We start from the raw sequence: 237,869 nt of genomic DNA, 5'->3' as shown, positions 1-237,869 counted from the left end.
CACTACGGAAACCCCCCACTTTTTTTTTTTTTTAAAGATTTACTACTATGAAGTATGTATCCCTTTAAATAGTTTAGAAATAATAAAATACCATGCACCAAAAATGAGATAAGATCTAATACCATTGATAACGATTTTGTAAATAACGGCAAGATTTCAGAGCACTATCGTGGCCTCGATCACAAAATGGTATCGCGATGAGTCACGCACTTATTTTTAGCACACGTACACAGCAATTTTACCCGTCCCAACCCTACTCTACTACTATAATTTGCCTTATACGACTCGGTATGGGACAGATTAGCATGACAAGAGTCAAGTACTATAGTGTACATAATACTAGATCTATTCATCTCTATCAGCATGACTTTTTTTTTAATTCGTAAACTGAAAATTAAAATGTCAATGTTGTGTTGTTAAAAGGTCATAGGCTGATGTGCTGTGTTCGTCTGCTGTCATGACCTATATCTAGACGTTGTTTGAAGTGTACTGTGCCAGAAGTGCGCCAACCCTCGTGTTAGATTAAAGATTGTCAATTTTTATTTAAAAACAAAAAAAACTAAAACTGTGATGTCTAGATATAAACTAACACCACGAATATTTGTCTTCCAGTAGCAACACTAGTGTAGACTTAAGCCTGGAAAACAAAATAGTTTTCATCAACAGAAAATGGAAAGAAAATTGATAAATAATCTTTATGTTATAATGTAAGACTATAATATATCAAGTAGGCCTTCAACTAAATATCTATGTATAATAAAGACTTCTAGCTAGCTTTAAATTTACTTTGTTCTTTTATTTTTTTTTTTGTTTAAAGTGAGACTCTTTCCCCGGGTATAGATGAGCACTAACTAGGACAGAAAATCTATATGTAAATAGTTTTATTAATATATATATATATATATAAAGACCGCCGGTACTAATCAAACTAAATACTTTGTAAGTGTATTCAAGTGTATTGTTAAGTCTGATTCCTCTCCCATTTCTCTTCCCCTGTGTGTGTGTATGTAGAAATGACCAACCTACTGTAACACAGGTACTAGTAGCCCAAATGTAAACATTTGTATTTTTTCCCTCTTATTGAATTGTTAAATAAACTGAAAAAAGTAACTATAAAATGTGTTTTGTTAACTTTGTATTTGTTGCTGTTGATACCATAATTATAAGTGTGGTCAATACAGTTTATAACCACCAGACTGTTTTGACCTGCTGTCTGAGTGTTAATTAAAGACGAGTAGAAGTCATAATTTGATTTTAAAGCATATTTAAGTATTTTATCTGAGGCATTGAGGACTACCCTCTGCTGAACCTTGAGATAATTAATCAATGCTGTCAAAAATGTTTGCAAAGTTGTTTATCTTCGTGTCAAATGTCTTTACTACAAGTGTTTAAATTCAAACTTTGTACTTAAATTCTTCAATATATCTCAAAAATCTTTATAGCATTCTCTCCAGCATATATTTATCCAATCAAAACATAATGAAGTTTAAGTTTATTCCTAATTAGTAGTCCGTTAAGTAGGTTTACATTTAATTTATTTAATTATTTACTGTTACTTGGATGCAAGCTAAAATATCTTCGTATCTATTTGATGCTTAATTTTTATCAAAGCAGAAATGGTTTGATGCTATTGTTAATTATCAAAAGGAATTACCATATATATTATATATATATACGTCAGTATATTATTTATAAATGTATACAATATATGCTATATATGTATATTTATGTCGGTATATTATTTATAAATGTACCGGTATACAATATGCTTAATGTAGTTAGTCCACATTATCCATTTACCTAAAAAGTAGTTCCCCTTTCAGACCTTGCAATCTATGGGGCAGATGATGTAAAGGTCATCTGTTTCTGTGGTTGATGGTTAATGAGGGCATCATGTTGTCAGCACAATGACCAACCGCCTTTACTTTTCCCCAACTAAAGACAGATACCCATTAGGGCTGGGAGGACTCAGAGGCGCCCTAAAGATACCCAAATTAAAAATCCAAGTCTTCACCAAGATTTGAATCCTTCAGTTTGGAAGCCAAGCACTTTACTGCTCATCCACCACACCTCCATTTATTGTAAAAGTTATATGTTACTTTACATCTCATCTGTTGAGATTGTTGCTGTTTTTGCAAGAAATTATAATATTGAACTTTGTGCAACATGATTGAAAGTGTGTGTAGTACTGTACTAGACTATATGCTACAGACTAGACTATTAGAACACAAAAAATAATAATAATTAATTAAATATCAGGAGAAAGTGGAATTTAAACTCTTAGTATTCACATCGACACTTTGTCGATATGGACCTGACATCCACAAGCTCTCAGGTTAGTTTTTCTTAATTTTGGGACTACAACGAACTATTGATATGTAAAAAAGTTTCTATTAATTAATTTTTAACAATTTAATCTGTACCGTAATGTACTAGTAGACCTTAAATTACATCACAGGGATAACCATTTTTCATGTTAACAGAAAAACACATTTATAGATTCAACAATAAACACAGTTGAAATGTGTATTCATGGTAATTGCAACTGTATTGATTTCATAAAAAAAGGTCATTTTAAAAGTATCACATGTTCAATAAGCAAGAAAGTCATAACAAGAGATGAAACAAATATATATTAATGTGGACAAAATTTGTACAGTTTACATCAGCATCTGATCATTATTTACCATAGAAATAAAATCAGGGAGAAAGGTAAAAGATATAACAGTTTAGTTTTCTTAATGTAAGGAAAAGAAACTTACATAAAAATGTAATTTCTATAACAAGAATATAATATATGTACAATGCAAAATGTGCATAAAATGAGATACATATGTACTTAGCACACATGGTCCAATCACAATCATACTATGGAAGCACTAAAATGGAAAAAAAAGCTCCTATCTTTAATTTTTAATGTAAATTTAACAAAAAAAAAAAGATTTTTAATCCTTAAAAACAAAACCAAAGTTTGAAATAAAAACACATTCTGTCACACTCTATGCTAATTCGAATTGTTCAATTAGATTAAATAGTCACTTTGAGAATTTATTTAGTCCAAACGAGAAATAGGTATTTAATAACTGAACCTTACAGACACAAAATTGTTTTTTCACAAACTGTACTTCTGAAATGTCAAAATGCAATATTTTGTGCCATCATGATTTGACAACCATTATTAACATGTTCAACAATTTGTTGTTTGAGTTTCATAACTTGATCTCTGAGACTAGTAGCTGTATTTACAAGATCACTATTCTGTCCTTTTAACTCCTTCACTCGGTCTTCTAATCTAGAAATCCTTTCTAATTTTCTGGTGCGACATTTCCTTGCTGCTACCCTATTACGGGCACGTTTGCGTTCAAGTTTAATTTTTTCCTGAGATTCCATATTTATAGGGGAAAGGGGTGGCGAAGAACTTAAACACGGAACAGTCTGTGGTTCATCCTTGATCTGCGGTATACGTGACTCCGAAGGTATATTGGCTTTTGATGTGGGGAGGCCTGTCTTTGGTTGGCTCACAACGGATGGGAGTCTAGCAATATGCCCACCAGGCAGTGTTGTTGTTGCTGTAAGTTCATTTGCAGCAGCGGCGAATACCGCTGCCGCCGCTGAAGTTGGCACTGTAGCGCTCTGTGATAGAGCCGTTGGAACAGTTAATGTAGTAAATGTCCTACTCAATTCCTGAGTACGATTGGCTGACAGTGCACCGCTGCTCTGGAGTTCGGCAAGAGCATCAACGAAACCTCTTGCATAAGCCTCTTGTTCTTCCGTGACGAATTTCGGAAATATGAACTGTGTCGGAGTAGGCGTCGTTGTTACCATTCCATTTGCTTGAATAATCATCTTTTCAAGCTCTGGTGAAGCCAATTTTAACATGTTAAGGTCTGGAGATGCTAACACTGTTGCTAATTTCTTCTGTTTAGTAGCTGAGCTCGAATTAAAGTCCAATGTCATAGTCCGTTTCAACTTATTGACAACTGAATCAGGGGCATCCGAGTCAGAATAAAGCGAATGCTCCATTCTTGACTTTGAAGTTGGTGTTCGTAAATCCAGATTGAAAAAGGAAACGCGTGTCAATACTGACTCGCCTTACAAGTGAAAAAAAATAATAATGAGTCACTTAGTTTCGGCTGCGATCCTTTCGGAAGCCGATGTTAGTCACACCAATAAATGTGTTTCTTGAGATGAAATGTTGTAAAATGCTAGGAAGTAGTGCTTTATACAGATGAGTCACAAGGCTATATTAAGTCGATTACAGCATTTTCCTGATTTTCCATTGGTTAAAAGTGATCTCATCTATCACGTGGCAGTACTATTTTGAGAAAACGGAAGCCAGGACCAGAGTTTCAGGAGCACAAAAATGTGTGACGTGTACACATAATTTATTTTTATGAAAAGGATTTCCCATGTTTTGTACTTCGACCTCATTAATGGTTTTTATTGTTTTGTTCAAGGTAAATTCAAGTCCTGATCTCAAACTAGACTTTAGATCTAGTCTAGATTCTGTTGTAGCAAACGATATCACTAAGCCAAACAGACACAGTGCAAGACTCTAGATTTTCATCTATTAAAAATATAGAATCCATAGACGACTTAGATCTAGTAGTCACTTAGTCAACTTAGTGATAGTGACACTTATAATTATTTAGTCTTAATCTTAGAATTAACTTTTAAGAATGCAATCAAATTATCAAAGTCAGTCATTCAAAATTCAATGCATTCATAATTTCAAAATTTGATTTTACTCTTTATTTACGTAACTCTAAACACTAACTCTAGTGACACTCTAGTCTCTACTGACTCTACTGATCGTCTGATGAGTCTAACTCTACAATTGTCTCTAGTGACACTCTGTTACTGTTTTTTTGAAGTAACGTCTGTATTATATAAGATAAGACATAAGAAGATAAGTAATGTATGTAAGTGACGGTTAATTGTAACTATAAACTATAATATACTTCTATATATATAGTTATAGACTAACTATATTATACTAAATTATAGTAATCTAGAGTCTATCATACTCTATCTGAGTCTCTATCTATTTTGTCTACATTCTACATATTAAAATTATGATATTAATATAGTAAATTATAGTACAGGTCTAGATCAGTGATGCCCAACCTTATTCAACCTGCGGCCAATTTAATTTCCGAAACTTGTGTCGCGGGCCATATGACCGAAAAGGTACAAAAACAAAAAAGAAATTGACCTAGAACAATTTTAAATGAAACTTAACTTGTGGATCGAATACTTAGGTCTACTACTTACTGTACTAACATTAATTAATGGCATATCTGAAAGATATCTTTTTTTTTATTATGCATCGGAAACTGGCTTCATTTCTCTGCTTAAAATGTGAGCAAAATTATAGCTAGCTACCCAACGACTCATTTTCTTGTCTCTTTTTGGTAAATATTCCCATTGATCCTCCAATATCCAGGCGTAATATAAGAACCATATTGAAAATATAACTAAAAAAAATCTGACTACATTCTAACAGAGCTCAATGATAAAGTGAACTCTTTTTTTTACAAATTCATTATCCTAGCAATCTGTGGATCAGAGTTTACACGGATGGTTTATCTCATAAAGACACCATAGAGCTGGAATACTCATCGAATGGCCAGATGGAAAAAAACTAAAAAAATCAGTTCCAACTGGAGCGCTCTCTGACAGTCACAGAGCAGAAAGGGAAGCACTAGAACTAGCTGCTACCATGCTAGCCAATCATCTAAGTACCCCACACAGTTAGATTGTCATTCTAACCGATGTGGAAACAATCCTCCAAAGCTTGGAAACCTCTGATTCCTCCTATATAAAATGACCCAGGACAGCCCTTATGAAGCTCAACAACAACAACAAAAAAACTGTTATTCAACGGATACCAGCACATATAGAACTAGAAAGAAATGAGAAGACTGATACATTCGCCATGAGTGGGAGAACAAACTCACAAGTAAACATTGCACTCTATCCAAAAGAAATGAAGAAACTAATAGTAAATAAAATAAATGAGAAATGGACAAGCTCTCATCCGAATCACAAGAAAGATGATGCCTATTATAAGCTATCCCGACAAGATCAACGTCTAATCTTTCGACTCAGGACCGGACACAACAGAATGAGACAACATATGTATCGGAATCTCTAAATTGAAACCAGTGAAATCTGCCCATGTGGAATGTCACCAGAGAATGCTGACCATGTCCTTCAAAACTTTTCTCTTTACCATGAGGTCGTACAAGACAGTGGCCCCAAAACACCCCAATAGAAAGAAAACTATATGGAGAGCTCCCTGATTTGGAAACCACTGCGCAGTTCATCTCATATATTGGTCTAGTCATCTGAACGCTCCAACATAAAAATGAGAACACAGAAGAAGAAGTATGCATACTTTAAAAATCTTTTTATTTGCAGCTCAAACCAAGAATGATGTCATATATGTTTCACACTTATTTAAAAATCAAATATGTTGGCTTATTATCATGTTCCAAAAAAAAAAAAAAAAAAAGATCCGTTCACTTTTGCTTGTAGATTCTACATTCCACTTCAACTCTCCCATTTCATAAATGTATAAATGTTTAAGTTTGTGGTGCCAATCCATCAGAGGGCCCTAACGTAGGTAAGATAAATTTGGAAAAGGAAGGGGGGAATTTTCTACTCTTTGTGCAGACGTTTCAGTTGGCCGGATGGAACCACGGCGCAGGCCGGTTCTGGCCCGCAGACTATATTTTGGGCATCACTGGTCTAGATCTATATAATTGTATAGATTCTTACTAAAAATAAAGTAGCTCTAGAGTATTCAAGACTCCTCACTCAAGTCAATGTTTTGTTGCTTACTTTATAATAATTATTAAAAACAAGAAAAAAAAATTAAATACTTAAGTGACTTTAAAAAAAAAAGGCAATAACCTCTTTTATACAACTTAACTTAGAGCTATTATTTTTCTCTTAATAACTATTGAATGTTAGAGTTAGATTTAAAAAAAAATGAATACTTTTTACCCCACCTTATTCCCCAGTACTACCCCCCCCCCCCCCCCCCCCCCCCAAAACGAAAAACGAAAGAATCCTGGTTAAGGCCATTAAAGGAATGTATAGATCTACTAGAATTTATAATATTCCAATGATGGGCCTTTCATATAGGTCTAGATCTAGTGGATCTTGGATTTTAACGCTTATTGTAGAAATACCTAAAGACTTGTCATCCATTCAAGATAAATATTTGAATACTCTAGCCAAATTTTTTGTTTACTTTGAAAAATTATAACAGTCAAACTAGAGTTTTCCCAGTGTGGCCAACAAGCTAATTATACAGCAACTGTCAATTTCTAGTCGTTTTTGAAATCCTTGTCCAGGCTGCACCCACCTAGAAGGTTCCAGCAAGTTTCCACAAAGTTACAAGTTGAATAGAGGTATTGTAATAACAATTTTATTTGCAATTCAAATTTTTAATACGAGTTGAAACAAATTAGGTGTTTCATTAGCAATGAAACCATGGTGTTCATAAGGACTACATATTTAAGAAAACAACACTTTATGCATACTTGATAGATGGCAAAAGAAAAAATCCAATCCTCGAAAAGAATTATTGGATCATCAAAATCTTTTCTAAAAATTTTTGATAGTGCCCAGAAAGCCATTACACATGATGCAAGTTGCTACTGATGACATAGTTAAAAAATATAGAATATATGACTCAAGTTTGCCAAGTTTATTATGTCTTTTTAAGCTAAAGAAATAAATTTTATTCTGAAAAGGAACAATAAATGGCAAAGAAATTTTTCATGAATTTGCGTAAGGACTTTTGAAAATACTTTCATCAAGAATATGCAATATTACGACAGATCAATGGAAATTATATTACCTTCTCTCTTTCTGGAACCTACATTTTTTTTTTTTTTTTCACCCTGCATGTCATAATTTCTCGGACATAGACTTTTGACTTGATTTAGAAAGACTCATTTTATAATGCCTTCCAGACAAACATATAATATATACTTTAGGCCCGTGAATTCACTTTTACTTATCTGCCTGCTCCTCCACATCTACAAAAAAGTTAGTCCTATGTACAATTTCTGACATTTCTTCGGCTCCTCAATATTTAATATATACCCTATATTGGTTTTTGACCATAACCTCCTCCCTTACAAGCTTTCACAATTTGCGTTTTTTTTATTACAAAGACAACCCTTAACTTTTCTATAATCCTTTGATTTATCGACCCTTCACCACACACTTTTCGACTTTTGAATATCTGATTGATCGACACTTAACCACACACTTTTCTGCTTTTAAATCTATAATAGCATCTGTGAAAAGTTTTAATATTTTGTTTTTGCATCTCTAAATCATAAGAAATATATTAAAAAATACTAGATTTATCTTTTTAATGCTATTATAATTAGGATATTATATGTTTTGTTGTTTAATTTAGGCTGCATCTTAAAAAAAGGGGAAATGACGTAAAGCATATTAAAAATAAGTAGATTCTATTAGGGAAAAAGAAAGAAATTGCATTGGTCAGGTTGCAAATCTGTCAAAACTGGTTCTTAGCAAGTGCTTAGGAGGTAAAAGGAATCTGTGTATGAAATTTCATGCGAATCTGCACCACAGTTTAAGAGATCTTTTGATCAATCAGTCAGTCAGTCAGTGTATACTTTTTTCAATTTTTTTTTCAAAAAGAATAACTAACTAGAGATGTGCTAAATTGTTGATCATCGTCCACAATCCACCATCCTCTAGCAAGCACTCTGTTTGTTTTAAAGTAATTGGATAGGTAATTTCTGATACAGCGAACATGAGTTTTAAATAGATTTGTTCTACTCAGAAAGGAGGAAAAAAAAAAGGGGTATATATATGAACTCTCAGAACCTCTTTGGCTGTTGGTTTGGCATTCTTGTGTGGTATTACACTAAGCTGAAGGACATTATTATAAAACTTCAGGGCATGGATAAACTACTCACAGAGACCTATATTTTTGTGAAAGGTTTTGAAATAAAACTTGAGCTAATAAATTATAATGTTGCTAAGAAGAGAGAACCTCATTTGGAGTGTTTTGAAGTTAAAACCACAAAGTTTTCATGTTGATGAATTCTCTGAAGCTGTACGAGTGCTGCAAAACAATTCTCAGCTGATTTTGAAGATTTTCCTGATTATAAACCTGGGAATTGCCAGCACATATATATACTTAAATATTATATATATATATGGTATATTATATGTAAACCAACATTCTAACTATTGAACTTGTGCAAGAATAAGTGGACATGTTTTTTGCTCACACTAACACTAAATCTAAGATTGTTTTCTTTTGTGTATGATTTCTTTAAATAATATAGCAACTGTTATTTTACTATGCAGAATTTGCTGATAATTATTTTGCAAAGAAATTTTTGATTTAGATAACACACCAATTTTTTAAAAATTAAATACATGTATTTAGCTACAAAACAAAAGAAATTAGCAACAGTCTTAATATCTCCAGACCATAACATTCTAGCTTCATCAGAGCTAGAAAAGATGATTTTTTTTAACCTAGTGTAATGATAACAAAGACACCTACTCTTAAATAAACTTTTCTGAAATTAGTCATTCTTATTGCTGCTTCCATACTTGCAGAATTTCAATTTAACTGTTCGGGAAGCAACTTGCTCATAACCTAAATGGAAACATACAGAATCAGCAACTGTAAGGTTTTTATGCCAGGGCTTTTAAATGTTAGGTTTTGAGCCTTGCAGTTGATGATCATGATATCAACATTGATATTCATCACTATTCTTCTTATTTATTGTAAAATATTAATCTCTCTAATCTAAACATTTATAAAGAAAGCCTGGAGATTTTACAGACATATATCTGCTATTTCTATAAGAACTCCGTACATGCATATTGCCTCTTAAAAATCAAGTATACAAAAATTAAGACACTAATCCCCTCTCATCTCCTTTAAAAATTGAATACATTTAAAAAATACTTACATTTGATGAAATGACCATTAGTAAAATCACAAAACTCATAGACTTTATAAAGATTTAAAAGTAAACTAAGTAAAGTAGCTATAATTAATCAAATACTAAGCCTTACCTTACAAATTTAAATAAAACAGAAGCCTAAAATTACTCTTGACACTGATTCCAAATCTCTTACCCTAAACTGGCCAATACTGTTATGCAAGGGACATTCAAGGTCTCTAATGGGCATGATTGTTGTAAGATCATCTTTGTGTTAAGTAAGCTGTCTTGTCTTCGCTACACAAAAGTCATTAACATAATGTATTACGTGTACAAGAGCTGGGAGAAATTCTATTTTTTTTTACATAGGCTAAGAAAGTCAAAATCAATTGCGTTTTGCAATGTCTAATTTAAAAAGTTTTGATTCAATAATGTTACAGACTCAAAAATGGTATCATAGATTTTAAAGGTCTTATTTAGTAGATGAACAATGTCTCTTCAAATATTTTTATTTTTTAAATATTGTCTTTTACTTGGTTACTATTCAAACCTATATTTATAACTACAATGAAAATATCAATTAAAAAGAAAATTGACTGGCCTCCCCCACCCCTCCCACCATTGTGAGGATGTCATGCCCCCTTGTCAGAATGCCACGCCCCTCAGTTTGAGAAATGCTGCTCTAAGACATAAGACTAAATAAATAACAAAACACACACATTTTTTCTCCAGACATGCTAGTACACAAGCATATATTATATGAACACTTTCTTTTAAGTGCCATTAGAGCACTGTTTTACCTGAATGAGCTAGGGAAGCCAATAACTTGATTGAAATTCTAGATTAAAACATGGATAAGTGTACGATAGAAAAATCTTTTTTGATGTAACATCTGTACTGTAATCTTAAGATAAAATAAGTTTAACATTAAAATCTTTCCTAAAAATGAATAAAATTCTATCTTTAGGCTTAATTTGAAAAGATTATCACATCTTAAGCATTACCATTTTTCAGTCTAGCTTCTCACACACATACATTTATATTTATATATAAATAATTGTACTAGGTAATTTTTTTTACATGGCTAATCTTTATATATAGTGTATATATGTATAAAACAACTATGTTGGGAGCTAATGGACCCCATTCACCAATCGTAAACAAACAACATGTAGTCACGTGATCTTATTGATAAAACAACGGAAAAAACTGTCACGTGACAACCATCATGAATTAAACATTAGATCGTAAATTATATAGAAGAGATAGAGCACCACGTGCTAAATGTTGTTTGTTTACGATTGGTGAATGAGGTCCATTGATGAATGTCAGGTCATATAATAGTTCTAAAATGTAACCAACAATTTAAAAATATTTTCTATAAGTTCTTTCTGGCAATGTATGTTTTAATATTGACTTCTAATTATCTATCTCCAAAAGGACTTTCTTAACTAACCCATAGCATCATTTCAGGCTTCAAAAAGAAACTTAATATTTCAATCATAGGTCTAAAAAAACCCAGTAAGAACAAAAAGTAAGAAGAAGTAAAAGGTGTTCTATATTCTTGAAAGACATAGTTTTCATTTAAAATAAGAAACTGAGTAATGCACACAAATGGCCTATTAAATGGAGAAGAGAAAAATGATTAAAATAGCTGATCAAACATGGGGAAATACCCCTGTAACTCAGAGCCAACAATCCATCCATGACCTCAATGAGTCATACTTGGGTGTTTACCACTTTTTGTGCTCTAGTTTGTTTCTTGCTGCACACTTGGAATGTGTAACTCTAACATTTCCACTTAAAAGAGCTTCTCTTAAATGCAACTCTCTGGTTATTGGTTCTATTTTTTAAATTAATATTAGGAGGCCTTTTAACAAAACTAAAAAAAAAAAAGACTTCTATTTTTTTTTAGTTTAGGAATATTTATTTTTTATACCAATAAGTCTAAAAAAAAAAAAAAGTCTTTTCAAAATGTATGTAGATCTAATGAATTGATTGAAAAAAAAAATAGAACCAAAAGTTTTAGATTCAATATTTTTATAATTTATAAGATTTGTCAGGATTAAATTGCTATAGTATTATCTATTGGCATTTAATGTTAAAGCTAAATATAAATAGATCTGTATGTTAAGATGAGTCATTTGTTCTTAGCTCAGAAAAATACTTTGGTCTACTAAATATAGGCCACAGATAAAAAAAAAAAGACAATAGGGGTTGAAAAAGAAAACAAATGAGGATAACATGATTATTTGTATGCTAACATTAAATTAATAGTTTAAAAAATTTCTTTGTTGTTTTTTTTTTAACCAAAAAAATGTTAAATAATTGGGAAATTTAAATCAACCCATATCCAGGTACACCAAAAGAGTTTGAAGTTTTAGGGAGGTTTAAATCTAGGAGGAGGGGGGTATTTAAATAGTTACATGTCATGATTTTGTTCTTTATAGCTGATGACATTTCTCATTCTTTAACTGAAAAAAAAAATATTTATAAGAAAGAAACTGAGTTTCCTGTATGCTATCAGCAACCATGACACATTTTATTTTCCTCACTAGTGTGATTAAATCTTCCAGCTGACCTTGCTCCCTGTTGTTGCATGCTAGTCCCCCCTGCACTTCTCTAGCAAATAGACAGATTTTATTTATCTTTTGTTTTCCCCAATAGTGCTTACCTGCCAGAAAAGCATCTGCAACTTGGAATAATTGTACAAATATTAGGTTGAGAAAAAATCTAAATTATAAAGAGATAAATTAATACTATTTAATAGAAATGGAATCTTTCATTTGAGTTGTAACCTACATTAAAATTGATTTTTTTTTCTGACAAAATCAAAATTAATATCAAACCATTATCACTATCATCAAACTGTTTGAGCACTTGGGAGACTCAAATTCCTTCTTTTAATCTGAATTAAGAGAGTTGGGGATAGGTACATGCTCATACTCATGACACACAGTTTTCTTTCCTGCAGTGGTGGTACCATAAATACAAAATTATAAATGTCTTCACTTCACTTCTTTAATACCTTGCACTGGTTCAGGGTAGCCGTAATCACAGGGAAATTTGGTCTTTCACCCAATACACTCCCAGACTCAAATCACTATCAGTTTGGTAAACACTTGTATCTTATTAATATAAATATTATGAGATTTTGATATTGAAGGAATATAATCAGACATTATCTTTGAGCTTGATTATTAAGGAAATGATTTAATTAGGCTATGAAGTCCTAACTATGACCTGTGTATTTATTTTGCCACATCAGAAGCAGATGAAACCGTTTGAGGATAGTTTTTTTGGACCTCACAGTTTTGTGATGAGATTTTTTTAAAAAGTTCTTCAGCTTTCCATTTCATAAGTTACTTGATCACCCCTATGTCTGTATCAGTAAGAGTAAACCAATGTCTGAGCTGGTCTTTGAAGACACTTTGGTTTCATTGGTAAACTTTTGATCAAAATATGCTTGTCTTTTAGCACCATTATCTGATGAACCACTCTCCTTTGATAGGATTCAAGCATGAGTATGTAAAAGGGAACATTTTTGTTTGATTTCTGAAACTTGAGAAACTTCAGCATGATAAATAAGTTGGGCACTGCTCAATAGTACTTTGGGCAATGGAGGGAGACATATGATTAACTATGCAGTAGATTAAATTGTCACAGAATGTCAAATTTTTCCTGTTAGAAGACAAGGCTTAGAGATGGAAAGCTGGTTCTTAGTTCATGGGCACAAGCAGACCTTAAGAAACTGCTTGCTTCCTTTTACTAAGTCTCAGCACAGTTATCTAATCCTTAAATAGGTTTCAGATAAAGCCTTTAAAGAATGAAGTAATATACATTGTTAATAATGTCACAAAACCTACCTACCAATATTAATTATATGTAAAGTATTTTTTTTTTAATTGTATCATTTCAGACATCATATTATGGCTCACATGAATCAAGCCATTCAGTCTCTAGAGAGTTCATTAGACTTATCTCAGATGGAAAATCTTGTAAATGAACCAGATGATGAGACTGAAGGCAATAGAAAAGATTCAGACTCATCAAACATAAACTCTGAGGTACTTTGTTTCAATGTATCAAAACATTATTAGTCACTATTTTAAAATGCTTTCTGCATGCACTTTCTGGAGTTCTTTCATTTCAATAAAAAGAAAAATTATGATACAACATCATTTTTCCCCCCACCATTTCTTTCCTTGCTAATGTTAATGTTGGATTATTCAAGTTTTTTTTTCAGCTTACATGCCTCATTGTTCCTGATATGTTAGGGTTGGCAGGGTTCAAACATCAGCCTCCTGCAGGACAGCATGATATGATCGGTTGGCAGGGTTTAAACATCAGACCTCCTGCAGGACAGCATGATATGATCGGGTTGGCTGGGTTCAAACATCAGACCTCCTGCAGGACAGCATGATATGGTCGGGTTGGCAGGGTTCAAACATCAGACCTCCTCCAGGACAGCATGATATGATAGGGTTGGCAGGGTTCAAACATCAGACCTCCTGCAGGACAGCATGATATGATAGGGTTGGCAGGGTTCAAACATCAGACCTCCTGCAGGACAGCATGATATGATAGGGTTGGCAGGGTTCAAACTTGGGATCCTCATCACGACAGGGCATACCACACAATTAAACAAAGCTTATAATTATTAAACAATCTTAGATCAGTTATAAACATGTATTTGTTACTATGAAACATACAACTCATGTTTAACATGAAGTCCAACACTTATTCTTACATTTCTTCATTTAATTTAGGTTAGTTACATCTAACTGGGTGGTTTCCTTTGAAAGAACTGTTTGCTTATCTTTTAATATTTTCTTCTGTTATAATTTTGATAATACATATGTAAATGATATTATAGAATAAGCTAATTTATTAGCTTATTTTATTCTATTTGATGCATTGATTTAGAAATATCCTTCCCACTTTAACTAGATATCTTTAGATTTGAAGTGCTGACAGTTTCTGTTTGAATGAGTCACTGGACTTAATGAGCCACTCAATTCAATGAACCCTTGACCTCATAAACTGAAGATATTGTCTCAAGTATTTTGCTATTTGTTTTGGTTATAAGATCCGTATCCCATTGTCAGATTTACTGAAGTCTTAAGCCTATCATGAACATATTGGGAGCAACCATTGAAAACTGACCAATCAAAGAGAAGATTCAGAGGAAATATCTGTTAAGAACTTGAATGATTATTTTTTCAATCTAAACTTATATCCTGCCTATCAATCCTCTTCTTATCCATTTTCTCTGTAAGATGAAAGTGTAAATTTTTTTTTTGTGTGTAAATCTTAAATGAAAGAAAACCTACTAAAAGACCACAAAAATCATTTAACAAATTGGGTCATTTGAAACAAGTTAATATTTAAATCAAATTTCTTTCAGTATTTTCCTGTCTGTTATTAAACATTTTCTTAAAGTGTTTTTTTTTTCTATATCTTACCCTAAAATGGTTTCAAAAAGTGTTTATTGATAAATGTCTTTCTTCACTTTAAATGTATATCCATATATAAACTGGTTTAAACTCATATGTTATATATTTAATGTAGATGTGATATCTGTACTGTTCTGTTTTTTTATGAGCTGTTTTTGAGCAACCTTTCCAGCCTGTAAATCTTCTAATTGCCAAATTATTTTTCTGATTGATTTACTTCTTTAGATTTATACATCTATAGTTTGGCATAATGGAATGCTTGCATTGTCATATTATGATCTTGGCACTTGCCAGGTGTACTTTGTACCAGACACGCCAGAAAATGATGACTTCACTATATTGAATCAGGGTGAGACTTTGAATGATTTATTTATAAAAGAAATATATTCATTCTATAGCTTTAATTTATTGACATTAGGAATGACTAGAATAACATTCAGAAAAGTGCAGGCAGTAATAAACTTTTTTTTGCTTGGAATCCCTTACGCATTGAAGTGATTTTTAAAAATTTATTTCCAGTGCTGCGAGAGATTCATCCTGTTGTAATCATCTTAAGTTCCAGGCAAGACAACCGTCTAGTCACATACCTGAAAAAACTGAGTAAACAATTTACTAATTTTATTGTAGAATGTAATTTGCTTTATTTAATTTTTCATTTACAGAAACACAGAAAAACTATTTTAAAAAAACAACTAAACCACAAAAAAGCCAATATTAGTGATAAAAAATTAAAAAAATATTTTTTTTTCCCTTTTTTAAAAAATTGGAGCACATTTGATACATTTTAAATCATCATGTTTTTTGCAAAAATTTAGCTTTTAAAGTTTAGACATATTAAAATGTATTTTATGGACATCCTCACTGTGAATGAAACAACAGCTATTAAATCATTGATGCATAAGCTAAAATTACAAGAAAAAAACTATGCCTAGGATATATTTAGATACATAGCAAAGTTGTGTATTTTCTTTGTTGTTTAAAGTGTTTTCAACAGCATTTCAATCATTCAAAAGAATGTTTATTAATCTTTATTAATAATATTCTTAATAAGCTTAACTAATAAAATATTTTAATTTATTCACAGTGTCTGACAATAGTCCTAGTCGAACAGAGATAAATAATGAATTATGCAAGCTGGAATTTCTGATGAATTCAGATTTTAGTGAGTTAAAAAATATTTCTAAATCTTATATTTGTTAGAGAATTAATGTTCTTACTTAAACTAAATAATTAAAATTTTCTTTGGAAATGTATCATCTCATTAGACATGTACAATCTCGTTACAAATCCTCTTCCCTTGAATTAAATTCTCAGCACAGTCACTTGGTCGTCCAAATCTCCCCAAGCACAAAACCGCAGAGCAAAGCCCCAAACCCCATGGATGACAGAAGTGATCATCTACGTATGATGATGTATGAACAATATATATATAGGGTTTTCATAATTGTATCATAGCCCAACAGTATTTATGTTTGTGTCCAGTTACAGTTACAATTCCTTGATTGATGTCATGTACTTGATAAGTAGCAGAAATGTTTTTTTTTTTTACATAGCAATATAAATACCAGATACAGCAAGTTCCATTGAATGAAGGCGCTATGACTTGAAGAAGCAGTCCTTTGATTTGCATGAAATCTATGCACTCATTTTTTACAGAGTTGAATCGTAACAAAATTTAAAAATTATTTTTTTAAATGAATGGGATTCACTATCAGTAACCATCTTTTTTTTTTACAAAGCTTAGATCAACTCACTTTGTCTATTTGTACTCGTTATTTCTCCGATACACAATCTCAGCTCAAGCTGAAATTTTGCACTGACAACACAAGAATCAATAACAAAAAAATAAACCAATTAGTTAATTAACTATTGGTAATTAGTTATTTTGTTTGGTATCTCGATCAAGGGAAAGAAATTGTACTTGACCTAAGTGGTGGTATAAGCTGAATTAGTTTCCTTAATAGGTTGCCCCTTTAAAGTAAGATACATAACTTACAATCTTCTATAGACATAAGCAGCTCACTAGCAGAATGTTGGCTTGAGGAGGCGTGTCATGAGTTTAAATTCAGGACATTCCCATTTTATTTTAATAAATGCTTTTAAAAACAGATTGCAGTAAAATTCACCCAGATATTCCTTTTGTTTCTTCCCTCCACCCCCTTCCCATTTTCCTAACTGGTCCTGATAAGTGATAGGATCATAGTGTAGTGAGAAAGTGATAGGATCATAGTGTAGTGAGAAAGTGATAGGATCATAGTGTAGTGAGAAAGTGATAGGATCATAGTGTAGTGAGAAAGTGATAGGATCATAGTGTAGTGAGAAAGCTAAAAGCATGAAATAGCACGACAAAAACAACTGGTAAAAATGTTTCTAATTGAAAAGGTTTATTGAGGTTGGTCTAGATCTATTACAAAGTTATTTACATGATTGAACTCATTGATACAATTACACTTCATATATGTTTTCTTTTGTTATTGACATATCAAGAGAGTTATAATAGATTATAATATCTGGATGACATATTTGTAAAGCATGCAATATATGTTTATACATCTGTAGCGTCTTTTAATTGCAAAATTTCTTTTGAAGTATTGTCTAATTTTGCCAGTCCATTGAGGCAGAGTCTCTTTTTCCAGATTTTGTCTAATGAAGTGGAATAGTCGGAATAGTCTGTCTAAAATAATAATTGTTTGTTGTCTCCTTTTAGATTATGAAGTTAGCAAGAGAAGAGTTTTGGGTCTCAATCTTCCATCCATCCCTAAACATTACACTGATGAGGAGAGAAAAATGTATTTCTCATCTCTTCTAGCCATGGAGAAAGTCAACTTGGTAAGATTTGTTTTGTTTGCCATTTTTCATGCTATATTTACAATACTTGGGGAAGATTTTAACAAATATCAAAATCTGAAAACTTACTAGTTCCCTTTCTTTGTAATAACATTACAAATCATTGTTGGCAATAACAAGGCAAGTAACACCTAGAAAGTATTCTAGAAAGTAGACAACATATAAATGTCATACAGTCAGTGTAATAGATTGAGTGCATAGTGGAGATTGTAATTTGGACATTTAGTTACCAACAGATTGTGTAAGATCAAGAATTAGTTAAATCTGGGATTTTTAGAGAATGAGGTTAATCAGTATAAACTAAGCAAATGAGTGTCACGAGAATGACCATTAATTGCAAGATATTAACTCTTTCTCTCCTGATTGACGAAACTATAGTTTGTTTGACCCCATTCTGCCAAATTGACAATATTATCATTTATGCTTAAAAAAGCCAGTTGTTTTGTTTCCTTGCCTCCCTAAATGTTTTTAATTGCTTATAATTTAATCTTGAAAAGTTTCCCTTTTTTTTTAAATTTTCAATGTGTTTTTACCAAAGCAATGTTTTTTAAGAGTGGGGGCTAAAAAAAAAAGATCTATTTTTTTATATTAATTTTCAGAACATTGGTGACATGGGATATAGCGCTCAAGATAATTAATTTACATGTTTAATATATCTTATATAATTTATTAAGTTTTGTGAAAATATTAATTAAAAACTTTCATAAAAAGTACTTTTAGTACAATTTGAATAATAAAATATTGCTTAGATCTAATTTAGATCCAAAATAAAATCTCTTTATATACATCAATTTGTTTTAAATAGAAGGGCATGCATTCCCCTTTAATTCTATATCAAATAAAACATTTTCTGATAACAAACAAAAAAGTTGTTGAAGTTTAATCATAACAGGTAGTGAAATACAAATGAACAAAATGGATTATTTCATTGGAATATGGAAAATAGTTACGGAGAGAAAGAGTTGTTTCTGTTCATTTACATCAAATAGGTTGAATACAGAATTAGGCTTATTCTTGAGTCAGATCAAAATGTGAATCTTGTTGCTTGTACCAACACAAATTGTTAAGTTCAAAGTGATTGTTATCCTAGCTATTTTATTTTATTTTTTAAATTCAAATAGCAACTAGTTTTTGCTTATCATTGTTTGGTATTTTTTAAAGTAAAACTTCCATAGTTCTTAGCACTCTACCTCCTCCCAATGTTTATGGCTACATTCTATTTAGCACCAATTAAAACAGAATACCAAATCACATAGATGCCTCCTCTATGCTTTATATTTGTTTGTTTTGATACCATATTACAGACTTATCTGGAATGTTTCTTTTGTTATGAGCCATTAGTTCTATATTTATGATATAACATAATAAAAATTTTTTTTTCTTTTCTTTAGGTTAGGTCATTAGGTGGCCTTCTAAGGTACTTAGATAAATCAAGAGTTGGTGTGGAACTAGATGATATAGATACACAAGTGTCTATTCTTGGATTTAGAACTCATGACATGTAGGTCATTATTTGAATAAACAAATTATTGATTTCTTATTTCCCAATATTTTTTTCCTGATTCAATATTTTGAAAAATTTAACTTAACAAAAATAAAGGTATAAAATTTCAAAAATGTCTTTAAAAAATTGTATAATGAACTTGGTCCATGTTTTTTTTGTCTTAGAGAAAATCATATTCAGATTGATACAGTCACATATTCTGCACTGAATATATTCAGCACTGAACCACATCCCTCTGTTTTTAAAAATGGAACCTCCAGTAAAGAAGGCTTAAGTTTATTTGGTAAGTACATTGAAACATGATTAAAGGGAGCTCATCTTCAACTTGAGATTATAATTGAAAGAGTTAGTCATTCCTGTATGACATTGTCTACAACCTTTTTATTTAGACACCTACAACATTTATCTGAAGAAAGAAAAAAAGTTCTTTATAGCAACCTCTTGCATATATGACTTACACCAAAATAAATATTTTTACTTTTAGCAACACGTAAAATGATAGACATGAGAAAATTGATTGTAAAAATGATTGTGATAGATAACAGTTTTTTATTGTCTGTTATAAATGACTGAAGAGCCCTTTGTCTTCTGAACTGAATGGTTTCTATTCCAATTCTGTGGAATGTTTGGTTTTTCAAATTAGGTATTCAGAGTATGTCTAGTCCAACTATGTCTAATAGGTAAATTTGTAAGGAAGAACACCCTTCCAAAGGACCTGTAGATCTTTAAGAAAAACTTTACTTACTTGCATGCTCAGATGATGTGACATTTTGTAATAGTTTTTTTTTTTCTAAATTTGTTTGTAATACCTTAATATTTCATTGTAGGAATATTAAATAGATGCAAATCAACAAGTGGAAGTAGAAAGTTGCGGTAACATTGATTTCCTTTTTTTTTTCAATTATTTAAATGTGTATTTGAGGATTAAGTATTAATTGTATGTAAAGTCTGTGCTAAATATGCCTCCATGTGTCTAGTTGAGGTTAAAGTATTAATTGTATGTAAATTCTGTGTTAAATATATCTCCATATGTGTAGTTGAGGTTAAAGTATTATTGTATTTAAAACCTTTCTTGGACATGGTTGCATGTGTATTTCAATTAAAGGAATTAGTTTCATTAATTCGTTGTGTTAACTTGAGAAAACTTTAAATAAGTGTTTCAGAAGTAATTGCAAACTTTTGAGACACTTACATACATCATTACATCTTTTCTTTTTACAGTTATTGGTTTCTTCGTCCACTTAAGAATGTATCAATCCTGAATGAAAGATTTGATGCCATTTCTTACTTTCTGAAGTCTGAGAACAAAGAAACTGTTAATTGCCTTCAGGGTTGTCTTAAAAACATCAAGTATATAACTGTAAGTCTAAAATTTGTTTTGTTTTTTAAATACGCTACACTCCACATTGATGTAAAACAACATCCTCTATTGTGAATTGAGAGTGTTGACCATGAGAAAATATTGGTTACAAGCAAATCAATGTTGGGTATAAGTTAAAGTAAATAAGTAAAGTAAGGTCACTGCTTGTCACATCGTAAATTTCTGTCCTGACTTTTTTTTAATTAAGTTTTTTTTTTTCATTTTGCATACTGGGCAATGTGATTGCTAATTAGAGCTAATTACAGTGTTAAATTTACTGCTTCAGATGAAACCTCAGAAATTGCTAGCAAACAATAATTCCTTTAAAAAAAGAAATATGCTACTAGTAATTTATTATAGGTTTTTAAAAAAAGAATACAACAAAGGACACTAAGATGAGTTCTCAAGTCTCTTTGACTAAAGTAAATGTATAATACTCCTCATGCAGCTGAAAGTTTTTAACAGACTTAATGTTCATTGTTCATAATTATTACAGAAAGTGTTTCTCCGAATGTCTAAAGCCCAGGCCACAGTTGGAGATTGGAATTCTTTATTCAAGGTTTGACTTTCAAAGTTTTTAAATTAGAATGTAATGTCTTACCTTTTTAAAATCAGTGATGCTTGATGCTTTCAAATTTACTAAACAACAAATGGATGCTGTTGAAATAATCTAAATGAGTTGTTTTTTTTAATTTGAAGTTACCTTGTTAAATTTATTGATTAGATCTTTTTTTTTTTTTAGACACTTTTAAGTGCTGTCTCTATTGGATCTATCAGTAGAAATCAACCTCAAAGTATTGCTATTTTTAAAGAGGTATAGTAACTGTTTAATTGCACGTTTTTTATGCTGTCAAAGCAAAATACCTTTTTTATTTTCATTTTAGTTTAAAGCAATTAGTTGTTTTTTTTTGTTTTTTTCTATTAAAGCTATTTTATGCTTTTATGTAACAAGAAAAAGTACATAAATATATTAGACTCAGCAATTAATGAAAACAAAAATTTGAATAAGTTTTATTGAGTAGGCACTAGATAACTTTGGACAATTTTATAGAAATAGGGCTCTTCAGAGCTATTTTTTCCCCACTCATTTTAGAAATTAAGGCTTGTAATGTCTGAGCAACCGATAAACAGGAAAGCCAAATATATATGCTAAATACATATTTCATTACACACACATTTGCAATGCTAAATACATATTTCATGACACCCACATTTGCAATGCTAAATACATATTTCATGACACCCACATTTGCAATGCTAAATACATATTTCATGACACCCACATTTGCAATGCTAAATACATATTTCATGACACCCACATTTGCAATGCTAAATACATATTTCATGACACTCACATTTGCAATGCTCAATACATATTTCATTTATCCTTTATTACAATGACTTGATTAAAAAAAAAAGATATGTTAAAAAAACTTTTTTCTAGATAGGTTCAACCTTTATAGAAGATCTCAATCTCTGCACAAAGCTCATCTCAAAAACTGTAAGTGTTAAATTTTTTTTTAGCAATTTTTAATTGTAAATAAGAACTAATGTAATAGAAACAACTTAATAGTATTATAATATTATTGTCTGTTTTGTTTTTTTGTCTATGTGTACCTCAGATAGATTTCCCAAGTTCAAAACAGACTGGCAAGATTGTCGTGTTACCAAATGTGAATGCTGAATTGGATGAAAGTAAGACCATAGTGTTGGAGATTTTATTGGAATACAAGCTCTTTTTTCTGTTCCACATAAAATGTAATATTAAAATGTATGCTATTAGCTAATGTGATCTAGAGATTATAAAGGTAAAGCTCCTGTTTTGTACATTTTTTCTCTGCCTCCAAAGATCACTTAAGTAGATGATCTAAGTTGTCAGTTTTGTAGCAGATGTTTCTGATAGAAAACATCTAAAGAAAAAAAATCTTCTGTCGGTTAAACAACTTAATTGGTAATTATTGATATTTTGACTAAAGAGGCTGGAAAGTCAAGTCATTAAGAGGTGCTGTTTCTGTTGTAAAATAATAGAAATTATTATCTGTACATCAGTAAAAGTTACCTTCCCCTTTCAGACCTTGCGACGTATGGGACAGAGGGCACCAAGGTCACATCTGTTTCTGTGGGCCTTGAGGGTGTCATGTGGCCAGCACCACATCCAACCACACCTTACTTACTGTACATTAACCTTCCTGGAATGTCAAATTTTTCTCATTTGATTTTCTTCTAGTTCACCCTGCTTTCACACGGTCAGCTTAGATATTCTTTTCACATTTGGTAATACAAAAAAAGATTACTAAGTACTATAATGTAAAGTAGGAATGAGTTAAAGAAGGGATATAAATATTGAGAAATGTTCATTGGGCAAGTTATTAGATGTGATAAATTATATAATACACATTGTTTGCACAAAAGCAGTTTCTCTTACTGTTAATAGCTATAAGATTAAGTGGATTTGATATTTTGCAGAAAAGCGTACATATAATGGAATGTCCTCCTTGCTGAATACTTTGTCTTATGAAGAGATAAAAAGTCTGAGAGTAGACATTGACAAATGTTGTGTGAACTATTACCCTCAGGTTTGTCAGATGTCTGTCAGTTTCAATCAAATCATTTGTATTAGCCTGAAACAAGGATTAAAACTTCTTTTCTTTCTCTGTGATGATATATCCATAGTGACCACAAACAATTTCATTTTTAAACTAGTGTTGTTAAGAACCTCAATAGATAGCACTTTTTAAAATTACAATCCTTATAAAGGCAATGGCCTACAGCATTCAAGATCTTTGCTCTCTCTCTTATTCTATATAATGTCACCTCATCCATGAAAACATTTGCATCATTTAACCAGATAACCAAAGGAAAAGCTCATCAGGTTGAAATTTTGCACAATTATTTCTTGTACCTGACAAAACAAGAATCAATTTTTTTTGTTAGGTATCGAACAAGGGAAAAAAAACATACTTAACATGTCGTGGTATAAGTTAAGTATAAGTTGTGGGGGCTTTAGCCCTGAGTGAACCATTTTTTATGCATTTAAAAAGTGATCACCGTTACATTCACCAGAAACCCCCTCTACCACCCCACCTCCACCCCCCACCTTAAGCTACAAGGTCACAAACAAAGTTGTACTGAAATCTTATACACAACATTCAGCATTGACTAAAGTCAATATTCTAAGGATAAAATTGATCTTAAAATATTTAGGCTTATTTAATCATTTAATTAAAGTTTTGATTTTTATTAAGTATATAATCACAATTGTCAGTTCATAGTTTAAAAAAGTTTTGCAATGTTTTGTTACAGTTAGGTTTTCTTCTTGTTATCAACATGCCTGAAGGACAAGCAGAAGAAGATGACCATACTATTGAAGGTCTAGAGTTCAAGGTTAGTCCAGAATATATAAATCTGGGATGGCTTGTAAGTGGGCTTAGATAATTATGTAATAAATAATTAGCCAGGAAGATGCTATCAAATTAACACATTTTTATGTAATAGCTCCATATGTGCCAAAAGTTATCTAACAGTTTGATAGTTACTGTATAGTTTCTAATGCAACTTTAATATCTTTCAGCGAGATTCATATGTGGCATATATACTTCAAATTATTTTATATTTTACAGTATCATAAAGTTGGCTTAAATACATCATAGAATCAAAAGGTCATTGGAAAGTCATTTATTTTAAACTAAACATTCTTTTAAAATAGGTATTAAAGTAGTGATTTCTCTTGTAGTGATTAACTACATTTTAAATATTTTTTCAGTTTTGTTCAGATAATTTACTCTATTACAAAACACCAAAAATGGCTGGTAACTGATTGATATTAAATAAAATACACTTGGTTCCAAATTGTTTCAAATTATTTTCTGTTTATGGTTTTAAAATTGACAAAGTTGCTTTTTGCTTTGTTCAAAGACACATTTTGATTAGCAATATTTTAAAATCATTCAAGTAGCTTTAAAAAAATGTTTATGTTCAGTTTCTTTAATTTTAAAATTGAAATTTTATTTTGCTTTTTTAACCTGGATCAAAGTAATTAAAAAATTATATAAATTAAATTTGGATTTTTAAAACATTTCACTATTTAAAAAAAAAAAAAAGAAAATAGGTGGTGTACTAGCCAAGGATTTTAGAAATAATTAAGTAATTAATGAAGACATGAGGAGGGAATTGTTATCAATGGTATGATTTAAATAAAGCTTTCCTTCTTTCTTTCAGAACTAGATAATATACTTGGAGATATTCTTGCCAGTATAACAGGTAACAGCTAAAAATTTTTCATGATTTTGCATAAAGTTATAAAGAAAACATACATTGTTAACTTATAACTAGATTGTTTTGTCTCTATTTAGATCTAGAGATTAAGATAATCCACAACTTACAGCTAGTTCTATTGGAACACACACAGGTCATACTGGATGTCTTGGATAAGATTGCAGATCTGGATTGGTAACTATTTTTTTTTTTTTTTACTTCTATGTGCAGACTTTTGTTGATTGATTAGTCATTGCATTTCATGTTTATTATCTGCTTGATTTAAAAAAAAAAGACAAGTGTTTCATTTACTAACTGTCTGAAACTAGTCTAAAATATTGTTATATAGAAAAGATGTCATCCAAAATGTTCTGCCAAATTTATACAGTAACTAGAAAGCTGTGGCAAGATACATTTTTTGTCTTGCTTTAAAAATTATTATTCAGAATAACCTCCTATTCCTTATCACAAGCTAGTGAGCAACTTGGGATTAGGAACTATTATAACAACAAACTAATGGTCAAGAAATCATCTTAATGCCTATAGTATTCCTATCTTCTTTTATTCATTTTTGTATTGTTTATAAAGATAAATTTAAAAGATATCTCTATAGTTAATTAAAACTAATGAAACTTTAATAGTTAAAAAAAAAAAAAGATGAATAAGCATGACATGTAACATATATGCCTAATAATAGGACTGGGTTCTGCTGTAATCTAGTGCTATTATCTTACTTTCATAAATCCTAAATCACTTACTGAAATTTTAATTATAAACAAAATAAATTGTCATGTTTATGTCTCTAGTTAAATTTGAGAATTTAACGAACTTTTCTAGTGTTCCAAACACATGGAACCTACAGAGATTTATTTGCTCATGCCACTCTGAATAAGTCACTACTTTAACATCTTTCAACATTCTTCAATATTAGTTGTTTTTCTTTTTTAAATATTTGTATCTATGAATGTTTTTTTTTCAGTCTTCTAGTGTTATCTTCATGTGCTAGTGAATTTAATTATGTCAGACCACACTTAGTCCAAGATTGTGTCATTGACATTAAATCAGGAAGGTTAGTTTCATTGTAGACATTCGATTTTTAAAAAGTAAGGGTTCAGTATTTAATGATTAGGTTTACATTTGTAAAAGATATAAAATTTTGAAAAAGCTGCTGCCAATATTTGAAAATGTTCTCTTTTGAACCTGGAAGAAATCCTGATTCACTTAATATATTTTAATTATAAACAAAATAAATTGGAAATCAAAGTTAGATGTCATTGTTTTACCTTACTTCCCCTGCCAGTTCCACTCAGGATAGGTGATTCATTTGGACATCATTTATATTTTATTATATTTTCTATTCATACAATGTGATACTATTGGAAAAAGAGAAAGAAACTCAATATATCATAAATGGATCAAAGATTTTTAATAGAATACTAGTCTCTAATTTCACACTTTGTAGGATACACAGTTGAGTTTCAGGAAATAATTGTTTGCACCCAGCGTTTTGTTTTTCTACTTTTATATAAAAAAAAGTCAGTAACCTTTTCTTGGATAATTATACAATTTTTTAAAAAGCATTGTAACTCTAGTATAGCTTTAAAAGTCCTGTCATTTCTTTTAAGAACTAAAATCAAAATACATTTTCTCCTTTAGTTTACAATAGATTTATGAGGCTTTAATCCTCTATACTATTACATTGGTCAGACATCCTTTACAAGAACTATGCTGCAGTCCCTACGTACCTAATGATGCCAACATGGGAGGTGAACAAAGTAAAATGAAACTTCTCACTGGACCCAATGCATGTGGTAAAAGTGTTTACTTAAAACAGGTTTGTTGTTATTTGCAAAGTAGGAAACATGTTATTATATAGACTAATAACTTGCAAACAAAGTTTTTCTATCAATCATCAACTTATAAAATATTGCATTCTCATTTTGTAGATTATACAAAGTCTGAAAGGCATATTAATTTTTAGGGTATGTTTTTAGTTATTTTCCTAGTATTAAAAATATTTTATTTGTATGTGCATCCCATAATTTCAAAAACAAGATGATTTACTCCCACGTAAATTAAAAGTTGCCATTGCCCTGACTGTACCTCATGAAACTGATGGTAAATAGTATTTTTAATTGCAACTTTAGTTTTTGAAATTTAAAAGTGGCATACAGACAACACAAAAACTATAGCATCTTTTCTCTATGGGGGCCATTAAAAATCGTCTTTGATAAAAAAATATTACTATCTAATTTTTATGCAAAGAAAATAGTACCATAAAGCCTAGAGAATAGAATCTATTTCATAATTGATCTAAATATCCAAAGCATGCTGAAGTTCTATTTCAAGGTAATATCTATTAATTTGTTTATTTCCTTTTTCTTTCAACAAAATCTGTTTTAGTATATATTTTCTTGGTTTGTTATAATACAATTTTATATAACCAAGGCTAAAAGAGGTAAAAGGTAACAAAAAAGGTAATCTAAAACTGTTATAGATAATATTTTCTGCCAGAAACACTAAGGCATTGTTATGAAAACATTGATATAAAAATTAATATATTGAAAACTATTTCATTCAAGTTAATTAATTAATTATTTAATTTTTAATTATTTATTAATTCATCCATTCAATCTCACAAATCTTATTTGATAAAGGTTGCCTTGATAGTATTTATGGCCCATATCGGAAGCTTTGTACCTGCTGAGTTGGCCAGGATTGGACCCATTGACAAAATATTCACTCGTCTCAAGTCTGTGGAGAGTATTTCTGAGGGGATGTCCACATTTCTACAAGACAACATGCAAATGTCAGAGGCACTGCGCTCAGCTACCGCCCACTCTTTAGTTGTCATTGATGAATATGGGAAAGGCACAGAATCTGTAAGCTATTAACTTCTAGATCTTGAAAGGGTTTAAACAAAAACAGAAAATAAGCAATTAGCATAATGTATAATGCTTAAACGTGTTAAAAAAAAACAACAACTAACTAACTTATAGACCTTTTTTTTTAAATGGTGCAACATTGTTATTTCTAAAAAACAAAATGAAAAAAAAAAAAGGGGGGGGGGGTTGCATTGCCAATTCAATGTTAAAGAAAAAAAAAGTGTAGCTTAGTAGAGTAAAATTTAGAACATCTATAAGTTAAGTAAATACAAAATGTGATACTGATACCTCTTCTTCTGTGTTTACTATGACTTTAGACTGATGGTCTGGCATTGCTTACTGCTATGTTAAAGTTTTGGATTGAGAAAGGCTCTTCCTGTCCATTGGTCATTGTGTCCACTCATTTTCACAGCATCATTCAACAAAAGCTTTTACCAAAGTCAAAGCAACTTCAATTTCTGGTAAGTCATTGTGTGTTTCATTCTAGACTTCAACATGGAAGGTGAACATTTGTGGAACAATTTGAGATTAAGAAAAACCAAATATTCTTAACATAAGTGAACACAGCATGTATAAGATTGAGCTCTTTATTAGAATGGAATATGTCTGCCTGATGCTGATTTGTAGTGATAATATAAATACAGAGCTAATGAAAACTTACTAATTTATACTAAACAGCATAGAAGATAATTTTATTTAAACAGTTAATATTTTGAATAATTTCTAAACCTAGCAACATGGTCTAATTTGAATAATGTAGAATTAGAATGCATAATTAATCTCTGATGCCTTACATAAAAAGATTAAAAAAAGTCAGTTTTTTTTTAAAAGTTGTTATTGAAATGTTTTCCTCTAACAGACTCTTGAGACCTTGATTCAGATGGATGAGCTTGTGTTCTTGTACCAGATCAAAGAGGGTCACACTAGCTCAAGCTATGCTTGTAACATAGCTGCAGTAGTTGGGATGGCCCCACATATTGTCAAGAGAGGTCAAGAGGTAAGTTTGTTATGTTTAATACAGGCAGCTCATACTGTAAAGTCAGTTTTTGTTGTCATGCAAATAGAAATAGAGATGATCATCTGGCCATTCAAATTAAAAATCTTTAGGTCTGTACATCTTCCTCTGTGGCAATGTTGAGTCTGAAATTAATGATGACTATAAAGTTATGCTTTGTATTTAATTTAGATGATTGTGGCCGAAGCAGTAAGATTACTGTTTTAATTTATATTTGAAACTAATGCATCTATGATTATAGTTAATGGTAAAATTATTTTGATCAATTGAATACAAAACAACAAAACCAACACTTTTAGGTTCATCTAAGATAACTTTGATGTCATGATAACAACATAGCACATTGTAATAAATCAAAGAGAGGCAACTCAATTAGGGTGAACACATTTAAAGATGATGGTTGTCAGACATAGCAATCTTGCTCTTCTTGCCTAGAAGGTTCAGTTTTGCAGTTTCTGTCTTCACTTTCCTACAAGGTTCATCATCGCTGTCCATAATGTTGGCAGAATTTAAGTCATTGGTTAATATGCATGCGTAGGACGTAATCATCTTCTTTTTTGAAGTAACATCTGTATTATGTAAGATAAGATATCACCTCCATCACAAGTACCACAGGGTCACAGTCCATGTCACTCTATCTTATGGTTGTCTTAAGAACGATTATCTTTTCAAACCTTCCACTTGCAGGAACATTCCACTGTTCTCAGACATCTTCTTGACCAGACAATCCACACAGACAACCAAACTGTTCCTCACCTTACTAGACTGTCCACTGGCGATACTCCCTTCTATAACTAGGTGGAACCAGCTCTAGGTTTGTTTCTCCTTTCATTTAGGTCGAAATCAACTGTCACTTCTTACTCATGTAAACAGTCCATTCAAATCCAGTGTTTAACAGTGTGCTGGTGCACACCATAAGCACCTGTGCCTGGGCAGAGTTATTATAGTATTATATCATTTTAAATTAATTATGTTTTTTGAAAAGTCATGGCATTTATCTATTTCATATGACAGTGTTGAAATAGAAAAGAAACCATATATATATATTTATTCTCAAAGTTGGTGTCTGAGGCAGGTGCTTCCTGTACCACTAGCTAGCAATTATCAAGTATAGTGCTATTAACTTAAATAATTCAATAGCTAATCAATGTACTGTTTTACCCAGGTCTCTGACTTAATTAGTCAACACAAAAATGTACCACATATGAAAGACAAACACAGCAAGGAGCAGAAAATAAAGTTAGTATTCTCACAGCATATTGTTTTATTATAGTGGTTCTCAAACCATTGGTCAAGACTTAAGTTTGTCACAAAAGCTCAATTTAAAATCATTTCTACAAATTATTTTGTTTACTTTTAATTTCATTCACTGGGGTATGACTCAAAAAGATTGGGATTTATTGGAAGCATGAACTTCAGTCTTATGTTCAACTACATTCTTAAGCCTGAAAACTTGTTACACAACTTTGATGAGGAATTATTTGTCTTCAACAGGTATGAAACTATTGTCACAGAGTTCCTGAAACTAAATTTAGACTTGGATGACATTCAAAGCTTTTTAAAGAACATTGTTCTCCCATTGGCTGATACTAGCAGTAATATTAAAACTGGAGCTAAAGTAAGTTTTTTTCTTATAGATTTTAGATTGCATATAGGGCTACCAGATGTCCAATGATGTTTCTCTTTTTCTCATTATTCTAGTGCAATTTATCGCTTGGCCATCATCCATTGCCCTGTGATTAAACTTCAGTAACTTTTTTGTTGTTTATAAAAAAAAATGTTATATTTGATATCTGCTTGCCTTATTTACATAAATGTTTATAGGACAAAGAAATTTTAATTTTAGACTCTAAAATTAAAAATGAAAACTCACCATTTCTGAATTTAAAGATCTAGATCTAGGAAATATTTTATGTGATCCAAAGAGAATAAAAATGATTCTAATGATGTTTATTCAAATGTAAAAAAAATTCATAAATAACACCTTTAAAAACACAATGGAAATCATGAGCTTTCTATCCCTTGTCACTATCATCAGAAAAAGCATTCTTAAAAATTGAGAACATTTAAGCACCTCACCTGTATTCACTAAAATGTAAAGAATCTGGATGTTTAACAAAAGTAAACTATTCAAGATGAAGTTTTAAGCAATTACAAACATTTTGGGAGAAGGGAAAACAAATTGAGTTTTCTATATAATACTTTTAAGAAGTTAACATTTCATTTTTTAAGTATTGATTCTTTTTTTTCTAAGAAATTAGGAAAACTTCAAGAGATTTTTATTTCAAATATTGTTATAGGGGAAACTCTTGAGTTTGGGTTAACGACATTTGAATTCTGTGTAAAAAATTGTTATAGAAACCTGGTGGAAATCTGACAGTTTTTGAAATGCAGAAAAATGAAGTCACAAAATATCAATTACTAAGTTATTATAGAAAATAAAATTAAAAAAAATGATATTCATTATCTGTATATAAAAGCACATTGAAAAGTTTAAAAACCATCAGAGGTTACCTTTAAAGAAGTACTACTTTTCATGTATACTTACCTATTACTTCAATCCTACTGTTTAAAGAGACCCAAGTTGAACTATCTCTGGCTCATAGTAGTCATGATGTGGCTAAAGTTCTGGTTAAGTTTAGGTTGGAATTCCTTCTAATTAAACAGGTCTGCTTCTCAACAATGCTCATGATTTAAACTTAATATTCCTTTTTCACATTTCGTAAAAAGAATTATACATGTTTGGAAAGAAAAAGGTTAGGGTTCCATTGTGTTTGTGAGAGGAGAGACTGGGTCAAAATGCACATGAATTTCTGACTAAAATAGTTTTACATTACTGTACTGACAATTTTTTGCTATGGAAAACAGTCAGTAGATTGTATTATTTGTATTATTATTTATTTCAGATTTCCAGTGTTCAGACAATACAGAGACATTTCCCCAGTAAGATTTCTATTGGCCCTACATCAAGTGTCATGGAAGTGCATACAGACACCTCACTGCCTCAGGAAGTCAACCAATCCTCCTCTAGTAGGGCACCGGCTTTCAATGTGGGACTTTTCCAGCCCACATTACTTCAGAATGCTCAGTCTAATGTTCATGAAACTACAGCAAAAACTCAAGCAGGTCCAAATACTGACAGTATTGTGAGGCTCAATTCATTTTGTGATCCTCAAAGAAATACTCAACATTTGAATGTCAAACTAACTTATGATGGCTCTGATGTCTTGGATAGAATACAGAGAACAAAAGAAATGAAAGATATTTTACTTGATTCAAAATTAGATTGTTCATTTCTTGAGAAAAGTTGTCCACATACTGTAGTCACTGAAATCAAGGAGACAACAAATCCAATTGAGAATCCTAAAAGTTGTTGCTCTAAAAACTCAGGAGCAGAGAATCAAACAACAAAACTGTCAGACAGTGAGTCCACGTCATCAGAAAAAAGGAAAGTTGATTTGAGATTTTTATTTAAAGCTTCCAATAAAAAGCCAAGATTGGAACAACGAACTAGCACACCTTTAGGCTGGGATGAAACAAAGTCTAGGGAAGAACAACATACTAGCACACCTATAAGCTGGAAGAATTCTAGAAACCCAATGTCAATAACTGCCATCAAAAAAGAAAAACTTTCGACCCATCCTAGTACATGCAGTGGTACAATCCCAGAAGACAGCAGTGAGACTTCAGAATATAGCCATAAACATGTCACTAGCAGCTCTCCATTTCTAAGTTCTCAGTAATAATTAGCTTTGCAGATCTCTTAGGCCATTGGAGTAATGATAGGAGCGTCATTATTGTTATATTTTTTTTCTGTGATAGTGTTTTTTTGTAAATTAACTTGTATGCCTTCATGTTTTTATTACTAAACATTTGAATTTTGAGTTGTCATTGATGAATTTTGAGTTGTCATTGATGAATTTTGAGTTGTCATTGATGAATTTTGAGTTGTCATTGATGAATGATGTTTTGTTGTTGTTTTATTCACATTATGATGTTTATCTTAAATCAGCTCTGTGTAAACTATTTAAAGTGTGTACAGGATGGAGTTGAAACACTTGTAGTCCTATTCTGTCTCTTTGTTCTAATGCTCTAATAACTCTTTGACTTCCTCTAGAGTCTTTTTTTTTGTTTGTTGCTAAAAGGATTTCAAATAAAATCATAATTTTTCTTTTGGCTTGTGTTTGTTTTATACAATTGAAAACAAAAAATATCCCACTATTTAGTTCTACATATAGAGGTAATCTAGGACACTGGTGATTTTAGACAAGGAAATCTAGGACACTGGTGATTTTAGGCAAGGTAATCTAAAGGGGGGGGGGTGCTTAATTTTGGACAAGCTATTTCAGGTATGATAATCTAGGACATTAATGATGTAAGAGGGTAACCTAGGGCATTGGTAATTAGTGATTTTGGCATGGTATTGTAGGCCTTATGCTCTTTCAGACATGGTAATCTAGGATGGACATAATTAATTTCAGACATGGTAATCATGAAAGGCAAGGCATTGGATAGTCACTATGAAATGAGAGCTTATATAAAAATAATGTCCTTACTCCATACCAACATAGTTTTAGGAAATATAGATCATGTGAAACATAACTAATAGGACTAATTGATGATTTTTTTAAAGGGCTTAGATAATAATGAGCAAATAGATGCCATTTCTCTAAGGCATTTGATTAAGTTCACCACCATAGTTTGCTTAAAAAATTAAAATAGTTCAGTACCGGTATAACTGGTCCATTACTTCATTCAATTCAGGATTTCTTGATAGGGAGAGAATAATAATAATAGATAATAACAGTAAACTCAGGTGTACCTTATTTACATAAATGACCTATTAAAACGCATTAGTTCAGGAACAAAAGTCAGATTATTAACAGATGATTTCATGATAGGCCTATATGAAAAAAACAATACGTTACTGAAATTTTACAAAGAGAATTAGATGAATTACAGAAATGGGAATCAAATTGGAGCATGTTTTTCCACCCATAAAAATGTCAGTAAAAGTAACAAAATAATAATAAAAGCTACTTTTTTTATTCATACTTAACCAATTACACAGACTAAAAACTCAAAATATCAAAGAGTAATCATATATGAAAAATAATCACGGAATTTCATATTGACGAAATTATTTCAAAAAATTAAATCTTTTAGGTTATTAAAAGAAGTTTTTACAAATCAAAGGAACATAAAGCTAAAATACTATTTAACCTTAGATAGACCACTATTTCTTTAAAAACAGAAAACAATTTAGTGAATACCACAAGGTCATAAAATACTCAGCAAGACACAAACATAAAGGGACACATTTCTTATTCCATATGCTTGGACAAAGTTCGTACAAATGCTCCTTTTGACCTAGTGCCATTAGAGCATGGAATGGGTTGCCAGGTAAACCAATGACTTGGCAGAGTTTGAATCACTAATTAACATGCATGATTATATCGACACATGAAATGCGTAGGACGTAATTATCTTCTATTTCGAAGTGACGTCTGTACTTTATAAGATAAAGCCTAGGCCTACTCGCCATATATCTAAATACAAAAGTGAAGCTGAAACAATAAATGATACATGCGTGTTACATAGGTAATGACAGCACTAGGTACACTATAGTTGAATGAGAGAACAGTGTATCCACGTATTAAATAGGGAAAATGTCATTTTTAGCCTTATGCCACTGAAACCTATGCGGCAGCAGTGGGCCCCACTCTTTCATAAGCCCCGCGCTAATTCTACTTGTATAGTATTACATTAACAAAAAAACTAAAACAAATTAATTCCACTTATCTTATTCATGGCAAACCAGTAACACAGACTAAAAACGCAAAATACCTAGGTGTTATAATAAATGAAAAACTGTCATGGAATCCACATATTGATGAAACTACAAAAAAATCAAACAAAGCATTAGGATTTATTAAAAGAAATTTCTATAAATCAAATAAGAACATAAAACTAAAATGTTATTTAACCTTGGTTAGGCCAATAATAGAATATGCATCCTCCGTTTGTGACCCCTCAACTCAAGAAAACATTAAGAAACTGGAACAGACACAAAATAGAGCAGTGAGATTCATAACAAACGAATATTCACATTTGACTAGAGTAACACCTTTAGTAAAATCACTAAATTTAGAAAGCCTTCAGGACAGAAGGCTTAAAAGTAAAGTAGCAATCATACATAAAACACTGAACCATAATCTTCAAATACAAAAACAAAATTTAATAAATACTCTGAAATACACAAAGATAAAGGCACATTCCTCGTCCCATATGCTAGGACAAATTTGTACAAATACTCCTTCTTCCCTAGTGCTATTAGAGCATGGAATGGATTGCCTGAGCTAGCCAGGAAAACCAGTGACTTGTCAGAATTTAAGTCATTGGTTAATATGCATGACTAAATGCATGACGCATAGGACGTAATCATCTTCTTTTTTGAAGTAACGTCTGTATTATATAAGATAAGATAAGATAAATCATTATAACATATAACAGGGTACCCGCGGCCTTCTGATTTTCCAAGGGCTCATGAAAATCTGAAATCATAAAAATCTGAAAAATAGACGAAATTGTCTGGGCCCCGCGCAATCCGTTTCGCATAGGGCCCCGCATTTTGGGCCAGCCCTGTTTCTACCAGTGCATAGATCGAACATTTGAAAGTGCACGATAACTAGACATTTTGTTGACTCCTTACAATCAACACGTGTGTGTGTGTGGGCCGGGGGGGGGGGAACAGTCCCTTCTCACGTCAGTAATGATAAGACTCATCCAGTCGTGACACTCTCAGCATTCCAGTTGTTGTTATACTGAGAGTTGAGAATGTATCTAGAGTCTAACTTCTAACACGATCAATGAAGCTGTATTCGTTGTCAAGTTTAAATATAGCCTGATGGTAGGCCCTATGTGGTTGTTTCCCCTCACACACAGACTTTTCCCACAGTGTGTAAACAAATTAACAAACAACTTACAATAAATATGACGAACCAAATTGGACCCCCCTCCTCCCTCCTCTTGACTTTCTTGATTTTGAAATCTAATTAATAAAACGTTAAAAATGTCACGTGATGAAGAGCAAGCAGATGTGCTGGTGGTAACTTTAAATCCCAAAATTGTCGTCAGAGACTTAATCCTTTCTATTTCAAGACGTCTGCTGGCACCTGCTCCCTAAACACTGGACTCATCGTCAGCCACTCAAGTCATAGTGTGCCAGTTAGACAGCTGACAGAATCTTGGTAAGTTGATTTTTATTTGAACTAGATATGTTTGAGCTTTTTGTTTGCAGTGTTATTTAGTGTAATAGACAGACTAGAATAAAAGAGATTTAAATTTCGTTTGTAAGCATCGTCTACATAACACATGGACAGGATGACTGCCTGGTCGTGCGGTTTGCGCGCTGGACTGTCGTTTGGATTTATCGATGGTCCCGGGTTCAAACCCTGCCCGCCTCAATCGTCCTGCGGGAGGTTTGGACTAGGAAGTAAACTATCTTCAACTCTGAAGGAACATCCGAAATATGTAAAACATTTTTCAACAAACATGACACAGACATTTTCCAGCGGTTACTTTTCTGCTATCGGTTTTTATAAAACAGAATTTAAGCGCTCTCTAAGCTGAGGAGCAAAAAAAGTCGGAAACGAATATAGACTGGGTTATTTTTAATAGTTACAAGACTCCCCCAAAAATGTTTTATTTAAATTTATTTTTTATAAAAGTTCTTTCATCTTTAAAATTCTCCCCCCCCCCCCGTTTTTTTTGTCTCAAACCCCAACTACCATCCACGATATAAGTCTACTCGCTCGAGGCAATCCTAGGCAACATGAAAACATCCAGTAATATATTTTTAAAAAAAATTATGTAATGAACTGTGTATTTAATGCTATAATGTTTGACAGCTCCCTAACCCTTACTAACACCTTTATTTAGGCAACATTCCTTGTCGTATTTGGGCGGTTCAAGATGTTCTACTTTTTATTTTCTTGTCCAGGACTAGTGAATATGTTCCAGGTTATCAAAATCAGCTCCCAAACAGCCATTCATCAGACAGATGCCACTTTGGGCATTGTAAAACGTTACTGGACGCCAAAGAAAATAACTTCTGAACACACTTTACAGAACTTGATCTTAGCAGACGATCAGGTAGGCTTTAATTGTTTGCAATATTTAGAAGCAGTGCTATTTTTGTGACCGGCACCTTTTTGAATGTGGAGAACAAATTATTACTTTTCATGTATTCTAACGTTTATTCTAACGTTTATTATTAATTTATTAGTAGTTAAAAGTTAAGCAATCCATCACTGAGTACCGGCACCTAATCACTATCCAAATAGTGTATTTCTCGAAAATTTCTCTTTATGGCCTAGAAAAGAATGATGGTGACCGTAGAGTTTAGGAAGTTTGTAACATTGTGCCCATGTCCATATATGTATAGAGAGAGACAGGGCCGGATTTAAGTATGTGGAGAACCGGGGCAGGATTTTGTTGAGGCCCCTACAATTTTTAAAGCTTCACTAATAAACCAATTACGAATGAAAATACTTATAACTAAAAGCATGCTATATTTTAGAAGAAAAAATATTAGAATTCTTGTAAATTTAATCTCACTTTCCTTTTTAACAAATATTAAATATGCACATTTTAGTTTTAAAAAAGTGTATATTTGTGAGTTTGTGGAGGGAAAGGTCTTTGGTAGACGCACTGTCGTAAATCCGGAGCTGTATTTACTAACTCCAAGCATGCTACAAGCGTAGACTTCCTAATCACGACATTTTTGTCAGTCGTAAAAATGCGAAAAAAAAACAAACGTTCAAATAAAAATTGAAAAAGGTTCTGACCCGTTGAAATTCGGATATATTTTTATCTGTTTTGTGGAGGCTACTTTCTTTTGGAGGCCCGGGGCTGTAGCCCCGTCTGCCCTCATTTAAGTCCGGCCCTGTAGCGAGAGTAGACAGCTGTATTATTTTTTCAGTACGTCTTTATGTGCTATGAGTGTCTTTATAATGTTGCTGTGTATGTGTGTGTATGTTATTTTGATTGTCATAAAGAAAGCTGTGTCTGTGTGGACCTACTACTTTTCATTAGGTATATGTTATGGTCACTTAGAGGAATGTTTGTGTTTATGCGCTAGAGCGGCACACGTAGTCGACTGTTTGTCACTGAACACGATGCAGGAAACATGGTAGGCCTACATTTGATCACCAACTGACCACTGTCCTGTTTTGATGTCACGAGATTCTGTTCCTTGACTAAACTATTCCATTCACATTGTTCACTTTACAAGTTAGTCTATTAAGTTTCTTAAACATTCGGACAAAAATATTTTATACAGATTGACCTGTCAAAGTAAATTTCTGTTGAAAGTAAGTACTTATTGATACCTGTAAAAAGTAAGTACTTATTGATATAATGATTAAATTTCCTCTGTTTTAACTAGAAACCGGGAATGTCTATGAATATTTAAGAACCACGTTTTGCAAAATCATAAATCATGTAGCCTATCAATAATCTTTGTAAATCCCGAATTCGCTAATTCGGTATTGAAAGTTAAAGCTCTTAGTTTGTATACATTTTAAGAAATATTATTTAAATGACACATTTCATGATACTGAAATATGTATTAGATTAAAAACTTAATTGGTTTTACAGTAAGTAACAGTATGTTATTTATTGCCCCTAAAGTATTCAGAGCGAAGAGAGTCTAGTTCACTAACAAATTAGGATGCATTTTTATAAATATGCAAATAAACAAATAGAATAAATATAGAACATCAATAGGACAACGGAAATCTACTCCATTTCAGTTGTGGAACAAAAAAGCTTGTTTTTCTTGGTTATCACAATGTTGAAAAAAATAATAAATGGCTCAAGGCTCCATTGCACGCTACCAACAACAATTACAAAAGTTTGAATAAAAATTATTTCTAAATAAGATCTCGAAAAAAAAATTGTATACCCTCTTTTTTTTGTTCAGACTCTCCTCTCGTTACCACGACAAAACTTGCTATTAGATCTATATACATTTATGTTAGCATATGTATTATAAGACAACATGATAGTTAATAAGAATTCGTCTTTTTTGTGTTTGGAGGGTTATTGAGTCACAGTATTTTTTTTAATCAACTCTTGAATAAATTAACATTTTTTAATGCCGGTGTAAGCTGAGTCGTCACACCAGTCAATGCCCCGTGAGAGATTATGTCAGTCAAGTAACTCAAATTACAGAAGACTCCACACCAATGGTGAAAATTCTTCCATTTAGTAAAGTTCCTGGCCCCCGAGGCTTACCCGTCATTGGAACATTGTTTGAGTACTTAAAGAAAGATGGGTTAAAGTTCAACAAAATGTTTGAAGTAAGTTTCAACCAATTTAATACTAAGTTTTGTATTTGTTTACAGTTTTGTATTTGTTTAAAGTTTTGTACATACTTATATATAGGCCTACTATATGTCTATGGTTTTGTATTTGTTTTGTTTTGAATTTTTGTTTTGTATTTGTTTACAGTTTTGTACTTTAGTTTTGTATTTGTTTCATTTTTTTTTAGTTTTTTGTTTACATTTTTGTTTATAAAGTGACAGAATGGACAGAACAAGTAAACAAGGAAAGGGACTTAAGAACAAGAAAGCTAATCCAATTGTTGTTTGCAACTTTCAGTCGTAAAAAGGCTTCAGCTCATCTCGTAGAACACTTTCTCTTGCCACTTGGAATACGTAACACTATTCTGGAGTAGCTTTCTCTTTCACCTACAGACATGTAACAAAACAAGCGCAAATCTCTAAGAATTATTCCTTTAAATTTACTAGAAGGGAAAAAAAAAAGGGGGGGGGGGTATTTGTTTTCCTATAAATGAATAAAAATTATTCAACATAAAACTTTTCACTTGAGGACCTTTCGTTTCAGTAGATGACTTTAAGCATGCTAGAAGTTAGAGGGTAGGTCTTGAAGAATGCTATTGAAAATAATGTATCCTCTTTATACACAACCAGAAAAACTATTAATAGCTAGATTTATTGTGTGTATCCTGTGTACAGAATGAAGAGTAGAAAAGCCAGGTTTTTTTTTCAAGATCTAGGTTGATTTTTAGCAATGCAGAATCAAAATTTTAAAGTTCTTCTTTGTAATTTCAATATCTTATCTTATATAATACAGACGTTACTTCAAAAAAAAAAATGATTACGTCCTACGTGTCATGCATATGACCTAAATTCTGCCATGTCACTGGTTTTCCTGGCTAGCTCAATATGGAGGATGTATTAGACTTTCACTTTAATGACTTACAACTTTTTATAAAACAAATGGGCAACTAACTTGCGGCAATAAAGATTTGAAGTTGTTTCGGATGTTCCTTCAGAGTTGAAGTTGTTTCGGATGTTCCTTCAGAGTTGAAGTTGTTTCGGATGTTCCTTCAGAGTTGAAGTTGTTTCGGATGTTCCTTCAGAGTTGAAGTTGTTTCGGATGTTCCTTCAGAGTTGAAGTTGTTTCGGATGTTCCTTCAGAGTTGAAGTTGTTTCGGATGTTCCTTCAGAGTTGAAGAGACTCTACATCCTGCTGGACGACGACGGATAGCAGCTGGCTGGGTTTGAACCCAGAACCCTCTAGCGACCGAACGACAGTCCATCCCGCATACCACACGTGATACGAAGATAAACTGACAAGCATTGAAAATATTGTAAAAACAATTGTTTAAAGTATCAAATTGATCCGAGAATGGTTGTGGGTGAAATGTGTACAATTATTGCATGGGACAAACCCCAATTATTTAACCCTGTTCTCTGAATACCGAAGAATTATTGACATAGTTTAGTTAATCGTGAGAATCTCCAATAACTGTGTGAATAACATGCTATTTACAGATATAACATTTTAAACATTTGGCTGTAAACATTTGGCTGTACTTCTTTCCCAGGTTTACAGACAACGTGCACTAGAATATGGGAACATTTTCAAAGAACGAGTCGGTCCTATGCATCACGTGGTCATCAGCTGCCCTGTAGAATACAGCAAGGTGATCAATGCTGAAGGCAAATATCCCGTCAGGATACAGATGTTGCCTATTGCACACTATAGAAAACTAAGAGGCCTTGACCTTGGCTTAGTTAATGCGTAAGTTGGTGCTTTGGTTGAAGACCTCTGTCACTGTGTATAAACAAACACTCGTGGTACGTCTGGTATAATGCAAGTAATAAAATAGAATACACTGCAGGTATCATTCAAATATAAAGGAAAAAGGCGAAATGGTAATTAACCTCCTATTTTGTTGACACGGTCGTTGCCCAAAATATTAATTGATTAGTTCTTGATTTGTTCTTGATTAGTTCTTGATTTGTTCTTGATTAGTTATTGTATCTACGCTGACGATGCTGTGTGATAAACAGATTATCATAATCTCATCACGCAGTTGGGTGTGGAGGAATAGTCTTTGTTTGTCGTAGTTTAGATGGTAGTCCGATCTTAATGTCTTTAGTGTAGACTTGTATATACGAGACTAAGATCTAGAACCATTCGTTTCCTAAGTATCTCCCCTTATTTTGGTTGTCATTAAGCTTGTGACAAATGTCAAAGTCACGAGTTCCAGGCTGTTAGGCCCCTTCACGGATGGTCGCAGGCCCCGCCTCATCTGGAGTTATTAAAGAAGTCTCCTTATTTTTCCTTTCAAATTGCATTCTTTCTTAGCTATTTCTGATTTACTTAAAGACTTATTTTAAGACATGTATTTCTAAAACTTTTTTTAAAATGTGTAAAGATTTTTAGAAATGAAAGATTGAATATATAAATTCAATAAGTCTATCACTTTTACCTTCACCTATACCTTAGTCTGTTGGACCACCACACATGATCTGTTCACCGTATTCCTCAGTTCCTCTATCTTTTGCCTTAACTAGTTATTTCATGTTTTCTCATCTCTTTTTCTGTCTGCCTCTTCTTTTATCTGGTACAGTTCCCTGAAGGGAGGTCTTTGCGATCCATGACGACCATGTGATGTTGCCATAACATTTTAGTTTGCGGTTGTTGTTTTTTGTGATAGTGATCAGCAGGCCATCGTGAGGCGTAATTGCCAATGTGATCAAGTTTCGAATCTCATCTGTAATGCGTCTTTGTAGATGATACATACTATCCTTCTATAGCATCTAGCTTGTATGTTATGAATTGAGAATCTCACACAATGTTAACCTAAGTAGATATACACACACCTACGCAAACATAATATATTTTCACATTTTAAAAGTCAAGGGGAAGAATGGTACAAGACTAGAACCATCGTAAGCAAAAAGATGCTGAAACTGTCCGAGGTGCTGAGATTTAGCGAAGAGATGGGGCAAGTGGCAGACGACTTCGTCACCAGACTTGATACTGCAACAAACTCACTAGGAGAAGTTCCAGGCCTGGAATACGAACTTTTTAAATGGACCTTAGAATGTAATTTTTATTTCTTACTTTCCAATAGCTGAAAATATATGTATTCGAAACCAACTTAAGTACATTAAAAAATAACGAAATAAGCTACTGAATGGTTGAACTATTCCTTCTATTTCAGCCATAGGTACATTTCTGTTCGAAGAACGCATTGGTTGCCTTGGAGATAAGCCCACGCCTATAGCTCACAGTTTCCTTGAGAATGTAGAGGGCTTCTTCAGGACCCTCCAGCCCCTTCTGTTTGACGTGCCTGTCTATCGAGTATGGCCTACCGACACCTGGAGACAGTTTGAACACTACGCTGACAACATCATGAGCATAGGCACATTCTTAGTTCATAAGGTCATTTGAATAATTTAATTGTTTAAGCGCTGTTACGTGAAAACACTGCATTCATCTTTGACCTTAGGAATTTGAAGACGATTCTATATTTTTATTTTACTAAAAGGTATAACTCTTATTGATAAAGGTAATTGAATGTGTTCGTTTGATAATGTGTCACGGAAATTGAAAACATAATGGTAGATTTGTCCCAATTGTTTTAAAACTTTGATATTGTGAACTTCAAGAGACCGACCTTACTAATGTCAATATTTTTTTTTCTTGTCCCATGTGTCAAGTCTCTTGAAGAAAGTGCTTCTAGTTCAGCATTTATCAACTATCTGGCCAATGACTGTCACATGGCAACACAAGAAATTACTGGATTGGTTGTTGACCTTCTATCTGCTGCTGTGGAAACGGTAAATTTGAAAAACTTTTCCATAAGATTCATTACACGTGCATTGGCTATTGGTTTAGAGGAACACAATATAGGAGTCAACCAGGGAAAGGGGGAGAAGGTGGAAGTGTGAGGGAGGATGGATCTCTTATTACCAAGGCTCCACTACTGTGGATGTTCAAATATGTTCAATTCATACGAACGCTTACTATTCTTGGAACGTTCGGATTTTACGTAACGCCAAAAACTTTTTTTTACCCCCCACCTCTACCCCAGGTAACAAATAGTAACAAAATTAAATACCCTCCTCCTCCAACGTAGAGTAACAAAACAAAAAACTTCGAATTTTACAAAAGACTTGTTTATTAATTATTTTCCCAAATTACAATTTTCGTCCTGGTATCTACAGAAACAATGAGAAAACTATCTTCTATCGGCGCTTTGATGACGTATTCAGTGTGTTTCTATACTGTACATGTATATCAGGCGGCCGCCGGATGGTGTTAGAAAAAAACGCGGGGTATTTTTTTTCCCTTTTATTCTGTTGAAAACCCGAGGTATTAAAGTCGGACACGCGAATGTCAATGAACCAGTGTATCTGTCAATAATAATTTACATTTATAAAGCGCTGTTATCAAACATAATGTAGTAGGCCCGGGCTCTTTGATAACATAACAAACATAAACACGAGAGTTAAAACTTACTGATCTTAAAAGTTTTATTTTATCTGAATAATTTTTTTTGTTACGTAACTAATCTTTAGACCCCCCTCCCCACTTGTTAGGAATCGTTAGATTTTTAATCCCCCCCTCCTCCCAATAGCCGTTACGTAATGGCTGAACGTTCTCTTCTGTCTGCTAGACGTCTGCAGCTACTTTGTGGTCCTTGTACAACTTGGCTCAAAATCCCCATGTTCAAGAAAACATTTTGCAAGAGATCAACGACGTCAAGGTGAAGAATGGAGGCACCATCACGGCAGAACAGATGAGTAAACTCCCTTTGGTCAGGGCCGTGGTTAAAGAAACACTCCGCCTCTACCCCATCACATTCGCCACCAGCAGATATCTGCCAGAAGACATCGTTCTGAGCGGGTACAACATACCAGCAGGGGTAATACTTCCATTTGGTTCTATCTTTTCATGTTCTCTGGTCTTGAAGCAATAAGCCTAACGCACTTTTTTTTTTAAAGTTTAGATTAGATTTAAGGCGAGAGGGAGAAAGCGGAATAACAGATCTGATGACTTTCGAGTTTTTGTCATTTCACATGCTGTTGCATTTAAAGAAGTTTTCGAGTCTAATGAGCTGAATTGTAACGAGCTGAGAGCTGTTGTGGAAGATCATAGCACTGGTGAAACATACCTTAAAACTATCACATTTTGTAATCGGGGAATACTCGGAATACCTTTAAACTTTAAGATGTAGATTTTACTTTTATTATTGATTTAATATTGCATAGAATTGAACTGTACATTTTAGATTGGTTTAGTTAGTTATATTCTACCACTGACTAGACTCAAGAAGGCTTTCTTTATTTCTTGCACTTTAGAACCATATCCAAGCCAACCTGTATGGCATGTACCACGACTCCAGTCTGTTCCCTAAACCTGAAAGCTTCCTGCCAGAACGTTGGATGAAGACGAGCGATGTCCAAATGGATCCTATAGTAAAGTCCACGTCACAGCTGGTCTGGGGACATGGTGCCCGCATGTGTATCGGTATGCATCATCTAGCACTCATACAATAGTCACACATTAACATTAGTATCCTTAAATTAATAGACTGTGTATTTGTAAGAGCAAGAATGCAGTAGAGTTACATTTTCATTCCAGTCTAGCAGTGAATTTTTCACCTACTAGGTCAAAGACGTGAAATAGAAAACCTACTGCTTCTAGGAAACTTTTCCATTCTTTTGTTCATTCTCAAAATGTTTTAATAGACTGCTTAGCTTTTTTCTTTTTTAAATTTTACATTCAAGGTTTAGACTGTTAAATGGTTGATATCCAATCAACATTAAAGGCCTAACATGTACAAAATATACAAAATACATAAAACATCACTAAAGTTTCCGTGATGTACTTTTGAAACAATTCACTTCTTCCCTACTATGTAGTCATGTTTTTGTGCTAGATTAACTTGTTCAGTTATTAACTTTTCTAGTTATCCTTCATATCAAAGACTGTTGATAAACTAAAAAATCCAAACTTGACTATACATTGTCCATAAGATTTAAAAGTCTAAACTAGCAATGCACTTTATTAGCCAAGATGTACTACTATTAGTTTACTGCTCCTTCTAGGACGACGAATCGCTGAACAAGAGATGCACATCGTCTTAAGCAAAGTAAGTAGCAGTTTTAAATAGAGACACATTGGCGTCCAGACTGGTAACTTTTCTGTGTTTCGCAATTCATTATAGTGGGATGCTGTTCAGTGGGTGTTTAATTATTTTATAGAGTGATGCTGTTCAGTGGGTGTTTAATTATTTTATAGAGTAATGCTGTTCAGTGGGTGTTTAATTATTTTATAGAGTGATGCTGTTCAGTGGGTGTTTAATTATTTTATAGAGTAATGCTGTTCAGTGGGTGTTTAATTATTTTATAGAGTGATGCTGTTCAGTGGGTGTTTAATTATTTTATAGAGTAATGCTGTTCAGTGGGTGTTTAATAGTTATAAAGCGATGCTGTTCAGTGGGTGTTTAATAGTTATAAAGCGATGCTGTTCAGTGGGTGTTATTGTTATAGAGCGATGCTATTCAATGGGTGTTTAATAGTTATAAAGCGATGCTGTTCAGTGGGTGTTTAATAGTTATAAAGTGATGCTGTTCAGTGGGTGTTTAATAGTTATAAAGTGATGCTGTTCAGTGGGTGTTATTGTTATAGAGCGATGCTATTCAATGGGTGTTTAATTCTGTTATAAGAGTGATGGTCTTTTGCTAATTTGTTTGGTCTGTTATTGATGCAAACTTTATTATAAATTCACAGATCGTTGAAAAATTCCAGCTGAGTTATCAGCATGATGACTTAGAGCCTGTACTAAGTACTATGATGGTTCCAGACAGACCTGTGAAAATTAAGTTCACTGCCAGACATTAACATTTGAAAACAGACCAATAAAAACAACTGTTCCATACACTTAAATAAGTGTTGTGTTACTGTTCTGTATGTTTTGTATGTCACGTGTCGACGTGAGGAAGTATGATGAAGAGTTAAATTTAGTATCAAATTATTTTAAAAGTCGGGACACATCGCAGCAGTGTAAAAATGTTTGGGAATAAACAATCATACACTGTATACATCTGATTAGAAAGCCATTATTAGCAAATGAAATCACAATAGGTGAACACAAAACATTAGCAAACACACACACACAGATGAAATATTTTGAATTTGAGTAATTAAAAAAATATTTTTGTTAAGGTTTCGCCAAATGGTGATTAATTTATTTCCATCTTTTTTTTTTGATAAAAAGAACTATGATCGAATTATTGTTGGTAACCTAACCTATATAGAAGTGTGAACATACAAATAAGAAAACGCGTAATTCTATTAAATTCGTCCATCATTTCGTATGAATTAGCAAAATGGTAAAACAAATGAACAGTTCTTGTAACAACTGCATCTGATAGATATATTTACAATATAGGCTGCCTGGGTCAGTGCTACATAATAGCCTCTTCAATTACTCCTGCTGGACAAAAGCTGCTATAGTAGCCTATTTACATACAATAGGAAAATAGTTCTATAAATATCCACAATCTAGAGAACTCATCGAAGATTTTTTTGTCCACAAACTAGTTCTCACTCTAGGAATGAACATTGACCCTGTCACCTTGGAGACGGAAGCAAATGATCGAGCATCATGGCCCCAAGACAAGAAAATGGCCTTGTCTGAAGAAAAGCGCCATAGAAGAAAATAAAGGCAACTCGCACAAGCTCCAGCTGGAATAGCTTGCCCAGTGTGCAAGCAAACATTCCGGGTCCACAAAAGCTTCACACAATACACGAGAAGGCACAAAATTGCAGTGCAAAAAGCCCTCAGCCCCCTGGATGACAAAAGCTGTCATCATTAAGATGGACGAACCATATATATATACATATATATATGTGAAGAATAAAAAAGTCCTACCTCCAGGACACTGGATTGGGGTGGGATAGGAATAATAGACTTGTGCTTTCGAACGATTGTTCAGTGATAGAGAGATAGACCCTTAAAATCTTTGCTTCCGATTGCTGGAGCACCACAGTTAGCCCTTGGTAATCCGACGTTGTAGTTAATCCGACCCCTCACCCCCGTCCAGTAACCTTCGGACTATCAAGAATCAACAGTACATCTAGATACATTCACAATGTTGACAGTTGTGTTGTTCACTCTTTCAATTAGACTTTTGTCTCTAAAAACAATATAACATCTGTAGGTTTGGAGGTACCTCTATTGTAACACATTTAAAAGGAGGCTCGTTCAAAACTCAATCAAAGGATGAACACTATTTACATCAAAGATATTCTATATCCTTTGTATAATTCCCTTGTATAAAAATCACTTATAGCCTATATATGGCCTCCTTCAGTCGCGAAGCGACTATGGATCATCTCATGGAAATGAGATGAATGCCTGGGCATTAGCTGTGGTCGGAACGATGTCGCCCGCACATCAGTTCCCACCACTCTACGCAGCTGATGTATCCAAAGGAACGGCAGTGCCGATACAGTTTGGGGTCAGTGGCGTCGCAGGTTCTGCCAGAGTCTAGCACTGGGTGCTGCAAACTGCCTTAGGGTCGCCAGCACCTGATTTTTCCTCAGGGTTGACTCCCGAAGCCTTTCCCATGATTGGGTATAGCTGCAAGGCAACAGAGGTTTGAATTTAGAATTTTCCTTCTCCTAGGTGGATAGCCAGGCATGGCTAACGAGCCCCTCCTGCCCGAAGCTTACTGGTTAAGGCGCCAGTTACTCGTCTTTGCCCCTTCTCCTGTTAATGAGAACAGTTTCGCCGGACTCAATATCTGAGCCACACGTGAAGGCCAGGAGTTGGACTTGTTGTCAGAGGCTATTTGAGACGCATGCCTTTAGGAAGCATTTTATAGGTAGTGGAGTGCTTACATCCATTACCTCTTCCAGCAATGACAACCTTGAGGAATCTTATAGCCTATAATATAGTATAAATTATGAAAGTAGCAAAATAACTTAACTGACAAAAGCTATCAACATTAAACAAATCACAGAATTACTGATTTTCTCAGACATTCTCAAGTCACTAGTCTGCAACTAATTGAGAAAAGCGCTGCAAGTTGTACGCACGTGACGACGCGCTATTCTAATACTCTCTTGTGTACAGTGTATTGGCTAGATATGAGCACTAGAATCTTTTACAATGTGGTCAGATTTAGTCATCAGTATCTATAATGATCAAATACTCTGGCTCCTTATGAAACAATCACTCCACTTGACAAACACAGCTTCACACATTGACATATTTCCCTACTAGTCGATGTTAATCAGATGCAGTGAATAGCAGATCTGATATTTGACCAACACTTTTTTTGTTTTACAAATAGCAGGATGTTGAGTTAGAGACACCTTAGAAAATACATTTTTGAAATTCTGAATACAAAAAAAAAAAAGCTTGGCGCAGTGGGTCCACTAGCTGACAAGACTACGGTTACCAGACACAAGCTCATCCAGAGGAGGACAAAAAGGAGGACAAATCCTTACAAAGGAGGACACAAAAAAGAAAACCAGACAAAGTAAACTTAAAAAAAAAAGATCTAGGATGACACTGTATTTAATGAAACATTTCAGCCACTCAAAGGCTGTAGAGCTTCACTATATTTAGTATCGCCATGAAAATACAATTTTCCTCAGTTTTTTGTATCACGTAAACAAATGTAAAATGTCTCCTTTTTTTGTCTAACGTGAGCAAAAATTTTTGTTTGTTTTTTTAAATGAAATATTGGTAGGGTTTCGTAACTGTTGTAAATGTTACATCCCAAACGCAAAGTGTGGTCAGTTTTCCAGTACAATTTTTAGGAAACTGCATCTAGAATGGCTTTGATGTGTTCTCATTTATAAGCTACTATTCGCCTGCCAAAACTTTTTAAAAAATTAGTATGCTCTTAGTAGGCTATAGACATACAAAAATGAAATAAAATTGTGTCTACTTGTTAAAAATGATGCTGTGTGTACGTATGTTTATAAAACGCGCAGTTGTAATCTAATTTTATCTTAATGTTGACTCAAAATATTGACTTTTGATCTGCATTAATTACCAAAAAAAAAAATCTCAAAGAGGCCACCTACGAGTTTGTTTTTCCACACAAACAGTTTTTTTTTGTTTTTCCACACAAACAGTTTGTTTTGTTTGAGGTCACGACGTGTCCTAAATTGTGTCGATGAGCCAAAAATCCTAAAATATCCAAATATCCTGTTTTGGGAGAAATAAATCCTCTCTATATTGGCAACTCTCCTTTTTAAAAGTCTTGATCGTTTTTGTGTGTATTATACAATTTTGTTAATAAAAGTGTCAGAGTGTTTGCTTACATAATCTTCTTACAAAGTTACCACAACAACTTCTAAGCCTTAAAGTCAAGGTTTGTGTGTGTGAGAGAGGGAGAAAGAGAGGGTGTTGAGGGAGAGAGAGAGAGAGAGAATCCCTTGACAATTACAAACGTTTTTGAAAAAAAATTTAAAAATGGAACTAGCCATTTATCTTCCCGCACTTCTTTTACTCCTGCCAGCACCACGGGCACCACGTGACGTCCACCTACAAGCTTGTTTGTGCTTGCTAAGAATCACACACACACACATACTCCCATACATACATGTGCAATGTAATTGTTTCGCTTACTTTGCATGAAACATTTTAAAAGCAGGATTATGTTTATTTTTGGTTACAACTTTTTCATTAGGTCAGGGTCGCCTTTACATTTTAAGGTAAGAATAACAGATCTTACAATTAGCTCATAGTCACGTAATGGAGCTTAGATTTTAACATCTATTTTTTTGACTCACTCGGTATTTCTCTCATTCTCGGATCAAGTTGAAACTTTGCACTATTATTCATTGTCGATAACAGCAGATCAATCACCCCAAAAATATTAGTTAATCAATTAGTCATAACCAATTAATTTGGTTTTAAATAGAGACAGTGCAACGAGAAGAAAATCTGACCAGCCTCTTGATACACAAACAAATGTATACATAGCGACTGACACAAATAAATATTTCATGAAGCTGGTTCTAATTACAAGTTCAACTCTATTCAATCTAAGACATTGGAGTCTCTCATTTAAACAAAAAAATACTGAAACATGACCTTCAGTTCGAATTCTGTGGGAGACTGGGATTTTGAATCAAGAGATTTTTAGAATAACATTGACTACATAAAATTAATTGGGCAAAGTAATCAACGGCAATTATTGTGTGCTGATTAAATGACACCTTTGGTGACCGTTGGCCATTTTTTGAAACAAACTTTACATATGTTAGCCTCATAGATGGCAAGGTCTGAAAGGGACTGAAAGGGAACGAGAATAGATCCAAGTAACCTTACAAACCCAACTGCAAGTAACCTTACAAACCCAACTACAAGTAACCTTACAAACCCAACTACAAGTAACCTTACAAACCCAACTACAAGTAAACTTACAAACCCAACTACAAGTAAACTTACAAACCCAACTACAAGTAAACTTACAAACCCAACTACAAGTGACCTTACAAACCCAACTACAAGTAAACTTACAAACCCAACTACAAGTAACCTTACAAACCCAACTACAAGTAACCTTACAAACCCAACTACAAGTAACCTTACAAACCCAACTACAAGTAACCTTACAAACCCAACTACAAGTAAACTTACAAAGCCAACTACAAGTAAACTTACAAACCCAACTACAAGAATGGTCTTTTAAAGTAAAATTGTGTTTCCAATACCAAATTAGCTCACTAAATAATTTTTTATTGCCTCTTTTATTTCATTGCATGCTAAATTTTAATCCCTTTGTACATTTCTTTTCACTGACCACAGTCCATTCGACACTCAGTTCCTATCTTTACCACCCACTATCACACACCGACTCACTGTAGGCGATTTCCTCTGACCACGCCATCTTTTTCATTTCCTCGGGTCTCATGTGGTACACATGTCCCAAGCTCCTTGAAACATCTGATAATGCTCTCAGCATGACGTCCACATCCTGTCAGATGACGTCAATCTCCTTCGCCTGAAAAAAAAAAGTATAAAAGAAGAAAATCGTCACTCGACGCTGCTCATGGCTTAGGGCGTTTAGTACCATAGAGGTCGCTTGCCAACTGCAAGCTAAATTAGGTGTTAGGGAAATCATTATTAAAGTTTTAATTAAAAATCTTTCTTGAAGAAAACATTTAAGCAAAATTAGATAGAGAAAAAGTGTTTAAATTGTATAATAAAATAATAAATCATAAGTTACTCAAAACTCGAATTTAAAGCCTATTGAAGCCCATAAAAGTACATAAAGTTTACACTAAAGAACGAGAAATATTAAAAAAAAACACTCAAAAACTAAACATAATTAAAGGTAACAATAAAAAGAGGTTATTCTGTTTTAGTGCTTAAGGGTTAAAGAATACTAACGTCTAATATCGAAATACAATTTGATGAAGTTATCAAGACTTTTAGAAAAGATGTTATGATATCGTTTCATATCTTATAAATTACAGACAAAAGGGAAGATTACTTCAGTAAAGTTATTGCGGATAATTTCAAAAGACAAATATTGAAACATCATTATGAACCATTGTTAACAGATGTGTTTAGCTCATTACGGAATGCCATTGTTTGGTTGAGGGCGCTAATCGTTGTTTGTCTACTTTGCAGAGATCAAGATGACGTCAGTTAACCAAGCCGTGCAACAATCAATCAAACATTTCTTCAAATCTAACTTTCTAAGTACCAAACGTGTGGTCTCAACGTCACCAAGGAAACACCAAGGCGCTCTAGCACTACAGATGGACATTGCCGAGAATAATGTAAGTCATACAATAAAATGGCCATTCCTCTCTCTCTCTCTCTCATCCCATTTGTTTTCATTCAATAGTATTAAAGAAACGTAGATCCACATACATTTCTAGAGTTGATAAAGACAGGTTTCAGAAAAAAATAAACTTATTGAGATTTTTAGATTCGGAGAAGAGAGTTGATAAAGAGAAAAAAAGAGACTCACACAAGTCACAAATTGCAGAAAAGTTTATGTTTATGTACTAGACTTTTCTCACAGATCAATCAGTAACAATATAAGAGTATGTAAGATAAGCGGATAGCTAGAAGGATATATCATGTTTTTCTAAGAATATTTTGGCTACTCAGTTGAGGATGTTGTATCAAATGTTTAATAATAGTGTTGTTGTTTTTTTTTTGTATACATTTGAGGAGATGTTTTATATTGTACATTTTCTTTGGTCTAGATTCAGAAATGTCCTTTTCTTAAGCTTCCAACTGAAGAGAGAGAAACCCTGGACACTCCCATGGACACTCCCAAGACACACCAAGTTTCTAATGTCCAGCCTTTCGACAACATCCCAGGCCCTAAAGGACTCCCGATTGTTGGCACTCTATTTGATTACTTTAAGAAAAATGGACCCAGATTCAACAAAATGTTTCAAGTAAGTGTTCCAACTTATTGAAGTGGAACAAATAAAAAAAAAACGTTGATAATAAGAGCAGCTCATTTTTGAAACTGCAACGTTATATCTCATTATAGGATGATTTATGGCTTTTAGTCATTTCAATGAATTTGGGAGAAGATTACGGCAATTTTCCCTTCTTTCTTCTAGTAGACATTAACATTATTAAACAATGATAGTAAAAAGGTAAAAATCTAAAACAACAACAACAACAAACTAGAACCTGCTAAAACAAAATAAACTGCTTATTGCCTGAAATAATTCGAAGGATCTTTCTCTATTCAGTCTCCTCCATGCCAGTGAAATAGTTAGTTGGACTGTCAACTGTTTTCCAGGTAGCACCTCTCTTAACCTGTTCTCCTTTGTACACATTTCCCAACCAGGTCAGTTGTCCAGGCAATAAACTGTGTCTTTACACTATACAGTCCTCGTTGCATTCACCAGAATAGAATTATTTTTAATTTTCGTCCGATATGCAGCGACGTCACTATTGTTGACATCTAGTAGCTTGGGGTCTTATCAATAGAGTTAGTCCCCATGTCTCAGTGCCACACAGAACGGTTCAAAGAATAACTTTAAGTCACGTGCCTTTGTCAGGACATAAACAGACTTATTTCACAAGACGTTTCGTTTAAGGAAGGCCAACAGCGCTGTTAACGAAACCTGTTTATAACTGTGCCTTTTTTTTAAAATCAATATCTAAATTGCATTTTACTTTCTTGCTTAAATACCAATTTGTAAGTCCAATTACTAAAACTATATTGTAATCTAATGATTCCGTGAGAATAAAATGAAAAAGGTTTAAATCTCGTGAGTAAAGGATAAAGTTTTTGTTCTTCCTTGATAAAATGGATTTATTTCCCTATTGCTGACACCTTTTGTCTTTTCTTTACCCACCACACTCGGCCACTGGATGCTACATTTTCAGACCTAGTGCCCCGCCCCAGTAGTTATGGATGTTTTCTTATCAGTGCGAAATGTATCCACACCATTAGTGAAGTCGTTCACTTTCATTAAAAGCATCTGTAACTTTGTTACTGTCTTTTCGTGTTACGTTATGAGTCCTGCTGATTGGTTGGATAGGGAGAAAGGAGGACACACGTGTAACTTATTTAATTTACGATTTTAATTTAGATTAAAAGCATAATTATTTTAACAAAGCTTATATCAACTCACCCCGTCCGTCTGGTACAAAGTTTGTACATGTTATTACTCCCACTTGCCATTCTCGAATCAATTTGAAACTTCACACAATTATTCATTGTCCTTAGGTTATGAATCAATTTTCTTTGATATAGAAAAAAGGAAATAAGTCTTACAGTATTGAAATATATGCTTTTAATTAAGCAGTACATAGGGCCTAAGTTGTTGTTTTTTAAGAACCGGGGCACTTTTTTTTTTATTTTGCTAGTTTTAAGTTTTAACAAATGATTGTCTTGAACTTACAAACCTCCTAAAAAAAAACTACATCAAGGGAAATAACTTTCTTTTTCTTTCCAAGGTACAACAACAACGGTCTGCAAAATACGGGGAAATTTATTATGAGAAAATCGCCGACTTTGAAAGTGTCATCGTGAGTAGCCCCGAAGAATATAACCGCTTGGTGAGGTCTGAGGGCAAGTATCCCTGCAGGAGAGAAATGGCCCCCATGGCATACTACAACAGAAAGAAAGGTTACGCCCTTGGAATTGTCAATTCGTGAGTAATACTTGAAGAAACATGGAATAAGATAGCGTGCCGAGACCATTTGTTACAGAAGGCCTGAACATTGACCTGCAACGTCGCAATCTGTGGGCAATGGAGACCAATAGCTCGTTGCCACATCACATCTATATGACGTGGCAACGAGCTATTGGCCTAAACTGCACACAGGTTCTGACGTTGCCGTTCAGTGTTAAGGCCTTCTAAAACGAATGGTCTGGACTTTATACAGATTGAAAGGATTAATGGATTAAATGTCCAAGGAATTTAATATTTTTTTCACAACTACCGGTATTTTGTAATTATGTATATAGTATACTTATATACATGTACTACTTGTGTTCTTCCGAAAGCGTGAATTAAAAAAACAAATAAAAAGAGAAGTATGCATAGTGTTACTGTATGTACATAGATAATAAGATATATTATAAACATTATTATAAACAAGACTTACTAGGCAGTTCGCGTTGATCCTTGACCTTCTTGTTCATTATCAGAACGTGCCTGTGCACTTTACAAATAATTCGCTGTAACCACAAATAGGTCGTAATCAAGAATAAAGTTTTTCTCTTCAATATTCTAGCTTATCATTATCAAATTGAAACTAGGTTTACAATATGCTATGCTGCTTTTGGAGCTAAGTTTTAAAATAATGTTCCATAGAGCCGACTAAAAAAATAGATCTACTCAACGATCATGAATTTTAAGAAACAATTTCTCATTCTCTGAATTATTCCGAAGATATTAACATTATTTACCACGAAGATTCTGTTCTTTGCTTTAAAATAAAGGCCTAGTAAAACAATTTCCTTTTTCTTTTTTTTAGACAGGGAAAAGACTGGTACAATTTGAGGACAGTGGTCAGTAAAAAAATGTTGAAGCTCTCAGAGGTCAGTAGGGTCAGTGAGAATGTTGGGGAAGTAGCAGACGACTTTATTCAACGTTTGAGTGCACTACGAGATTCCACTGGACAAGTGCCGGATTTGGATAAAGAACTTTTCAAATGGGCCATGGAATGTAGGTACAAATAAGATCTAATTACCAAAACTTTATCTATGAATGCAGTAAAATAAGGTTATCTGTTAACAGACAGCTCAATCATTTGAGTGTTACTAAATTATTTAAAGGGAATAGCTAGGGACGAATAAAATAAAAGGAGGCTATTATTTTCCCAGATCTTGTTAAGCATTTTAAACTTGACAGAAACTGTGTTTTAATTGGGACATTGTTAAAATTGGAAGTAACAGTTGTTGTTTTGTTCGCATGTGTTCAAAGAGGAAAAAAAAAATTGTTTTTGAAAATCATTTGTTTTGTTTTGTTTTATTTTGTAAGTTTCAAACCTACAGAAATTACGACTGACTTCTAGTTCACACCTACTGCAAGATGGCAGGTTAGGTTCAAACATGGTACTATCGTAACGACAGTCTGAACTGACTGAAGCGCTTACCACACGATGGTGGTGAAGGTGGTTCTCCAGGTCTCTGCTCCATAAAGTAGTATTGGCTATACATGAATATGTATTATACATTTGCGAGGCTATCTAAACTTTCTTGTAACTAAACATTTAGTAATGTCAAATGAAAAATAAGATTTAGGATTTTGATATTTATCGCAATGTCAAAGTGATGACTAAAAGATCTAGTATAGGAATACAAAACGACCTAGTAGAAGAAGCCATAAGTAAAATAAGAAAACTATCTACTTATAAATCCACAACGAATAGGTCGATGATATAACTTTATAATCAGTAGAATACGAATTCAAATGGTTTTGGCTGGCATGAACCTCAGCTGTTTTTTTTCTCTTCTAAATACAAAGTCAGCAGCACTTAACATTTGGAACTTCTGTGTTGAAAGACCAATGTGAGTTTCTTCTCATTTCTGCCTGTGGCATAGGCCACCAACCAACTTTCTCCAAGTTTCTCATTTCTGCCTGTGGCATAGGCCACCAACCAACTTTCTCCAAGTTTCTCATTTCTGCCTGTGGCATAGGCCACCAACCAACTTTCTCCAAGTTTCTTATTTCCAGGGCGTGTCTCTCCATCTGTATGTTTCTTATTTGTACCATCTTTTTTTGTCTTTCGTTGGCATCACAAGTGTTCAGCTGACCAGTTCCCCGTAGTCCAGAATTTTTCTTCTATCTCTATAGTCTCATCTAGAGTGAGACGAGTCTATTCTTTAATGTTGTCTTTAGTCTAGTTACTTTTGCCTTCCACGCTTTCTCTCTCCTATTGTTGATACCTTACAACTAGGCTGTTTAAAGAAGTAAGGATCTTTTGGAATAAAAGGTGTTTCCTAAGTTTTTGTGTTTTAAACAATAGTCATTATGGAACCCAGTAATATAATCTAAATGATGCAAAGTAGCTTCAAATACAGTTTCCCCTACATTGCTTGGACTTCTATTGAATGAGTAATCTATTTGCAAGCTTATATGATTGTAGCCTAACTTTAATTATGATGCTCATCTGCAAGATCTTTGTAGGCACCAATTTTAATTACTAAAATACTTTTACAGATTCTATAATAGAATAAGATCTGACTAAATACATTGTATCTTCTTCCATTATCTGTGTATTCATTTCAGCAATTGGAACATTCCTATTTGAGGAGAGAATAGGTTGCCTAGGAAACCAGCCCACACAAAATGCCCTGTCTTTCATTGAGAATCTGTCAGGTTTCTTTCAAAATCTTCAAGTTCTGATGTACAGCATCCCTTTGTATAAAATCTGGCCTTCCAAAACATGGAAGAAGTTTGAGAACTGTTCGGACAAGATCATGACCTTAGGAGACATGTTTGTGGAGAAAGTAAGAAATGTCTCTAGGCCTATACACTGAAACACCAAGTCACTAAGTCATTGCATTTTAAAAATATTATTATTGGACAGTGGAAGAATTCATTTAAACATCTATTTTTTCTTACACATTGTGTGTGTGTGATTCGCGGATCACTAATGATAAAACTATTCTAAATATTTTCTATTTAGAAAATAGCATCCATGCAAGATAACAAGGATTCTAAATCAGCTTTGATCAGTCACCTAGTGAGTAACGGTACTCTGTCTCGAAAAGAGATTACTGGCTTGATGACAGAGTTACTATCAGCTGCTGTTGAAACCGTGAGTCTCTCTAAAAGATTTTAATCTAACAGCTCTATACTTGGATTGAGCTAACACACAAAAATCTCTACACTTAGATTGAGCTAACACAGAAACAACTCTATACTTACACCGAGCTAACACAGAAACATCTATGTACTTTGATTTTGATTAATCCAATATAGTAACAGCTCTTCTAAACTAAACTTAGATTAAACCAGTATAATAACAAATATATGAATAAGATAACAAGTTATGGTAACAAGTTAAGTGTACATAATACATAAAAAAAAACCTTTGCTTATATTAAGTGAACTGCGTTTGATTATTTTCACATGTCAGCGACTGAGCTTGTTCGTGAGAATGCACCGTTCAGTCGCTGCTATATCTCTCATTATTGCAAACTCATCTCCCCTTATCTTAGTACATTTTCCATATAAAATAAAATTAATTGATTAAAATTTATTGATTAACTAGTACATTTTCCATATAAAATAAAATTAATTGATTAAAATTTATTGATTAACTAGTTGGTTGATTTTTCGATTGATTCGTGTGTTTCATCGACAAAGAATAATTGTGCAAAGTTTCAACTTGATCTGAGAATGCGAAATGATGGAAATAACGTGTACAAGATTTTGACCAGACAAACAGACGGAGTGGCGGTGATTGTGCTGTCCTTCCCTTATATAAGTTTTTAAAAATATATTTAAAAAAAAAACATATTTTGCTTGTTATAATTAAATCTATAAGTACGCTAGAAATAGCAATTATAGTTAAAAACTCATCAACTGGCTACACTTCTCGATTCCCTACTGCAAGATTTAAGAATTATTGGGGTTTCCATTTCCAATTAGTCTAGTCCATGTCTGCATCCGAATACAAAATACATCATAAAAAGGCTGATCTTATATAAAACGTGATTAAGAAAATAAAGACAAATTGATTTCTACTATGGTTAATAGGTTTCCGATTAAAAGCATTGAGTTACACTATTGGCAGCAGGCTTATAACGATGACTGATTTTGTTTTCATTGTAACTTTTTGTTTCCAAAACTGTTTTACATTTTTATTTGGTTGGTTTCTAAACAGACGTCTTCTGCGCTTACTTGGGCGCTGTACAGCCTGGCCAGGAACCCTCAAGTTCAAGCAGACCTCTTCGATGAGATAACCGAAGCCAAGTCAAAGAATGGTGGCACTCTGAGTGCAGAGAAACTGGCCAAACTGCCTCTGGTCAAAGCAGTGTTGAAAGAAACTTTACGGCTGTATCCCATTTCGTACACGAGCAGTCGTTACATTCAGGACGACATTCAACTGTGTGGCTACACCATTCCAGCTGGGGTAATTGCCGGTTTTATAATGTCACGTGATTTCAAGCTTTTGTACTTTCATCTTTCCTAACATTCTAAGATTTTATTGGAGATTTTCACCAGTGTAAACAATGTCAAGGACGCTAAATTGAACTTCACTGCTGCCAACTAAATAAAAATAGAAATTGAGCTAAAATTGTATCACTATCTCAATGCGTAGCAGTTGATTTCAGTATCACCGCTAGTTCGTTGCCCATTTGTTTTGAAATACGTTGAAGTCATAGAGTGAAAGTCTGACGCTTTCTCCATATAGAAATTGTTTTGTGCTACAAATGGAAGAGCATAAAATATGTGCACCAAAATGATCGTAAACCTTTTTGAAAACATTGCCCAATCAACACTTCCACACCGGATACACCCAAAAGTTGTCTATTTATGGTTTTCCCGAAATTGAAAATCTTTAATACAGCTAGTCTGCAGGTTTACTTGTATCATGAGCGAAAGAAAAAAACAACACTATCACCCTAAAGATCTCAAGGACAATAATATCAAATGAATTTCCAATGAAGCAGAAGTGGGCGGCATGAAACTCTCCCAAAAGAAATGGCCCTAGACAATAAACTTTAAGCGCACTGTCTTTGCCCTAAATTCTGTTAATATAAACATCAAATCAATGGTGTTTCAATATAAGAGCTGCGTGAACTGTTCATGCAATATGATGCCGCTAGGCGTCTGAGTGGTAGGCCTATCAACATTATGAAGTTGTACTAGATAAGCATTCAGCTAGAATAAACATTTTCAAAGACTGTATTTTCGTTTTATTCAGAGTTTCGTTTTTTTAAAAAAATAAATAGACTAATTACTAGACCTGTGAGAAGGGATTTATAATGAGCTCATAAAATTATTTTTTCCACAGACACATGTTCAGGCCAACTTGTACGGAATGTTCCATAACCCTGATTACTTTCCTGAGCCGGAGACATTTTTACCGGAGAGATGGCTGAAAGAAAACAAAATGGACGCCACGATCAAATCAGCTTCCCAGCTTGTATGGGGCCACGGGGCTCGCATGTGTTTGGGTAAAATCTATATTGATTTGAGGCTTTAATGAATTAAAGTTCTCTAAAAATCTAACCTACAATTATTTAGATGATGAACTTATGGTTCTTGTATGAGTCATAACAGTTGCCTACTATTTCATTGGTTAAAAACACATAGACGACTATATGGCGTATGATAGGAAAGTTTACTACTAAGGCATAAAAGAAAAGAAAAAAAGTCTCCACCACGTTCTTAAGCTTACATAAACACAAATAAGTTAAAATAAATTTTAAAGACTTTCTTATTAAAACAAAAATATTAATTTTTAATTTCAACGACAAAACTTATTTTTAATGACATTTATTTTTTCCTAGGTCGACGTTTGGCTGAGCAAGAACTACATATCACTATAGCAAAGGTAACTGTAAGCTCTTTTATCTACTTTTAATAGAAACATGAGTTTATAAACAAATATTCAAGAATAGGAAGACGAATCTAGTAGATCTTCCTCGACTACTGAAATTGACCAGGACTGTTATTGTAAACCACACTGTTGTATACAATTTGTTTCGTTTCATCAACCCAGATTTTACTTGGTCGTTCTTAGCCAGGTTTTTAATGTTTGTGTCGGCGATTATTTAAAATTATAAATAGGATGTGAGATCAATTAAATTAAACAGTTACTCGGACAAAAGTATAGAATAACTGCAATTACCAAGTATGGCTCATACACCTCATAGTAATGGAATAAAAAAAAAAGGCTTTATGGCAGCTTTTTCTCTGAGGGATCTTTACATGTTTGATGCATTGAATATATAAATCCAAATTGTGAGAATGTGAGTACTATTAATCTAGAAAAAAAAGTTACATTTAGCCTACTAAGTTTAAAAAACAAAAACAAAAAATTCTGTGATTACTTCGCTTTCAATAACTAATGTATAATGAATTTTAAAGAAAGGAAAAATGTTTACCCACCCCGATTCCCTCCTCCTCCCCCCCCCCCCAAAATAAAATAAAAATCGACCAAATTTAATTTTCACATGATTGCATTTTGAAAATTTTGTACGGTCAAACGAGAGCATTCAATGTGTTTCAGATTATTTCCTGCTAACCCAAACCTTCTTCAGTAGATGGCGGGGGAGGGGGGCGGTAGAAGGTTCGAAACTAGAACCATTGAGGTAGTAATTACCCCCCTCCCCCTAAAAATAGGCTATACATAAAATGTGAAATTCCTAAGAAAATCGTAAGAGCCGTTTTTGAAATCTATGTCCAGGTTCCAGTGTCCAGTGTTTAGAACCCCTGATGAGTTTGCAAATTAATAAGATATATTGCCATTATTCCCAATGGCGATATACAAAGGCAATTTAAAATATAAATAAATAAGTGACGTCGTTTCAGCTTGTAAACAAGAAATTTCAGCAACAGGATCGATTAAAAATGCTCTCTAAAAGAAAACATTTCAATGCGTCTTCGGCAATGCGATTCTAGGGTCTACTCTTCTATCTTACATCATACGGTCACATTATTTCCAAGTGATTTACTTCCATTCTATTGTTGTCTTTTGAATAAGCATTAAGACGTCGTTTTGAACACGAGGAAGATCTTATGAAGATCAAACCCATTCTTATCTTATAAATTAGACACGTTCCTTCAAATTGAGAAGATAATTACAACCTACGTGTGTCTATCTAGTCATTGCATGTAAATCAGTGACTGCTAAGTTGTTGTTTTCTTGTCTGATTCAGGCAACCCATTCCGTGCTCTAATGGCACGAGGGAAGAATAAGCACTTGTACGAATTTGTCTTTGCAAATTTAGTATATACTACCCGTTTAACTTTGTATCTTTCTGAGTATTTATTAGTTTTTTTGTGTTAGTAAATTATGGTTTATTGTTTTGTGTATTTATGTGTGTGTGTGTGTGTGTGTGTGTGTGTAGAGGTGGTGGTGGCTGAGTGGTTAAGCGTTTGTCTTCCGAACCTGGGGTCTGGTGCTCTAATCTCGGTGAAAACTGGAATTTTGAATTTCAGGATTTTTAGGGCGCCCATGAGTCTACCCAAGCGAATGGGTACCTTAATTTAGTTGGGGAAAGTAAGGGCCGTTGGTCGTTGTGCTGGCTACATGACACCCTGCTCGTTAACCGTTGGCAAAGAAACAGATGACCTTAACATCATTTATCCTATAGATCGCAAGGTCTGAATGGAGAACTTTCTTTTTTTTACTTTGTGTATTATTTCAACTTTACTTTTTAGTCTTCGGTCCTGAAGATTTACAGCTCGCCGCTGCTCTATGACGTCATGTCGTTAACTATAGGACTTAATTTTTTTTTAAACATCGTCTAGTCTAGATTCTAAATCAATGTGTAGAAGTCGTTTACACTATAAGATCGTACACTATACCTTCATCTGGATAAAATAAAAATACTATGTGCTGATCACAGAAAAGCAAAACATTGAGATATAATGTAGATTTAAAATTCAAAATATTTATGTCAAAAGACGTGAATGTTTTTGAACCATTTGAATAGATACATGCTCGCATGTTTATGTTTAAGTATAAAGTATATAACTTGGTCTGCTTCTGATGAATGCATCCTTTTATCTCGTTTTACATTTAGATCATTGAGAACTTCCAGCTAAATTATCATGGCGACGAGGTACAGCCCATCCTAAACACAACGATGGTGCCGGATAGACCAGTAAATATCCAGTTTTCAAGAAGACAGATTAGTAAAGATACAGTTTTCAACAACACAGATTAGTAAATATCCAGTTTCCAAGAAGGCAGATTAGTAAAAATACTGTTTTCAACTAGACAGATTAATAAAGATATTGTTTTCGCCTAGAGGGACCAGTAACAATCAAGTTTTTACGAAGGGAGATCAAGAAACATTCAGATAGTTGTGAGAACAAAGAAAAAAAATGTTTTAAAAAAATGACAAAACTACAAGGAATTATAATTCCAAATAATAAAAAAAGCAACAAATAATGTTTCAATGACTTCGTCTTTCTTCGTATTGTTAAGATCATTCTTTCTTTTCATTTTAATGTCAGTATCACTGTTCAGTTTTTTTAGGCCATTTAAATATCTTTTTTTTGTGTTTTGTTTTGATCCTTCTTTTCAAATATTAAAACGACTTGAACACTTTTTAAAACGGAAATTCGATAGGAAACAAATGAAATGAAATGCATGCTACAAGATGTGATGCACTGTCATTTGACACGTTTCTGGTAAGGATGCAGACAAAAAGGCGGGGGAGGTTGACTGTAAAAAGTATTCCTCATATTAGTCTTTTAAATAACAAGGTAAAAGCCTGGGCAGTAGTTATGATAGGAACGATGTGTCCCACTTAGCAGTGCTTCCCCCCCCCCTCTGGCCACGCAATAGATGTGTTCAAAGGAACTGAAAATATCCGCACAGTTTGGGATCAGTAACGTTTTAGGTTCTACCAGGTTGTAGCCCTGTGTGCTGCAAGCTGCCTAAGGATCAGAGGCGGCCTTAGCAGTGCGCGGGCCCTGGGCGAATGTCAGATGCTGTGTAAACTAGATGTATCGTACCATGTCACGCAAACAGGATCGTCCACCTCTAACACTGAAGACCTTTTTGTTACTAAACAAACAATCTTTCGTAAACTACATCAACTCAAAATGTTCTCCAGCTTAACTTCTGGATCTGATAAGTCCACAAAATGCTTTGTCAAAGACATCTGCCCTTTGAGGCTAACATCAGTTGTGCAATCAAGGAAGACGGGAAAATAGGCAATCAGGTCCATTAACCGTCCATAAGCTCGTTTTGAATCCTATATCCGAGGTACTGGTCGTGAGCCTCGGCGTTTTAATTCGTCGAAGAAGTTCTGGTATGGTTAGGTCGATTTTGTCAAGCATCTCAACAAAGCCTAAAACTTGGCCGTTGTTCGAGGCATAAAGTTTCTCTGTTCTACCACGAAATGCGCAATTTTTTTTTTCATCTAATCGAAACTGAACGGTATTTCGAAACCAAAAATGTTGTGTTAAGAGCTTAAAAGGTAAATGATATCATATAAATGTCCAGTAATATTGAGCAACAAGTTGTAGTTTATGAAAACTGGTCTGGATTTCAAACCTGACGGTGACAAGGGAATCTCCTATCGCGCCCCCCCCCTCAGGCGCGGGGCCTGTGGCGGTTGCCCCACTTGCCACCCCCTAAGGCAGCTATTGCTAAGGATCGCCAGCTCCTAATTTTTCCAAAGGGTTGTCTCCCCAAACCTTTCCCATGTTTGACTATAGCCGCAAGGCAGCGGAGGTTTCGATTCAGAGTTTTCCTTTTCCCAGGTGGGTAGCCAGCCAAGGCAAGAGGTGGACTGGGAAGCTCTTTCCTGGAACTGTCCATTGGAAAGTAGAAAGTGAAAACGGTTCCGGAAACAAACGTTATTGTTGTTAAATAACTGTATTCGATTACATTGTCTACTTTATCTAGTTATAACTGAAGATTTATAAGATTATCTGAAGAGTCAATACTTTTGCTTTGCTTATATATATATATTTTTTTTTTCAAAAGGCTACAATAACTGCTAGGTAAAGTTGTAAATTTAGAACGTAATCCTATTTAGGCGCATCTATTACATACTTACAGTATCTATATAAACTGGAAGGTTGAGAATGATACATCCACCATTTTGGCGATGAAACAGTAACATTTCTTTAAAGTAACGTACCATCGTTTTATTAACGTGGTTTGCTTGAGCGAACAAGGGCCGCTATCACGTGTTTTGGCAGTCTTACTGAACACGTGACAAGAAAGATTTTACGACGATGAATGCAGAAGTACATTCTCTACCGCCTTGAATGCTTATTACACTTCTGTATCGGCCCGGCCCATCCCATCCATTCTTAATTTAACTTTATTTGACCTGCGTTCTTCTCATTAGGAGAAAAAACTGCGTTGATCCTCTCATAAGCCGAATGCCTGGGCATTAATGGTCGAAACGATGTCGTCCACACAGCAGTACCTCCTCCACGCAGCTTGTGTATCCATAGGAACAGCAAGTGACGATTTCTTTTGGGATTAGCTCTGCCAGAGTGTAGCTCTCTGTTAATGGTCGGTAGTTGACTAGAAGCACCAAACTGCTAACACAACTACACCGATGTTGGTGTACTAGCCTATATTTTGAATTTATAGAACTTGAAATGCCTGCTGCTCCTTAGCCTTGGTCGACTGCCAGTTTAGGAGATGGAAATAAAACCGACATCCATTTGTTGTCCACAACTGTCTCAGACTACTAAGCCACTGAGGTCGATATTTGGCCTAAAGAGTGGTTTTGGTCTGCGCAATCCACAATCAACTATAAAAAAAAAATACCTTGCGCAACCTGGCCCAAAGCCTTACATTGTTTCACAAATCCTACGAACTATCGAATCACCCGAGTAAAAAGCTGCTACCTCTCAAATAAATGCGCGCTGGTCTGGCGGCCGACCAAGGCTATGGAGCCCAGTTCGCCCCCAACCTTGGCAGGCTACCAACCCAGGAGAAGGAAAACTCTATATTCTGCTGCCTTGCGGCTATACCCAAACATTAGAAAATCTTTGGGGGTCAAACATTGGGAAAATCAGGAACCGATGTAGGCCTAACGGTCGACTTCCAGTTTTCCCTTATGGCCAATGAGTTGATATTTGTTTTTCTCATTTTTATACACATATACCTTGAAATTTTAAAGATAGTCATTAGAGCCTTTTTCGGAATAAAATGTTTATATATATATCATAATATGCTCGCGCTTAATAAGTGTATAGGATTTTCTTGTCTGCATTTACTTATGAATTAATTTACACGGAGGCCTATTAATTGTTAATTGCTCCATAAGCTTGAGAATTACAGTTTGGAAAACACTGATCTAGATTAACTTCTTTAATATTTTTTTTTCTGGCTTTCAACATAGACATAATATATATAGACTGGAAAATGTAATTCATTTCGTGTAACTTAAGAACAGGGTATATCTGACAAAAGTGCTTTTATAAATTCTGGAAAGTCGCAAGATCTTCAGTTTTTCACAATCAAAGGGATGTAACTAGGAATACAAGTAATAACCAACGTAACGTGTGGATCTGTTTTTTTGTTCATGGTTGCTATTATAATATAGATTATAGACTAGATCTAGAAATCTAGATATAGTATTATATAGATCTAGTAATAATAGATCTAAATATTTCGTAGGTAAATCTATAATTCGATATGTAGATTTAGAAATAATCTAGATTTGTTATATTAAATCTATTATTCTATTATCTAGAGTCTCAGAGTCTGAAAATATATAAAATATAATAATAATTTATAAAAAAAAATAAATTATTATAGACAAAGAATTTATTACTTATTAGTCTATTAGATCTATAATAATTATAAGTCTATTAAGTCTATAGTCATAATAATCTAATCTAGATCTATATATAATATAGAGTAGAGTCGATAGACTATAGACGTCTAGATTCTTTAGATTCTAGATTCTAGATCTAGAATCTAATTTAAAACATCTAATTAAAAAAAATTAAATTTAAAGTAGGTCTATCTGAACTCTATTTAAAATTAAAGGTTTGCAAAAGAAAAAAATAATTATAATTATTTATAAATTTTGTAGCCGGCTTCTAGTTCTGTGATTCTGTGTCTGTTACTAGATCTAGAATCTAGTTTTACTCATTACTGTTAGTTAGTAACTTAAATTTAAATACAGTTGGTTTAGTGTAGAGACTAGAGCGTAAATCTACTAGTAGTACTACTAGACTAATGATCTAGATTCTAGATCTAGAGTCTAGTCAATCTAGTTTTTATTTATACTTTATAGTCTACATAGAATTTAGTTACTATATTTATATAATGATAGTAGTATACTCAGAAAGACACAAAGTCGACAAAGATAAAGGCACATTCCTTGTTCCATATGCTAGGACAAATTTGTACAAAAGCTCCTTCTTCCCTAGCACTATTAGAGCATGGAATGGGTTGCCTGGGCTAGCCAGGAAAACCAGTGACTTGGCGGAGTTAAGGTCATTGGTTAATATGCATGCTAAATGCATGACGCGTAGGACGTAATCATCTTCTTTTTTGAAGTAACATCTGTATCATATAAGACTGCTTTATTGATCCTTCTGGAAATTTGTTGTGATTACAAGGACTCTTTTCTCATATAAAGACAACACAACAGAAACATACACATAAATACAACAGACACATCATAAAAAGTTCATTCAGAGACTACACACAAGCATCTTGGTCCTTTTCATCTTTCCTGATCAACGAGTGGTGTTGATATAGTCTGACCGAGTGAGGTTTTTGTATCGCTCTGTTATTGTTTTGATTGACAGTAGTCAGTAGCCCACTTCGCGATGACCTGACATAGTTCTGATGGAGGGGGTGACCTTTGTCTTCCAAGATTTTTTTTATTTTCCTTAGACACTTTTGTTCAAAAAGTTCCTTTAAATGTGGTAATGTTGTGAGTGTAATTTTTGATGCCCTTTTTATGATGGTTTCTAGACGGCTCAACTGGTTAGATGAAGCGTTGCCTTGCCAACAAGTTATTCCGTATGTTAGCAGATTTTGTATAGTCGCACTGTAAAAAGTATTTAGGATCTTCTTATTTAGTTTAAAGCTATTGAGTTTGTATAGGACAAAAAAGTTTCTGGGCTGTTTTCTTTGTCAGAGTTCCAAGATGGTCTTCCCATGAGAGATTTTTTTTAATGATAACGCCTAGATATTTGTATGCCTTCACTTGTTCTATAGATGTAGTGTTTATTTGCAGTTCACATATAGTTTGTTTTTTCTTTCTGAAATCTATTATAGGTTCTTTAGTTTTTGTGATATTCAGTTCTAGAAAGTTGTCAGCGCACCAGTTTGTAAACTCTTCTATTGAGCTTCGATACTGAGTCTCGTCTTCTGAAATAAGACCGACGTACGTAAGGGCTGACATTTAAGTTACTAGTTTGTTTATCATTAGATGTGGCTGTATGGTATTGAAAGTACAAGACGAGCGGTCAGCCGTGACCAGTGACGTGCACACCAGTTTGGCAAGGACCTGTGTGTCAATATTTCGCACGCAAGTCACGGTGAAAGTGATCAACTGGAGTGGTCAAGCAACATTCAAGAAGGCCAGTAGAGGCCCTATATAAGAGCGAGTTTGTCAGAATCAAGACACTTCACGTTACCTCGCAATGTGACCAGTACGAGGCAAAGTCAGAAACAGCACGGTGTGTGAAGTCAGTCCAGAGAGAGGCTTGGTTTTTGGACAGTCAGTGTAATGTTGTTGCCAACTGTACAGTATTTGTAATGTATTGAAATTAAACTGTTACTGTTACTATGGAATCCCGAGTTGTGAGATTCGTTAAGTTCGTTGTGTCATGTGGTGCAGTTTGAAGAGAGCCTGGATAGTACACAGTATACGTAACAATATATATATTATGATCAATTTAAATTTAGCAAGACATGATAAAAGATGATCTAAATCTTATAATAATCTAATATTAGGCCTATATATACTATCTATTATCATAGTGTGTAGATTCTGTAGTTCTGTAGATCTAGCTGCTTGTGCTAGATTTTAATTGATTTGATTTAAGCTTTTTATACTATATAATATAATACAAAACATGTTCATGATGCATTGATCACATTGATGGTGTTCTTCTTCAATACTCTTTATTCATTATCATGCTGCTGGGAAATTTTTTGGAACTTTTGTTAATTGGAACAAAATATACAAGAAAAGATTATATATTTAATATATATGTGAATGAGTGCACACAACAAAAACATAAGTTGACACAGTCTCCTGCCTTGTGAGCACATCAACAAAATCTAGATCTAGTACTCTAGCTAGAAACTAATAATAATAATATATTTCATATTATTTAGTATTAGATCTATTATTTCTAGATATAGATCTATATTTAATAATATATAACATCAGAATGAAAATAATGCAATATAATTATACATGTTATGTGTCTGAGAGTGTTATGATATAATAGTTTGTCATAATTTAGCTTACATTTGGATGTACTTATTTTTAAGAATGAACTGAGGTTTTCACCCATCAATCTAATAATTTATTTCTAACACAGCTTTTCTAAGATTAATGAATGAAGAAAAGCTGCTGTCAGAAAATATCTAGATCGATATGAGAATGCATACATTGTATTTATAAATTCTCTGAGCATTTCTTTTCCAAGATCTTTGGTATTTTGTTTTCTTTTAAATTGTCATTAGTCATGGATGTATAAAGATTGCTATTATGTTTAGAAGTGAAATGTCAGGATATAGATGTCATAAAATCAACATTTTTATATTCCTAATAAATAAGTACAATTTAATAGCTAATGATACATTAGTCTTTAAAATTTATAAAACAGTACAAGTTTCCACTGACCAAAAAACCCCACAACAAAGTTTTGAATCAAAATACAGTTTAAATTTGATGCTTTAGAGAGAGTTGGCTTGTGGTCTGTAGTTAGCTCATCTAGATATAAAACTGAACAACAAAAGAAATTCTATTGTGTGTGTATTTTGGGAGTGCTTTTAGTGAAGTTTTTTTTTTATCAAAATATTTCTAATAGATAAAGAAACGTAAAGTAGGTTATTTGCCATAAAAAAGCAAGATCTATGGAACCCACCCTCACCCCACCCCCAAAGTATGTGTGTGCTGAAAGGGATAATTAAAGAAGGAGCAAGGCAGTGATATCTAATCCTTCAAGGAACAAAACTGATTTGCTATGAAATGTGTGGTAGCTATGGAGACGGTTAAGCAGATTGTTTTTCTTTAGATCTACAATTGTTGTGCCAAAGAAGAGAGTGTGTAGTAGTATTTTAGTAGGTTGTTGATGCAATGGAGATTTGAATATTATTGCTATAAATTAAAGCGACAGGTCGTAAAATTCTTTTAATATTTTTTTAATCATATAGCTCAATGACTATTAGATTTAGATTTCATAGTGTTAAAATTATTATTAAATTTAAGAAAAAAATTTGAATATAACGCTATAAAGAATGAAAATTTGCTAACCCTTATACTATTCAAATAGACATTTTTTGGGCCGTAGTTGTATCATATCTCTGTTGAACAGTTTTATTAGTTTTATGTTCTAATTAAATGTTATCTAAATTACTTGGTTGGAGTATTTGAATAGTAAACCAAATAAATAAGACACTATTACAAGTCTGCTAATACTTAGTTCCCAGCTCCTGGTGGTTTGTTTATTATCACAGTACCTTTTATACTAAATGAGGCGCAGTAGTTGAGTAGTAAAGCGCTTTCAAATCGAAGGGTCCCAGGTTAAAGTCCTGGTGAAGACTGGGATTTTTAATTTCAAGATTTTTAAGGCACCTCTGAGTCCATCCAGGTCTATTGTGTACCTGACATTAGTTGGGGAAAAGTAAAGCAGTTAGTCGTTATGCTGGCCACATGACACCCTCATTAACCGTGGGCCACAGAAACTGATGACCTTTACAGCAAATGCCCCATAGATCGCAAGGTCTGAAAGGGGGAACTTTACTTAACTTTTACTTATACTATAGCTTAAATGTTTTATGCGTAAAGCAATTTAATATTCTTGTTCAGTTTTCTAAGTTAGGCACTTGAAATACTAATATAATAAAATATATCATTCTAACATTGCTATGTTTACTTATAGTTTCACTAATTCATATAAACTTTTTTTTTTTAAATGAGTGTTTCTCCAGTACTGGTTACAACTAGGTGTTGGTTCACTAAAAAGTCCGTATTTCATAAGATTGTTATTCAAATGTGACAATTTGCATTACATTGCATTAAGAAATGGTTAATCTATAAATTTTGATATTTTGAGCTCATAAGGTGCTAGGGAAATATTGAAATTGTAAAAAATGTGTGAAATTACTACCCAAAATGGCAGCTTTTGATGTAACACGGAACACCATGGTATGATTGAATTAATATCGTACTAAAACCAAGGGGCATAAAACTTCCATCTTTGTTGGAATATGTTAACAAGATCCTCATATTTCAATGTCATTATTTAGTTTTTCTCAAGGTTATCAAAATATTGATTAAACACGGCCACAAAAAGGCGTTTGAGGCGCATCGCGATGTGTCCCACTTTATACGGAATTACAATCCTCTATGAATTGTAAACAAGAAATAAATAATACGCTCAACATTGCATTTCTGTTACAACAAGCATTAAAGATTTCTTTTAAAGTATTTTTTTTGTTAAAAGCTTTCTAAACATGCATAACGAGCTTAAAATAGGTCGAGGTGTCCCAGATGAAGCGCCTGTGCTGCGTGTGTTAAGAATGGGATTATTTTTCCCACAACACTACTTTTTATGAATGAGAGTTCTTTTGAGCATCACAGGTATTGTGTAGAACAAAAAAAGTGCCGCTTCCGCTGGAAATACTAGCGTAGTAATTAACAGGAGTACGTAAACAATAGCGTGTCCCACAATTAACCATTGATGCGCCTCAAGCGTCGACACGATCAATCGCCGGCAATCTTGCACAAAAACCTCATTTAATCTGTTTTTTGTGATCTTTTGTGAATCAACAACCCATCAGGTACGTAGATATTTCATTATTCTACTGAAATTTAAGCTTATTACAAATAAGTTTGATTGCAATATCCAAATCGAAGTGCTTTTTTTATTACGAGGTTACTAAATTTAACCATTCAATCATGACGTCACGTGAAGCGTCTTGAACACAATTTAGTCTTAAATCGTAAAGTTAATCAATTTTAAAGCCTGTTACTAAACAAAAAGTTTATATTTCTAAAACAATTATGTTGATGTAATAGTAGACGTGTGTAGCGATTTAAAATAATTAATTTGTTTTTATTTTGAGAAGTAAATTGGATTAGGCGTTGAGGCGCTCCTTGGGACCCCGTGCTGGTGTTTTCCATGCATAAATTATGGCGTCACATGTAGCGTCTAATGCGAGTTCAGGATTTGTTACGTTTTCTGTATTCATGGAAGTTTTAATTAAGATTAAATGATTTTAATATATGTAATAAACTATTTTCATAATTAATCATTTTAAATGAACATTTTTTGACATCTTTTATTTTATATTTTTTGTAATTTTACTTTACATCGTTTGGGGCGTTTCAGTGGACACTACTCCGTTTGTTTACAAATGGTGTCCTAGTTTGCGTCTGTTAAGTCCAAATAGATTTTAGTGATAGTTTGTTAAAGATTTTACAGTGTCAGATAATATTAGCTACATCTAAAAGAAATAAAGCGGTACTGTTTAAGAAATATTAAATAATTAAAATTTACTTATTACTGTAAATAAGATTTAGAACTATTAGATCTTTCGTTTGAGGCGCATCTCGGACACTTGTCTTTAAAACTTTAAAGAGCTTAACTCTAGATCTAGAAATCTAGACTGATTAGACCTCTAGACCTAAATCTAGATTTACTCTAGATCTAGATCTAATTATGTAATTCATTATCTAGATTTACTCTAGATCTAGACCTAGATCTAGATCTAATTATGTAATTCATTATATTATAGCTAGATTTACTCTTGAGTCTTGATCTAGACCTAGAGTAGAGTAGAATAGTCTAGTCAGTCTAGATCTAATTCAATATCTAGATTTAGATCTAAACTAGATTATTAGATTAGAAATCATTAGATCTTTTATGAATCTAGACTAGTGACTCTAGACTAGATCATTTATGACTAGATTAGAATCTAATTTTAGATTTAATAATATATTTTTCTTTAAATTGACCAGTATCTAGAAAAATATCTAGAGACTAGATCTATATTATAGACCTATTCTATATTAAAATGTAGATAGTATCTAAAACAAAGTTTGGTTTAACCTGCACTTAATTTCCATTGTATTGTTTATACAGTATATTCAATTATATTGTATTCAGTTCTTTCAGTCTACCACTGAATGATTATAACTTAAGTTAATATAATTAACAGTACTAGTCCTATACTATTGATTGAGTCTATCCCTATCAAGCAATTATGGGCATTACTAGACTAGATTTAAATAATGCACCAATATATAATATATTATATGTTTATGAAATTTATTAGTAGGCCTATATTATATATAATAGATCTATTTATTTAGATACTTATACATTTTTTATAAATTACAGATTTCAGTAATGGAGTATCTGTTAGAGTTTCAAGGCGTCTACAAGCCAAGAAAGACTCTAAATTTACAAGCATCAAAGCCTGAGTCTCTAACACGTGTTGCTGTTTTAGAGCAGAGAGAAAAGGAAAGGTTGAGAAAAGCTGCATACAGGGCCTAGTTAAGCCCACATGAAAAAGCTTGGATAAACAGATAACGCAAAGAAAGAAAACAGCAAGCTAATAGTCCACTTAATGTCATCTCAGCAGAGGTTGGTGAATCACTAGGTACTGGGTTCCAGACTCCAGTGGCAAAAAGAATGGCTGTTTCAAGGGCTTTGATGAAATTGCCTAGGTCACCCAAGAAATATGCTGCAGTTTTTGATGGTCTCACACAAATATGCTCCCCAAGAAAAAGTAAAAGCTGTCCATGACATACGCTTTCTGCGCCTACCTGAGAGAAGAAAGCTCATCCTTCTAAACAACATTAAAGAAAGTATCAAAACCTAACTACACTCCACCAGCAAAAAAAAAGTCAGATGTCTAGTGCTCATAGACAAGTACTCTGCAGTATCCTTAGTAAGTACAACAAACTCAGAGGTTGTGCTACTCATTTCTAACATTTGGTCAAGAAGTTTTATGTCCAAGTGCAAATCAGAACAAATTGCAAGAAAAAAAATGACGTGATTGCATTGCACAAAATGCCTTGGAAACAATATTCATTTTTTACAGTAGAGGGAACTGATCCCTCTCAATCATCTGTTAGTGCTCAAACAGGAAAACGTTTCATGCAAAAGCTACTTAACATAAGATGCAGTCTTGCTTATGTGAGTTGTGTTTGAAGATTTTTCTTTATATAGAGGGCATTAATAAATTTCTGATCAAAAAAGGACACAGAGCTGACATTAATAAATCCAGCTTCATCACTTGACTTAACTCTATGCCCAAGAACTAATGCCAATTGTTTTCATAAGCTGCAGTGCATTGAAAGATCATGTAGCAACTGTGGTGTGGATTTAATTAACAAGTATTGAGCCTTTAAAAAATTGCACAGATGAATTAGCAGAGTGGAGTATAGTATGTGGTCAAAGATGACGGATGAGTATGTTCAGAGTGATGGTACACTGCAAAAGGTATCAAAGTGGCGACCAGTAAATAAAGAAGGATCTTTTAATGACCTAGTGAGAGGTATTACACCTAACACTATTGCTTACAGAAATAGAAGCTGTTTCTGCTATCCATACAGAAATTCATATGGCAGTCAGTGCCTGCATGATGAAATATGTGGCTCTTGGAAGGTGTTCAAACTTCAGAAACAAAATGGTAAGTACTTGTATTTATTTATTTTTAAATAGCACTTTACAATTATCTGAGAAAAAAACATTATTCATTTTAAAATTACGTAATTGATTTCTAAATGAAAGTGTTTCTTTTTCTTCAGAAGTGCAATCTCAGTCAAATCTTGAAGACTCTTTGGATGTCAGTCCCATATGCTCAAATTCAAAGGTAAAGAGCTTTTACATATAAACATTTTAAACATTTTCATTGAATCTTATGTTACCTGTATTGTATAAGTTGTTTTTTAATAATATACCTTGCTAAATAATTTTAGACTCATTTTAGAAATTAAGTATTTCAGCCTCATGTTGTTGTTTTTTCAGGCCCAAACAATTTTCTTCACTCATCAAAAGTACATTGTAAATAGCTGTGTGATTGTCAAGTATGGGGAAATATTCTATCCAGGTATAATTTTTTGCACTGTGTACCTTTTAATTTCAATAAACAAGTTCAAAGTATGTTTTAGATTGAAGTATTAACTTTTCAACATTGCTGGTAATTTTTTCTAACAGGAGTTGTGATAGAAGTCCTGGATGATCAGCGCAGAAATAATTTTTTAAAAAGGCACAGAAATTAAAGAAATATATAAATATATAAATATATATATCCAGAAGTGCAGGACATACAGTTAGTGTATGCAGACATGATTGTTACTGAAGTGATGTTGATACCAATGGCAATAGTTTGAGAGTGGAATGTTTTGATTTCTGAATTTGTCAAATAAAATTTGTGTACAGTTTTATGTGTTTTCTTTTCTTTCTTTTTTTTTTTCAAACCTTTTTCTGTGTGTTAAAACTAACAAAAGATATAAAATATATATTTGTCAATAATTAAAAATAATAATGATCATTCACTTGTGCACAGATAAGACAAAAATATAAACTTATAAACATTATTTTAAAAAATGGTGTCCCATGAAGCACCCGCGACATTTTGTGAAATTAAAGCAGCATTTTTACAAATGGGTACTTTATGACTAGAATAGTGAACTTAATAACAAGTCTAATGGATCACTTTAGTGCAAAAATAAAATAATTTCTATATTCTCACAGAATATCTTTTAAAAAAACTTTAACTTGTAGTGTCACAGGTGCTACGGTGTCCCAAATTTTGAATTAAGCTCAAATCCACTTTTTCTATGCAAAAGCATAAATTTCAGTATCTAAAGACTAATATCAATAAAGACAGTTATATTATGCTAAAATACAATGAATTTATCAATTGGTCGTTGTTAAATTATCAAGTGGTGTCCCGGTGATGCACCTGTGACGCAAAAGGGGGTACCCCTTGAATAGACACTGCTGTCAAAATCTACATCTTGCAATTCATTTTCTATTGATAAATTCTTAAAGTGAACTGGTTGAAGAAGTGAATACAGTTGAAATGAAACCAAAAACTTCAACTTTAATTTTTAGCATAATGTGACACTTTTTGGCACCAGTACTGGAGAAACACTCAAATGCAAGATTTGAAATTTTTTTTTTTTATATATTTAGGTATCATCAGGATCTTTGTATGTCTGTGTATGTTTTGTTTTACATTGTAAACAAAATAAAATATGCTGATGTTTACATCAAGAGGCTGTTATCAATGTTATCATCAAGGCCTAAATAGATTTGGTCACTTACGGGTACTTAATGCTGCATCACACTTGAGCTCTTCAAGACTCTTAGGCTTTAAGTTTGTTGTAAGCAGTCGGAATGTTAGATTATATAATATAAATCACAGAGTTTGGGTGTCAGCAAAACCATGTACTTGGCTAGATAAATGTCCCTGTCACAGTAGCTCAGTCAAGCCGCACCAACTGCAACTAGGACAGTATTACAGGAATAACTTGTGTATTTTCAGACAGTATTCCATTTTTTCTTTCAAGCCCGTTGTTCCTAAAGTTTTTCAAAGATCTATTAGCAATATGGCAGCTGAAGGAATAAGACTTAGCTGGCATGTGAAAAAGGAGCAGATTGATGCTGATGCAGAGCAGCTAATGGAACGTCTAAAACAAGTGTATGATTCCATGGGAGCACTTACTGAGGACCAAGTGACTTATGATAATGTAGTAAAGGTAGTTATAATTGCAATTTTTTATAATACCTACTTAGCATATTGCTTATGCCATCATTGAATCTTAGCATCAAGAAGGAAACAGAATATATTCTAAGTGTGAAGTATCCTATGGTGGTGGGTTTTCAATCTACTATTTTTACTTTTGGTAGGGAGATGGAAAGGAGGGGGGGGGGGGGAATGACTTCTGAGCAATACATTTTTAAAACATTGTCTTTTTTTTTTCCTATATATATTTTTTTGTCTTCTTAAAGTATTTCACTGAAAGATAGTCCCATTCCTTAAGGTAAAATGCATCATCATTACTGTCTGTTGTTAGAGCAAAAAATATTTCCACCAGTTATTGACAGTTATTTTAAAAGATAAAAAAACATAATGTAAAGTAAAAGACGACAAAAAGTAGCTTTCAAGTGGTAAAAATAATTTGGTTGATTGTTAAACGGAACACCCGTTTCCACACATAAATCTGTGCACATTCATAGACCATCAACCCAAATTTGATTCTTTTAAGTCATACTATTAAAGTACTTTCATATTTAATGTATTATGGTGATTTTTTAAAATTCCTTAATTATTTATAGATGTTTAAATTAATTCTAATATAAATTGTTTCAAGTCATCTGCAGATAGTGATTGTTGGTATGCTGTAGAAAGGAACAATATAGATTTTCTCCAGCATGTTTCACCTGATAAAGATCTTAGAGATGCAAGTGTTGCTGCAGACAAGAGAATGTCTGATTTCGATGTTGAATTGAGGTTTAATTTATTTTCATAGCTATTTTTACAAAGCTTATATCAACTCTGTCTGTCTGGTAAAAAGTTTGTCATGTTATTTCTCTGACATGCAATCTTGGATCAAGCTGAAATTTTGCACAATTATTTCTTTTACCTGACAAAACAAGAATCAATAAAAAAAAAATTAACCAACTAGTTAATTAACTATTAATTAATTATTTTGTTTGGTATCTTGAATAAGTAAAAGAAATTGTACTTGACTGAGGATGTTATAAGCTGAATTAGTCCCTTTTATAGGTCACAGCTTTTAAGTAATTTTAAACAAACAATAGATAACTATATAATCTTCTATTTCATATTCACCTCATTAGCAGAGTGGTTAGTATGTCAGCTTGAGGAGGCGTGAGCCATAAGTTTGAATTCAGGCCATTCGCCTTTTTTTTTTATAAATGCTTTTAAAAGTGATTACAGTAAAATTCACCCAGAAATCCCTTTCTATCTCCTCCCTTCCCTGATCCCTGATTCCCCAACTGGTGCAGATAGTGATAAGAAAATAGTGTGTTGAGAAAGCTAAAAGCATGAAATAGCACTGCTAACCAAAAACAGTTTTTTTTAATTTTGCTTTTACATTCATAAAGCAAAGATAAAAAAAATTAATGCATTTCACTAAAAACAAAAGTTTTTTTCTTTTTTACTTTAAGGATTAAAAATCTTTAAAATTAAATCTCTGTTCTTGTTTATAATAGTATGCGACAAGATGTTTTTGAATCTTTTGTTGCTCTGGAGAAAAAAGAGGAGTTCAAAACATTTAAGCCTGAGGCCAGGAGATTTGTAGAGCGAATCATAAAAAATGGAAAACGAAATGGTTAGCAAATTTAAATTTATCTTTATTTCACGTATGTTCTTTAACTTCCATCCACCTTTACAAAATTGCAGCTATAATGCCTTATTAATTTATTACCAGGGCTGCATCTTGACAAGAGCATTCAAGAGAAAATCAAAGCAATCAAAAAACGCATGAGTGATTTGTCAATTGATTTCAGTAAAAATTTGAATGAAGAAAACACAGTGCTTGAGTTTACTGAAGAAGAACTAGGTAAATATAGTTTTCTCTGTTCTTGAGATAAAATGAGATTGTAATATAAGAACTAAGCAGCAGTTATATCTGTGCATTAAATTGACTTGCGTTATTGTTTAAATAGTGAATGCATTTTATTGTTTGCAGCTGGTTTACCTGATGATTTTCTCAAGAGCTTAGAAAAGGTGAGAGTTTAAAAAAAAGTTTTTTTTGTGTTTAAAAATGTGTGCCAGCACACATTGTTTGGGAAATAAATGTATTTGTATCAAAAACAAAAATGCTAAAGTGATAAAACAAAACTTATATCTGGGTTCTCTATGCTTTTCATGCAGTGTGAGAATGGTCAACTGAAAGTCTCTTTGAAGTATCCACACTACTTTCCATGTGTAAAAAAAGCTAGAAATCCAGAAACAAGAAGAAAAATGGAGACTGCTTTCAATTCTAGGTAATCAAGCATTTCAAAAGATAAAACAATATATTAACATACTTGTGATGAATGTATTTGAAAATCTGATATTTTTCTTTACCAGGTGTTTAAAAGAAAACACACCTATCTTGGAAGAGCTAATAAAACTTAGAAATGAGGTTGGTATTTTAATTTTTTTTTGTTAGAAAGAAAAGCTTTAAAAAGGATTTTAACATTAAATTTGATTAGAAAGGAATAAAATCTTGCTTTACATCATCTGCCCTATAGACCACAAGGTCTGAAAGGGGAACTTTACTTTTTTTTTTATTAAGTCTTTTTGTCAAATGTAGCATATTATATCAGAATGCTAAACAAAAATTAGATAGCACCATGTAAACATAAGAAAATAGTTTTCTGATCTATTTTTTTATGTGTGAACAAGATAAAAATATTTACATTATTCTTTTTGATTGTTTTTATAATATTTCTTAATGGTAATTCTTGATAGACATTATTAACCTAGGTATTAGTATTGTTTAATTTCTGTAGCAAATAGATGCAGATGCATGAAAAGTAAATTCCTAAATTCCATATTTTCTTCACCAGAAAGCCAATTTGTTAGGATACAAAACACATGCTCAATTTATTTTGGAGATGCGAATGGCCAAAACCCCAGAAAACGTCCAAGAATTCCTGACTTCACTTGCTGAAAAACTGAAGCCTTTAAAAGAAGAGGAGATTAAACTCTTTCTTTCTTACAAAAAGGAAGAGGTATGTACAAAAAAACACTGTTAGTCTGTTTCAAATAACTTACATGTTCTAATGCTTTTGATTGTATTTTATTTAAAAACATCAAGTAAAAAAAAGTTAACTGCCAGTATCTGGTGTTTCACACATAAATGACTTTCTAAACCCATCACTTATACATACCGCTCTCCATTGTCATTCCTTCCTATAATTATATCAAATTTCTTGCCATCCTCCAAACTTCTTTTTAAAATTTTGTTTATGCCGAATGCCAAAGAAAAAAATGTCCTTCAGTCAAAAAAAGATAAAACAAAATAGTAACTTCGAAATTGCTCACTAATATATTCATATACCATTCCATAGACCAGGTTTTAACAATTTTCTCAGCAAACTACAATATCCCCATTGATCTTAAAATTGATTAACATTTTTAATGTTTTCTAGTGTGAGAAATTTGGGTTTAATTTTGATGGACAAATCAATAATTGGGACCTAAGGTACTACATGACTATGGCAGAAGAAAAAAAATACACTGTTGATCAACAGAAACTGAAAGAATATTTTTCAATGTCTGTTGTAACAAAAGGACTTTTGGAAATTTATCAGGTTGGTACAGTTTAATTCAGAAATTATTTGAAAATACTTAGATATTTTATGTTTAGAAACATTTATGTTATAGATAACAGTATGTAATATTTACTTTAACATTTTTATTTTTTTTTAACTGGAAGATGTCATAGCAAATAATGCCACTGAAACAAATCTTAATAAGTTCTTTGTATTCTCAGGAACTGCTTGGATTGACATTCACCCAGATAGAAACCACTGATGTCTGGCATGAAGATGTCACATTGGTAATGGTTTACATTTTATAATTTTGTTTTACTTTTTAAAAATGATTTATCTTTATGTTGATCTTTAGTATGTTACCTTATCTTGCTAAACAAAAATTAAAAGGGAAACTTGAAATCAACATGTGTGGAGGTTGTAAAGGAACCCTTTCAGACCTTGCCATCTATAGAGCTAAGAATATAAAGGTCACCAGTTTTAATGGCAAATGGTTCATGAGGGTGTCATGTGGTCAGCACACAGTCATCTGCCTTTATTTTCCTCAACTAATGTCTGGTACCCAGCCACCATGCCCACATATGTAAATGATAATATTACTAAAAACAGTCTCATTGGTTTATCCATCTAGGTCATGCACATATTTTTATCGCAGCTCTTTCACTTAGCTATCAATGTTAGATTGTTGATCCCATTCTAAGTTTTAGGGTAGACTGAGTAATGTTAGAAGCAGTGCAATTACAAGTAATGCAATTAGTTAGCTCCCTTTTCCTTTCTCTTTAAAATAAAACATAGAGATTCTCTATATATTCTCAATTTAGTTTTTCTCATTTATTATAAATTTATTGTGTTAAATTCAAATGCTTCTTCCTTAAAATGTTTTGGATACAGATGGTTAGGAATCATTATTTCTATCATTAGAGATTAATTCCTGTTTAAACTTGTATTTCTCCATTGATCTAAGGTTTGCCTTTTTCAGCCACTGGTCTGCTTTCTATTGATTTCTTGTTGATGTTCAACAAACATTTAGTTGTATATATTTTCTAAATGAATACAAAAATCCTGTGCTCACTATTTTATCAAATAAATTTACTTCAACTGAGATAGTACTTTAATTTACATAAAACTTATATGCTCTCTTTAAATCACCAACAATAGTTCAGTGTTGTGGATAAAGTCACTAGTGAACTGTTGGGTTATTTCTACCTGGACCTACACCCAAGAGAAGGCAAATATGGCCATGCAGCGTGCTTTGGATTACAGGTCAGTCTTGTTACCTAGAACAAAAATATTTCTATAGATTTTCTGAATAGGAACAAATGATTTTACCATCACAAAAGAGATACAAGACACAGATAGCAAAGACAAACAGACACAAACACTATTTTGTTCCCCTGGCAATCAAATCATTAAATAGAAACAATCTTGATATAAACTTTTCACATGTAAATTATGAGTGAGTCTGGTGTGAATGTACATTCTGGTTTTTTATAGTTGTAATGTTTTGTTTGGTGTAATGCACAAATTGTAAGACAAATTTCCTTATGGACATTAAAGATTATCATTATTGTTATTATTAAATAGAAGACTTATCATTACAAGAAGAATTGAACTGTGATGATTATATTTCAGCCAGGTTGTATAGGGCCTGATGGTAAAAGGCAAGTTGCTGTGGCAGCAATGGTTGCTAACTTCACTAAGCCTACAGCAGATCAACCTTCACTTTTGACTCATGATGAGGTAAATACAACTTTTTATTGGTCTAGAGTTTGAAATGATTACATAAAAAGCACCATGTATATTATATTATAAAGGCCTAGATAAAGGTAAAAACAACTAATCTTTTTTAAGAAATTCATTATGAAGTAATAGTTAAAATTTATCTTATGTCTGCTAATATATGTAACAAATATACATTTACTGCAGGGTGAGTGAATTGATTTCAATGAATATATTAGTTGTGTTTTTCTTATTTGGTATTTGTGCAACGAACTATTATTAAGTCAGAACTAATGAAATCTATTTTTGTTACAGGTAGAAACATATTTCCATGAATTTGGTCATGTTATGCATCAGATATGTGCTCAAGCAGACTTTGCTCTCTTCAGGTTAGATGTTAGAGGTCTTTTATACTTTCACATAATTATGTTCTTTTACATAAGTAGAATTATTGGTTTGTCCACTAAGATTTTTCTTACATAAATTTGTAGGTGGCTCTTGTGGACTCACATATTCTCTCCACCAGCTTCATTTTTTTCTAGAAATTGTAGGTTAACATGAACTGAATTTTAAATCTTGTTTTAAATAAATGTTTATGTATGTGCATTTAAATATGAATATTTAGTTTTAAAAAAAAAAAAGCATGTGTTCATAAGACCATAAATAGCTGTAGCACCAAAAAAGTGGCTTTCATATTTCCAAGTAACAAATGGTTATACATACAAAACTTAGCATGTAAAGTTTGAGTGAGATTGATATAAATGTATATTTAATTTGTATTGTTGCAATATTTTATTATGTGTAATGCAATATTGTAAAATAAATTTCCTTCAGAAGGATATTATGCAAAAATATTTAAATTTGTCTTTTTTTTCTTGTTATACCTTAAGAAACTTTTTGTAAGAAGTATCCAATTCTGTTTTCAGTGGAACTCATGTAGAGAGAGACTTTGTTGAAGCTCCTTCTCAAATGCTGGAGAACTGGGTCTGGGAGAAAGAGCCCCTGACTCGAATGTCAGCTCACTACAAAGATGGTTCACCTATCCCTGATGACCTCTTGGAAAAACTGACACTCAGCCGTCAAGCCAATGCTGGAGTCTTTAATTTGAGGCAGATCACACTTGGTACTTTTGACCAAAGGATACACACACGAGCTGAGGTAGGTCAAGGCTGACTTTGAACTCAAGTTATTCCACTTTCTAGTGAGAAAATCTATCCGGTATATTCTATCATATTGTACTTAATGTAGTGTGTATTAAAAAATATGTCACTTGTATATTATTGTATTCCAAACTTGATGTGTAATCATAACTAATGTTTCATAAAAAATGAGTCATCTTTAGGACATGGGGAAGAGGGTCCTTAAAACATGAGAGTTATGATCTTTTCACCACAAAATCTTAGTTGCTTATTAGAAATTGTTACAGTAATTTATAAAACACAAAACATTTTGTTATAACATATTTTCACTCTACTATATTATAGTACATACTTCCCCCACCCCCATAAACTATAGGCAAGCTGTGCAAAATGCATTGTATGACATTCATCAGTTTTCCTTTTTTTTATAGTTAGAGGTACTATAATTAAATCATTTTTGTGTGAACAAAAAAAATGCATTGATATTTTTCTATTATTGTTTCATTTTGTTTTTGGATGTATCAAAACCCACACACTCATTATTATGTTAGTGACATAACAAAAATTACACAACAAACTAAATCTCAAATCTAATAGACAAAAGTAACTATTGTTCCTTAGATAAAAAAATACATTTGAACACAAATACATACAAAACATAGATATGCATCATTCTTGTTAATAAATAATAAAACAATCATAATAATAATAATAAGACTTGTCTTCAATCCCAAAGATTAATGAGGAATGCAGTATTTCCCGTGGCTACGCAGCCCAATCTGCAACCTACATTTTTTGCCACATTCAGCACAGGCATAACTATTGTCGCCAGTGGTCGGTTTACATTTTCTTTTTGCCCTCTACGTCTGTCCTCAGCATTGGATTTTCCATTGGTCTCAAAGGCTTTTGTTAGTGACCTGTTTCCATTAGAGATAAGTGAGTCCAAAAAGATTTGAATTTCAGAGGCACTCAATTAATCCTCCCTTGCCAAAAAGGATGTGTGTGTTAGAGGCTTTAACCACTTGGCTACCTATCAAGAAGGCTCGAGCTTGAAAACAGACTTTAGTTGAGTTTGCTTAGTGCCTAAAGGCAGCTAGGTACCCTTCTCCCAGATAGAGATAGGATAGGATCATAGCCTATTGCTAAAAGCATGTTTGGTGCCCTATACGAAACCTTCAAAACAAAAAAAAAAAAGCCATTGGTTATATGTTTATATATAGTAAAGAAAAGTAAAGTTTCAGACCTTGCAATCTATAGGGCTGATGATGTAAAGGTCATTGTTTCTGTTGCCCACGGTCAATGAGGGTGTCATGTGGCCAGCACAATGACCAACTGCCCTTACTTTTTCCCCCACTAATGTCAGGTACTCGTTAGAGATGGGTGGACTCATAGGCACCCGAAGATCCTGAAATAAAAAATCCCAGTCACCACAACTCAAACCCAGGACCCCCAGTTCGGAAGTCAAGCGCTTTACTGCCCAGCCACCTGTTTATATTAAGTTGCTCTTTATCATGTATGTTTACTCTCCCATGTGTTACAATTTACTTTAGTTAATCTAGATATGATGTATTTGAAATACATTATTTACCATTATTGTAGGCCCTACTTAATATCTTTAGTGGATTACTAATTGTAGTCAATCTGCAGGCTGACACTGCTAAAATCTATGCAGAAGTTTGTGAAGAGTATCTGGGGATCCAAGCAACACCTGGAACCAACATGGCTGCAACCTTTGGTCACCTAGGTGGTGGATATGATGCTCAATATTATGGATACTTGGTAAAAGTTTGAGGCTTTAATAAAACTATTTTGTTTATTGTAAAGTTTATCTTAGATTGCTAAGTGTGATATGATAGTTACATGTTCCTTAAAAAGTGCTAATTACCAGTATGTTATTGTGTTTATCTAGTCGTTAGTTTTAAGCAGTGCTTTTTTTGTGACAGCAGGCACCGGTACGTTGTACCAGCACACTTTTTCGATGTGGGGAAAAAAATTATTACTTTTCTTGCATTTTATTAATTTATTAGTAGTTAAAAATTAGGCAATCCATCACTGACTACTGGCACCTATTATTTTTTACAAAAAAAGCACTGGTTTTAAGTAATCTAAAGTGGTCTAGCAATCAGTTAGTTATTAAGGCACTTGGGAAAGTTATTAAAAAGAAGAAATAGTGTGTCTTATTTCTATTTTCACTAGTTTTATATCAGTTAGTTATGGTTTAGAGTTTTCTGCATCATTGCTTATACACATTCTTCTTATCTGTCATTGAGTGTCTAAATTTAATAAGTTACAAATAGTGTTACATTTTCTTTAGCTTCAAAACTAAAAGCAGTCAGACTTGAAACCAGTTGCATTAGTTTTCTTTTAAAATTGTAATTTGGGTTCAATATGATGTTATTTATAAAAAAAATAATTTTTAAAGTGATTAATCTATTTAATATTGTTGACACAAAACAATTCAACAAATTGACTGAGATATATTAGACTTTGTTTCAGCTATACAGGCTATTTGTTGTTTTAAAGTGAAAGTCAACAATTTAAAAAAATTTAGAAGTAATATTTGTTCTACATCATCACTTGCTTAAAAACTTGAGCCTTTAAAGGGACGATGCAATAGAACTTTCTGTTTAAAATCATCTTATAAATGAATTAGTTCTTTCTATAAAAAACATTTAATTACTATTACAAGTTTAACTCATCTGTTATGAAAAACCCAGACAACCAAACAGAATACTATTAGTACTTTCGTATTTTTGTTGTATGAGATTATATCATTTCATAACATTGGAATATGTCTTTTGTAGGTGACTAAGACTGGAATAGCTAACACGACTGATTGGAACGATTTGTTTTTAGAAGTAGATATTGGGTGGCAGAAAAACAAAAAAAGAAATGAGGGGTCAAAGAAAACTTGTGTCCAAATGTTATAGCACATCTTATTGTCATGTTTTGTCTTCTTACTTCATTGCCTAAATTCTGTATTTCAGTGGAGTGAAGTATTTTGTATGGACATGTTCATGTCTCGTTTTAAAAAAGAAGGAATCATGAGTTCTAAAGTAGGAGCTGAGTACAGAAAATATATTCTTCAGCCAGGAGGTTCCATTGTAAGTTCAAGTTTTAATCATTTTGTTATCAATAGGGAAAAGAACAGGCTTAAGTGAGATAAGTGTGGCCAGTACAGTGCTATTTGTTTTACTACCTTTGGCAGACCTGCCTACCGTTACGCAAAATGCGTATTCGTTACGCAAAATCTCCCAAAAATGACCGTCAGTACGTAAATACGCATTTAACACGTCGCGTTACGCATTTCGTATCCTTTCCCCCCTCTCTTGACTAGCTTACGAGCGGTCACGGAGGTCATGCTAAGCCGTCCTGTTGGGGGGGATAAACAGAAAAGGTGGGGGAACACATTGTGTCCAGATCTATACGTTGATTGGTTCTTAATAGCAATTAGATTTAGTCAAGAAATGAAGAACGCGAGAGTGAGGGAGTGGCGGGTTGGTACCGTCAGCTGATACACCAACGTGACTTTTTTTTTTTTGTAAGTTCATTAGTAGAAATTAATTATGTTAAATCCCTGATTCCCGTATTTATTTGTATAGAAAAAAATATCGAAGTGCTATCGATTCAAAACACATTGAGTGACATTGTAGATATCTAGTCTAGATCTGGATTCTAGATCTAGAATCTAGATAACTTGTTATACAGAAATAGATCTAGACTCTAGCTAGAGTCTAGCTAGTCATTACGTTATGTCATGATTCTCTACATTAGTAATTACTCTACACTCTAGTTGTAGATCTAGTATGATTTAGATCATTTTAGATTGACTAGATTCTAGATCTAGATCGATAACATCTACTACCATCTAGTCTAGATTTAGACTAGATTCTTAGTATAGAATAGATCAAGGATGAAGGTAGGCCTACGAAAGTTTGGAGAGTAGACCTACGTTTGTAGCTGATCCACGGCATCGGTAACACTCTTGAGCCCAGATCTAGCGTAGATTATATTTATTATATAGACATAGATCCAGATCTAGTCTAGATATCATCTCTATTGTCATATTGATCTAGGTTTAGATTGTAGATCTCATCATGACATCTAGATCTAATATTATATATATATATATATATATATATATATATATATGACAAAATAGTGGATCGCGTATTCTGGTGCCAAAATACGCATTTTGACCATCAGCATTACGCATTTGGACTTTTTTTGGTAGGCAGGTCTGCTTTGGGATAATCACATGGCTTACATTTATTCTCATGACTATAAGCAATGGTAGTTTTAAAATTTACTGTAAATATTAAGTCAATAAAGTTATTTTTTTATTTTTTTTAATTACGTAGTGCTATCCCATGTCATGTTCACCTTGCCTCTAAATGTTTCTGTGTCTACCTCTAGGATGCTGCAGACATGTTAAGAAACTTCCTTGGCAGAGAGCCTAAACAAGATGCCTTTTTGGAAAGTAAAGGTCTTTTAAGTGCATAAAGAGTCTTATGTTTTAGCAATGTTCAAAGGTGTTGGGGGCAATGCCTCATGCATTATATATTTCTTAGGCTCAATTCATTCATGCTTGCAACACAGACATATAGGGAGTAAATTTTTAAAAACATTATCCATTTCCAATTGTTATTATTTTAATTTCACAAGTATATATTTTTTTAAAAATGTTTTAGTGCTGAAAAGAAACTAATCTTCATTTAAAATAATGTATAAAAAAAGTAACTTTTTTTTTGTGATTCTCTTTTAAAAAGATAATTAAATATGTTTGGCATATTCAAAAAGAAAATGTATATATTATTTCATCAGGCAGCACAGAACATTCATTATTGTTATTTACAGGCATTAGTTTGAATTGAATCATGATTGATATGAATGAAAACAGAGAGGACTTGTATACTCAGGTTAATTTATTTTAATTTTATATGCTTAGGATTTCACATATTTAAGTATCTTTTATTTTGAATAAAATGTAAAAAAAAAAGTGTTTTTTTTGTTTGCATTATTTATATTGTCCCTAGTTTAGTAAATGAAATTTAAATGACAAGAATTTTTGTTTCTGTCTTGGTGTATTTAAGACATACTTTTGAAATTCTAAAACATTCAGATAAACTATCAAGAAAAAAAAAATCCATTTATCATAAAGAGTAAAAATCTGTATTTTATACACTGAAAATGATCTGTCTGTAATAACAAAAACACTAAGACTCTTGTGAGCAAGATGCATCAGGCTTCCTCTGTATGGAATGTGTTGGCTAACTTTCTTTGAATTTGTTTAGCTTCTTCTATTTGTTCATTGCTACAGTAATCCTGAAAAGTAAACAAAAATTTATATATTTCTTAGGCTCAATTCATTCATGCTTGCAACACAGACATATAGTATAGTATAATGCATATTTGTATCATAAATCCCCATGTTCTGGATAAATTCAAGTCCTTGTTTTACGTTTAAGATAATGAAATGATATAATAGTGGCTAACAAATAATATTTTGTCCAACAAAGCAAAAGTAAAACGAATTCAACACATCATGAACTAATACACTGTTATTAACATAACACAACAACAGATGTTCAATCAACAAATTGCAGCTTAAAACCAGTTGTTAAAATAAAAAGGACAATTCATGAGGCATCAAGCACTAAGGTACTTAATGGAAGTGCTTTTGTAATTTAAAAGTTGCAGGAATGTGGCTTTCATAATAAAGTTTTGTCAGGGATGGTAGTTGTTCAATTCAATATGCAATGAGTTATTTTATATAATGGCGAAAATGGAATAAATACTTCCCAAAACCTGACACTAATAATTCCTTTATTTCTATCTCAATTTCTCCCATACCTCCCTCTATAGCTTACTCTGTCTCTCACCATACTCTCTAAATCTTGTTTTTTATTGCCACCTAAACAACTGTTTTACATTCCTTCCAGAAACTAGCCTCTTCCATATGTCCCAAATTTCTATCTCAATACCACTATGTCATATGTTATCACTATGCTAGCTACGAGCATTGCAATTCTAGCAGTGCAATGCTTTTTGCTCTAGTATTTAGCAAACACATTTGTTCTTGTTATTTGTAAGTTACATTTTCCAACTGACTCGGTACAATATTATGAAGTGAAGTGACATATTGGAATGAAGTAGTACATTTATTCAAAATACTTTGTATAGCACATCTTTCATGTTATAGCATGATCAGTGCACAATGATCCAATCTCTTTTGTAAACATGCTTGGGGAAGTGTATTTAGAAGGTTACTGCGCTGTTTTTAGGTGCTCAGCAAACATGTCAGGATTCAAACTTGAGCCACCTTGATAGGTAGTAAAGTAAGACCAGACCAGGCAGTCTATAGGGCATATGATGTAAAGGTCATCTGTTTCTTTTGTGTACAGTTAATGAGGGTGTCTAGTGGCCAACCTCGTTTACTTTTCCCCAACTAACCTCAGGTACCCATTAGAGCTGGGAGGCACCCTAAGATGTTAAATTCAAAATACCAGAATTCAAACTGGGACCACCGGTTTGCAAGTCAAGCGCTTTACCACTCATCTTGTTAAGTCTTTTATCCCATCTCATTCGTTCACAATATTATAGCTTATTATTCTCACTAAACTATTGGGTAGGGTGGTAGAACTGGATATGTAAATAAAGCAAAAAAAAAAAAAAAATTCAACTGTATCTGGAACAAAAAACTTGTATGAAGTGTAAAAATCTTGTACCTGAAGAAAAACTTGAGCTAAATTTGCCAACTGTTTGTTACTGCAGAGTGAAAATCTCAGCATGCATTCTACTACTGGCAGTGATGTAATATCTGTGAGAAGTGAACACAGTTTTTTTTTAGTTATTAACGAAACATCCATCCCTTAAATGTATATTAATTTGATAAAATCAGTGTAACGACTTGGTAAGAATATGGGATTGCAAGTAATGTAATGTAAAGGCAAATGTTTACAGACAGTTTTAATCTTGGACATCAGTTATTTACCTTGTTTAGACTGTGGTGTGATAAGAAACATAAGGGTTGTGATTGCTGACATCACAGTATTTTCTAATGGCCTGTTATGATATACACTTATTTAAAACATCATCATGTAATCATAATAAATATAAGAAATCCTCATTTGAAATGTAATATAATAATTATTTTCATTTGATTTTTTTAAATAAAAACATTAATCTTAAGTAAAATTTCACAAAAGTTAATAGAATTTTGGTTAATTACAACTGGAAACAAATATATCTGTGATTAAACACAGATACACTTGTTATTGAGTGCAGTTTGAGTTTTATTTAGTTTCTCTCACCTTGACAAACACTTAATGACTGAACGGACTCCATCTGAATCAAGAATGTGCTGCTTTAATTCTTTATCTGTAGATAATATTAAAACAAATACAAAAGCACAAATCATTATAATTAACCAATATAAGACAGGCAATAAATATCTTTGATGCTCAACATAAAAGTAGGAATTTTACTATGACTACCTGTACTGTAGTATAGAGAGCTCAAATCCTCTAGATTCCTAATCTATTATATAAATGTGAATGAAATCACACTTCAAGAATATTTCTAAATTACTGTATTATTTGGTGAGTTTTTAATTCTTTGTATGAATTTAAAGCAAGATAAATGGTGCATTAATAAATACATGTTTGAATGTTAGTGAAACAAAAACCAACATTAAACTATACATTCTAATGGGAAAAAAAAAGGGAATGTTAAAACATTACCTAAACAACAGTTACATAAACCTCCAATACTGAACTCAATAAGTTTTTCATTGTTTTCTTCAAGACAGTCTAGACAACAAATAATAAAAAAAAAGGATTCCAAGTGTCATTTCAAACATCAAATATATGACTGATCAATTTATGTTTAACCTTTTAATACTCCTAGGGTCACTTTTGTTTATTCCTTCACCTATCACTTATTCTGTTGAACCATTGGGCACCACACATGATCTGTCAACCATTTTATCCATTCCTCTCTGTCTCTTTTTCCTCTTACTGTTCCATGAAGAAAGGTCTTTGCAGACCCTGAAGACCTTGTGATATGGACATAAAATTTTCAATTCACATTTTTTTTTTCTGTGGTCAGCAGGTCTTTGTGGGGCCCACTTGCTTATTCCTTACACTTTTGAATGAGAGCTTTGCTTAACAATGTGTTGACATTGCTAGCATGTTAATTTATCCCATCATCCTTTTAAACAAAAATGTGCCAATCCATGATTTCTTTTTCAATTTCATGCAACCACAAGTTATGTAATGTAACATAACTAGAACTCAAAATAAAATGAACCAATCTATAAACTACAAAATACATCTTATATAGAAATAAAACTTTAGTACTTTTAATACTTTTAAAGCAATGGAAAATGCAAGTAAATATACCATCTTACCTAAAAACAAATCTACTATGTTCAATTTTTTGAAAAATTCATAATTTATAGGATCATAAGCAAAGTTGGCCAAATTAGCTAGCACTTGTTCCTTGGATTCTGAAAAAAAAAATTACTATTTTGACAATGACAACAGCCATCTTAGTCATATTTTAAAAAATTTTCTGTCAAGGTCCAGTGGCAATGTCATTTTTTTCAGTTGTAAGAGAGTGTATTTTTCTCTTCGATAGTGATAACAACAGAGTGCATATTTTCTGGCATGAGTGAGGTGTCTGTTGGCCAGTCTTTGTTCCTCACTAGGCACACCAGACAAAACTATTCAGCCTAATGCACCATAAGTCTTGCTCCCAATTAAAATTCACTGCTAGAAATCAATGAATGTCTACATGTTTAAGGATTGACCACAGACTTGAAATAGTTGATTGAAACAAGGTGTGCAGTGCCCTGAAAATGTTAAATGTTTTATTCAAATTATCAGAAAATGGTCAAGAGTTTTTTTTGTTTGTAAAATGTTTTACATGTTGATGTTCCTTCAAAGTTTGAGATTATCTACATCCTTGCCCAGACCTCCTGCAGGATGACAGAGAATAGCAGCGGACAGGGTATGAACCCAGGACCATAAAAAAAACTGAATGACAGTCCAGCTCACTTACTGCACGACCAGACAGCCATCCATAAGTGACTTTGAATGAATAGTTTTTTGTTTTTTTTTAGTAAGGAAAGAGACAAACAAGAAAAGAAATAAAAATAAAAAATCATAAGGAGACTTTAAATAAAGCAGTTCAAATTATCTGGATTTCACTATAGTTAATTCAATTGAATAATTGTAAAACGTTTTAATGATTTATTTTTAGTGAAGTTCATATATTTTTATACATTAAACTAAAGCTACTACCATCACTTGATGTATCTTGGAACTCAGTCACGAGAGACTGTAAGTAACTCAAACGTCCAACACCATATGGCCCAGTTTTCTTTTCAAGATATTCTTTAGTGCTGAACATTGCTATAAATAGGGTGAATAAAATTAAAAGAAATTAATAGTGAACATTTTGAGTTTTTAGTTGGTTTCTTTCTCAGAATGTTATGTCTAGTGTTAGATCTAAATGTCCATATAATGAACATACCAATAAATAATCACACAAGTATGCCTTGCCGCTGGCTGAATCAGAAAAATCATATGTTTGAGCAGCTGACAGTGTAACATGTTCAATACTTGAATTGAATCAAATATATATTTTTAAATAATTTTTTTTTTAAATTATTTTATTATATTTTTAATTTAATAATTGAGTTTTTTATATATATATATATATATATATATATATATATATATATATATATATATATATATATATATATATATATATATATATATATATATTTTAAAATGTTTTTCTTCTTTAATAGAATTTCATTATTAAATTTGACATAAAATGAAGAATCTAGAAGGCCAAAAATACTGTTATTTTTTTCAAGAGATAAAATATTTTTGTTTCATGTTACAAATAAAGAATATTATGACAATGGATTCTATTTTTTCTAAAACTCCCTATGTTTTCTATGGTGTTTAGGTAAAAATATTACTTTAAATTTTATTAGTCACTCTGCAATAGAAGGCTTCAAATACAAAACCTCTATTCAACTTGCATCTTCATGGAAACTGGGTGGTCTCAAAAACCTGGACAAGGATCTCAAAGACAGTTCTAATGATGTTCCTAGAAACTTGATAGTTGATGTACGTATCATTGGAGGAAGAATTACTAGCTTGTTGGCCACACTGGGAAAACTCTAGTTTGACATTTATAATTTTTCAAAGTATAAAATTTAAAAGTAATACATTTAAATTTGGCTATAGAGGAGTCTACTGACTAGATCTAGAATATACTTATCTTGAACATTTTTTGAAATCTAAAACATTCATTATAATTATTAGTTATTTGGAGAAAAATAATCTCTCTAGACTCAAAAATACTTTTCTTGTTTTTACTAAAAAAAAAATGAGTTTAAAAGATGAATAATGATTTTAATTAAAATTGTGTGATTGTGTGAATATTGAGCTACTGAAATTACTGATTATAATAAATATATATCTTGATCTACCTATAAGCCTATAGAGTAATATATATAGATTCTAGTTTATAGTATAAGACACAAGACAGTATAGACTCTTGAGTCCTAGCCTAGTCTTCTAGAACTAGTGGTAATCATCTACTAAATTTAGCTAAATATATTACTCTGCATTATTTGCAAAACAAAGGAAATAGATATATAATAATTATATTAATTATAATAATATAGACAATATAGTATTATAGATCTAGATGAGTAGATCTGAGTCTATAGACTATCTTACTAATCTTTAATCTTAGTATCTAGATTATGTCTATGTAGCCTACTATGTATATAGTCACAATATAGTGATAGGTCTAGTCTAGATCTAGAAAATCTATCTAGATCTAGATCTATCATAATCATAGTCTACATTTCAATGAAATAAATTAAGATAATATAAATCATTAATTTTCAGTCCTCCACTGTGAGTGTGACTCAAGACTTAATTTAAAAAAAAAAAAGATTAAAAATTAAAATTATCTTTTAATTTTTGTACTCTCACGCGTTTACAGACTCTAGATTTAGAATGGTTCATAGACTAAAACTATAGGCTCAGATCAAGTAATACATAGTCATAGAGATCTAGACTATACAGATACTAGGAAAGAATCTTGCGAATGAGAAATGTGTGTTTGTTGATAGTTAGGGAGGAAGTGAGGTAGTCTAGTCTAGTTCAGTAGTCGGTGTTATTTTACCGACGTACATGGCGGCAGATCAACGTACACAATGAGTTACACTGTTATTTTCTTTTTAAAAAGTTCACATCATTCATATGGATTAGAATCTAGATCTAGGTAGATATCTAGATTATATCTAGACTCTAGATCTAAGTTAGTAAGTAGCAATAAAGTGTTTCTCATATTTAATATTAAAATGATTAAACCTGACTGAGACATTCACATTGATTTTAATTTATTTGCGTCGCTGTAGTGTAGTCCAGTGCTGTAGTCACAGTGGTGTAACTGTACTCTAGTCTATAGACTATAGATAGTATAGATAGTCACATTATGATTATAGAGTGTAGTGTATGATGTAGATCTAGAATCTAGATCTATGACTATGACTACTAAACTCTTGAGTCAGTATATAGATCTAGGTCTAGACTCTATGATAGTGTATCTCTTGTAACTTGTTAAGATAAGTGTAACTCAGTAACTGTGTAGAAGGCACTGTTACTGTACAAGCAGTCTGAGTCTTGATTCAATCTAGAATAATCTAGATTTATATCTAAAGATCTAGATTTAGATTGCCTAGAGACTACTCTACGACTCTAGTATACTAGAGTAGAGTAGTAGCTAGAGTAGATGAGCAGATTTAGAATCTAGATCTAGATTCTAGATAGATCTAGACCTTTCTAGAGATTATGCATAGGGCATAGATTAATATTTTATAATAAATATTAGAATATAGATCTAGAATCTAGATCTATATCTAGTAGATTAGTAGCTATCAGCTAATGAGCTATAGTCTAGATGTAATAGCATACTCACACAGAGTCAAACTATTCCTTCAGGTAGTGCATATAATGATATTATATTTTTTATATATATATATATCTATCTATCTAGGTAATATATTATTATTATATCTTAGAGATTATTCTAGATGATAGATCTAAGTAGATAATCTACCATCTGTTCTAGAGCTAGATCTAGATTCTAGATGATTGTAGTATGTTAATGTACTCTACTAGGCTTAATTTTTTATTAATTAAATTTTAATTTTAAACTAAAATTTAAATCAGTTGTTGTATGCACACATTGACGTCACACATAAAAACACATTAAATTATCATTAGATTATAAATCAAATCATATATAATATATTTAGAATATAGAATTTCTAGAAATATAAAAAAAAGATTATATCTCTACCTACTACACTGTCTACAGCAGTGGTTTTGTGTATTTAATAGTCAATAGTAATACATAGATCTAGCGGCTAGGTCTAGAGCTATAATCTATCTATATATATATTAACAGTGCTTTTTTTGTGACGATACGCACCAGTACACATAACACAGGACCTTGTCTTTGGTGTGTGCATTGGATATGAGTGATTACAGGCTATCTTTCTTCAAATAGATCTAGAACATTTTGTACAGAGGAAAGATTTATAAATGTGAACCCAAAGATCAGCTTACTTGTATATATATTAACATTTACTTTTTACTACAACAACAACAATAATAATAAGTCAGTATCGACATAATAATTTGTAAAAAAAAATATTTAAAAATATCTTGTAATCTTATTTCACCCTCCCTTTATTCCCTTTATATTTATTGTTCTAAAAGGATCTAAACTTGCTTTTTGAACTGTGTTGCTTACCAGATGATGGACCCAAAAGGGACTGCCTACTATTTTTTGTGTGTGAAAATACTAATTATTAATTCTATTTATTTTATTATAATTTTATTTTCTTTGATTTACTTGTCCAAATTTTTATTATTTTTTTTTGTATTGAAAAATGTGCACAGATGTCATACCGGCATCATTTGCAATACATTTTGATGATTTTGTGGATATTAACTGAAAGGTGGGGCTAGAGGGTCTATGAATCCATAAAAATCACTATCAAAATATAACAGTACATTTTTAATGAAATAAACTATTTTTCTTTTAACAGAGAACTGTAAACTGAATAAAGAAGAATTAAAACCATGTTCATCTTTTATACAAACATTTTTGTTCATTACATCGATTATTATGCTGCAAAAGGACAACTTTTACAAAGTTTGTTAGAAAATATTGTGCTTTGGAATGTGTAATCATTCACAAACAAAATATTTCTGAGTGCAGTCAGCCTATGTCTATTCTTTGTATGGCTGGTTCAGGTGTAGGCTGTGATGGCAAGCTCCAAAAAATCCTTTTGTTCTCGTTTGCAATTACCAAATCGCAAGACTTCTAAAAAGACTCACTATATTGGCAAGCAGGAAGACAAAGTAAAGGAAGAAACAGAAGTTGAGCAGGATGAGGAGATTGCTAAGGATTTATCCTCTTTGCAAGCTCAAGATATCAAGACAGTTGAAGAGGGTGCAGGGGAAAACATTGGTCCTGAAAAATCTTTAGACGCTAATGTACAAATGTCTGTAAAAGTCACAGAGCCAGGTATCAGTAATTTGAAAAGAAATGATGGTAACACAAGTGATAGTTTTCACAAGCCAGTTGTTTCAGCATCTGACACTGTCAGTGATGTTAAAGTGAGAAGCCTTGTTGAAGAAAACATGTCAAAGTGTGTTGAGCTGTCAGGAAGTGAAAATATTTCAAAAAAGAAAAGTACAGAGAAGGAAGCAGAGATAGTACATTCAGACAAAAACAGCCTTAAAAATGCCACACTTGATGACAATGATCCCAAAGAATTTAAAAGGCATATTGTGAAGTTTACTATTTCTTTAGAGTCCAATCCAGAGGAGGAAGAAAGCCCTGTTGTAGTAGTGACACCACCTCAGCATGATGCAGATAAAAAGCCTGGTTCTGAGATCCACAAAGAAAGCTCCTCCCTTCCAACTCTTAAGTTGAACCTTTCATGCACAGATTCTGTTTCTTCCCCTGAGAGTGGCAATTCCCCCGAGGGTCGATACTCTCATGGAAGAATTAGATTACATTCTGGAGAAAATTCATTGACTTCCACTCCTACTTCACGGGGGCCAAGACGACAGACTGTTTTTACCACCTATTTCTCCAGGAAAAATCTCTCACGTGAGAATGCATTTGAAGATTCTGAGGATTGTCTTTCAGCCTCCTCATCAGACTTTTCTCCTAGCAGTACATTGTCAAGTGCAGGGGCTGAAAGATTTCATGGACATGAAGAATTCAGTGATGATGCTACAAATGAGGTAAAGAGAGACGTAACAGAAACCTGTGAGGATCCTTCATCTTTGTCTGATGTCCGATCTTCGGGAGAACATATGCATCTCACACCTGTCAACAAGCAACTGCGAATTGTTACTTCTGTTGATAGAGCCCTTAACCCACATCGCCGTGGATCTTTGTCTTCCCCAAAATTTGAAAGAGTGCCTAGCTTTGGCCGTTCATCTGCTGAGAATCTGGAACACATTACTTTCATTGATTATTTGAAGCGAAACAAACTTGGACATTACCTAAAGAACTTTCCACCCAACATGTCAATGTTTGACTTCAAGTAAGTACAAGATTTTAATCCTTTTTTAAATCCTTTTTGTTTTTTCCAAATATAACCTTTCTTTTCATTTAACCCCAGCAGCATGTTAAATGCAAACATTGTTCAAGTGATATACTGGTTTGTTTGTTTGTTCTTAGACCTATGATTATCTTAAGATTCTGTTATAGCAGTATTATTCTTTAAGTTTTTTTTTTCATTAATGGCCCAATTAAAAAAAAAACAACAATCATAGATAACCAAAGTTTTGTTCCTAGTTTCTTGATGCCTTTGAATCCAGAGGGGTGTATTTGTAACCACACACAGCCATTTTCTACCTTAGCCTCACTGTAACCCTCTTCAAAGTCTTAGGCCTATATCCATTGTTATACAATTTAAAGCTTTGGTTAATAATAATCTCATGTTAATTTGTGTGTGTGTGTGTGCATTACAAGGCTCTTTTTATTTGTGTACGAAAATCCCATGACAAAAGCGATTGTCTCTTGATTTTAGTCAGAATAATAAACAACTATTGATCAGATTAGTCAGATGGTAGGAGACTCTCCAGTATGTGGTGTAATATCTACTACACTCATGTTGGTGTGTGTGTGTACCTAACTACAAGGTCAACCTGCCAACATTATGCCTGCTCCCATTAATATGCAAACTGGATACATTTTATAAACTGCTTAAATTTTATCTTCCAAACTGATTCTAGTATAAAATAAAAAAGAAAAAAAGCAAGGCTTAAATATAAAAGTGCCTACATTATACACCTTGTCTGTTTATATTATGCGGGTTTGTTTTCTCCGTGCAATATAGGTCATAGTTTGTTTATCGACACTCGTAGGTAAATGTCTATATTGGCTACATTGATGTAGAGTTTCTGTAAATGTATTTATTGGACATTGAATTGATTCAGTTCAAACCATGGAAGACAATCCTTGGAGAAATAGTAAACTATTTGTTAAAGTATTTAGTCATTAAGCAAACAACAAAAGATCTAAACACAATAGCACTGTGTCCATACAGGTTATGTTGGGGGGGGGGGGACATTAATATGCCAGGTGTTGAAAATGCGAGGTCCATATACACATTGGTCTTGCTCCTACTATCTTTATCATAGAATGTACTAAGCAGTAGTGCTCACGTTTTAGTAGATTGAAACTTGTTCTTTAAATGCAGTGGGATAGCAGCTGATTGAACAACAACCACCAGTGAGTAGACCCTACTTAGTGAGACTAGGCCGACTAGACCTTACTTAGTGAGATTGGACCGACAAGACCCTACCTAGTGAAGTTAGACCCAATTGATGAAACTAGACCCTACTTAGTTAGACTAGGTCGACTAGATTCTACTTAGTGAGACTAGACCTTACTTGGTGAAGCTATAACCTACTTGGTGAGACTAGACCCTACTTAGTGAAGCTAGAGCCTACTTGGTGAAGCTAGAGCCTACTTGGTGAAACTAGACCCTACTTGGTGAGACTAGATCCTACTTAGTGAAGCTAGAGCCTACTTGGTGAGACTAGACCCTACTTAGTGAAGCTAGAGCCTACTTAGTGAAGCTAGAGCCTACTTGGTGAAGCTAGAGCCTACTTAGTGAAGCTAGAGCCTACTTGGTGAAGCTAGAGCCTACTTAGTGAAGCTAGAGCCTACTTAGTGAAGCTAGAGCCTACTTAGTGAAGCTAGAGCCTACTTAGTGAAGCTAGACCCTACTTAGTGAAGCTAGAGCCTACTTAGTGAAGCTAGAGCCTACTTAGTGAAGCTAGAGCCTACTTAGTGAAGCTAGAGCCTACTTAGTGAAGCTAGAGCCTACTTGGTGAGACTAGACCCTACTTGGTGAAGCTAGACCCTACTTAGTGAAGCTAGAGCCTACTTAGTGAAGCTAGAGCCTACTTAGTGAAGCTAGAGCCTACTTGGTGAAGCTAGAGCCTACTTAGTGAAGCTAGAGCCTACTTGGTGAAGCTAGAGCCTACTTAGTGAAGCTAGAGCCTACTTAGTGAAGCTAGAGCCTACTTAGTGAAGCTAGAGCCTACTTGGTGAGACTAGATCCTACTTAGTGAAGCTATAACCTACTTGGTGAAGCTAGATCCTACTTAGTGAAGCTAGATCCTACTTAGTGAAGCTAGATCCTACTTAGTGAAGCTAGATCCTACTTAGTGAAGCTAGAGCCTACTTGGTGAGACTAGATCCTACTTAGTGAAGCTATAACCTACTTGGTGAAGCTAGATCCTACTTAGTGAAGCTAGATCCTACTTAGTGAAGCTAGATCCTACTTAGTGAAGCTAGAGCCTACTTAGTGAAGCTAGATCCTACTTAGTGAAGCTATAGCCTACTTAGTGAAGCTAGATCCTACTTAGTGAAGCTAGAGCCTACTTGGTGAGACTAGATCCTACTTAGTGAAGCTATAACCTACTTGGTGAAGCTAGATCCTACTTAGTGAAGCTAGAGCCTACTTAGTGAAGCTAGATCCTACTTAGTGAAGCTAGAGCCTACTTGGTGAGACTAGACCCTACTTAGTGAAGCTAGAGCCTACTTGGTGAGACTAGACCCTACTTAGTGAAAGTCACTTCCTTTTCTAACAAAAACGAATATCGTGACACCGTCCAACTGTGTGGTGCTGTTGGACTAGTTTGAAATGGACACCACTAGGAGATCAAACATGTGTGAATTAGTTTGTAACAAATCTAGTGATCTCTAGGGGTCAGACAGCTCGTTCCAACATTAATAGCCATCAAAGGATATTACTGGACATCAGTTTGAGTCTTCTCTCCGCTTCACCCCACCCCCCCAACTCTCCTTTTTTTTTCTCTTCGTAGATATTGACTTGGGTTATATGATGAATCAATCATTGATCTTGGCACCCTGCCTGGTTTGACGCAAGTTTCTCTAGTCAGCGCCTCTAGCCCCCTCTCCTCTAGTGCAAACCCACGACCTCCAGCTACCGTGTCAAGTGACCCGAGTATGTCTGTAACAGCTCACGATGTTCCAATGACCTTCACATTGGCTTCCCCCTCAGACCGCCCCGACAAATGAAAAGTACCTTGTGTTGTTGGGTAAATAAAGAAAACTCCTAACTCAACAGTACTGTCTATCAAACTGATTTCAATGTGACCCGAACTGACGTGCTTTGAATTGACTCATATTATAACACAATAAACCCTGCTAAACTTTGCTGGGCTTGTTACACAAAGTAATTTTAATAATAATGCAAGAGTCAAAAGTAACAAAAATCGATTGTAAAAAAAAACAACAACCAAACAAAAAAACAATAAACATTTTTGCATATCGATTAAATTTTCTCCCCATTTTTTTGTAGGACTTCTTTAAATTTTGAAGAATATCATAGAATGTGGTCGACTTATCACTGATAATATCAAAGCTTCAAGTCAAAAGGCCAAGTCAAACTAACTGCTATATTTCTTTATGACCGTAGTGTTCGGTCTTAACATATTACATACAGCTGTTTTGTTCAATCAAGCACACTTGTTACCTATCATTTGCTAAGCTTTACTGTTGTCATTTAGTTCAACAGAAGTTCATTAATAAAGAAACAATGTGCGTAGCTTATGAACTGTTTCTTATTGCCAACTGTTTGTTCACAAAATGAGATAACACGGAGCTCAGCTCATAAAGGTTATAAATATGTTTTAATTTGTTTTAGTGTCCTGTCAGTTCATTTCAATAGTTGCTCAAGAGTTTGACCAAAAAGGATGAACCTTCACACAGTCATCCGACGCGGCACCGACATAGTTAATGTATACTGCAGTACATATATTTTTAGAATGTAGATTGACTTAAATTGTAATTTAGTACTGTTTACTTCGAGTGAAAGCTGAAATCATATGTTGTATTTTTTAGATCAGTATTTATTTCGTCCATTGTTTATTTTATACCCTTGAAGGTTGAAGAGAAATCTTATTACCAGGTACATCATAAATAGAACTTTCTTGAAGTTCAGCTAACCTTCGGTAATCCGACGTTTTCGGTTATCCGACACTAATCCGTCACGTAACCGTCGGACTATCAAGAGTCCACTGTAATAGAAGTATATCTAAATTGCAATTTTTTGTCCGACTACATTTCGTAGTAGCTCTTTGCCTATGTAGATATCAGTGGTATATCTGAGCACGGGGCTAATATGGGCCACTTTGGAGTGACTTTGAACATTCCACACATTTCTTTAGTTTTCTCTTTTTTGTCATTACTTTTGATGCAAACTGTTTCAAGATCCTTATTTACTTATAACTTCAACTTTGTGAACATGTCTGTAATTACATTTATTGGATCACTAGATTTGTGCATACATTGAAATACTTCTTGAAACCCTCGTTGATACTTCCCTATAAATCATAATATTGGACAGAAATTGCAGAAAGACTACACGATTTGTTCGTGTTTATTTGACAATAATAATTTGTCTAGTGTTGTTTCATTTTAGCAAATACTCAGTTACTTTCCCCCACTTTTTGTTCTTCTCTTTTTTCCTTGATATGTGCCTACTGGTAATTACCACTTGATACGCCACCGACAACGGTAAATAACTGTCGCACTACTTATTGACTTTGCTGATCAATATCTTTCGGGTTCAAGGTTTTCCCAGTGTTGATGACAGAGACAAACGTCATAGAGTATTTCGTGGTCTTTTACGTTCAATCTTTTGGCAGCTGATCAGGTGTCAGCCTTACTCGACACTTGAGAAATATCTGCTGTCCTCATATTGTACTTACAGATTGTCAACCTCTTTGAATGTCTTTTATTCAGGTTATGTTCAGATTGGCTACTTGCCACAGTGGATTTATTATTGCATATGTGAAGACGGCATCCATGATCTCTCGACATGTTTTCAACGATCGACTCCCGGCAACAAACGCTTGTGTTGTTTTAGTTGTATAGTAGTTAGCTTTGATTTTGTTGAAGGACTTTTTCCCTTTGCAACTTCTCTTATGACTAAAGAGGCCTATCCACGGTCAGAGGTTAGGCATTTGTAATCACCAGAAGCCGCAGCGTGCTTTTTCTACTTCTGCGATCTAGGACCCCCTCCTTTAAGCTAGCCTTCCATGTGGATCTATCTTGTGCTTCTTTCTCTCAACTGTTGGGGTCGATTCATGATCTGCTTGCTTGAATCAGCAGCTCTCCCGCCCTGTAATAGATCACCTTACAATATATCCTGTGGAAGTCGACTGAAAAATACTATCATTTAATGGAACCATTGCTTTAACAGATTCGTGTTTACAATTACAAGTAATCTACATAAAGAGAAGTATGCGTATGATAATTATTTTTTTTAAAAGTCTTATACAAAAGTATACATAATGTCAAAAAATAAATAAATTGAATGCTAATATTTTGTAAGTTTCAAAAAACTCTGGATCACAAGTTCATACAATCTTTTAGCGCCCGTCTCAATATTCACTTACTAACTGGAAAGTCTATGCTAGTAGTTACGAGTCTCTTTTTTTTTATATTTATGTTTCACACACATCACAACGCGCCATTCTTCCATTTTGGTTTCATTCACACCAATTGCAGAACATTAACATTTGACACACAATGAATACATGTAGCCCTAACATTCAGTGGTATGTTTCTCTAACTTAAGACGACCTTTGAAATGTGTCAATGGCACAACTCTATACACATTTTTTGTTTGTTTTACAACTATCGATCTTTGATCCTTTGTCATTACTATTTTTCTTTTTTGGTTGACATTCATGTCTCCTACAATGTTTATGTACACACTGCACGGTATATTTTTGTGCTAGTCGATGTCATCCACGAAGAGCTCGTGCGTTCAATCTTGTCCAGAATCTATTGGAAAGGACACTGATCTATAATGAGATCTATATTTTAAAAGCATGCCCCAGACTTTGACGTCATAGCCTGGTTTCAATGTCATTGATCGGATTGCAGTTCCAAGGCTCTTTGGCAGTCTATACGTTGATAGTGTTGACACCATTACCAGCTGGTGCTATTCAAGTTTGATCTAAAGGCCTTTGGTTTGACATTGGAGTTCAGAAATCGTATTCTATTGCTTGTTCGTTTCTCCTGTAGTTTGTTACACACACACATACATGGTTATTTCACACACCTGTTGTTGACGAATGTCTCTTTTGTCTTCATTTCATTCTGCAACTTATTCCCCCCCCCCCCCCCCCCCAAACGTATGCAGTGCAATGTCTTACTCTGAGTAAGTGAAGGTGATTACGTTAATGGAAACCCATCTCTACTACTTATGTACAATCTAGACATCTCTCAGCCTGTACAAGTGATTTCACAGAATAATGTAACATCTACAAGCTATTACGTTTAAAAACAAGTAATCCACTTATCTTAAATGCACACTTACAAGAACATCTGAAGCTTAGACACAATGTCGGCACATTGAAGTCGAAACTATGTACCCCTGATTCAACCAAATACAGATTCAGTATACGGTAAAGGCCAACTTTAAAAAAAAAATAGATATCTTCGAATGCAACTTAGTCATGGTTAATTAAACTTTATAAGATGAACGCAATGAGAACAAGTCACATTTTCATGCGTTACTGTGTGCTCTATAGGAAAAGATTTTTGCTTTCAATATTTGTTTTGTTTGGAAAGAACCCACTGAAAGACATAATCCTCCATACATATATCACCATTTCACTTTTTAGAACGAAGTTGGCATGTTTACATGGTAGCAGTTTTAAGTCCAATGTCTAGAAAGTGTATAGCACTAGTCCCTGTAACAGTACAGTACTTAGACATGTATGTGAATCTACTGGCGCACTTTACGTTGTGGTGAAGTAGAACAAACTCGACAGAACATGTGGTCTTAATTTGACACCCAATTCTCGAGCTATTCCTTACGATCGAATTCCCCATCACCCCCTCAGTGAAGCCACTAACGGATACTTTTGATGTGTGTGTGTGTGAGTGCTTGTTAGGGCGGTGGGTACTTTTAGTACATCGCCAGATGTTACTATGTTATTGTGCTGAGGCGGTTGTAAAATGGTCCATTCATATCAATTGAATTAGTAGTAGTGAAAATACTTGCAATAGATCAAATGTGTACATCATATTACTTCAAATGTAACACAAAGATAAGTCCTAGGCTTGTCGCACATTACTTTTAACATGAAGGGAAAGAGTGAACTACCATCATAGGACGAAAGCAATATCAGCCAGTGATTTCCTTTTACTGGTAATTCATACATGTGTTTATGCTCCATTAACATACAAAACACACCACTATGTTACGTGTAATAATACAAACACAGTAGTATGGATTTTGAAACACAATTCTATGACTATTTTAAAATTTAATCATTGTTGCCTTTATTTTTTTGCAGCCGCTGTTATTATTGTGTTGTCCGTTTGTCATTCACGGTTACTTCTCCAAAACTAAATCGCTACCGGCATTGAACATTCCATTTCACCTCTGCTTTCATTGTTCAGGAAATATGTATGTTGTTGTTTTCCCATACACGCGTACTATTTTATGAAACAGTTTTACAAAGTCTTGTTACTTTATATACTACGTCATTGTGGTCTAGGCCGTATGTCTACGTCTAGAAATGTTTTGGTATTTGTCGAATGCATTTACAAATGTGTTCGTTGTGTTCTTGAGCTACTGAAATTCGTTCACTCACATTACAAAAAAAAAACCCCAGCAATCAACGAAATATTCTTACTCACTTGTGCTCTAAGTTCCAACTATGAAAATATTTGAGAACAGACTTGAAAACAAGCAAATTATATTTTAAAAAAAATACTGCAAGATTTATCTCCCTTTTCATATATAAAACAAAATTAATTACTACTGATTAACTAATAAATTTACTAATTGGTTAATTTTTCTGATAGATTTCAGATTCCTTCGACGATAAATACTTGTGCAAAGTTTCAACTTGATCCAAGAATGGAAACTGGGAGATTTGTACGAGACAGACATACAGACAAACAGATTCAGTTGATATAAGCTTTGTAAAAAGGTTTATAAACGACTTTCATTTGAATTTGTGGCATTGTTATCTCCCAGAGGAGTTACAATGCTCGAGATTGATCTGCAGTATTTCTGGTGGAGTAAATGGCTCTTTGTTTCACTCTCAATCACAAGCATTTTTTGGTCTATTGTTTAAAGTATTGATGCGCCCAGGAATAAAATGTGTGTTACTTTCACTGTGTAAGTCGACTGTCCTTGTCTTGTCTGAACATTTCCATAGCTTACCAACACTTCCTGTAGTCTGGATACACCAACAAGCTAGGTATTTATACTTTCCCGCCATAAATGAATGCTTTTTGAAACTCCGAAAGGAGTAGTTTGCCTCACGAACACAATATATTGCGTGTATAAAGAAAGTCATTATGCAAAAGGGATACAGAACCAGAGTGGCTAATTGGAGTCAAAGCGAATTCTGGGTAATAGATGTCAATAAATGTGAAAGAAGCCAGAAAGTCAAAACCGCCTCTCACAAAAAAAAAAAAAAAAAAAAAATCCATTGTGGTAGAATTTGTCCACAATCATTCTTATCGTCCCTTATAAAACGTGTTAAGGTCGCCAAAACAACAAGTTTGTTTTTTTTTTGGCTACATATTCTGGGCATTAGCAAGGGCTTATGGAGAGCTAAAAATGGTCTTGAAAGACCAGGGAAGCTAAATATAAACGTATGCTAGTCAGTAACGAGCATCAAAATTATTCTGGAATCTATTCTGATGTAGGAGTGTTTAAAGGGGAGCTAAACTGAACATTCGGGGTCCATAATTGATTATGTTTCATTAGGACAAATTTCTCTGAATGTAGTATTCAAATTGATTTATATTGTGACTTATGTAACTTGCTTCATTATTTCACGATTGGAGTTCATGACATTCTGTCTTTGAAAGTAGGCTTGAATACAGATATCGCCATTTCAAATAATCAGGCTACGCTTGAGTATCTTACTAGTCTTCTGTATAGAGACAATGTTCCATGTTATCCTCGTAATACCGAATTCACAAAAATAATATATATGACTGAATCCATTGTATTGGGGTTGCCACAATAGAGATATTGTATGATATCTCTATAGCCTTCTTCAGTCGTGAAACGACTATGAATCAGGAGGTAACTTAACCAATACGCTCAGAATCATTGAAAGAATTGTACAAGTCCCATGTCGGTTTTCTTCCACCTGCCCATCAAGAGCGAGAGATGAGTAACAAGCGTTTCCTTCATAAACCTGACAGAGTTGTCACGTTTTGTACAAAATGTAATTCTCCTTTTTCCATACCCCCCCCCCCCGAAAGTCTCATAGTGGAAACACAAAGAAAGCCTTTTTTTTTTTTTTTTTTTTTTTCATGGTCAGTCCAGCAGTAATTCCTTTGAAGTTTATGAAGTTATGTATCAGTTTCTTTTAGTGTTGAAGGCATTTTTCATTTAACAGTCTGATATTAAATATATTTGTTCAACAGTGTTTCTACCTGCCCTGAACCCTGCCTGTTCTTATGAAAGGACCTCCTCAGTTTTTTTCTTGAGTCTGTTAAGAATTATTCTTAGCATTATTTTGCTCGGATGACTGATCAGAGTTATCGTTCCTTAGTTTTGGCATTGTCTCAAGTTTCCTTTTTTGGGGCAGTGGATTAATTAACGATTGGGTCCATTCTTTTGGCCATGTTTTTTCGTCCCATATTTTCTGGCAGATTGTTCTAAAAATGTAGTTATATGTGAACCGCCGTGAAGTTCTGATGATTCAATTCCAGACGACTTGTCCCCCTTAAGTTACCTAATTCCTTCCTCTACTTTTGATTCCAGTATTGCAGTCTTGCCAAGGTTTCTGTTGTCCCAAGGTGTTTTGTTTTGACTGTACTTTGGATTAGTCCTTAAGTTTTTCAGATCTTTTCACTATTCTGTCCACCTTCTAAGTACATCTGCTTCTTCAGTCAGAAGAGTTCTATCCTTGTTTTCAATGACTGTGGTTCTAGCTTGTCTTGTATTGGATAAAGCTTTTCATGTTTCCTATGTTTGTTTGTTTTTTATTTTTGCTATTGCCAACTTTCTCGTTACTGTCCATTATAGTGCACTGGTCACCGATCCCTTTTTCTTTTGCCGACTTCATTTTCAAGCGTATTTCTTTGTTTGCTGAACTGTATTCTTCTGCCAGCAAGAGATTAACCTTTACTTAGACTTAGGTCCTCCCGCGCCGTTCGGCGCATTGGGGAGGCAAGCTGTCTCCACAAAGATCTGTCACTGGCAATGTCTGAAGCCTCCTCCCACCTGGTGTCCACTGTTCTGAGGTCCTCCATGAAAGTGTGGCGCCAAATTATACGGGGACGTCCATGTTAGCGCTTTCCTCGTATTGGCTTCCATGTCATCGTAACTCTTGGTATGCGTAGTTCATTTTGTCGGAGAACATGTCCCGCAAACCTCATGCAACGCTCTGTGACAACCTCACTAAGTGTTCGACTCCCAGTTCGGCATAGGATTTCGTTCTTTTTCTTAATTTAATAGTAGTAGGGAAAAAAGCTAAAAGCAAAGCAACTGTAGCAATCTACTGTCACGGTAATGGCAAACCCACTCGTCGTCCTTGCATTAATTAAAATTAATAGATCTATGCATTTACGTTGAAGTCTATTTAATTGCATACAAACAATTATAAACATTCTGCTATTATTATTTTCCACTTTTTTTTTCTCAATAAAATATTACTTTTAAACCTTTTTTGCATGAACATTATTTTAGCATAAATTGTCCAGAACTAGTTTGGGAAGTAATAGAGATACTTACATTTTCAATTATATTTAGGTTTTAAAAGCGAGAGTTTGAGAGAGAGAAAGAGCGAGAGAGAGAGAGAGAGTAAAAATGTTGATTTCAATCATATTCATTTAACATGACATTTGGATGCGCCCTAAACAGTGGATATATTATTAATCTGTTAGTTGATAGGTCGTGGTAGTTTAGGTCCAGACTAGTGACCCAGCCTGCAAATCCCTCAAGTAATTAGGTGGAGCATTTATTGATGAGTTGAGTTGTAAACGTGTTCGGCCTTTCCATTAGAAATGCACTTTAGTTATAACAAGGTTAATAGTCAGATCATTTTCCATTATTCTCTAGATCTCTATTTAGCCCATGAGTAGAGCTGACTAGGTACAGAGGAGTGAGCAGGCCCCGGGAGTTTCTGCTGTAGTGTAGACCTTCAGGACAACGAGACTATGATCTGATAACACCAGTCATTAGCAGTCGTATAGACTTACTGTTTTCAAAACTACTGCTCCAATGACCAACTCAGAGAACTCTCAGTAATGTTTAACCCTCTAGTCTAGACTAAACTTTTTTTTTTATTCTGGAAGTGTTTGTATAACTCTACCTTAGAGTCTGACGGACACTGTATTTGTTTTAGCTTCAAGTCTGATACAAGATGTTAGATCAATTTAGATTCAATATATCAAGCTTCCTACACAGTGCTGGACAGAATCAATAAGTGATTAAGGATCACCATACTTTAACAGGATTGTGTGTGTGTGTGTGTGTGTGTGTGTGGAGCTGGACAAGTCTATCTTGAGCGCTTGAAATCCATTTTACATACCGGCAAACAAACTTCTTTAACTAAGTCAGTTTAATGGCTATGTCCAGATGAGACCATTACTCTTATTCCTTTAGTTTCATTTACATTTATGTAACAAATAAATAAAATGTAAATTCTGATTGTAATTCAAAATGTGACTACTCTACTGACTAGTGCAATTTCTTTCTCTTCTTGATGTGAAATAAAGAAAATCTAATTACTTGTCCAGTCAAAAGAACAAGAAAACTCTGGACTTATCAGACACTTGTTTGTTGTAAACATGTTCGCTCTAAGTATCTCTGACCACGCCTGTCGTGCAGTGGATGTTATTATTCTTTACAGCTTATTGATAAATATACAATTGTTTACCAGGATCGTTCAACTAAACACAATTAGTAAATATATATATTTTTTTTTTTAAGATTCTTCACATGAATTACTGCGTAGGGTCATTTTTTAAATTTTTTTTTCTAAACTTCATCTGTCTAGAAGTGTTTCATTGGATGGTTTTGTCTATGCAATTGGCGGTTCATTGTTGTCTTCTCGTTAGGACAGATGTTCTCAACTTAACGTAACTTAGTCTCTCAACGTCACATTGCTGCAGTTGTCGTGAGAGAACCTTGTTTTTGTCTTCTTGCGTGACTGTGTCACTGAACTCTTACAGATAACAGCAACACTGTCTGGGGCTCGACATTCATCAACATGGAGGTAACACGAGGGATCGATACATTGGATTTTCTTTCTTTCCTTAAGACCTGCTATGGTATTGGTACACTGCCTGGTGATTCACACAAGACTTTTCCATGAATGAGTTAGTCAGGTCATCGTGTTACTTTGAGTTTTATTAGGCAGGACTGTCTCCCAGTTACTTTAAGTCTTATTAGGCAGGACTGTCTCCCAGTTACTTTAAGTCTTATTAGGCAGGACTGTCTCATCGTTACTTTGAGTTTTATTAGGCTCGACTGTCTCCCAGTTACTTTAAGTCTTATTAGGCAGGACTGTCTCATCGTTACTTTAAGTCTTATTAGGCAGGACTGTCTCATCGTTACTTTGAGTTTTATTAGGCTCGACTGTCTCCTAGAACAATGACAATGTACTTCAACGGAATGCACATTTGTAGCGGTCCCCGAAAGGGGAAAAGACACTATTAGTTTTGTGTGGCCTGTCAGTCCGTCCGTCCGTCCCGTTTAGATCTCAGAAACTAGAAGAGATAAAAATAGATAAAATTATCTATTCAAGTAGATTTGTAAAAAAATACACCACTTTTAAATGAAAAACTTCAGTGGAGGTAAGTCTTTTAAAAAGGTCACAGACTTCTTCATTATTAAATCAAGCTTCATTCATAGATTCGCGCATTGGTAAAAAAAATTGCATCTAAGGTCACAATGGAAAAAGTATCAATGGATCATTATAAAATAGATTTTCCATTTATTAACTAACTCATTGAATTGATTCAAATGTTGTTTTTAAAATAGAATTTTGATATGAACTTCGTTTTAGTTATAAGATTAAAAAATAACGAACTACTGTTATAGCGCACAGTTTTGACATATCCTCATTATAGGGGCCTACACTTGACAGTCTAATTAAGACTAAAGTCAAAAGTCATACGAGTTCTAGTCTAAATATAGACTAGTAGATTCTATATCAAAATTCTATATCTATTTCAGATCTAGATCTAGACTTAGATCTAATTCTAGATTTACTTAGATCTTGAATCTATATTTAGATCTAGAACTAGGTCTAAATCTAGCTAGATCTAGGTCTAGTTTGTATGACAAATGACAATGGAGATATTAATTTTATTTGCGAGGGGAAAGTCTTTTCAAGTCATTTGTACACAACTTTAGCTAGGTCACTACCTAAAGTAATCCATACATTCCATGATAGTTTTTCATTTATTATAACACCTAGGTATTTTGCGTTTTTAGTCCGTGTTACTGGTTTACCATAAATAAGTGGAATTAATTTTTTTTTTTTTGTTACTCTTAATAAATGACATTTTTCTGGGTGGAAAGACATGCTCCAATGTGATTCCCATTTCTGTAATTCATCTAATTCTCTTTGTAAAATTTCTGTATCATGTGTTGTTTTTATTGTTCTATATATTATGCAATCGTCTGCATATAATCTGACTTTTGTTCCTGAAGTAATGCAATTTGGTAAATCATTTATGTAAATTAAAAAATAGTAGTGGACCTAAGAATGTTCCTTGAGGTACGCCTGAGTTTATTGTTATTGGTGTTGATTTAGAGCCATTTATTATTACAGTTTGTTCTCTTCCTATCAGAAAACCTTTAATCCACTGATGCAATGGACCATCAATGCCAAAATATTTTAATTTTTTAAGCAAACTATGGTGGTGAACTTTGTCAAAAGCCTTGGAAAAATCTAGTAAGATAGCATCTATTTGCGCACTATCATCTAAACCTTTTGAAAAATCATCAATTAGTCCTGTTACTTGTGTTTCACATGATCTATATTTCCTAAGGCCATGTTGGTATGGAGTAAGGAATGTTTGTCTAAGTAGTTTATAATGTTACTACATATTATGTGTTCTAGGATTTTACATGTGATGCTGGTAAGTGATACAGGTCTCTAGTTTCCTGGGTCAGATTTTTCTCCTTTTTTAAATAGGAAGGGGGGTGACTTTAGCTTCTTTCCAGTCCCTTGGTACTCTGCCCTGGTTAAGAGATGCCTGAAAAAGTATTTTGAACACTGGTGCTAGCTCATTGCTTATTTCTTTGAGTAATCTAGCTGGAATACCATCAGGTCCAGATGCTTTATTCGGTTTCATGTTTGCTAATAGTTATCATTGTAATATGCTATTAATTTTGAATGTATGGATATGGTTAATAATTATTATTTAAAGTAGTATAAGTGTACGCTAAATGAATATATGGAGATGCTGTGACTGAGGGGTAAAGCATTTGGAACCTGAGGTCCCGTGTTCGAATCCTGGTGAAGACTCGGTGGACAACTTCGCGGGCCGATTTTGAGTTTGTGTTTCCACACAAACTGTCTTTGTAACCTTTTTTTATAATGACAATGTAGATTAAGTTAACAATTGTAAATTCCCAGGATATTGGAATGTTGTTTAGTTGGTGTGTCGAATATTGTGCAGTACTGCAGCATCTTTTTTGAAACAAATAAATGAAAGACTTCTGGATAATTTGTTGATCTTCTCATTGTAGGCATTTCATTCAGTGCTGAACAAAAACTGGGGTACTCTATAGACTTGGAGCTAGAGTCAGTCAAAGGCTTTTATGTTTATTTTAATACATTTTAGATAAACTATTATAACCCTTTTTAAAACATCGAATTATTTATTGGTACATACAATTATACTAGGAATCATATTTCCAGATGTAAGATCAAAGAAATAATTTTTAGAATGTAATTCACTAGACCAAGCAATGCGTTTTGGAAGTAGAGAATGTTTCTTGGTTCTTAACATTTTTTTTTTACACTTAACTCCTTAAGTAAATGTAGATAATAGAAAAACACACATAATTATTTATCTTATTGACACCTGAATTCATTTCTGTACTTTAACCAACCAAAACTTGTTACCAATTGGGTAACATCGAAAAAAATCATTAACTGACTAATAAAAGTTATGAATGTGATGAGACTGACATAGCAAGACAATATAACTGACATGATAGTTTGGACTGAAGTCAGTCAAAATGTTGTTGACTGAAAAAGTTCTCCTAAATATTTACACAGTGTATCAAAGCCGAACAAAAGTCATAAACATGGAGCGCTGCCTGGTCGCGTGGTATGCACTTTGGACTGTTGTCATGATGGTCACAAGGTCAAACCCCTGCCGTCCTGCAAGAAGTTCTCTCTTGATAAATGATAATTGCGTCATAGTCCAGACTGAGGGGTCTTCGAGTTTAAACTTCGGGATTTTTTTTTAGGATGCCCCTGGACTGACATACAATGGAGAAGTAAAGGTGGTTGGTCGTTGTGCTGACCACATGACCTCCTCGTTAACCGTTGGCCATGGAAATATAGTTCATTGATCGCAAGGTCTGAAAGGGTTACAGTAACTTGACGTCATAAAACAGCTCTAGGAATGGAAACAAAAAACGAAGACATTGATCCAGATGACAGATCTATGTCTTCACTGACTGCTTCGCTACACTTGTAGATAGTGGAGGAATTCCATTGTGTCCAACAGACGGCTACAGTCAAGGCACGTGTTAAAATTCCATTCTTTTCTCATCGATCATTAGAGGAAGTCGCAATTGAACACTTTTCCTTTTCTCTTGGAAAGTCCAAGAAACAATGACGTCATTCTGGGGGGGGGGAGAAGACTTGAAAAAAATACCCCATATTAAAAAACGATTACTTTGTTAATCCTATTAGTCTTCGAGTCTATTCGTTACAACGACGTGTGCACACAAACATATCTAACAAGAAAGGCCTATTTGGTTTTTGTTTACAGAAGTAAGTATAAGGCTGAAAATCAGCCAAAGGAAAGGGTGTCACTTTTCCCTGACAGTTCACGTGACCTGACAATGATTAAGAGACGAGGTCAATGTGACAGCCTTGTCACGTTACGTAAGAAGTAAAAAGAAGTGAAGAATTTCGGGACAAATTGTGGTCATGTTCAAGAAACTCAGGACGAGAGGTTGGAGGCGGGGGGGGGGCACAGAGCTAAGACATTCTCCTTGAAGTTTTGTCTGACGTCACTGTCGTCAGGTTTTGCCATTCATATTATCCCAATTATGTCATGTGCTCCATGGTGTTTCGTTGCTTGAAGTATTTGAAGTTAGGCCCTCCTAGCCGTTAGGTCACGCCTAAAACAACCAGAACCAAGTATGTGTTATAATTTATACGAATCATTTGGACCAACAAACAAAAAACGCCAGTGTTCTAATCTATGTTTTTGAAAAAATTTCATTGATTGAAGAGAAATCAGACGTGGCTAATCTTCTGCTTCCACCTATTTTGTCCTTTTTACAAAGTTTCTATCAACTCAACTCACTCTGCCTGTCTGGTTAAAAAGTGTGTACACGTTATTTCTTCAATTATTTCTTTTATCTGACAACACAAGATTCAATTAAAAAAATAACCAATTAGTTAATTAACTATTGGAAATTAATTATTTTGTTTTGTATATCACACAAGGAAAAGACATTATACTTGACTGATAAGGTGGTATAGTCTCCTTTATCATTTGTAGAAAGAAAAGTTTGTAATTAACCATCAAACCTAGTTCCATAAGCAGCTCCCTGGCCCAGTAGTTACCGTGTTGGCTTGAGGAAGCCTTAGCTCTCTAGTGCGAAGTCAAATCACTCAGTTTTTTAAACAAAATAAATACACCTAAAAAGCGATCAGCCTGATAACTTCTTCTCTGTCCCCCCACCTTTTTTTTCCCAAACTGTTCCAACCAAGTGATAGGATCACAGCGTAATGAGAAAGCTAAAATCATGAAATTGAGCTAAACAATCACATTTATTATTGTAAGTCTAGATCTATTAGGAATATAATTACATGACTGAACCAAGCTAATTGATACAACTACACTTAATTAATATACGCTTTGCTTTTTTTTTAAAAATATTTTTGCTCTTATTTTGCTTGTTTTTAGTTGGTCTCTCTTTCATAATCACTTGTTTATCATATTATTAACAAAGTTCATAAAAAAAAAAACCAATGTATAAATAATGTTAGGAGCCTGCGCATCAAGAAAGCCTCTTGACTTCATCTCTAATCAGGACTGAGCTTCTCGATCTAGCAGCCAGTAGAAAAATAAAAAAAGACAGCTGCACATGGGCTTATAAATATTTATGCCTCTGAGGCTATGGACTGTAGATTGTGTGCTGGCCTCATCACATGGCTAGTCCGAGCCTCAGTGCTGCAGATTGTCTGGCCACGTCATAAATGAAATTCACGTACACCTCAATTCCTCTTCTTTAAAAAAAAAAAAAAAAAGACTTCCAGAATCCTTTTTACAGTGTATTGAACGAGAAGTTGTTCTCTCTCCACCCACCCACCTCCTCTGTACCCGACTTTTTCACCTTCAGGGAAGATTAAAGTCACAAATACGTTTTCCATTGAAAACTGTTCAGATCTAGTGAATGCACACAATTTGTTTTTTTTAAAGATGTTTACTATGGTGTGACTTGTTGGGCTTACGTACTTTGCATTTCCAAAGATCCATCAAAGTTTGTTTACTGATGTTCATTTGCTAATTATTTAATGATGACATTTTGGTTTAGCTAGTATAGGAATAAAAAAAATGGCTAATATTGAACAAATGCCGAACATTGTTTTGTATAGACTGAACGGATTCCTTAATGTTCTTCATGCTATGATAAAAAGAAGCTTCTTTAACCAACTCTTATTCTTAAAGGCTCGCCATTTATTTTGGAAACAAATGTTGTGAGTTCTGGTGCAATAGTTCCAGCTCCAGCTTTACGTTCTTTGCGTGTCTGCCCTTAGACACTTACAGAACTCGCATAGAAATCTTGCCAAAAGGAAATCAACTCTGAAGAACTTGTGCACGGGAAGTAACCTGTGATCGCTTATACCTTGAAGGAATGCCTCTCCATTAACATAGAGATCCACACGACTATTGTACGTTTGCGAGCTTTCCTCGGAATCTTACTTGTTATTATTTGTACCTTTGTAGCACTTATGCTTCGTGGCTAAAGAAATTCAATTGTTAAAATTGTTGCTGCACCTTTTTGTTTGTGTGATGTTGCATTCCAGTTCACATTGAAAGCTTTTCTAGTTCTGGCTGATAAATAAGTATAACACTGTCCAGCTGAAGGACTTTTTGTGGTTTGGAATCTTTGGATGTTCGTATTGACCTTAATGTATGTGTTTTCTTATAGGGCTCTATTAATGGATGTCACAATTTTTGAGGCCTTCGATGAGGAACAAAACTTCCGATATAATTTTTGACATTTTTGATGTACAAACCTAAAAAATTAAAAGTCTTTTATCAATAGAAAATAAATTGGCTTTAAAAACATCATTTCAACCGTTCGTTGGTTCTTGCTGTCACCAGGTTTGCAAACTTTACAAGAACTTTTATTTAGTTAGTGGACCAGAGGCTGCAATAGTCTTTGTTTTCCCCAGAGCTATATCCGTATCAGTGAACTGAATGCGTGCAATGATTTTAAATACATTTTATAATAACTAGTTTATTGTTACTCAAGACAGACTTGACAATCTTGCTTTGTGTTCCACAGAGCCACGTCTGAACAGGAACTGATTGAGGTCTACGGCGTGCACGAGGTGGATGGTCGCCGAGCTCTGCTGAGAGCAATCCAGTCAGCCAGAGAGGAGGACGAGAGTGATACAGACTCTATGGTAAGTTGGATTTCTATTGACTCGCTCGTATTCCAAAGGGGAGCCACATTGAACAAAACCAGAAAAATTGAGCTCTTCTATTTGAAGACGTCAATATTAACTCAGTGATGCGCAGAATTCTTCTATTTATTTAGCACTGCGCCAATTTAGTTGTGGCCATGCGATAATTACAAGAGAAATATACTGCTCAGTGGCTAGCCAATAAACTGTTTCATGTTCCGTATGAAATGTTAGGTATCATGTCACTCCCTGTTCTATCATAGCTACTTCATTTTCTTTTATGCATAAGATTTACTATTATTCTGTACATTTTAGTGCAGTGTTTTTTTTTGTGCATTGGTAGTATTGAGTTTTTGGAACAATTTTTACAATAAAACAGTGCTGTAACGACTGACCATCTTGTCTCTCATCTTCCAATAAATTATATTAAAGCTTTTTTTTTTCTGAAACTGTGAATGCTTATAAGTCTTCTGTGTGAATGCTTCACGGCTGCTGTGTGAATGCTTCACGGCTGCTGTGTGGTGAATGCTTCACGGCTGCTGTGCGAATGCTTCACGGCTGCTGTGTGAATGCTTCACGGCTGCTGTGTTTGTAATGGACTGATTAGAACATGATGTGATGTAACCTACCACTTGTTGAGTTGGGGAATAGGGGAGCAGTGGGGTGCAGAATAAACACTTTAGGTGGCTCCTGCTCTTCATTGTCATTGGCGCTGTTCCAAGACTGGAACATATTCAACAATTGATCTCCCGCCCCATTGGTGTGTCAAAGTTCAGGGCTAATGGATGTAAACTTTGGACCGGTAGTGTTCAGACAAACGCTCAACTAGTAAAGACCACGTCATTCTAGCTGGATCAAAGCATACTATCGGGATCTTAAACCTACATGTACTAGAATAGCAACGTTAGTTGATAGTGTGAAGCGTGGTCTAGAGGCTAAGTACGCTGTAACTTGGCTTGTATATGAAGGGGACTCGAGGTTCGACACCCGACTCGGGCAGAGTTGTGTTTACTCCTAGATATCCCCCCTCCCCCAACTGGTCCACAAATGAGATTGGACCAAAGCGCTCTGAGCATTCTATAAGCATGAAAGTAGCGCTATATAAAAGCGATAATTATTATTATTATAATTATTATACGAATGAGTAAATACAAAGCTGTGAGTTAAGCATGAGTGTAAATACAAAGCTATGAGTCTATATATATATAGTTGTCACTTTAAAAGCCTAGTGTCTTTACCCCCTCTCCCCCTTTTTTCTTCTCGCTTTCCGCACAGTCCCAAGATCTCAGGTAGCCCGATGTGACATTGAAAGGAAGCCTGCACAGTGTGGTCATGACAGGCCATTATTTTATCAACGTCAAGGCAGTTGTCTAGCTCCAACCACGAGTTACGTCCCCCATTTCCCTGGGTCATATAGGGTCAAAGAGTAAAGTTAGTCCAGACGTTTCAAAAGAGCTCTTTTGATTAGACCCTTTCTTTCCGCCTCTTTACTCCTAAAAAATTTGAAAGATTTATTTATCCCAAAGCCATTTGGATGATTTCCTGTCTGAAGGCAGGTCCTGAGAGGATCTAGATAAAAGCACTGACTAAATGACGAAATAATTGGGAACTAAAATATGTGAAATGTTTTGTGTTTGTCTAGTGTGTCTGTACTGAATTTATTCTGATTCACATAGTCTGAAAAAAAAAGAGAGCCCCATGGTAAAACTTATTTAAAAATAAAAACGTTTTAAATATAACTGGCAATGATAAATCTACATACAGTATCATAAATTTTTTTTTGGTTCAAAAGCTTTTAAAACTTGATAAGTCCCCTAATAATTAAACAATTGCAAAATGTACAGTAACTAATTGCTTTCAACAATGGCGGACTAAGGCAGCAATGGTACAAATGAAATTAAAGATGGTTAGGATGACGAAAGCAAGCGATGACCTCTGACCTACTACAGGTTTATTGCCTTTCAATTTTGTTCCCCTCACATTTGACTTGAAAGTGGTGTCCAGATAAAAACATTGGCTGGAGCGTTTGTTACTTGAGAGATGAGTTCACTTTGTGTCAGCCATTCGTCCTATTTCTTTTGAATGATCATCACCCTCAGAGCACACGACTTCAGTTTTTCAGTTATTTTGTTTTGTTGCCTTCTTAAATCGGACATACTTGTGATTTGACAAAGATAAAGTTCTTTTTTGTTTTTAACTCAGAAACCAAAGCAGTTTTTCTTCAGTTGAAATGGAATTCCTTGTCCTTTTAATATTAATCTTAGATGATCATTATAATCACTGAAATCTTTTTTTTTTTTTTTTTTTCAACAAGCATTCATAGGTTGGTTTGATTTTTGCTTTGTTTTTTTTTTCATAAAGTTTTTACATTATAAGTCCTCAGGTTGTTTAAATAGAAAAGAAAAGTGTAGCATACAAGGGAAGTAACTGTTAGAAACATATTTTTTAAAAACATTTCCCCAAATAATCTCCCCTACTTCATAATTTATTCTGTCAGTTATGTCAGCGAAATATATTTTATTCTGGGCTGAGAGTTAAAAAAATGCACAGACGTTCTATAACGCACATGCAGTATACAAACCTGCTCTAACGTGATCTAATCTATAGATCTAATAACCTGCAGGCTGGCCATTTGCAAAGTTTAGTTGAACATCTTTCTAACTTACAAGGTCTATATCGCCATCGACAATGATGAGGCGTATTGAGCTAGATGTTCATCAAAAAAAGACTTTTGCCTAAGGGATGGCCCTCGTGTTGTCTCATATGATACGTGCTGAGTGACAAACTTCAAATAATGTCTGATCTCAGTGTTAAACTTCAGGCTTCAACCCCTGCCGTCATAAGAACTTGTCATAGAATAATTTCTTGGTGACACAGTGAATAGACAGTTAGCAATTGTTTAGCATGTGTGCCATTGCCCCCTTCCCCCTTTTCCCTTTTCTGTTTCAGTACTTGAGAAATGAACACGTTGCATACAGAATTGTGTAAAAAGACAACTCCTCCTTTATGAAAGCGAATGAATGATACAACGAATGAATGATACAACTAATGAATGATACAACTAATGAATGATACCACTAATGAATAATACAACTAATGAATGATACAACTAATGAATGATACCATTAATGAATGAAACAACTAATGAATGATGCCACTAATGAATGATGCCATTAATTAATGAAACAACGAATGAATGATACAACTAATGAATGATACCACTAATGAATGATACCACTAATGAATAATACAACTAATGAATGATGCCATTAATTAATGAAACAACGAATGAATGATACAACTAATGAATGATACCACTAATGAATGATACCACTAATGAATAATACAACTAATGAATGATACAACTAATGAATGATACCATTAATGAATGAAACAACTAATGAATGATGCCACTAATGAATGATACCATTAATTAATGAAACAACGAATGAATGATACCACTAATGAATGATACCACTAATGAATGATACCACTAATGAATAATACAATTAATGAATGATACAACTAATGAATGATACCATTAATGAATGAAACAACTAATGAATGATGCCACCAATGAATGATACCATTAATTAATGAAACAACGAATGAATGATACCACTAATGAATGAAACGACTAATGAATGATACCATTAATGAATGATACAACTAATGAATGATACAACTAATGAATAATACAGCTAATGAATGATACAACTAATGAATAATACCATTAATGAATGAAACAACGAATGAATAATACCATTAATGAATGAAACAACGAATGAATGATACCACTAATGAATGAAACAACTAATGAATGATACCATTAATGAATGATACAACTAATGAATGATACAACTAATGAATGATACCACTAATGAATAATGCAACTAATGAATGATACCATTAATGAATGATACCACTAATGAAGGTTACATTGAAAAACATTTTAACTCCGCCACAATTCTCACGCCCCCCCCCCCCCTCTTCCTGTTATGTCCTTGTATAAATCTACACAGAGTATAGAAAATTCTAGTTTGGTGATATAGATCCAGATTTATACTCATTAATAGACGGTAGCCTAGTAGTCTAACTAGATTACTTGATCTAGTTACATACGTATTATTAATATTGTGTTTTAATAAATTGATTAAGTGTTATTTACATATCCTATACTCTTAAGCGAGCAATTCTTGTATGTATGTATGTATATATATTTATATTTATATATATATATAAATTTTATTTCGAAAACGGCTCTAACGATTTTCTTTAAAATTTCAAGGTATGTGCATATTAGTAAGAAAAAAATTCTCAACTCATTGGCCACATCGGGAAAACTCGAGGTCGACCGTTATATCAGTTTGAAAATGCCTCATTATCGAAAAATTAATTTTGGCTAGAATGTTTTATGAATGAAAATTTTCCATGACGTAAACGGGAAAAACGCTGTTTACGTCACTAGGCTTACCGCAGTATACTAAAATATTTCTTTGCAAACAAGAACGAGTTTTAAAGGATCAATAGACCTAATTAAACATTTGCGCACCATCTTACTGTAGATTGATTTATTATAGAACTATGAAAGAAAAGTAATGAAATTAAATGTGCCGATATATGATTAGTTATTGTGTTTTAAGTGCTAAATAAGTTGTTTACACTTTAATTGTGTAGAGCGGTGTAGATACCTTTTACTTTGTTGTTTATTTTGCTGGTGACCTCCAGCTGTCTCGTTCTGAGGTTGCATGCAACCATGTGCTCTCTTCTATGTCAGCTAAGTCAAGTTTGCGCCATAAGCTGGTCTTTTAAGGGTTTCGGTGTTACGTCGACCACTTTTTAGCTCACCAAAAAATCCTGCCTTTGGCATGCGTTCGTCTGAGATTCGTCTCCCATACAGGATACTGCTCTGTCCAGCGTAACTGTCGGACTTAAAGAATTCCCTCTATACAAAGGCCGCGGATACACATTTGAGACCAAAAGAAAATTTGCTGCCGAGGACAGACGCAGACGCTAAAAGAAAATCTTAATCGAGCATCGCGGACAATGGTTATGCTTGCCCTGGATGTGGCAAGATATGTAGGTCACAGCTGCAATCCTCATTAATTTTCGGACTCTAAGACAAGCCTTATTATTATTATTATTTTGCTGGTGAATTATTACCATGTGTTCATGCTTCAGTGTCTACCTCTCCTGTACCAAAACAAAGGAAATGGTCATAACACAACTTCTCTACGCCTTACTTGCTCACACTAAACATGATATCCATCTAGCGGTCAACGAGTTTGCGTACACTGCAGCCTCTTTTGATTTAACTATAAACCTCGGTAAAAAGCTTGGAGTTAGGGCCAGGAGAGATCTGAATGGATGGATGTGTAAAAGCAGGCCATAGCACCACTAGGATGGATGGATGGCAAAAGCCGGTATGAACTTCCTATAGTCCGACAGTCAGGCTGGGCAGGGCACGTAACCCGTATGGGTAACGAGCATATTGTTTGGCGTAACAGAGGTGCCCCACGGAAACGTTTCTTTAGAAAACTAATGCCATGATTTAAGTCTAATAAGAAAAAATGCGCCATTTTACTTTGTCACTAAGTGCATGTTTTACCCTATAACGTAGAGAAGTTACACTGCAAAGACTTTCTTCCAAGCCAATAATAGTAAGCCTACAATAGTTTTACGCAAAAGATGGATTGTAAAACTATAAGACGGACGTGAGCTGTAGTTTGTCTAGACTGTAGGAGGACTTAAAAGACTTTAAATTTAATCGACATGTACAATTAGCCCTACAATTAGAACTAACAGAACACTAAAACAACTCTTCAGATTAGTAGTCTTTATCCGATCGTTCATTTTCGTAATTACAAGAATATTCCCAAAATGACTTCGGGTATATAACCTTCCGAAATTATTTAACAGAGCGAGGTTCGGCCACCTGGTACAAAAATATTCTCAAAATGACTTCGGGTATATATCCTTCCTTAACAAATTATTCATCCGAGCGAGGCTCGGTCACCTGATATTGTATAAATTATCACCAATTAATTCTAGCAGTCTATTTAATGATTTCTATATATGACAGTACGCCTGAACGTCTATTTCAACGTTTGTTCAAAAGAAATAGACGTAAGCCAAATGTAATTTTAAGATGATTATATTTAGAAACATTATAACGGCCAAACCAGTAATTTTCTCCCCTAAAGATATACATAGACAGTCTAATTTCCAGGAAAATGGTTTGAGCCGTTTTTGAGATCCGTGTCCCGTGTCCAACCATGAAGAGTTTGCAAGCTAATAAGAGGCATTGTACAAAGTATTATTCAACTAGTATTGTTACTTTGGTTAGAACAACAACAAAACCTGCAGTTACATGCTATTTAAATGTTGAATTCACACCTACGGTCATACAGGCGTGCTAGAGAAGTGAAGACATATTGGGATGCAGTAGCATTGCCTTTTTTTCTCTAGTCTATTAGAATGTAATTCTCTTATGTGAACATTAATGATCTCTCCTTTACCGAACTTGTAGTCAGACATAACAGTGCTGATTACCTGTCTATTTGTTTCTCTTCTTGGACATGATGATCTCTCTATCCTCGAGCCACGTCCATCTCCGTGACAGCCAGACATCAAATAGCAACAATCTTCTTTCTAGGCTGGGGATGAAGGCCAATGACACCTGTACAATTATTGGTTGCTCTGTGTTTGGCCTACTAGAGGATCTACAGTATCGATGTGTAAACACAGAAAAAAAAGTAATAAATACGGTACTTCATTTTAAACAAGTGTCAGTAGAACATGCAGTCAAAGCAAAACATTTTTTGAAAGCATATTTTTTGGTAACTTTCAACCTTCGGTCACGTACGTTAATCTGGAAGCCTGGAGCTAAATATTCAATCCATGTTACCAACTGGACCAGCAACTATACATTCTATTTTACGTGTGGTTGGCGAGCTGGTCTCTGATGTCACATATGAATTTGGTAAATCATGTGTTAATCCAATCTGTTTAGGTTGACAAGTCAATATAGATCTGAACATTGATTATTTGACCGTTATTTACCAACAATGAGCTTGTTGACTGCATGGCAAAGATTCCATTGAGTTCTATAACTTTGGAATTAAAAGTCTCTTGAGGCAATATTTCAATCAGTGAGATTCTGCCTGGTCTCGTCACGTTTTGATCATGACCTCTCTTGACCTTTCCTCCTTTTCCAACCAATATTTTTTTGTCTCCCAAGTGATTAAATTATGCACTAGACAGTCCGGTGAGGTATGTTTGGGTGTCTGGGGGGAGATGGGAACAGTTTATGCAAATAGGATGTGTGTTTGTGGGTGTTCCATCCAACTTGACGGATCAATTGAATCTAGTGAGGAGCTGAGTCAAGAGAGGGGAAGTCTTACTTGCGCTTGGTACCTCCCAAATTCATTCACTCTTCTCTTTGAAAAAGAAATGTGTGGGGTGGGTGTGTGAGCGGAGCTTGTGTGACGTGAACATATTCTAAAGGAATCAATCCATGGCCCATTTCAGCTTAGCCTCTCGGTCATCTTGATAAGCGCCCACTCCCCCCCTTATCCCGATCGATTGGTAACTTTGAAGTAGGATGACGTCACGACACACACATTCCATGGTGCATTGGTGAGAGCAATCGTGTAGGGAGGGTGCTCTCAAGAATCAAATACAGTTAACAGAAGGCCAGCATGGCGGCTTCCAAGAAATAATTATATCCTTAACTAAATATTTGTCAAAGGGCAATTCGTTGATAAAGCAAATGTTCCTAGGGAAGAAATGTGTTTGCATGTACATAGCCTTCATCAGTTGGACACACGTTGGTCAAAAGGAATTAGTTTTAATTTGACGAGAAGATAATGAAACAATCTGAATCTCTAGGCCTTAAGAGTTCAAGGTGTTTGTTTATTGTATTTGTCTACCTACTGATCCTTCTAAGTATCAAGCGAGACAGATTGACATCTTTGGCCCTGATTACCCAGTAGATCTATACATTAAGCGATAAGCCTGTGTTGACGTATGTATTGCTGCTGCAAGTTGGCAAGCTCTCCGGCATGATGTGTTGCCTGGAAGTAGACCAAAGTAGCACAGCATTAGATAGGCCTCTGGCATCTTTGAAAGGCACGTCAGTGACATCCCAAGGAATAGTAAGAAACCAACTCTAGGGTTGAGCAGACAGCAGTTGCCTGCCAGACTGTGTTCGATTGGATCAGTATGGAGTACTGGAGCATTGATTTACTTTATTCGTCCATCACTTGGTATGTGTCTATAAACCGTGTCGACTTTCATAAATCAAATTAGTTCTAGGTTTAGTAAACCATCGGTCATTTTTTTTTCTCTTGTTGATTGCTATATATTTGTGTGTGTGTGATGTGTAAGTTGATCATGATGTGGGAATTTAGCTGTTATAATAGTTTTTTTATTTTTATGATTCAGTTTGATTTCATGCTGACTTATGGGATGTTTTTATGATCAAGTTTGATTTCCTGCTGATAGATTTATGAGATATTGCTTTTTTTATGATGAAGTTTGATTTCCTGCTGATTTATAGGATATTGGTTTTGTATTATGAAGTTTGATTTCTTGCTGATTTATAGGATATTGTTTCTTATGATTTTAAGATTAAGTTTATTTTCCTGCTAATTTATAGGATATTGTTTGTTTTTATAATGATTAAGCATAATTTCTTGCTGAATAATATATTTGTTATAGGATATTGGTTTTGTATTATGAAGTTTGATTTCTTGCTGATTTATAGGATATTGTTTCTTATGATTTTAAGATTAAGTTTATTTTCCTGCTAATTTATAGGATATTGTTTGTTTTTATAATGATTAAGCATAATTTCTTGCTGAATAATATATTTGTTGTTTTTATGATTAAATTTGATTTTCTGTTCGAGACTTTTGGCTCCCCCCCCCCCTTTTAGAAATGTTTTGATTTTGTGTGCTTGGTTTATATAGAGCAGTGCAGTTGTAGTTTGTTTTCTTTCTGCCGGTCTGTATTTTAACGTTGACAGTTGATCAGTAGAGTAGTGCTGTTGGCAATGTTCTTGTAGTTTGTGTGTTATCAATAAGACTATCTTGACGATCGAATTACACTTGTTTATCTTCTTTTCAGAATGGTTCGGACGGACATTTCTTTTTTGTCATGTGACCTTTCCGTTTGTCCTGTTTGTCGTTTATCACTACGTGGTTGTTTGTCATTTTCCGTGTTTATAGTATGACCTCTACATCTCTCTAGAAATCTCTCACGCTGCCTACTGTTCTTTGTCTATAAGGATGAACTTCATTTGCAAATATTTACGTTTCTATAAAGCTTTATGTTGAATTGTCTAAGCGAAAAATCATTAATACCTTGTACAGTTTTAAAGTTTGTATTTCGTGTTTTTTTTAACAAAGCTTATATCAACTCTGACGATATAGAAATAACACAAACCGTGGGATTTTATTGCTAATAAAGTACTTAGAAGTAAGTCTATTTGAAGTGAGTTGGGTTTTTACCGAGCCTATATCAACTCAGTCTGTCTGGTCAAAATCTTATGATTTCTCCCACAACCATTCTCGGGTCAAGTTGAAAGTTTTTACAGTTAATTCATTGTCGAAGACAATACATGAATCAATAAAAAAAAAGTAACCACTTAGTTAACTAATTATGTTTATATATAAAAGGGGAGATAAATCTCGCAGTATTGAGAGATATATCAGTTATTGTGCAGTTCTTTTTCTTTTATAAACTTGTTTTTAAAAGATTTTTTAAACGTTTCTTTTTGACTGACTCTCGCCCCACCCTTTTTTTTGTGTTACGAGCATTGATATTTCTCTGATCTCAAATGTACTGACTTTCCACTCGAGTGACTCGGGAGAATACATTATACTATTTACGTTACGTCATTCAAGTCAACCCAGTAGGGTACAACCCAGTAGAGTACAACCCATTAGGGTACAACCCAGTAGAGTACAACCCAGTAGAGTACAACCCATTAGGGTACAACCCAGTAGAGTACAACCCAGTAGAGTACAACCCATTAGGGTACAACCCAGTAGAGTACAACCCAGTAGAGTACAACCCATTAGGGTACAACCCAGTAGAGTACAACCCAGTAGAGTACAACCCAGTAGAGTACAACCCATTAGGGTACAACTCAGTAGAGTACAACCCATTAGGGTACAACCCAGTAGAGTACAACCCATTAGGGTACAACTCAATAGAGTACAACCCATTAGGGTACAACCCAGTAGAGTACAACCCATTAGGGTACAACTCAGTAGAGTACAACTCAGTAGAGTACAACCCATTAGGGTACAACTCAGTAGAGTACAACCCAGTAGGGTACAACCCAGTAGAGTACAACCCATTAGGGTACAACTCAGTAGAGTACAACCCATTAGAGTACAACCCAGTAGAGTACAACCCATTAGGGTACAACCCAATAGAGTACAACCCATTAGAGTACAACCCATTAGGGTACAACCCAGTAGAGTACAACCCAGTAGAGTACAACCCTTTAGGGTACAACCCAGTAGAGTACAACCCATTAGGGTACAACCCATTAGAGTACAACTCAGTAGAGTACAACCCAGTAGAGTACAACCCATTAGAATACAACCCAGTAGAGTACAACCCAGTAGAGTACAACCCAGTAGAGTACAACCCTTTAGGGTACAACCCAGTAGAGTACAACCCATTAGGGTACAACCCATTAGAGTACAACTCAGTAGAGTACAACCCAGTAGAGTACAACCCATTAGAATACAACCCAGTAGAGTACAACCCAGTAGAGTACAACCCAGTAGAGTACAACCCAGTAGAGTACAACCCTTTAGGGTACAACTCAGTAGAGTACAACCCATTAGGGTACAACCCATTAGAGTACAACCCAGTAGAGTACAACCGATTAGAATACAACCCAGTAGTGTACAACCCATTCTTAGAGCATGATTAGAGAATCAAGAAGCTAGTCGCCATGATGTGTCCTGGTCACTAAAGAGATATCAGCATTGATGTATTTCGTCCTGTGGAGTGAATGGAAGCATTGGTGTGTCTGGACCTTTTTCAGACTGTTGAGTTGTCCTGAGCATATTACTCTAGAAATGGTATTTCAAATGAAACACAGGTTTGATCGCTCAGTAACTTAATGATGCGTACTGGTGTGTTGGTTCTCCCCCTTCTTATCCTAGATCTACCATTTCGCACTAAACACACATGCATGGTGAAATTAAAGGGCTTTTAATCTCTCTACGCCTATGTATGCAGAGTGATCTTCTCCTGTTCGATCTTATTATTATTATTTTTTTTTTAAATTGACTTCATATAGATCTAGATCTCAATCTGTAGGTGAATGCAAAGACAGATCGGTGTACTATTGTAGCTGTTATTGTGTTTGTATTGTCTGTGATTCTAATTAGTCCAGTGCTAGCCAAAGAAACGAAGTTCATCTGTATGTAGTTGTTAGTACAATGTCCGTCAGGTACTTACATCCAGGCTTGAGTCAATTTATTGAAGTTTCAAGATGCTGACGTGGCCCTATCTAAACACTTAGAGTCAATAACTAGTTACGTCACAGGAACGTCATCATTGAGAGCAGTCTATTTTTAGATCTCTATCTCTACGCCAATACATTTCTCCCCTGCTCATTGGACCAAACTTCCAACCATCATCAGCTGTCGGCCTAGTCATGAAATAGCACCTTTTTTTTCAGTTCTACTTCTAACTTGATCAAATGAATTGAACACATTGTAAAAGTCAACTTTGAATGCAAAATTAATATAACACACTATTTGTTAGCAATGTCAAAGTATCGCTCTTCTCCATCGACTGACGTTCCACACACGCAAATTTTTTTTTTTACCAGCTACATCCTCTTTTCTACCTTGTACAGTCTACCTCCTGATTTCTGACTTGTACAGTCTACCTCCTCATTTCTTACTTGTACAGTCTACCTCCTCATTTCTTACTTGTACAGTCTACCTCCTCATTTTTGACTTGTACAGTCTACCTCCTCATTTCTGACTTGTACAGTCTACCTCCTCATTTCTGACTTGTACAGTCTACCTCCTCATTTCTTACTTGTACAGTCTACCTCCTCATTTCTGACTTGTACAGTCTACCTCCTCATTTCTGACTTGTACAGTCTACCTAACTGATGACTAGTTCTCCTCTCTTACTGATAGTCTCCTCTCTGATGGATATTTCCGCTTATCGTATAATGAAAGAAGTAGGAAAACAACACAATTCGTATAAAATTACTCAATATTACTATTTGATATGTTCAGATCTACAAATGCATATCCAACTAAGACCAATAGATCATTTATAACCTATTTGCTCAGTCGGAGTTGTTGATTTTTTAACCTTACAGCACAAATTTGAAATCTTCTTGAGGTAGACCAGTGGTTCCCAAACTTTTTTGTCTCGTAGACCCCTTGCCATGTTTTCTAGTTTTCATAGACCCCCTGCTTAAGATATATTGAATTTTTGAAAATTAATCAATTTCAAATTACACAGTTTGTTTAAAAACATTTCTAACCAGTGACACGAGCAGTGAAAAGGTAATTTAAATCTAAATTTTTTTGTTGAATCTTTTTTTTAAAATAAATTTATTAACAAAATTCAAATTTAAACCCATTATATAACTGTTAATACGCATTGGAAACTTTTTGTTTTTAAAGGTTTGCAAGCTCACCATCCGTTGTTAGGAGATTATTTTTCAGATGGAGATTTGTTGTTTTATTAAGTAGTTCTTCAAAACATTAAGTATTAATGCCTTAAGTACCTTAGTAAAAGTTTTCACAAAGAGCAGTTTTTCATGGATTTCTTGAGCCACAATAATTTGAATAAAAAACAGACAAGGTTGACTCAGCCAGCTGTATAGAGACATATTTTGTTTGCAGAAATATGTCGTTTGCAAAGACTTACATAAGAAGAAAGAAATATTTGACTATATTTCAACAGAGCTGAAGAATTTGGTGAACTCTTCTACAAAGCCATTGCCCTAACAGCCAATGGGTCGGAGTTTGCATGGATGGTTCTCAGAAAGGCATCACAAACGGAGGAGCTGGAATACTCATTGAATGGCCCTATGGAGAAAAAATAATTTAAAAATTAAGTTCATTGTAACTAATGAGCTCTATGACAACCACAGAGAAGAAATAGGAGCACTGGAGCTAACAGCTACCATGCTAGCGAATCAGCCAAGTTTGCCTAACAGTAAAATTACGGTTAAAAATGTTTTCGTACAAATGAAAGCCTTGAAAAGAATGATAAACAAAACGTAAAGAAAACAAAAATCACCATTTATTTTTACCTCTTTACTAAAGATGGTGTGTTTTTAATTTTTTTTTACTAATATTTACTTTTAATTAAAAAAAAATAATTCTTATGATTCAGCGATTTTAGTTCAGTATTCACTTATGCAAATCATCTTTATTAATCCTGTATTACCCGAAGACCACAGTTGCCTTGTACTAAAATCTATTTCCGTTAAGTATTGATCAATTGTGTCCTTTCTATCTGAACTCTAACATTTATCTGACGTTTTCCCTCATTCTTTCAATGAGTTCCCCCAGGCCCTCATTGACTCACTCAACTCTTAGCCAGAGTCATGCAATGTGCTCGTTAGCACTGAATTATTCATGCTTTCATGATTAGCTCCATTCAGGCCAGTACTGTCGATCCAATATCTATGTGCACCTCTGTTCCAGCGTGTTGAGAACCTTGGAGGCGACAAGTCAGTTTACGTTTAAACAGCGCCCCCGTCAGTTTACACGCAGTGGGCCTCGTGTGTATTTGTATGACGTCTTCAGCGACCCTGTCTCTGTTTCTGATGTGACGTTGTCATAATGTTATGCCTCGGCATTTCTTGGGCTAATAGTCAAAGGTTCTTAAATCTTGACTGCAATGCTCTTCTTTTACTTGTTTTTTGTTTGTTTGTTTGTTTTTGCCCCTCCTTTAAAACAAATACATTTTACTTTCAAAACATTAATCGTTACATTGTGTTGGGCAATGTAACTATTCAACATACATACATATTAATTGGACTGTGTCTGGATGTCATTTTTAGAAACACTGGAATGTTGACTTGCATACAACCGACTGATCTCTTGAATGTCTAAAGATAAATCTTGTTTCATGAAATGCTAGTCTATGTCTTACGAGATGAAGAGCATTGATTATGCGCAGAATTTATCTTCATTTTATTCAATCTCTTGGTCAGAAGCGGGGCACTTAAGTAACTGATATTTAATAAAACTGTGGAGGCATGATCGATTTAAAAAAAAATCTTTTTTTTTTTAGGTCAATACTGTGAGGCAAATTTACTCTATTGGTTGTGTGTAGCAAGTTGTTGAAATGCTAGCGTGTAACAACTAGCAAGTTGTTCAAATCATAGCTTGTAGCAACTAGCAAGTTGTTCAAATGATTGTCAATGATAGTGTGGACTACGTACAAAGTGAATTGAATGCATCTGAAAACTTTCGATTTATTTGAAGGTCTACAAAAGACTTTTTAGACCTCATAGTAAAATACAAAGTATGTGTCATCATTAAGGCTCATCTCTTGTTGGCGAAACAAAGACAAAATACAATGTACTTGTCATCATCGACTCTTATTTCTTGTTGGCGAAACAAAGACAAAATACAATGTACTTGTCATCATCGACTCTTATTTCTTGTTGGCGAAACAAAGAGAAATACATTCCTGTAAAAAGTGTCTTCAATCAATGAGAAACTCTTTGGATATATCACCATTTCATTTTTCTCCTCCCCCCCCCCTTTTTTTTTGCAGGGTTATCTTCAAAATTGTTTTTTTTTTTTAAATTGGTCTTTCAAACTTCTGGTATTTTAGGCTACATTTTCCTTTCTCTCTCTCCCCCCCCCCCTCACACACACAATTTTAAAACTTTTGATCCTTTAAGAATTGTGAATCACCAACTGTGAATTTCTTTTTTGAAAAAAAAAAAAACAAAACAACCCAACAAAAAAACAAAAAGGTGGAACATCCTAAAATCTCTCCAGGGACATACTTCCCAACTTCCAGCTCTTTCTTTCAAAAGACATCGTGATACATTATGTAGCGTCCCCTAAGTCCTTAGTGTAGTTTTTTGTCTGTTTTGTTTGACCAAGACTCACGTCATCGTGAATAGGTGTCTTTGACGTCATTGCTGACGTGTTTTGGATTTGTATCTAAGGGGACGTCTCTCTCTTCAACCTACTTGTACGATGTAGAAATATGTCATGTCCATTGACTTTTGTGATGGGAAGTCTCTCATGCGAAATGATTCGGCGTAATTTGATATTTATCATGATGATGATAAAGTAAAAGACTAAAAAAATGTATTCCTCTGGTAAATGGCTGTAAAAAAAACAAAACAAAAAAAAAAACAATTTGAATAAAACAACAACAAAAAAAAAAAAAAGCTAATTATGAGTGTAATTGTTTCAATTAGTTTGAATAAATCCTAGCTGTACACAACTGTGTGAGGTACTCTCCTGGCCTTCGATTTTTATGCGTGGACTATCTGCCAGTTGACAACAGTCCCATAGGCGCTTTTTGGGGAGAGCACCGTTCAAACGCTGCCATTATCTCTCATTAGTGCAAGGCTTATTTCTCGTTTGCTTAGTACATTTTCAATGTATTAGTCAAAATTAATTAATTATCACTAATTGATTATCTAATTGTTTACTTTTTTTTCAAATTGACGTATGTGTTGTCATCAACAATTAATAATTGAGCAAAGTTTCAACTTAATGCGAGAATGGCAAGTGGGAGATATAACGTGTTCAAGATTTTGACCAGAGTGAGTTTCTACAGGATTGCTAAAAAACCAACTCTCTTCAAATAGACTTACTTATAAGTACTTAATTATCTATGAAATCCCACTCTTGGTGTTATTTCTATCTAGTCTGTCAGTCCTTACTAGAGCCAATAATTGTTTGAGTATCCTTTCGGAGACTATTGTCCGCGTGACTAGTGACACTAGTCTGTTGTGTATTTGTTTCAAAAACGTCATGCCGCGTGTGCGTGACCTGCTAATCCATAAGTCGGGAACAAATTCAGCGAAAGGTCTCCTCGGATGATACCATTAGTCCTAACGCTTTCGGCGATAACGATCCGCCATAAATCACCGAAACAACTTCCTACCTACTTAGTTTGTACAGCTCCTTACAGAACTTGGGGCTTCTTCCCAGTCTATAACTATTTGTGTAGACTCTATTGAATGAGTGGCGAGCTTTTCTACACTCGGTTATGTTGTCCGTTCACATACAGTTATGTTGTCCGTTCACATACAGTTATGTTGCCCTTCCATACACTGTTTATTTTGCCCGTCCACACACAGTTTTGTTGTCATTCCACACACAGTTTTGTTGCCCGTCTACATACAGTTTTGTTGCCATTCCACTTTTCATAGGCTTTTTCTGTTTTATTTAAACTTATTCGTACCAGAATAATGTGTGCACAATACAATAATTTGGAATTGTGGCTCAACAAAGATGGCTAAGACAGATTTTAGGAGTCAGTTATAGAGATCGGGTCTCAAACAAGGAAATCCTATGCCGAACTGTGAGTCGACCACTTAGTGAGATTGTGACAAAGAGCATTGTTGAGGTTTGCGGGACATGTTCTTGGACAAAATGAATTAGGCATACCAAGAGTTGCGATGACATGGAGGCCAATACGAGGAAAGTGGAAAAAAGGACATCCTAGTACAACTTGGCGCCACACTTTCATGGAGGTCCTCAGAGCAGTGGACACCAGGTGGGAAGAGGCTTCAGACATTGTCAGTGACAGCTTGCTGACCAATGCGCCGAACGTGGCTGGAGGATATAAGTTTAAGTAAGTAAGTAAGTGTTCAAATTTATTTGAAAACTAGACAGTATGTATGTTTGAAAAATACTTCAAGCTAGGAAAAAACAAATGAGTTCAAATCAATAGATATTTACAATGATTGAATTTAGTTTTATGTTGACAGAAAATGCTGCAAAGAGAAGAAATCATATAAATATCTTGAAATATTTAAAAATTAATCATTTAGAAATTAGATTCAAAGAAAATTGTGTGAAGTAACAACGAGCTTTTTTTTTTCTCTCCTCTTGTTTCACGTGCAAATGGAAGTAATTTGATGTTTAAAAAGCTTCTTGCATGTTTGTTTTACTTTCTTTGTCCATCAAGTGGTTGAACTATTCAATGGGAGAAAGATGGAGACAGCGTTTTGTTCGTTTTCATGTGCACTTTGTTTCCAACTGGGTTGAAACGTGTTTTACTGCTTGAAGCAATGGCTGAGGACGTTGGAGAATCTCTCTCTTCTTAACATGTTTTTTTCTTTCTATTTCTGTCGCTTATCGATGTCATGGGTTATATAAAGATAGTAAATGGAAGATATATGTAATGGAGACATAGATGGTAGATAGAAGATATATGTTAAAGGAGACCTTATAATAGATAAAGATAAAATGTTATTGGAGACATTAATGGTATATGAAAGATAACTGTTATGGAGACAGTTAGGGTAGAAGGAAGAATGAAAGATAACTGTTATGGAGACAGATAGGGTAGAAGGAAGAATGAAAGATAACTGTTATGGAGACAGTTAGGGTAGAAGGAAGAATGAAAGATAACTGTTATGGAGACAGATAGGGTAGAAGGAAGAATGAAAGATAACTGTTATGGAGTCAGATACTTAGAAGTAAGAATGAAAGATAACTGTTATGGAGACAGATAGGGTAGAAGGAAGAATGAAAGATAACTGTTATGAAGACAGATAGGGTAGAAGGAAGAATGAAAGATAACTGTTATGAAGACAGATAGGGTAGAAGGAAGACACAACCTAAAAGCGCTATGGAATGTGACATTTCCTTGACATCTCCGGTTGAACAGCTTCCAGCCATATAGATTCTAATTATTAATACCTCGGTTTTTCTCTTGCCTCCAAGAAACTCATTATCACTGTCTGAGTCCTACCATTAACAAACTAAGAGAAATATCTTGCAATGAAGGCTAGCCCTTCTTTTAGCAACTTTCACATTGGAGATGTTTGGTCAAGCTGTTTGGAAACAAACACACAATATACATGTTTTTATTTCTACCGCTCTCTCATTCCCTTCCCCCTTTTTCACCTCTCCTCTTAATATTCTATCCTTTTCTCTTAATGTTTTGCTGAATCCCTTTCTTAACCTCTCTCTCTCTCTCTCTTTCTCTCTCTCTCTCTCTCTCTCTCTCTCTCTCACTCACACACACCTAATCCTCGAGAAGTTATAACTTAAGGTTAGCATGAATACAGTACTTCAATACTGAACCCTCATAACCTGGGATGTCACCTTGGTTTCTTCCATAAAGACTTATGTCATTAGTGTCCTTCTCCTGCACCAGTCAGGGCTAAATAGACTGACTTGGCCAGCTGTCGTCTGTTGATTCAACTCGCCCCATAGACTGATCGCTTTCGGAAATCTGGATCGAACTGGAAGTCAAGAAACCTCCTTTCTCCTCCTCCTCTCTACCTTTCCATCTAATAGTATTAGAAGAGTAGCAATCGTCACTCTGACTTGACATCGCCCCAGTAGCTTATGCCGATAACTGTGAACAAAAAAATCTCAGCCCTTAGCTCGCTCTTTTTCCTACCCCGCGGCCAGACTTCATTGATTTCTCTCCCCTGTCCGGGAAAATCACACTTTGTGACGTGCATTGTTACCCCCCTCAAAAAATCTGTAGCACTGTCGCGGGTACTGGCCAGGATGGGAATGCTGTAGTGAGTTGAACTATTGGGAAATCCTCTCCAAACTTTTTTTGTCTGGCTTGGCCTTGTACGCCTCATTAGGGTTTGTGTCGTGGCGGGGTGTCACACTGTAAGTGAGTGCTCTTCACACTTGGGATATTCCAGAGTGTTTTCATGTGGGGTCTCCACATTCTGGCATTCATGTGGCGAAGTGGAAAGGCGCAATGAAGAAACTTTCAAACACTTGTACTGGATTATTTTTCCATTTGGTTTATTGTGCTGTATTTCTTGTCGATCTAAGAAGAATGTAGATTCGATAACATTTCGCGTGGCATGGGGCTATGACTTACATCAGCAGAAGTCAGTCTGGGGTGTTCTTCATATATAAAAAAAAATTCTCTTCATAAAATGACTTTTACCTCTGAATTCGGCCGGAAACAAAATTTGAATTCCTCGGTCGTGTAGTGTTTCTTTTATTTTCAACGTGCGTCAGCACATCGCTAGACATTCATATCCGTAATTATCTTGTCCTAACTTCAGAGCTAGTTTCTTTTCTACTGTTATCTGAATACATTTCAGATCCTGTGTCTGTGTAAAGGTGCACATTTTATGTATGTTTATAAGTTCTATGTAAGTTTGTACATTCGTTGTATGTTTGTACTATCTCTGTATATTTGTGTATGTATGCCTAGAGTCTACATCTCTTTAACGTAGAGTTTTCTCTAGCTTATTTATCTGCAGCACCTTCGGTGTGCATTCAAATTGAAAATTTGTTAGGTGTGATATCGGCGTACCTTTATCACATCTATCTAGATCTAGATCAACTTCCGTCTGACATGAAAGTTATAGTTGTTCGTTTGAACAGGAGACTGATCGAGAAAAGCATTAATATGCAAAACTTATTTCATGTGAAGGAATTTAACAAAAAATGATAAAACAAGCGTCAAATCTGTTAAAAAATAAAACTATTCCTTCATATCACTGTAGAGTACTGTAGACCAAACACATATTTGTAACAAACTATAGCAACAGATGACTGTGTATAGACAGACAAACTATAGCAACAGATGACTGTGTATAGACAGACAAACTATAGCAACAGATGACTGTGTATAGACAGACAAACTATAGCAACAGATGACTGTATATAGACAGACAAACTATAGCAACAGATGACTGTGTATAGACAGACAAACTATAGCAACAGATGACTGTGTATAGACAGACAAACTATAGCAACAGATGACTGTGTATAGACAGACAAACTATAGCAACAGATGACTGTGTATAGACAGACAAACTATAGCAACAGATGACTGTGTATAGACAGACAAACTATAGCAACAGATGACTGTGTATAGACAGACAAACTATAGCAACAGATGACTGTGTATAGACAGACAAACTATAGCAACAGATGACTGTGTATAGACAGACAAACTATAGCAACAGATGACTGTGTATAGACAGACAAACTATAGCAACAGATGACTGTGTATAGACAGACAAACCACTTACTTGGATCAAACTATGCCTTCAGATCAGCGTAAACACTAACACTTGTAGTATCGTTAACCTATCTAAAACATTTCCTTATATTTCAGCTGCTTTTTTTTTCTACTGAGCATATAATAGAACTGCTAGTATACAACGCGGATTATCGAACATTGTCTTGTATTTCTGCATGTATGGTTGTGTGTTGAAAATGTGTTTATAGAGCAGTATTAAGTGTTTATTTTGTATAAACTATGCTGATTATAAACCACTAAATTGGGCTATTTAATCTTGCATAGTTAATATCACTAGTACCCTTTTCAGACCTATCGATCTATAGGGCAGATTTCATGTACCCATTAGAGCTGGGTGGACTCAGAGGCGCCCTAAAGATACCGAAATTAAAAATCATATTTTTCACCAGGATTCGAACCTAGACCCCCTCGGTTCACAAGACTCTCAGCCACCGCGCCTCCTATTGTATATATATATATATTATACAGTCCGAAGATACATTGTTCCCAAGGCGTCAATAGTTATTTTTAAGTGATCTATAATTTATTGTCTCTATAATAATTGGCACTTGGTTTATAACTATTAGTAGAAAACTGTTTCCACCCTCTAGTTTAGTGAATGTCGTCTCCACTACGACTCAAACAGCGAGCCCACTTCTCTCCATAACAGAAGGGCTCTTTAGAACACGAAATAAAGGGGAAAAAAACATTTGCAATCAAAGGAGTTCACTTTAGTTGTTTCAAGATAGTTTTAGTGGCTTCGTTACTTCAACTGAATACTATTGTCGGTGCTGAGACTATAATTGTCTGGTTTGTAGGTGCCTAAATCAATACGTCCTCGGGTAGTGTGTGCTTGGTAATGATGTCTTGAGGGACAGAAAGCATCGACGTTTTGTCCAGGGTGACATTGAGGTGTGAAACTATCAAATTACTTGAGATTAAACAGAAATGTGTTATCAAGGTATATTAAAGAAGGTCACGTGGTCTTCCCCTATAGCCAAAAAGAAAAAAAAAGTACCAAGAATGGAGAGTCTATCCATCTAATGGACACTTGTTCAAAAACATTCAACTGAAATGCAAACACAACACAGCCACGTGCCCGCAGGATACAACGTTTGCATACATCTAGATCTGCCTAGGTCATCTTAACCTGTCTACTTGTGCACATTTCCACGAGATATGGCTGGAGGGTTCAGTTTTTGTTTTTGGATGTTGATTCAGATCGCAGATACAACTTTAGCAGAAACTATCAGTACACATCAAGTTTCAGTCTTGTTTACTGATAGAACACAACATCCTCTCAATGTTTCTAATAAATCTAGATCCAGAGGTTTTATGATGAAATACATTCTTTTATTTGTGATTTAAAACATCTCTCCACCTCGTTCTCTCTCTCCCTCGTCTTCTCTCCCTCCCTTCCTTCTTCCTCTCTCACTCCCTCTTCCCGCCCCCTCTCTCTTCACTCATTTTTTTCTCTCTTTCGCTGTCTTTTCTGTTTTCTTTTCTCGCTCACCAGGTCTCCATCTTCTCACAGCCACTAAACACAGAAACTAGACTAGATTACATAGAGACTAGACTAGATTACATAGAGACTAGACATAAAGAGTTTATTTATTAGATGTGCAATGGACGTCGGCAATGTTTTAGGCCATGGCTTTTATCATTCCTTGTGTGTGTGTGTGTGTTTTACAAAAGCAAGCATTTGTTTTTCTTACCCATCTTTATTGATATCAGTTTTGAGTCTTTGTCTTGTGCTAACGGGGCTTTGAACATTTCCAGTGTCTTGACACTTTGGTTGTACATTCTGCTGATGCTCTTTCTCTCCGCTGGACTTGAAACATTAACCAGATGGTATGCATCCCGCTGGAAACATTTGTTTGTAAACATAGCCTCGCTTATTCAATAGCTTATGGATTTTCTGCTTTAGATTCGTGTTCAGCTGCTCAGCGAAACACCCGAGTAAACGAGCCGTACATAGTTGGTTCATGAATATTTAACAAAGTCCTTCTGATGGCGTCTAAGCTACTTGAGAGATTTGAATACATCGTCTGTCATGCCAGTCCATCATGTCCAGCGAAAAACATTTCTTTTGAATAGTGATACACTTAAGTTAGTAGAATGTGTGTTAAGTGAATTCATGCTTTTTGCAACTTGTCTTCTGTCCTGTAACCTCCTTGAGTGCTCGATAAATGACCAGTGTTGACTCTCACAACTGCAAACCGTTATGTTTTTCACAAGGTGACTGTAAGGCAAATGTCTTGGATTGAAAGAAAAGAGAAAACATGAATGCTTTCTTACATATCTAGTTGTCTTGATGCCAGGATAAGTCATTTAGTGGCAAGCCACACATCATACCTGACCTTGGCATTGCGCCTCCAAAAGCTATAACCTTTATGGTTTGGCAACTTATTTCCCCCACCCCACCCCCTGCATTTTTCTTCCCCATTCCGCTGCCAGATCAGACTTTGAGTGCGCATGAGTGAGTTACGGTACACGTGCGTGTGCAAGGAGTTCAGGTGAGAGACAAGCGTGGGAACTTTGTTAATCTTGCTTGAATGTTGCGTCCATTTCTTGAGCTCATCTGTAACCTTACAGAAGTACTGCTACATGTGTGTGTAGATATATATAGGCGCACAGATTCACGGCTTTTTGTTGTTTCATGCGCCTTTTGTTGCATGTCATAAAACTGAAAACAGCCTTTAATAAATTTGGTTTAACAGTTAAAACAGACCACTTCCGACACCATAAATGATCTTACATTGTGCTGAGCTCTACCTCAATGTTTATTGTCTTGATAGCGCGAGCCCCTCTGGGGACTTGACGATTATTTACTTCTTGATCACAGATTGTCTTAACGCCTGACGGTCTTGTTTTGTTAGGGTGGGTGGGGAGAGGAAGCAGGCTTGTGCGCTTAGAAGTTTCTATGATGTGGCGGCCGCTCTGGCACTATAGTATCTCCGTTTTTACCTCATCACCTTCTCTAGTGGATTTGTTAATTCCCCCTGGGGGGGGGGATATTTTGTGTATGTGTGTGTGTGTTTTAAAGCCTGTTTACGTTTTGATGGTCTCATCTAAATGTTTTTTTGTGTGTGTTAATTTGTGTTTCTGCCAAGGAGTAACGTGCGAGCTAGCAGCGAGAGTTGTGACTGAATGAATCTTGATGGTCTTGTTGGGTGGATGGGACACTTAATGACTAGAGCGGGCTACTGATAACATCCTACTGGCTACTCGGGCTCATTTCTGTGTGGAAATGTATCAACCCGGAGATGTAGATATATAAATGTACTGTTATTTGAACCTGTCAAGATAGTGGAGGTTACATAGTGTTGTGGATGAAGTTTGTTTTGATTTCATGCCGCTTTGGATACGCCTATGCGTATAATCCTGTGATTTTTCAGTGTTGTTATTATTCTGGATTTATTAAAAAGGTTTAAAGTTTACAAGCATTCATTTTTTAAATGTTTCCTCGCGTTCTTACACTACGGCCCTCGATATGCAACCCGAGACTCGGACAGTTTGAATCACTAGCTTCATGACTGTTTTGTTAACAGCGAGCAGCGTAAGCTAACATTGGCTTTGTGCTCGTATAGTGTAGAAACTTGGACTCACGCTATAGAATTGTTTTTTCTTGGCAATCATATTTATTGTCGTGGTTTTGTCTACTGTAAACAACGTAGACATGTAAATAATTAACTTGACGTTGTAACGAGTTATAACTTTTCAGATTAAAATATTTTGATTGTTATATTAGTCTAAGTGTTGTCGACAGTCGTTGACTTGTAACATCAAACTGCTAGTAGACTATTATATCTTAGAAAACTGAATACCTTGAATACATATTTTTGTGAACAAAACTAAATATAACTTTTATTACAATATAAACAAATAAAACTTGAGCTAAAATGAAATCAATGTAGTAGACTTTAGTAATTATATAAAGTGGTATTTCAACAAAATAGAACTCACTACAATAACTCGTCTTTTCAGTCTGGCGTTCTGGAGTCAATTAACTAAGACCGCTGATGACAATGCCACCTATCTTGCATCATTCACAACCAATCGCTAACATCTTCCCACCGTCACCATAGAAACACACACACACACACACAACTTCATAACACTAATTCATCAACAATCTTGAATGATATATCAGTATACCAGATAGTTTAATCGATTCAGTTTTAGAAAAGAATTTTGAATACAGATCTAGCCGAACTCATTGTACATTGTTTTCACCCATGACAGAAATGTTGAATGTACCCATACAATGTTTTAGGTGAAATGAGCTAATTGAAAGACGATGTCGATGTTTAAACGTGTAAATCTTTATAGAAGAGGCTTTTAAAGTCTAAACATTGATTTTTCGTTCAGGAGGGAAAGAGTATGTTGACGTATGAACAGACGAGTCTAATCTGAAGCCATAAGTTGGGCTTTCTAGAGATTCATTAGTGACTCATTCTTTTTTTTCTATACAGCTATTTAATACATTGTTGTGTGTAGCCTCTTCTCTACAGACATGCATGAAACATGAAATGTCTTGTTTAGATGTTACTAGATCTCACGAGTTTTCTTTTTTTTTAATACGTTCAGGCAATAATTGGTAAAAAAAAAAAAAGTTAAGTACTGTCAGTGCCAGCTTCAGGTCTTTTTAACTATACCTGCACACTAGCTCGCCATTTCTGCAAGAAATATAAGAGCTTTTGTATTTTACTTCATTTGATTCTCAGAGAGACGTTTAAAAAAATGTTTTTAAAAATAAAATACATCTGGAACATTATACAATTATTATCTTTTCTCAATCACATTTCATTCTGTTCTCAAGTTAGACCGAGCGCTGGAATGAAGGGAAACGAGCATCACGGAATTCTTCAGAACCATCCTTCAGTCTGTAGATTTTATTTCTGTCTTTGGTTTGTTCATTCATCTTCAACGTTTGCCTCTAGTTTTGTAAAGTATTCAAGGCCTGCATATATTGTTTTATAGGACATATTTATCTATGTGTACTGAGCAATAGGACATATTTATCTATGTGTACTGAGGAATAGGACATATTTATCTATGTGTACTGAGGAATAGGACATATTTATCTATGTGTACTGAGGAATAGGACATATTTATCTATGTGTACTGATGTATATATGAATTGACAACCTTGCTATATAAGTAGACGTAGTTGAAGTGTTCTAACATGTTTGTTGTTGTTGTTGCTCAGTCACGAGATAGGTACCATTGTACTTATGTTGAACACTTATTTCAACTTGAATTACCATGTCAGTGACTGTGTTGTGTACATAGCCGACCTTGAGTTCTGTCGTAATAACGTCACTATCCACTGAACACCTTGGAGAGCATCCCAGGTCACCCCTCTCTCTTTTGCTTCTGCTACAGTCAGTCCCTGTAATTAATTCCCTTGAGCTATTTGAAAAGAGCGTGGTTCGGTTGGACTGTGACGGAAGGACTTGAAAGAGAAATAAGAGAGGGCGAGAACCAAATCAACCTGTCCGAGTGACGTGAACGATTTTTGTCATGTCAGCTCGGGCGATGTCTTCATTGGATGTTCAACTTGCGTTGAAACACATTCGGAGACTTATCTTACGGTCCAGATGTTGGTCACTTCAGTCATGTTTGACTTGTGACTTAAGGAGATGTGCTAGTGTGACAGTTTAGAATCAAACCGATGTTGACTAAAGAAAGCCATTTGTGCCAGTTCCGTGACTGCATGGAGAGTGTCTGGAACGCTAATTCATTTTGTGTGTTCCCATCAAATGATCAACTGTAGAATTTTGTGGTTTTTGTCTTTTTCTCAAAGGCCCGCCTCTTTCCTGCTCTATGCATGGCAGCTGTTGAATGGACTCTTCATGACGTCATTGTTGTCTCTTTCCTGATTGGTTATTGGATTTATGTTTCTTCTTGCTACATGTCTTTTAAAAAAAAAAAGGCAGTTGTGAATCGATAGGACACAAAATCAATTGAAGGGAACTGGTAAAGGATGTCAGGAAATATCTCAGCGGTGTATGTGTGTGGGACATTCAAAAGCTAGATACATTCAAATGTTGGATATTATTTAGAAATCACTAAATGTGTGCTAAGTTTTATTGTCTTTTGCTATAAAGATGAGTTTGAAATGTCACAAATGGAATCCTTAGATTTTGGTTTTGTACACGTTTTAATTTAAATCTTCTTAAGTTGAGACATACATAAAAAAAACCTGTATTCTTTTTAAACTTCTTTTGCAATATTGTTCAGATTCAATGCGTATTTTTAGCCTAACGCAGACATCTTCACGCAAGTCTAGAATAAGTCTATTTTAGAGACATTCTGATGTGCCATGTTGGCAATCTATTACTATTGATTAGCGTTGTCGAGTTTTGTTTGTTACAAATGAGCTCTTTTCTGTACCAACGACATGGCTTTAAGAAGCTAGAACACATTTTTTTTTCTCCTCTAAGAAATAGTGCCTCTAATGTTTGTGCCTCCTCTTGTTCAGGTCGAGAAAGTCGCTGGAGAATGTCTGACCCAACTACCCCATTTTGTTCTTTCTTTCTCTTTACCAAATCGTGAATGTATCGCTTTTCTACTTCATTTTTGGAATGGTTGTTTATTTATAGTGTTAAGCGTAATACAAATGTGCGACATTACTGAAAAATGTTATTCTTTTGGTTTAAATGTGTGATTTAGATTTGACTGTGTCACCACTAACAATGTTTGAAGAGAACCTATGGACTGTGTTATGCACAACTCTCTCTCTTTCACTGTGTCCACGTTGAACTGTGCTATAGCACATTGCTCTTGATACACACTCATACAGTTGTTGAGTGGCATCGCAAGCTTTTCAAAGTGGCCGCTGCCTGTTAACAATGTCCTCCTTAGTGCCAAACCACTGTGCCATCTCTCGAATGGAAACGTGAATGTGTCAGACATGTCTTTCAAACGTACACGACGTAGTCTGCCATGTCTGCCCACGACCTTGACCAACCCGTCCAGTGTTCCGGCTGAGTTTAAACACGATGATCGGGACAGGATATCTCCTGTGCCAGCCGGGGTTTTCTTCACGGACCAAGGACGTATTTCTCCTGTCTCGGGTAGGCGATCTGCTTCGCCGATATCTCCAGTGCCGGGCCGTCGGTCAACTTCGCCTGTTAAAAGCCCGCGCCAGGGGTCACCTGTTGGATGCGCTGGGCGGATCTCGCAGTCCCTTAAACATCAACCCTCTGGATTAGGTGGCCTAGCTGGTAGGACTAAACTTTGCCGAATGTCTAGCACAGCGTCGAGTAGTCTTGGCAACACACTTTCGCAACACGAGCAACTCAAGCGTCACCATTCTTCTGGGTGTGCATACGGTGCATCCGTGTCTTCCAGTAGCATAAACGCCTTACTGGGCAGCGAAAGCAGCATCAAGCATCAGAACAGTTGCCCGAGTAATTTAGCTCAGCTGGAGCGCCCGCAGCATCTTCACAATCAGAGACTTCAGCTTCAAGCCACTGCTGGTGATCACTTGGACTGTAAAAAACATTGGCGAAGTAGATTTTCTAGCGGCAGTGGTAGCGCCCAGTCGTCGAGCGGCAGTGCCCAACATTCCATTGACACGGACGATACTGACACGGAGGTCAATTCGGATTCTTCCAGTCGGTCAAAGATCTATGTTCGAGGTGCAGGCCTGGTACATCAGGGCAGTATACCGTGTTGTCATTCCAGTAAGTGTTCACATTCAGACAGTCAAGAAGATTCTGTTCATTCCAATGAGGTGCCATCAAGCCCTTGTAGAGCAAAATGTAAACTCGTTCGACAGGTCAGTCTTACTAGCAGCATGACCCCAGGGACATGCAGTCCCAATCAGTTGAGTCCTTCTTCTCCTCAGGGAAGCCTCCGTGTGGAGACCCCGTCGCCGACTTCCCTGAGATCTTTCGATTCTATTCCTTCGCCTTTGGGAAGTCTAGGGGGCGCCAGTTTGAGCCCTAGCAAAAGTCCACACCCTCCGCTTCAGAGAAATGAGTCAATGATCTATGAAGAGGATGTCCCTGTGATCGTTAGGCGTAGAGGGTGTATGCTGAGAGTAAGGATTACATCTTTTGTGGATTTGGATAATGCCGATGGTGACGCTCCTGGAGATACAGTGCCGCCCATACCAGTAAGTAGAGAGACTTTTTAATGTCTGTGTAAAGAACTAGACTCTACCTCGCTTTTACAACTCTTAATTACACATTAGATGTCACGTACGTTTGATGAACTCTTTCTAAAAATGATTTAGTTCTTTAAAGATTTGTTCATTTCAAGTTTTATTTCTCTGTAGTTCTACAAAAGTAAGAGAAGTCATAGTCAGCTATATTTTCTGAACTTTGGCTAGAAGCCAATGAAAATGTTTGGTTAAAAGTGTGACGCACTGAGATAGAAGTGTTTACACCAAGTCTATCTGGTCACACGCAGCGAATTATTCACTTGTTCTTCTTCTTTGTGAAATTTGAGTCTGACTGGATTATAATTGTATCACCCAATCCAAACAACTCGTGATATAATAGTTTACTTTCCAGCGTTGGCGTCAATACAATGTACAGTTGTTGACATATTCAACAAAATAATCAATCATTATGCACTGCATTGAAATTGGTGAGACTTAGTCTAACTTTCAGTCAAAATAGCTGTGTTGTCTGTTAGTGGATCACGATGATATGTAAAATTAATCCTGGCACCTTTTTTTTAACTCACTAATTCATCAATTCGAATAATTTTTTTCTCTTCCATGTTCTCACTAATATCACTACTATTGAACTTGCCAGTGGTCAACATTTCACTGATTTAGAACGATCACTGGTCTTGTATGGTTTGAAGTCAATATCTCGTGTACGTTAGGATACGGCGAAGTGTTTATTGTCGGCTATAAGTTGTCTGGGATTGATGCAATATATCTTTGCACTGCTACTAGTATACAGTCTCGAGAAATACTAACATTAATACGGTTGGTAAAGAAAATAATACAACTGATAACTAGCAGACTGATTTGTTAAAGTTACTGTCTTACCTCAAGTCATGTCAGACTGTTCAGCTGTCCTACATTTACCCACGTTAGAGCTTTGGGACCCACCTTTCCCGGGCGGCCTCTAAAAAGGTTCCAGTGATATTTTCCATCCTTTTGAAGATAAGACAAAGCCTGCCTGATGTTAATTATATTTGAGGCGTTGCCACTGGGGGGTGGATTTATAAAGGGCTTAATTCTAATCTGATATCTAATTCTTAACGCATTAGATACTTTAAAAGTTTTCCAACAGTGCGCACGTTGGGTTTAAAAATCTTGTGTTTGCAAATCGCATGCACACATTTACATACACATTATATATATATATAAATAAAAGGTTTAATAAGCAGTTAGCATTAGTTGTAGTGATTAGCTATCCCTGACAGTGACAATCTATTCACTCATCTCTGTCTGCATGTCAAGAACTACACTGCGATTACCATATACAAAGCACAACCTTTTTCTATCTATCATTGAAATAACTTTCTAGAAATGTCAAGTACATTAATTCCAGAGTTAAGATAGAAAGATCATTCTGTTTTATCTGAGCTAGCTATATCGTTGTTCGTAGGAAAAGCCTGACTATCGGGTTACACTTTCTTATTATGTCGGGCTGCTTGGTGAGCTGGTTCGGAGAGAGAAAAAAACTTGAGGGAGACTTGAATCTTTCTAATCAGTTTTAATTATGATGCTCTTAAAGTCAGTATTCTTAAGGCCCAATAAAAAAAAGTAGTTTAATAGAGGAATAACCAAAAAGTAGTTTAATAGAGGAATAATAAAAAAGTAGTTTAATAGAGGAATAATAAAAAAGTTGTTTAATAGAGGAATAACAAAAAAGTAGTTTAATAGAGGGAATAACAAAAAAGTTGTTTAATAGAGGGAATAACAAAAAAGTTGTTTAATAGAGGAATAACAAAAAAGTTGTTTAATAGAGGGAATAACAAAAAAAGTAGTTTAATAGAGGGAATAACAAAAAAGTTGTTTAATAAAGGAATAACAAAAAAGTAGTTTAATAGAGGAATAACAAAAAAGTTGTTTAATAGAGGAATAACAAAAAAGTTGTTTAATAGAGGGAATAACAAAAAAGTAGTTTAATAGAGGAATAACAAAAAAGTTGTTTAATAGAGGAATAACAAAAAAGTTGTTTAATAGAGGGAATAATAAAAAAGTTGTTTAATAGAGGGAATAACAAAAAAGTTGTTTAATAGAGGAATAACAAAAAAGTTGTTTAATAGAGGGAATAACAAAAAAGTTGTTTAATAGAGGGAATAACAAAAAAGTTGTTTAATAGAGGAATAACAAAAAAGTTGTTTAATAGAGGGAATAACAAAAAAGTTGTTTAATAGAGGGAATAATAAAAAAGTTGTTTAATAGAGGGAATAACAAAAAAGTTGTTTAATAGAGGGAATAACAAAAAAGTTGTTTAATAGAGGGAATAACAAAAAAGTAGTTTAATAGAGGAATAACAAAAAAGTAGTTTAATAGAGGGAATAACAAAAAAGTTGTTTAATAGAGGGAATAACAAAAAAGTTGTTTAATAGAGGGAATAACAAAAAAGTAGTTTAATAGAGGGAATAACAAAAAAGTAGTTTAATAGAGGGAATAACAAAAAAGTTGTTTAATAGAGGAATAACAAAAAAGTTGTTTAATAGAGGGAATAACAAAAAAGTAGTTTAATAGAGGGAATAACAAAAAAGTTGTTTAATAGAGGGAATAACAAAAAAGTTGTTTAATAGAGGAATAACCAAAAAGTAGTTTAATAGAGGGAATAACAAAAAAGTAGTTTAATAGAGGAATAACCAAAAAGTAGTTTAATAGAGGAATAACAAAAAAGTTGTTTAATAGAGGGATAACAAAAAAGTTGTTTAATAGAGGGAATAACAAAAAAGTTGTTTAATAGAGGAATAACCAAAAAGTAGTTTAATAGAGGAATAACAAAAAAGTAGTTTAATAGAGGGAATAACAAAAAAGTTGTTTAATAGAGGAATAACAAAAAAGTAGTTTAATAGAGGGAATAACAAAAAAAAAAGAAGAAGAGACAACCACAAAGTGCATCTCTCTTATTGTTAATTGTTTAGTCTGAAAATTTGACACTGTGGTGCATGACGTTGATAACTTATTTACAGCTACTTTTAGTTCGACCAGCTCTTTCATCTTTGTTGCCAGACTCTCACAACCTGATGTGTCGTCATTCAGTGGACTTCTAGAAAATGAAAATAATATTGTCTTATAATGACTGCTATATAAAGATTACTTCATTGGTGATGTCAATATCTTTCAACTTTTAAAATTCCAGTATATCAGCGAGCAGAAGTCAGAAATTAATGATACATTTTACACATTTTGTGACCCCCCCCCCCCGGCCAACAACATATTAACTAAAGAAAAAAAGTATCATTTTCTTTTTTTTATCCTTTAAAAAAAACAACATACAAACATATCTAGTTTTAAAATATCTATGAAAATACTGTCGTCACACATGTATAACTAGTTAGAGCCGTGACTGGGTAGAATAACGCTATGATGTATTTGTTGAAAGAACAGGGGCCTGCCACGATCAAGTGACTCCATAGTTAATCTTAGTTTATGGTCATTGTTTTTGTTTTTAATGTAGTGCCTTTCACAAGCTGAATGTTTGTGCGAGCTTCTCATTGAGTCTGTTACAACAGAAATAGAGCGCTTGTTTTGTGCACCCATAGAAATTTGATGCTATCTTGATGAGCTGGGAAATAAATAGCCAGCTTTTTTTTTTCTTATTCCCTCAGCATTAAGCCCAGAGCTTAAATCAAGTGCTCGCTTCCTAGTGTAAGCACTCAATCAGACTCTGGTTGACAAGTCGGCATGATATACATGGAATTGTTGCTCTTTGGGGCTTTTCCAGAGTATTTGTTGATAATACATTAATACAGTCGAATGGTCCATAATCCAGACCCATATCTATGTAATGTTCTTTAACTGAATGGTCTCATTTCCTAGCATTCCCATTACCTAGATTGGTTCCATTTCTCATAGGCCAAGCCTGCTAGTGTCATACGATGAGAAAACAACTTTCCTCTCTCTTTCTTGATAAAATGTTATTATGCTTGTCCACATCTAAACTACTTTGACATATTTAAAAAAAAATTTTTAATAAAAAAACAAAAACAAAACAAAAACAACAATGTTCCACATTGATGCCTAATAGTCATCTTTTTTACAAAAAGTATAATAGATCTTTTTATAAAACAAAATTTTGATACCACATAAAGCTTTTTCTTAGTGAACTACTGTAGCCACTGATAGCAAGTACTTTATATACTATATTATCTTATTTGTAGAAATAAGAATATGAGATCTAGTAAAAAGTTAGACTAGATTTGATTCGTTAAGTGTGCCAACATTTTATCAAAGGCTTTTCTTGATCTTTAAAATTGTGTTGAACTTCGAAGGCTTTTCTTATTGTGTTTCATGCTACTTTTCATTTCTGCTAATGAACATATCACGACCTTCTGACAATGTATGTTTTTATAAAGAATCTATTCTTGAACCCTTTCCGCTGTTAGTTAAGGCAGGTGTTTCTGATTGGGCAGACGGTGAAATAGTAGTTTTAGTAACAGTTGGTGGAGTTGGAATTTTGGGGGGGGGGGGGACAAACTGTAATTCTAATCAATCTATCATTCCCGTTGTGTTAAGTAATAGAGGACACAGATTCAAACGTAGACATAAAGTTTAGATGAACACCTGAAACTGGTAGACACTGTCTAGGATTATCTCAACAACAAACAAATGTCACGAAAAATAAAACAGCTGAAAACAAAACAACAAAAAGTGCTTGAGGATATCGATCAATGTTACTGCAGCTTTTCTGCATTGAAGTTCTAACTGGTATATCTGTTGTTACCAGAATTACAACACTTTAAAAAAGTGACACCATTGTATTACCCAGCTGTAGTTAACCAAAGGACACAACATGTCCGTCGTGCAGCAAACTTTACCATACACTTACAAGCCCAGATTTTATTTTTAGTTTGTCTCTTTGAAAAGTGTCCATTTGGAAAGGAAAACTAATAAACTCTGAATGATAACGAAGAATGGAATTTTATTCTCTACAAGCTCTAAGCTCAAGCTGAACTAGATCTAAGTGTGATTAGCTCTCTTCTGGGTCTCAATCTAAGCTGAACTAGATCTATGTGGGATTAGCTCTCTCTCCTGGGCCTCAATCTAAGCTGAACTACATCTAAGTGGGATTAGCTCTCTCTTCTGGGCCTCAATCTAAGCTGAACTAGATCTAAGTGGGATAAGCTCTCTCTTCTGGGCCTCAATCTAAGCTGAACTAGATCTAAGTGGGATTAGCTCTCTCTTCTGGGCCTCAATCTAAGCTGAACTAGATCTAAGTGGTATTAGCTCTCTCTCCTGGGCCTCAATCTAAGCTGAACTAGATCTAAGTGGGATTAGCTCTCTCTTCTGGGCCTCAATCTATTCTGAACTAGATCTAAGTGGGATTAGCTCTCTCTTCTGGGCCTCAATCTATTCTGAACTAGATCTATGAGCTATAATCTATTCTGAATTATATCTATGCGCTGTACCTTATTCTAAAGTAGATCTATGTGCTGTACCATATTCTGAACTAGATCTATGTCCAGTTCCCTATTCTGAACTATTCTAAACAGGATCAAAGAACTTTTTTTAAAATTCTGAACTATATTTGTAAGTACTTTTAACTTATTTCAAAGAGATATACGTTTTATTATGTATTCTGCAAAAGATATAGTGCCATTCTCTTTTTGCTTTCTTGATTTGATGCATTCTGTGATGGATGTTTATCATGTACTGAAGTCAACTGTAGATGGTTGTTAGATTTCAATCAATTACTCAGCAAGAGTTTGGTTTTCTTGTTCGGGTGTATTCAATGTAGTTAAACAACAGCACAATGATAACACACATCTATTTTTAACTAGTGAAAAGATGTGGTCAACACTGATGAACAATGAATAATAAGTTTAATCCAATAAAAGGTCAGAGTCTCTGTCAAATAAAAAAAAAAGTCTTTACCCAAGAGAATCCTATCGCTAACTGATTTTCCAGTCTCTAATCCAAAATATCCCAAGCGTCACTAGTCCCGTTCAATATACGTCTTCTATGGTGCGTCACTAACTAATAATATAAACTAGGTGCCTAACAATTCTTCAGCATATATGTACTGAGTAGCGTAAGCTGCATCTTTTGTCATTTTCACAAGTCTGTACTTTGTGTCTAACAGCCAGTTTTTGAGCCGGATAAAAACACACTGTAGCATATTACACCTGGGCACTTTAGTCACGTTAGCGACATGAGCATCAGAACTAGTTTTATTTTGTACTTTGTTTGCCAATGTGCCTAACTCAAACTCAACTCTACTGTTATAGACTACTTTGTAAAGTGTGAGCATACATTGAATGCTTCATTCCGAATGGATCAAATCACCGTGAAAGTTGTAGCCAGTTCTGTGGAATGAAAAAAATCAGATCTTCGAGATGTATAGAATCTGCACTTTAAAAAAACGTCACACCCAAAGGGTGGATATGGAGTCCTAATCTATCTTTAATTATTACAAGTTTTGGTAGAAGGGCTTAACTTCAGTCGTGTATGTTTTTTTTTTTTTGAAAAAGTTTTATAGACTTTGCTGTTGAAAAACAAATGACTGCTACAGATTTGATACTGAAGCTTGCAATAGGCGGTAATAAATAACTGTAAATCCAACAGTGTATTGCCTCCTTTAAAAAAATCCATAAATATAAATGTTTGCACATTTAATTTTGAGTGGAATGAATGTTTGTCCTAACTTTGTTTGTTAGAGCCGATAGACATTTCTAAAGTGAAATGACAAAACATATTCAAGTCATCAGTTCAGAAAACAACAAAACTTTGAGGCCTGGAGCAAGAGTGCGCTGATTGACAAGGAGGTTTTCAAGGAAGCGATGCTGACGTCAAACTAAGATGGCGATTGGCAATTGTTTCAATTAGAAATCGTGGCCGTCTTTCTGATAAGCTACCGCTACAATGATCGACTTATTGACTCTTGACCTTGAGACACGCCCATTGAGATCGCATGAATTAATTTCGTTATCGGTCATGTCATTTCTCGTACGCATGAACTGACCTTTAGCTTTGGATGATTGCATTTCAGATCATTTGTGACTTGCAGTTGAGAATCGCATAAGTTTGATTCTTTTTCTTTCTCAATCGTAAAACCATAGGCCTGGTGTGTAGTTTAACTTGAAGAGCTTGATGGGCGCTAGTGATACAACTCTATTTCACATATCGGCAGTCAAAGGTGGCTTTTGTGGATTTTTCTTTTCTCGTTCTCTCTCTCTCTCTCTCTCTCTCTCTCTCTCTCTCTCATTCACTCACACACACACACACACACACGCAGATAGAAACTATTAAAAGTATATATTGTACACACATCGTTGTAGTAGTAATTAAAAACAAGTCTCGAGAACATTCCACACAAGTGTTGACCATCACTAAGATGTGAAATCAAAGTCCAGGTCTCCGATCATCCATTGAGAATGAGAATAACTAAAGGCGCAGTCTTTAAAAAAAACAAAACAGAGGAACTACATTGAATAATAAATATACAAAATAAGTATATACATTTATATCAGTATTTTTTAATATTAGTTTATGAAATGGAAAGTAGGACAAGCACAAGATAATTCTCAACGGTTTGCATTTACTGTTTTTTTTTTTTTTTTTTTACAGTGACTGTTTCTTACGTTGACTGTTTCTAACACTGACTGACTCTTTATAAATATTTCCCTTAAATTAGCAGGAAAAAAAACAACAACCGCCCACTTTCTGTTTCTTTCATAATTGTAACATTCATGGAACGTCAAGTTCATTGTTATGAGGGAAAAAAAGCATTTCCGTGAGATTTGGTGTTAAGAGCCTGTGGAGAGATATAATAAACTTGTATCTTTTGTTACTTGGGTCTAAATCAGTCAATTAATGCATAACAAATGGCGCTATATTATATAAATACTTATATTTCTTTGCTTAGTTTTATCTACAAACTATTAATAATTTAATCTCTAATTGAAAAATAATCTGTCAGCCAATTGTACACATTAGTTTCCTAACGGAGCGTTCTGGAGAAGACTTCGGGCAGAAGTTTGTCTTTGTATTACTTTGTTCAAGTCTGATGTTCGATAACTCATTCATACCAGCTGGGGGAGGAATCAATATGCACTAGGCGGAGAATATACACAGTCCAATCTTGTTTAGAGCATTGCAGCAACGTGACGAGTTAACCGTCTGAAAGTAAAGGATTGCATTGATTTCCCCCTGTTTGGAGATCTAGTTAGTTGTTCGGTCATGTCCACTGTGTACGACCACGCGAGAGGAATGTCCAGTGTGACTGGAACAATGGCTAGTAGGTCTGCGAAACAAGGAAGCCTCAACGTCCCTAACTTCTCCATCATTATCTATTTATGGTTCCATTAGCATCAGAGTCTCATTGAGTCTCATTGAGGATAAGAAGAAATACGAGAACGGGTGTACGGAAAGTCTCTTCTAGGGGTTAGTAACGAAACAAAATAACCCCTTGTTCAGTTTGTATTTGGAAACGTTTAAATATAGAGGTATTTTGTTTTCCTGTCATCTAAATTGTATCTTTTATAACAACAGCTACAACTGAGTATTTTGTTATTTTATTTCGCTCTCCAAGTGTAGCTTTTCATATGTGTCTAACTTTTTCTACAATGTGAGATCATGGTACTGCAATATGTAGTGCGAGCTTTGTTTTTGTCTGATAATAAAATGTAGATTTTTGAGGATTGAAATCTGCTGTCAGATTTGTTGCTGCCGGCTAAGGTCCAGTAGGTAGAAAGTATAAATCCATTTAGTAGATTTAAGTACCTTCTGTTACCCTATGGCAAACATGTGTAGTATTTCTTCTCTAGCATATCATATTCAGATACTCTCTAGCATATCATATTCAGATACTCTCTAGCATATCATATTCAGATACTCTCTAGCATATCATATTCAGATACTCTCTAGCATATCATATTCAGATACTCTCTAGCATATCATATTCATAGTTGTATCTGATGAAACAACCAAATCTCCGACTCCAACTCCAGCTGGTTTAGTGGCATTAATAAGATTGAACAAATCCAGGTTTATTGATTACCCCACAGGCAGGAAATTCTGTTGTTCAATTCTGTTCAAGCACACACACCACGCATTCTCACACATAGTAACACCATTTTTAAACCATTTTTAATTTCATTTTTTTTCTCATTTCGCTTCATAAAATTGATACAAATAATTTTAATATAAAAAAGACTGGCTTCATTATGCTTTATAACAAAATCGAAACCATTTATTTTACCAATTTTTCTGTTTCAATGACGTAGCCATTAGAGTCTATGCATTGTGATAGAGTTCCGTTAAAAGGTTTAAGATCTTTCATGTTTATGTTTGAGTCCAACCAGTAAACATTACAATTTAGAGATCTAATGGTCTTTGCATCTCATGAAAATTAAATTGAGTTCCGTACCTGAGTGTACAATCCAGATTTTTCTATGAATTCAATGTCTGGTCTTTTATGTTTGAGTCGGGATCTGAGATTGATTGATGGACTGGGATATTATGCAGTATTTCTATCATGCCTATTTCTTCCCTTCCTGTCTCTCACGTTCTTGCTCTTCTATTTCTTTCTTTCTATGTGTGTGTGTGTTTTCAAACATAAGCATGTATACATCTTGTGGGCAGAACATTTCCTGCTGGTCAATGTTGAAATAAAGGAATGGAATAAAGCTTGAACAAATCCAAACCTACACATCATGTATTTCTTCACATTCATAGCGTTCACATTTGTTTTATTTTGCAGCTGATCCAATCTCTAGCTATGTATCCACTCTGTTGGCTATAATATTGCTTCAGATAAAGAATTAATTGCACGTCCAAGTCATTGCCTCAGGTTGCCACCACTGATGATGTCCGCACTATTTCTTGTATTTCATGTTGTGAGACATCGGATGAGAGGCACACTGATCAATTTAATGAAGGCCTGATTTTTTAATCAGAATAAAAACTCTTGTCTATTAGATTGTGCTTAAGTTTTCAAAATTGTAGCGAGTTTCCGATTGTTTTGTCCAAGTTAAATCTTACAATGACTATTTCTTTGTATTACTTTTTGTTTTATTTATCCTTTCTGATCGATATATCATTCAGGACATCCTACTTTATTTCTACCTGAGCTAATTATTATTTTTTATGTAATTGTTACAATCTCATTTGCAAGAGGAATATAGAAATATCGTTTATTAGTTCGTTCATTAATCTATCAATTTCTCTGTCTCTCACTTCCAGTCTAGACAAGCAATAATTGTCACAGCCATATGATAGTCCAAAAAAAACAAAACACGCCTATTCTCTAGATTTAGTTTGCGGTCTACTCCATTACTGACCTCAGCAATGTGTGCTTCTATTTCACAGTCCGAGTTTCACATCGCTGGACCGAGCTCTCCGCTACCATCGCCGCTGTTACGAAAGTGCCGGGATGAGCTTCCATTCGGCGGCGGATCGCCCGGAGGCCTCAGACGATTGCAGCGGACTCTATCCGAGGACACGAAGCAGAGGCGACGAGAAAGTATGCCGTCCACTCCAACAGCGCCACACCCTCCGCCCACCCTGATCCACCGTAAGTAAAAACAAAAATGTCATTTTGTTAGTTGTTCTTTTTAGTCTGAGTATGCCCAGCATTAGCTCTATTTGATTTGGACACAAAAAATCTGATTTTACAGAATGCCATGGCGTGATACAATAACGACCATCGAAATACGTGTCAGGCAAAAACAGGCAATAGAGAATTTCCATGCTGAATCAGTAATATGTATTTAACATCCGGTTTGCCTTCTTTAAGTAAGCAATAAAATACCGTCAGAGAAACAAAGAAAAGAAAGCGATGTGCAGAAAAGTAGTGACGATATAGTGGAACAAAAAAAACATGTAACAAAAATGAAAATTGGTTGACATTTTGTAGTCAATAGACACATTAATAATAAACGTCAAGGTCGCTCTGGTGAAATATCACTGATGCCAGCGAAATAACAAACATTAATAACAAACGCTGCTAGAACAGGCTAGAAATGGGATTTTGTAGTGCTAAAAATGAAAAAAAAAATTATTAAAGTGCACACAAATGATAGCATGCTTTTTTTTTAAATACACAGACTGGATACTTCACTTCTTATAGTCCAGCACAAAGAATGAGATCATTGAAAGGTCCAAGTAGAGTAGTCTTTAGCAAACATATTTATACATGGATAACATATGTTTATCATCCAATATTTAATTTGTATCCATGTTCGGGTATTATATTTTAACAAAATTGTTGCCCATTTAAACAAAAACACATTTTTACTTATTGACATTTTAAGTTCTCCTCAAACATTTCATCATAACATAGTGCTGAATCTAAGGCAGAATAGACAAGTTCCACTAATAGGAGTCTAGTCAACTTTTACAAAATACACTTTGTCATTGTTCTTTATAACAATGTTTTTACTAACATTTTCCTAAATTTGTTTCTGAAGTCATTTCAATATCTCATTGTATACACACATATTTTAAAAATCATTTTCAACCTTCAGTTCTTGAAATAAATCTAAATAGATATAGATGAAGTAAATGTATAAGTGCAGACATTCTGTGTGAGCGCTTTATCTTTAATTCAGTGTTTTCTCAACACATCTCTAAATATCAGGTAAAATATAGAAGACTTGTATACCTGCTACTAATTAACACTTCAGTGTTATGTCTATTCTACTTTCTGAAGATGACCAGAGGTCGCCTAAAGCCTCTTTAAAACAGCGACACGTCTTTGGATGAAGTATCTCTCTACCTTGTGTGTATGTCACACAGAACATTGTATTGTTTTGTTTTTTAGTCTACATTCTATTTCTTGCTTAGCCATCCAGCTAGTAATATATTGTATTGTCTACAGCGTGGACCTATTTCAATCTGACCAACACGATTGATTGAAGGAGAGTGAAAACAAAACAAAAAACGAACTGTTCGCAATTCCCTTAAATAACTTTCTATCCAGGTTACTCCCCTTAACGTCCAACTGATTTTTGTTTGATTCTTTCAGATGTTGAACCTAGCAACCTCCTCCGCATGAAGAATACGGTCCTCGGCCAGTCAGCGCCTTCACTCATCAATAGTCTGGTAAGCCCTCTTTTTACCTTATATAGTAATGCACCAAAGATATTAGGATCAATTCGGCTATTATATTCACATATTGTTTTCGGTGGAGGTAAAGAGTATAGTAGAAATACATTGAAAGACAGGAAGAGGAAATTTAATTGTTTAAATATTTGCAGAGTGAAGTGCTTTAAAAAAAAGTATTTTTCACCAAAGAACACTTCTGTTCTGGCAACTCATTAAAAATATTGCGACACTGTTAGGTGATAAAACACACCATCATGTAATCTTTTCAAATTGCGCCCTGCTGTTTCATTATTTGTTGAGTGTCTTCAATATGAAACAAGTGTTCAATGTACATACAAAATATCATTACCGCCCTTGGCCATATTGATTCAATATGATTTGTCTCTGCTTTAAAAAAAACAACCCTGCTGCTGATGAAGTAGTGAGCGGGAATGGAACGCTATTTGGGATGTGCTGTGGAGAGAGGAAATGGAAGGAAAGCCGACAAACTCAAAAATGCATGGAATTAATTTTGTTTCTTTTATGTCCCTTTATGCCAGACATTTTTACTTGCTTAAAACTAAGACGCGTGTCTAAATCACGCTAAAATCAGAGGATCACTTCATAGCCTGAGGTGCAGACAATAACGTGATGTGGCAAACACACACACACTATCAAATTTAAAAACCTGCAATTAGAACTGCAGTATGTATATGTCTATATTTGATTATTCCTGTAATAACGTTTTATACAAATACAAGAAAGTGTACAAGAACTAAAATTTGTTAAGCCTTAGAAATGATGGTATAATTGTAATAACAAAATAAGAGGCAAATGTTTATATTATGTTTGTAATAGTGTCTTATTTGGACTTGATCGAACTCATCTTGTACTAGACTAATGCATACTCTTACAACTGTTTGAATATGTATGATTACGTATCTTTAGTAGCTGGGTAGAGTAAATTTTTCAAACTCTTTTTAGGCAAGTCCTAGGCGCTTGATCGACAGCAGCCGCGAGTTGTACAAAAAATCCAAGTAGCGATGAAGTTGAAAACAAAAAACAATCACTGTGTCAACACACTTTTGTCTCGCATTTGTCTCTGACATTCTTTAACATTTTATCTTTTTTGTTGTCATGTACTGATTTATTCCAACATTGACTACTTCTAAGTAGATCAATGAGACATTCACCTGTAACTGTACAAGTGTGGCCTAGAGGGCTCAAGGTACCGAGTTCTATTAAAAACAATGGGAGATATGTAGAACTAAGAGAATACCTGGTTCCTATTACATGTAATCCTTGCTTCACACTTGCTCCCGTCTTCTTTCATGTTTTCCGTTTTGTGTTTATTGTTTTTAGTTTTTTTTTGTTTTTTTCCTCAGTTTCATTTTCTTACGGAATAGCAAGTGTTTATCTATTAGCTAGCGAAGTCTAAGTAGTTTGGTTTGTATTTTCTCTGTCTAGCTGACGAACACTTTGCGGTCCAAATGTTCTTTGTTCTAACTTGGTTCCTGAAGAGTTTTCTTAAGTTTCTTCTCTGTCCCACCCTGTAACATATCCTTGTGTAGTATTAAATATATCCTGAATGTTGGTTCACATTTAATGACTAGAGTGCACCGAGTCTAGGATATAACTTGAACTGCTGGCTTCCTGTCACTAATGACTCTCCTGATACTTTAACTGTTTGTATCTATTTACTTAACAATCTGCCACTGTTTCCATGCTGTGAAGATGCCTCATGTCAATGAGAGGTTTCACTATTCAACTGTGATGACCAGTAGAACGGGATGCCAGTTGATCGTCAGGATCTAAAGGAGACCTTTGAGTGCTGATATGTGATGTGTTCTAGACAAACATTTTGTTTTCACTTTGCTCAGGTTTTGTCTGCAAACGGCAGATTTCTCTCACCACAAAACCTTTCAATGGAGTCTAGTAAAGGACTTAGTGATTAATACATCGAAAATAGCAAACTATTTTAGTTTCCTAAGATGTTTAAAAAAAAAAAAGAGCTATTTTTTATATATTTTTTTTTTATTTCTATGAAACTTTGCCATAAAGAACGTTTGTATCAGTGAGATAAAAGACTTCAATTATTTAGTTTGTCTTTTTGTATTATTATAATTAATTAACGACTGGTAGAACATAAAAGAAACCAACAAAAAAAAAATGGATGAATCCGAAATAAATGGATTTATGAAATATTCCATTTGAATATCTGGAATGCACATAATGAGGTTTTATGACATTGAACTGTTTATGACGTAGCACTGGTGCAGAAGTTACATTTATACCAACTGCTTTGTATTGTGATGTAAATCTTGTTGAAAGAGACTCATTAAAGTCAGCGAGTTTATTTGCAGCAACTGTTTGGCAAGAAAAAAAAATATTTGGATGTGTGATAAGGAGTGACGGGTGGTTGAAGGAGGATTATGGCCTTCAGGGGACGAGCTGGTTTTAGCCGGTCTCTGGAACGAGGGGTAGGGCTGGTCATGCCTTCCTCGAGCTGGACGTCACATTTCCCTCTGACGTCAATAGATTTGCAAAATTCAGCTGATAGTTTATTAGCTCTTTCTTTTTTAGTTTTTTTTTTCTCTCCACGGGATTATTTCCCCTAGTCCATCGTCTGGCCGGCTTCCATGGAGGAAATAGCCGTGCTAGAGAGGGCAGACTAACGGCTAGGCTTGAGAGATAAGGAAGTGCGCTGTTTAGTTGCTAGATGTTAATTAAAATCTATTTAGATTCTATAACCGGGTGATGTAGTTAATTCTATCCCATTATTCAGTCACACTGAATGACTTCCTTGATTGATAGAGTCTAAGATTTATATCAAGAAATGTATTTCCTCGTATAAACACGGTTCATCTGTTATTTTAACCTAAATGGTTATAGTTCAATTGAAAAGTCTTTCACTTCTAGCCGAATACATAAAGACGCACGAGTCTGTGCTATAGTTTGTGACAGTTAATGTTGGATCATCAAGGACGTGAAAATATGTTTCCAGATATGTTTTTGGTATATGTTGTAGTTTAAATAGCACTTACAGACTTCTTGGGACGTTTTGTTATATGTTGTAGTTTAAATAGCAATTATAGACGTCTTGGGACGTTTTGTTATCCAACTGTTTCTTAGCACTTTCCGTTTGTTTTTTTTGGTAGTAAGTTTTTATCTACCTTTGTTTTCTATGGGCCAGGGCCCCGGCTCAGTAAGTGTCCCCAGAGACACTATGACGTTGGGCCGCTGAAGAACAATGAAGTAAAAACAAACCGCTCATGAACATATAATGATACTTATAAATTGTAAATAAATCCAACCAGTCCAGCTATGACAAGAAAGAATAAATTTTATATGTACTGAACAACAGTGAGGCACTCGTCCTCTTTCCTCCCTAGAAGCAGCTAACCCTAACCACTCACACAACTAAAGCCTAACCACTCACACAACTCAAAGTCTACTTAACATATCTACTGTTCACAGTCATACTCCGGGAATACATAAAGGGATGGAACTCTTTCTTCAGAGTAACATCAAAAACATTACATTCAATCTCTCCATGCATACTACTGGCACAGACATACAAAGATCCTGATGATACCTAAATATATATGTGTATGTTTTGTTTTACATGGTAAACAAAATAAAATATGCTGATGTTTACATCAAGAGGCTGTTATCAATGTTATCATCAAGGCCTAAGTATGGGCTCATTATTGAATGGATGGCTCCATTAGCAGCATCAAAACATCTTCTTCCCTTGACGTTTTGTCTTCTCTAAAAGGTCGTTGTCTTGAATGAGTACTTTAGCTATCGTTACTGTAATACATATACTGATTATTGTAAGAGATTGACATACAAAATAGTTCAGAAAATGAGATGGACAAGCATCTAGTCGTCCAATGCTTCTCTCAACTCACTCTTGTCTCTCTCTGGTACACATTTTGTACACGTTATTTCTTCCACTTCTCAATACTTGAATCAAGTTGAAACTTTGGTGCACAATTATTCATTGTCCTTAACCAAACGGAAATCAATAGGAGAAAAATAATCAATTAGTTAATTAAATAGTGGTTATTCAATTTATCTTGTTTGAAATAAAATAAAAAAGGATACATCTTACAGTTTTGAGAGATGGTTGTAAATGTGGTGTTCTTCCCTTAAGATAAACTTTGTTTTCTGTTAAGTTTTTTTTTTTTTGTATTTTGATTATTAATAAATCAATATATTTAATAACACAAAGAATACATATAGATCTGCATGTTACGCATTACTATGTTTAATAATTACTTTTTAAGCTTTCAAAAAAAAAAAAAAAAAAAAAAAACACACACAACAGAAGTCGTTATAAGACAATATTGACCGCATAAATCTAATAAGTGGACATTGTAAACGTTTCTTTATGGCATCTCTGGATTCCGAGTGTCTGTAGGCGTCAGATTCTCATCATAATCAATGAAAACTTAATAATAAACATTTAAGGGGGATAACAAAAGATAATTCTTCAACGAAAGACGTGTTCTATAATTTCCCCTAATTTTTTATTTTTTTATGTTTAATACTTAACTAGAATCACTCACTTTTGTTAGTTTTTCATCTTTTTTATGTCCTCTTTTATGATCTGTAAAAAAAATACTCTTGAACATTTGACCATACAATAAACATACCGTTCAAACGTACATTTTAGGGTAGGGCATGATCACGTTGGTCCACCCCAAGGTCTCAAACTGATCTAAAGATACATTTTTAATTTACTCCTCAACCTACATTACTAATAACTAGTTGACCGGCGGCGTAGCATACGCCACTATTTTGCAGGGCAGGTCTTAGGCCACTGCAACGTATGCGACCGCAGTGGGCCCCGCGCTTTTATAGGACCCGCGCTAATTCAAAGTATAAATTATTAAATGAAACCATTTTATAACTTAAAACAGATTTCCCGCGCCCTCCTGTCGATTTACCAGGAGCTCCTGGAAATCTCCAGAAATTGCAAAAGATACGAAAAAGCCCTTAAAATATACGGAATATTTGACAAAAAATTTTCATTTTGGGGTGTCATTCAATATGGAAAACGCCAATACTACGCGCGAAAAAAAAAAACGGCTATATGCGTTAGCCGTAATTTTGAAATCTGGTTAAAGAAGCTTCTCACGCCTCAAACTAATCAAGAATTACTTGAGGTCAACAATTCTCAAAGATAGATTGAAACAATTGGTAATTCTTGCTATTGTGGGTGATCTATGTAGGAAACAGAATTATTATGATATACTGTATGCTACACCCAAGGCTTGTAAAGTAATTATGTACGTAGTAAAGAATGAATAAAATGCATAGACGAATTTATTTTCTAATACAAACTCTTTAATTTCACTTATTATTCGCTTCCCTACCCAAACTTAGCCCCCCGAAATCCGTTTCGCATAGGGCCCCACAATGTTTATGTCCGGCCCTGCTATTTAGTGAAGGGTGAATATACATAGTCGATTATTTGTTCTTTTTCCATGACTTCTTGGTCACAATGTTTAAGTCCGGCGCTGCTATTTAGTGTTTGTAAAATGTTTGTTTGTAAAATATTTTACTTGTTTCGGATGTTCATTCAGAGTGGAAGGACAAAGGGGGATGGGAGCGGGCAGGGTTTGATAAATCCAAACGACAGTTCGCAAACCGCACGACCAGGCAGTCATCAGTAGTGACCGGTGAATAATTGTTCTTCCCCCCCCCCTTTTTTCCCTCTTGTTTTTTCGTGTGGTGAATATCCGCAGAAATAAGAGAGTGATCGTTCCTTTACTTCTTCTTCTCGTCCAAACTCTAGAGCGACAAAGAGAATTATATATATAAATAGATAGAGATGCTTGGCTTCAAAGGAAAAAAAAAAAAGAGTTCAGTAATTAACGTGGCTACGAACTCCTAGCTGTGATAACATTTTTTAAGCTTAAGCCTAGTTTTTACAAAACTTATAAGTCACTCATTTCTGTATGTCTGTCTGTCTGATAAAATGTTTGTACACGTAATTTCTCCCATACTCAATCTCGGATCAGGTTGAAATTTTGCACAATTATTTCTTGTACTTGACAAAACAAGAATCAATACAAAAAAAAGAAAAAACAACCAATTAGTTAATCAACTATTGGTTATTAATTATTTTAATTAACTATCGGTAATTTTTTTTGTTAGGTATCGAACAAGGGAAAAATTCATACTTAACATGTCGTGGTATAAGTTAAATTAGTGAGGTGGCTTTAGCCCTGAGTGAACCATTTTTTATGCATTTAAAAAGTGATCACCGTTACATTAACCAGAAATCCCTTTCAATCCCCTCCCCCTTCGCCTTTCCCAACTGGTCCTGACAAGTGATAGGATCTTAGCCCATTGAGAAAGCTAAAAGCATGAAATTGCGCTCAATAACAATTATTGGTTAAAATATTTATAATGGCACAGATTTATTATTGTTCTTCTAGATCTATTACAAAGGTAATCACTTTTTACACTCACAGTTATGGACAGTGGCTATGACCTAATTTAAAACAAATCTGCATGGAAATGTATTTGTATTAAATAGAAAATAATGTTTATATTAAAATATATAGGTCAGACCATTCAATGAAAGGACAATACCAATAAGTTCTGTTTTATTCTTTCTGTTCATCTTTTCACATCTTTCTGCCTGGCTTTTGAAATACATTTGCCTTGATAGGTATTCTTGGTAAAAATTATCTTCGTAAACGCTGATTACGTTCCTCTGTTTCAACTTTACCCCCATTTCCCTTAGTTCAGAGGTCAGAGTTGAGTAAGTGCTTCTGTTACCTTTGACTCATTATTTACTTGGATTCATTTTTCAGAAGGACATGAACGTGACCAGAAGAAACAGTCGAAACTATGGTGGCCGTAAGTCAGTGGTGGCCATGACCTCGACCTCTCCAACACTACCTCCTAGATGCCCCTCCCCACAGATCAACCCGTCTGGTGAGTCTGGTACAATCTGTATGTCTTGTATGAGTCTAGTATTGTCTGAATGTTCAATGCAAATCTATCCAAATACATCTCAGTACGACTTATTGTTCAGCCTAAATTGTTCTTTGAAAATCAATCTCTTAACTTACATTCATCTGATTCTTTTAATATGGCTTAATTGTGAATGGGTTAATTGCGAGTAAAAGAAAAACTCAATATTTAAAATATTTCTCCTTTTTCAAAACATTCTTTCTGACAATATTAGTTTTGCTATTTTAAGGCTTCAAATAAAATGTATCTATAAACTCATTAATAGTGCCTGGAACTTAACAAAAAAAAAAATCTCCTGATATAGAAAAATAGAAAATAGTAGTACAATTTCTTTTTGAATTACACCATTCACAATTATCACTGGCACAAGTTTTATTATCATATCAAGAGCTACAACTCTTTTTAGAAAGCATTGCAGTGATATTTCCTTTTGTTGTGTCCCTTTATTTGACAGAATAACAATGTTAGCTGCAAAATGGAAGATTTTGCAGTATGTCGTCTTGAGGTCAACTCGCAATTTATTTTGTTTAATTTTCGTTTCCTTGTTCCGCTCAAACACACACACATACACACACTTAAAAGCATTCATATTTCATAGAAAAAAAAAGAGCCTGATTCTTAGCTGACTGACAGATATATATATTTCATAACAAAAGTGAAGTGTACCCTGAAAAACAACAGCCTTGATTGAAGCTAACTCTTTAGTATTATTATTATTATTATTATTGTTACTATTATTATTATTAGTAGTAGTATTTAATTATTATTATAATTATTATTATTATTATTTGTGTGATATTTAAACCATTGGTGAGATCATTGACAGCCAATAAGGAGCTATCTGACGTGACTACTAAATCTAATGTATTTAACGCAGTGTTTTTGACATAACTTTTTGCTGCATTTGGGTAGTCATGAGAATTCTTAATATTTCCCTTTCCTGTTGTCATTGAAAACATTCTGTGTGGAGTTCAAAGTTGAACTAAACTGTTGTGTATGAGATTTTGTCAAGATTGTGAGACGAACTGGTGTAACTGGAAAACCAGTTCGTCTCACAATCTTGACCCTCGACTTTCAATGCTGCCAGACATTTGATATTCATCAGATTGGGTTAGACTTTGTTCGTCTTAATCCAAGTGTTAATGTTTCTGTACAAAATGTAGGAGGGCGTTCAGCACTAGGCTAAGCTCTACTTTGTATTTTATACTGTTTTTCATCACAAAGCTCCTTAAGTAGCAGGATTACTTCTAGACAAAATAGGGTTGACCCTGTAATAATGTTAGGGCAAAATTATATCGCTCTATAATCTTAAACTAGTGTGACATAGATGTATTTGTTTTTAAAGCAGCTTTGCGTTGCAACATATTTTTAAATCAAGATCTTTTTTGAGATATTTTCTTGTATAGATATAGCATTGCTAGAATATGTTGGGTTGTTTTTTTTTTTCGTCTCGTTACTTTCCATTTCTTATTTTTCTTTACATCAAGAAACTTTTGTTTTTATATCCTTGCTGTTAATTCTGATAGATCCTCTCTCTCTCTCTCTCTCTCTCTCTCTCTCTCTCTCTCTGACTTGATCTAACCGACGGTTCACTATTCGTGTCTTTATCGCCGATGTGTGTTTCTTCAACTACCAGAATCGATCGCACCGAGAAACTAGATTCTCCTCGACCTCCCCCCGGCAGCCTTGTGTCTGGTTTGATCAATGCTATTTATTCCTGATAAAATGTCTTTCTGAATGCAGTGTACTTTTTTTTTTCTTCTAAAATAAAAAAAAATGTCATTGTACACTCGAGTTAAAAGAAAATTGCTCTCAGATTTGTGTGTTGACGTAGTGCTGGAACAGAGCAGATCACATCTCCTCACTTGATAATACACACTTGCCGCTATCCCCGTCACACTCACACGCTATCCCCATCTACACTCACACGCTATCCCCATTACACTCACTCGCTATCCCCATCACACTCACACGCTATCCCCATCATACTCACACGCTACCACCATCACACTCACAGGCACCATTGGATGATCTGCTCAAACAATAAGTGTAAGTAAGGAAACAATTTTCTGATCAGAGGGAAATATTTGGGTGGTAGGAGGGAAAAGGAATTGTTGAGGGGGGGGGCATCAATAGTGTTACAACATCATAATGTAGCTTTTAATGGGAGAGAAAATCCCTCCTGGGTTCAGTGCCACATTAATGTGCTCGTGATAGATAGATAGATAGATAGATAGATAGATAGATAGATAGATAGATAGGTAGGTAGGTAGGTAGGTAGGTAGGTAGGTAGGTAGGTAGGTAGGTAGGTAGATAGATAGATAGATAGATAGATAGATAGATAGATAGACAGACAGACAGACAGACACACACACACAGACACACACACAGACACTTGAACACGCGTGAATGTTTGTTCATTACGTTTGATGTTTGTCTCTTGTTAGAGAAGCGAAGACAAACTAAGCCATTTAAGTCAACTAGATGTTCAGGAAACTATATGTTCAGGATTTGTCCAATGTACAAGAAGTATTGATCAGCAGATTGTTAACAGTTGATGCTGTAGATATCTTGAATGTTGACTCTGCGTCAGCGTCTTCGTGACGTGTTTGTAGAGATTAGCGTCTCGCCTTTTAGTGTTTTTGTCTCGTCACAAGTCGTCCTGTCTTTGACCCGAGCACTGTCAATTCACTGTCAGCCCCTCCGGCAACCTTGTTGTCATGTAATGACATGCGTCATCATTTCCTTCCTCAAGAATATTAAACCATGGCTTAGGCAGGAGGAAATGATAAGGTAGAAACATTGTCTCATTCCTGTAATAGTTCACACAGAGGCTACTCCACCTCAGCCCAGAGAAAACATCATCTGTAGCGGTATTGAGCGTGAATTAATCAAACACACTACACTTCTTATGCTTTGGAATTTGAACATATTCTCAGATAATTTGTTATTTATAAGAGCCATTCCCTTGGCTTTGTAGAAATATAGATCTAGGTCTCCTTAGGGCAGCATTTAGTTGAGAACCGGGTAAAACACGTCATAAGTTAATACCTGTCTTGGCTGAGACCATCGTCTCTTGTCACTCGCTATATGGGCTACTGGCATTTCGACAGATTATCTTGGCCAGAAATGGGGTGTTATGGGAATAGATTCACCGTATCGTCGTGTCAAGCGGTATTAATGTTTGGTAGACATTTTTGTTGGCTGGACAGAGGTGGAAATTCTCTGTTTTTGGTCAAATCGCCAATTTTTATCATTTTCAAAACAGACTTTCATTTACTCAGGTGTCTGTCTTCCAGGATGAAATATTGATTGGAAAGTAAGATATACTAAAACTATAGGAGTTTCAAATAGGAGTTTCAAGAACTTCTAACGTCAGCAATGGCAACCCAAAATATGACCAGATTTTTGACATGTTTTTTTTTTAGTCTTTTTCTGAAAATATTTTCTTTTGGATTCTACTTGATCGTCATATAGGTCAACTTCTTGTAATAGAATTTTGCATTTGTTGTATGGTAAAATGTATCCAATACTTGACTTATCATGTACTCCTGGAGGTCTGTTTAACAGTTAGTACATTTATTATTCGCGACATATAGTTATGTATGTCCCTTTGTTGTTAAAGTAGCCATCCCTGATAGTCTATCTCCGGTGTTGTAGGTGTAGTGTTTTAAAGCAAGATGCTTTAATGTGGAGGACACAGTTGGTGGTCAGCTACGCTAGTGTGTCTAGTACGAAGAGATGAAACAATCATTTGGATGTGCCTCATGTCATGAAAAAAAAAACGTAATTCTCTCTGGTTTGAGAAGCACTGCCATCATCTATCTGACAAGTGTCGCCTTGTTACGTGTTCTGGCATCATTGTCTCCACTTAGTTGTTATGCTGCTCAGTGTTGAGTCAGATTATCTTAATGCAGTCCTGGGCTGGGCCTTAATGTCATCTTCTAGTGTCCTGGCTACACGCAGTATTGGATGAAACATGGGGAAGGTGCATGTCGGGAAGGTGCGCGGTTATCTTTGAGTAAGACGTGACATAGCAACTTTATTCACTTAAGTCCCCAAAATAGAAATAATGTTGAATCTCTCAAGTAATATAGTGAAGCTAATGTTGGTCTTAATGGAAGTACTGAGAATTTCACGTATCTAATAACATGTGTATGTGTGTGTGTGTATATATATATATATATATATATATATATCGCTGGCACGAGGTGAAGGTCATTATGATGTCAATTAGTCCCACAGAAACGATTTCTCCAATCTTTGTTTCCTGATAAAAATCTGTAGATAAAGAAAATCAGTTCCAGGTGTGGCAAAATGTTCTGCTGTTAACTGTGTGTGTGTGCGAGCGTGAAGTCAGACTATATTTTCATTGGCTACATTGATGCTAGCACCAAGTAAATCCAAAGAAAATAGATACTTTTGGTTCATTCCTTGTTCAAGTGAATCTAAAATGTATGACATGTTACTACACTATGAGCATGTCAGCGTATACTCACGTCACATGTGTTCACAACCAAAAGACATGTCTGTTGATTATGACATTAGTATCTAAGCTCAAGCTTTCTGCAGCCACCACTTTGCTTATCTTTTCAAACATTCTATGGCTTGAGAGATGACCTGACTTCAAAGACTAAATCCTAGTCCATTGACTTGTTGGTAGGACACGCAAGACGAGGATACTTAACAACAGTCAAACTGATAAGAAAATAAAAGAGCAACGCAATGGACAACTAATTGGAGAGGATTTTAAGAGCTGAAGTTGATTCGAGTTTTATTCCCCTCCTCCATTGTTTTCCCTAAAACCAACAATAAAAATAGATTGAATTGAAACCATATAAAGATAGAAACAGTGATAATTTAAATAAAAAAAAAGTGTTGTTCATTGTAAAGTGACGAGAAGTTTGTAGTGTTGTGTGTTTTGGAAAGGGGGGGGGGGGAGGCATCAGTCCTAACATCTCTATCTTGAGGGAAACCACACGAAACAACAAGCACAGAACCAATTCTATCTTGGACCAGCCCCCAGAGAGCTTCCTTGAAGTCATTCTTGTTGTCATCTCAATGTCATTAGTGTCCTGCCGTGTCCTCCATCGACCGTACGGGGCTGAGGCGGATGAAAAGGACCCTATTGCGATGAAAGTGATTTCAAATAGAGTTTTCGGACGAATCCGTGTTAGTGATTTTCAAATTTGGCTGGTGAGTGGCTTGCTTGTGGCTTGCTTGTGGCTCGCTTGTGCAGCCGAAGTTCGGATAACTTCGTATTCTTTTTTTTCCTCAAGGAGTCATTTAATACGAATCTATTTTATGTTAGGATTTATGATGATATTCCTTTTTTTTAAATCAACGTTACAAGTTTTTTTTGTTTTTTTTTTATCTCATCTCATACTGAAATACTTAATCCAATAACAAGTAGACATTTCCAAAAAGTGCTTTAGGGCACCTGTTTTCATATTTTACAGACTGGAGAGCTCACCACAGCTGAAATATTTTTTTTATTAATAGTAGAACAACAGTAGAAAATCTAAATATGTATCAAGAACAACATAAACAAGGTTACAAAAGACAGTTTGTGTGGAAACACAAACTCAAAATCGGCCCCCGAAGTGGTCCACCCAGGCAGGCTTCAATATTTTCAGAAAGAACATCCGAATGAAATTATATCAAAGACAAATGAGAGATAAGAATGGAGAAAGAAGGTTAACAGATCTTGTGTAGTGCCCCAACGGTCCCGCAGATCAAAGGATAGGTGAAAGTGAATGTAAAGTTAGATGTGATCCTGGCCTAACTAGTTCCTCTTTCAGACCTTGTGGTCTATAGGGCAGATGATGTAAAGTTCATCTGTTTTTGTGGCCTACGGTTAACGAGGGTGTCATGTAGCCAGCACAACGACCAACCGCCTTTACTTTTCCCAACTAATGCCAGGTACCCATTAGAGCTGAGTGGACTCAGAGGCGCCCAAAGATTCCAAAGTTGAAAATCCCAGTCTTCACCAGAATTCGAATCCTGGAACCCCGGTTCGGAAGCCAAGCGCTTTACCGCTCAGCCACCGCGCCTCCCTGGCCTAACTGATGTCTTATAATTGATCTAATTGTTTTGAAAAGGCTCAATCTCTTATTCGATTCCTCAAAAAAAAAAAAAAATTAAAAAAAAAAAATTAAAAAATTCCGCATTAAAATAAAAAGTTCAGAAAAATGCAGTTTACAAGATTACTATTCATTTTAAATTAGGTCTAACTTATAATGCACACTAATTAGCTTTTTCTCTTTAAAAAACTGCTTGCATAACTGATTTTAAAAATTATATTTTTCGCTTTCAGAAAAAAAAAGGAGCCGTTGCATCAGAACTTTGAATGGTCTAGAATATTGTGATGTCGGATTTTCAATATCTTTTCTAGTTTGCGAGATCTAAACGGGACGGACGGACAGACATTTCGCACAAAACTAATAGCGTCTTTTCCCCTTTCGGGGGCCGCTAACAAAAATGCATTAAAAAAAAATTTAAGTGTAATTGTATCAATTAGTTTGGATCAATTTGTAATGGATATATACTAACAATAATTCTGCGATTATAAATATTTTAACCAATTGTTTTTGTTTAACGCTATTTCGTGCTGTTAGCTTTATCAATACGCTAGGATCCTATCACTTGTCTCAATACGCTTTGATCCTATCACTTGTCTCAATACGCTTTGATCCTGGAATGATCCTTTGAGCATGGAATGGGTTGCCTAAGCTAGCCAGGAAAACCAGTGACTTGGCAGAATTTAAGTCATTGGTTAATATGCATGACTAAATGCATGACGCGTAGGACGTAATCATCTTCTTTTTTGAAGTAACGTCTGTATTATATAAGATAAGATAAGATACGCTAGGATCCTATCACTTGTCTCAATACGCTTTGATCCTATCACTTGTCTCAATACGCTTTGATCCTATCACTTGTCTCAATACGCTATGATCCTATCACTTGTCTCAATACGCTAGGATCCTATCACTTGTCTCAATACGCTATATGATCCTATCACTTGTCTCAATACGCTATATGATCCTATCACTTATCTCTGAGGGAATTTCTGCCGTAGTCCCTATTATAAAGATTTTTTTTTTTTTAAATGTGGCGTGGGGTATGAACTTAACTCAAACTCATAGCTCAAGCCGTCGTCCTAACCACTCTGCTAATGAGGTGTCTATGAAAATAGAAGAGTGTATAGTTATCTATTCTTTGTTACAAACTTACTTTAAAGCGGCGACCTATTCGGCAACGAATTCAGCTTATACCACCACTTCCTTCTTTGTTTGAGATACCACACAAAATAATTAATTACAAATTGTTAATTAACTAATTAGTTAATTTTGAAAATTAATTCTTGTGTTGTCAGGTAAAAGAAATAATCGTGCAAAATTTCAGCTTGATCCGAGATTGGGTGTCGGAGAAATAACGTGTACAAACATTGGTGTGATTGTAGAATTGGCCTGATCTTGGCAGTGTTTATTGTTTGGAAGCCTCGTTCTGAAGTTTTGAAGGATGTTGTGATAGTCAACACATGCTAAAGTTAATTTACAACTTTATACGATTCATCTAAACTAAATGTCCAAAATGTAAAGGGAATGGCCAAGTATGCATACTGAATGAACCCAAGTTGGCAATAAAAGTGACTAGAGGTCTTGGACAAATATGGATCTGTCGATTCGCTAAGACAAGTTCTACTAGAGCATAATCAAAACTTGATACATTGAACTTCTAGCTCAGAAGCCTCCAAGACCCCGGGTCGGGAACCACTGGCCATTAGGCACACTTTGAAGCGTGTGGGTTCGGTTATATGAAGTACATGATTATTGAGTCAAGTGTGCAGGGTAGAATAGCTTTGCACTTGTGGGTTTGGTTGAGTCAAGTGTCTTTTTTTTTCATGTATACTATTTACGTTTGATTTAATTATAGCCTTGGCTGTAGTTAATAGCCTGTGTCGTCTATGACGTAAATTTAGTCACCTCCAGCTTGTCACGTGCAAGTAATGTGGCGTAGAATCTCAAATGGCGATAAAGCTGATGGAGCAACTAATGGTGGGCGTAAAGCCGTTTACAGTGGCAGTACACACTGGTTGGCAACATTGGGAAAGCTCATAGGGCAAGGCTGGGGGTGTTCTGGGATAGATAGTCATGGTCTAAAACAACGTAGGCCTGCAAACTTTGTACTTGGCCTAGTTCATTATTTGTGGATGCTTCTTTCTGATTCCTGATATATATACATATTTATCCATAGTTTAGATTGTTAAAGGAGACTTTTCAAATATATTTAAAGGAAACTATTAAATATGTAAGAGCTATTTATGGGATATATATGAGATTCATAAAGGCAATATTCATGAGATATGTAAAGGCTGTATATATATGATATATGAAGGCAACAATATGAAAAAATCAAGCAAAAATTGTGCTGTAGTGCTTACTATTTATAAATAATCATATGGCAACGGTACTGTAAATTGTATCTGACTACCAATACGCGCCAGCAGTCCTCTATCGAGGCTTGGCATAAAAGAAGCTGGCAGACGCCAAGATGACATCCTCTTACCAAAAGTTTGGTACACTCACATTGCGATATCATTCGCTTCTAGACATGGTGGGTTGCATTGAGAGTACCGTTGGTGCCTAAACTAAAAAAATTCAGGAGTTTGTGTTGGTGTAATATTGGTGCAGTCTTTCACCTGGTTTGTATACAATATGTTTGGAATTGCTCCTTTCCAATTCTAAAAATAAATAAGTAATACTTAGATGGTACAGATAGACTCTCAGCAGATGCCATCACTTTTCATGACAAGGACGATTCTAAAATGTCAGTTGTCCTGTCCGATGACAGAAAGCCTTCGTCATTGACACCAGATCGTATGTGAACCAATATTCAGCGGTTCCAAATGTGTCTGTGTGTTTTATGTGATACAAGGTGACGTCACTGACTAAATGATATATTGATTCATTGTAATGAGGTGCCTAATGACGTAGTGCATCACGTTGGGTGCATCTTAAACTGATGTCACGTGCGTCCTCTCAGGACACTAGTGAAGTCTAGTTATGAGAGTGCTAAAATGCCAGACTGAGAGCACCTGATTATGGGATCAATACAAACAACTCCTTGCGTGGGTCGCTGGAAGTTTGTTTTTTTTGTCCTTTTTATATATTTTTTTTCCTTTTCTCTTTACATAAAAAACAATTGAAGCTATCAACAAAAAATGTTGTTATTATTCTTGACAGGAGGTCGCCTAATGACGTCTTCTATGACGTTTTTGTGTGTCGTTTGTTTTTACTCGGTGTCTGCTAAATTTTGTATGCTATCAAGATGTTTTCACTCCATTGTTGATATTGCCCCAAGACATAGCTTTAGATCCTTAGAAGTAAGCTGTATTGAGCTCACTTTTAGAGGATCTGATAAGAGTTATATTTTAACATCTAGAGCAGTCTGTGTTCACAGGATGGCCTTACATTTTTGTTTTTAAAAAAATAAGCATGTGGTGTGATGTGGAATCTATTTTAATGAGACTGATTTTAAATTATCTATCATCTGCCATTTTTTTCCTTAACTAATTTAGATTTTCTCGAGATATTTAGAGTGTGCATCAGATGGCTGTTCTTTGAAGCGAAAGTATTGAAATGATTTGGTTTCAAAGAATATATATCTTTGAACTACATCACTTGCCGCTATTCCCGGACTTTGTTGGGGGATACTTTTAAGGGGGGGGGGGGAGTTTATATTGACACGACCGTCCAATTGCAGCCATATCTCTCAATATTGCAAGGTTTATCTCACCTGTTTACATAAACATAATGGATTAATTATCACTGATTGATTAAATAATTGGCTAATAATTGGCTAATTTATCATGAGAGATTCATGTGCTGTCATCGACAAAGAATAATTGTGAAAAGTTTCAACTTGATCTGAGAATGGGAAGTGGGAAAAACAACATGTAAAGAAATCCACCCAGATAACAGAGTTAATATAAGCTTTGTTACAAAGAAACATTTTAATGCTTGAACAGTTGAACAAAACAAAAACCTTCATAAACTTTGTTTGAGTTGTAATTGACTGATACAAAGTAGATATGTTAGTTAGAAAGTTACAAACTAGACATTGACTGATACAAAGTAGATATGTTAATTAGAAAGTTACAAACTAGACATTGACTGATACAAAGTAGATATGTAAATTAGAAAGTTACAAACTAGACATTGACTGAGAGAAGGGGGTAAAGGAAAATAAGAAATTATTTGGGGAACTTTTGTAAAGCATGTGTGAAGGTGTAGAGTGTAGGCCATTAGACAAATGTGGTTGAATTGTTAGCGTGTCTGTTGGTCAAATCTTATGATCCACTTGATACATAGTTTAATTCATAGTTTAAGTGTAGGGTAGTTTCATTCTGCAGACCTTTGATTTGGTTTGCACAGACTCACGTGCTAACCACCAAGATCTAAATGATATATAACGTGTTTCATTTCTACTCACTTTACGCTTAGCATTCTTCATAGAAAGTTTCCTTGGTTCATTATTCTATATCATAATCCAGAAGACAATGGATATTTAAGGAATGTCAATTTAAATGTGTTTAGATCACTATTACACTAAGCTGTTAGAGGTGCGCATTGTTTGATTACGTCATATTGAGAAAAAAAAACTGGTCAAAGAAATCAAGTTTCTTTCTTAAACGTTTCCTTTTTTTTTTGTCTCCACCTGGTAGAGAATGGTGAATGCTGGTAGAGAATGGTGAATGCTGGTAGAGAATGGTGAATGCTGGTAGAGAAGGGTGAATGCTGGTAGAGAATGGTGAATGCTGGTAGAGAATGGTGAATGCTGGTAGAGAAGGGTGAATGCTGGTAGAGAAGGGTGAATGCTGGTAGAGAAGGGTGAATGCTGGTAGAGAAGGGTGAATGCTGGTAGAGAAGGGTGAGTGCTGGTAGAGAATGGTGAATGCTGGTAGAGAAGGGTGAATGCTGGTAGAGAAGGGTGAATGCTGGTAGAGAATGGTGAATGCTGGTAGAGAAGGCCATTGCGTCAAAATGAAAAAAAAAAAAGACTTGTGGACGAGGAGGTGCTATTAAGTACTTCAAATCTATATGCAGTGGTGTGTCTCGTGCGTCAATGATCAGATCGGAGAACAGACTTTGAAATCTTTTGTGTCTGCACTTTCTGTACGTGCTGAATGGATTCGTTTTGAATTATTTATACTTCCATTGAAGGCAGTTCGTTTAATCTTCTTGCTCGGCGTCAGAGTTGGTTAGATTTATTTTTTTTGGGTTTGTTTAAAACATTGCTGAGGAGGAAAGTAAGGGCTGGGTTTGCTGGGTATTTTCACGGATTTTTTTTTTTTAGTTTTTGTTTTACTTTTAACAAACTATTTTTAAAGATAGTAATGAGAAATCTTTGATCCTACTATATTACAACTTGAGCGTGGGCTTTTGCTATGGGTTGTCCTCTCCATTCCTAAACATTTATTACGTTCTGGGGCCGCCTAAGCCAAGCTAAAAGACCCTTGTTCAGAACATCGTTGGCATGCTTTAGAACTATACTGCCCATATCTGGCGTACCAAACGTGACTTAGGTAAAGGTACAGCTAAATACTACCAACTATTGGATGCTTGAGGTTTCCAAGTCAATGAGTACTTGCTGCATAGTTTACTTTTAAAGTCCAAACTTTTGATTTATTTAGCACCCCCGTTATTTAGTGGATGAAACTGTAGAAATCTAGATATTTATGGTATGGTATTGAATATGGTATTGAAAATAGTTTTGTTTCTTAAGTCCTTTTGTCATCATCTTTTTCAACACACTTTTTGAAATGTAGTAAGCTCATGTCCAGATTGTTTGTAGTCCTTACGACATATTATACATTATTTTTTTTAGCCCGACAAGCTCTGAAGAATTTTTGTAACGATAAATTTTTTGGCAGTATCGACGCTTTCCTCCTCTAATTCTTTCTGTCTTTTGGCGACGTTGAAACTTTTTTTTTTCAGTGTGCCTCGAACCATATGGCTTTCCTAAGATGCCCACAAGTAAAGTTCTTCCTAACTTCTAAATTGTCCACAAGTAAAGTTCTTCCAAACTTCTAAATTGTACACAAGTAAAAGTCTTCCAAACTTCTAGTGGGCCCACAAGTAAAGATCTTCCAAACTTCTAACATACCCACAAATAAAGGTCTTCCAAACTTCTAGTGGGCCTAAAAGTAAAGGTCTTCCAAACTTCTAGTGGGCCCACAAATAAAGGTCTTCTAAACTTCTAGTGGGCCCACAAGTAAAGGTCTTCCAATCTTCTAACATGCCCACACCAATCCTCTAATTCGCCCTCAAGTTAAAGTCTACAAATCTAATTAGTCGTAAAGAACATTTCCCATTCTTCCATGCCGTTATTATTGTGCCAGAACAAATTGTTTGGATTTTTTTTAAAATCCTAAACACTGAACTTGTTTCTTAATTCCAGCAGCAACTCGTCTCCTATAAAATTGCACTCAGGGAACTAGATGGTTGTCTATTTAAACGGACCTAGTCATTTGTATGTACAGACATTTCCGAGACCTTGCTTTGACCACATCCTGAGACTAGCAATGTCAAAAAACTTGTCGTTATGTTACTGTCACATTGTCTGGCGCGATAACATCTCACTGCCATTGGCTTCCACCAATCTTCTCCCCAAGCCAACAAGTGGCGTGTGCGTTCCCCGGATCCCCCACCCTCTTCGCACGACTCTGCGGTGACTGGGTTTCCTAGGCAACCTTTGTGTAGAATGTGGCACCACGTCCGTGGCTAGATTTGTTGTCTTGCTATTTTCACGTGTAATTTTCTGCCTGGATTATGTTCTAAATGTTTTAGTGAAGTCTTCGCGCTGTCGGCTGGTTGATTTTTATTATTTACCTTGTTCAAAGTCATTAATACATTCATATTCATTTTCTAAAAGTGTTTTAATTAAAGTGACTTCTGAAAGATGGCATTACGACTATAGTTCTATATTATTGCATGTAAAAAAATTGTTCAGCACTTTAAGCTCCACAATAAAGCTGGTATGAGAATAGTTTCATATGATACTTGTTTTAACATACTTTTTGTCGCCAATCGACTCTATTATTTGCGATTACGGTTTATCATTTTGAAATGCGCATTCCCAAGCAAAAATAAATAAATAAATAAATAAACAAAAACAAAACGTTGTCGGTTATCATATAAATCTTTATAGATCAAAACCATACTGCCTGGAAATTGACTATTTTTTATTAGATCTACTTTGAGATATACCTTCCTTTTTTTTTTCGAGCGCTGACGCATGAAAATTTAAATATTTCCAGTGTCTGCATACCTTGTAAAGAAATTGCCCATTACAAAACAAGTTGTCACCGATCCAGCCAATCAAACCTTTGCATCTGGTTTAAGTCTCGATTCGCTTCTAGCATAAAGTCCCATTCTTTTGAATGAATTTTCTTTTGGTGCTTTTATTAAATCAGGAATAAAACACAAGAGGCATTATGATCATAAATTCATTGCCAAGTGACAAGAACGGCAATATTCTAACATATTCTAGAAAAGTCTAGGACAAATTCTAAATTTGCAAATATTTTGAAAAATGTGCAGAATGTCTTTTATAACTTTAAGCTGTGTTCATTTTTTTTTTTTTTTTTTTGGATTCCTGCATTTCGTGTATGCTAAGTGCTTGAATGATTTTAGTCTTTCCTGAGTATATTTCTTGATATTTTGGAAAATACACATTTACCTTTCAAAATAAACATTTCCATTTTGTGATGTAGGCATCTGCGAATATGATAATTTTTGTTTCAGTATGATAGTAAATCTAGTTGTCAACATCTTGTTCTACCAATCACCCAGAGATCTACATCTGTGACAACTTTGGGCTTGCTGGTTCCGAGAAGCAGCCTCACCATTTAACCGTCTGACATCATGCCTGGCCTTGGCACAAACGTCACTTGTTGACGGGCTCGAAGACCGATTTGCCGTGACACCGACGTCGTATGATTCTTGATGTTGATTTAATTTTTTTGTTACCAGAAGATCTATGCTGTGTAGTGTTTCATTTATTTGTTTGTCTTCGTCAAGACTTTTCACTCGTTTGTCTGGTTGGTTTCTTGCAATCTCTAGATTGTTTTTTGTTTTTTTGTTTGTTTTGTTTTGTCTAGAATGCTAAATGTTTCATTTGGTTGGACTGCAAGTTGATGGTTTTTTTAAGAGTATTTTTTTTGTGAAGTCTTGTACTATATAGTCAGGTCTGTGTTTCTGTTAACCTTGTTTATGCAATCATCAAATTATTAACAATGACGGAAATATTGTATTACTTTAATTGTGCATAAAATTAGAAGTTTCTTGAAAAATGAATAGAAAAAAGGAATTGAAACAAGCTATGAGAAGAACATACTGGCCAGTCTTTTGATACTCAGTGTAGCCAGCCTTTTTACACTCAAAATGTTGTGTCGTGTCATTAAGACATTTTGAAACGAAGTTTTATCAAGTAAACAAAGGAATTTTTTTTTTCAAGCACTTTTGCTGCATTGTCCCCCCCCCCCCCCCACACACACACCTTTTATTCTTTCTTTTTTGGGTGGGGAAATAAGCATTAACTTTAAAGAAATGTCTCAGTAACTGTAGTTATATATATATTTTAGTTCGGTTGATTCCTTTCGCTATGACAAGAAAATGCTCAACTAGCTTTGAACTAAAAGGAAGGCGCCAGATGAACACTTAAAAAAAAAAAAAACGACTCACACCCAACACCAAAATGTTTCATTGTTTGTATGGGTTACAAATTTGTTGAATAAAATGTTTAAAAAAACGGCATGCTTGTTTTTTTAAAATATGATAGCGCTTTAAAAGTTGGACATAGAAAGACACACATATTGGGTGATTGGACATGACGTTCTTTTGAATAGGGATGCTGAATTTTGCGCTGACCACCAGTTGATCATATTAACATAAAGACATATCGTTAACATACATACATGACACGCTCACTGAGTTCCAATTGAGAACATTCCAGAATCTGTCCAGAATCTCTTTCCTTCTTGTCAACATAAATCTCCAGCCTCAACGCTCAAAAGTCTCAGATTCGCCTTTTCCAAGATGATCAACAAGTCTATAAAACATTTTCTCAGCTGCATGTGTATGTGGCTTTCATTGGGTTTAGATTATTTGCCCAATGTTTCAGTTCTTACAATTGCGTTGTGCTAAAGAAAACAAAAGTAATGACGTCTTCTGGCTTTCAAATTACTTTCTCATAATTACTTTTTCATTAATTTCTTTTCCCTAATTGAAGTCTTGTTTGAAAACATTATCTTTGTATAAAATGTGTTTTATTTTTGTTAATATAAAGCAACTTTGAATTTCAATGTTTTTAAAGGTCCATAAAAAAAAAAAGGTTACAAAGACAGTTTGTGTGGAAACACAAACTCAAAATCGGCCCCCGAAGTGGTCCGTCCACCCATGCAGGTAAAAGGGCAGGTTTCAATATTTTCAGAAAGAATATCAGAATGAAATTCTATCAAAGACAAATGGCAAAGAAGATTGAAGAAAGAAGGTTGACAATCTTGTGTGGTGCCCCAGCGGTCCAGCAGACCAAAGGATAAGCGAAAGTTAATACGAAGTTTGATGTGAACCTGGCCTAACCTGCTGTCTTATAATTGATCTAATTGTTTTGTAAAGGGTCAATCTCTTATTAAAATCCTCAAGAAAAAAATATAGTCATGTGTGTTTAACATTGTGCGGCTGCAGTTATCGCAATAATATGAAAAACTACTTATTAATTCTTTAAATTATGTCCACCTTATATGCATACTAAATAGATTTTTTCTCTTTAAAAAACAACTTTTTTTGTAAAAATGTAGTAGTTAGTATGACAGAACTTACATAACTTAGCAATACAAATGTAATTTTTTTTTTTACCAATAATCTAAAACCATTTGCATAAATGTGTTGAAATAATGTTAATAATCAGTCACCCCTCTCTAAAGAACATCCCGTGTTTGTTACTATTAATAGTGAATAGTTGTAAAAGTGTATTTTTATGAAAAAAATGATTGTATAAGTAATTTAAAAAATTAGATTTTTCGCTTTCAGAAAAGAAAAAAGTAGCCGTTGCATCAGAACTTTGAATGGTCTAAAATATTATGGTGTCAAATTTTTCACTATCTTTTCTGTTTTACGAGATCTAAACGGGACAGACGGACAGACATTCCACACAAAACTAATAGCGTCTTTTCCCCTTACGGGGGCTGCTAAAAAACTGAGCGATTGTTATAACTCTAGAAATACCTAGGTGTGGGTGTTTCTCGGTCCAGCACTAAATGATCTCAATGTGGTTGTTGGTGGATAAAAGAAAATCTTAAATGGTTGCGTCGACTATGAAGATGTTGGCAGAGTAGTCTTCCCGCAGTGACGTCATGCACTAAAGTGGAGGGCTTGGACGTCTTGTTGTTTTGTTGAGATGTCACTTGTCTCTGTCTTGTTGAGGGACACAGTTAGTCTAGTCCATACAGAACTAATCTTCTCCTTTTCCATCGCTTCAGAGTTTTGTTCGTCCATTGTTTCCCAACATTACAAGGAGTGTTGCTCATGCTATTTGATTTTGTGTGTTCTTGTAAAATCTTTTTGTTTTTTCACACCGTTTCATATTATTTCTAATTGAAGTTTTGCCAATGTATTGAGGATGTACCGGTATATTCAAGTTGGTTGGAGACAAAATGTGTATGTCAAAGTATTAAGAAGCTAACTCTTGCTGTGATGGGAGCGTTACTTCATTGTTTACCAGCTCTGAACAACATTCATTCATAGGAAACTAGATCTATCTAAATTAGCACTGGGCATTGATTTTAGAAACAAAAGTTGTAGCTGTTAAATACTCGGAAGTATTTTTTATTATTTGACCTGCACTGTATCTGAGTTGATTATTGTTATACGTTTTTTCTTGAATCAGTTACAAACCATCAGTGTTCAATATAAATCTATCATTTCAATTTACAGTTGATCTCTTTGAAGTTTTAGCCCCATCCATTCCATTTATGTCCACCATTTCTCCTTTCTGTGTTTTAACTTAATTGTTAAGCCATCAACTTGAATGAATCAGTGCGTGCCGAGCGGCCTATATTGTAACAGATCGTACACACCACATCCATTCATGGGTTCGCCCTTGTCAGCGGGCTATTATCTACTGACGTCACGGAACGCTGTGCTCGTTTCTTTTTTTTTTATTCCTGTTTTGGGTTTTTTGGGGGGCCACGCAAAGTTTGTATGAAAACCTAGTTGCCAGCTCGGTTTGGGTTTCTTTTCACCTTTAAGTGTGACTTTCTGGGCCGTGTGGAATAATTAAAGACGTTTCTAGTGGTGTTTGTAGTGCATCTTAAGGTCACAGCCCAATGTTTGTAAACAGGTTGTTTCTTGGTCATTAAGATGAAAGGTCTTTGATGTCACAAACTCGCTCTGGATTAAAATAGATTATTCTGAACCTTACATTATTAAAGTGGTCGGATATCTTGACCAATGTCCAGCGCTCAGAAATGGACGATAACATGATCCTCATGTCCACTGTAAGGCGGGCATCTCATCACAGCCTGTGGGGGTCCAACTCGGAAGACAACCTCCACTTTCATGGCTGGGAGGAGCTTATCCAGAAACAGAGGAGCCGGAGCCGGTCCCGTTGTTACAACAGGTCCTTACTGCTCCCAGATATTTACGGTAAGACTTTTTATTTTACGTACACGCAATTACATTGGTCTTAGTAACGTCAGACGCTGTACTTTTAATCTGTCACGTGATATCTTTTTAAAAAAAAAAACTTTTTCATCATTGGCTTTGATAAGTTATTGAAAGACTTTAAAATTTGTTGTTGTTTTTTTGTTTTATGGTTCTTCTTCTTCATTATTCGATTATTCTAATCACACAGGATCATTTATATAAAGAAACAAATATTCATTTTAGTTCCAGAAGTATTACTATTTGCAATTATCTTCAACCAAATATTGATAAAACATGCCATGTCCCAATTCTTAACTTCAAAAGAAGATTATTAATGGTATAAGTAATCTACCTCTAATCTTGTTATATTATCTAGTATTACTTTACACTTTGGCTGTTAACGTAATGTTCTAGTACCAAAGGACAAGGCATTTGTGACCGACATAAAAGTCTACTGCTCGATAGATGATTAATTTCTAACCACTTCAAGTTGAGGTGTAAGAACCAAACTTTGGCTGAAATAGGTCATAAATGTATTCAGACAGTTATGCTTGGGTGATTTGCCTGAAAGGTCAAGTAGCCCTGGATGCATCATACACTTCAGTTAAGAGACATTCCATTAAGAAAACTCAAGGAAGTGATTCTCTTTGGTCCAGTTTTCCATCAAAACTTGGGTCAGAGGACAAGTGCATGGCTAAGCCTTTAGTTCCGAGTGAAACTAAATTTGGAGCTTTGTTGGTTCGTTTGTTTAGGCCACTGTTTCACCATGTGGAGTCTCAGTCTCTTTCTCTCTCTCTCTCTCTCTCTCTCTCTCACTCTCTGTCTTTGCCCGAGTTAGTAAACTTTTGAGACTCGGACTAAGTTGTATATTCCCCTGGCAGTAATTTTAAGTAATTTTATCATATATATATATACTAGACATATGTTACCCGCGACCCGCGGGTCTTTATTTGCGCATTACTTTCGATATAGTCACTGAGAGTGTTTTGTAAACAATTAAACGAAATAATAATGTAATAAGTAAAGCGAATGTGTCAATGTAAAAATAGTGTGAATGAAGCTATCAAATCAAAATAGCTAATAGGCTTAAATCCATTTTTTCTAATTAAAACATTTGCTTGTAGGCCTACATATATTTGATTAAAATTTGAGATGAATACACTTAATTTTGTATGTTCATGTGTATAAAGTAGATCTTGAGGTAGACATAGATCTAGATCTAGACTAATCTAGAGTTAAACATTGGCTTTTATAGAGTTCATTCTGTGCTACGCATGCGTAAACTTTTTTGCATGAATGAATATAGGCCTATCTCAACACGGCTACGCAGCTTTAGCGAACAGCGAACAAATGTATTAAAAATGCTTTAGAAAAACAAATTTGAATGTTAATTTGATTAAAATATGAAATGAATGGACAATGATTAGTATGTTTATGTGTTAAAGCATAAAACTATCTTTGCGAAAAGAAGTTTTATCATCTTAGAGTTCAATAAGAGTTTTAGACCTAGGCCTAGGAATAGACTCGGTAGAGAGATGTGTTAATGTGTAACCATTTGGTAATGTCTAATGAAATAATGTTCGCCAGGAAATCTGTAGTCACAGATATCAGGAACTAATTTATGTAAAAAATGCTTTTGGATAATCTAGTGGATTTGATTTAGATGTATGTTAAACGTAGCTAATGATCCTTTCACGTTATTTCTCTTTCGCTACGAAAATAAAATTAGTTTTGCGAAAATGGGTTTACCCGCAGTCAATACATTATTATCTATTAAAAACGAAAAGAGCGATAGCTTTGTTAAATGAATGGGATTATAAAGTGAACAATTAAACGAAATAATTTTTAGTACGCGATTCATGAATGAATATAGATCTAGGCCTATCTCAACTCGGCTTCGCAGCTTTCGTAAACGAATGTAACTTTAGAAAACCAAATTTGAATGTTTATTTGATCAAAATATGAAATGAATGGACTTTAATTAATATGTTTATGTGTTAAAGTATAAAACTATCTGTGCGAAGAGAAGTTTTATCATCTTAGAGTTGGATTAGAGTTTTAGATCTAGGGATGTTTGTTTGTTTGTAAAATGTTTTACATGTTTCGGATGTTCCTTCAGAGTTGAAGATAATTACTTCCTAGTCCAAACCTCCCGCAGGACGACGGGGGATGGGAGCGGGCAGGGTTTGAACCCGGGACCATCGATAAAATCTGAACGACAGTCCAGCGTGCAAACCGCACGACCAGGCAGCCATCCATGGGATTATAAAGTAAACAATTAAACGAAATAATTTTTAGTACGCGATTCATGAATGAATATAGATCTAGGCCTATCTCAACTCGGCTTCGCAGCTTTCGTAAACGAATGTAGCTTTAGAAAACCAAATTTGAATGTTTATTTGATCAAAATATGAAATGAATGGACTTTAATTAATATGTTTATGTGTTAAAGTATAAAACTATCTGTTCGAAGAGAAGTTTTATCATCTTAGAGTTGAATTAGAGTTTTAGATCTAGGGATGGGATTATAAAGTAAACAATTAAACGAATTAATATTTAGTACGCGATTCATTACTGAATTGTCTAATGAAAGAATGTTCGTCAGGAAATCTGTAATCACAGATATAAGGAACTAATTAATGTAAAAAATGCTTTTGAAACACAAAATTGAAGGTTAATTTTATTATATAATGAATTCAATGGATCTTCTTTTGTCTTTTCATGTGTCAAAGTAAAAAACTATCTGCGCAAAGTGTATTTCTTAAAATTAGATCTAGGTCTAAATCCTTTCTATCTTTTCTCATGTCAACATTGTAGACATGGCCTAGATCCATAAAATACTATAGCTGTAATAGAGTCGGACAACTTTATTTTTTTTGAGGGTCTTACATTTGTTTTAGGGCTACAATACATTCACTAAGGTCTAAGTTGGTACCCAAGGAACATTCCTGCCTAGTTTTATCAAGATTGGTCAAGCGGTTTTGATGTCTATAAGTAACATACATACATACATACATACATACCCCTCACATTCTACTTTATAATATAGATTGATATATTTGTTGTTTACATTTGCCAAGGGAGAAGATCGTCTTTTGAGACGTAAAATGCCACAGTTACTTCTATAGTCTTTTTTTTTTCCCCTAATATCTTGTATTCTGTACTTATATTGTATCTGATTGCCTGGTACTAGAGATATATTCGCATAACTTGACCAACAGTTCAAAGGCTTAGAACATTTAGTGCAATACTTACTCTATACAACAGAATTGGCCAATTTATAATGATGCCATTATTTTTTTGCTCCGATAGTTCGGTCAGCCCTATTGTTACAATGCAAAACAGGTGGAAATATTCTCTTCAAGATCTTTAGATTCTATGGAACTGCATGAAATAGATCTGATATACTTTAGTGCCATGAACTGCTTTTTTTTTATGAGTTGTCAACCTCGTTTTTAAAACGAGCATTTTGATACATTTGATTCTTTTCAAAGAGATGTGCTGTAGGTAAAGTCTGACGATTTCCTTGTAGCTTTATTTTATAGTTTTACAAAGAAAATTCAAAGTGTGCTGCAATCTATTCTTAATTCATTACATAGTTGTATTTAAATTATAACTTAAAGGAATAAGGGAAATAGTTTACAGTTTTTACGTGAGTACCTTAGCGCAAGAGAAAGTAAAGAAATGGAATGGGAGGGGGAGAGCTCGGTTAGCTCAGTCCAAACACTTTGTTGATGAAACATTGTCATTTTCTGTCTAACTTGGCAGGTCAACTTAACCCTCAATGTTTGTGTCCAACCTTTTCTACTTTAAGGCTGTCTTCTTTTTCTTCTTCCAGAACATTCTCTTGTTTAGTTGATGCGTTTGAAATGTTGTTGTTTTTAACACCTTTAAGAAGCAGCTATTTTTTTACTTTTTTAAAAATGTTTCTCCTGTCCACATTGACCTCCCTGCCCTCCATATATGCCCAATGTTACGTTGTTTGTGTGGCGTGGAAACCTTTAAGCCTAACGTCCATTGATGAGTTAGAACCATGCAGCTTGTTTTCCTATTGTCTTAGTAAGAAAAGTCTCTTTTTTCTTTCTTTAGAGCTAATGCGTTTGAAATAAGGTATTAACATAGCAGTGCGTCAACAGAAAAACAACTTTATAATGTGTTAACACTCCAGTTAGTCCAATGTAGGGAGGAGGGTTGCGATGGACTTGTGTATGAAGTATCTACTAATTGATTGATCTATGAAGTATCTACTCATTGATTGATCCATGAAGTATCTACTCATTGATTGATCCATGAAGTATCTACTCATTGATTGATCTGTGAAGTATCTACTCATTGATTGATCTATGAAGTATCTATACACATTGCTTGATCCATGAAGTATCTATACACATTGATTGATCCATCAAGTATCTAATCATTGATTGGTCAACTGTTGAAGAGTGTTGTAAAGAGATCAACAGCAAGTGCCCATTTTCTTTTTTTACTACGTAACTTTGTCTAGTTATTTTATGTTACATTTAACTCGACAGAATGCAATAATTTGACAAGGTGTGGAAACACAAACTCAAAATCGGCCCCCCAAGTGGTTCATCTAGAGTCTTCACCAGGATTCGAACACGGGACTTCCGGTTCCAAGTACTTTACCCCTCAGCCACAGCATCTCTATATATTCATTTAACGTAGACTTATATTTTTTAAAATAATAAACCTTATCCATACATTCAAAATTAATAACATGTTACATGTAATAAAGAGAAACTAAAAAAAAAGATTTATTCTTCTAACAAAATTAGATAAATTGGCAACACGAAAAAAATAATTCTTGACCTACTTTAACAATTTTGTACAAATGACAAGAAGACTTTCCCCTCGCAGATAAAATTAATATCTCCATTGTCATTTGTCATACAAACTACACATAGATCTAGCTAGATCTAGACCTACTTTTAGATCTAAATCTAGATTCTAGATAGAGTCTAGGTCTAGAACTACATCTAAGTCTAGATCTAGAAATAGATCAAAGTCTATATCTAGATCTAGAAATAGATCTAAGTCTATATCTAGATCTAGTAATAGATCTAAGTCTATATCTAGATTCTAAGTCTAGATCTAGAACTAGATATAGAATCTTGATATAGAATCTACTATATCTAGACTAGAACTCTTATGAATTTACACGTGTAATCTTATAACTACTAGACCTGGGCCAATGTTATGATCATGAACAGTAGGCCTTTTGTTACCTGATAATGGTGTACAGTGCTGTTCGTATCCGATTTATTTCTTAATGTGATACTATTGTTTACATAATAAATAAATCTGCACCCCTAAGCTGTCAGAAGATAAGTTATTGCCTTAATAATTACAATTTTGTTCAAATTATCAATACATTTATAACATAAATACTATAAATATATAGAGATCTGGGCTCTATTTCGACTGTCAAGTGTAGGCCCGAATAATGTGGATATGTCAAAACTGCGCGCTATAAAAATAGTTAGCTATTTTTGAAACTTATAACTAAAACGAAGTTCGTATCAAAATTCTTTTTTAAAAACAACATTTGAATCAGTATTCTATTCTATGAGTTAGTTAATGGAAAATCTATTTTATAATGATCCATTGATACTTTTTCCATTGTGACCTTTAATGCAAATTTGTGTGTACCAATGTGCGAATCTCTGAATGAAGCTTGATTTATTAATGAAGAAGTCTGTGACCTTTTAAAAAGACTTACCTCCCCTGAAGTTCTTCATTGAAAAGTGGTGTATTGTTTTGAAAATCTGCTTGCATAGATAATTTTAAAAGTTAGATGGTTCACTTTCGGAAAAGAAAAAAGTAGCCGTTGCACCAGAACTTTGAATGATCTAAAATATCATGATGTCCGATTTTCATTTTCTCTTCTAGTTTCTGAGATCTAAACGGGACGGACGGACAGACAGGCCTTTTCGGGGGCTGCTAAAAATCCAGACTGGGAATAGTGAGAAGAATGATGATACGTAAACATCTGAATGTTCGGGAACTAGATTGAACATAATGAAGCTAATGTTGTCACGTTTCATTAGGCAATGTAGATTGATACAACAGATTTGATTTGTAGATCATAGATACGACAGACTTGATAATCTAGATTGATACGACAGTCTTGATAATCTAGATTTTGAAGTTTTGTATTATGGATTTGACAAATACATTATTAAGTAACGCGATATTTGTAAATTCCAGAAAGAAAATATTATAAAATCGATATATTTTTTTTTTACGGTAAATGTTAAGACCGACGTAAATGACACAAATACGTCATCGCCTGTGTGCATATTTCAAAATACGGACCTTAGAGAACCTTGTTATTCTAGTTGTTTCATAATCGCCACGAGATAACGAAGACCAGTCCGATAACTGAAAGACTTTAGGCTGCATGCAGTTTCATCAAATTTCCTTAAGTAAAGAAGTCGGGGAAGATCGTGACAATCTTCAGGCGTTTTAACATTTGTAAATAATAGCAAGGGAACCAGTTCTGCTAGACTCATTACACCAAGGAATTCATCTTTAAGACAAGTTGATTGATTGCAAACTAGATTTTGTGGGGAAACAATATTTGAAGAGAACAGAAGCTAAATTAAAACACACTTGCTGCACTACTAAATATGAACAATAAAATATCAGTGTTGTTCCTCCTCTGCATCTTTGATATGACTGGACAAACGAGATAATTGGGCACTACGGGGAGGGGAGGGGGGCATAGGCTCCCTGCCTGTCTTTTTTTTTTGTTCATCTCAGTAAGTTCATAGTTTCTAATATTGATGTTGGAAATGTTGACAACTGCCCTTTTACCTACCTGAGTGGACCATTTCGAGGGCCTATTCTGAGTTTGTGCTTATACACAAACTATCTTTGTCATCTTGGTTGTATTAATTTCGTAATTATGAGACGAATTTGTCATTGCTTGTATCGTAACGTTTCTCTTCTAACCAGTGTCAATAGTAAAAACTGATTGATTGGAAAGCATTAGTTCACCTCGCATCTCTCTTTCCCTGACTGTGCTAGAACGTAATATGGTGTTTTCACATCAGCATCAAGTCTGGCATTATGGCATGAACTTTGTGGTGCCTTCACCTTTGTTTACGACATCTTGTGGCCATGTTTTACAACTTCCCATAAAACTGCTGAGCTAGATAAGATAATGGGAGTCTCTGCTGGCTGTGAGCTGATTATTTAATCAACATCATTCTAATGTCGTAAAGATGTCAAAGTTTCTAGTGGACGATACTCAATAATTGTTGGATTGGATTTATTGAGGCTTTACTAATATTAATTAATATTAATAATAGTCTGAACTATAGTTCAACGTGAACCATACCTAAAGAAACACTATCGCAGGTACGCTCTAAGCATAGATTTTTTAATAGCCACGAGCAAGTGGTGTGTGGTTTCTTGTGGAAGAAAAATATTTTTGACAAGTTAAAATAATATATGTAAAACTTGTGTCAGGTATTTCAAAAATCACACACTTGTTTCGTTCTGGCTTCACTCCGTATAATTAACAAGCAGATGCTTGGAAAGTAAATGAATGTACTACTTTGTTAACTTGGCATCCTTTCCTTTAGGGGTGAGCACTTGTTTGGACAGTCTGTTGAATAGCGGACATTATAGGCGATACTACACAAATATTTTATCCCAAGGGTATCGGATACAGTATTGATTATTCTAGAATTCATGTAATTGTCTTGGGGAGTGTTCGACTTGACTCGCTGCGACTTGAGGTTTGTGTGGACTGGAGACGAACTAGTCTGGAATCGATTCCACCCAGCCGTTTTATTTCTTCATGTGCCTATGTCAGTGTTGTGTGTGTGAGGCACTCTTGTTTATTGGCAGACGATCTCCCCGAGGATCCATGAAACCAAATTGTTATTATTTCCTTTAGATGATCTGCTCACTGACTGTCATCTTATTTTATTAGAATGCAGGCTGTCTCTTAGTTGTCTGTCATTTTGAATGGTAGGTTGATGTTAAAGGTTGCACCATGTGATGCAGGCTATTTGTTGTTCCTAGAGTGAAATGGGATGTCGACGTGATCACTTAAGTGTAGACAGGATGATCTGAGATAAAGTCCTATTGGTGACCAGCCCAGCCCTTGGTACAAATAAAAAGCTTTGATCTAAATGAAGGATAAAGTCATCCTGTTGAACAAAGTTAAACAAAAAAAAGTTTATGTGTTTCAAGAAACAAACAATAGGATGACGCATTCTGTCTTGCATGAGGAAGCAGTTGGTTGTCATCTTGACTGGTCACAATGAACTACTAGTTGATTAAGCCTCACTAATTGGCCTGACTCACATTAAAGCTACTGACACCATGTGTCTAAGATAGTGTTGATGAAAGACAACTCATGTAGTGAACGCCCGCCTGGCACGTCTTGAAATCTAAACCTGCCTTCCCGAAGAAAAAAAAAACAACAGGATTGCGTGGGAATGAGAGACTGAGTCGTGCACGAAGTATTGATAATGTTATAAAACCCAGTTCCTACAAGAGGAGTTAATCACCCTATCGACTTCGACCTCTTGGACCAGTCACTGGGGCACTACTTCTGACACCTCAGTGATTATTTAGAAACTAGATACTAACTAGTGATTAGCCTGACCTGCTCCACACAGCCAATTAGTGACTGTGACAAGCCAACTGTTTCAATTATGTTCAATCTACAACGCACATTCAATGTCGTCCTGTGTAACGTAGTGACATTGAAAAGATTGTGGACATTTTGATGAGACTTTGTGTGTGGCGCCGATTTACTGGAAGTCCTGACAAATGTCCGGAAATTTCGTTGACATTGAGTTTTTTTTAATCAATCGGTGACTTCAAAGACGTTATTGTTTGACCATTGCCTCCTCAAACAAATAGAGGAAGCTGAAAATGTCCCCCGGATAAATGACCTTCTAATTTCCTCCTCCTAGTTTTGATAACCCTAACCCCTGGGTATTTAACCCCAACCCCTGGGTATTGACTTAAGCATTTTTTTTCAACTCACTTCATTGATTCGATGCTTTTCTTTAGGAAGCACAGACTCCCACAGACACAGGCACGCTCGCACACTCGCTGATTGATACAGGCACACACAGACTCCCACAGACACATGCACGCTCGCACACTCACTGATTGATACAGGCACACACAGACTCCCACAGACACAGGCACGCACACTCACTGATTGATACAGGCACATCTCGAAAGCTTTCCCTCCCTTCCTCTCTCGTCACGAATGTTTTCTTGGTGGTACAAGTCTGCAGACGTTCAGATTTGTGGGTTTTTTTTTTCACTCTGGAGTTTTCTGTTTCTTTGGATTAATTAGATGTTCTGCAATTCCATTCAATGAACTAATTATTGGCGCGGTTCTGTTCATAGTTCAGTGCATAGTTTGTTAGATTTGTGTCGTTCAGTGCATAGTTTGTTAGATTTGTGTTAAGTTCTGCTGGTCTGTGGTTTCTAAATATGAAGTAGTAGTATTGGCTAAGTGCTAGCCCTGGGTCAGACAAGTCAAAATTGAACTTTTTTTTTTTTTTTTTTTATTTATATGCAAAATATGGATCAATCTCTATTCTAAAAATCTGTTACCCATAAGTTCTATGGCAATGAATATCTCGAACTAGTTACATATCCATGTACATTTCTCACATATTCGTTTCTATTCTAAACTAGACATATCCACTCAAAGACATTTAGTACACACATTATCATAATAGATTGGCTTGATGCCAAAACACTTTTTTTGTCTTTCATATACTTGAATTTTGTGTGCAGTTAGAATTGAAATTAATCGTTCAATGTTACAGAAAAAAAAACAACTCGATGTTTGATGTAGCTTTTAATTGTTTTCATTTCATTGATTGAATAGCTTCAAGAATTTGTCTATAACACCAGCTCTCACACACACAATATCGATCTGTAGAACAATGTTTTTACACAATTTAAAAGTTTAGCGTAAACTTAACTTGTGAAAAAATCAATGTTAGATTTTTATTTCAACCGAATTGGTGGTATGGATAATGTGCGCTATGATATCTTTGAAAACACCAAATATTTCATATTTTTATGGTTTAAAGGCGTCTCCTTACTAGAGCAGGTTCCGGTTGTTTTGGTAAAACAACACATGACTTGGTGTTCTGTTTGAACTTTTTTCACGGTCTGCTTAGATCAACAAAATGCAAATACTTTACACTGAATCAAACACCTAACAGATAACGTAGACTAAACCATATACTAAACACATACTTTACACTGAATCAAACACCTAAAGGATAACGTAGACTAAACCATATACTAAACACATACTTTACACTGAACTATACACGTAACAAATAACGTAGACTGAACCGAATTAAAACAAATACTTTACACTGAACCAAATACTAGATACTTTACACTGAACCAAACATCAATCGATTGATCTAAGTTATTTTTAAAGTAGATTCTGTTGATAGATTAGTAAACGCTTGGCTCCGAGGTGCTATTATCTCGTGAGTGACTGTATCGGTGCTATTATCGCGTGAGTTACTGTGTCATCAATAAGGCTAAAAAAAAAAAGAAATCAATGACTTTGGCACGACAAGTTTTTTGATAGCGAGCTGATATTGCTTCCAGTGTGCCTCTGATTTGTTCCCTATGTCTGTGTTTTACCAGAGTGACAACGACAAATAGCTTGATGAATAACATCAACTCGATTGTACACTCTACGTAGATTGATCATTGAACAGCGATGAAAGAGAAACTCAATGACATTATCTTGTATATATTAGCAACTTAGTGGAATAGGTTATTTAGGATGTTTTGACAAAGTGGTATGCCATTGGGAAGACTGACATTTTAATTTTGGAATTTGTTTGGTGAGAATCAATGCAGGCTTGTGAACTGCTTGTGACTCGTGGACTACTTGGTCTCAAACATTTAAAAAAAATGGATTGATAATCATCTTAAGTCATGCACTTTATTTGTGTCTCTAGTCCATGAATTCAATTGCTATGCAGTCTACTATACGACCTGGAATAGTTCTTGTCTTTCATGATCAGAAACTTGAACCGAATAATCCTCCTCCAGGTCTTATGGTGTGAACTGAGCGTGTCAGACTTGGATTGGTCTACCTCGTTATGTCCACATGCATTCCTTCAACAGTACAGTCGTGGGAATAGAAAACATAAGGGCCTGGGCTACGATGTTCAGTTTCAAAGAATAGTATTAAGCTGATGATATTGTTGCCTTCGCAATGTCCACTGTGATATGCTTAGAGACAGTTGAATGATATAGGCCTATACTTGTGGGCATACTCTTCATGCTGACCTGACACTCAGTGCAATGGAGGAGGATTTGAGTAGCCCCAGTTCAGGAGAGTTACCGGTATTTACTATCTCTGAATACCATGGTAAGTTAGCTCACTTTTATTTTCTAAAGTGTAACAATACAGATCTAAAAGTAAAGAAAGGTACATTTTTTCCCTTTCACTTTGTGTAAGTTTAACATTTTTACTTGATTTGTTGTTCATGTTTTAGAAGAAATCCTACTTCAGCTACACATAACCATCAAAGACTTGTGGGAATAATTGTAATAGTCATCAACAATTGTCATGTTTGATTGAAACTTCCAGCTAGTTTCCATGTCCAGCCGTTCCATGCGGGTGCCCTTGAGATAGTTGACCTATTTATCAGCTTAAGGCTTTGAGACTGGGTAGCTTGAATCTAGTGGTATTGATGTTTCTTAGAGATCTCTATTGATTCTTAATATTCCAACTTGTTCTTGAGACATTGATGTTTATAATCTCTGGTATTGATTTTCTGTAGCCCGACTTGTTCAGCGGGTATGGACGTTTGTTACAGAGCGATTATAAAGTTGACTGAAGAGGATATTTATTTTGCTTAATTGATCGTTCTCCTTTAGAAATAGTTTTAGTTGTTTCTATAAACTAACCCTATCCTTTTTTTTTTTATTAGAGGGTAGTCTAGTGTTGAGAAAGAAAACAACTCTTCAATAAAATAACATTGGATGACTGATGTTAGGTCTACATGAAAATACAATTTTCCTCAATTCAAAACAATGTCTTTTAGGACTCTTTACGTGAAAACTATTTGAACTTGCTTCTCACAGTCACGCCTATTTTCGAGAAGTTTCACCGCCAATCTGGTCTCCATAATTGTGGTGTTTTAAGGAACTAGAATTATCGGGGCTTCCTGTTTGTCGACAGAACTGGACTAATTCCATAGTGTCTCTAGATAACCTCCAAATGGACAATGTCGCAAACTTCATATATATCTTTTTTAGATTCTAGTAACGCACTGGAAAAGTAGAGAGTTTTACTTTAGCACTTTCAAAATGTGTTTGTTGGTTGAAGGTTCATGTTGCTCATTGCTATTTCCTCATCAGTAGTTTCTTCCTCCCTTGTGTAAGTCACTTAATTCTCTACATCTAGGTGTCACGAAGAGCAGATAATTAGCAAGTAATAAACTAAAAAAGCTTGAAAAAAAAAAAAGTGGCTGTAGTTATTTCTAGGTTGTTATTTAAACCAGTCTCGAGTTTTGATCTAGTGAACATAGTCTCGATATAACCAAAGCAAGAGTTTTACCTTACTCTAACGACCTTTCTACTGACATTTCAGCCTTCTAATTGACGAGTGGATTCTCGCCTTCTGAACTCTTTAATGATGCCACGTAGCATAGAGAGATATAACTCTATCTTCATGATAACATTGTACATCGACTTCTCACAGTTGACGTGTTAATATTCATCAAGGGATCGCTTGGTTCTTGATTTGGTCACGAGAGAAGGGGGAGGTCTGGCGTCTGTTCCTTATTGCTGGGCCTTTGACTGAAACTATGTTTTACATTAGGCTACACCTACAAAGACTCATGTTTTTAATTTTTAACTATGATTTTGTACCAGTATGTCTAATGATACGGTTTGATGAATGTACATTTCTTATTAGTTTACTTTGAACGTAGCAAAACAAATCACGAAATGTACACAAATACCAGACTCTTCTTTTTGTCATTTCTACACTTTGCCCAAAGACGTGAAGAAATATTTCAACTGTTTACAGTCTAGTTAGTATGTCTCCATCAAACTCAGTGACTTAATGTTTTGCTAACTTTATAATTGGCCCTAATATTATCTATACTCAGAAGTTAGTGTGAATATAACAAGTCATTTTCTTGTGTATTATTTTGTTCATTGTATTGCTCAAAGATGTATCTGAACTTTCCAATACTGATTTTATTTTCCAACTATTTATCTCTAAGTTTTCAAGATGAAATTCCCCACCCCCCTTTTTCTTTTCTGCAAACAATGTTAGTAGAGCTTGGTCTCTGAAGAAACACATCCTTTGGGGAACTGCAAACATCGTTAGTAGAGCTTGGTCTCTGAAAAAACACATCCTTTGGGGAAAAGAAGATTTATTTTACGGGATTCTTCGTCTTCTTCGTAATCGTCCTAAGAGTTGAGTCTAAGATTCTTGGAACTCTAGCTCTACGGAAGCTTGCCTCCATCTGCCTGTCTGAACAAACTTCTGAATGGGGAAAGATCCAAGCAGATGTAAATGTTTACCAATGGCTCCTATTCCAAAACATTCAAGGTAGACGAGAGAACGAAGGGAAACCCCCCTCTTATTCCTTCTCTGTACCACAGCAACTGTGTAGATGTCCGCCAGAAAAAGGCGGCCCCTCGAAAATGGTGTGTGTATAATAACATGTTTGTTCCATCCCCGCCGTTGCAATAGACTTTATCCTCAGGCACCCCAACGGAGGTTCTCCTCTAACGACTGTTTCCACCCGACTTTAGGACTACTGGTGGCTTTAGAAGGACTAGATACACCGTCAGAATCAGTTTGAAGAACTCCTCACGTTGCAGGCACAAGCACTATTTGTTTTATAGATTTTTTAATGTAGTTTGATCAGTTTTTCAAAAGTAAACTTTCGCCTCATGGAACAAGTTTCTCATCATCCTGTTGAATATTGACATACACCGCCTGACTGTTGTTATGGCATCCTTTGACTTACACGGTGGCTTACATCGATCCCAGTGGAGTTATAGCCCCTAACCTTGTTATTCAATGGTTTACTAGTTTTCAATTAGTTTCTCTACACATACGACAAAGAAACTGTTATCAGTTTGTGCACGTGGTGATCGGTTACTTTGACAAGTGACCCATTTCTCCTGGTGGGACTTGCTAATGAGAACATTGCCTTAGTTCAACAAACCGGATAAAATAATGACTGCTGGCATGTTGATACTTTGAAATGTCACTCGCGGGGCTGCTGGCATGGATGGTGCATTCGTTTGTATAGAGCCAGTGACTTCTGGCAGCATCACGTGGTCTATTGGGGGGGGGGGGAGTTCTTCGGATAAACATGCCTTTCAATTTATAGGCTCAGGGCAATAATCAGGTTGAGTAGCGCAACTCAATTTGATTGTTATCTAGTAATGCCTGGTGCTGCTTTGATTTACTACAGACAAACTGTCCCAGTGCTAATCCCCTAGCCTATAGACTCGTTGAACTGATTTCTTGAAATATAAACTTGTTACTGTCCAGTTACATGCGGGAAGGACGTAAACCTGTTTTGTGTTTGTTGTCATGTTAGATCTCTTTACATCTCATACGGAGTCGAGTTTTTTTTTAAACAACATAACTTGTTCGTTTTTGTAATAGGAAAATATTCTTCTTTTTTTCATGACTGATATTTTCAAAGACAGAAAGGGAAGTATGTATCGATCTTTTCAAAGACTTAAAACACTTTTTTTTTTGGTCAAGTGTCGTCGTGAAGCCACTGTATCGAATCTTCAGACTTGTAACTACGTGTCAGATATGAAGAGACATAGATAATGTTTTAAACGTATGTAAATTGCTGTCCTTCTCATAAATAAACTCAATTTAAAGTTTATCTATTTTGTTTCATCTCCAGGGTCGCCACACGAAAGTCCCAGAAACTTGTCTCCAAACCAACATGGGCATTTTGCTTTCCAGGCCATCAGAAAGTAAGTATCTCAATCTTACAGTTAAAAATCCTAAATTTAAAAAACAAATCAGATTCATTAAAGGGGAATGGTTTTTGTGAGTTTGTTTTTCTTTTGAAGTATACAATGTCTACTTTGTAAGTCATCAAAATGTATCTATTCTTTCGGCTGCCCCTGCTTTCACCTACTAGATGTGATGGGAGAAGATGGTCCTGCGCTTCTATTCCATCCTCAGGCTACGGAACCAACACGCCAGGGAGTTCCAATGTCTCGGTAAGTGTCGTCTGCCTACCCCATAAGTATACACAGAGAGACCTTCACAAATAACATTGATAGACATTAGCATCAACGACATTCACTTTAGCATCAGCGACAGACATTCACATTAGCATCAGCGACAGACTTTTGACTTCAGCATCAGTAACGGAGGGACATGTCACTTTCTGCACAGAGACAGGGCCCGCATTAGGTAATTGGAGGCCCTAGGCGAAGTGAATAGCGTGGTTACAAATGAAATAGAAAAAAAAAGTACGACCGAAAAATACGCAATGAATTAAAAACTTCATGTAACTATATCTAAATCAACCAATAAGTTAAATTCATATAACACCGATAGCACCATGGACGACATTTCATCAAAAGAAAGAAACAATAGTCTTCTAACATACGTGGATAACTAATAGCCCTGGGTCAGACAAGTCAAAACCTTGAATCACAATAGAGACTCAGAGCAAGGCTATTAGACATTGAGCCATAGAGTTCTGCTATGATTGAGATTTGACCCATGACTCGCAATTTATTTTTTTTCTGTGTGGGCCCCCCCCCCAATCAATTGGAGGCCCTAGTAAGCCCTAGTTTGCCTATGCCTAAAGCCGACACTGACAGAGACATGACAGTCGGTTGATTGCTTTGAAATATTTGGTCTATCTGGTCATATGTCAAGGCGGGTTTTTGGTTTTATCTAGGGGATGATATAATTCCCCGGGTTCCCCACTTCAACAGGATAAGCAGACACCAATGAGTAACAGCACATTTAGTTGCATGGAACTGAACATCAAATAAAAGATCATTGAACGGAACAGTTAATGAGTAATAAACAATCCTTCAACAAGAACAACATTTAATAATAAGTTAAGTTTAAATAACAAAAGGTTTCAACATATGCTAAAAGCTGAATCCATAGATATTAAATATTGCATTAGTACATATGCAAATAGCACACCTACACACGCACACTCCATTTCGGCCCTACGGAACGACAGCTTCGTATACAACGAACAACAACAAATCACGACTCCAAGGGCGAGAAAACAACACTATTCCTCAAGCCTAAGGCTAACATCTTGAAACAAAAGAAACCCTAGATCTAGCGATGCCGCTACATCAAAGAATGTTTCATTAGCGACACCCGTACCGAAAGATCAGCCTACTTACTAAAACTATGTACTATTTACGTACCGTTGAAACGGGGAAACGGAGAACTGTAGCGTAACCAACTAAAATGCTCTCTCCGCTGCAAAGACAACATGGGAACTAAGCGTGACGTAAACACACACACAATAGTCTCGACAACAAAACGCGCCCAATTCAAACTACTTCCTAGACATTAAAACACAACTATTCAACACGACAAGAAAACGTTCACGCGCGCACGACACTGTCCATCCAGTCCTCGTTCAGTTGAATTCTTGATCTGTTACTTCATGGTGTTGGGAAGAAATCACTTACAATTGTAGATCTAGGACTCTAGACCAATATGGGTGACATTTGCTTAACACGCTTGACATATCACATTCTTATCTTGTATGTACATTTGTCATACAAAAAAAGTTTGTGCCTATGTGTAAACAATATGTAAGTGTGGGTTTGATTCTAAATAATCATTGGCATCTGATGAACTCATTGGTTCTGGCTCAACGTTTGAAACCAAGCTGAGTGTAGGAGTGTCACACTGGGAATGTAAGAAGACAAAAAACGACCCGTTGTATTCTCCACTAGGTGCCAATGGTCTGCTGCCAGCTACATTAAGACTAACCAGCTCGGCCCCCCACTCACACTACTCTCTAGATGACCGGCCCTTTGTTGTGCGCGTCTGTTTGAAAGGCCAGATAGTAATAACATTAATAGTAGGGTCTAGAAAAAGGAAGCCCCTAGGTAGAGTTTGACCTGACTCTGGCTACGTAGCTAGTGGTCATTTACTGTTTCGTCCTCGCCATTCTAATGTCTGAGGCTTGTGGCCAATGGCAATAAGAGACACGCGAACTCGTCGGCTCGTAGATATAAGGAAAAAGTTCTACATAAACAATAGACGTCAGAATTGATGACGTCATTAGATGGTGGTATGTTGTCTTTTATCAATCGGCTGATTGTTTCTCACATGGTAGGTCTAGATGTATAGGTAAGAGATCTAACAAACTTGCCATGCATAACCCTGACGTTGCTTAACACTATTTAGTCCCAAATGATTTGGGAAGTCGATCTGTCTGTCTCTCTCTCTCGTAAAAAAAAATAATCTCCAAATAGTATGAAATCACTCTCCATTTTTAAAGTTAGATAAAAAAATTTTCCTAGTTTGTAGGTCTGGATGGAGTTACCCGACGTTTTAATATCACTTAGTGTCTGTTTGACTTGATCGTGTCATTTATTTTCAAACAAAGTAAGAGCATTATTGCCGGTAGTTCCAGATCTCTTGGCCTATATCTGTTTGATCGATACATTCTTCCTCTCTTTATCTCGTGGTCAGACTCTCTGTCTCCGCTTTCTTACTGTCCTCCTCACAAACGTTCACTTGCCCCCTCTCCCTTCTTCTTCTGTCCAGTAAGACTTGAGACTAGGAGATGTCTCGTTGTCTCATGTTCATGACATTCAAAGGAATGGGGAAATAATCTTCAAAATCACATCCTGCTGTTAAGACACAGATTCTTTTTTTTTAATCATGAAAATAAATTAGTAGTAGTAGTATTGAAAAACGGGAGGGGGGTAAAGTTATTGGGGGTAACACCGTGTGCATTAATGAGATTAAGGAAATGGGGACTGTACATTAGTAAAGTTCCCCTATCAGACCTTGAGATCTATGGGGCAGATGATGTAAAGGTCATCTGTTTCTATGGCCCACGGTTAACGAGGGTGACTTTACATTAGTGAGATTAAGTAAAAGGGCATAAAACCATGTACATTAGTGAGATAGAGTGAATTGGGTTGCATCTGAGTACATTAGTGAAAGTAAAGTGAATGGGGTTGTCTCTGAGTACATAAGTGAGATAAAGTGAATTGGGTTCCATCTGAGTACATTTGTGAGATAAAGTGAATTGGGTTGCATCTGGGTACATTTGTGAGATAAAGTGAATTGGGTTGCATCTGGGTACATTAGTGAGATAAAGTGAATTGGGTTGCATCTGAGTACATGAGATAAAGTGAATTGGGTTGTCTCTATCACATTTAGAGATTGATATAGCAGATTCTGAGTCTCTTGGTTTGAGCTTCTGTTTGCCTTCAATTTATCTTACGATCTAGAGACATGCATATAATGAAAGACTAGATGAGCCCAAAGCATATCCCTGTTTCTACTAGCGACAAGTTGGTCCTATAACGTTGTGACATATCCCTGTTTCTACTAGCGACAAGTTGGTCCTATAACGTTGTGACATATCCCTGTTTCTACTAGCGACAAGTTGGTCCTATAACGTTGTGACATATCCCTGTTTCTACTAGCGACAAGTTGGTCCTATAACGTTGACATATCCCTGTTTCTACTAGCGACAAGTTGGTCCTATAGCGTTGTGACATATCATGGCATGGAAGTAAAGTAAGGGACGTACTCTGACTATAGAGTGGACTATCAATCTACTAGCATTGAAGAAATACTTCTGAATCTATTCAACCAAGTCATACAATTCATTTGGCTGTTTCAAAACAAAATGTTATATTCTGAATAGAAAGACGATGTAAATGAGATCTACAAAGTCCTGTAGGCCATATAGAAACATAGAGGAAGACAATCTGTAGCATTACTCGGAATAAGAGAAACACTGTTGTTGTGTTGTTTGAAAGGAACGTGTTTGTGTGCTCATTCCAATGTTCTGAATGCCCTTTGATTTAATGATCAACGTGGATGTTTAATAATTGAATTTGTTCAGAGAATGCACTGTGCCATATTGATTCTGTCTGCAGCAATGTCACGTAGTGTAGAAGGCAACTTGGGACGAGAAGTGCTTGTAGTATCTCCAAACCATTTCTCTTGGTCTAATAATAGATGTAGGACATTGTTATCGCATACTAGTTGTCAAGGACTCTTGCTCTATTATTCTCACCATGCCATGCAGTGTTCTTCTACGTTTTCGACTAGGTACTTGTCATGGAAGTCTCACTTATATGTCTAAACCTAAGTTTAATTTTTTTTTTCTTAGGATCTGTCTTGTTTATCTTCAGTTCCCTTTCAATTTCTTATTCTCTTGTTCTTACATCTGAATCCCCCCCCCCACACACACACACGGAATAGTCCGTTAAGTTCTTTCTAGTTTCCCCGGTACGGAAAACAAATGTATAACAAAAGTCTACAGATTTGATCATCAGATTCTTGATAAAAGTATAATGGTAATCTGCAAACACCAAACTTAGAGGTGTGACACACAAATAGTCAACAGAAAGTGAACAACTCGACAGGCCTTCACTTCTCCTCCAAAGCACAAGTCGCACGGTCCAAGAGAAGCTTGCAATGCAACAGATCTGAGTGAGACTAAGGGAGAAGGAAGACAAGGCTGGGTTTTACTGAGGCTTTACATGAAGGACACAGGAAGGAAGATCAGCTATTCAATTTAGTGGGTTGAGGGGGGACCTTAATTATTCTGAACTAGTAATAGGCCTAAATTTGAAACAAAAAAGTGTATTCCTGAATTTCAAAAGCGTAACGTAACATTTGAATGTATCTTAAAAGTTGAAAAGTTTTGCCTTTAATCCAAAAGTTGTGTAATTAATGGATAATTTGCCCGAAGTAATTCACGTCCACATCTCATTCTCTAGTCACGTCTCATTCTCTGGTCACGTCTTGTCTATCAACTTGGAAAGAAACATTTTTCGAGACCCAATTAGACGTTTCTATCTTTTAGCACAATACGGGTAGAATATGTTCTAATATTTCTGAAGACTACATATGGGTCAGAAATAGTTTAGATAATAGTTGCAATTATAAAATAAGGCAAAATATTTTTAATGCGATTTTCCACTAATGTATCAGCCTTTTTATAAACATTGCCACCATTGCCGTGACTATAGTCTGTGGGCGCGATTTTTAATGTGTAAATAGCAAGTGGTAGACTTTAATGTGTAGAGAGCAAGTGGTAGACATTAATGTGTAGAGAGCAAGTGGTAGACTTTAATATGTAGATAGCAAGTGGTAGACTCTAACGTGTAGAGAGCAAGTGGTAGACATTAATGTGTAGAGAGCAAGTGGTAGACTCTAACGTGTAGAGAGCAAGTGGTAGACTTTAATATGTAGAGAGCAAGTGGTAGACTTTAATGTGTAGAGAGCAAGTGGTAGACTTTAATATGTAGAGAGCAAGTGGTAGACTTTAATAGAGAGCAAGTGGTAGACTTTAATGTGTAGAGAGCAAGTGGTAGACTTTAATAGAGAGCAAGTGGTAGACTTTAATAGAGAGCAAGTGGTAGACTCTAACGTGTAGAGAGCAAGTGGTAGACTCTAACGTGTAGAGAGCAAGTGGTAGACTTTAATGTGTAGAGAGCAAGTGGTAGACTTTAATAGAGAGCAAGTGGTAGACTCTAACGTGTAGAGAGCAAGTGGTAGACTTTAATGTGTAGAGAGCAAGTGGTAGACTTTAACGTGTAGAGAGCAAGTGGTAGACTTTAATAGAGAGCAAGTGGTAGACTTTAATGTGTAGAGAGCAAGTGGTAGACTTTAATGTGTAGAGAGCAAGTGGTAGACTTTAATATGTAGAGAGCAAGTGGTAGACTTTAATAGAGAGCAAGTGGTAGACTTTAATATGTAGAGAGCAAGTGGTAGACTCTAACGTGTAGAGAGCAAGTGGTAGACTTTAATAGAGAGCAAGTGGTAGACTTTAATAGAGAGCAAGTGGTAGACTTTAATAGAGAGCAAGTGGTAGACTTTAATAGAGAGCAAGTGGTAGACTCTAACGTGTAGAGAGCAAGTGGTAGACTTTAATGTGTAGAGAGCAAGTGGTAGACTTTAATGTGTAGAGAGCAAGTGGTAGACTTTAATGTGTAGAGAGCAAGTGGTAGACTTTAATAGAGAGCAAGTGGTAGACTTTAATGTGTAGAGAGCAAGTGGTAGACTTTAATAGAGAGCAAGTGGTAGACTTTAATGTGTAGAGAGCAAGTGGTAGACTTTAATAGAGAGCAAGTGGTAGACTCTAACGTGTAGAGAGCAAGTGGTAGACTTTAATGTGTAGAGAGCAAGTGGTAGACTTTAATGTGTAGAGAGCAAGTGGTAGACTTTAATGTGTAGAGAGCAAGTGGTAGACTTTAATATGTAGATAGCAAGTGGTAGACTCTAACGTGTAGAGAGCAAGTGGTAGACTTTAATAGAGAGCAAGTGGTAGACTTTAATATGTAGATAGCAAGTGGTAGACTCTAACGTGTAGAGAGCAAGTGGTAGACTTTAATAGAGAGCAAGTGGTAGACTTTAATAGAGAGCAAGTGGTAGACTCTAACGTGTAGAGAGCAAGTGGTAGACTTTAATAGAGAGCAAGTGGTAGACTTTAATGTGTAGAGAGCAAGTGGTAGACTTTAATAGAGAGCAAGTGGTAGACTTTAATAGAGAGCAAGTGGTAGACTTTAATAGAGAGCAAGTGGTAGACTCTAACGTGTAGAGAGCAAGTGGTAGACTTTAATAGAGAGCAAGTGGTAGACTTTAATAGAGAGCAAGTGGTAGACTCTAACGTGTAGAGAGCAAGTGGTAGACTTTAATAGAGAGCAAGTGGTAGACTTTAATAGAGAGCAAGTGGTAGACTTTAATAGAGAGCAAGTGGTAGACTTTAACGTGTAGAGAGCAAGTGGTAGACTTTAATAGAGAGCAAGTGGTAGACTTTAATAGAGAGCAAGTGGTAGACTCTAACGTGTAGAGAGCAAGTGGTAGACTTTAATAGAGAGCAAGTGGTAGACTTTAATGTGTATAGATGCAAGTGGTAGACTTTAATGTGTAGAGAGCAAGTGGTAGACTTTAATGTGTATAGATGCAAGTGGTAGACTCTAACGTGTAGAGAGCAAGTGGTAGACTTTAATAGAGAGCAAGTGGTAGACTTTAATGTGTATAGATGCAAGTGGTATACTTTAATGTGTAGAGAGCAAGTGGTAGACTTAAATGTGTATAGATGCAAGTGGTATACTTTAATGTGTAGAGAGCAAGTGGTAGTAGACTTTAATGTGTAGAGAGCAAATAATCTATACTCTATATCTGGGTAGTCTCTTTCTCCTTGCGCGATCAATCACATAGATTTTGGGTTTTGCTCTTAAAATGTCCTAAGTAGCTAGTCCAGCGCTGTCTGTCCAGCCCATGTCTACCTTCCAGTATTATCTCTATTTTTATCTGGGAGAAATGAATGAAGTCTGACAGATTAATCCGTTGGGCTTCTTAGCAGATTCTTGAAGAAGATGGTCACCACGTTGACGTCATTGGTTGTCTTCAAAAGTAAATTTCATTCAACTCTTAGTTTGATCATCAAATAAACAAACTTCTTTTTCTCTATTAGAACTTAAAGTTAACTTACAGTTAAAGTAGGAATTTGGTAAAAATAGATAGAACAATGCTTTTGGTGGGGTGTGATGATAATATAACAGTGAACTGGACTATTGAATGGTGATAATATAACAGTGAACTGGACTATTGAATGATGATAATATAACAGTGAACTGGACTATTGAATGGTGATAATATAACAGTGAACTGGACTATTTGATGAACAAGATAATATAACAGTGAACTGGACTGTTGAATGACGATAATATAACAGTGAACTGGACTATTGAATGATGATAATATAACAGTGAACTGGACTATTGAATGATGATAATATAACAGTGAACTGGACTATTGAATGGTGATAATATAACAGTGAACTGGACTATTTGATGAACAAGATAATATAACAGTGAACTGGACTGTTGAATGACGATAATATAACAGTGAACTGGACTATTGAATGATGATAATATAACAGTGAACTGGACTATTGAATGATGATAATATAACAGTGAACTGGACTATTTGATGAACAAGATAATATAACAGTGAACTGGACTATTGGATGATGATAATATAACAGTGAACTGGACTATTGAATGATGATAATATAACAGTGAACTGGACTATTAAATAATCATAATATAACAGTGAACTGGATTATTGAATGATGATAATATAACAGTGAACTGGACTATTGAATGATGATAATATAACAGTGAACTGGACTATTGAATGATGATAATATAACAGTGAACTGGACTATTTGATGAACAAGATAATATAACAGTGAACTGGACTATTGGATGATGATAATATAACAGTGAACTGGACTATTGAATGACAATAATATAACAGTGAACTGGAATATTGAATGACAATAATATAACAGTGAACTGGACTATTGAATGATGATAATATAACAGTGAACTGGACTATTGAATGATGATAATATAACAGTGAACTGGACTATTGAATGATGATAATATAACAATGAACTGGACTATTGGATGATGATAATATAACAGTGAACTGGACTATTAAATGATGATAATATAACAGTGAACTGGACTATTGAATGATGATAATATAACAGTGAACTGGACTATTTGATGAATAAGATAATATAACAATGAACTGGACTATTGGATGAAAGTTCAGCTAGAATAAAACTATTGAATGATAGCTACAATGATGTTGTTTATGTCAATGGGAGAATTCTGTTTTATACCTGTTTTGTTTTTTTATGTGTATACTTTGTGTTCATGTTTTCTAAATTGATGGCTTAATTTCTGAGAACTAGAACAAAATGTCTAGTAGTTATTTTAATCTAAAGACTGTTAAAACTGTTAAGTCTCTGAGCTATTACAAATAAACTGAATAGCTAACACTTGAGCAAAACACAGAGTTACTTTTGTTGTTCTGATTTCTAGCTATTCATAACCTTTTCCTTTTCTCTGTTTTTTTTTTTTTTAAATAGAAATCATTTGTTTCATTGTTCAGAAGAGTTTCAGAGCTTTCCTAGAGTTTGTTTCTCTACTTGTGAAGACAACAAAAGAGAAAGAAAATCAATGTTTGGACAGATTGGTTTCAAAGATGATGGAAGCAGATAGTTTTATGTTTAGATAACTTGTCTGTGTGTATAGCTGGGGGAGGGGGGAGAGAATTCTGGTTCAAATTGAAAACAGAGATAAAACAAAATTAAGTTTGCTGCTGAACAATCTGTAAATCCCTGAAATACTCTGAACACAGAAACCTAACCCCAGAACTGAAGATGTTCAATTATCAATTCTAGAAGACCACATCTTGTACCAGTCATTCATCTTTCCTGTTCTAAATTGCTTTTCAAAGCACTCTTGACAACAGGGCTTTCTTTTAATATACTTCTTTGTACAAAAAAAAATAATTGCAAGCGTTGCTTCTCACTAACAATGATTAATGTTGTGTTTACAATATATAAATCAAGATGATAACTCATATTTATATTTTATGGACATAAGCAATGACACTTTACTAGGACTGCTTAAGGCAAGACTGGATACACATGTTCAATATTTTATGAATACATTATCTACATAATTACAAAAATTGTTTGTATCTTTCTGCTTGGCATTTTATATATACACTTGTTTGTTTTGAAAAGGGGCTTCGGGTTTACCATAAAATTATACAGTTATGATTGTGTCTTGTTATTTCAAACCAGTTTGTTTCAACTGCTTAACACTCATACACACACATTGACCAGGGGTGCTCTCACTGAAATCTCACAGTTCCTCTAATGTTTATTCAGTTTAAAGAGGTAATTGTCCAGTGGTCCTACTCTCTACTTTCAATTGTACTGACCATCAGATGATGCGAGGTACATTCCAACTTTATTTTTCTAAATGTCTATCAAATGTTATCAGCTTTTTTTTCTTGAAATTGATTTTGAATACGTCTAATGTCATTTATGTCACTAAACAATTCCCTAATGCATGACTCTAAATTTAACATTGGTCAGAGAGCCCCTGTGTCATAAATGTCATTTTGATCCAATGCTAACCAGTTGTTTATACCCCGGTTATTTATTCAGCTGTACCCACAATCTCACCCACAGTCACGCTACTCATCCCAGGAGCGTCTACACCAGTTTCCCTCCCAGCCCACTGCTGAAGAGCTGCATTTCCTGTCCAGCCATTTTGGCAGTTCGGAGAACATTTCTCATGATGACCAGGACCTTCACCCTCATACAAATATGAGGCCACGGTCCAGAAGTCTAAGGTAAACACAATTTAACTTTGTAATTAGTAGAGGTGTCAGTGTTGCTTCACATCTAGACTAGAAGATAGTAGGTAGAGTTTTGAAATAGTGAGGACATCTAGAACAGAATCAAAGCAATAAGATCTACTCTCAAGTATGACTGTTGAAGGTGTTTGTGTTTAAATAAATGAACTTAGAATTTGTATACTGCAGTTTAGAAATGAAATAACTGTTAGGGTGAAAAGTTCAATAAACTCCTCTTTTTAACATCTATTCATTTCAAAGACATGATCAATTTGTTGAGTAGTATGCTTTTGTGGCCAGTGGTTTTTCTTTGAGTTGATCCATTAATATATCATGAATAATTATCAAACTTGTTTTATTGAGTATGTTTCTATATAAGCTATTTCAAATTTTGTATTAATTTCTGGTCTTTCATTAGGTCTGGAGTTGTTCAATGTCAAATTTTGTTTAGTTTGAGCAGGCCTACATGTGCTAATTGTTTTGTGAAGTTTCAGTGTGAATGTTCAAAATCAATGAGTTGTATCCATGTCTCCCTAACAGAGATAGACATGTGAAATGTTTATGACATTAGAGCGTTGAAGAATAAAATCTTGTCATTGATGCAGTAAAGTTGAGCTGGTAATTCTTCAATATATCAAACATTTTGCCTGAAATAAGTTTCTATACTGCAAAGTGCTACTAATCAATTGTTGGACATATTGTGTAAACCATTGATTAGATTGAACAAATTGTGTCCCTCATAGCTCAATAGAACAAGCTTTAATAGTATATATAAACTTCTATCTTTAGAATTTGTCTTTATTTTCATGCGTCTGAAAATGTTAAGATTTGTCTGTTGCTAGTGTAGAGATTGCTAGTGGTGAGCATCATGCAAAGACTTTTTGGAATAGTTTTTCTTGAAGCCAGTAGATTTGGTTTCAACCATTGAATTATTTTTAATTGTTGCCTGCTACAGAGATATGTCAAATGAAATGTGGGGGGAAAAGGTTTGCACATTTTTTTTCAGCTTGTTATTGCTCAAATCAATTTCACTTTTTTTTTTTTTTTATCTGGAATTTCTAGTTTGATTCTTACAGTCATAAGTACTTACATTATCTCCTATGTTTGGGTTTGAAATGACAGCAGACCAATGTAGTTACAAACTACTACTATTTAACTGCTGTTTTTAATTTATGATATTCACTGAAATGTCACAAGATGTTTTTCTATTTGATTTTGTGCTCATTTCTTTCTTTCTTGCTTTTTTTTTTTTGGTTTTACTTAAAACTTTAATTAATTTGTTTTAACTATTTGTGTGTTTGGTTGTTTTTTTTAGGGTTAGGGTTTATTGTAAAAATAGTAAAAAATAAATATTTTATTTCAGTTATTTTTTCCTTCCCTTTGGTGAAAATAATTATTAACATTGTGCAGACTAACAAAAGTATTGAATAACTCTAGTGAATAAATAAATATTTGTAAACAAAAAATATATAGTTAGTAAATAAATTAATTCATAAAAAATTTAGTTATGGAATCAACTCAACTGTACAAAATTAGTTCTATATTGTAACCTTTTTAACCAATTGTGTAGTCATGGGAATAGCCATTGAGATTGGTTTTTATATTTTATTAACAGACATTAATTGTTCAAGTAGGCACTATCTGAGACACCAGTTGACCAGCTCATTTGATATGATCTTATCTTATCTAATATAATACAGACGTTACTTCAAAAAAGAAGATTTGATGACTGCAGTATATTTTTTGTATATAAATAGTTTTGTCACCTTCCCCCCCCCCCTTTTTTTTTTAATGAATTTTCCCTCTGGGCAATCAGCCAATTTATAATTAGATGTATTTTATTTAATTGTGTTTTGTGCATGATGCAGATTTTAAAAAGGCCATTGATTTTATTTTCCTACATTCATTTTTTTTTTACAGCCTTTCGTGGCTTGCTTTAGAGTAAGAAGTATTTGTTGTCTCTTTGTTTTTGGTCAGTTTGTTGTCCGTCTTTGTTTTATTCCATATAATTTTTTTGACTTTTATTATTGGTGTAGCTTTGTTGGTAAAGCTTGTGTTTTGTTTAATGCAGTTTTTATTTTCTTTCCTAAATTGTTATTTCCCCCCCCCCTCCCCCCTCCTTTCCCAATTTAGTTTGATGTTATAAGAGGCACAAACTATTTCACAAAATTCAAGAGTCAGAAATATTGGCCTCAAATTTTTTCCCTGAAGTGAAAAAAATTTAGATTTTTAAAAAATGCCTTTAGTTGTTTTTTTTTTATTTAAAAAAAATGTTTAGTTTGTTCTCAGTTGTCTGTATTTGTTTTAGCTTGAAGGGAAATTTGCTGAATGCTGTTTGTTCAATGTAATCAGGAATTTTCTTTACCTATATTGACATTTTTATTTTATTGCTTGTTTTTAACAAACCTCTTGTTCAAACATTTATCATATGATTTAAGAATATTTAAAAGATATCTAGATATTGCCCTCTACACTACCAACTGTGGCTGACAAGTTATCACCCTAGCACAGTCACTATTACCGTACTTCATTTTTTTTATAGAATTTTTTTTTTTTCAGTTTAGCTTTTGGCAGCAAATCCTCTTCATACTGAAGCATTTAGTCCCATCTCGTAACCTCTATACCTTTGTATCCTCTTTGCCTACAGGATCAAGTAAAACTTTCTATCAAAGCTTATCATCAAACCTTTGATCACAAACATGCAATTATAGTAAACCCTACTGGTTGCTTCTTACTAATATGAATGTATTCTAGAACATTACTAACTGTTTTGCTTTATAGCTGTCGAGAGAAATTATTCATTACATAAGTATTTTTCTGTTTCCGAGAGTCATTTCATTTTTACATATATTAATCAGTCCATTTATAGTCCCTATCAAAAGCTCTGAAAAATACCACTTATAATAATGCTTCTTCTAGATATGGCAACTAAAAGAATGCATTAGACTTGGTTCTTTGCTTTGTTTTCAATCACTAGCCTTGAGTTATTGGAAGCCTTAGAGATACCTGAATCCCTTCATTGTACTGACTTTAATTTGCCATGATTGAACCTGAGAGTATTGAAACACAAGAAACTAACGACTGGGCTAGAACATAGTTTCACTTCACTCAATTATCTCAAATGTTTTGTCATGTTCCTTAGCTAACCAAACTAAGCTTTATATTTAAATAATTGAAATAATTAAACAGAATGATATAACAACTATTTTTTTTTTATTTGGGTTTTTTTTTATTATTATTATAGCTGTCATTTTTGTTCATTTATCCAGCTTTATAAAAAAATTATTTTTTTTTAAGCTTACATAGGGTGATGGATATTTTATTTAAGAAAGTATTTCTGAGAACTGAACTCAAATTGCTTTATTATTATTATTATTTAGTGTGTGTGTGTGGGGGGGTTTACCTTTGTTTTTTTATCTTTAACAAATCATTTAGTAGTAGCCAAATATTAAAGGTTTCTGTGAAACTTCTGGTTTTGGGGTACCAACTTTTGAAATGGTTTGTAGCTCTGTGCTGTTAGCCATATTCTTTTCATTTGATATTGCATTGGGTGTGCATGCATGTGTATTTTAATTGCCCACATTTTAATCAGGGTTTCTCACATCTTCCGTTTTGACACTTTTAACAGCAGTCCAGCTCGTTCCCCTGGTGTAGAATCTGAGATTATTATGATGAACAGTGTCTATAAGGAACGATTTCCTAAGGTACAGTCAAACCTTAATCATAAGATTGGCCTCAGCTTTTTTGATTAAAAAAGAAATATTAAGAACATTTAAAGTTGAAATACAATTGTAGCCTCTTAATTAGGCGCTGAAATGTGTGCAATATTTCCATACAGGCTACCATAGAAATGGAAGATAAGCTGAAGACCTTCATAGAAAACAATGCCACCTTGGACTTGGCTCAAGAATCTGATGCAGTCTTGTGTTTCCTGCACTACCAGGTAGGATCTTTCTTTCAAAACTGTTTCTACCCAAGAATTAACCAGTTATTCATTAATTTTAATGTTCACTCTTGTTTATTTCTGTGTGAACAAGTGATCATGTTCATTCATACCATTTTCAGGTGCTAGAGCTTGCAAGAGATTGCCTCAATAAATCTAGCGAGAAGATGGTCACCAAAGCTTACTTCTATGAGCTGCAAGACAATCTGGAGAGACTGGTGCAAGATGTGAGTAGCCCTCAGTCTAAGCAAGCTGACAGATTATGAACAACGTTTGAATAAAGCAGTTTTAAATGTGTAACAGAATTGCAATAGTTGATGGTTGATGAAAAGACGTATAAAACTTTTTTTTCATTTGTTCTTTTTCTAGGCAAGAGAACGTTCACTGGAAGCTTACAAGAATCTCTATCCCCTGGTGAAACAGTTGCTATTGATTATCTCACGTCCACTCAGATTACTGGAATGTTTGGTCTGTTCTCATGTTTCATCATTTTTTTTTAAATTATAAGTTTTTATTTTAAGTTTAAGAAAAAATACAAAAGCATTGAATTTGAACACTGATCCAATTTAAAAGGTTCAATTGCCCAATTAATTGTTGTTGTTTTTTTTTATTTTCTTTTTTCCTACAAAAGTCTATGTTTCTTAAACTTTGACTCACATGTAGTTCTTCCTTATTTCTTAAAAGAAAACTCAGATTCTATCATTTACTCTGTAATATAAATTCCTTAGTTAAAAATTGGTTAAATCTTAAGCTTCCTTTTCTGTGTACATTGGCATCTGATCTATGACAGTTTTAAAAGTTTTCTGTTTAGTACAATAGCTCAACATATGCTTAACAAATATTCAATCATTTAAACAAGTATTATTTTTTTGTTACCTAGGAATTTGATCCTGAAGAATTCTACATGCTTCTGGAAGTAGCTGAAGGTCATGCCAGACAGGTGATCAAAGAAGACATTCCTCAGTACATTATTTCCAAGTTGGGTCTCACAGGAGATCCTTTAGCAGGTACATTTTGAAAACAATTATAGAATGAAGAAATTCAACTCTTCTAGAGGAGAGACTAGTTCATTGTTGTAATAACATTTGCTTCTATTTATTAAGATATTGCTTGACTTTGCACAGGATTACATCCATCAGATCATTATGACAGCCCAGACCATCAGACTGAAGAAAATGAAGGAGACAAGGAAGAGGAGGGGGAGACAGAGGTTTGTTTCTTGCACAACTTTGGACCAAGTTCAACTTTTTTTTTCTTCTCAGATTCTATTTCAATGTTTATTTTTTGTTATAAAAAAAGATAGTTCTTTCTTTCTAGTATTAGTTCTTGACACACTTATTGAAAATATTAAAATAGAGAATTCATTTATTTGAAGGAACATGAGGTTGCTGCACTAACCAAAGTTAAACAGCCTTGTGAGGAAGATTATGAAACCATTAAATTGATCAGCAATGGAGCCTATGCGTATGTACAAACTTTTTTTTTTAAATTCAATAAAGAATTATTAGTAACACCTTTTTTTATGTTATTTAGTCCTAACGCTTAGAAAGAGAATTGTTTTGGTTTGTTTAGAGCTGTGTATTTGGTGAGGCATAAGGAAACCAGACAAAGGTTCGCCATGAAGAAAATCTGCAAGCAAAATTTGGTGCTGAGGAATCAAATTGAGCAAGTGTTCTTGGAGCGTGACATCCTGTCCTTCACAGACAACCCCTTTGTTGTGTCCATGTATTGTAGCTTTGAGACTAAGGTACAACAGTAGAATCTAGACCGAATGTCTTACTACCTATTGCTTTATTATATCATTCTAAGTTACAGCAGGGTCATTTTTGTCATTGTCTTTTGAACAATTAGTTTTAAATAGAGACATTATAGAGCTTTCACTTTTAGTGTTTGTATTCCTTTAGCTATCAAACAGTTTCTAATTTTTATTGTTTGTATTCCTTTAGCTATCAGTTTCTAATTTTTATTATTTGTATTCCTTTAGCTATCAAACAGTTTCTAATTCTAATTATGTAATGTCTTACATAAATTAAACACAGAAAAAAAAAGGATAATGTAGTGCTGCCAAAAAATGCATGTTAACATTTTGTTTCAGATTTGTCAATGACTTTTAAATGTTTCTAAATATGTGAGTTTTCTGCTTGTCCCCACAGAAACACTTGTGCATGGTTATGGAGTATGTGGAAGGTGGAGACTGTGCCACACTGTTAAAAAATGTTGGTTGCTTGGCCCTAGACTTAGCCAGGTAAACAAGTAGACTTAACTATGACTTAGCCAGGTAAACAAGTGACATATGCAAAATTTAGTTTTCCATATTTAATGTACTTTTGAGTATTGATACACATTTTTTTTCCTAAATAAAATGCACTCATGTTTTCTTACCTAATAAGTAACCATATGGTTTGTAAATTTTGCTACAGAATGTACTTTGCTGAGACTGTTCTGGCCTTGGAGTATCTACACAGTTACGGAGTTGTCCACAGAGACTTGAAACCTGACAAGTAAATACAATTTTTAACTGCCGTTGCTCAAAATGAGATTTACTGTCTTTTCACAATTAACCAAAAAAAAAAAAAAAAAAAAATTATCACAACTTATTTAGCGTTTAGTCATCTACATGTCAGAAAAAAAAAATTGAAATGCACAAAATGTTCCACGAGAAAAAAAAATATAGGGATTTAGAAATAAAATTCTAGTGGCAACCAAAAGACTACAGTAATTGGAAGATCACCATACTGGCAAAAAAACACTAACACAACATATTTAGAGACAAAAAAAAAGCAAACAAAACAGATTAACTAGTACTTTAATAGCACCAACTAACAAAGCATCAGACAAAAACTAATACCATTTCTGTAGCCCAAAATGGTACACATTTTTAATTCATATAATGTGCACTATTTAATTACTAATGTTGACATCACAGTCACTCTTTACAGTTGATCTTGGGAGACATAGGCATGCTACAAAAAAAATACTGATACAATGTTTATATTGTTTATATAAAATCATTATATAGAAGAAAAGAAATGAAAATGTATCAGTCATTAGGTAGATATAATGTCTTTTGAGTATTTTCATTTAAGACATTGTATCTTCTATTACATTTTTTTTTCTATTTTATTATTTGATAGTTTGTTTTGTTCTATAACTTTGTTCTAACTAAGCTCATATTCAAATTCTGATACTGCTGACTGGGAAAAACATGGCATCTATGTTGTTTTTTTGTTTTTACAGTTTACTGATCACTGCACTTGGTCATGTGAAACTGACTGACTTTGGTCTTTCCAAAATTGGACTTATGAGTTGTAAGTTTTGTACTCTTCTTTTTTCATTTTCCTTCATCCAACATCTACAATAGCTAAGATATTCTTTAGCTAATAGTTACATTACATTTATTCTTACATCCTAGTGGCACTGCAGCCTGTGAAGAACCAGACTTCTTCAACACATATTTCCATTCGATTTTTGTCTCCATACCCAAACTTCCTTTTTTGGTCATGTCATTTTTCAGCTCTGCATACTCTGTGCACAACCTTTTAGGGTGCCATTACAGCTTTATGTTTAGGTATGGTACCATTACCTTTGTGTATCCCTCCACCATTTCTGGCCAGACAGCAGATGTTAATTTCTGTCAACCATGTATTTTATTTCCCCAATACCCACCTGGAGAGGCGCTCAATGGGCAATCAACAATAGCAGCTGCATTACGTTTATGATAGTTCTAATTACTTTTTAGTCAATAGCTCCCACATTTACAATATGCCCTTTTTACTTCAGCCAGTACTGTAGCTACTATAGTTCCCTACTTCAGCCACTACTGAGGTTTCTATACCTTAGCTAATAAACCTTGAAGTGATTCCAAACCAGTCCAATATTAGATGTATAAATAGAAGATATTTCTCTTAATCTATATCTATTTATTTAGCCATTAATTTCTATAGCTAAAGATTTTTAGACTCAATTGTGTATTACCACATAATTTACAAGTGAGCTTGTGATTAGTTTTTAAGTGTGTTGGTTTTAGACATGCTAGCTTTTTAGATTTGTTTTTTAATTATTAATTTGAAAGTTTATTTCCTTTTGCTCCAGAAGCCCTCCATTCCAATTGAGTTAGAACATATTAATGATACCTGCTTGAAGATTGCAAAAGGAACTTTCTTTCAAGCTTTCAATAAAGTTCATATTTAAATTGTTTTTATATTATGTAATTGATGTCATGTTATGTTTCTGACAGTGACAACAAACTTGTATGAGGATGCCCTGGACAAGGACTGCAAGCAATTCCGAGACAAGCAAGTATTTGGTACACCAGAGTATATTGCACCTGAGGTTATCTTAAGGTCAGGTTATGGCAAACCTGTTGACTGGTGGTCAATGGGGATCATTTTATATGAATTTCTGGTGGGCTGTGTCCCATTCTTTGGTGACACACCAGAGGAGCTTTTCTCACAAGTCATTAATGGTGAGTTGATTTCATTAACTAAAGAATTTTCTTTTATGTTGACTTCAACAAAGAAATAAATGTCCAGGCAATGTACTAAAAATACTTCTTACCTTGACTTATGTCCATCTTAAAACAATACTTAGTTCACAGTTTTTGTTGCTTCTAGAAAGGTCTTACTTAAATGTCACTTATGGATAATTAGATTATTTAAATATCAGTTTTGTTGCACTTCTTTTTTTTAAATGCATTAATATTTAATCAAGGCATACATATTGTTGTTATTGAAAAATAATAAATTGATATCCTATAAATATTTTTTACTGAAAAAAAAATTTCACTTTGTACAGAAAATATTCAGTGGCCTGATGAAGATGACTGGCAGGTCAGAGATGATGCTAAAGACTTGATCAAGGGTCTTCTCCAACATGACCCACTACAGCGACTTGGGACGGGTGGGGCGCAAGAGGTGAAAGAGCATGTCTTCTTTACTGGCTTGAATTGGGAAAACTTACTCAGGCAGAAGGCAGAATTTGTTCCTCAGCTTGATGGGGAGGATGACACAAGTTACTTTGATAGTATGTATAGTAGGGTAGTAGTCGCAGTAGTCCTAGTTCTGCCTTAACTTTATATTTTTAGTGTTTGTATCTCATTCACAAAGCATTAATCTTAATTTAGACTTCATACAAATGTTCTGTTAATTGAAATTTGTAGTTAATGATTTTTTTTTAACTTCCTGAAACAAGAATGTAAGATTTGGTTGGGTGAGGGTTGGGGGGGGGGGGGAGGGTTTAGTCTTAATCTGTTGAATTATATAGAATAATACGATTTTAAAAATGGCTTTTCTTTTAACCCTTTGAGGCAACATAAAAGTAAAGAACTACTTACATTCCTGGGAAGGGGGGGGGGGGGGGTTAGATGATGTTAAGATCATCAGTTTCTAAGGCTGACAGTAACAACATCCAACTGCCTTTACTTCTTTAACTAATGTGAGGTACCCATTACAGTTGGGTGGATTCAGTGGCATCCTAAAAATCCAGAAGCTCAAAATACCAGTCTTCAGTGGAGACCCCTCTGTTTGGAAAGCTGTTGCTTTACCAGTAAACCACCATGATGAAAGTTAGGCAGTCTGTACCAGACCTGCCTACCGTTACGCAAAATGCGTATTCGTTACGCAAAATCTCCCAAAAATGACCGTCAGTACGCAAATACGCATGGAACCCGTCGCGTTACGCATTTCGTATCCTTTGTTTTTTCTCTCTTGACTAGCTTACGAGCAGTCACGGAGGTCACACTAAGCCGTCCTGTTGGGGGCGGGGGGGGGGGAGAGAAAAGGTGGGGGAACACATTGTGTCCAGATCTATACGTTATATTGGTTCTTAAAAGCAATTAGATTTAGTCTAGAAATGAAGAACGCGAGAGTGAGGGAGTGGCGGGTTGGTACCAGGTTGGTACCGTCAGTTAGCTGATACACCAACGTGACTTTTTTTTTTTTTATAAGTTCATTATAGTAGAAATTAATTTTGATGAATCCCTGATTCCCGTATTCATTTGTATAGAAAAAAATATCGAAGTGCTATCGATTCAAAACACATTGAGTGACATTGTAGATATCTAGTCTAGATCTGGATTCTAGATCTAGAATCTAGATAACCTGTTATACAGGAGTAGATTCTCAGTAGATCTAGAGTCTAGCTAGTCATTACGTTATGTCATGATTCTCTACATTAATCTACAATCTAGATCCAATTTAGTTGTAGTATGATTTAGATTAACTAGATCTAGATCGATAAAATCTACTATCATCTAGTCTAGATCTAGATTAGATTCTTAGTCTTAGTATAGAATAGATCAAAGATGAAGGTAGGCCTACGAAAGTTTGCAGTAGACCTACATTTGTAGCAGATCCACGGCATCGGTAACACTCTTGAGCCCAGATCTAGAGTAGATTATATTCATTATATAGATTATAGACATAGATCCAGATCTAGTCTAGATATTATCTCTATTGTCGTATTGATTTAGATTGTAGATATAGATCTAATCATGACATCTAGATCCAATATTATATATATACACACTCACACACACACACACACATATATATATATATATATATATAATATATATATATATATATATATATATATATATATATATATATATATATGACAAAATAGTGGATCGCGTAAGTCACGGTAAGTGTTACGCATTCAGGTGCCAAAATACGCATTTTGACCATCAGCGTTACGCATTTGGACTTTTTTTGGTAGGCAGGTCTGCTGTACATCCCAACCACTTTACCCCCTAGCCTATAACAAAATACAACCTTACCTTGTAGTACAATAAATGTCTTTGCCCAAACATCCAGGGAAGAGGGAAAGGTGGGAGTGGTTGCATTAAGTTAGAACTGGTTGTGCCCACAGTACAGGCAAACACAAATCAATATTTGACATTTAGTTTTAATGATGCAATTAAATGATGTGTTGTTTGTTCAGTAATGATGATGAAATTGTCAATAACTTTGAATAACCTAGGCTTTTTTTTTTTAATGAACAGGCCGTATTGACCGCTACAATCATGAATTGGACACTGAAGACACAGAAGATGATGGTGAAGACCTCCTGTTTCACAGCTTCTCCTCCTGCTCACCTCGCTACTCCAGAGTGTACAACAGAGGCTTGGAGCCATTGATTAATGATGTAAACATGGCCTTCCTCAGTCCTTACACTAACATACCTCCACAGGTCTTTATACAACTTTCTACATTTGATGACCTGGTTGGCATTTGTTCTTGTTGTACAGCCTTGGTCCAGACTTGGATGTACTCATATCAGTACCTCACCTTTATTGTCAGCAGGCACATGTATTGTATCTAACACTGTAAATACTATCAGGAGAGAGATTCTATCATTCTAAAATGCTAAAGAGAAAATAATTACTTTAAGACCTTAAATTACTTTACACTATTAAAAGTAATTTATGCATCTTCCACAGTATTTGTACATTTATTATGTATTATACAAACATCTTATTTTTATTTTGATAATTTGTAAATGAAACCAAAAGAAAAATAATATTTCTAAAAAGGTTTGCACAACATATAAAGTGTGTATGTATGGATCTATGCACTGTCTGAATATAGATCTATGCACTGTCTAAATCAAATCCTAATGCAATTTAGTCAATGGGATGGCTGTGATATAGAGAGAAATATCTAATCATTAATTAAACGTTAATACCTAGGTGTAATCTGCTGATCTCTTGTAAGTATTGATCTGTGGTCTGGGTATCATAACTCTGTTGTGTACAGTGAATGTTGACTGTGTCATGAGTGCTCACATCTTGTTCTCCCAGCCTTGACATCTCTTTCTCACAGCGGCACATTCTCAATCACAATATTTTGGTGCTTTATCAAACTAGGGTGAAGTTAATGTCATGATCAGTTGTGTCAAATTGTTTTCTTCCACAGTTCTTCAAAGAAAACTCTCTTAATGAATTGGTCTTTACATTAATCGAAAAATTCATACATTTTTTTTTAGCTAGGCCTCAAGTGTCTGTCATTTAAAACAAACAAAAAATGTGCATGTCAGTTCCTTCATGATTCTTAGGCATAACATATCAACAGTTTTCTCCTAGATTTATTTTCCTACCCATAACTTAAGAACTTTATATAAGACTTGTATGTTGTGTTCAAGTCCTAATTCCCCAAATGTCCTCTCAACTCTTAGTGTATGTTGTACCTTTGTCCTAATTGACCAACTGTCCCATCACTCCTCCATTTGTTGTCTCCTTATCCCACCCTCCTCTTAATTCCTAATGTTGCCACACTCCTTTCACCTTCTGCTCTCTGCAGCTCTTTTTTTTTGTAATCAGAATTAAAATATTCTGCTCTTCACTGGTTCCAGCAGTTTGTAGTTTATCAATAGTCATGTTACTGTTGTCATCTAACCCAGTCATTTCATTACCATCAGTCTCATTGGATTGTCTTTTTAGACTAACATGTAACAGCTATGGTTTTAAGCAAATAAGTAATCACATAAAATATTCTAGAACTAATTGAGTAGCATGTAATCACATCCATCAGCGTGCACTAAATATACAGCTTATGACCTTGTTATCTTAGTAGTATCTTCTCTGATTCTTAGTGTGCATTAAAGCATTAAATTCACATGTTTATTTGTATTTATTATTAATGAATGTATTCACTCTATTTATCTACAAACTGTTACACAAGTTTGCTTGATTAGATCATTCTGTCTAATTTGATAATGGGATGATGTTTTGATGAATGGTTCCAGGAGCTAAGAGAGCGCAGAAGACATTCAAGTGCTGATGACTTTAGGGCACGTGTGCTTGAGAAGAGGGCACTAGAGCGCAAAGACTCAAATCATTCAGAAGGTTCTGAAGGTTCTCTGGAGATGCTTAGAAGAAAGGACAGCATTCTGTCAGACACAACAGACAGTTTAAACAGTGGGCAGAGAGAGGATGAAAGTTTCAGTGGGCACGAAAGGTCAGACACATTGGATTGCAGTAGAGTTACAGTGTTTAACATACTAATAAATGTATTTAAGAACTGTGTTTTTAAATACTGTTAGGAATTATATGAAACAGTTCATGAAGCCATAGAATAAATGTAGATGTTAAGAAATAGATGTTAAATAAAATGTATCTTTAATTTACTTAGTGTCTCAATTTTACAAAAAAAAATCTTTTAAGACGAAGACTGTTTTATTGATCCTTATGGAAATTCGTTGTAATTACAAGGACTCTTTTTTCTCATATAAAGACAACATAACAGAAACATCCACATACACAATCTCAGTTTAAACAATAGTCTCAATTTAAAAAAAATCATTTTATAAAAGTTCTAACTTTTGGCTTTATGTTTTGTTTTTTTATTTGTTATGGAACTATATGAAAAACAATAGTCTAAATTCAGCTTTCTCCTTTTCAATCTTCTTTACATTCTTTTCTTAATGGACATTTTTGAATGAATATAAGTTAGAACATTAATTTTCATACTTTTTGTTATCAAGAGATAACTTTGAGTGGAACTCCATCAGTGTACACTAATTGTTTTGATTTCATTTCTTTCCAGACGTCCCAGTGACAATACAAGCATTTCTGACTCTTCCCAGACTGACAGCGACTCATGTAACTCACCTCAGTTCAACAGAGCTAACAAAATGTTAAGTAGTAAAAATGTCATTCCTAAGTTTGCCATCTCCTCAGAAGAGGACAAACCACCCAGTCCTAAAGGTAAGAGCATAATGTCATTTTAGTTCAAATATGTCCCCACATCTAGTTCAGTGACTTAAATCCCCAATGTTTCTATTAATAGAACTGTCTCCAGTGGATGAAGGGAAAGAAGGAAGTAAAGATAAAGTGGAGCACAAGACGAAAGGGGAGACAAGCAAATTACCAATGCAGAAGTCTGTTTCAGCCAATGCTCTTACTTTACTCATCACACCTACTTCAGGTAAGTAGTGAAATTTTGGAGAATAGAGAGAACTGTATTTTCTTTTATGTCTTATTTCTTTCATGTTTCGTTCCTTGAACCAATAGATTTAAACATACACTCTAATTCTGAGTCCTTTTACCATATATGAAATGATGTAAGTATATTCGGGCTACAAAAAATACTGTGTAATTTATTCTTAGAAAGCTGTGTGTATAGTTTTCTAATTAAATTTTCATAATCCGAATGAGTGCTTACCAAAATTTGATCAATTCATGCTTCCTGTAACCTTAGCACTTGACAAAACAATCAATCTACATCACCTTGGTCAATAGATTTCTCCTTTATATAAAGCAAACAAAGAAAAATAATCATGTTGCATTGAACTGAAACTTGTATTTTATATATTGCTGGCTGCCACCAGCTCTATGATGTATGTAACAGTGTTTTGGTTTATTTTTTTTTTACAGATGAATTCAAAACACCAAAAGCTGCCTCACCTGGTGGCTCAAGCACAAGCTCTAGAGATGGTTCTCCTAACCGTGACAATTCCCCACTCACTCGAAGCCTAAAGCCACCCATCATACTTAAGAAAGGAGCGCGTGGATTTGGCTTCAGTTTCCGTTCCATCAGAGTCTACATTGGAGAGTCTGATGTGTATACTTTACAACATATTGTCACAGTAAGTTGACTTTTGGATTTAATACGACTAGGATAAGCAAGTGCTTTCTTGAAATGTTCATGTTCTTTTTTTGGTTTTTTTTTTTATCAACTTTGTCAGTTGTTATAAAACAATAAAATCTTTTGTTCTTTACAGGAGGTTGAACCAAACAGTCCCAGTTTTGAAGCTGGTCTTCGCGATGGGGATCTAATCACACATATCAATGACGAAAGTGTCCAAAGTCTCCTTCACACTCAAGTAGTTCATCTTTTAAGTTCAGGAAATATTGTTAACATTCGAGCTATACCATTAGAGAAAACCACTATTAAAGAAGGATCACGTCGCAAGGGGAACCCTGGTAAAATGGCCAAACGCAGTCAGAAGAAGCGTCAGACAAAGGACAAAGTCCAGGACAAAAAGAAAGGTCGGAATCTGCTTCGCAGATTGAGCACTAAGAAATCTGACCCTCCCTCATTTCCCCACAGTCCACACTTGCCACCTGGACGACAGCAGTTTACTCCTCTAAATCGGTCAAGTTCGTCTGGGGATACAGTGCCCCCTTTACACCACAACAAGCTTGGTCGCTCCCCTCCTATTTCAGTACCTTGGTCACCTGACTCATCCCAAGCTGGTTCCTCAACATCAAGTTCCCCTAGCACCAGTGCACCCAATTCACCTGCTACACAAGCTGCTGCAGCTGTGGCTGCCCATTTTGGTCGCCCAAGTTCATTGCATGTTGTCAAGCATAAGAAAACAGCCAGTCTCAAGTCACCTCACAGACGTAAATCTGTCCACAGTTTTCCTCTGTCCCCCTTAGCCCGCACGCCATCACCATCTGCTACAGCTCAGTCACCAGCCAGAAGTCCGTCTCCTCTGGCCCTACTTCACAGTCACCAGGTGGGAAGCTCCAACATGCCGCAGCAAACCATCCCCTCACAGCTCAACACCCACAGCTCTCTTCATCACTCTGCCTCTGTACCATCCTGTAAAAAAGCCCTTCACACCCCTTCCCCTATCAAACCTGTTCTCCAGACCACATCTCCACAGAACCTGCTTGGAAGACCCAAGAGCTGTGAGCCTGGATCACCAAAGAGGAGGACATCTTCACCTGAGCGGCTTCACCCCAGCTCAGCCAATCAGAGACTGGCTAGTGGTGGTGCAAACCTGGACAAGCTCCCTCCTCCTCACAGGAAAGTGTCTCTCCAAGAGAGACTCCTGTCAGAGTCCCATTCTGACCCTACATGAGAAAGTGCTTTGACTTGCTTCTGAATGAATCAGTCAGTATGAGCTGAGTACTTGTTCTATCAAGTCATCAACCTATTGTTACTGTTGCAGCTTATTCTGGACTCCATTTGTATCAATCAGACTGGACCTTTCTTTACATCTGGAAACACAAGCTGCTGACACGGAGGATTCAGTTTTGTGATCTTGCTCAAGCATAGGGTGTTTGGCCAGGATTTTGTAGGCAATGTGCCTCATTCTGTGATAGAACTATTTAGCTCCCGTGTTATTTCTGATGTTGTCTATCTGTCGTGATTGTCTGTATTACACCAAACCACTGTGTACATCAGAAACCAGCAAAAAATAAAATCAATATTGAAATGAAACTTGCTCTCATTTTGCTTTCATCATCCATCTTTTATTCAAGTGTTGTCTCCCTTCAGTAGCTGTGTTTCTTAACATTTTTTGGGAGGGGGTTTGGGAGGAAATTGATAACCTTTGCAAAAAGTATTATGATTCTCAAGTCAGTTTTGTTAGTCCCATATGGGATATGTAAAGATTTAAGATGCTTCTATTCTAATTGTATTTTGTAGTGACGTCCTTTTGTTTTGCTTCTTTACATTTTCATTGGTGCTTATTGTTTGTCATGGTAGACGTTCCTGATGTTATTGAGTTGAACTCAACACGAACAATTTACTTTTGACCTGTGCAGAGATTACAATTTACACCTGTAAACAAAGATTGTAAATACATTTTATATTTAGACATGTTTACAGTAAATGGCAATATAGAAAACTTCAAATACAACACAAATATATTTTGTCTTGTTCTCAAATCAGTTGTTTCAAATATCCAAATTGTTTTCTTTGTTCTTTAAAAGCTTGAATCATTGTGACTTTTTGTGAGTCCCTTCAGTGGAATCATTTATCCTATTTTTTTAAAGCTTGGCAAAAAAAATTATATACATTTTATGAACAGTCACACTTTCAATAAAGTTAAAATTAAGTCATAGAAACTATAACATCTTTTATTTATCATGTAAGGTACTATAATAGTACTTACTAAAGAAACTATTTTTGTGTGCCAGGTAATGATACTTTTGAAGTAAAAGTGTGCCAGGTATGACCATTTAACCACCAGTGTTATTCAACTACAGCACTAAGTGTGACTGCGCAATCTTGAACAATTGTTAGATTCATTCAAACAAAGCAGCATTGTCTCGGGTTTCAAGAATAAACTGCAATAGAATCCATCATTTGCTCATTATTTTTATTTGTATATTTGATATTTTTATTCCATATTCCTGTTTGCAATTTCTATTGAATTTTTTTAATTCATATTTTTAAATTAAACATTAAGTTTCAAATAAGAGAATAGTTTACAAAGTTAGCTCAACAAAAATTTCCCTCAGCTGACACCAATACTGACTGAAGTTTGAAGTACAAATGTTTTTTCATTTGCTCAAAATGTTTGCACTAAATGGGATTTTATTGTAGCACACTTGATTGCCATACAGTTTGACCTTCTTAATAAATGTTTCATCATAAAAAAATAAAATGAAGAAACTTTGAAATGTTCATTTAGTTGTGGGGATAGACTTTAAGTTGTAGAAATTGTTTCAATTCTTTTATTTTGTAGTCATTTGTTAAATGCAGATTAGTTTGTTTTTTTAATTAGAAGTGGCAAAATTGGCTGTATTTGTATTTATAATGGCTGTACAAAGATATATGCCTCAGTGTTTTAATATGGTCTAATGTTAAATTGATTTTCAAACTCTGGTGTCTTTCATCATCTAGTTCATATCTTTTAGTGTGTCAGGGAGTTTGATGAGGTAGCTCTTAATTTACCTTTGACACTTACTCACTGTGTCCATCACTTTGTTATGTAGTGCTGCCTGTGGAGAGTTTAGTCAAACATTATGCTATTAACATTTATAATTAATGTTATAAATATAGTTTTGTGTTTTTTGGTCAGTCATTTTGCATAAACTAAAGAATAGTCTGTACAAAGATAACAGTCAAACACATGCAGACTAATTTCCCCCTTTTGTGACAAATATTTGTAACTGTAAATAAAAGTATGTAAGTGTTGAATAAAAATCCCAAATAATTTGATAACAAAATAAAGTTGTTTTTTTTTATGATTGTTTCAAGAGATATCGAATTGTTTTCTCAAGACATGCAGATTATGAGTTATACAATTAATGGACAGAGTTAATTGTGTTTTAATGGTTTCTTTCTAACAAGACACAGTATTCATTTGGTAGGCAATGCTACAAGTTGTATGAGGATGATACATGAAATGGGATTGAAGTAACCAACTGATTTTCAGCTAGGATCATATAATATGGAGAAAAAAAAAGGAATTTCTGTAATTTTAAATTAAATTTTTCTATATTGGATTGTTTATTAGCATTGAATTTTTTTCTAGAAAGATCTATTTTTTCTTTTCCATTTTCTCACAAACTTAAGCTAAAACTAAATTTCATCTTAAATTAATAGGTTTTAGATTTGTTTTCAATAATTTACAAATAATTCAAATAGCTTCATGTCAGTATTGTACATCAATATCCTTTTTTCTCAATACAAGTTTGTATCATTCAATGAGCCACCATCACAATTGAAAATATTTTTACATTTGTGTCCTATTTGGTAACTTATTTTTAAATTTTGTACAGTGGAGTATATATGTTAAACTATGATACCATTTTGATTGTTATACATTGTTGTAAAGAACAGATTATTGCAACTGGTCAGTTTTATTTTAAACATTATGCTAGAAAGAGAAGGCCAGTACTCTCAGTCATATCACAGCTAAAAAAATCTTGTTTCTTTATATATTGATCCACAGAACATATTCTAAGTAATAGTTATGTAGCACTAATCTCTTGAGTTTCTATGAAGTTGACATACACTTGTACAGATGATGTGAATTGATCAACACAAAATACAAACCATAACCCACACTTGTATAGATAATGCTAATTGATCAAGTCTGAACAACTTTGCTTTCCTAGTAGCTTTGTTTTCTTCAGTTCTCAAATAACTTTCTTCTCATACCTATAAAAAAAAAACTGACTGACTGATGTAAGTCTGGGCTGATCTTTTCAAATCATAATGCTACTGTTACCTTTTAAAAAAAAAATTGCACTAAAATTTTTTTTATGAGACTCACTTTTGGGTGTCCTTTAATTGACATAATGCCTTTAAATAATTAGTTGTTTCCTACACTTACAGGAGTTATATTCTTAAAATAAATTGTGTCATTTATTTCTCTAGTTTTAGAACAGAAGTAGGGTAGGCCAGAATCAGCTAGATTTAGAAAAACCAGTCTTTAAAGTAGGATTTAAATCTTGAATTAACATGAGTTAGCATGATCAAAATCATTGTTTCATTGAATTGTAATTTCTAAGAATTATATTTTAAAAAATGAAATAAAAATTCATGTTCTTGGGCAATGGCAAAATCCATCTCAGGCTGAGAACATTTGTTGTCAATGTTTTGTACATAATGTTTTATAATGATCACACTGTATGTTTGTACTTTGCCATGTTCACTGACCTGTATCATCTTTTGATAGTAAGTTCAGAAGAGTTAAAGTTTGCAACAGTAGATCTAGAGAAGTGTTTCATTGTTTCTCTTCATTCCTTTGATCAATAAGTTGTCAACGTTAGTCTTGGGAACATTAAGGAAATGGTCTAACAAAATTAACATAAGTTGCAATCAAATGTTATAATCAAAGACAACTAGTGGATTCATCTCAACAATTTATACAGCTGCAGTTTCTTACTCTTGAGGAGGAATTTATTTTCTTGTGTGTTCAGCAACATTTTAATTGTATCAACATTTCTATCATAGATTATATGTAGGCAGTGAAGTATATATACCTCAACAAAATATTACAGTTATAGTTAGTGCTGAGCCTATTTTGATAACAGCCATTCAGTTTAGTCTTTTAGTTAGTAGTCCTTAGCAGTTATAATACTTTGCATTATCCCTCAACCATTTCAAGTCAGACCAAGTGACTGTATGGGATTAACATTATCACAACTTCACTCTATTTGAACCAGCCACGCAAAACCTGGCTAAATAGAATTTTAAAACTGATTACTGTATGGCTTTAAAAAAAAAATATTTATTACTATCTGGTGTTATAGTATTAAATCTGTGATGTCACCATGCTAGTAAAGTCATCATGCTTCATTGAATTGGTTCAGCAGTTCTTTTGGTTCTAGTTCTGTGCTGCTTTGTCTTTCTAATAAACAAACATATTCCTGGAAGTTTCAAACCCAGCCAGTCAAATAAACTGATGTCATCTGAACACATTGGCTCTGACTTGATTGTATTCACTACACGTGCTGACAGTTATTACATGTATTTATATTGCAGTGTAAGTCAAGTTTAGTGTTTGTAGACATAGTTAGGTCTACATGTTAATGATTTTATTTTTAAGTCTGTCTAGCTCTACATCCGTTGTTACTGTGCTCATAAAAAGCCCCGTTCCCTCCCCCATTATGAATACGAGTACCGGTATAGTTAACGAACTAAACAGTAGCCAGTCTGTAGGCTTTGTCCCTAAGGTGCAAGAAGTTCATTCTAAAAGTCTAGCCTATTCCACAATACTAAAGCTCTCTTCCTAAAATTCTAATTGACCAATGCCCCGCATTTTACTAAAGATGCCTGCATTCTACATTACGTCTCCTGTAACAGCTGAGCTACTAATTCAAATTAAAAAAAAAAAAAAAACAATTCTGATGCCCTATTCTTATTAATAAATCTCTATGATAAAACTTCTAGATCCATTATTAAAGCCAGAAGCACTGAACAATAAAGCTACATCTTATTCAGGTCATGGTGAAAGTTCCGGTTCACGGACTCACGTCAGTTTACTCGCGGATTAATGAAACAGGTAATGTTGCTTAGTCATGGGTTGTACCAGTGTCTTTGAGGCTGCAGCAACACATAGTTTGAATTGTATAAAGTATTTGGTTAATAAAAAAAATGTACACCACAAAATAAAAAGAAAACTTTTATAGTTGTATAAAAAATGTGAGTCTCCTAGTTTATCATTAGACTATTCCTGCAAAAAAAGCTGCATTGAAATTATTTAGCCTATTTAAAAGAGGACTATCACATTAATACAATATATAGAACATTACAAGTTTCATTTCTCGCATATTAATTAAAACACAAAGACAATGATATTTTCTATTCTTTATTGAATTTTGTCTTCCAATTTCATTTTTTTTTTTTATATAAAGTTATAAATAGTAATGAGAGTGACCTATACAAAATGGAACAAGTGTTATGGCCCAAACAAATGAAAATGTTATTGACAAAACAACAAAAATGCCTATAATAAATAACAAGACACTGAAAACTATTCTATTGTAAACTCTGTCATATAATGACTAGACAGTTTACAAATTGCTTTGAAAATCATGGTTAGACATCTAAATAGATGTTAAAAATATAGATACAAATCTGCTTGCCTTTTCTAATTAAAAGGGGGAAAAAAAACAACATTTAAACTTTAGAATTTTAATAAATGCACCAAACTGCAAGGTACAGAAAAGTTTTATAAACAAACACATTTTGGCCTGAATTATACATGGTGTTAAAGAGTATGACTATTATGGCTATTTATTTTTTCCTAATGATATCAAGGAGTTCTACATCAAAGATGAGAGTTGCATTGGGTGGAATCACTCCAGCAGCTCCTTGCTCTCCATAACCATAATCTGGACTGATAGTCAACTTGGCACGTTCTCCTTTGCTAAGCTGAAATTTTTTAAAAAGTAGACGCAAAGGATCATTTCATTGGCAAAATGTTTTCAATGGCAGTGTCAATACAAGCCACAGGTATTTTTTGTTGTTAGTCTAATAGTGTTTTAAAACTGTTTTAATGGAACACTTCCAACATTTGGAGAATTCAAAGGCACACTTCTAAACCACATTATAAATTTAGCATCAATATTTTTTTCAAGTACAGGTATAAAACTATAATAAAATCAGACCTGCCTACCAAAAAAAGTCCAAATGCGTAACGCTGATGGTCAAAATGCATATTTTGGCACCTGAATGCGCAACACTTACTGTGACTTACGCGATCCACTATTTTGTCATATATATATATATATATATATGTGAGTGTGTGTGTGTATATATAGTATTGGATCTAGATGTCATGATTAGATCTATATCTACAATCTAAATCAATACGACAATAGAGATGATATCTAGACTAGATCTGGATCTATGTCTATAATCTATATAATGAATATAATCTACTCTAGATCTGGGCTCAATAGTGTTACCGATGCCGTGGATCCGCTACAAACGTAGGTCTACTCCAAACTTTCGTAGGCCTACCTTCATCCTTGATCTATTCTATACTAAGAATCTAATCTAGACTAGATGGTAGTAGATGTTATCGATCTAGATCTAGTTAATCTAAATCATACTACAACTAAATTGGATCTAGATTGTAGAGTAATGTAGAGAATCATGACATAACGTAATGACTAGCTAGACTCTAGATCTACTCCTGTATAACAAGTTATCTAGATTCTAGATCTACAATCCAGATCTAGATCTAGACTAGATATCTACAATGTCACTCAATGTGTTTTGAATCGATAGCACTTCGATATTTTTTTCTATACGGGAATCAGGGATTCATCATAATTAATTTCTACTATAATGAACTTACAAAAAAAAAAAAAAGTCACGTTGGTGTATCAGCTAACTGACGGTACCAACCTGGTACCAACCCGCCACTCCCTCACTCTCGCGTTCTTCATTTCTAGACTAAATCTAATTGCTTTTAAGAACCAATCAACGTAAGAACGTATAGATCTGGACACAATGTGTTTCCCCACCCAACAGGACGGCTTAGCGTGACCCCCGTGACCGCTTGTAAGCTAGTCAAGAGAGAAAAAAAACAAAGGATACGAAATGCATAACGCGACGGGTTCAATGCGTATTTGCGTACTGACGGTCATTTTTGGGAGATTTTGCGTAACGAATATGCATTTTGCGTAACGGTAGGCAGGTCTGATAAAATACAGATAAAGCTAACTGTTTGAAAAAAAAAAGAGACTATAATGATATATGACCTTCAAGCTAGTTTTTTTTTTACTTTAATTTGTCGCAACATAAGAAAATCCTACTTTACTCAAATAGGAAGTAGGAAACTAAGTAAGTAAGCAGCAGCTTGTTTTGAAATATTGTGATAATCTTCAGACAAGCTCGACTAGAAATCATTTTTTAATGGTTGATCTTTGTATCACATAAGAAACTAGATAAGTTCAAAGTGATGTTATAGATTACTCTAAAAGTTATATAACTCTTATTCAGGCCTGTGCTGCAGAACACAGTTTGGGAAACACAGGTATAATAAATAGCGCTCTAGCTTACAGAATACATTACCTTGGTAAAGCCTTCATCCCAGCCTGAAACAGAAAATAAAATCTGGTAGATTTTAAACAAAAAAACATTTAAGAAATATTAAAATTATTGTTTTTAGTAAATCTTGATAAATTCTATTCTTGAAAAAAAAAAAAAAAGCAACATACAATAACTGTTGATTTAAAAAAAAAAAAAAAACTAAACCTACCTTTAATGACTTGTCCCACACCTATCTTAGTCTGAAAAGGTTTGCCACGATCTCTTGAGGAATCAAACTTGGTGCCATTCTTGAGGGTACCTAAACACATTTAGGTTGCAAGTTTAGAATTTAAATTATATGCTGAAAGAAATTGGCTTAAAAAGTTAATTTGATAATTTTAGTTTCATTTTATTGTACATGTATTGGTTTGTTATGTAGATCTATCTCTCAAATTAACACAATTCTGAATTTATTTTTCTAGTGTTAAATGTGTTGAAAAAACATATATGTACCTGTGTAATGAACAACCACAGTGTCACCCTTGTTGGCAAAAGTGACGCCTAGAAAAAAATAAATAATGCATAAGCAAAAATATGTCTCACACACCCACAAAAAAAAAAGAAATCAAATAACATTGTAATTTACTTGTGCTATTAGTACTAGATGTATACAAAATGGAAGTATCTATTTATAACCTTGGATGTCAATATTATCGTTTGACAGAAATTGACTTTAGTTAAGACAAGTCTGTTGGTTGTATTTATTTTTAGAAATATTCGCTACTATTTAAAAATACTGAAGAAAATCACCTACAAAGACCAGATATTGTACCAACATGTATCACTGCTTCACCTATAATTATGCCCAATGTCTGGACAGAGACAAAAACAATTAAAACTAACTTTTACAGTAGTTGTGTATGTGTATATATATATACACTGTGCTTTTTTTTGTAGAAAAAAAAATAGGTGCAGGTACTCAGTGATGTATTGCCTTACTTTTAACTACTTATATAATAATTTTTTCCCCACATTGGAAAAAGGTGCCTGGTACAGCTCTGTATCATTGTGTACCGTCACAAAAAAAATATACAGAATGACTAACTAAATGTTGTTAGCAAATAGTTTTGCGTTTTCAATTTTTAAATTATTTCACTGTCCTTATCTAGGAAATGGCAATGTGCATGTCCACACCAATAGGAGACAATTTTATCAGTAAAAAGCTTTATAATGTAAAAATATAGAGCTCTAGAGAGTTGCAGTGAATACATTAAAATGCAAAATAATCTGAGCTTATCTTTGACCTGGATAAAATGATACTGTCAATGATACTTCAATGGGCTATTTTTGGATTTCAAATCTACAATTGAAGTATTAATTTAAGGGTATTGTCAGTACTGATGATTGGGTCCTTGCCCTACATCTGATATGAATACCTGGCTTTCTAGTTGTTTAAAAAATTTTTAAATGTGAAGGTTGATGTTTTTTTTTTTAATTGATTAAATCTATCAAATATTATTCTTTTAGGATTATATGACAAAAAAGTTAATAACTAAAATCAAAGATCACTTGCTGACATTTAACTAACATTGTTATCGACAATATAAGTACATGTCAGTACTGATGGTTGGTACCTTGCCCTACATTTGATGTGAATGGCTGGCTTTGTAGTTATTTTAAAATTGAAAATGTGAAGGCCAATGTTGTTTTTCTTAAATTAATTTTTGAATAATTGAATCTAGCAAATATATTATTGTTATAGGATAAATATGATTCATATCAATTTATAAAAAAGTTAATTACTAAAATTAAAGATCACTGATATATACTTAACTAACATTGTTAGCAACAATTTAAGTACATTGTATGCTGGATCATCGTTACACATTAAAGTGATGCTGATTTCAACAGATGAGAGATATTAATTTTAACAACACTATTTTAAAACACAAGCATCTGATCAGACATAAGTATTTTCAGTTGATGGGCAGCTTTGGAGAATGGAAGGGAAAGAGATGAGGTAGTAGGGGGGGTACACAAAGTTCAGTTATAAAGACTTGGATTAGTTGTTTTTTTTAATTTAAATAAAAGTTATTCTAGCAACCCAGACTACTAAACTATAAAAAAAATCTAAGAATCAAGTAAGAAGATTGAATTATTTGTAAAAAAAAAAATTGTATCCCTAATCAGTAATCTACTAGACTAATTTGTCTTTAAACTCTAGTAAAACGCTTAGGGTTAGCAATTAAAAGACTTTGCATTTAGCAGAATCAATGGTAATGTCCAGTCTACCTAGATGTACTAATCTAGCGACAGAGTACCACTATGACACTAGTGACTAGATCTAGACTGACTGTCTATTTAGACAGACACTCTATAGTCTAGTATAGTCAACATTGTCAATAGTGAAGGTTGTCAATTGTAGTCAAACTGAATTTCCATTTCATTGGATCAATAAAAATTATCTTATCTTAAGTGATATATTGGAAACAGAGTCTAGATCTAGAATCTAGACTTGGTTCTATCAATTAATGTATATCTTAGATCTTTCTTGACTCTATTAGATATTATAGTAGATCTAGTCTAAATCTAGACTCTTGATTAAGATCTAGAGTAATTTATTTATTCTGGACAATTCATGAATCTAAACAACTTGCAGTTTTTGTGGTCATTACATCTTTATTTTGATATTTAATATGAATATATGAAACTAACATGCTGAATAATGCGGGTGTCCATTTTCCAATGATTCTGACCCCAATTTCCTTCCATTTAGCTGCCTCTTTTTTGAAAGAAAAAAAAAAGAATTTCAAATTTTTAAGTCAGGGTTTTTTTTTACCTAAGTTACCAGGATGACTTTACCTCTTCTTAGGGTTAAGACTTTATATATATATTTTTTTGGTTGGCTAAGTCTATCTGCTAATGAGCCTGCCAAAATTGATTGTTTTTGGAGCTGATTTATTTGAGTCATAAGCCAAGTAGTTTGATTTCATACAAAAAATAATATGATCGGGTGTTTGTATTAAATTACGAATTTCTTACCAATATTTATACAGAACAACCAGTTTTGGCCATCGGTGTTAATGATCTTATATTGAAAAACAAATGTTGCTTTTGATTTATTTGTCTGTTGTTTTTTTTATAGCGAATAAATGGATGGGCAAATGTTCGGTGTGTGCTTACTACATTGAATGAAGTTAAATGCCTAGATCTAGACCTACTAGAGAGATCTAGATTTATATCTACAGAGGGTATATATATAGAGTATAGATGATTCAGTTATTTAGGCAAGAATGGCCATCCTAGCTTGTACTAGACAACAAGAGTTACAAGCTATCATCTGTATCAGAAATTTATTAAATGAATAAACAAAAAAGACAAACTGCTTTATTGATCCTTACGGAAATTTCTTTTGATTACAAGAACTCATATAAAGACAATACAACAGAAAAATACACATAAATACAACAGACACAACATTCATTCAGCGACTACACACACTGACACAGGCGGTGATATAGTCTGACCGGGTGAGGTACGAATGAGTTTTTGTATCGCTCTGTTCTTGTTTTGATTGACAGCAGTCGCCCACTTCGCAATGACCTGACATAGTTCCGATGGAGCGGGTGTCTTCCAAGATTTTTTCAATTTTCCTTAGACACTTTTGTTCAAAAAGTTCCTTTAAATGTGGTAATGTTGTGAGTGTAATTTTTGATGCCCTTTTTATGATGTTTTCTAGACGTCGCAACAGTTTAGATGTAGCGTTGCCTTGCTAACAAGTTATTCTGTGTGTTAGCAGATTGTGTATAGTCGCACCATAAAAAGTATCTAGGATCTTCTTGTTTAGTTTAAAGCTATTGAGTTTGTATAGAAAAAAATTAGTCGCTGGGCTGTTTTCTTTGTCAGAGTTCCAAGGTGGTGTTCCCATGAAAGTTTGTTATTAATGATAATGCCTAGATATTTATATATATGCCTATTGCTGCCTATACTTGTTCTATAGATGTTGTGTTTATTTGCAGTTCACGTATAGTTTGTTTTTTCTTTCTGAAATCTATTATAAGTTCACAAACATTTAACACACAAACTGCTTAATTAATCATGCAAACATAAAATAACAGTCTAAGATCTAAAAGTCAGCGACATAATTTGGGTAGAACAAGTGTGTTCAAATAATTTTTTTTTTGCTCAGTTAAGACTAAGAGTACAAATTTAAGTCAGTTATAATATAATATCATAAGTAGTCATCCTTATTCTTCTTAAATTAATTTACTAAACTAAAGAACATTCTCTCATTCTGAATCTGATACTTCATTTTACATTTAACAATTTTTTTTCCAGTCTATAGTTAAATAGATGTCAAACCATTATCAAATAATGCGCTGTCAAAGTCAAACTTTGAATTTTTGGCCTTTGCTTTAGTTTAGGACTTATTTAATTTACTAATAAACTAATTCTAATCATTAATCATATTCATATTCATAATGATGATAATGTCTCATTGTCTGTAAATGTAGATCTAGAGTCTATAAAATATTAGACTAGCTAGACTTAATTTAGATCTAGAATCTAGGCCTCGAAGTCTTAGAAGTTAAATTATATCATCTAGACTAGATCACACTAGATGTAAATAAGAAACAACCGAAACATAAATATGATAAACTTATTACCATCTCCGGGTTTGATTGACTCAACTTCTACTCCCATTTTCCTCTGCCTCTACAGATTAAGAAAAATTACCAAAGGAGGGGACGCAACGGCTTCGGTTTTCCACAGGCTAAATGGCCTGATTTTTATGGCGAATTAACAATTAAAACTTTAAACATATATAGATCTAGTTTCTTTTGTAAAGAATTATTTTTTTTTAAATGTTTGCATTAAAAAAAATCAGATAATATAGATTCTAAAAAATCTTAGTTATACACCACTCCCATATTGAGCTACATGTTGTTTTACAATTTTACATGTATCTATCTTGTTATATTTATAAAATTTGTGTACAGTCTGGCAAAGGCACATGTTAACCATCCCCCCTTTTCGCCTCATTCCCCCTACAGGCATTATCTTATAGCCAGCTATGTCTAAAAGCAATCTACTAATCTAGGTCAACGTTTCTTAAAATTACTTAGGATAACAGAAGGGTTACACAAGATAGGTAGATCTAAATCTATACAAAATCATAGAAATACATGTACTTGAAATTAAAATCTATCTATTTTTAAGATTGTTTAACGAAAATACTATGGGAAAAAATGGGACAATGAGAGTTTTTGAGAGGTCTGTAATGTGGCATTAGCAAGAACATGACGTACCTGGCCTTACAAAATAGCGGCATCCTATAGAGTCGACTGGATATATGACTACTGCATATATGACTACTTGATATTGGCCTATGACTACTTCCCATTTCTAAACGTATTTACAGAAGTTTCCTTACATACAAGTGGGTTTTTTTTCATCAAGAATCTTGTATAGATCAGTGGGCATCTTACTTAATTATTACCTAAGCACGCGTAGGCTACCTCTTTCAAACTTTTCTCTTACCCCTGGGAATATGTGCGTACTACCCCTCTTTGGGAAACGGTGGGCTATAGGATCCTCTTCGTGATCGAAGGAGCGATCACAATTATCTTATTTCCTATGAAGTCGAAGATAAACTATTAACTTTGAAAAGCTGGTTACACTCGATAGGCCTATATAGGCTATTGTAAATTATTACTTAATATTATTTATACACGCTATTTCTATCACAGCACTTAATTTAATTACGACCTCTACCAGTACAACATTCTACGTTCATAGAACCTCTTAAAACGCATACGACTATCGCGAGTTTATATTATAAACACGTCATATGTGTTTCATTAGGTGTTTTTTTTTTTTGTGTAGGCTACATTTCGAAAAAAAACAACTTACATATTAGAACTGTACAGTCAGAACACCAACAAACTATTATACATTCATTTTGAATCGACTGATATCATATATAGCCTACTTAATAGTTACGAAACAAATTGCAGTCCGCCTGCAGTTTTAAATTTACTTCTCAGAATTGGCTTTAGTATCATTAACTAAAAATACTGAATCAAACATCGTTGTTTTCGTCACACAAACTGTTCTTTCCTCGGGCAGCTCACCTTTCTCGTTTAGAAAATCACGTACAACATACAATTTCCAAAATTTTCTGAGATCTAACAGTTCACACTATTCTGAAAATTTCCTTCTGAGTAATCCTCTTTCTCTAATTTGGTTCACCCTTTTCACTAATTGCATGCTGCAATTTCCAAATTTTCCACACCGAGCCTCGCGGTGTAGGCTATTATGCAATGATAATTCAGAAAAGGGCCACCTAAAAATGTTTAAAGAAAGGTTACATTTCCAGCAATTCTTCCAATTACTGACGATGCTCCATCAGTGCAGACACTTTAGGGTTAACTAAAATTTAATTGCTATTTTTTTTTAGATATGACTTTACTTTCTCAAATATGTCCAACTCCCTTATTGTATATTATGCTTAATCGGGCAACATTTTAAATGTTAGCAGATTCGTTCAAGGCTATAAATAAAAAGAACATGCATGAACACGGAAAAACTCGATGGTAAAAATAACTGAATAAACCATCGCTTTCAGGGATTTTAATATTATATATAGTTTTATAACCATATAATGTTAGTCAATTTGCGTTATAATAGCTAGTGAATTAAATTCATGTTGTACCTATAATATATTAGCGGCCTACTAGAAATTGTTTTTTTTTTTATTATTTTTACCACCAGACATCCTTTTTCTTGATTTCTTCTCGGGGTTATTAGTGCGCCACTTGTATCTTATATCTTATCTTATATAATACAGACGTTACTTCAAAAAAGAAGATGATTACGTCCTACGCGTCATGCATTTAGTCATGCATTTAAACAAATGACTTAAATTCTGCCAAGTCACTGGTTTTCCTGGCTAGCTCAGGCAACCCATATTATTCCATGCTCTATATATAGCAGTGTTTCTCAAACTTTTTTGGCTGCCGGCACAGTAAACAAACTACAAAAATTTCGCGGCACACCACGAAGAGCAACAGTTGTTTTATAATAAAAAGAAAAAAAGATTTTACGTGTTTTTAAGTATTACATTTAATGTGAAGGGTGTGCCTGTTTTTGAGGCTCCAAAGTCGACAAACAAACTCGCATGTCATCGACTATTGTAAGAAGTCTCTCTTTTCTTAGATTTGATTTCAGTCAGTGCTGAAAAACCATGAAGATGCAAATGGAAGAATTATTTTGATTGCTTTTAAACTGATTGCAGGATATAACATGTTGATTGAAATCCAAATCACATCCAAGCTTTCTCGGCAAAATTTGACTTAAGAACTGCATCGTTTTTTAAATCAATGAGCTGCTCTTCTTCTTCAGTTGTAAGATTTGTAGCTTCATTGTTTCCAAATGGATAGCTGACCCATTCATATTCATTACTTCCAACTGTTGGAAAGTAATGCTGCAATATTGACTGCAGGTGTTTCAAAGTGTCCAGAATTTCGGGGGTGATTTCTTTATTTGAAGC

General features: G+C 34.5%; 9 protein-coding genes across 35 annotated transcripts; 6 read left to right on the top strand and 3 right to left on the bottom strand.

The window, feature by feature from the left end:
* Positions 1-2,525: 2,525 nt before the first annotated feature.
* On the bottom strand, positions 2,526-4,192 carry LOC106064986 (transcription factor Jun-like). The gene has a single exon (XM_013223690.2). It carries the CDS (start codon positions 4,021-4,023, stop codon positions 3,136-3,138), a length of 888 nt encoding a protein of 295 aa, XP_013079144.1. The 5' UTR covers positions 4,024-4,192; the 3' UTR covers positions 2,526-3,135.
* A 129-nt stretch (positions 4,193-4,321) lies between these two features.
* LOC106064964 (mutS protein homolog 5-like) lies at positions 4,322-33,450 on the top strand. 3 transcript variants are annotated; one of them, XR_008777914.1, is made up of 28 exons: positions 4,322-4,457; positions 7,280-7,421; positions 13,879-14,026; positions 15,641-15,764; positions 15,935-16,015; positions 16,500-16,577; positions 18,123-18,244; positions 19,654-19,763; positions 19,931-20,049; positions 20,594-20,639; positions 20,988-21,126; positions 21,623-21,685; positions 21,869-21,940; positions 22,571-22,627; positions 22,749-22,821; positions 23,593-23,702; positions 24,430-24,510; positions 24,890-24,935; positions 25,345-25,386; positions 25,479-25,575; positions 26,360-26,449; positions 27,088-27,214; positions 28,038-28,262; positions 28,583-28,726; positions 29,125-29,262; positions 29,968-30,094; positions 30,446-30,519; positions 30,775-30,810. XR_008777914.1 is itself a non-coding variant. In XM_056029221.1 (28 exons), the coding sequence occupies exons 3-28, from the start codon at positions 13,889-13,891 to the stop codon at positions 33,021-33,023; spliced, it is 3,357 nt and encodes a 1,118-aa protein (XP_055885196.1). In that variant the 5' UTR covers positions 4,322-4,457; positions 7,365-7,421; positions 13,879-13,888; the 3' UTR covers positions 33,024-33,450. The 3 variants fall into 3 exon arrangements, 2 of the variants coding, with proteins under 2 accessions (XP_055885196.1, XP_013079095.2); XM_056029221.1 differs by lacking the exon at positions 29,968-30,094 and adding an exon at positions 32,187-33,450 and having other exon boundaries at positions 7,365-7,421; positions 30,775-30,898; XM_013223641.2 differs by lacking the exon at positions 29,968-30,094 and adding an exon at positions 32,187-33,450 and having other exon boundaries at positions 30,775-30,898.
* A 2,891-nt stretch (positions 33,451-36,341) lies between these two features.
* On the top strand, positions 36,342-46,551 carry LOC106064976 (cytochrome P450 10-like). Of its 4 annotated transcripts, XM_056031037.1 has the most exons (11): positions 36,348-36,530; positions 37,283-37,434; positions 39,453-39,644; positions 41,198-41,394; positions 42,518-42,708; positions 42,827-43,047; positions 43,326-43,445; positions 44,285-44,533; positions 44,970-45,138; positions 45,720-45,763; positions 46,404-46,551. In XM_056031037.1, the coding sequence occupies exons 2-11, from the start codon at positions 37,294-37,296 to the stop codon at positions 46,512-46,514; spliced, it is 1,635 nt and encodes a 544-aa protein (XP_055887012.1). In that variant the 5' UTR covers positions 36,348-36,530; positions 37,283-37,293; the 3' UTR covers positions 46,515-46,551. The 4 variants fall into 4 exon arrangements, with proteins under 4 accessions (XP_055887015.1, XP_055887012.1, XP_055887014.1 ...); XM_056031040.1 differs by lacking the exon at positions 44,285-44,533 and having other exon boundaries at positions 36,342-36,530; XM_056031039.1 differs by lacking the exons at positions 36,348-36,530; positions 37,283-37,434 and adding an exon at positions 38,263-38,681.
* A 3,654-nt stretch (positions 46,552-50,205) lies between these two features.
* On the top strand, positions 50,206-63,215 carry LOC106064975 (cytochrome P450 10-like). Of its 2 annotated transcripts, none has more exons than XM_013223666.2 (11): positions 50,206-50,348; positions 52,276-52,427; positions 52,863-53,060; positions 54,583-54,779; positions 55,609-55,799; positions 57,366-57,586; positions 57,766-57,897; positions 58,969-59,217; positions 60,103-60,265; positions 60,602-60,645; positions 62,843-63,215. In XM_013223666.2, the coding sequence occupies exons 2-11, from the start codon at positions 52,284-52,286 to the stop codon at positions 62,984-62,986; spliced, it is 1,683 nt and encodes a 560-aa protein (XP_013079120.2). In that variant the 5' UTR covers positions 50,206-50,348; positions 52,276-52,283; the 3' UTR covers positions 62,987-63,215. The 2 variants fall into 2 exon arrangements, with proteins under 2 accessions (XP_013079120.2, XP_013079121.2); XM_013223667.2 differs by lacking the exon at positions 50,206-50,348 and adding an exon at positions 51,680-51,976.
* Positions 63,216-66,289: 3,074 nt separating this feature from the next.
* LOC106064971 (thimet oligopeptidase-like) lies at positions 66,290-88,093 on the top strand. 3 transcript variants are annotated; one of them, XM_056029251.1, is made up of 18 exons: positions 66,290-66,417; positions 76,504-76,717; positions 77,333-77,472; positions 78,198-78,316; positions 78,416-78,547; positions 78,677-78,714; positions 78,862-78,974; positions 79,060-79,114; positions 79,542-79,706; positions 80,127-80,288; positions 80,471-80,536; positions 81,408-81,512; positions 81,882-81,989; positions 82,284-82,357; positions 82,895-83,126; positions 84,755-84,886; positions 86,095-86,211; positions 87,524-88,093. In XM_056029251.1, the coding sequence occupies exons 2-18, from the start codon at positions 76,568-76,570 to the stop codon at positions 87,608-87,610; spliced, it is 1,995 nt and encodes a 664-aa protein (XP_055885226.1). In that variant the 5' UTR covers positions 66,290-66,417; positions 76,504-76,567; the 3' UTR covers positions 87,611-88,093. The 3 variants fall into 3 exon arrangements, with proteins under 3 accessions (XP_055885226.1, XP_055885227.1, XP_055885225.1); XM_056029252.1 differs by having other exon boundaries at positions 66,322-66,413; XM_056029250.1 differs by lacking the exon at positions 66,290-66,417 and having other exon boundaries at positions 76,175-76,717.
* Positions 73,592-75,394, top strand: LOC129926274 (uncharacterized). Of its 2 annotated transcripts, XM_056029283.1 has the most exons (4): positions 73,594-74,640; positions 74,762-74,823; positions 74,979-75,060; positions 75,168-75,394. In XM_056029283.1, the coding sequence occupies exons 1-4, from the start codon at positions 74,397-74,399 to the stop codon at positions 75,230-75,232; spliced, it is 453 nt and encodes a 150-aa protein (XP_055885258.1). In that variant the 5' UTR covers positions 73,594-74,396; the 3' UTR covers positions 75,233-75,394. The 2 variants fall into 2 exon arrangements, with proteins under 2 accessions (XP_055885257.1, XP_055885258.1); XM_056029282.1 differs by having other exon boundaries at positions 73,592-74,640; positions 74,979-75,394.
* Positions 88,094-88,256: 163 nt separating the features above from the next.
* Positions 88,257-94,304, bottom strand: LOC106064989 (armadillo repeat-containing protein 7-like). 8 transcript variants are annotated; one of them, XM_056029275.1, is made up of 9 exons: positions 94,232-94,304; positions 93,153-93,308; positions 92,413-92,523; positions 91,518-91,616; positions 90,850-90,918; positions 90,421-90,487; positions 90,102-90,172; positions 89,836-89,927; positions 88,257-88,432 (listed from the first exon to the last, which is right to left on the bottom strand). In XM_056029275.1, the coding sequence occupies exons 3-9, from the start codon at positions 92,519-92,521 to the stop codon at positions 88,349-88,351; spliced, it is 591 nt and encodes a 196-aa protein (XP_055885250.1). In that variant the 5' UTR covers positions 92,522-92,523; positions 93,153-93,308; positions 94,232-94,304; the 3' UTR covers positions 88,257-88,348. The 8 variants fall into 8 exon arrangements, with proteins under 8 accessions (XP_055885250.1, XP_013079154.1, XP_013079153.1 ...); XM_013223700.2 differs by having other exon boundaries at positions 94,226-94,278; XM_013223699.2 differs by having other exon boundaries at positions 94,135-94,270.
* A 9-nt stretch (positions 94,305-94,313) lies between these two features.
* On the top strand, positions 94,314-227,249 carry LOC106064962 (microtubule-associated serine/threonine-protein kinase 3-like). Of its 11 annotated transcripts, none has more exons than XM_056029237.1 (29): positions 94,314-94,426; positions 96,261-97,775; positions 116,490-116,610; positions 155,312-155,516; positions 156,969-157,045; positions 163,861-163,984; positions 196,674-196,746; positions 196,917-196,998; positions 207,009-207,196; positions 209,120-209,140; positions 210,828-210,903; positions 211,038-211,142; positions 211,265-211,369; positions 211,512-211,610; positions 212,023-212,149; positions 212,267-212,352; positions 212,518-212,606; positions 212,715-212,889; positions 213,296-213,387; positions 213,563-213,643; positions 214,380-214,450; positions 215,380-215,607; positions 215,937-216,164; positions 218,146-218,333; positions 219,888-220,099; positions 220,688-220,848; positions 220,931-221,068; positions 221,518-221,729; positions 221,865-227,249. In XM_056029237.1, exons 2-29 carry the CDS (start codon positions 96,481-96,483, stop codon positions 222,951-222,953), a joined length of 5,748 nt encoding a protein of 1,915 aa, XP_055885212.1. In that variant the 5' UTR covers positions 94,314-94,426; positions 96,261-96,480; the 3' UTR covers positions 222,954-227,249. The 11 variants fall into 11 exon arrangements, with proteins under 11 accessions (XP_055885212.1, XP_013079088.2, XP_013079085.2 ...); XM_013223634.2 differs by having other exon boundaries at positions 94,328-94,466; positions 207,033-207,196; XM_013223631.2 differs by having other exon boundaries at positions 94,328-94,466.
* An 881-nt stretch (positions 227,250-228,130) lies between these two features.
* LOC129926275 (uncharacterized) lies at positions 228,131-235,139 on the bottom strand. The gene is made up of 5 exons (XM_056029285.1): positions 234,985-235,139; positions 230,831-230,878; positions 230,547-230,636; positions 230,360-230,382; positions 228,131-228,709 (listed from the first exon to the last, which is right to left on the bottom strand). Exons 1-5 carry the CDS (start codon positions 235,019-235,021, stop codon positions 228,572-228,574), a joined length of 336 nt encoding a protein of 111 aa, XP_055885260.1. The 5' UTR covers positions 235,022-235,139; the 3' UTR covers positions 228,131-228,571.
* Between the last annotated feature and the right edge of the window lie 2,730 nt (positions 235,140-237,869).

Source organism: Biomphalaria glabrata, chromosome 5 (genome assembly GCF_947242115.1).
Source record: "Biomphalaria glabrata chromosome 5, xgBioGlab47.1, whole genome shotgun sequence".
Lineage (NCBI taxonomy): Eukaryota > Metazoa > Mollusca > Gastropoda > Planorbidae > Biomphalaria > Biomphalaria glabrata.
This window is presented reverse-complemented; position numbering and strand designations above follow the sequence as displayed.

Excerpts from the sequence above, each read along its gene's own strand:
- LOC106064986 (XM_013223690.2), bottom strand. The coding sequence starts at position 4,023 with ATGGAGCATTCGCTTTATTCTGACTCGGATGCCCCTGATTCAGTTGTC.
- LOC106064964 (XM_056029221.1), top strand. The coding sequence starts at position 13,889 with ATGGCTCACATGAATCAAGCCATTCAGTCTCTAGAGAGTTCATTAGAC. Across the intron at positions 25,576-26,359 it reads AAGATTGCAGATCTGGATTG|TCTTCTAGTGTTATCTTCAT; the intron begins GTAACTATTTTT and ends TTTTTTTTTCAG. Across the intron at positions 29,263-30,445 it reads TTGTCAAGAGAGGTCAAGAG|GTCTCTGACTTAATTAGTCA; the intron begins GTAAGTTTGTTA and ends TGTTTTACCCAG.
- LOC106064976 (XM_056031037.1), top strand. The coding sequence starts at position 37,294 with ATGTTCCAGGTTATCAAAATCAGCTCCCAAACAGCCATTCATCAGACA. Across the intron at positions 43,446-44,284 it reads TATCTGCTGCTGTGGAAACG|ACGTCTGCAGCTACTTTGTG; the intron begins GTAAATTTGAAA and ends TCTGTCTGCTAG. Across the intron at positions 45,764-46,403 it reads TGCACATCGTCTTAAGCAAA|ATCGTTGAAAAATTCCAGCT; the intron begins GTAAGTAGCAGT and ends ATAAATTCACAG.
- LOC106064975 (XM_013223666.2), top strand. The coding sequence starts at position 52,284 with ATGACGTCAGTTAACCAAGCCGTGCAACAATCAATCAAACATTTCTTC. Across the intron at positions 53,061-54,582 it reads GATTCAACAAAATGTTTCAA|GTACAACAACAACGGTCTGC; the intron begins GTAAGTGTTCCA and ends TTTCTTTCCAAG. Across the intron at positions 60,646-62,842 it reads TACATATCACTATAGCAAAG|ATCATTGAGAACTTCCAGCT; the intron begins GTAACTGTAAGC and ends TTTTACATTTAG.
- LOC129926274 (XM_056029282.1), top strand. The coding sequence starts at position 74,397 with ATGTGGTCAAAGATGACGGATGAGTATGTTCAGAGTGATGGTACACTG. Across the intron at positions 74,641-74,761 it reads CAAACTTCAGAAACAAAATG|TGCAATCTCAGTCAAATCTT; the intron begins GTAAGTACTTGT and ends TTTCTTCAGAAG. Across the intron at positions 74,824-74,978 it reads CCATATGCTCAAATTCAAAG|GCCCAAACAATTTTCTTCAC; the intron begins GTAAAGAGCTTT and ends TTGTTTTTTCAG.
- LOC106064971 (XM_056029250.1), top strand. The coding sequence starts at position 76,214 with ATGCTGATGTTTACATCAAGAGGCTGTTATCAATGTTATCATCAAGGC. Across the intron at positions 79,115-79,541 it reads TAATAAAACTTAGAAATGAG|AAAGCCAATTTGTTAGGATA; the intron begins GTTGGTATTTTA and ends TTTCTTCACCAG. Across the intron at positions 86,212-87,523 it reads TTCAGCCAGGAGGTTCCATT|GATGCTGCAGACATGTTAAG; the intron begins GTAAGTTCAAGT and ends GTCTACCTCTAG.
- LOC106064989 (XM_056029275.1), bottom strand. The coding sequence starts at position 92,521 with ATGTTCAGCACTAAAGAATATCTTGAAAAGAAAACTGGGCCATATGGT. Across the intron at positions 91,617-92,412 it reads CCAAGATACATCAAGTGATG|AATCCAAGGAACAAGTGCTA; the intron begins GTAGTAGCTTTA and ends TTTTTTTTTCAG. Across the intron at positions 90,488-90,849 it reads TTTATGTAACTGTTGTTTAG|ATAAAGAATTAAAGCAGCAC; the intron begins GTAATGTTTTAA and ends TATTATCTACAG.
- LOC106064962 (XM_056029237.1), top strand. The coding sequence starts at position 96,481 with ATGGCAAGCTCCAAAAAATCCTTTTGTTCTCGTTTGCAATTACCAAAT. Across the intron at positions 116,611-155,311 it reads AGAGTGATACAGACTCTATG|TCCGAGTTTCACATCGCTGG; the intron begins GTAAGTTGGATT and ends TCTATTTCACAG. Across the intron at positions 218,334-219,887 it reads ACACTAACATACCTCCACAG|GAGCTAAGAGAGCGCAGAAG; the intron begins GTCTTTATACAA and ends GAATGGTTCCAG.
- LOC129926275 (XM_056029285.1), bottom strand. The coding sequence starts at position 235,021 with ATGGGAGTAGAAGTTGAGTCAATCAAACCCGGAGATG. Across the intron at positions 230,879-234,984 it reads GTCAATCAAACCCGGAGATG|GCGTCACTTTTGCCAACAAG; the intron begins GTAATAAGTTTA and ends ATTTTTTTCTAG. Across the intron at positions 230,383-230,546 it reads TGTGGGACAAGTCATTAAAG|GCTGGGATGAAGGCTTTACC; the intron begins GTAGGTTTAGTT and ends TTTCTGTTTCAG.